Here is a 235,477-nt window from a genome sequence, read left to right as displayed (position 1 = left end):
ATAACGTAAACATTTTTATAAAAGCAGTTTAGCATCAGTTTAGTAAATTTGGTTTGGTATGACATGGGTATGACTTCAGTGATGCGTTTATTCGAACGCAGAGTTGCCACAGTTGAAACATCATTTCCTCTAATTAGCAATTTATTATCAGAAAGCAATTCGATATATATACCTAGTATATTACAAAATAAGAAATATCTGTACTTCGTTTAGCGCAGCGGGCCGTAAGTTGGCATTTTCCGGCCGGAGGACAGAAAAAGTTTTAAACATCATTCTTAATATAGTTTGTCAAAGGACTGTCTCATGTCAAACATAGACAGAGAGAATCATACTATTTATTTATTTTTTTGTTTTTTCTACTCCCGTACTTTTATTTGTCATTTAAAGGATCGTGCACACAACTTTAAAACCCTACCTTATAGTTGTCAAGACAAATCTTTAGTCTATTCCCCAAAAAAGAGTTAGTGCATGATACCTACACGCAGTATCTTTTTGGCGATTTTATGATACTTCGTGTAATGACCACTTAAAAAATATTGAATGAAATACAGTGTTGCCAACCTTATTTTAAATTTCATCTCTGACAAATAAGTGAACCATAGACATGTTTTTTTTTTAAATTTCATTCATTCATTCATTCGTTTCCCGCCCGTAGGTACCAGGTACCCTCCATTTTTGCTACTTCTTAAATTAAAAATATTTGTTAAATTTACAATTTTATGTATTTCAAAGTAAGTGCTTGGTCGTAGAAAAAGTATTGTATGCAACGTTGTTTAACTGAGTCAAAAAATACTCGTGGCGTTTTTATTAACAATTTTCGGCTTCGCCTTAAATTGTTACTCACGCCACTCGCCTTTTTTAACCTCTCTTAAACAACGGTTGCATAAAATATTATTATTTATTTATTAAATGGTGGATGTGAGGCGTTACCAGGCTCGACAAAATCCGCAACGAGTACGTGCGAGGCAGCCTAGGCGTGCGCGACATCGCCGACAAAATGCAGGAGAGTAGGCTGCGATGGTATGGCCACGTAAAGAGGAGACCACCAGACTACGTTGGAAATTTAGCACTACGACTTTCCATCCCCGGTAAAAGAGGCAGAGGTAAACCGAAAACAAGATGGAAGGACGTGGTGCTAAAAGATATGATTGAGTGCAAAGTATCCGAAAGCGACGTCGAAGATAGGGCGAAGTGGAAGCGAAAGACACGGAAAGCTGACCCCATCACCATGTGGGATATATAGCTTGGAAGAGAGAGAGAGAAGTAACACAGCATTACAGTAAAAACCAAGGCACTGTGAAACTACAAAACAAGATGCAAGGAAAGAAATAAAACGACAAATAAAAACCAATGAAAAATTAACTAAACATTTAGATTTGGGCCACGACGCCGACGTAACAGCGTGGCTTCGTAGCGTAGCGTGACTATCTTTGTCTTACACTAGACTAGCATATACTAGCAGTAGCACCCAAAAGAAAAGGATGAGTATAGTTTTATTTGTTCTTATTTACTGACAAATTGGTTTGATCACTGGACCAACTATAGCTACCAGCTTCCCACTTACATGTTCAAAAGTGAGAACAAAACAGAACCAAAGCTAATGTATACCAAATTAAATAAACATTTAGAGGCCAATACTATAGAGCAGAGGGAGTAATACAACATATGGCATAAAATAATAATAAATATAGCTCTACAAAATGCGTTTCTATTTAATTTTGTGACTTGCCAACGAACAAACGCGATGAAAATGGTTATCCTAAAAACTGTGAATTTAATTTCATGATGCTTGCTTAATAGGTAATTGAAATTAAAAGATCATTCGATTACTTACACAGTTAACCTCAGTTTGATGGATTTATAAAAGTGTGGCAACATTCATGTCAAACAAATGGAGGGAAGAAAAGGGCGGCAATATTTAAAATGTTATTTCAACAAATTATTGCAGTTTTAAATTAAAACTTTTAATTAATTCTTTCAATTTCTTTCATACAACATCAGTTGTTGTATTATACCTAGTCATAGTGTAAATTTAATTATAATAATTCGAAACTGTGTAACTAAGTCAATAACATACTGGTACCTACTGTAAACGCAAAAATTACAATCTAATCATTTAATGTAAATTATTAGTAATGCATGTGATAATTTCATCAAGTGTTTCATTTCATTTGAAACAGTAAGTAAACATTAAAGTTACAAAAACAGTTCCGTCCGCCATTCCTATGTAAACGAAAAATGTAAACTAAACTTACCTGCTCAAGTTCATTGACACGTTGAACTGCGATGTTCGAAAGGCATATTTTCCGTATTTCTCCAAAAGTTTCTTCAGTATTATTAGTTGATTTTCAGTTAATTTCCTTCTTCGCACTTGTCCGTTACACATAAAACCCATAGCAAAATATAATTGTATTTTATATAATCTGATCAATATATTACTACTATGTTCTTTGATTACAAAATATCACTAAAACTGACTAGATATTTTTACCGAAACTGGTGACCAGTTTATTCAGTCGAGTTGGCAAGGTTAATACTGTGTTTTGCTTCTGTCTGACATCGACTCACAAGTGGGTGCAATGGAAGGAGCGTTCTTGTACCGACAAGTCGGTTCAGATAGTGCTGTCCGGATTAGAGTTCTGTGAATCACTTTCCAATTTGAAAAAAAAAAAGAGTCTATAAAGATTGTCTATAGGATAGGTATCTTATTTGAAAAAATAATGAGGTATTTTTTAATATTTTAACAGTAGTTTTAACACCATTAAATAGGTACGTTGAGTTAGAGTCTAAACTACCGACTGCAAGTCTCATTCATAAAAATATTGTCATACAATGGAAGGAAGAGAAATTATGTTGCAATATCTTATTTCTTCTATTTCTAACTAGGGTAATTGTGTCAGATACCGTCCAATTATAGGAGATGTCTACTTTGAAATGCTAAAAAAAAATATTTAAGTAGTCTTACTTAAATGTGCTATATTTGTTTGTATTGCTCATATTGTCTATTTTAGGTTAATATTACGTGACCTTAAATAATATTTACGGTTTATTTCATAAAAAATATATTATGAAAAAGTAGGGTTATTTCAGTTTCCGTCCGCCTGTGAGCTACTTTTCGTCCACGTATGAGTCAGTTTTCGTCCACTGTATGAAAAAGTACTGTAGGGTGCATTATTGCATTGAAAATCAATTATACCTATCTTTATTTTTTGTTTTTATGTTATATAGATAATTCTTAGTTAGTTACTAGCTTCTGCCCGTGACTTCGACCGCGTAGAATGGTTATTTTCGTGATAAATATTTATATATATTTCCTTCCTCAGGACTCAGACCGACAAACAGTGTTACATTCGCATTTATAATATATAATATCAATATAATAAGGAATCATTTATTTTTAAGCTATGTACGTTACTAGTACCGACTTAGTTTTGTTGTATATAGGGTCGTTGCGTTAGTTTTCATCAACTTATCGGAGCTGCCAGAGTAGCTGGACAGTAAAATTTATCATGAAATACCCACTTGACAGATAGACAGATAACTAACAAATTGACAGATACAGCAACAGTAATGCAGCTGCAATTATCAGTCGGACGCCTTCCTTAACCCTGGCCACAGACAATCGGAATTTTCATTCGATTTCCGTATGGAATGACATGTGGGAACGGGACGTCGCTCTACAAATGCAGAGCGCTGTCTCGCTTACACATGTCATTCCTTACGGAAAATTCCGAACGTCTGCGGCCAGAGGGCCTACCGCGAACCACGTTCGACGTGTTGGCTCTCTGTCGCACTTGTAAATTCGTACGTAAGTGTGACAGGGAGGCAACACGTCGAACGTGGTTCGCGGTAGGCCCTCTTTTTAAAAATACAGTTCGGATTCAGGGCTTCAACCGCGAAAATCGAAGTTCGCAAATTGCGGGCATTTTTCTCTGTCACTCTAATTACGCCGTCATTGGAGTAAAAGAGAAAGTGCCCCGCAATTTTGCGAATTTCGATTTTGGCGGTAGCCCCTCTGACTACACCAGCATTATTGCAGCGTGACAATACTGCCGACTGCATTATTGCTGCAAATGTCAAAAATCCATGCAGCAACATGGGTTTTGACAAATGCGACAGTAAGGCCAAGCGCGCACCACGACTTTTTGTCGCACGATAATTTAGTCGCAGAAATGTAACGTATGTGTTTATATGTCAGTGCGCGCATATGCGACAAAAAAATCGCAGCGATTTTAAAATTGTGATTTGTCACATTTTTCCGCGACTGCTCGCGACGCCATTGTCACAAAGTGAATTGCAGCATACGGAGTTGTATGGCCCCGCGCGCACTGCGATAATAAAATCGCACCCCGGACCTCAGTCGGCATTTCGCTCTCCAAGAGTCAACATATCGGAACCTGCTTCTCCAATGGAGTCACAAGATGAGACGCTAGATGTTGACCGTTTAATTATAGAAATAGAAGGAGATCACCTTTGTGGTATAAATACTCAGTCATACAGCGATTGCATATTGTTTCACGCCTGGCGACTGGTACGAAATCCATGTCGAGAATGAACAAATCGTCGACTTTTCATCGCAGTGCGCGCAGTGAATTTTCTGCGATAAATTACAGCGCGATTCTAAAATCGTCTCGCAAAAATTAAAATCGTGGTGCGCGCTTGGCCTTACAGACGCCCGGACCGTGACTTTGCGGTCCGGCGCACGTTCGATCGTGTGTAAGGTGATCCGCCGTATGTACGTCCATTAAAGCCGTGTAACAGACAACCGCACCCATGAGTGAGAGCGAGAAAGAGATGGCTTTTAAAGACGCAGTTTTATAAACAAACACCCTTTTAAATGGAATGGCCGAATGTGGTGTGGGACAGCCGCTAAACAAATGGTTTCGCGACTATCTCACATCACGTTCATACCGCGTTAAGATTGGTGACGACCTAAGTGATGAGACACTGGTACATTGTGGAGTACCACAGGGCTCCGTATGTGGCCCAGTGTGTTACCTAATGCATGTAAATAGCTTATGTGGAGTTTTGCGAAACTGTTCCGCACACATGTTTGCGGACGATCTATGCACCCTACGCGCAGGAAACAATATGGTAGAAACTTGTCGTCTAGTTCAACAAGACATAGACTCAGTAGTTAAGTGGTCTCATGACAATGGCATTATATTGAATTCAGATAAAACTAAGCTCCTAATTATACAATCGCCATATTTAAGTACAACAGAAATGCCCCTCCCTATGTACACCCACAGTTTCACTTGCCTTCATAATAACTTACACGATTGCCATTGTATACCAATAGAAAAAGTTGATTGTGTTACATACTTAGGTGTCAAAATAGATACCGCATTTTCTTGGCAACAACATATAAATTATATTTGTAGCAAACTTAGGATTTTATTAGGAAGATTTTACCACCTTAGCTTTAAAGTACCGACTAATGTATTAAAATGCTTATACTTTGCCATAGTTGAATCCTTGTTAAGTTATGCTCTTGATTGCTATGGTCTCACTTTTAAATCGTACATGGATAAAGTAGAAGCGCTACAAATTAGATTCTTAAAGTTACTTGTCAATAATAAAACTAGAAACAGCTGTAAAGGTAATTATAATAAACTATTTAAAATTTGTAAAATACTCCCGGTCAGTTTAAAACACAAATATCTCTTAGCAGTTAACAACCATGGCAATAGGGTGCATATCTCGACACGATTAGAACATAAACATAATACAAGATCAGTGGCTGTGCAAAAATATGAAATACCCCGCGTTACTAACTATTATGGAGACAGAACATTAAGAAAAAGGTTGCCGTATTTTTTAAATAGTCTGCCTGAAAATATCAGGCTCGAGCCCAATAAAATTAAATTTAAAAAAGCACTAATGATGCACTTACTGAAAACACTTGGGTGACAATTGTATGCCTGTGCTTGCAAATGTCACTCAAGTGAAGTTAGTTATAGCTACGATGTTAGTTTTAATTTTTAATATGTTAATTACGTTGATTATGTAAGTACTTACAACAGAGACTCGCGCCTGCAGTCAAACTGTGCAAACAGTTTTGCAGGGAACTGTATTAGATTATAAGTATTCATGTATTAATAATAACAAATAAAAAAAAAAAAAAAAAATAAAGCCCCACATTCACACTCCTACCGTGTAGGCCGCCTCATAGTCCGCCTCGTTGGGTAGGATTGTGTATGGGGGTTGTGGACTACGAGCCGTCCTACAAACGGCTAAACGGTAGGACGGCTCGTAGTCTACAACCCCCATACACAATCCTACCCAACGAGGCGGACTACGAGGCGGCCTACAAGATAGGAGTGTGAATGCGGGGCTTAAGTGAGAGCGAAAAACAGATACTTATTAAACCAGCATCCACACGGCCTGGTACAGCTATCAGTTCATGCTGTAGGATATAGAGCGAGATAGGGAGACAATTATATGTCTCATTCTTGCAGGACTATTTTGTAACATCGTGTAAATACTGCTTAATAATCATAGACATTTCAATTATTTTAAAGCCCGCTCCACACTCGTGCGCGAGATATTAAGGAGGGAAAATCGTAAGATTTGACATTTTTTATATTAAGATTCGAGTAATGCTTGATGCTTAAATAATTAATTGCCTATTTTAACTTATTTCCTCGCATATTTGGGGCAAACCACTATGCTCCGGTGGGAATAGCAATTCGTGGAATCGTCTCATTGTCGGACTCAGTTCAATTCTTTCATTTCGTCGAACAAAATCGAAACTCATCCACGAATTGCTATTTTCGCCCTCAGTAATCATGTAATAATAAATCTCGTCTACACCACTCATAGTACATGGACGGAAACTGAAACAATATTTAAAGCTATTTTTAGTTTTCGACCACGTATTTTAAACATGATTTTAATCAAGCAACACTGACAAAATCGTGGACGAAAACTAAAATGTATAATCTTATAAGCAAGAAACATCATTTTAAGAGAAAATATATAGTAGTTTATAAGTCTTTTGAAGTAAAACGATCATAACAAATACTCACCTAGCTGTTCCAGTTACCGTCCGTGTGGTCGGAAACTAAATATTTTTCAAAATTAGTATGTCAGTACTCGTCCACTAAATTTATCAAAGATTATTATGAAAAAACTATAAAAAACACTTAAAATTGCGTTTACTATACTTTTAAGTTGCAGTATGTGCCAATAACGTAACTTAAACTAGTTAAATTAATTAATAAACTTACCGTGAACATTTGCCGCCAACACTTTTTTTTTCTTGCAAAATGACGTTTTCAAGCTCTGGATGCAATGCCGCCACTTACATAATTTTTTTTAAAGCCGCTATTTGTCAAATAACACTTTTATTTTGGTAAAAATATTGCTTAGACATTATGGATTGCAACAAATCCAAACATGTGTGAGAAGGCTTGTTTATATTCAAATTTTCCGCAATTCTTTGTAGCAACTCCGCCAAGTGGACGGAAACAGGCACTGGACGGCAAACAGACACAATTACCCTATAATTATGATTCATTTTTTCTTTTCATAAATTTCTAAACCTTTAGTCAGATTTTTTAACTAGATACATATATGTATATAAGTTTATTTATCTTACTAAAGTAGGTATTTAACAAAAATTGTGTAATTAATTAGGTAGGTATGTTTCAAATTTCAAAAATACCTAAATTAAGTGAACTGCTCCAACCTAACAAACAAAATCAAGTTTGTAGAATCTTAAATTTTATTTAGCAAACATCATTTAATGTGACATCATTATGGGTATTGTATTGCAAATATCCACACATTTTCCTCCTTCCGAATTCCTCACAGACATGTTTTGACCAGTGAAACGCCACCCTAAAATTAAAAACCAATGACAGTACGAAATTAGACTCTACTGTCTATGATATAAAGTTTATTTTTGAATTATTCAAACTAAACTCTTAGATCATTTGGGCTTTTGTGTCAAACAAATGCTTGTCAACACACGGCATAATAATAGAGCCATAAACTTTTGTTTATGGCTCTATTATGCCATGTGTTGACATTCTAAACATGTCAAGTTAGTACTAGTTTTTTTGGCATGATCACATCACCTAACCTAAGTCTAGCACGCAAGTTCTGACTTGTCCAATAGTGAGTGACGCATCAAAGTAAACAAATGCAACGCGCAGTTACGAATGGCATTTGCATTTATGTAACAAAAGGTTGTCACGTATCCTTAAGACGTATTGATGTGTTGGTGTATAAGCTAAACTGAACCTAAAATGTAGGACAATAAAGTGCAAATAAGTTTATTTGTAGGGAATCATATAAGATAAATTAAAAATGCTTGATTGCTTGAAATTGAAAATAATATTTAATGTTCTAAGTTAGACCTACCGTTCATATGTATAGAGTTTATATTTTAATGGACTTAAGGTGAACTATTGGCAAACTCAATAAAAGTAAGGATGTACCTACTATTAAAGATTTTTATTTTATATGAGCCAATTCACATTAAATGGAAAAAAAACAAAGGTAAAAAAATTGGTAGGTATGTCTACCTACCTATATTTATTGCTATTTTAAATACACAAGTTACAGTTTTTTAAATTAAGCTTTTATACGATTTATTAACATATAAAATAATTTTAAATATTGTTTAAGGTACTCAGGTAGGTAAAAATTGAACATACCCATGACATGACTTTTCCTGAGACGTGGCATAAAATATTCACTAAAAAATCGTATTAAGTTAAATTAGAGTTACCTATACGCCATTGGTAAACTAAGAAATAGGTAGGTAGCAAATTTTTTTTAAATAATATTTTACATCTTTTTCCTTTGTACTATACATCCCTAATTTATGAAGATCTTTTGCCAAAATACTGAGATGGAAAAATAGAAAAAGATATGTCATTTGGATAGTAAGTGGAAAGCTTCAGAAACCAATTCGGGCGACCTCTACCCAAATGGGGAGGTCTAACTAAAGGTCTCAAAGTTATCAGACCTCACTACCAATACCAACGATAAAGATAGAATAGAATACGCATATGAAGACATAAAATAATTAACTTAAATTGACTGAAAAAAAAACTTATAATTAAAATGCAATATTATAACGAAAGACCGCATAAAAATATGAAATATGATCAGGCGCCATGTTGCGGAATTTCACTGGAACTAATTTTTTAGGGTTCCGTACCCAAAGGGTAAAAACGGGACCCTATTACTAAGACTCCGCTGTCCGTCCGTCCGTCCGTCCGTCTGTCACCAGGCAGTATCTCACGAACCGTGATAGCTAGACAGTTGAAATTTTCACAGATGATGTATTTCTGTTGCCGCTATAACAACAAATACTAAAAACAGAATAAAATAAAGATTTAAGTGGGGCTCCCATACAACAAACGTGATTTTTGACCGAAGTTAAGCAACGTCGGGCGGGGTCAGTAATTGGATGGGTGACCGTTTTTTTGCTTGCTTTGCTGTATTTTTTGTTGATGGTGCGGAACCCTCCGTGCGCGAGTCCGACTCGCACTTGGCCGGTTTTTCATACTATACTGAACTGTCACCCTATGAAACTAACAGCGCCCTCTTGACAATGATCATATATTACTGGTCAGGCTTTTCTTATTACGCCTGGCGCAAAAAACAAAAATAAACACACAGCCACAGAATAAATAATAGTACTAAGTACAGAAGACTCACTCTGTAACGCCTCTGTTACGATCAGCACAGATATGGCCGCTAGGTGGCGACAGCGCCACGCACGGCTTATGGCTTTCCCCAAAATTGGGGCCGAACGGATGTACTTTTACCTACCTGTAGCAAAGCGACGAAATCGCGGAGTGAGACACGCCTGACACAGCTTAGCTAAAACACAAGTAAAATATACATCTTTCAGCATGGTACCAAACCATTCAAACCTATCAACCTAGCACTCGGGTAGTGGGATGGGAAAACATCACATGTGACCAATCACGATAGGGTAGGATGTGACAAAATTTCACGTAGGTATTCATTTTTCACGGAGTATGTACCCTCAAAATCAACAAAGGGGGTAGGAGGCTCAAAAGTAGGCGAAATATGATCACATGATTTATGTATGAACCCGACTACACACAACTCTCAATTCACCGTTATTGTTTTATTTCTAAAACTTTCTTAGCTACTTATAACATAACATATAGTTTACATTTTACGAACTAAAAATAATAAAATCAGTCCTTCATACACAATGTACCTGCAGCTTTTATAATCCAGCTAATATCAGAACTTCAGAATCATAGATTTCGTCTAAGCTAATTCTGTACTAACTTGGGTAAGCAATGTATTATATGTCGAATACAATAAGTTAAACTACTAAATACATCATTATTATTAGGTAGGAGTACGTTATTCCTAATGTATCAGAATATCGTAGTATATGTAGTTATATTTTATCACCCTCTAATGGGATTGGCAACTGTCAAAGGTTTGCATAGATGGCGCCATCATAGCTTGCCCATTTTTCTATGAGATTTGGCTTAAAGGGCTGGCATCCAGGGCATTAAAAAAAACAAAAATTTGACACAATTCTTGGGATTGACAGGGCAAGCTATGATGGCGCCATCTGGTAAATATACTTCGACCGGCCAACCCCAAATATATTAGTACATACTATCTACATGTTGGTTCAACAAAATAAAAAATGCTAGTACTTTGCGTCTTATAAAGTATACCTTTTCCATATACAAAGTAATATTAAGAGGCGTAAAGAAGTGCTTAAGCAAGAAATTAGATGGCACTGCAATGTACTTTATGCGGTCAATAAATTGTCACCCAGACCCACTCATAAATGGCAAACTAGGTACCACAAAATGTATGCTGTCTTAAAGTGCCATATATTTCTGTTCTCAATTTGTCTTCAACTTTACGGATATAACATTTTGCACTTATCCATGCACTTACTAAAGATATACCGTGTTTAAACCGCACGCCCCTGCACAGAACACCGATGCCTTTAGACGCATCTTTATGCGTTACCACAGAATAAATAATAGTACTAAGTACAGAAGACTCACACTCTAACAAAACGCGTCTGTTACGATCAGCACAGATATGGCCGCTAGGTGGCGACAGCGCCACGCGCGGCTTATGGCTTTCCCCAAAATTGGGGCGGAACGGATGTACTTTTAGCTACCTGTAGCAAAGCGACGAAATCGCGGAGTGAGCCAGGCCTGGCGTTACATTAATTTTGTATTTAATTGAGCAGAAACGATACCTCAAAGCTTAGAAATAAATGAAAAGTCGTAAACCGGTAGCGGGTCTCGGTAATCCAGAGTCGGGAGTTCGTAACTTGCTCGAGACAGTGTATTTTCCACTTTTCATTTATTTCTAAGCTATAAAGCTTTACACCTTTTAATGTGAGCGTAGGTATTTAAAGGCCTACCCAACAAACAGAGAAAGCACTCTATACAAAAATAGTAGGGATCTGTTTAAGGGCATATTCGATATAGTTTTCTTATTAGGAAAAAGTAAAAAACTATTTTACAGTACATATAGTGCGTAAAATAGCACTTTTCGTGCGTATGTCGAAACTTTAAAGTGCCATATGTACTGTAAAACGTTGTTCGATACACGTGCGAATAGGTAATTCGCAACTCGTGTCGATTTAAAACACTTCCTTCGGTCGTGTTTTAATTTATCGCCACTCGTTTCGAATTTCCTCTTTTTCGCGCTTGTATCGAAAATAACTATTTTGACGCGAAACATTCTTGGTCTCTCGAAAAAAAAAATTCGCGTTAAAAAAAAGTTTCTTTTCACTATTCACACGATACCGAATAGTCCGAATATGCCCTTAAATAGATTCCCATTATTTCCGTTAAGCTTTGGATTCCTCCGAAAACGGTGCCGTCATATTACGGCCGCTATATAGCGTTGACTGACGTCACTAGAACGTTGTCTATGTAAACAAGATGGCGCGGTTTCCTAGACGGCGTTACGTTACGTTGATGGTCAACGTAACGTAAGATGACGGCCGTCATGACGGTGTCGATAGTTTCGTGAACGTTTTATTAGATAGCGGTGACGCCATTTTGAATAAATGACACGAGATTTGAATAAATGATTTCGTACTACGATTATTTTCCTCTTCTGATGATATTTCATCCTCCAAGTAAATTATAGATGATCAAGCAAATCTTGTCAGTAGGAAAAGGCGCGAAATTCAAATTTTCTATGGGACGTTATCCCATCGCGCCTACATTTTTCAAATTTGCCGCTTCGACCTTGGTGGATGACGGTGTGTTATGACGCCGTGGTACTTTCCACATGTCGCCACCGTAAAGACGGCCGTCTTTTGCTGCCGCTATATGACGGCCGTCATATGACGGCACCGTTTTCGGAGGAATCCAAAGCTTTACGTCCTGTATGTGTTTAGTATTCCTCGTAATCATAATAGTCGTCGTCCTGTCCATTTTGGAGTAGGGCGCCTAAAGACAGCTCTTCCGCGGCGGCGGGAGGTTCCACTTCTACGTCCTCGTCGTAATCTTCACCAGCATCTGAAACAAAAATGGTGTAAACACTTAAGATCGGTTTTCCTAGGATAGCGGTGCCGTCATATAGCGGCCGTCTCCATACTAAATAATACGGCTAAATATGGATGTCGTAGTATTTGTATGGAGACGGCCGCTATATGACGGCACCGCTTTCGGAGGAAACCAAAGCTTTACCCCCAATATTCATAAAACTAGAAAACTCTATTAAATAGGGTATTTGACTGTATTTAAAATAAATCATTTTACACCAAGCATGACATAAAGCACCAAAAGATGAATAGAGAAACGTAGACAGCAGTTATTTTAGACACAATTCCTATTTTAAAACCCGTTTAAAACTATAAAGAGTAGGTAATTTGATTGTGACGTCACATGCTAGTGTTTCATGGAAATTCCATAGTTGCAAAATCGTATTGACAGTTGGAAAAAAACAGCCACAGCTGTGACTAGAGACTGATGACTCCACAGTCAAACTCATTGTTGAGTTTTGCGGGGCTATGACTATATTTAAGAGGAACACTCTATTTTATTAAATAAAATAAAAAATATAGCTGGTCAACCAAATCTTGTCAGTAAAAAGGCGCGAAATTCAAATTTTCTATGGGACGATATCCCTTCGCGCCTACATTTTTAGGGTTCCGTACCCAAAGGGTAAAAACGGGACCCTATTACTAAGACTCCGCTGTCCGTCCGTCCGTCCGTCCGTCCGTCCGTCTGTCACCAGGCTGTATCTCACGAACCGTGATAGCTAGACAGTTGAAATTTTCACAGATGATGTATTTCTGTTGCCGCTATAACAACAAATACTAAAAACAGAATAAAATAAAGATTTAAGTGGGGCTCCCATACAACAAACGTGATTTTTGACCGAAGTTAAGCAACGTCGGGCGGGGTCAGTACTTGGATGGGTGACCGTCAGTGTTGGCCGAAAGTTAATGCGAATTGAAAATGTTGGCCATTAACCATTATAAATTGAACCTTAAACCGTATCGGACGATTATAGTTTACGATTCAATTTATAATGGTTAATGGCCAGCATTTTCAATTTGCATTAACTTTCGGCCAACACTGGTGACCGTTTTTTTTGCTTGTTTTGCTCTATTTTTTGTTGATGGTGCGGAACCCTCCGTGCGCGAGTCCGACTCGCACTTGGCCGGTTTTTTCAAATTTGCCGCCTTTTTCTACTGACAAGATCTGGTTGACCAAGTATAAATACCTGGCGCAGGAGTAGCGGGCGCCGGCGTGGCGACGGCGGGGGAGGGGGAGGGGGAGGGGGAGGGGGCGGGGCTGGCCACGTTGAGTGTGGCGGGGGGACCCTTCTTCTTGCGTTTCTTGGGCACTGGAGATGCTGGTACCGGGGCGGGTGTGGCCGGTTTAGCTCTGAAAGGAAAATGTAAACGAAGTTATTAAATATTTGCTTCAACTTGAATTCTAATAACACTGTAAACCTCTCTTTCAGCTACCTATTATGAAAGTTGATGAGATACACAGACGCTGATAGATATTAGACAGACGACAGATTTAGTAAAAGGTGCGGCAGCTCGGAAGCCCCGGGATTATCTAGTGTCTTCAATATATAGTAGTCGATCTTCATGCCGATTTTCTCCTCCACTACATTTTTTTAATAGCGGAGGCAGTCCATGATAGACAACAATCTTTATAAATAGTACATTATTGTCGAGGTTCGGAAGTAGCTACTTGCAGGCTGAGGATTCGTTTTAAACGGACGACTGATATCTCAAGACCAAGATCTGATAAATCTGATAGACCAAGTGTATAAGTGCTGATCATCCGTTTGGCTGTTTAATGGACCTATGCCTTCATTTGATATGGCCATTTAAAGTTTTAAAAAGTTTGGAACTCGTTAAATAATGGAATTTGTATGCAACATTGCAGTCCCGAAATCGAGACTGCAATGTTTTTAACTTTTTAATTTTTTGAATGACCATAAACTACGCACTTCGCGACCTATTTTTTAACCGGCAACGTCGACTTTGCCGTCCATTTTTGAGAAAAATAACTCACTCAGGCACAGGAGTAGCAGCCTCTCTAACAGGGGACATCGGAGCCCCCGAATGGACCAGCGTCTTCAATATATTGTAGTTAATCTTCATACTGATTCTCTTCTCGGCTAACATCTTCTCAATGGCTTCTCCGGCCGTAGCAGCGTTACAAGGAGTCTTCTATTCTTCTTTATCAATAATTCTTATAAAAGATATCATTATAAAAGTAAACTTACTCAGGGACAGGGGTAGCCTCTCTAACAGGGGACATCGGAGCCCCCGGATGGTCCAGCGTCTTCAATATGTTGTAGTTAATCTAATAATCTTCATACTGATTCTCTTCTCGGCCAACATCTTCTCAATGGCTTCTCCGGCCGTAGCAGCGTTACAAGGAGTCTTCTATTCTTCTTTATCAATAATTCTTATAAAAGATATCATTATAAAAGTAAACTTACTCAGGGACAGGGGTAGCCTCTCTAACAGGGGACATCGGAGCCCCCGGATGGTCCAGCGTCTTCAATATATTGTAGTTAATCTTCATACTGATTCTCTTCTCAGCTAACATCTTCTCAATGGCTTCTCCGGCCGTGGCGGCGTTGCAAGGAGTCTTTTTCTTGTATGAGCCTCGTACTTTCTTCTTTTTGTCTTTGCCTTCCTCCTTTTCTCTGGCTCGCATTTCTTCTTTGACTGTGAAATGAAAATAATTTGTTTTAGTAACTTTACCACTGGTGCCCGAGGTTACGCCCGCATGGGATTCGGTCTGTGCATATCTGCCCTTTATCTTTGTAAAGAGTGGATTCCCAAATATACTACACTTTTTAATTTATTTTCCAAATAAGTATGGTGCATTTTTTTTTTCTTAGATCAAATATTTATGCTCAATTTCAGGGCTTACAACATTTAATTTCAAAAGCTGCCTAAAATAAGGCCTAAAAGGACAATTATTGGTGCGGTCACAAATCACCATACCTGTCTGAGACAAGGTATTGCAGTTTACTAAACGACAGACACATTTTTCTGAATCTAGACGCTTAGAAAAAAACTTAATATTCGGTTAACCTAATTCTTTCGTGCCGCCCACTTTACAAGGCGACCGCGACAGGGCTCTCTGGTAGAGAAAAGTATTCTTTACTCACTTTTCTGATCCCTCAAGTACCCCGCATTGATCCTATTCCACAGCTGCGTCTTATGCCTCGCCTCCTCCTCACTCAAATAAGCGAACTGACGTAGTCTTCATCACTGGGAGCCTTACACGGCGACCCTGACATTCTCTTGTATACTCACTTTTCTGATCCCTCAAGTATCCGGCATTAATCTTATTCCACAGCTGCGTCTTATGCCTCACCTCCCCCTCGCTCATAATACGCTTATTATGAGCGAGGAGCAGCTCGCTAGCTGACGTAGTCTTCATTACTGGGTGCCTTACATGGCGACCCTGACATTCTCTTGTATACTCACTTTTCTGATCCCTCAAGTACCCCGCATTGATTTTATTCCACAGCTGCGTCTTATGCCTCGCCTCCTCGCTCATAATAAGCGAGCTGACATACTCTTCGTCGCTGGGAGCCTTACATGGCGACCCTGACATTCTCTTGTATACTCACTTTTCTGATCCCTCAAGTATCCGGCATTAATTTTATTCCATAGCTGCATCTTATGCCTCGCCTCCTCGCTTATAATAAGCAAGCTGACGTAGTCTTCGTCACTGGGAGCCTTACATGGCGACCCTGACATTCTCTTGTATACTCACTTTCCTGATCCCTCAAGTATCCGTCGTTGATCTTATTCCACAGCTACGCCTTATGCCTCGCCTCTTCCTCGCTCATAATAAGCGAGCTGACATAATCTTCATCACTGGGAGCCTTACATGGCGACCCTGACATTCTCTTGTATACTTACCCTTCTGATCCCTCAAGTATCCGGCATTAATCTTATTCCACAGCTGCGTCTTATGCCTCACCTCCCCCTCGCTCATAATACGCTTATTATGAGCGAGGAGCAGCTCACTAGCTGACGTAGTCTTCATTACTGGGTGCCTTACATGGCGACCCTGACATTCTCTTGTATACTTACCCTTCTGATCCCTCAAGTATCCGGCATTAATCTTATTCCACAGCTGCGTCTTATGCCTCACCTCCCCCTCGCTCATAATACGCTTATTATGAGCGAGGAGCAGCTCACTAGCTGACGTAGTCTTCATTACTGGGTGCCTTACATGGCGACCCTGACATTCTCTTGTATACTTACCCTTCTGATCCCTCAAGTATCCGGCATTAATCTTATTCCACAGCTGCGTCTTATGCCTCGCCTCCTCTTCGCTCATAATAAGCGAGCTGACATAATCTTCGTCACTGGGAGCCAGTATGAGTTCATCGGCGACCAGGTCCGCGCCGAATTGGGGCTTCGGCTCGGGTTTTAGAAACTTGTCCTTCTCTTCGGGCTGGTCAGGCCTATTGCCTAGACCTATTACTGCTAAGTCTGGACCTGGAATGAGAAATTAAAGAATCACAATTTAACGAAGCATGCAAGATTTAACAACTGGCCGGAAGAAGCGCTGAATCGGGAGTCATGGAGAACCAGGGGAGAGGCCTTTGCCCAGCAGTGGGACACACAAATAGGCTATGAAAAAAAAATGCAAGATTGTTTTTGAAATTAAGGAGAAATTAAATAATTCACACTGATGAACTCCATGATCCAACAATATAATTATAGAAAATATTCATCGGTGTTATCATATTTAAGGCTCATGCAGATGGTACGAAAAACTAGTATGCAAATTGGTCGATCTGTTAAATTCGTTGTAGTTGGAGATGGTTTGAGTCCCGGGGAAAACTATTTTATCAATCATCATCACAAAATCATCATCAAGCGTTGAATAAGCGTTGCATATTTTTATATAAGGTTTTATACTGGCAGAATATCAGCGATGTGGCTTGCCGTATAGCGCCTTTTCTGTGCCGCGACACATGACTTCATAAAGTTATAGGTAGTTAATAGTTTTTAGTTGTTTTTGCATGTTCTTAATGTTGTGGGTATGGATAAAGAAATTATCTATCTATCTATCGTTTTACGCAGATGCAATGCAGTCATAGGTAGAAGCTAGTACGTTTTAATTACCTAGTCCTTTCTCCAGTTTAAGTTTCTCCTGCTTCTGCGATGCCTCTGTTTTGGGCTGCACCTCGCTGGCGATTTCACCGAGGAGATTTAACGTGTCTTCAGCGGCGAACCGGGATGCCTCCGCGTCTTCTGATGTGCCATCATCTGGGAAAAGGTAAGTGGGTTAATCAACTTTTTCTTGTCACACGTTGCTATGGTTACGGTCTCCTGAGTCACTGTTAAAATTCTAGGTTTTTCGTATTTAAATGAACCAAACTTGCATTTTATGGTAGTTATAAGACCTTTCCATAATGGGACATCTACTGAGCATGTTAGTAGAACATGGTACAGCAGTTCTAACAATCTATGCTACTATTGTCTCCTCGCTGATGGAACAGAATAACAACAAGAAATAGTTGATTGACCCAAATACATAATTTGATTCAGCTGTCTAATAGTACACTATACAAACAGCAACCTTAACTGTGCAGTCGCCAACAGATATATCGAAGCGACCAAGGTGCTCACAAATATCTGAACGGCTCTGTTGTCAAGGCGCTAGAGTGCGTGTTCAGATTTTGTGAACACCTTGGCCGCTCCGATATATCTGATGGCGACTGTACATCGGTGAACCTTATTACGATAGGCATAAGGTCCATCGATGGACAGTTAACAGTGTGGGCAGTGGCGTAACTAGGGGGGGGCTGGGGGGGGCACGTGCCCCGGGCGCCGTCCAAGGGGGGGCGCCAAAATGGGCAAAAGACCTCCCATAGAAAATGGACCAGCCAAAATGTAGAAACAGTCAAATTTTTTTTTTCGCGACTTAGGGGTTGCTCTCATAGTAAAAATTGCTCAGTATAATCCCAAAACCTCCCTGGCAACGGAAATGCAGTTATTTTTTAGCCACCCTGTATACAGGATGGTCCAAACCTTGACGTCCAAAAAGTGTTTTTAGAATCCTCATCGTTGGTTATTAGAATATACCCCATGTATGTTAGCCGATTTTTCGTAGTTTTCGAGTTTAACTTTTAACTTTTGTTAAGAAATTCCGGGGTGAAGCTTTGCGTTGCTTTTATGCCTTCTAATAATTGTTCGTGGTATTTGCACTGATAACATGAATTAGCGATGGGGAAGTGACCCCATAAAATAATAGTAGAAATAACAAAAGAGGATTTTTGTAATGAATTACTAATTTGGAAGCTTTCCACCTCAGTTCCTTTGACCGGCGACTCTAACAAATTATGACTATTAAGTATCACTTTTTTGACCTTTTAAAAAAACGTAGGGTCTAGCAGTTTCTAAAATAACCAAAAGTCCTTGAAATCGCTTGTATTTTTTATTTATTTAGGTAAGAGCAACATCTAAGCTTGACATGCTTGAACGTAAAAGTTTGTCTTTTTTTCCCAACTCAGTCAAGAGAGGATGCTGATTTTTTTTTTGCAACTATGCCGTTTGTGAAGGATTATATTACAAAAAGAAATATTCAAAAAAGTTCAATAGTTTTTTTTAATAAATAATTGCTTCCCCCGGAATTTCTCAACAAAAGTTAAAAGTAATAAAAATAAAAATCATAATTCGAAAACTACGAAAAGTCGGCTAACATACAAATTCTGATAGCCCACAGTATAGGGACAGATTACGTGGTCAGCATTTCCCCGCGCTATACGGAATGCCCGCCGCGCGACTTGCTCCTCAGTTGTCCCCCGGCCGTGTACTGAGAAATACACGTTCTAATTAAGTATTCCTGATTATCATTTATATGAAAAAAAGCGCTGGTGGCCTAGCGGTAAGAGCGTGCGACTTGCAATCCGGAGGTCGCGGGTTCAAACTCCGGCTCGTACCAATGAGTTTTTCGGAACTTATGTACGAAATATCATTTGATATTTACCAGTCGCTTTTCGGTGAAGGAAAACATCGTGAGGAAACCGGACTAATCCCAATAAGGGCTTAGTTTACCCTCTGGGTTGGAAGGTCAGATGGCAGTCGCTTTCGTAAAAACTAGTGCCCACGCCAATTCCTGGGATTAGTTGCCAAGCGGACCCCAGGCTCCCATGAGCCGTGGCAAAATGCCGGGACAACGCGAGGTAGAAGACTCCCAGATAGTTAATTCCTATACACAGCGTGAGGAATCCAAAAATTTTTTTTGGACGGCAAGGTTTGGACCAACCTGTATAACACATGCCGTGCCAACATCGCTCGTTCTGTGATACTAGAATGCCGTGAAAAACCTGTGTCAGTTATTGAGAGCATTCTATCCAGATCCAGAGTTTCGGTGTGGGATCGGGAGAATTTAGTCCAATTCAATCCCAGAAAGGCTCAATTTTGCGCGTTTACCGCTAAGAAAAACCTCAATTTTCAAGGCACAACCCTTCCCATGTCAGGGAGTATTGGGAGCCTCGGTGTTGACATCTCCATCAGTGACGTCCAATAATTTCGTAGCCACCTTGCTGGGTAGGCTGCGCTCGTATCCAAAAAACTCAATAAAGGGAGGCGATACTTTACTCTGGGGCAGACAGATCCATAGGCGTACCCACGGTGGGGCAAGGTGGGGCAGTTATCCCACCCTGGTCTCTGACCATAAGCGAAGAATCTCGGTTTCAACCGTACCCTGTTACAACGTCCCCAGCCTCCCCTACTTCTGCCCCACCCCTTAAAAAATGCTGCGTACGACCATGGACAGATCCCATATAATGAGTACTGCTGTTACCTTTGGGCAGGAGCACCTAGATGCCACCTTGGTCCCTTCAAATCAGTCCAGAGGCGCGCTATGAATAGTCTACGATCCCAAACTTACAAGCGATATTGAATCTTCAAGTCTAAGTGTATAAGTTTTAAAATGGTCGGCAACGCGCATGTAACGCCTCTGGAGTGTAGACGTCCATAGGATGCGGTGACCGCTTACCATCAGGTGAGTCGTAAGCTTGTTAGCCACCGATGTACTAAAAAAACACTTATTTGCCTAAATCAAAAGTAAACCTTTCGTTAGTTCATTTCGTTTGGGGGGGAGGGGGGGGGGGGCGCAAATTTGGTACCTGCCCCGGGCGCCATATCCTCTAGCTACGCCACTGAGTGTGGGCGACGGTCTTCCCCACATTGACGTTAAAGGACATCCCTTTCTCGATAGTCAATATCAACACTCACTGCAAAAAACAACGAGCTCTCTTGTTGCATAAATTATTATAATTTATGGTGTGATTTAATTTGGTTTTATTTTTAATTATAAAGACGAGGCGAAGACGTGGCCTACGATGGAGCGAGCCTGCCCCGAAGGTGCCTGTTCACCCTTGATTTGATAGTACTAGATCTAAGATCCCGTTTTCTAAGGGGACCTTGCATTTTGGAGACAAAGCAAACCGCTTGGAACAGGTGTTCCTGGGGGTGATCTGAGCTAATTTCGCCCGGTTGCCGAGAGGTCCCCCCCAGCAGGTGGGCAGGGGAGGGGGGGGGGAAAAGTGCCTCCGGCGCGCCTCACTCTAAATTTTATATCTGCATACATCTAGCAACTATATCAAGTTTGGTGTCTTTTTCGTATAATTTGAGGATGGAGAATTCATTTCTGTGACTAAACTTTCACTCACCCATACAAAAAAATCGAGAAATTCAAAATTCAAAAAAAATCTTTACTTTTTTTTTTTAATCCTCTACATATTTAAAACTATGAGGATCTGCTCTTAAAAAAAATACATGAGAATAATAAACTTATCAACCATTTTTAACTAATAATTGTATTTTAAAAAATGTTTTGTGTCGCACGGCGGACCGTGCTGAAGTAGGTATACCTACACGCATTTAGTTTAGACACGCATTTACTTCAAAACATTATTCAGCATAACGCAAGTAGGTACAGAAAGTAAATATTTAAAACAATAAAGGAATTTACAATAAGTACGATATAACTGAATATTGGATTATCCTATGCAGAATGAGTTAAATTGTCTACCTACTGGATAGTTTCACGACAGATCAATTTTTTATTTAGTTATTGTGACCTTTTATCTTCTACGTCTTGTGAGATACTTATCTATGTATACATAAAAATTATACTAAATTTGCGTGTAGTGTAGGTATCTAAACGGAGGTGAATGCGGTGCAGTGCAGCGGCGCTCGCGCTCAGGGACCGTTGGTATTAGTTCCCAACATCTTTATTTAACTTCCGTTAACTTGAATCTTTTCCGCCGTCTCACTATCTGAAGGTTGTCTGGAAGAGATCGCTATTTAGCGATAAGTCCGCCTATTGTTACCTACATTTTAGTACCTGTTCATACTTTTGTAACATTTCTTTTGTAGTGTGCAATAAAGCATTTTATTATTATTCACTTTATTTATCTTTCATCTTAAGTTAGGTTTTTTATAATATGAATATAAAAGTAAAATATAAACTTACAAAACAATAAAAAATACATATAAACACATTATAAAAAACCTAACCTAGGGTGCCGCCAGCAGCGGGGCAAGGCCCAAGCTGCCGGTGGTCAGGGCCGCAGAGAGAGGAACTGGCGGACTATCCGCGCCGTGTCCAAGATCACCGCCTTCTGCATCCGGCCCTTGATCCAACCACCTAGCGAGAGTCTCTCAAGATGTTGGTCGAGACTCTTCGCTATTAGACCGTTCGCTGAAACAACTATCGGGACAATGATCGTCGAATCAACATCCCACATGGCGGTTATCTCGTGAGCCAAGTACTTACTGGACTTGTCCTTCTCGGCCTTCACGAGATTCTCATCATGGGGGATGGTGATGTCAACGAGCACGGCCCGACATTGCGATCGATCTATTATCACAATGTCAGGCTTATTGGCTACAATAGTCCTGTCAGTGATGATAGATCGATCCCAATAGAGCGTGGCACGACCATTCTCGACAACAGGCGCAGGTAAATACTTGTAGTACGGTACTTCGCGGTCCACAAGACCATATAGAAGAGCAAGTTGCTGGTGAATAATCCTGGCTACGAGCTTGCACAGATTATGTCTGTGCAAGTACTCCCCGTTAGCAAGATGAGAACAACCGGAAATGATATGCCTGAGTGACTCTCCGGGACGGCGGCATGCCCCACAAATGTCGACCGTACCGTCCTTCAGGATATATTTCCGATAGTTGTTCGTCATCATTACTTCGTCCGCAATTGCACAGGCAAAACCCTCGGATTCTCCGAAGAGGTCCCCGAATCGTAACCAGTTCACCGACCCGAGCAGGTCCACATCGGGTCCCGTGAGGGCCTTGTAGAACCGCCCGTGTAGCACCTTACTCTCCCATGCCGCCTTGCGATCCGCAGTACTTAGTACCACAGGTTTGCGCCAGTTCTCGTTTGCCAAGGAGAGCGGATCCCACACTCGTTGTTAAGGAAATAATTCCTGAGATTGTACACCTGGCGGTTGTGGAGATCCTTAGCGTTTAGGAAGCCTCGGCCTCCACACTTCCGTGGGATGTACAATCTCATAACTGACGAGCGTGGGTGTAGCATGCGATGCATGGTGAGCAGTGATCGGACCCTCTGATCTAGGGCGTCCAGTTCGGTCTGAGTCCACCTTAGTATGCCAAAGGAGTATGTGAGTAGGGGCATTACCCAGGCGTTGAAGGCACGCACTTTGTTGCCTCCTGACAAAAGACTGTTAAGGACTTTTGTGAGCCGACTGAAAAAGCGCTCCTTCACCGACCGTCTAATACCCTCGTCCTCAATACCCAGAAACTGTGACATACCAAGGTATTTATAGGTTTCTGATTCAGAGATAGATCTGAAAGCCATTGTCTCAGAGAGTTGTAAATTTGTTGAATTTACAACCCTCCCCCGCTCTACATGTATAACCGCACATTTATCGACACCAAACTCCATGTTGATGGCACTACTGAAGACTTCGGTAGTTTTCAGTAGGTCCAACAAGTCTTGGCTATTTTGTGCAAATAATTTGAGGTCATCCATGTACAAAAGGTGAGAAATGACTTCACCCTTCATTCATTCCCTCACCGAAGCCGCCAACCTAGTCCCAAATTTTTCAGCAGGGTGAGGTTCATGAGGAGATTCAGAGCTAGGCAGAACCACAGGGGACTCAGACTATCACCCTGAAAGATTCCTCGCTCAATCCTTATAAAATCCTGCGGGCCAGAGCGGTCATCCCCGCCTCCTGGTTGACGAAGGACTGTGGTCCACTGCCTCATACACGCGCTTAGGAAGGCTCTCAAAGCTGCATCAACTTTATACAGCTCTAAGTCCCTCCCCAGCCATGAATGAGGCACCGAATCATAGGCCTTCTTATAGTCAATCCAAGCGGCTGAGAGGGCCCCCTTGTTCCGCCGGATTTGTTGGCATATGGTCATGTCTATGAGGAGGAGCTCTTTAGTACCACGGGACCCAACCCTACATCCATTTTGAGCGGAAGCCAAAATATTGTTTGCGACAATGTGCGCATTGATTTTTGCTCTCAAAATGGATGTAAGGAGCTTGTAGAGTGTAGGCAAGCATGTGATGGGTCTGTAGTTTTTTGCTTCCGTGGTACTACCGGACTTGAAGAGCAGGAAGGTGACACCAGTTGTTAAGGAAGGTGGGAGAGAACCAAGCTCGAGGGCTTGTTGGAATTGTGCTGCCACTTATTATTATTATTTATATATTTCATTTATATTTGCATATATATCACGTCCAGAAGTAATATATTAATGTAATCTACAAAAAGAAGCATAATAACTTATAAGAAACCATCAAAACATACTTAAAAATCCTAAAAGCTGCATACTGCTCTTACAATGCAGGTACGCCGCGCGACATAAATATTTTTTTTTACAGAGTTATAAAAGAAAAATGATTGAGAAGTTTACTATTCTATATATAAGGATAACTAGGCCATTGACAGGTATTTTTTTTGTAGAGCAAATCCTCGTAGTTTTAATTTTGTAGAGGATTTTCAAAAAAAAAAGTGTAAAGATATTTTTTTAATTTTGAATTTCTCGATTTTTTTGTATGGGTGAGTGAAAGTTTAGTCACAGAAATGAATTCTCCATCCTCGAATTATACGAAAAAGACACCAAACTTGATATAGTTGCTAGATGTATGCAGATATAAAATTTAGTGTGATGCGCGCCGGAGGCACTTTTGCCCCCCATCCCCTGCCCACCTGCTGGGGGGGACCTCTCGGCAACCGGGGTAAATCAGCTCAGATCACCCCCAGGAACACCTGTTCCAAGCGGTTTGCTTTGTCTCCAAAATGCAAGGTGGTGGACCTTAGATCTCTTGCTATGAAGGTTGCCGGGTTATATGAGCTCGGAAATATAGACGCCGGCAAGGAATTCCATTCTTTGGCAGTGCGCATAAGAAACGAGGAAGCAAAGCGCTTCGTGCGAATTGGTGGAATATCTACCAAGTAAGGATGGAAACCGGCCGTGCGTCTAAAAATCCGATGGTAGAATGGGGACGGTGGAATAAGCTCGTGTAGCTCTTGAGCACATGATTGAATGGAAAATCGAATGAATCAATTAGTTACCGCTTAATAATGTCAGGGGAGTCGAGGGTGTTGCTGCCGAGGCGGCTGCCTTCTTTCTTCTCGAGTTGTCCTTTTCTAACTGTGCGTCTATCTCTTTCTGCAGGTCAGTCATTTCCTTCTCGCCGTCCTCTTCTTCCATTAACTGAAATACACAATTCCTCGTAAGACCCATGGCAATTTTGACGCTTTTGAATTTGGAACTTTATTTTATTTCTATATGAGTTCAAAACTCTAATTTAATTTGTACTTGTACAATTACACGGGGACTTACGAGGTTAAATGGTTAAGTGAAAATAAGTTACAAGACACTGCAATTCAACAATTTTCTTTTCACCTCAGCAGCTCGAACAAGGGTACTTTGCTACTTAAAAACAGTGAGCAAAATCGCATTTTGCTCACTGAGTGAGACAAAATGAGCAAAATGCGATTTTGCTCATTCAGTGAGCAAAATGCGATTTTGCTCACTGTTTTTAAGTAGCAAAGTACCCTTGTTCGAGCTGCTGAGGTGAAAATTTAATTGTTCGTATATCTTAAGAAAACATGAGTGAATAGAGGTAAGCGATGAAGAAGGAATACATTTTTCGGGTTCTCTAATATGTTCTCACTGCTGAGGTGAAAAATGTTGTGTACTACACGAGATCAAAGTTATTTACATCTCGTGCGCTTTTGAGTCCCTTACTGCGCTCAAGATTCTATAGAATATTATAGAATCTTTCGCTTGCACGGGACTCAAAATAAGCACTCGAAGAAATATCAAACTTTGATCTCTTGTTGTACAAATAACTATTTTTTTTCACGCTGACGGGTAATGTGACGGGATATCACAATTTCCGATGGTTTATCTGATGGTACCATCTAGTTTGATAGTTCGAAGGCCTTCCACCCAAGAAGGCTGGGGTCGGAGAAAAATCAATATTTCTTTACCGAGTCTAAGAAGTACACATCTTTCTATAGTGATGTAGGTGAACAGGTAGAAGATGTATAGGCATTCGCGATCTTACAAGACTAAACGTCTCTAACTTCGATATCGCGAAGTCTCAAGTCAGAAATGCGTAGCAACTTTCAGGATCAGTCTATGAACCTCCATTAGTCTTACCTTTTGTAACCGTTCTCTATCCTTCTTCCTCGCCGCTCTGAACGCCGGCGGGTCCTGTTCCTCCTCAAGGTCCACTGTCATGAACTCCTCAAGCGTCAGCGCGCTCGACGGAGTGTCTCCGAACTCCAGGAGTCTCTTGCGCAGCGTGGACTCATGGACTTTCACTATCCGGACCACGTCGGCTGGTGTACGGGAGAAGTTGTGTAGGCGAGCGGCGATTAGGAGGGCTGAGGAAGAAATAATAGACATTTAGGGTTCCGTACCCAAAGGGCAAAGACGGGACCCTATTACTAAGACTCCGCTGTCTGTCTGTCACCAGGGTGTATCTCATGAACCGTAATAGCTAGACCGTTGAAATTTTCACAGATGATGTATTTCTGTTGTCTGTAAAACTAAATAAAATTAATATTTAAGCGGGGCTACCGTCCGGCGGACTGTTAATCAGTGGGCCCCTTGAGCCTTGCCCTTACAATACACAAGTCATCACTTATCACCGCTTGCAGCAAAAGTTTTGTAGCCTGATACCTACACAGAAGACCACGGGTACGTGGTGGCGCAAGCACGGCAGGGCTCCGGAGCCGCGTGTAGACTATACACTTAATAAAATATCCATATTACCAGCGCCGCAGATGCCGGACGGCCGCCTTCCTGAATGTATGGAGTCGCGCTTCATTCTCTGCACGAGCCGAAGAGCTGTCATGCTCACTTCGTGAGACTTGTCTTCGAACTGCAGTTGTGATGAGAATCGCAGGATGTAGAGACATGGGTCTGGAATAGAAGATAATAATCGTTTAATCAGGATTAGCTTCATATTATCGTATCCGCCGGGTGAGCCCAAGGCAAAGGGACTCTCTAACGTTCTTTAGCTGTTTTTGTTCTTTTTTTATGATATAGGAGCGGGGAGCGATTACCGTCGCCCATGGACACCCGCAACACCAGAAGGGTTATAAGTGCGTTGCCGACGTTTAAGATGGAAGTACGCTCTTTTCTTGAACTTTTGAACACCAAGCGTTAAGCGGCTAAACCGCGCGTGTACCTAACAAACAACTTATTATACATGAAACCATTACGGTATTAATACTTATCACTTAATACAAACTTTTGACATAGTGATACGAACAACTATCTCAAACAGATACAAATGATTACAAATCGAGAAACACCAACAGGATTGTTTGAAGTACCTAGTTGTAACGGCCGGTAAAAGTATTTCATAACAATATTAACAATGTATCGCCCTACGGCTAGGGCCCTGATGCATTCCAGTACGCAATGATTGTACGTGGTGGCGCAAATTTTATTATTGATCATGAGTCATGATGCAATTCGCTACTTATGAAATAAGGTTCAAAATGATCGAAAAAGTAAAGGCTGTGTGAAGTTTAACACACAAAAGTATCATCTCATTTTGTCTATTTCTAATAGCTATGGGCTATGGCGTCCTATGGTGACCAATTTTATTGGCCAAAATACTATTAAGTAAATACAATATATTAGATGGATAGATAATACGAGCATCAGTTCAAGTCGCATGGAGGCACCTAATTTCACGCACGTAAACTCTACTTATATCAGAGTAAAAAACTGGTAACATTAAAGCGGTATGTATGTATATCATCGAAATAATTTAGACAGAAACCAACCCACTTAACCATTCCCTCACGCTTTCACATACTTACGAGGGGCGTTCAAAATATTCTCGGTATTGATATCTTACGACCTCTTCTAAAATTTCTTTCGTTACTGGCCGCTAAGGTTTATTCATTGACATTAAAAAAAAGTATAATTCGAACCGAGATAGTCTTTTGTTTTTCTGCAATTGCTGAACAAACATGAACATCCTGTGCGAATTGACAATGTTAACTAAATTAGAACATCGATGCGTGATAAAATTCTTGACAAAACAGGGTAAAAATCAAAAAACCATAAAAGAGGAAATGGATTGTGTTTACCGTGAGTCTGCTCCTTCTTTATCTACCATTCAAAAGTGGTCAAGCGAGTTTAAACGCGGAAGGGAGAGTATTGAAGATGACCCTAGACCTGGCCGGCCTGTAGTAGCTACTTCACAAGAAAATATTGATAAAGTGGAAAAACTTATATTGGAAGATGGTCGAGTGAAGGTAAAATCTATAGCACAAGTAACCAATCTCTCTATTGGTACCGTACATGATATTATACATGACCATCTTAATATGTCAAAAGTAAGTGCAAGATGGGTTCCGCGAATGCTGACTCGGCTTCAAAAAGACATGCGTGTAGCTTGTTGTTCCGATTTTATTGACCTGTGCGGTGAAAATCCTGATGAGGTGCTGCAAAGAATAGTTACTGGAGATGAAACCTGGGTTCATCATTATGACCCAGAGAGTAAACAAGAGTCCATGCAGTGGCACATTAAGGGTTCAGCTCATCCCAAGAAGTTCAAGGTCATCCCTTCAGCTGGCAAGGTCATGGCCACGATATTTTGGGATTGTGAAGGAGTATTACTAATCGATTATAAAGAAAAAGGTGTAAATGTCACAGGACAGTACTACGCTAACATTCTACGTCAATTAAAGGATGTAATTAAAGAAAAGAGGCGAGGAAAGTTAACCAAAGGTATTCTGCTTCTGCATGACAACGCCCCCGTCCATACTGCTCATATTGCCAAGGCAGCTATTGTTGAATGTGGGTTTAAAACTGTTACTCACCCACCGTATAGTCCGGACTTAGCCCCCAGCGACTTCTTTTTGCTCCCCAATCTTAAAAAGGATCTGCGTGGAAATAAATTTTCTGACGATGAAGCATTGAAGGCGGCAGTGGAGGAGCATTTTTACACGAAAGATAAAAAATATTTTTACGAGGGATTAAAAAAAATAATTGATCGATCTTTTAAGTGTATGAACATAGGGGGGGAGTATATTGAAAAATAAAAATATCAAACTTTTCGTACTTGTTTGTTTTCATTCTCATACCGAGAATATTTTGAATACCCCTCGTACTTGCTAGAAAGAAACATTGTACATCATAACTTGTTGGGTGGTCAAAACCATACCCTTCTCGGTAAATTAAATACCGATAAACACCGCCATAAAGGCCTCACGACACCTCATATCAATTCAGCAATTAATGTAATTATACATTTTACATGGTAGTTATAGGGAAGGTTAAAGACCTATAACGGGTTAAACATTTCTAGGTCAGTGCTACGATGGGTACTGGGGACGCGTCATTATCACGTTATCGAATACCTATCGTAAATCGTAAAGTTATTGTGCTAAGGGAAATCATAAAGAAATAAGCACCTATTTCTTTCAAAATCCGGTAGACAAATATGGAGATAAAAGATTGAAGAACCGATAACCGTTTGTCTTCTTATAAATATATCTGTAGTGCAAAAGTTGGAGATACGATTCAAATCTTGTCAAAAATCGATGAAAACCGTAGGTAGCCCCTTAAGAATCATAAACCTAGCCGCCTCCATACCACTGAAATTAAATTACGCTCTCATTTTGAAATGACATGCTTAAAATTACATGAAAAAAAAAACTTCTTTTTTTTGGCTTTCTTATTTCTTATTTTTTGGCTTTTCCGGCCTAAACTTATTTTGGGGATTTTTTTTTCTGTAAGTACCTAGACATTTACCTTAGCCTACAAATATTACGAACACAGAATTCAGCAATCGTTGTCTGCAATCGTTGCAGTTTGAGTCTTAAAAAGCCTAATTCGGTTGGACGTTTATCCTATTTTTAATTGTATTTTCGTCCTTCATGCAGTTTATGGAACGAATAAACAACTTTACACGGCAAAACTTGTTTATTCGTATGCGCGTGGGCAACATTTGCGACGTATGAAATTATTGAAAATCTTCAACCTTATTGACTTTAAAATACGGTGTAATTTTCTGTACATGTTTATGTTGTCCAAACTCGAGCAAACTTGAACTGAACAGATTTCCGTGACATTGCCTGCACCTTGAGAGACTCATTTACATTATAATGAACTTTAGTTCAACGACCCGACACTTTTAATTATACAGGATGCATGATCTTTTTGGGTTTCCGTAGTCAACTAGGAAGTAGGGTAGGGACCCTTATAGTTTCGACAACAAAAACGAAATGCGAAACAAAGAAATCGACAACAAAACATTGCCCATTTAGAGTCAAAGCGGAAAGAGTAGAGTCGTGGAATGTATGGGGACCAATACATTCCGCGGCTCTTCTCTTTCCACACAGACTCTACTGTCTTCTGGGCATTGACAGTTATTTATTAATGCCAAAATCGTAAATTCAGCCAGTAATTGACAAGGAGGTTGAATATTAGTCTGGCAAAGCCAGCTTTGTCAGTAAAAAAATTAATCAAATAATGTAATTTACTAATAACTAAGACGCCCGCCCGGTTACACAAATCCTTAACAAATTATACAGCTAAACCTTCCTCAGAAATCACTCTATTGATGGGCGAAAACCGCGTGAAAATCCGTTCAGTAGTTTTTGAGTTTATCGCGAACATAATACATACACACAAACAGACAGACGCGGCGGGGGACTTTGTTTGATAAGGTAAGGTAGTGTGTTGATAAATGGTGTAATAAATAGTTTTTTTCGTTTTTATTGTTATTATCTATATATATAAATGCAAGTGTCCTGACTGACTGACTGACTGACTGATTCATCAACGCAGAGCCGAAACTACAAAAGCTAGAAAGTTGAAATTTGCACACTAGGTTGAATTTATAAAGTGTACAAGAGATAAGAAGCGATTTTGAAAAATTCAACTCCTAAGGGGGTTAAAAAGGGGATGAAAGGTTGTATGGGGTGCAAGTTTTATTTTAAGCTAGGAATTTGAAACTTTGTAAAAATGTACTATATTAAAAAACAAGAAAACTAATTTCTGCGTTTTCGAAAATTCGTCCCCCAAGGTGATGAAAAAGGGGTTGAAAGTTTGTATGGAGATCAAATATTTTTGTGAGTGTTGGACTTGAAACTTTGTATATAGGGATATTATTATAAGACGGGAAAAGTAATTTCAGCGTTTTTGAAAATTCATCCCCTAACAGGGTTAAAAGTTTGAATCCATTACAAATGATTTGAAACTTTTTAGAAAGGCATAATAGCCGATGACAAAAAAAAGTAATTGCGAAGTTTTAGGTAATTCAACCCCTAAGGGGGTAAAAAAGGGGATGAAACTTTGTCTTGGGGTGCAAATTTTATTTTAAGCTAGGACCTTGAAACTTCGTAAAAAGGTATTAAATTAAAAAACATGAAAACTAATTTCAGCGTTTTTAAAAATTCATCCCCCATGGTGGTAAAAAAGGGGTTAAAAATTAGTACGGAGATCAAATATTTTTGAGAATGCGGGACTTGAATCTTTGTATTTGGGGATATTATTAGAAGACAGGAATAATTATTTCAGGGTTTTGTAAAATTCATCCCCTAACAGGGTTAAAAAGGGGTTGAAAGTTTGTATGGAGTTCAAATTTTATTTTAAGCTAGGAACTTGAAACTTCGTAAAAATATATGTTATTAAAATACAAGAAAACTGATTTCAGCGTTTTTGAATATTCATCCTCTAAGGTGGTGAAAAAGGGGTTGAAAGTTTGTATGGATATCAAACAGTTTTTCGAACGCGGGACTTGAATCTTTGTATTTCGGGATATTATTAAAATACAGGAAAAGTAATTTCAGCGTTTTGTAAAATTCATCCCCTAACAGGGTTAAAAAGGGGTTGAAAGTTTGAATCCATTACAAATGCATTGAAACTTCTTAGAAAGGCATAATAGCCGATTACAAAAAAAGTAATTGCAACGTTTTTGGAAATTCAACCCCTAAGGGAGTTAAAAAGGGGATGAAAGTTCGTCTTAGGGTGCAAATTTTATTTTAAGCTAGGAACTTGAAACTTTACAAAAAGGTATTAAATTAAGATACAAGAAAACTAATTTCAGCGTTTTTGAAAATTCATCCCCTAAGGTGGTGAAAAAGGGATTGAAAGTTTGTATGGATATCAAACATTTTTTCGAACGCGCGACTTGAATCTTTCTATTTGGGGATATTATTAGAAGACAGGAAAAGTTATTTCAGTGTTTTGTAAAATTCATCCCCTAACAGGGTTAAAAAAGGGGTTGTAAGTTTGTATGGGGTTCAAATTTTATTTTAAGCTAGGAACTTGAAACTTCGTAAAAAGGTATTATTTTAAACGGGCAATAAACTAATTTCAGCGTTTTTAAAAATTCATCCTTTAAAAGGGTTAAAAAGGGGTTGAAAGTTTGTATGGGGTTCAAATTATATTTTAAGCTAGGAACTCGAGACTTCGTAAAAAGGTATTTTATTAAAAGCGAAGAAAACTTATTTAGTGTTTTCGAAAATTCATCCCTCAAGGTGGTGAAAAAGGGTTAAAATTTAGTATGGAGATCAAACATTTTTGTGAGTACGAGGCTTGAATCTTTGTAAAATGGTATATTATTAAAATACGAGAAAAGTAATTTCAGCGTTTATAAAAATTCATCTCTTAATTAAAGGGTCGAAAGGGGGTTGAAAGTTTGTATAGGGTTTAAATTTTATTTAAAGCTACATACTTGAAACTTCGTAAAAATGTATTTTATCAAAAGAGAAGAAAAGTAATTTCAGAGGAGGCCAAACATTTTTTTGAGTGCGGGACTAGAATCGTTGTTTAAAGGCATATTATTAGAATACAAGAAAAATAATTGCAGCTTTTAAAAAATTCATCCCCTAAAATGGTTAAAAAGGGTTTGAAAGTTTGTATAGGGTTCAAATTTTATTTAAAGCTAGGAACTTCAAACTTCGTAAATAGGTAGTTAGGTAGTAGGTTTTATTAAATAAAGGACATGAAAATCTTCTAAGGGGGTTTAGAGGGATTACATCGAGGACAATTTTATTCAGTTAGGGGCTTGAAACTTCGTAGGTTGTGAAAGACAAGTCTCATGCGTTGTATAATATTAATAATTAAGAAATGATTAACCGTCCTACCGCAATCTCTTGCTGCATAATGTTCTAAGCTAATGTAGAATATATAACCACCAATATACAAATCCACGCGTACGAAGTCGCGGGCAACAGCTAGTAACTTATAAGCAAGTAATAAATTGCGGCAATCCTTACAATAAACATAGGCCTACCATTTTATTAGCAATTAAATATTGGTAATACATTATCCAATTGTTTTATCAAGGCTTACAATAAAATTGTGGTTTAAAATATTCATTAACTTAGACCAGGGGTTCTCAATTATTCTGCGGCTCCCTAATAGGTATAGATACGAGCGACCTACAGTTTGGTAACTTCTGCAGCATATTCATCACTCCCTAGTATAAAACAAAGTCGCTTCCCGCTGTCTGTCTGTCCCTATGTATGCTTAGATCTTTAAAACTACGCAACGGATTTTGATGCGTTTTTTTTTAAGTGAAAACTTCTTTAGCGGCGCTGTGCACTTTTTGAGGTGGGGAAAAAATGTTAAACTCGCGACAGATCACGTGACCGTAAGACGGACAATTTGTTAACCCGTGCAAAGCCCGGGCGGGTCGCTAGTTAAATAATAAAACTCGTCAGCTCATGACGTAATAACAAGAAAAACCTCGTTTGAGTTGACCGTGTGACTGACTCATTGTTAACCTGGTGGCGACACCCTGCAATTTGCTAATTAAAGTGTAAGTGTAAGGCCTGAGTGGACGCTCGGAGCGGAGCGTTCGGCGGGGCGTGCAGCGTGGCGTCGGGCTCACAAGTGATTTAAGCAGCGTGCACTAACGGCCGCTCCTATACGTTTGCATTTGTTTGACATGCACGCCGCACGGCCCGCCCCGCTGCACGCCCAACATGAGCGTCCACTCAGGCCTTACACTAACTGTGAAGTTAGCGTAATGCTGTCAACGGTATTGTTTCGTGGCGTTTAGCAGGTTATAACTAAGCAGTAATAGACTGTGACCACGCCAAACTTCTAATTTTTCTACGAACATCGCACAAAAATAAAACACGCCTATTGTACACATACCTAGGATATAACCTCGACTAAACAAACACTAATGTGATGTCTATATATAAACACACGTGAATCTACTTCCGAGTGGAAGCAAACATTAGCAAACATAGCCTCGAACCAAAAGACACTCAGGAAGTGGCTTTAGTTGAAATCCTTGCCAAAATAAAGCTCTTAATTTTACTATCAGTGGACCTTATCTCTTCGTAATAATGTTTACATTTGTAAACCTTATTTTACATTTGGTCAGAGGCGCCATTCATTTATGGAGTTTTCAGAAAATTTATTCATCTTGGATAGGCCTCCAGGCTTCAGCTTTCGGACACCTCGCCCGCTTCACTATTTCTATTACTGACTGTACCATGGGTATATGTGACCGTAGATAAGACATGGAACACGTATTTATATTTAATATAAAATATTTCGTACATTGTAAATATTTCCAGCACCTACTGCTTGTTCTCTGTTTGGCCCGAGGCTTAACTGGTAGAGAATGCCTTCTGGCATTAAGTTTGCCTTTTGTACAATTTTTACTGTGTAATAAAGTTTAAATAAATCAATAAATGTATAAATCGCCGGGTGACAAGTAAAAGTCACTAACTAACATCATTGAAATTATTGGACAATAAACCGTGTTACAAGTGTAATAAAGTGCATTGTTACTTTAATTGTTTGATAGTACTTAGTGACTTTTACTTGTCACCCGACGAAATGATAACACAAAAAAAACCGGCCAAGTGCGAGTCGGACTCGCGCACGGAGGGTTCCGCACCATCAACAAAAAATAGAGCAGAAAAAATCGTGTTTGTTGTATGGGAGCCCCCTTTAAATATTTATTTTATTTTATTTTTAGTATTTGTTGTTATAGCGGCAACAGAGATACATCATTTGTGAAAATTTCAACTGTCTAGCTATCGCGGTTCATGAGATACAACCTGGTGACAGACGGACGGACGGACGGACGGACGGACGGACGGACGGACGGACGGACAGCGAAGTCTTAGTAATAGGGTCCCGTTTTTACCCTTTGGGTACGGAACCCTAAAAACAAAAGCTAATTGTCATTAAAATGCACGGACTATTTCCACGCATATATCACCTAAGATTGACACATATCGAACCTTATTACCGCTAGTTAAGATCCAATTTTTTATTCTATTTTCACACTGTGTTATATAAATTATTGACTAAACATTTGTGGACCCTAATGTAATGGTGTAAGGTATACTATCGGACGATGTTTTCGCTAAGAGACTGTCTCTTGAGTATGTTGTAACGATGCACGAACAATGGAGCCAAGGTCAGGAAAGATTGCTCAGTCGGTTACATAAATGTAATTAAATCATTTATATGGAGCTGATTCATGCATTGTGTATTGTCTTAATGAATGAAAAGATAGTGATTTTATTTCTGTACAGTCAGCATCGAAAGTAGCGGATCAGACTACGCGGCAAAAGTATCTACCATTATTCCCGCATAGACACAGCACCAAAAAGAGACATAATGTCTCTATATATGTAGAGCAATTACTTATAGATTGTCACATATACTTTTCATGCGCACTATGGAGATACTCGTATCGTAAGTTGTATGTCATCAATATCCTCTTATGGAAAAGTATTCCACGGTGGCAGATATTTTTGGTGTGTTATTTTATATCATCCGCGCTGGTGACCTAGCGGTAAGAGCGTGCGACTTCCAATCCGAAGGTCGCGGGTTCAAACCCCGGCTCGTACCAATGAGGAAGTTATGTACGAAATATCATTTGATATTTACTAGTCGCTTTTCGGTGAAGGAAAACATCGTGAGGAAACCGGACTAATCCCAATAAGGCCTAGTTTACCCTATGGGTTGGAAGGTCAGATGGCAGTCGCTTTCGTAAAAACTAGTGCCTACGCCAATTCTTGGGATTAGTTGCCAAGCGGACCCCAGGCAGAATTACCAGCTTCAAAATTAGCAATGTTCAGAAATGGTCCGTATTACCGATGTATACTAATAGCGAATAAAATACCAGAAGAAATAAAAAATGAAACCAAAGATGAATTGTTCAAACGAAAACTTAAAGATCTGTTAATTAATAGTAGTTTATGCAACAGTGATATAATAAGGGTTCTTAAAATTCAAGGGTCGAAGTTACAAAACGAGACGTAGTCGAGTTTTGTAAAAAAAGACCCGAGAATTTTAAGAACCAATTATGAGCTGTTGCATACATTACTTTTTCTATGACAGCTGCAGCAAAAAAAAAAAAAAAAAAAGAGTTATTATTAAAAAAAAAGAGTTATTATTAAAAAAAAAAGCGGCCAAGTGCGAGTCGGACTCGCCCATGAAGGGTTCCGTATTTAGGCGATTTATGACGTATAAAAAAAAACTACTTACTAGATCTCGTTCAAACCAATTTTCGGTGGAAGTTTGCATGGTAATGTACATCATATATTTTTTTTAGTTTTATCATTCTCTTATTTTAGAAGTTACAGGGGGGGGGACACACATTTTACCACTTTGGAAGTGTCTCTCGCGCAAACTATTCAGTTTAGAAAAAAATGATATTAGAAACCTCAATATCATTTTTGAAGACCTATCCATAGATACCCCACACGTATGGGTTTGATGAAAAAAAAATTTTTGTATTTTAGTTCGAAGTATGAGGAACCCCAAAAATTTATTATTTTTTTTCTATTTTTGTGTGAAAATCTTAATGCGGTTCACAGAATACATCTACTTACCAAGTTTCAACAGTATAGTTCTTATAGTTTCGGAGAAAAGTGGCTGTGACATACGGACGGACAGACGGACAGACGGACAGACAGACAGACATGACGAATCTATAAGGGTTCCGTTTTTTGCCATTTGGCTACGGAACCCTAAAAAGAGTTATTATTTAAAAAAAATTGAGTTATTATTTAAAAAAAAAAAGAGTTATTATTGTAAATGAAAACATACCTCTTTCAATCAAGATGATCGGAACTTGTATCTTTAAAAAAAATAAAGCAGTTGTATTATACTCATAAGATGACTGCTAGCAGTCATCTTATGAGCCTATAGACAAAGCATTCAAATGACATTGCTTTAGATATCACTGTCAGTCATTTAATTGACACATTTAAGTGCTGGAGTAGAAAAAAGATGCTATTACTCTGTTAATGAATTTTTAAATGATACAACCTTATCGAATTTAAAAATATAGGCATTTGTAAATATAAATGTTAATAAAATGTATATCATATTTTCTTATACACTCAATTGAATCCTAAACAATGAATTAATTTATTTTTATTAATTATTACATATACCTAAATGAATTTTTTAATAATTATATACTTATACATAAATTGAACTAATTTATTTTATTGTCGACGTTAAATTTAACCTATTACTTTGTAAACTAGTTAAAATGAAAAATATTTTTATTAATTGTTAAATTTTTAATTATTTTCCACTAATTTACTTTAGTATTAAGTTTTAGTTAAGTACATTGCTATGTACCCTAACGGGGTTCATGTGAACGCTAGCTGTAAAATGCCCTTTGTAAGACCTTATGTAACACATGATTATAAATGCAATAAATGAATTATGAATTAGGCTCCCATGAGCCTTAGCAAAATGCCGGGACAACGCAAGGAAGATGAAGATGATGATTTTATATCATCCGCTATTTTTGTTGCTGTGACTGTTATGTACTTTGTACCTACTTTTTATATTAAAACACCAAACATACTAACTTTTCTAAGTTTTTTTTTTTTTGTGTTATAGCTAGATATTTTTCTGTACATATACTCGTACAGGCCTTTTAACTTGAACAATAAAGATTGCTGTTTCATTTGTCAAAGTTTTCTCCTAAATACATGATTGTATGTATATGTTTGTTTGTTTGTATGTTTATTGCTGACAAATATGATAGCCCAATTCTCGCCTATTGGATTGGGCAAATTAAAGGGGTAGCAAATAGCCCTTATTAAATATTAAATGTGTATGTACCTACTTATAACTAATACTAACCCTTAGCTTTAAGTTTAATTTATTTGTTTTAATTTTACTGTTTGTTACTAACAACTATGAAGTCTGTTCTTCGAAATAAAGATATTTTATTATATGTAACTACTTTACGTGACCTATAGCCAATAGTTTAGTACCTATTCGTCTACACGATTTATTGCCTCACATTTAAAATTCTCTACCAGTGTAATAAGGCTCCAACCAACACAACTCAAAGAAATATGTTCGATATGTCTTCAAGTGTAAAGTGTAAGATATAGGTAAAGTGTGGTGTATGTAGGTTATATGCCTGTATGAGTGGTTATATCTTTTGATTATAAGAATTTTAAAGTAGATAATCAGTCGAGTTTTACTTATTATTTCCTTTAAAATCACTTGGTCATGCTTTTTTTATAAAATAGCTTAAATAAACCAACAAAACCGAACTAAAAGCGGAATAAGTTATGCACGATCTTTTCAATAACAAACTTTGTTTTGGATCGCATCGACTGCGTAAATATTATTTTTTAGACGAACATGATTTTACCAAAATAACTAATGACTATCTGTATTAATCCTTAAATGTTAATTAAATCAGCGTGAAGCATAAAATCCATGACTTTTGCTGTTGATTATTAATCACGAGAAATTATGGACATGCTCTTAGTTTTATAAGTAGATATGATTGAATAAGATATTTATTCGCAATTTTCTATGTTAGATGTTGTTGCACATGGCGATACCACATAATAATAGCACGAAAGTTCAACAACAACTTTGCCCCCTTGTAAAACATATAACTACTTATAGTTGAATAGGTATCTGAATATTTATTTACACTTTTCTGTGTTACTTATATTTGTTGCACGTGACTATACCAAAATGGCTCCTTTATACACTTTTAAGATCGATGAAAATGAATGCACTTTGAACCTTGATGTAGCGACACTGCTTTTTATTATGTAAGTACATTTGAATTTTAACTATAATTTGAACAGGGTGGTTCTTCAACCTAGTACCTAGTTAGGTATGTATTTTTCAATCCGGTGTCAAAAAGTGCCGTCCATCATAACTATCATAAGCCCGCTGGTACTATCCTTAAAAGTTTGTCGACCCTTTAGTTACCGTGGCCGTGGACAATAGTCCATAGGCTTAAGCAGTAGGCACTATAGGCAGTCTCAAGGGAAGGCCTAGTTAGAGGTAAACTTGCCAATAACACGAGCAGACAGTGATAATCACTGCATAGTTTTCCTTCACTTAAGAAAAGAAAAATGAAAATTAAGTACACACACTTAACTGTCGGTGGACCTTATGCCTATTGTAATAAGATTTACGAACTGTCAGTTAACGGTGTAGGCGATGGTAGGTACATTGTTCAATGCATCCATTAGTAACGGACTAACGGATCGGATAAGACAATTAACACGGAAAAAGAATCCTGCCATTCTCTAGTACATAGTAGAGACATTTACTATCCTTATATCAAATTTAATATGAATGGGTTCAGCGGTTTATAATATTAGTAGGGATTTGTAATCATCCATACTAATATTATAAATGCGAAAGTGTGTCTGTCTGTCTATCTGTTACCTCTTCACGCTTAAACCGCTGAACGGATTTAGTTGAAATTTGGTATGAAGATAGTTTGAGTCCCGGGGAAGGACATAGGATGCTTTTTATCTCAGAACTCGCCCCTTAAGGGGGTGAAAAGGGGGGTGGAAGTTTGTATAAGGAATCGTTAAAAAAATAAGCTACCCAAATTACTAACTCCACGCAGACGAAGTCGCGGGCAAAAGCTAGTAACTTAATATTACAAGGTGGAACTGGCAGGTATTTTGGTCCATTGTTCTATCTATTTGTGTAAGTGTAGTGAAAGTACATAGCAAAATTACGAGTATGTTTATACACAACTGCATGTAATGACCCAGTTGAGGTAAAACTGTTTACGTGTCTATGATAATCAAATCATCACCTTCCTTGATTTTATTTAGATTAATTCTCACGCAGAGAACACAAAAGCAATACAATACGCGGATAAAATTGGATTATAGAGTTCTAAAAGTCACGAATTTCCTATTGCTACGATCATGAGAACAATTTTTTGCAATATTTGGTAATTAAATTCTTCACGCATGACAGACGAAGCCTTTCTTTATGATGTATCTGTCCATCAAGGTCTTAAGACTCTTAAGGGGCCCACTGATTAACAGTCCGCCGGACGATATCGGCCTGTCAGTTAGAACAAAAAGTTGACAGTTCCCAACAACTGACAGGCCGATATCGTCCGGCGGACTGGTACTTAATCAGTAGGCTCCTTTAAGTGTTCAGGATTCCGTCTCTATTTGTAACTAACGTCCTAACATCAGTGGTTTTGGTTCTACATCTACGTCCTACTTCTTACCTCAGTTATCCTACTACTTAATATTGGATTGAATTTAGACTATATGTGATGTTTCATGTTATCTATGAAAAGGGACCTTAATTGTCGATGGCGCTTACGCCATTGTTAACGATGCTCCGATATAAATACAATGCCGCGCGACGCTGTGCGGCGTAAGCCCCATCGACAATAAGGTCCCTTTTCATAGATAATGCCCCATATATATAATTCATTATAGGTATCCCAGAATTAAGGTTATTGAAGTTGGGAATTATTTGCGGACGAAGTCTCGGGCACAGGCTAGATTTTTTATAAAACTGAAAACATTCTACACTAGTGGCTCTGTGAGCTGTAGACCTCGCGAGCATAGCTTATTGGGATTGGGACCGTGCACGATGACAGCGCCACACAGCGGTTCGATCAATCAACAATACAAAGATTTTAATTCATTAAAAAAAATACGAAGTTTAAGTGAAAAAATAAAATACAAAAAGTTATGTCTTACTGGGAATCGAACCCAGACTTTCTGTGTGCAAACAAAAAAAGCGGTTGTTTACAAAATGCGTCATGATAGTTCTTAGCTAAGCTGACGAAATTCGGCTACTCATTCTCGAGTACAAACTAAATATCTAAATACCGCCTAAATCAGCAATACAATTTTTCTGCATTTTTTGCCATTTACTATGTAAATATGTCTCAAAAAGAAAATACTCTTATGATATCGATACGACTATTTGTTTAAGCGCGAGGTATCACAACTCCTCCATTTTTGAAAACTTCCAAAAACGGGATCGACAAAAAAAAATTTATTTACTCATAGAATCTGGTCACAAAATTTCACAAGAATCGGTTAAGAATTGTGACCTGTAGAGGAGAACATCCGGACATACAAAAGCAAAATGCCCGAGCCCGAGTCAAAACGTAGACCTTCGCTACGCTTCGGTCAATAAAATATTTCGGTAATAAAGGAGGTTTTAGCCCTTGGTCTCCATTCTCCAATTAACGCTGAACGATGCGTCACACATCACACAGTCACATTCTATAGAAATATGTATTGAATTTTGTGTCCTATGTAATATGACGCTGAACATAGCGGATCCGAGACGAAGTCCTGTTTCACGACGCTGACAAATGACAATTGGCAACTGACACAGGCACTCAGGCAGTTTTGAGTACATTTCAGTACAGATAAGTAAGGACTGTCATCATCAAATGCGTGAAGACATGTTTACTTGTTGGACCAGCAATGTATGGCGAATTGTCACTGTCAGGTGACAATTGTCACATTGATGAAACCAATGCCAGTGCCTAATAGGACATTATACTATCACGATTTTGTACAGTAAGATTTTGAAAACATACCTATTAGTTTATTCATCAAGACTCTAAACCACACAATAATTGCGGCATTGACGTAAATCCCATTATGGTGGATTGGATGTCGTTGAAAAAACATTTATGTTCTCGGTTTAATTGGTGCAGGTGGTCGTTTTATGGATTCAGTGCGAGGTAAATAAGTACTACATACACATACAGGCATATTTATTGCATTAGCAGAGCAAGATTTACATAACTTAGATTTATTATACAAACTAACAATACGGCTCCGCCACCGATCAAGTGTTTTTTTTGAAAATGTTTAAAAATCTTAAAAAAATTAGTATTCACTTCTTTCAAAATCCGGTAGACAAAAATGGAGATAAAAAAAATACCGATAGCCGTTTCTCTTATAAATCTATTAGTACACCAAACGAACACCAAAAATTGCCAATCGGGGGAAATAATACATGTGTAAGCAAATTTTGGCAAAGTTAGTATGGAATGGTGTATTAAACAAGATACTAAAAGTACCCGGGGGTGGGGGTGAAGTTAGCGGGTAGGGGGGGGGGGGGGGTTTAAGGTACCTTTTTAGAGTTTTTCGTAAATAACTCTTAAACGGTGGCCCGTAGCAAAAAATGTTCTATTAGGTACATAAGTAATCCATATAAAATTTCCTACAAAAAAAGGTTCAGTACATTTTTTCGCTAGGATAAATATTTCAAAATATATTAATGTGGGAAAGTTGCCTATAATTTGTACTAAGGTCGTTTTTTTTTGGTTTTTCGTAAATAACTCGTAAACGGTAGCCCACAGCAAAAAAATTTCTTTTACGGAAATAATCTGTTACACCATTCCAAACCAACTTTGCCAAAATTTGCTTACACATGTATTATTTCCGCAGTAATTCCTTCGTTTGGTGGCCTATATCTGTAGTGCAAATGTAGCAGATACGATTCAAAACTTATCAAAAATCGATGAAAACCGCAGGTAGCCCCTTAAGGATTTAATATCAAAAAATATTTTATTTTTCTTAGTGGAGCTCTATACAACATTTAAGGTCTCTATTTTCAAGGGTTTAGGCTGTACGATGTCTGTCATAAAGAAATGGACTGTTTTATGTATATATAGGTTTTAATAAAACGATATTCGCTATTCACCTAGGCTCGTTAGTATACGTTGTACGTTGTACAACTGCGGTACACAATGGAGTGAAACAGAGGGCCTACCGCGAACCACGTTCGACGTATTGCCTCTCTGTCGCTCTTGTAAATTCGCACGTAAGTGTGACAGGGAGGCAACACGTCAAACGTGGTTCGCGGTAGGCCCTCTGTTCTTTCTTTCATTTCACAGCGTCATTCTGCAACATGTTGGCCTATGAAACCGCTCTACTTCCCTTCCGTGATCGCAATGCGTAGTTATTTACATATTCGGTCACTTATTTATCTCTTGTCGTAAGGCCCACGGTCCTAGAATCGAACCAAGATAACTTTGCATGGATTTTTAATGACAAAATTTTACAATGCCATGATTAATGTCCCGTTTCTATGAACTTATGACGCTTATAATGACACTCCCCCCATTTGTTCTATTCTAATCAGTGCAAAGGTATTTTAGATGGGCTTTAGCTGTAGTACCGATCATTAGGAACAGAGTTGCATTTCTCTTGTTTCAGTCGATTTCAAAACTAAAGAAATTCAACGATATTTCCTTCACTGAGAAATGCAAAAAGAGTATACATTATCCGGAATCCGGACATACGAGCATTTTTGGCTAAAGCTGAAACACCTTTCGCTCTCTCATGGTCATAAACGACCGAATATTAGCACAAAGGCCACACTAAAAACATTGGGATGGACAACGCTATGCGTAAGCCCACAAGCTTGTCGACTCCCGCGCATGCATATGGCCCGTTTATGGACTTGGAGCACGACCTGCATTACGATAACCGATCTTTTCTTAATACGACGTATCTTCATATCAAAAACAACGACGCTTACGCCCTTTTTAAACGGAATGTGTTTAATGGCTTTTGGATAAGGTAGCTGGTATTCAAATACTTTAGAATTTAGATAGCCGTAGTGACTGATCTCCTATAGCGCATGATTGTTATAGATCTAGAGGTAAATTTATACTGGGTAGAGTGGGTAGCTATAGAAGTGATTCGCACAAGAATATAGAAATAAAGCAGCTGCTATTCATTAAGTTCACAGCTTAACTTTCAGGTAAAAAAGTTAGTTCGTCGGTAACTCGGTAATGTAATAAAAAGAGAAGAAAATCCTCTGTAAAGTTGTTTCGCTGGGCCCCACTGGAAAATCCTGATCTAAAATAAAAGGTTATGAAAAATCTCTGAAACGATAATTTTAAAGATATTATTTTTGATATCCATACTATTAAGTCTACAAGCTTATTAATTTCATACTCAACTCAAAATCTTAAAAACAAGATAAATGTGATGAATTGATGATATCCAGAGATGCCCCGAATAGCGGTTTTGGCCGAATACCTAGTTGCCGAATATTTGTGGCATCTCTAACATCCACATCCACTTTCATTGCCCGGAGCAGAAGGAAAACGTCGTAAGTAAACCCGGCCCTAAAGGAGCCCACTTTTATTACCAGTCCGCCGGATGATATCGGCCTGTCAGTTGTTCGGAACTGTGACCTTTTGGGCCCCATTTCACCCAATTTTCAATGTAGGTTGGAAGGCCAGATACCGTAGTCACCGTAAAATCTAGTGCCTGTGCCGATTCTTGAGATAAGGTTGACAAGCGGACTTCGTGGAAGACGAGAGTTATACTTCTTACGGACGGACATAAGGGTCTATTTACACTAGACGATCTCTTTAACAAGTAGAAACCCCTTTAGAATAAGCTGCTGTAATGTGTGTTACGTGATGACCACCCATCATGTGTAAATGGAATTTTAAACAAGAACAAACGATTTTATTAATGCAAGGATTTATCCTTATTGACAAAGTAGAGCTAATGCATACCCATGTTATAGTTTTATGTTACTGCTACAAAATACAAGTGTGGGGTTATGAAACGAGCTGAAAGCGAGTTTTATAAGAACGTCATACGCGTGTTTTGATGCCTAATTATGTAAGCTCACATAATTATTACAAGATGTCTATGATGTGTTCAGGAACACCGAACAGGAATGCTAAGACCGTCATTGCGGAAAATTATCACACACAAAATGTCATCGTCATCTCAACATTCTCAACTGATACTAGAAATAGGTCAAACCAAATTTATTCTTTATTAAATCGATATCAACTTTATTATTACGCAATATTTCATTAATAAGAAATTTTGGATAATTTTACGGTTTAGATTCACTTGTTTTAAGTCACTCGCGCGCTCGCGCGACATGTTTCGGAGAGCCTAGAGCCCGTACCATGAGTCACTGACAGTGTCAAAACTGACATTTACGCTATCGAGAACGTAATTTACTTTCTATACATCTCGTTTGCACAAATATGCGAGTACGAGCGAGATGTATAGAAAGTAAATTACCTACGTTCTCGACGGCGTTTATGTCAGTGCCAAACTGATGGTAGCCGTATAGGTAGGTTTAAATTCGATAAGAAATTTGTTGTAACAGAACAGTTTATTTTAGGGTTGGCCGTAATTTGTGGTTTTTGAACGCGTCATAGAGAGTTGATGATATATGTATGTAAGTAAATATAAACAAAATCAATACTGGACATTCAACTGATGGTCAAAGTATCTGGAGGGCCTATGCAGCAGTGGACGTCTTATGGCTGTGATGATGATTCGAGGCATATGGACATTCCAGGAATTGGACATTCGAGTCATATGGACATTCCAGGAATTGGACATTCGAGGCCAGAATGTCTTTATTTGTTAATTCATCAACAAAACATCACTAGTATTCACGGGTTTCACGACTATATAAGTACTTATAGACATTAACGATGACAGGTCGCACAATAGCCCTCTTCACAACCACTCTTCAAGAAGTTTTAATGACAATTTGTAATGTGTATTGTGTATGTGCACATTGTTTACTTAATCTATGGTTTAATGGACAATGCACTGAAATGTGTAGGCATGTATTCTAATATACCTACTAGCTAGTCACAATCCATACTTATATGTGTACTTAATTAAATAGATACAGTCTGGATATATGATAATAATCTGTCAAAATTATCAATTTCCTCGGAAACAATTAAAATCGTAGTTCATTTTCATCGTGCGTTGGTTTACAATACAAGACAACCCGTATGTGCATGTGTTATCCACAAGTTATCCATGACCTAGGTTAGTAATAGATACCTACTGTGCAGAAATATACATTGTGTATCGGTGACAGAGTCACCTAGAATTAACCTTGCTCGGTGGTTTTTGATGATAACTATTAGTGTCTTAATTAAATGAGTAAAATAAAGATGAGATGAGTAAGTGCGACTGCGGGTTAATTAAAGTATTTTTGGTTTGTCTGATTCTAACAAATAACTGCGCTCAAGTGCAATGTTTTACGTCTCGCACTAAACGCACTGTCCTAAAAGGGGGTCACTTTATGATTAGCATAACTCATTTCAATACAATAGGTACGAATTATACATTAGGTATGACATCATTCTATGCAGCTTGTTAAAGAAATCAATTGATTATTGATTAAGATGTTTACGCAAGTTAAGGTATTTCGATTTTCATCCCGCAAACGCTATGATTGTGGTCCCACCCTGGTTTTTTTTTTTCGATGTGGCGCGCGCACAGCTCTTGTGAGCAAGGACCCCGCTAAGGAAGGCTCATATGCATATCTGTCGCCAGTTTTCCCTTAGTCGCCTTATACGACACCCACGGGATGAGATGGGGTGGTGCTATTATTTTCTGATGCCGGCACCACACGGCACTCCCACCCTGGTTTTGGACCAATGGGGTTGGCAACTGTCAAAGGTTTGCATAGAAGGCGCCATTATAGCTTGCCCCTTTTTCTATGAGATTTGGCTTAAGACATCCAGGGCATAAAAAAACAAAATTTTTACACAACTTTAGGGATTGACAGAGCAAGCTATGATGGCGCCATCTGCTAAATACTTCGACCGGCCAACACCATTATGTGGTTAAATTTTAAACTGGAGCAATCGAACAGTCATATTACTTAGTACTTGAACATAAAATCACTTCTGTCTCGTTTTATTAGGGTTCCGTACCCAAAGGGTAAAAACGGGACCCTATTACTAAGACTCCGCCTGTCCGTCTGTCTGTCACCAGGCTGTAACTCATAAACCGTGATAGCTATAACAACAAAATACTAAAAACAAAATAAAATAAATACCTATTTAAATATAATCCCATACAACAAACGTGATTTTTTTGCGTAATGGTACGTAACCCTTAAGCAAGCGCTGGTGGCCTAGCGGTAAGAGCGTGCGACTTGCATCCGGAGGTCGCGGGTTCAAACCCCGGCTCGTACCGATGAGTTTTTCGAAACTTATGTACGAAATATCGTTTGATATTTACCAGTCGCTTTTCGGTGAAGGAAAACATCGTGAAGAAAGCGGACTAATCTCAATAAGGCCTAGTTTACCCTCTGGGTTGGAAGGTCAGATGACAGTCGCTTTCGTAAAAACTAGTGCCTACGCCAATTCCTGGGATTAGTTGCCAAGCGGACCCCAGGCTTTCATGAGCCGTGGCCAAAATGCCGGGACAACGCGAGGAAGAAGAAGAGGTACGGAACCTTTAGTACACGAGGCCGACTCGCACTTGGCCGGTTTTTTTAATTCTGCGTGAATGCTATCTATACACTACACGTGCTCTATTATATGTACCCAGCTAATTGACTAATTACTACCATCGTCGTAATCATCAGTTAATTCCTGTAGGTGTATTGATTAATTTAATCTAAAAGTCACATGCAAATTGCAAACTGCTACAAAACAACGTTGTTGGTTCCGGGCAAACTCCATAAATGGTGAAACTGGTTTAACCCGGCCCGGGCCGGTCTATGCAATTTTAATAAAAACAAAAATAATCAAGGTCGACAATACCATCGCTGATTGATACAATGGATCGATAAGCGAGCACAGATAACACATGTACTTATTCCATCTCGCTCAGGCTTGGCGGCTGTCCACCGGCGCCTAGGAGACAGGTGACCTTGCGCAAACTATAGTATAGTAGTGCGTGACCGGCCGCGTCTGCGCGCTGCGGCAGTCTGTTCGAACGCACCAATGCAAACGCATTTATTCGTTATTTAAAAAAATAATAAATCGAAAACAATATCCCGTTCGGATACTTAAGCTTTGCTGAATGCATAAAAATTAAAAGTAAAAAAACTGTACCGGTTTTCAGTGAATAGTGTTGTGAAAATGAACGGATGCAGTACCAGAAAATGAAATGAAGGGGACTGTTTTTGGAACTCCGAAAATACCTGTGATATTAGGAAAAATAGTTTTAGGCTTGATTTTCACAAAAGCGGACCTCACATACTTCGCTAACCGGTTTGTTATTTTAATTTAGGTACTTTATTCGGACGTTCTATTTTATTTGCTTGTTTTGATGAAAAAACTTGTTTAAGTAACGCGTCAAACATATTTTAAGATATCATTTAAAATAATTAAGGAAATATGAGTCAGGTTCAAGCAAACTTGTATTTTTTCTACATGACATAAAAATACACTTTTAAAATAAATATATTTAGTTACACAAACGAGTCTAGAGCGATATATTTTCATGAAATTATATGGCGGTAGATCCGTTTGTGTAAAATATGTGTACAAAACGCGAGAGTTTAAAGTATTATAATAAATATAATATTTCATTTCGCTGTCATGGATTCTATAACATGCTAAAATAATTATATTCTTACATAAATAGGTACATAATAATATTTTAATTAAACCGGGTAAAGGCAATCCATTTTTCAATAGGCTAGGCGCAAAATACCAATTAAGTTCTCATCCGTGTGTAAATGAAAAGATTCGTTAAAGCCGTATAGGAAATTATATAGGTAGAGTATACGGGATAAGCTAACTGCACCTGCACCGTGTTTGATAGCACAGAGTGTGCAAGTGCTATTTTAAACGTTATAATATCAAACAAGTTAGACATTTATGTTAAATTGGTAACCCTTCCCCGCGCTGTATTATTAAACACGGTGCAGTGTTAGCTTAGCCTGAGGGGCTACCGCGAAAACAGAAATTCGCAAATTGCGGGGATCTTTCTCTTTTACTACAATGAAGTCATAATTAGAGTGAGTGAGAGAAAAATGCCCGCAATTTGCATAAATCGATTTTCGCGGTTATAGCCCTGGCTCTATTACTCCATGACAAAATTTAAATATTCATGCATTGTCAAAACAAGATGGTCTAGAGAATTTTAATACAGTAAAGATAATCATAGTATAGAACCTAACTTAACAAATCATATCTATTCACGATCAGCTGCGTTCTGTTAGACAAATAAGACCTACTTAATACTAGTCATAAGACAAAAGATAAGATTAAAAGAAGAGGGCAGTCAACAGAGTAATATAAACATTTACAGCAATGGCGTCAAGCGTTGGCCCATCGAGCCGGCTGCTATAAAATTTGGCTTTTGTATTGATTTCAAGTCTTACAACACGTTACCAGTCACAAGTAAAAAGCGTTGCAACCGGCATATCAACATATATTTAATGAGATTCTGGGCAACGTGGATTTTCCGTAAAATTTGAGTTTCTAGGTACCCACATTTAATCCGTATTCTATAAAATCGTCACGTATATTCCAAGGAACTTTAAACATAACATGTCGTTGATTTTATGCAGTATTTGAGCCCAGATACTTGCGAAGTTATGAGAAGCTGAGCGAATATCTAGTCTGAAATGAGACGCACATAGTACCTATAACCAGGCGACAAAAATATTAGCTTCGCACAACTGTTCATAGTAAATACAAAAAATATGGTGATTTACTTTCAGTAATAGTTGATGAAAAATTCCAGTACTTAGGTAGGCAGACATCACAACAATACGCTGAAAAATGTTTGAGAAAATCAAACACTTCCATAGCAAAACCATTAGATATTTTTGAATGTCATATCCTGTCAGGTGTTATTGACTGTATCTAATAACTAACAGGTTATTTTATTTTCGGAAAACACGTTGTTATATAGTCCGCAGATTGAATTAATATTGCTAGGAAACAACTTAATTATCATATCAAATATGATATTCAAAAATAGTTTCACATCAAACCGAACCGACTAAAAATAGTGGAATGGCATGTTTTTAGCGCTTGTAATAGAAACATAACTTCGTTCAAAGGAATAATAGTCACTAGCTCGCTGGTCAACAAATCGACATGTCTAATTAACCTGTGTTAATTCATGCACTGACGCATTGTATATTTTCAATTTCATGTAACAATTAGAAAACTGTATTCATGAGCGGAGGTCGAGAGGGCGAACCGTTTTTTCGGCACTTAATGTTTATGGACGAGTTTGTTTGATGAAATTACGTACCATACAGGGTGGTCCAAACATAGACGACCAAATTTTTTTTTTAGATTCCTAACATCGTGGGCTATCAGATTATACCCCATGTATGTTACCAGATTTTTCGTAGTGAAAACGAGTTAAGAATTTTCGAACTTTTAATTTTTGTTAAGAAATTCCCGGGCGAACCAATTAATTTATTTAAAAAAAACTACTGAACTTTTTTGAATGTTTCTTTTTGTAATATAATCCTTTACAAACGGCATAGTTGCTAAAAAAAATCAGCATCCTCACTTGGCTGCGAGTTGGAAAAAAAGAAGACTAAACTAAAGTCAAAGTTTCTTCGAAAAACGTAAACTACGAAAAATCGGTTAACATACATGGGGTATATTCTGATAGCCCACGATGTAAAGAATCTAAACAAAATTTTGACCGTCTATGTTTGGACCAGCCTGTATAATTGAGATCTCAAGCAACGTGATTATTACTCACCGTTTACTTTACATTTTTATCGCATATAATGCTTTACCCTTATGCTTATTGGTTAACTTTAGCGAAGTTATCTCTAATTCTAAGAAGGTGACGTATATGAAGACGAGGAAGAAGATTCCCTTAGCTAATAATGCATCTGGAAAATTCTCCTGTTATTTTTTCATTACAGGAAAATTACCGAAACAGGTGCATCATATGCCTAATCAATGCTAATCAATCTTCTAGTGTGAAGTCAACATATTTTACATACAATAGTAATGTAAATACAATTGTCGACCAATGGCCAAGGGTCACCAGTCCACATGTTGTTGTCCCTTACACGTGGTGCCGACAGTTTTATGTAGTTCTCTCCTAAATCTATAAACCATACAATGGCCAATTAAAAACCTTTATTTATTGAACAATACAAACACAAATAACAAAGACGTGGTACGTACGTATACTTACGTTTAGAAAATAATACAAAAAATTTCGTGGTTACCAGAAAAAAAAACTTGGAATCTTACTACGTATTTGCCTCAATTACAGACGTCAATGAAAACTATTTTGCATGAATTTACATTCACAGATATTCCTATGTTAATTTAACGCAACATGAGCAATTTTGGTGGATCTGAACTACAAATCAAATATTTTAACAAATTAATATATATTTTATCATAATTTATTTTTATACCTATTATATTAAATTTGACTGACCGTCCTTAGTCCTTAAGTTAAACTTAGTCCGCCTCTATCATAATTTTTCGGTTTATGCAATTGCAAACAAGATTGTCAAGATTGCTTAAGGCTCCATGTCAGAACTGCCGGTGTATAAAAACTCTGTATATTCATGGTATATTCACAATAAAAAGTAGATAGATAACTAATAGGTATAAATATGGTTAATGTCTGTACCTAACCCGTAATTCACGCGAAGCACAATACTCGTTCACTAGTAAGTGCTTATTGTTTAAGATAATAAATAAATAAGATAGTTATTTTCTATTCAGATTTGTGTGGTACGCGTGCCAACTGAGACTGCAAACCTCGATGGACAGCAGCGTAGATTTCTTCGAAAGCCTCATCAACGAAGATGGCAGATTCGCGGAGGTGAACAACAACTGTCAAGAACCGACGCAGCGCCGGCAACGACCACGGCCACGGCCGTTGGTTGAAGGTAAACTGTTCTAGGATGTTGTACCTATATTATGCGAGTTTGTCCTGTTAGTAGCGTCAGTACATATTTGATTTAATTGATGATTTTAGAATTCAAATTAGTACACACTTACACAGTACAGATTTTAAACCTTTAAATTTTTCTAATGGGTGATGTGACGCCATTTATCATGCATATAAAAATATCTTAACATAGAAGTCGGCTTTCACGAACGGCTTTCAATACGGCTTTCACGAACATCTAAATTCAAATAAAATCTTTTGTCTTTTTTTTATCCCTTTTGCACATTATTCGAGCGAATTTTCGTGTTTCGATTTTCGCCTCTGACGAAGAATACCTATGATCTAAGATTAGGTACCTATGCGTTTTAAATAAATTCTACAAGTTACCTACAAGGGTTGTTTGCTGTATACCGAAATTTATAATATTTGCATTTTCTATACTTTATGTTCCTTTTTTCCTTCTAGAACACACTAATATACAACTAAAATACACAATAAAATTAACGCTTAGCACGCACTGCGGTTTTTAAAAAGCGGTTCCGCTACCGCAAAAAATGTAACGTACGGCATTCTTTATAAGCGCACGCACGCAACTTGCTACATTTTGACCGCAACCGCAAGAAAAAAACCGCAGTGCGTGCTAAGCCTATAACGGTTGCGTCGAGTCTAAATAAATACATGGTATTCTTGTATTCGAACGCAACATTGTACCGGATTCACTGGATTGGCCGTTTCCCCTACCTCCCGCGCCCGTCCCTCGCCGTCAAGCAATATGGCCGACGTCAAACTGTACGAGTACGCGGCCCTAATGTTTTTAAAAAGAATTTGAACAATTCCGCGGGCGTTGTTTATAAACTATGTCGAATTTGTGTTCTAGAATTGTGTCAAAGCCTCCTAAGAGGTTACAGGATAGCATGTCGGTCGCACAAACCAACGCTTGGATGAACGGTGAGCGCGGTCTTGAAAGATATTATTGATTTTAAGTTCCATCTTCGTCAAAGACGACGTAGGTGTGATCAATAATGCATTAGCGGGAGCCGTTTTTGGTCGCTTATGAGAATTCAAGTTATAGTGACGTGATTGTGTTAACTAACTATTAGTCGGACGCCTGACCTGGTTATTGTGGTCTAAGATTTGGCGTTCGCCTTAGGTCTTAGCTCGAATTTGGCTAATTGATTTATAATTGTGTTTTTATTTTACAGCGGAAAACATCAACAATGGAGGCCAGTCATTATCTCCGCCGCACAGTCAGACGATCTCGCAGCGCGAGACAGGCACCCAAGTGTCTCAGTGCTACAGTGGCCCGCCTTCCCCCTGTGGGTCCTCGAGCTCCGTCCCGTCGCCCACGGCGAGCCCCGCGCCGCCCCCGGGCTCCGCCACGCTGGACCCCAACTGGCAAGCTACCAAGCCCACCATAAGGGAGCGGAATGCAGCAATGTTCAATAATCAACTGATGGCTGATATCACATTTGTTGTTGGAAGCCCCGGTAAGAGACAGATTTTAAGTTTAACATTTATTAATAATCAAATGCATTTTGTATTTTTAGTTTTTGCTTGGTGAAACTAAATATGTTCTGAGCCTCAAATATTAAGGTATTGCCTAAAGTGGCTTATTCATTACAATTGTTCAGAAGATGTGTTTACTAAAGCATTTTGTCTTAATCGAATGCCAAGGAATTCTTAAAAAAAATCTTTAGTTATATACATATTTTGATTTATTAATACACATTAATGGCTAATAAAATTTTCCCTAATTTCAGGCCACACACAAGTGATCCCAGCGCACAAGTATGTTTTAGCAACAGGCAGTTCCGTGTTCTACGCCATGTTTTACGGAGGGTTGGCGGAGTGTAAACAAGAAATAGAGGTTCCAGATGTGGAGCCCTCAGCTTTCCTAACATTATTAAAGTAAGAATATTTTTTTTAATAACAAATCATAATTTATTCTAGTATACAATACAAAATATAATTTCGTTAAAAAAACAGGAACTTGACAAAAATGAAGTGAGTGGAAAATACATAAATTAAATCAGACCCCACAACACAACAAATCAGACCATTGAAATAAATTACAGTAAGCTAAATTTTTTTTGGATTATTATCCAAAAAAGTTCTGTTTTAATAATCTGAGCTCATTTGACCACTATTTCTTTTCCAGGTATTTATACTGTGATGAAATCCAGCTAGAAGCGGACACAGTGCTATCAACACTATATGTCGCTAAAAAGTACATAGTGCCTCATCTAGCACGAGCCTGTGTCAATTATCTGGAGACCAGTCTCACAGCAAAAAATGCTTGCCTCCTCCTTAGCCAGTCCAGACTCTTCGAAGAGCCAGAGCTCATGCAGAGGTGTTGGGAAGTGATCGACGCCCAGGTATGTGAGAGCACAAAACACATATCAACAATATGCCTCGAGCCGTCCTCATCCTACAGTAGCCTAGTCACCATTTCACGGTCTTCCAGTCGAAACTTTTCAAGTCCTGAAGCGGAAAGCAGTGATACTCTATGAATCTGTGATGAATAGACTTGAAGTACGAATCTCAAAATTATGCCACTGAAACGACTAGTACACTAAACTCTAATGCTCAATGTTATGCGTTTTGGTTGTGATTTAGGTTTAAGATTAATGTTGATTTGCAACATTGTTTCTAACTTTCTACAGCCAGTAGCAAAAATTAAATGGGTGAGGTAGTCAAAATAATCAGCACAAACAAAAAAATGTCTCATTTTTAACACTTGCTCAGCTACTTTTGGTACTGGCTGTATGTACATATTCACCATAACATTCCAAGTGTAAGTGTACCTACCTATACCTAGTCAATACGTAGATAGATATAAACTGCAATACAGTCTGTATTAATTGGTGTCTGCATGTTAGAATTTGCATGTAAATGTTGAAATGTCGTACAACTTTTGTAACATTTCCGACTCATTTGTAAAGATCTGAATAAAGCATTTGAAACAAACTGTATTGCAGTTTTAATACACCTAACTATTTTATAAAACAATATTATTTCATTATTTATAGGCTGAGATGGCCCTGACATCAGAAGGATTCGTTGACATTGATATTTCAACTCTGGAGTCGGTACTAGCGAGAGAAACTCTAAATTGCAAAGAAATTAATCTATTTGAGGCAGCGCTAGCCTGGGCCCAAGCAGAATGTTCTAGAAAAGAAATTGAGTCCACACCAAGCAACAAACGGGCAATGCTCGGAAACGCCATATACTTGATCAGATTCCCCACAATGTCTTTGGAAGAGTTTGCCAACAGCGCTGCTCAGATAGGGATACTGACACCACAAGAAACCATAGACATATTTTTGCATTTCACCGCGTGCGCCAAACCACCACTGTGCTACCCGATCAAATCCCGAGCCGGACTCAAGTCCCAGGTAACGTAAATATTGACGCATTTCATTAAATTATAAATGTGTACGTAAAAATAATTAGAACTTTTACCTTTCCAGATATGTCACAGATTTCAATCCTGCGCTTATAGAAGCAATCAGTGGCGATATCGCGGCAGATGCGACTCTATACAGTTTTGCGTAGACAAGAGGATATTCGTTGTTGGCTTTGGACTGTACGGATCTTCGAACGGTGCTGCAGATTACAATGTGAAGATCGAGCTGAAACGCCTAGGCAGAGTCCTGGCGGAAAACAACACGAAGTTCTTCTCGGATGGCTCAAGTAACACATTCCATGTTTACTTCGAGAACCCAATACAAATAGAGCCGGAGTACTTCTACACAGCCTCCGCTATCCTAGATGGAAGCGAGCTGAGTTACTTCGGACAGGAAGGACTGAGTGAAGTATACATGGGGACAGTGACATTCCAATTCCACTGTTCTTCTGAGAGCACCAACGGGACAGGAGTGCAAGGTGGACAGATACCAGAACTGATCTATTATGGACCTACGATGAGTGGCGCTGGGAGCGAGGAATGACAATTAATGCAAAGGCCGCGTCCGCTCAAATACATGTCCGTGTAATAGTGTACACTTTTGACCTACAAAATGTTTTGACCTAAAGTTTCTTGAGGTCTAAAGTACTCAATTTCTCAGTTGTTACAAGACTTGAACCGAGAATAGTTGCAGTTATGAATGAGTTACATAGACGGTTAGAATTACAAAAAGAAGTCTAGGCCAAAGAATTTTAGGTTAACTAGCGACTCCGGCTTGACATGTATTGGGCGGCGTTACCTCTATATAATCGGGAAAAACGTTCAATATTTATGATAGTTAACATTCCCAAAATGTTATTGTTTCGTTAAAAATATAAAATGACTTGTATATTGTTGAATTACATAGAAATAAGGGAACCTAAGAATGTGATATGGATGTCGTAATGCTCTCTATAAAATGCTTAAACTAGAAATGATCCATAACACAAATTTATTGCAATATATTACAATTAATATTTGTGCTGTTCTTTAATTTAACTCCTTAGCATTTAGCGTTTTAGAAATTACAGTACGTGTTGTTCAGATTATAAACTATATGTGTAAATATATAATAATGGACACTTAAGGCCTTTGAATATATTTATTTTATTTTAAAACGTGAGCATATTCGTATATAAAAGTGGTATATCATTTACTCTTGCTAATGATTGTTCCTCTTGGTGCAGAAAACAAAAACAACAACATCCTACATTATGTGTCGCGCATAAAAGGATATGAATTTAATACATCCAATGTTAAGATTACGCTCTCGATGCAGTGTATCTTTATTACAAATTCTGAATCACACTATCAAGAGTTTTCTTAGGATAATCCCTATATGTGGCACATAATTATTATGCGCTAGATGTCGCTGTTGTATATATCTAGGAAATACCCTGAATCAAGATTTTTCCTGATATAATGTAGATCTACATCGAGAGTCGACTCAACATTTTTACTAACTTACAAAATTATAAATTTCACGCTCTTCCTAAATAAAAATTAAGAGATTTATGTCATGAAGAGATTTTCTCAAATAGAATTAGCATGCTACGTGCCATTCGGTGTAGAGAACATCCTGAACTGTTACCTAATATTTTAATTCGGAGGCCATTGATATAGTATAAAGAACTGGATACCCAATCAGCCGCCAAAAATGGCCCCACAAAAGTGATGTCAAAACAGATCATGCATTACTTTTTCGTTTAGTCTTGTTTGAAACGCTCAAATGTGAAGTTGTCAACAATTACGAAATGTGCCGTTAAAATATGTAAAAATAACAATGATAAAGCAAGGAAAAAGGATGGAATGTATTTCTTTCGGTTAGTTCTTTGGATAGCATTACATAATTTATGTAATCTGGTGGTAATTTTATGGTTTTGAATAAATTAATTTGTTAGTACCAAAGAAGGGATGTCAAGGAACAAAATTCTAATGAGTCGATGTGAGGTCAATATTTATTTTTATTTTTATATGGAATTCATAATAAATAATATTATGTTTAAATTGAAGATTTCCAAGAAAACCTATGCGACGTGCAAAGTGGACTGCTATTTAATTATAGCAAGAGATAGGGGTGATGCAGTTTTAAACAAGGCAAAACGGCACTTGTGTGTTCGGCCCATTTCCCTGTTTCCGACATATACACCACCAATAAGGGCTTAACTGTAAATGCTAAACCTGTCGGAACACAGTGACAACCACAGGATTTTTTTTATAAAGTATAGGTAGACTTTATAAAAAAAATCCAATCAGTATCTAAATTTCCCCGTGCACCCGTGCTATGAGTAAATGTAGATCTTAAATACACAGTTATTTAATAAGTAGAATTTATTTCAAGGAAATTAGTATTTAAAGACGTATAAGTATACGTAAGACGTATATGTACTTACGAATTAAAAATTTAATTTGTTTGAATTTGAACCACGTATTAATTTTATTTGAGCTCCCGATTAAATTAAATTCGTTTTATTTATTACTTCAATCACTGACTTAATATAAAAGAAATAGACACACAAAGCAGAACAAAAACGTCAAGAAATGTGGATCCCAATGACGTTTCGCACCATTTGCATTGATGATAAAAACGCTTACGTAAATTTTGAGTCAAGATAAATGTTTCGTACAGAAAAGAGCTTAATGTCGTAAGCATTAAGTGTCAAATTTGCAAACATAAGTACCAACACTGTTAAAAAATTTAGTCCGATGGCACTAAACGTAACGTATTTACGTCAAACAACGTCAAACGAGAATAATGAACGAATGGAGTCACTTTGGTACACTTTAATATGTATTACTGTACAGGAAAATATTAAAATTGAAGTAATAAATAAAACAAATTTAATTTAATCGGGAGCTCAAATAAAATTAATTCGTGGTCCAAATTCAAACAAATAAAATTTTTAATTCGTAAGTATACGTCTTTAAATACTAATTTCCTTGAAATAAATTCTACTTATTAAATAACTGTGTATTTAAGATCTACATTTACTCATAGCACGGGTGCACGGGGACATTTAGATACTGATTGGATTTTTTTTATAAAGTCTACCTATACTTTATAAAAAAAAATCCTGTGGTTGTCACTGTGTTCCGACAGGTTTAGCATTTACAGTTAGTCGATATAAGCCCTTATTGGTGGTGTATATGTCGGAAACAGGGAAATGGGCCAAACACACAAGTGCCGTTTTGCCTTGTTTAAAACTGCATCACCCCTATCTCTTGCTATAATTAAATAGCAGTCCACTTTGCACGTCGCATAGGTTTTCTTGGAAATCTTCAATTTAAACATAATATTATTTCTTATGAATTCCATATAAAAATATAAAAAAATATTGACCTCACATCGACTCAATAGAATTTTGTTCCTTGACATCCCTTCTTTGGTACTAACAAATTAATTTATTCAAAACCATAAAATTACCACCAGATTACATAAATTATGTAATGCTATCCAAAGAACTAACCGAAAGAAATACATTCCATCCTTTTTCCTTGTTTTATCATTGTTATTTTTACATATTTTAACGGCACATTTCGTAATTGTTGACAACTTCACATTTGAGCGTTTCAAACAAGACTAAACGAAAAAGTAATGCATGATCTGTTTTGACATCACTTTTGTGGGGCCATTTTTGGCGGCTGATTGGGTATCCAGTTCTTTATACTATATCAATGACTTCTGTTTATTCAAAACCATAAAATTACCACCAGATTACATAAATTATGTAATGCTATCCAAAGAACTAACCGAAAGAAATACATTCCATCCTTTTTCCTTGTTTTATCATTGTTATTTTTACATATTTTAACGGCACATTTCGTAATTGTTGACAACTTCACATTTGAGCGTTTCAAACAAGACTAAACGAAAAAGTAATGCATGATCTGTTTTGACATCACTTTTGTGGGGCCATTTTTGGCGGCTGATTGGGTATCCAGTTCTTTATACTATATCAATGACTTCAATTGGTTTTCCTGTACAGTAATACATATTAAAGTGTACCAAAGTGACTCCATTCGTTCATTATTCTCGTTTGACGTTGTTTGACGTAAATACGTTACGTTTAGTGCCATCGGACTAAATTTTTTAACAGTGTTGGTACTTATGTTTGCAAATTTGACACTTAATGCTTACGACATTAAGCTCTTTTCTGTACGAAACATTTATCTTGACTCAAAATTTACGTAAGCGTTTTTATCATCAATGCAAATGGTGCGAAACGTCATTGGGATCCACATTTCTTGACGTTTTTGTTCTGCTTTGTGTGTCTATTTCTTTTATATTAAGTCAGTGTCGGAGGCCATGTAGTTTAACACATTCATTGCCACCCAGCCAAACAAGACATCCAAACTTTCTTCATTATAAAGGTACCACGATCCCGACTATCGGGTCGTCCGGCCTGGGAATGGAATCATAAAATACCCGATAGTCGGGTTTTCGGCACTGGGGGGAAGTTTTAACACATATTTTCAAACTTGGGTTAGTCTCAAACTGAGCTGTAGACATGAGCAAAATGTGTCACTGAAAAGAAAAGATTGATATGCATCTTTCGTACGCTGTGAAGTACTTCACTCTTTTAGTTCACTAGTTTAGTGGCTCAACCAGGGCTCAACCAGTGAACGCATATGCTTTCACTGGGCTCAACAGATCCGTCTATATCAACAGTACTGGTTTTCTATCTCTCATTCGCGGATATATGAGTAAAATATAGAATTTGATAGATTATTTCATTCAGAATATGAACTTGAGCTGACTTCTACTAAAAAATCACTGTGAAACCTTCTGACGAACCGTCTCACAAATGCGGTCCTGTCAGAACCCCACGCTCGTGGCCAACTGTCTGTCTTCCTCATACAATGTCCATTAAGCATGTTTTTTGGCCCCAAGGGGTCAAGCTGTAAAACAGCCCTTCGTTTCAGTAAATTGATACAACTATGATTGAAATAGGGTAATTGCACAAAAGATCCCTATGGGTCGAAGTGTATCCGCAAGGGCCCCCAAAAACAATAAGATAAGATAAGACTATGATTGAAATAGACTTACAGCCTTCCCAGTAATATATGATCATTGTCAAGAGGGCGCTGTTATTCTCATGTATAGGGTGACAGTTCAGTATTGTATGAAAACTTTAGTTCCAGTGAAATTCCGCAACATGGCGCGTGATCATATATTCCTGGTCAGGCTTTACCAGCAAGTTGAATGTTGATACATAGCCTAAATCAAAGGTGTTTCTCTTGATTCGGCCGAAACGTTTTTTTTATGCCGAAACGAAAACTTCGGTAGCAATAATTTACTAGCATGTTATGTTGTCTAAGTCTATGACTTACCAGTAGGTGGAATGTTGATGCACAGAGCCCTAGAGAGCCTGAAGTACGTGCGGCCAAGCTGGTAGCAGCATATTTGAAGCGCGTCGCTGATGTCGATTAGCAGGTCTGTATGTACGATGTTAAGGATATTGTTGAAATGAGTTTATAGGATGGCGTTGGCGCCTGTCTACAGTGTCTACCAAAGAGTAAATTAAGTAATGTAAGTATAGCTGGTCAAACCAAAATTGTCAGTAAATAAGAACAAAAAACTATACTCATCCTTTTCTTTTGGGTGCTAGTACTAGTATAAGAGAAAGATAGTATCAAGATATAAAGATAGTATCAAATCAGTATAAAGATAGTAATCAAATAGAATCATGTAGATCATATTTCATCAATAACAGGATACTTACTTTCCCATCACTTTATATATTATGAAATCTGCATATTTGTAAAAAATAATCCAGATTTGTTTCCTGTAAAAAAATCTAGTACTCAACCAATCCAAACCAAATACATGTACGATATAATACGCGCTAACCCTAAATCGGAACTATTTTCAAAAAGCGTTATATGTATGAGTATAAAGATATTTAATAAACTTCCTACAGACCTTAAAAAATTGGCATCATTACCCTTCAAAAAAAGATTGTTTGATTGGCTAATCAAACATTGCTTTTATAGCATAAATGACTTTTTACAAAGTTAGCTAGTTATTAAGTACCTACAATTTAATGATATGTCTATCTATGTCTGTTAATGTTAAAAGTAGTTCTAAGACAACTTACTAAATATTGTACGCCTTTGTAAGGCAGGATATGGAGAACATGAAAAATTTGTACCACCTTTGTAAACCCATAACCATACAATAAATATATTTGATTTGATTTTTTTTTGATATGATTCTCTCTGTCTATGATTGAAATGAGACAGACCTTTGACAAACTGTATAATATTAATAATCCTACCAATAGTGTCAAATTCTTGTGTTTTTGTTTTGGAACTATGACCCAAATGTAGCCAAATCCCAGAAGAAATATGGGAAACCTATGGTGGCGCCATCTATTAAAACCTTTAACAGTTGACAACCCCATTTGTTAAAATAAACATCACTATCATAATTTCGTAAACAATTTGGGATTTCTAGAAATCGAGTGCAAAACTGCAAAATAAACAAGAGGATTTTACAGTAATAAGTAATATAGGATAAATATCAGATGGTGGAGATGTTAACATATAACAAGGAAATAAATATTAGGGCCCTTACACACTTGCAGTTGCAACCGCACCAGCACTCCGCAATTTTTTTAGAGAGCATATTAAAAAATATTTTCACCTCAGCAGCTCGAACAAGGGTACTTTGCTACTTAAAAACAGTGAGCAAAATCGCATTTTGCTCACTGAGTGAGATAAAATGAGCAAAATGCGATTTTGCTCACTCGGTGAGCAAAATGCGATTTTGCTCACTGTTTTTAAGTAGCAAAGTACCCTTGTTCGAGCTGCTGAGGTGAAAATTTAATTGTTGGTATATCTTAAGAAAACATGAGTAAATAGAGGTAAGTGATGAAGAAGGAATACATTTTTCGGGTTCTCTAATATGTTCTCACTGCTGAGGTGAAAAATGTTGTGTACTACACGAGATCAAAGTTATTTACATCTCGTGCGCTTTTGAGTCCCTTACTACGCTCAAGATTCTAAATTAGATTCACTCGCTACGCTCGTGAATCTATTATAGAATCTTTCGCTTGCACGGGACTCAAAATAAGCACTCGAAGAAATATCAAACTTTGATCTCTTGTTGTACAAATAACTATTTCAGCTTAGCTGTTCGCAGCTATGGTTGCGGCCGCAAGTGCATAATAGGTTGACTTGAGGTGTAATCTTAGGGCAATTATGTACTAATATGCTATGCATAATAAATTTGGTAACACTTTACAACATTTCTTCTAACAAACTGTGCTACTTTTTTCTCTGACAAATGGGGCAGGACAGAATAACAACAAAAAATAGTTGATCCACCCACATACAACTGAGAAATAAACTTCACAAAAAGGATACGCGCCGTGCCCTCAGTTCTACACGTCATATACACGCAAGCCGCCTGCGTGTGGCTCGCCGGCCGGCCAATGGTCAGGTGCCGGGACAGAGCCATCTTGAAAAAGTTGCAAGCTATGTCTATGCATTGCTGGTTGAGTCGCAGTTGCTGACAGAGTGCTGTGATGCCATCTCTGGCTTTCCGTAATGTTACTTCTCTGGATTCTTGACCAATGCCCGCATTGAATGCTGAAAATTATATTTAAATTAAATATTACTTTGGACTCATTATATTCACTTAATTCTTTACTAGGGCTTCATTTAACAAAATTTATATTATATTAACTCTGGCAACTACTGGCTCTAATGGCAACAGTTTGGTGCAACCGATGGTATGGAAAATAGGTTAAAAGTTTTTAACAATTTTTATCTGAATAAAGTCACGCTTACTTATTAAGTTTCTCAATATTTTGTAATTGATGAAGGATTTTGTAATGTAATTTATGTTGTATCATATGATACACAGGGCTACAAACTACGGTTTGTAGTGCACTAAGCCACAATGTTGAAAGATAGTTATTTTTGTTTACTAGCTCCTTTTCTTTAGTAAACTACAACACAGAACTACTTAAATCATCATGGAACTTATTCAGCAAAAACCTTACCTCCTCCAAAGCCAGTTGCGCCTCCTTTAGACTCAGCAGACACAAACTGGCCAATAGCTGAAGCCCCTCCATGAGCGTTTTCTTGAAACTCTACTTCGGCTACTATAATGTTGTCTTCCAACACAGTTCCGCAGTTTGTACACACTGCATCACCTCGAGCGGGATCTACTTCTATCTCCGAAGAGCCACAATGCTTGCACTTCTTCCCCGACATTGTTAAATCGGCTAAAACATCAAGAAAATATACGTTAGCAAATGTTTACATATTGTTTTAGAATTAATGGGGTTTTTGCACGACGAGTCAAAGATTTCAACTTACGGATATGACAAAATTGATAACTGACGCTGTTCCTATAAGCTAGACATGTAATTCGTCTAAAACAGGGAATATTATCATGTTCTTCAATATATTAATACAGTTAAGTGAACCATGGGAACCATGCATTTACTTTGACAGCTGACATTGACATATAATAGATGTTTTTGTCTTTTTGTATTAAATAGCGACAATGTTGCGTGACGTGAAACGAAACGTATTTTTTAACCAACATCAGAAAAGGTAGTAAATGTAGTGATCGTACAATTCTGAAGTTATTAGCAAAAAATAACGAGTTTAACCGCAGCGCAAGATCTCTGATAATGATAATATATTCAGGGAGGTAAATATATTATGAATAATAATATGATCTCTCGCTATATGAAGGTCGTTCGGATTTCCTCCTTCTCCACGTCTTCTATAACTTGGTCAAGATCTTGTCAGTAGAAAAAGGCGGCAAATTTGAAAAATGTAGGCGCGAAGGGATACGTCCTATAGAAAATTTTAATTATGCGCCTTTTTTTACTTTCTTTTTCATCCAGCTAAGTAACTTCGCAAATTATGCTTCTAGAAATATATCCGCATTTTGATGTAGGATCAAGTCGAATGACAGGAAAAAACAGTTATTATAAATTCAACGTTCAACAAGGTAGCAAAGTCGTTGTTTACCACTTTTTCTAATATTTACCCGCGGAAGCGAACTATTTTAAAATAGATATCGATAAGACCGTGGTTCATAATCGGAATCTTGAGCATTCGAGGGTTTCAAGTTTGGTTTCGAGTGTGGAGGGGGCTTATGATCTAATCTAAGATTCCAATTCCAAGTTCCAAAAACTTTTTTGTACAACTTACTACTTGTACTTACTACTTTTAAGTACTTAGTGAAAATAAAGGAATACTAAACACTAGGATTTGGCAGTAAATTACTAGATTTCTAGAACGAAATCAAGACAATTTTCACGGAATTCTCACCGCAAAAGTCAGATTCAAAGCTATCTATTTTTTGTATCAAACGAACCAACAAACCAACAAAATGATGATAGCATTCGAAACGCAAACGATATGACGTCATAGCCACACTGCGATGCCATTGGTCGAATATCACGCCATACATCTTTTTATAGACGGTGAGATCACCCTTATTTTGTTTAGGTTGAAGTAGGACACCATACTCGAAAAGTTGATGCTTCTATACAAAGTGGCGGCGCTTTGGACATTTCGAAACAAGGGGCGAGAAATTCTCAGGAGAGAAGGGCATCCCCAAAGCGACTACGAGTACTACGACGTCATCAGAGATGAGTCATCATTGTTGTGTTCTCAGATAATCTGAGGGCCTACCGCGAACCACGTTCGACGTGTTGCCTCTCTGTCGCACGTGTAAATTCGTACGTAAGTGTGACAGGGATGCAGCATTTCGAACGTGGTTCGCGGTAGGCCCTCTGCGCGCATTTGCGTGGAATCGGAACTGTCACAAAAGTTGCAAGTGAAGTGAAGAGTGAACTGTCAGAATCAGATTGAAAACGAACGCATACGCTACGCTAGATTGATATTACGCGGAACTATAACTGGTTTGGACTTAACCTCGTCAATTGGCTAATGATATCGCGTTTGTTCATTACGTAAATCTGGTGTTGTGCTTTGTGAGGACTATGACGATGAAGCTCGATGTTAGTGATAGCCAGTCGAACCATTCAGAGTCCAACGACAGTCAAAGTTCGCAGGGCTCCAGCAATGACTTCATGGCAACGATACAAGCATCCAGATCGCTGCTTACGGTGAGTGAAAGAAAAAAAAAACGGTTCAAGGTCACAGCAATGCTTTATCTGTTGAATATGGGTTAAAAACCTACTGAAACAACTTGTACGTTTTTAAATTGAGTTACAATTACTTTAACTAACCTAAAACTATGACAGGTAACTTAGTTTTTACTAAGTGACTGTTAGTCAGCATTATCAAATACAAAACAATTGTATTTTGTTGTAATTATGCGCTATTTCCATAGAGGTACTTCCTGCAACCGCATGTTGATAGGACTCTTTGTTTTCAATTGTATTGTTTGATAGCAGAGTTGAAATACCAATGCTCATAAGGAAATTGCTACTGTTGTGTGTATTCCATAATAATTATGATTTACTTTAGGTGTAAAAGTAAATAGTTTGTTAACGAACCGGTGAACTTAATTATTGGCTTTCTAACACATTTAATTGTCTGTTTGAAATGTCAGTATTTTTTAGTTACCTTACAAAACTTTGTTCACGGAACTCTTATGGGATCATTTTGGTCTTGCAAATCAGTTATTTATCATATGATCATACTGAATAGATTGAGTAGGTCGGTAAGTATGTTTCTTGCATGCCCCAGAGCCTAATATAGTTATGTGTCAGGTGTCAGGCATATTAATTTAATCTCTTTCATAGTATTTGTATTGTTGCATCATCATTAGTACATTAGTTGAATTTTTTGTTCTGAAGAATATACATTTTTCACACGAAACAATGTGCTCTATTTTGTTTGTTTTATAAACTGGAGCTATAGGGCTAAATATATATAAATATAACTAAAGTAAAAAAAAATCATCATGTTATTACCAACAGAAAAATTCAGTACTTAGCTTGTCATGTAATTTTTTGTAATGATTTATGGTAATAAATTATTGGAAGATGAGGAAAGATGTTTGATAGTTTAACAGGAAGTTCTAGACATTGTTTATTGTCAAAATAACAAATTCTGGTACTTTATTTTCCTTTTTTTTAATATGTTTTATTTTACAACATAGGTGTCTATTATTTGTCTTATATGAGTGTCCCTTATGTAAGGAATTAATCAAAGCATTCTAATTATTTTAGTGGTGTTATCAACTAACATAACACCTTCATAAATTTAGTTTCTTATCTGATAACAGTTCTGCGAATTTCATATAACACTTACCTCACCGACACCTCTATAGATAACACTGGTATTAGTCACCACATGAAATAAATATCTTATCCATAAAGTAAACAAAGTTCACACACTTACAGTAAATTTTATTAAAGCCTGAAGTAAACCAAGTAATGCTATTTCCGCTGTGCAATTTCTTATATTTACATCTACAGATTCAATATATGTACCTACAATTATTACTTTTCACCACATCAACAAATGATCTTACATCAACTGGTAAAGGCAAACTTGAAAGTTGCATTTTATTCTCATGTGAGGCAAAGTAATCAAATGCAAATTTTGAGTTGTTTTCTTATATTGCTGGTAGAATTTACTTTTAAAGGATGATTTTGAATGATAAATATTTAATAACATTAATTTGCATTTGATTTTGTTTGATACCTTACAGTTCATATTTTCTTCAGGTTGATGTGGTGAAAAATTTTGTGTTTCACTCTGAGGCAAATTTTGTTTAACCCTCGTGCTTTGAAACCCGCACAACGCTCAAGATTCCATTTATCGACTCAACTTTAGAATCTTTCGCTTGCGCGAGTATCAATATTAGCACGAGCGGTTAAACAACAACTTTACCCCTTTGTAAAACAAATAACTATTGATCAATATTTTGCTGCACTTTTTTGTGTGTGATATATGTGACGTTTTTAACCAAAAGGTACCACATTGTCGGTTGTCAATAAGGTTGATTTCAAATTGAAGCTATATGGAAATAGCGCCTTATTCACAACCAACATACCCTTTTGGTTGAGAATGGCACATGTTATTGCAGGTGACTACCAACAGGTGCAAATAATTTACTAAGTATATTTCTAGATCAAAGTTTTGTACAGTTCTTTTGGAACAGGGAGTCTAGCACTGGCAAAGATGTAGATGTAGTGCAGGGATACCCAACCAAAAACAGGCCTTTGATCGCTTGTTGTGTATAATCAGCCCAGTTCTCTTGAGTAAACTTGAGTTGGAGCTGCAAAAACATATTAAAATTATATAAAACAGTGTGATTTTGCTAAGTCAACTTAACCAGGCGTGGCTCACTCCGCGATTTCGTCGCTTTGCTACAGGTAGCTAAAAGTACATCCGTTCCACACCAATTTTGGTGGCTAGCCATAAGCCGTGCGTGGCGCTGTCTCCACCTAGCGGCCATATCTGTGCTGATCGTGACAGACGCGTTTTGTTAGAGAGTGAGTCTTCTGTACCTAGGTAGTACTAGTACTATTATTTATTCTGTGACTTGGGAGAGTTTATGCTGTACAAGTGCGGCTTTTTATTTTTTTAGGCAGATTTAGTTGTATTTGCTATGAATTGTCATTAATCCAAGAAAACCTATTATGATTGACAGCTACATAATTTACCATATTAAGCTTAAAATTCTGAATAGGTCATTAAACCTAACATACCTAAATGAAGTCATCAATGTTACCTTTTATGGATTTTTTCCTAATTTGTAAACAACATGTATGATAGCATTATTTAGGTAGGTATTACGATTTCCTTCCTTCCTATATCATTCCTTTCCTTATTATACTTATTTAACAAATAGTGTTTTCAATTGAGTTGTTTACAATTAAATTTATAGATAACCTTTAGCCACCCATTCATCAAAACTTACCAAGACCAATACAATTTTGATTTGTTAAAATAAAGACTCAATATAGAATGGAACAGATCTTTTTATAGGCCTGTGGGCAGCTAGAGGATCAAGTCCTTTAAAATAAGGAAGTATGTGAAAGATATTGTTGTTGTTTCAGCTTGAAGTAGGGGTTTCCCAAGGAATGAAATTACATAAACAATTAATTTTGTTACTGTTCAATTAATAAGTATTCATGCAAAACATTATTTTATTACTCACATGAGCAGCCGAGATAAGGCCTTGAAAACCAAACATAAAATTTATTGTTTTATTTTATTTTTCATGGCATTTCTATTTTATCACAATTTTTATAATTTCTGAAGAACTTATAAAAAAGGTAAGTTCTGCATGTTTTTAGGGGTTTTATCTGTTTGGGTTTTCCGGATTTGTTATAGACTTCTAGTTTGGAGCTCATTGAGAAATTAATGGGATGATTTGTTTTTAAAACTTTGTTTCAGGAGTATCCCTACAAACAATTTATTTTTCAAATAGTTTTTTTTTTATATTGTCCTGGGAACCTTGATTTCACGTAGGTGACGTCATACTGTATGCACTGTGCTATTATATGGACTTCTAATAGCAAGTGGCTGATTTGATCACAATAAAATTTACCCTCGGTTTTGAAAGATTCACAACTTTTTAAATAAATGAATATGTAAATACAATTCAGTAGATTCAAATTTCCCTAGCAACCATTTTGTATGGTGAATGTTACGAGGGTATAGGTATTTGTTTGACATACTATCAATGTCTGGAATACAATAAATGTGGTTTGCTACAGCTCAGTACAGTAGGTATCATAACATGAACTATTGTTCTGAGCTGTAAATTAAACCACATAGAAAATTAAATATAAGTACCTAAACTTTTCCTTTGTTTTATTGTTCAAACAAACAAACATAGAAGTAGGTAAAAAAAACTGCGAAAAATATAGAGGTATTATTGATAACAAGTTTGCCAAACCTAGGTACTCAACTGTCTAGTTAACTATAGCTATATTACCTACCTATTACACCTAGGATAGTAGGTCTACCGTGTGCCGTGACGTCATTCGAGGAAAACGCTACGCTGCGCTGCCACACGGGCACACGTCGCCCTAATAACTTGATTGCTTCAAAATGACGGGCACAAGCCGCACAAGTACGTGAATTGATGTTGGCATTAGCAAACAATAGCATTAACGCCGTTTTCGAGCGGTGTGGTGTTGGTTGGGTTCTTTTTACTGACTTAAAAGTACCCAAGTCCTATAGTAAAGACTGCGTTAACAATTTTTAAGGTTTTATTTAACCTTTCATATGTGTGTGGTAGTAAAAAAACGAGGTTCAAACCTCGGTTGTGCTGGAGAGATCAGAAAAATCCGTTTCGAAAAAAAATGCAAAAAGATGGCCAAAAATTTGGTCATACACTTGACAAGAGGGACATAAGTATTTAAGAGTAGGGATACCTAATATAATGGTTTAATAAGTTTATCTGTATCGTATGAGTAAAGGATTTACTCGTATCGAATGGTGGATTTATGGATTCAGACTATTCAGAGTAGTTTATTTCAGATGATCTGTTAAGTTTGAAGGTTTCCATCCAAATAAGATATAGACTCAACTCAATCTTTTAATTTGTTACGTAAGGATGATGTTCCTGATAACAACAAGAAGTGGGCAACACAATTGGTAGGCGGTACCAATGGGATTAGCTCAATAAAATGTGGAACCAAATTCAGATAAAACCAAAACGATCATTGGTATTGATCATCACTTAATTAATTACGCATGATGCATGATGATGATGATGATGATGATGATGAATTACGCATGTAACTTGTGGACCATGGTTGTAGTACTAATAGAGTATTGGACTATAGTTGGACGCTTTTACTTAAAATAATTCGGTAATTGACAAGAAGTGGTCACTCAAACAATACAAAGGTAATCTATACCAACTGTCTTAGTACATATCTTTAACCGACGAAAAAAACGGAAGAGGTTCTCAAGACGACGCGTATAATTTTATTTACATATTTACATACATATGAAAACATAGCTGTTGCCCGCGACTTCGTACGCGTGGATTTGTATATTGGTGGTTATATATTTCTACATTAGCTTAGAACATTGTGCAGCAAGTGATTGCGGTAGGACGGTTAATCATTTGTTAATTATTAATATTATACAACGCATGAGACTTTGTCTTTCACAACCTACGAAGTTTCAAGCCCCTAACTGAATAAAATTGTCCTCGATATAATCCCTCTAAACCCCCTTAGAAGATTTTCATGTCCTCTATTTAATAAAACCTACTACCTAACTACCTATTTACGAAGTTTGAAGTTCCTAGCTTTAAATAAAATTTGAACCCTATACAAACTTTCAACCCCTTTTTAATCATTTTAGGGGATGATTTTTTAAAAGCTGAAATTATTTTTCTTGTATTCTAATAATATGCCTTTATACAACGATTCAAGTCCCGCACTCAAAAAAATGTTTGGCCTCCAAACAAATTTTCAACCCCTTTTTCACCACCTCGGGGGATGAATTATCAAAATCTTTGAAATTAGTTTTCTTTTCTTTTGATAAAATACATTTTTACAAAGTTTCAAGTTTGTAGCTTTAAATAAAATTTGAACCCTATACAAACTTTCAACCCCCTGTTTTAACCCTGTTAGGGGATTAATTTTACAAAACGCTAAAATAACTTTTCCTGTCTTCTAATAATATCCCCAAATAGAAAGATTCAAGTCGAGCGTTCGAAAAAATGTTTGATATCCATACAAACTTCCAACCCCTTTTTCACCACCTTAGGGGATGAATTTTCAAAAACGCTGAAATTAGTTTTCTTGTATCTTAATTTAATACCTTTTTGCAAAGTTACAAGTTCCTAGCTTAAAATAAAATTTGCACCCTAAGACGAACTTTCATCCTCTTTTTATCCCCCTTAGGGGTTGAATTTCCAAAAAATAGCAATTACTTACTTGTAATCGGCTATTATGCCTTTCTAAGAAGTTTCAAAGCATTTGTAATGGATTAAAACTTTCAACCCCTTTTTAATCCTGTTGGGGGATGAATTTTACAAAACGCTGAAATTATTTTTCCTGTATTTTAATAATATCCCGAAATACAAAGATTCAAGTCCCGCGTTCGAAAAAATGTTTGATATCCATACAAACTTTCAACCCCCTTTTTACCACCTTAGGGGTTGATAACTCAAAAACGCTGAAATTAGTTTTCTTGTATTTTAATAACATATATTTTTACGAAGTTTCAAGTTCCTAACTTAAAATAAAATTTGAACTCCATACAAACTTTCATCCCCCTTTTAACCCTGTTAGGGGATGAATTTTACAAAACGCTGAAATAACTTTTCCTGTCTTCTAATAATATCCCCAAATACAAAGATTCAAGTCCCGTACTCTCAAAAATATTTGATCTCCGTACAAACTTTCAACCCCGTTTTTACCACCTCGGGGGAAGAAGTTTTAAAAACGGTGAAATTAGTTTTCTTGTTTTTTTAATTAGTTACCTTTTTACGAAGTTTTAAGGTCCTAGCTTAAAATAAAATTTGCACCCCAGGACAAAGTTTCATCTCCTTTTTTACCCCCTTAGGGGTTGAATTACCTAAAACGTCGCAATTCCTGTTTTTTGTCATCGGCTATTATGTCTTTCTAAGAAGTTTCAAAGCATTTTTAATGGATTCAAACTTTCAACCCCTTTTTAACCCTGTTAGGGGATGAATTTTCAAAAACGCTGAAATTACTTTTCCCATCTTATAATAATATCCCCATATACAAAGTTTCAAGTCCAACACTCACAAAAATATTTGATCTCCATACAAACTTTCAACCCCTTTTTCACCACCTTGGGGGATGAATTTTCGAAAACGCAGAAATTAGTTTTCTTGTTTTTTAATATAGTACATTTTTACAAAGTTTTAAATTCCTAGCTTAAAATAAAACTTGCACCCCATACAACCTTTCATCCCCTTTTTAACCCCCTTAGGGGTTGAATTTCTCAAAATCGCTTCTTAGCTCTTATACATTTTATAAATGCAACCTAGTGTCCAAATTTCAACTTTCTAGCGTTTGTAGTTTCGGCTCTGCGTTGATGAGTCAGTCAGTCAGTCAGTCAGTCAGTCAATCAGTCAGGACACGTGCATTTATATATATAGATGAAACACTTGACCACCTTGACCTGCCATCCCGACAGATCCGAGCACATGAAAAATGTATGAAAATGGAGATCGACCCACAAATTATGCGGCATCGGTTTACATATTCCATTTACATCGGTTTACCATTCGATATGACAGTCAAAATCTGTGGTGACGTTTGTGAATACTAACGACACAACACGTCCTTCGGGTCCAATTCGTATCTAAATATTTACGTTTCCAATACATGGTTTTATGCGCCGTACTTTAACCCTTTGAACCCTTTCTGTCATAAACACAAACATCATTCAAACGCCAAGATCCCGGGCGCAAGCAAGCTAATGTAAACCCTTCTTGGCGTTCAAAAAGTTAATAAGCTCAGGGCAATGAGCGGAGACATCGTGTAAACCCCTGTTCTTGATTATCCTCGTTATTCTGACACTGCTCGAGGTTGTTATCACAGATCGTAACCATGAAGGGACCAGCAGCGTCAGGAACAGGGCGCAGGGACAACTAGCGTAGCCAAACTTGAACCATGCCGTGGGAACATGCTTGCCGTGGCATCAGCAATGGCAATGGCTGAGCAATCTGAGCTTAGTGTTAATGTTCCCACCACGACATCGATCATGCCGCGGTATGATTTGTGCAAGATTTCGAGCTGCATGCCATGCCGGCAGCGGCATGAAAATAGCGTAAAGGACGTGTTCAGTCCAATGGGGTTGGCCGGTTGAAGTATTTAGCATCTGGCGCCATCATAGCTTGCCCTGTCTTTTGTTTTTTAACCGACGAAAAAAACGGAGGAGGTTCTCAAGTCGACACGTATATATATTTGTTTTTAATGCCCTGGATGCCAGTCCTATAAGCCAAATCTCATAGAATAAGGGGCAAGCTATGATGGCGCCATCTATGCAAACCTTTGACAGTTTCCAACCCCATTCTACTTTTCATACAAAACCGACACAATATGTGTTATCATGTGTCATGGGCAAAGAGTAAAGTAAGTTTATTGTCATGGAGCAGTGTATAAGTTATTGATTGGCAAGATAACGTCATCGTAGCCAAAGTTTACGCAACACACACATTTAAAATGCAGCGATCTCTTCGTTTCCACATCACTGACTAGACCATATTCAAGCATATAGTCCTACCAAATCAGTCGACGTAGAGTGTGATGAAAGAAATTGGTGGTATGTCAATCATTTATCGCATACCAATTGCTTTTTCGCTGAAACTGATCGATAAAATATGCCCTTCTGTACGATAAATAACGGTGTACAGTAAAAAATAATAGGGTCAGACTTACCGATTAGGATCGTACACCCATTAGCTCGCTACCGACCCCATTAATCCTAGTTCATATAACATTTCCAATTATCGCTATTTTTTCTATTGCTCATTTTCCATTTTCCAGAAACAAACAAAAGCTGACCGTGAACGGCGTGAACTTCGTTCCTTAATGACCTTAGCCATGATTCAGCAGGTCGTAGTTATATTCCTAATGCAGGGCCTATTTGGCGCCACTGTTATATGATCTCGCGATCTGTATCAACTAAGTCTAATCTGATATCGCACTTATACTGGATGAAACAAGGCTTTGAATTGCATGCGATTAGAATGTCACCTCAACTCTGCGATTCTGCGATAACATCACTTTTTTATATAAAATGACGTAAATGACAAAAGTAACGTAATACGATACACTCTTTGTACGAACAGGGTAGGAAATGTGTACAGCAAAATAGTCACGTATCGAGATTGGTGTTAGGTATTACAATTCACGTTGAATTACGAAATAATGAATGAATCATTAGTCGTGAACCCTGTAAAGGCAACGCCGTGATACATCATTTTTTAAAGCCTAGTAGGCTTGATTAAAATGCGTTAATCGATATCTTAATTAATCTTAAAGGACGTCCCATATTATTATCTTAGGACGAGATTAAAAGCTTTGAAAAGTCACTTAGACACATGAAGATATACTTACTCATTGTGAAATTTTACTAGTAAATGTTTTGATTTGCTTCTGAAATACGTTACATTGAACGCAAACCGAATTTTTCTACACATCTAGTTATCACATTTTCAAAAATATCTGCTATTAAACTTAGGGGAGGTAGGGGACTAGTGGGCAGTCGGGAGACTCGAGCACCTCCTTGTTATGAACTGAGTTAATTGCGAAACAGACACCCCTCCTCCTCCACTCTCCAGTGTAATGATTGGAATGACATGAAACAGTCTGAAAATTTGAATATATATTACCTATACCTAAATTACTCGCCTTATGTTTCGAGGTCCTTTACCGATTTCTGGCAATTTACCGATCTCTTCTACGAATCTAAAAAAATGATAAGGAATCCTTGCAAAATGTCTAAAAATGAGGAAAAGCACCGGACATCGTATTGATAGTGCAATCTTATCAATCGTAAGTTTTTTAGTGATGTAAGCAATTCTAATAAATCAATAAAAGCATGCGTCTGACGTCACCTAATAAACTTAACGTTTTTAGTTTTGTAATCAGTTTTAAACTGTTTTGTATTTTCAACTTTAAATCTATTGCCATATGATTTCTTTTAGAAACGCGGATTTATGTATGAGTTGCGACTTTTTGTATTTTGCGGTTTGTTGACGTTTACAACAAAATATCTTAGCACGATCGGCGGCATTACCTACTGCTGGTGTATACACGTGCATGAGTGGTTTGGCGGTTCCAAGAAAATTACAGCGTTCAAATAAAAAATTGGGCGTAGGTTATTCACCTATGCTTAATGTTTTGTCTCTTTCTGCTGGATTCTTATTTAATTAGACATTATGTCATTATTTCCATGAAAGTAGCTCTCAAGCAAGTTTGGGGACAAATAAAATTATTTCGCCCTCCCCCTTAAGTCCTTAGAGCTCGCCCTTAGAGTTGGCCAAAGACGCCTAGTCTTTCTATGATTGCATGCGTTTATACTCGAGAGATTGGGACGGGTGCCGCCGTGACGGGATCGCCTAGAGGTCCAGAGCCAGAGCGTCAGCCCCGCAAGTTGAATTGAAGACGCCGGTTCGAATACGGCCTCCGTCACTTTGTCACTTTTTCTCTAGTATAGCTTACTTATTAGCTTAGCTTATTAGTTTTTCTTTAGTTTATAGCTGTCAAGTAACTTTCAAGAGACTCACCCTTAAGAAAGGGTCAGAGCACTAGCGTGACATCGTTCAAGGTTATATTTCACGCTTCACGCCTCAAGCATTACTTTAATACGTAAGCTCCTGTTTGGTTTGAGTGGTTCCAAATTTTCCAATAGAACCTATTAAATCGGACCTTGTAGAATAACTATTATTTATTTGTCGAATGATTCCTATTGCCTCCCTTTACCCTTGTGTTAGATTTCTCATCCGATACTTCTTTTTTACAAGCTTTTATTTGACTTGTCTTGTTAGTATGTATGTATGTTAGTGTGGGTCAAATCTTGGAAGCAAAATTTGACCCACTTCCCGATTTCCGATTGAGCTAACATTTTGTATACCTATGTAAATCGGATGACAATGCAATATTACGATGACATGGAGCTGATCTGATGATGGAGACAGGAGGTGGCCATGGCAAAACTATGTAATTGTTTTTGAGGTTGTTAGAATTGTCTCGATGAAGTATTAGTTGCCTTTGAAAAGAAAAGTGAAGTCAGCGATAAAAGATTGTAGGTACCAAAAATGAAATTTTTGTTAAAATCTTTATTCATTAAAGATAAAGATAAAAGATAGTTTATTCAAGTACCTAGGCATATTATAAATTACAATGCGCTTATGAACGTTAAGTAATACTACTCCGGCTCCAACCCTACACCTCTGCCTCGAGAAGTTTTAAATCGCCCCTTAATTGGAGGAGGGTATCCCAATATGGGACCGGCAACAAACAACATTTAGGTGGTAACTGTTTTGTCTGCTGCTTTCATTTTACTTACATGTGCCAGGCCGAGTTCATTAAAAATGTAGGTATCTGGGCATGTAAACAACTTCAACAATAACATAAGCAGGTTTGTGTTGACCATCGTTTATCATTACATTGCAGTAAAACGGCTTTTTATTATATTTATAGTATTTATACATCATAACACTACATTATGTATGTGTGAGTATTGTTAACATTATAATACCTACAAACATCAGACAATAGAGGACAATGTCCTGCAACTAGAATTAAGAAGGAACATATATTTCCTTTAAGCATTAGCTTATGAGCCCAATCTTATAGAGTCAATGGTCTGTGGCTCATCCATAGTAGTTTTGTCAACGAGACCGGAACTTTTTTTAAATGCTGAGCTGCTAAGCGTAAAAACAGTCTTGGATAAATTGAAAACATCATGGACTAGACTAGATGAATTATGAGTTCCGTCCTTCTTATCGTCGTACAAAATGGGATTTTGATAGTTTTGGCTTTCGGGAAAAATACTTCTACACAACTGTTCTGTTCTACATTGATAGCTACGTTAGAAATAACAGTAAAATCAGCACAAGTTTGTAAATGGTAATCGCAGTGAATATCGCGAAACTGGTCACTAGATAGGAAACCGGGATAAGTAATTTATAGCCTCAGCAGCTGCGTTCGTGTCCCTGGCCCGTTACTGAGATGGAGATTTGTACAAATATAAATAGTTGAATAGGTCCGATCTACGATATCGTTGCAAGTCACAGCATCCGTGAAATTGCGCGATAAGATATAAGTTCTGACACTTCTGACGGTTACGTCGCAAAATTTATCGACAACTGCGCTGAAGCAGATTCGGCTGAAGCATGCAAGAGCTGGAAGGGTATTATGGTTTATGATATGGTATATATAGCTCTCGTTTCTTTGCTAACGCTCTCTCTCTGGCAATTATTACTTTGCCTTGCTTCAGAAAACTTTAAATTTCAGCTCTCACATTATTTCTTTCTGATGACGGTTGTGTTCAATACGTGTTCAGGATACATATTTACATGTCCATACCATGTCACCTACTCTCTTGTAGCTTGTCGGCAAAGTCGCGTATCTACTCCGAAGCTTCGTCTTTTCATACGTGAAGTGTCTGAAAGTTTTCGTAAAAACACATTCAAGGAAGTCGGTTATTGCCTGACGAATTTTGTTTTCCAACCTCGAAGGCCTAAGACCTAATGTTCTGTGGAAATCAGTTGCTTTACAATGGAATGTACATTTTAATTAATGAAGCGTTCATTCGAGGTCTATGTTGAGGAATCACGATTGCGAAGACAACATACTTCAGAAAGGTACAATTGTAAATTGTCATGCTTTCCATTCATACTAAACTAGTGGTCGATTCATGTAAAACATTGTCCAACTACACCATAAATTGTATTTTAATTAGGTGTTATAGTTTATCTAGAAAGTGTAATGGTAAAGACAAATGTAGTAAACGATAATATACTACATTTCTGTGCATATTTTAGACTCAGTATTGAATAGTCCGATGTCTTTTTGAGAAATATGTCACTACGGACTAGTTGTCTACAAGGATATGTAAAGCGTTGTAAATAATATGTGCATACATTTGAATTTGAACACGAATTGGATATGAATGTATCGTTTTCATTCAGTCGTTCACCTTTGTTTTATTAGAAGGGCTAGTTGCAGTTTTCACTACGTCAGTTTGGTGATTTATAGGTTTATCTTACATCTAAGAGCAATCAAAATGGTTCTTTTTTCCGTACATTTACTTTTAGTATTAAGCACTGTACCTAAAAATTTGAATATATGTAGTTGTCAATCGCTCTCGCAGACTTCCAAGATACAGGCTCAGCCTAGTTTGGAGTCTGATAGATATTTTTCTGTACATGTATATATACAACTCTTTTATGATAATAAATTATTTGTATTTGTACATAGTTGCCAGTTTTCATTGTCATTGAGTTGATATTACTGTAGTCTCAGTCCAGGGTTTTGGGATGAGAAATAGTATATAATTAAGATACGGAAAAACTCTTCATTATGCTATTTGCGCTCTTCCAACTGTTGAAAAACGTGTGTAACTCTCTAACAACAAAACACGATACAAAAATTGTTGTTATCTTCAAGTAAATAGTTATTGGTCATTCGTATTAATTGGTTACCTACTTTTAGTAATTTTCCAACCCAAGACCTAGGCGAAGCGATTTTTATCTAATCAGACTAGGTTCTGTAGCCAAGATGACAACCGTCAACACCAATTGAAAAATAAAAATGTATAGGGCCGTCACGTAATCATTTTCATATACCTATTATTCGAGTTGGCGTTTTATATAGGTACCTAAATGCTTTTTACTTAACTAGGCTCCCAATGCCCCAGGTCTTCAGTTTGCGTCTTTTTTGTTGTCATACTTATTCTGTTTTCCAATGTAAATACGAGACTTTATTGTTTCAATTTATTTTTCCTGAAGTCTTATAGGAAATCATCGTTAGCCTTATGATTTTCCTGTTTTTACATCCTGAACATGAAGTGTTTTGCTCTAGACAGCAACTGTAGCTTACAGCCCAGTTTATTCCAATGATCTGATTTGTCTTGCAATATACTTAGTTCAAACGGCATTAATAATAAAGGAAGTTTTTTTTAATTTCGCTCTCGTATTATGTATTCATTACGATTGCCAGAACCTCCTAACGATTTCAGTTCTCAGAAACCGAGTTCAGTACTACAGATAAGTTGAACACTTGCCAACTTTCAGACTAAGTCCCGGCTATCGTAACCTTCAGCAAAAGTCGATACAATTCACAGCCAAAATATTTACCAGTATGTCGCTGAAATTCATGATTCACAGAATCTGAAAAACTGGAAAACGATTTGGCGTTGCATGCAAATTGTTTGAATAGTTCTAGTACTTGAGGCGTTTCAGTTGTGTGCTGATTCTCGCGCGTGCGCGGTTCGGCTAGCCGCTATACAAAACCGGCCGCGGCCCGCGTTCTGAGTCAGTCTGATATTAAAACACATACTAGAAGCTCGCGTCCGCGCTCGAAACAGCCTTCGTATGAGTCATACCTTATCACTGACAACCGTAACGTGCCGCGCCTGAACTTTACCAAACTTTTCTGTGTGTATTGTTTTGAACGGTTTTTGCAAAACCAGCTTCATGTCTCAGCGAGTGCCGTATTACTACAGCGAACAAGACGATAGTAGTCTTATGTTCGCGACCATGTTCGAGTACCAGAATGATGAATACAGCAAGCCAGTGGTAAGTTTGCTAATTAAGTGCTATGTGGGGTAAAATCTGCATATGGAAGAGTCCGGATATTTGCTAGAACAATGGCCACATATACACATGATAGGTATTTATGGCCGAAAAAAGTTTATCCCGAACTTTTTTGTACGCTGATTTTAACTAACTTTTGCTCTCGGATATCTAACCGTATCCTAACTTATATGTGAAAAGATTTAAAAGTAAAACCTATGTTAGTTTTTGTTTTCTAATGTCTTAACTTATTACGCGTGTTACCAAATATTTTGCAATAGTTCAGAAAGTTTCGAGAAACGGTTTTCAAACTTTCGCGTCCGTTATTATTCGTCTTGAATAAAGTTATCGCTAGTTAATGAATGTAGAAATTAAGTGTTGCATTGTTTGCGTAATTAACGGTGTCGAAAAACAAGAACACTTGTGGACTAATAAGTGTTTAATAGTTCCACCAATAGTGTTCGCATCATGGTCTGTAATTTGGTGCTCCTTACGCCATTGGTCCCGTCCGCGTGTGATAAGGATAAGATTAATATGTGCGTTTCTTTCTGGCCGTGACGTCATCGGCCCATTTTTTCTCGGAAAACGGTCGAAGACCTTGCCTTTTCAACCGTCGCTTTTATGTTTTAAATGTAAATACGTTCATTTATAACAATTTACATGGAATATGTTTACTTCTTCGAAGCAATTCATTTTCCTCGAGTCTTTATTTTTTGAAGCTTCATCGCCATTCTCATAGATGGCGCTACGCTTACAATATACGTCGTATCATGTTGTTCAAAACATGCGCAATGTTTTTTTTACCTTCAAACTTATCGGTTTTAGCGATATCGCAGTCTTACCAAGATTAGCTTGTCTTGTTTACACTTCTAATCTAATTATTTACGTCTCGGAAATCATGGAAAACTTTTCTAGAAAAATCACTTGTATCAGAGTTAAATACTTAGCTAACTAGCCAATAGGTTTACAAATGACATGTTAGCACTTGTCGGGTTTCCTCACTTTCTCTGTCCCTGCTCACGCCACCAGACGTCACGCCACGCTCTCGGTGACGTCAATGCGTCGACCGACCCCACCACGGCGATTCCTCGAACTCGGCATCTTGACCTCGATTACTTTAACTTAACTTTTGGAAATTTGCGCCTTGATTACTTTCCTTATGTGAAAAGTTCAATATTTCGCCGTATGGCTGCGGGTTGCAAGATTTACCTTTACGTTGCATCAGTTCAGAGGGTAAAATTTTTGCTTACGCAATTGCCAGCTTGATTGGGACATTCTTAATTACCACTGTACCTAGTCTCTTGGTTTCACTGTGTTCTGCAGCAAAATGTTGTATGTTTTCAAACTATTCTGTGTTTTCCACTGGGGCACTAAAGTCCTGTAGGAATGATGTCGCTGGGTGACCTAAGCTTTAAGGAGACTTAGTTATGTGATTTTTTGGGTATGGATCAATTATTGTTTTTAGTAAATAGGCAATCTCCTTTTAACAGACTAGTAGGTATCATTTGTGGTAAGCCAAGTGATTTAGCTTTGTTTGTTAATGCCACTTGTCACACCATAATGGGCCTACAATACTATAGTCTATAGGTACCTATACCTTATACCTTACTTACCTAATACCTTACTTACCTAATACCTTACTTACCTAATACCTTACTTACCTAATACCTTAATACCCATTCCCATTCTAAAGGACATGTTTGCATTTGAAACTCCACTGTTCTTATATCCTTATTCAATGTATCGACTAGTTAGTAATACGAAAACAGGACCACTGTTATTTGCGTCACTGACCACAGGATGATTTGCGCAAACTCGTTGTTATTGCAAAGTATGAATGAAATCCTTGGGTTTTACCAGTATTTTCCAGCGTAGTGAAAAAACCATGTCCATTATAAATGGATTACCTCATAACGAGGTAAGCTGGCTCTCGCAGGTATCGAAGCCATGAGTCTACTTCACTTTAAGCTTTTAAATCTGGAATGCCCTAGCATGCCATATTGTTTCGATCTTTTTAGCGATCTGATAAACAAGACAGCTTGCGCAAGAGCACAACCGGATTCGCCGATCGGCGCCAACGTCGGGCAACCTTTGCTGCGAAACGTCGAGTCCGGCTAACTTGACCCACTTTGGGTTGAGCAATTTCTCCTATATCCGCGCGCGTTCTACGAACTCCTTGATACTGGGGAATCCCCCCACGCAACGCGGCTGGACGCACGCACCATACCTTGTTGGTTGTTTTACGTAGATGCCCCAATTACTGCCCCAAGCGTAGCAGCCATTGGAAAACTCATTCAATTGTCTACCGTATTCTCGCGCAACAAATTCCAAATTCAAAATGGTTTTCATACGGCTGTTAGTGTGTGTGTGAGATGTAATAGGTGTTATGGATAGCGTCGGTATCATTAGGTTCTATTATGTCTGTCGATCCCATGATATGGGCAAAAATAACTTTAAAAAGTCTGGCAGTATTTCTCAATCCAATGGATCTTCTAAATAATCTAAATCATCACAATATACAATTGCAAGAAAACGCATTATCGCAGTTTCTCTTGCGTTCTTGAGGAACATGTTTTGGATTAATAAAACTCATTAAGTTAAGCCGCAGCGTTGCGTTTTCTGTGGAATAGTTAACAGGTGATAACATTGATACTATTGATAGTGATAACAGATAAGCTAACAATTGTTCAAAGGGCATGAAAAAATTACCTTAACTCTACGGAGGTCATTCTTTTATCAATATGAATATGTCTTTATTTAAAAGTAACTACGTTTTACTAGAAACCCATTAAGAGGGTATATTGTCCAGCAATGCAATGATTATAATTTTCGAAAAACTTCGCTTTTTAATAGTTCATGCAAAATCACTTAACCCAGCCCAGTGGACTTTCTAACACCATGAATGGTAAGAAGAGCTCACAAGTAATATTCGGAAATCTTAATTAATTTTAACTAAACATTGTCAAGTCTATTGACACGCTAAACAGATTTAAGTAATGATTGACCCCGGCAGATGTTTGATTGCTCGACACTTATTAAATGATTCCAGCTAATACGGCCCGGATGTGGACAATTTGCTCTAGTTACATACCTAATTGACGGAGTTGGCTGATATGGAACCAAGGAGACGTCTTTTTATAGGTCTGTCTTGGACACAAATTGACTAGGCGTAGTGAGTGTTATTTCCAGTAGTTAACTATCTTGTTGTTGCCACCTGCTGGTAACAGGAAACTATTAGTTACTACTAAATTGGTTGTTGAAGTTAGTTATAACTACTGGGATTTTTTTGGCAGTGTTAACAACTTAGTGATGTCTACAGAAGGTGGCTCTACGTTGTAGGTACGTATTAGATGAACGTAGATATTGATCTGTTTAAAATAATTTACAAATATGTATTTACATAATTATTTTGTATGTTGTGTTGTTTCTAAGAAGAATCTTTAAACAGTCAATAAGAGTCCACGTGCATAAGATGTCACAGCCTTGGAGTTGCAAACGATCGGTGACCATCGACCATCAGGTATGACTCATTTATGTTCTTGGCCATCAACATCAAATTGGTATTTAATTTAACAAAAAGAGTACAAAGGTCTGTGAATCAGGTCAGTTAATTGTAATAAAAGACAACCTTTCTCACTCTATACATTGTCATACATTATGCCCATATTATCGCATTACATCAACATTAAGACAGTGGATTGCGTAGCAGATAGAATTCTGCGAATGATGAGTCACCTAGAGCATCGGAAGTAAATCGTTAGCGAACACAAAACAACGATGACACGGGCGATGTAATGACCAGTTTATTGGCCTGCCAGCTTTTGCACACCTGTCAGTTTGGATTTATTGACCGAGATTGGTAACATTAGAATATTTTGTAAGAATATGATTTTTCTTTAAAATTTAAGTAGCATCGCTTGTTCGGAAGAATACAAATAACGTAGACTACTGTATTGTATTTTGAAAGCTTAAAAGAGTTAAGAGATATTTTTTGTTACGGAAATTTGATCCTCTTTTATTTATTTTCTTACTTTTGGTTCTTTTGTAAATATTTGCCGGGCCATGCGTATTTTTATGTCGATATACTTATCTGCAGAGGTGATATGGAATATGGAACAGTCAAAAATTTGATTTATTATTTGTCTTAAAAAGTTATCTCTTTCTTATTTGTTTAACCTACTTTTTCTACAAATGTATGATTTAGTTAACCACTAAATTTCAGATTTGAACCAATAATTCGTCTAGCTTCGACAACAATATAACAGATCCTCATTATTTCAAAGACAAAAGCTAGCTCCGCATACCAAACTCAAATCAGCTTTCACGCAAACTTACAGTAGTAAACTTCCAAGTGACTTCTTCACGACCACTCGACCAGATAACCACTGGAACTGTCCCTCCGCCCATTACGTAAAGTGTTTCTATTGTCTACAATACATTACTTCGGACACGCACTTAGCTGTACCTGATAACTTTTTTAGGGAAATAATTAGGTAATCGCCCATGTAGAGAAAGAATTTTAAGAACTTCTCAAGTAGCGACATACCAACATGTCAACTTTTTGTCGTGTTTTTTGTTTCTGTTCTAAACATGCGTTTGGATTTTAAACTCCAATAAATCTTAATCATTATAGTTGAGGATTAGGGTTGTTATCCGGTTCGTAACTCTCAAAAGGAAAAAAAATAAACAAAAGGAGCCCAACTAAACAAAATGACAGGGGTCATTTGTCTATCTCTGCACTGAAAACATCAGTCGTGTCCGACAAAGCAGCAAACAAAGAGCGTATCTTGGAAGGGAGTTCATCTTAGTTGCGTCTTTTCATGTCTAGGGCGGAAAGTGTCGGTAGAGTCGTAATTCCGAGGCGCAGCTTTGTTGGCCGTGGTAGCACTATGTCAGCGCGCCTGCGCGCTGTCTGCTGTCAAACCATAACCAACCTCCCACGTTGACGAACATTATCGCCTTGCTGATTTCCCTTGTAATTCGCTTCTTTATTGCCCCTCGGAAGGTCTGTTTCTCGGTTTTGCTTTCACGTTTTTTGTCGGCGTGTTGAAATGGATTTTCCACGGTCTTCAATATTGCCATTTAAATAAGATGTTTGTGCTTTTAGGTTATTAATGACGCAAATTAATTCTGGGTAAAACATATCCTTAATTTTGAATACAATTATTGACTTCGTATGCTTGTGCCTATTAGAATGAGGAATATCTTTGGGTAATTAATTCTTAAAATAAATTAAGTGGACTTTGTGACGTCCTTTACAGTTATATTCATTCAATTACATATTTTATTATAATTAAATTCAAAGCTGTAAATATTAACACAGTATCATTTACGGAAAAAGCTTCCTGTTTATACCGTCCAATCGAACATTTATGTATAAATGTTTACATTTATCACTGTCGGTTAGAACGCTGTATAACTAAATTATCCTCGAGTGTGAGAATAATAGGTCACTACGATGCACATTCCAAATGTAAAGTAGTGGAAAGTAAAATGATTCAAAAAAGTCAAAAAATATGTCGTTGATTGATGCGCGGCCCGAGTATCGTACCTTTAGCTACGCTCGCTTACCGGACAAATAGATGCAATTCGGTACAATTTATTTGAACGATCTTTAACGGCTCTTTTATCTCCTATTGTAACTTTATTCTTGGTACAAAACTCGCCAATTTTACCGCCTTTATTACCACTTAATTCTTTGTTTACCTGCAACAGAGACTTCCCAAACGGCAATTCGAGACCCTTCTTTGAAATACAAAGAGAAACGAAAATATAGCTGTGGCTTTTTGTCGGAATTCACAAAAGTGTCCCGTGGGTTATTGGAACGGTACCTACTCGATATATTGCATCGTCGGCTTCCGAAAAGATGGCCTGGGAGGTCCGTTAGGGTGTCGAAGCTTGCCGACCTGGACGGTGACTCATCATATCGGCTCGGTCTGCATTCCACACCACCGGACATTCTACACGTGCCTTTTTTAACCATATCTCTACTTACTTAATTAGAACACCTGGTTATTTTAATATAATATAACAAATATTATTTAGAAAATATTAAACAACCTATTATACTCAGTTTAAACAAAGCATTGCCGCGAACTTAATTTTCTTTGTTTCACGGAGCAATAATAATTACGTCACAGTAATAAGCATGGAACTGATATTTACAGCAGCTGCTAAGTCCTTGTTCCGATTATGGGCAAGAATCGTGCCCGCGGCTCTTTGGATTACTAACATTTTCTATGTTTCCGCCTCGCCTTATTAAAAGATGTCATGCACGTGCATTACATCATGAACATAAAATGTAACAAGGACTACGTTTGTTTAACTGCATACTGATGTGATTGGTAATATGGCAGTTTTTTCCTTGCGCTGCTAAGTTATTGGTTACGCCTTTACACAAAAGATTATATACGAGTGCGTAGAATAGACAAATGTGTTTGATATTGGTAATAATATGGATCCTAACATACTAATATAACACGTACATGTTTTAATAGTGTCGCGAAGGTGTTTTTGCTTCATTATGATAACAACCGTTCTCTTGGAATTCGATTATTATAATATTATCCACCATAATCGCTGGGCGGTTCACATGTCAGGTCATTCGAGCATGACACGTTTGAAATATTTATCAGAAATGAGATCGATTTGGCCATCCTAGCTTAATCCTCAATACAAAGAGCATCATACGCGTGGATTGAATGCCCGCCTACTACAAAAATTGTGATAGACGGCACAATAACCTCACCACCAATACCGACGCCATTATTTAATGAACCCTCGTCAGATGAAAAGGTCAAATTGTTTGAAAATATTAATCTCATAATAAATGGGCCTAACCAGACCAGAGTTTTTGGTTGATGTTGAGTTATGTGACACAAATATAAATATTTTAACGGACACAATGGACGGTAAACTTTTTTATACTGTGCTCAATCATCTTGCTGTAAAGGGCTTTGATTGTGATTTTATGTGTCCGAGAATTTAAAGGTAAATGAGGAATCGCTGGACAGAGTAATTCTTTCATGTGGCATAAATTGTTCGTTTGAACCATCATTTACACGGGCACGCCGGCCGAGAGTAATGCACTCGTAAATGTTTACGGCTGCGGCTTCAACTTCAATGTTATTTGAATATTTTTTCCAGATTCCTCCCATACACCATCACGTGGGTTTTGCGACGCGAACTTTTTATTGACGAGCAATATTTCAACTTAACGACATTCCGTTGCATGGAATTTTGTTACGTGGAAATTCACTGTTGAGCGGAACTGAACAATATTGTTAAGTTTATTGTAATTGAATTTTGCAATGTCTACTCATTAAAATATTACGATTTAACTGGACAGGTATCAAGAATTACATGGCGTGGTCATTAGGCTAGAAGTCATTATCAGTCCGCCACGGCGGCGCATATTCTTTTTTTTCTTTGTCAACAATATTTAACAAGTGTTGGGTTGCTGGCCAATGAGCGTTTGAGCATCGAAATTAATCTGTTCCGAATGGCCGCATGTTTGCCATTCTCGGAATCCAATTTTGTATTTTACCACTCCTACGCAGTTTGTAATCAAATTGAACGAATAAAAGGTCACTTCATTTTAAATTGACTCCCCTTGTACATTAATAAACAGATATTAACCATGTTTTATCCCGATCCAGACCTTACTTGAATATTAAATAGATTATTTACTATTGATTATTTAATGTTGATGTCTATTGTACAAATTTTTCTGAAGTAAATATTTACGAACATCCTTTTAAACGTTCAGTAAATAGATTAACTGATAATTTTCCTCAATCGCTCTCTGTCTTTGCTGCGGTCGAGCGGTCTAGTCTGCACATGCAACTTGATGTTCCAGTATTTTTTCCTTTCGTTCAGTATTACTGGAAATGAAATCCATATAATGACATAAGACATAATATATGATTTGCCTGGTTTACCTTCATTTTTGCTTGCAGTGTTTTAAGAAAATTTAATCAAAGAAGATTAATGTAACGTGTAACGTAGGATTGGAAGAGGGGGACATCGGGGAGTTCTTTTCAACGACTAATAAAACATTTGATGACTAGATAATTTTAATATAAAAATGCGGGCTCCTATATGATCACATGAAAGAAACTGTCCTTTTATGTTTCCAAGTTTTGCCTATATGGTATACCCTAAACAACTCAAAACCGCTGCAATGGTTATACTGCATAAAGCAGTTAGTTTATGGGCAATAACTCTTTATACTCTGGGGTTCATGGTGCTGCCGCTTTCGTTTTGCGGTTTTAAGCAAGAGGTCGGTCTGTATTGAGATTAACCTTAGCGGGGCGAAAGCAATTACCCTATTTCGACACTGCTACATAGGTGGGCACGGGCCAGGCCTGGCGGCTGCTCGTGCCCGACAAGCTCGCACTAATTCAATTATTCCGTTTATGTGGTGAGCGGATCGCGTTGCATATTGAATTTCTGCCGGCAGCGCTGCGAACCCAATTAGGTGGACACTAAAAGGTTCAGCGTTTGTTCGCGCCTCATTGTTCTCTTATATCTGGGCTGCCGTTTCGACATCGCCGTTTCCTAGTCTTTTTAAGGAGTGGAAAGTTGATTTTCTGTTGTGCAGTTTTGAAATTGCGTGGGTGCATAGCGCGGGGGCCCGTCTGGCGGTGGCGAGGGTGTGCTCGGTGCAGCGGCGCCGGGTCCCCACCGCCGTAGGCGTCGCCGGGGGGCGTCGCGCCAGGCTTATCAGACGGCGGCGGGGCCGGCGCGCGAGCCTCACTCCACGGTCTACCGCTGACCGCGCGCCTGTGTTCGCTGGCTCGGCTTTATCTAACAAAAACCTTTGTCCAGTCGAGGCGTAATATTTGCACTCCGCGCGTAGTTTCCGAGGGGTTTTCCGACGCGGCCTGACATCTGTCACTCGATTGTTTTTGTTGCGCGCACGCGTACCGTTTGTTTGTATCAGGTTTCGACAAGTCTTGTGAAGTTTTTTGTACTGAAATTGTATACATTGTGATTTGTGTTGTGTTTTGGGATTGCAGTTAAAGGGATTTGGTAAGTTTCAATATTTTTAAAACAACTTTGTTTGTATTATTGCTTGGGGTTTCCCCATGCGACTTGTTATCTTCCTTCCTTCATTTTAGTTTGCACAGAATTGCATCATTATTTGTAAATTTTCTAGAATTTTTACGCTGATTGCCTCAATCAGGTCCTGTTATCGGTCATCAGACTTGTAAAAATATTTGCTATTTTTTTTTCCTCACGGTGACTTATATAAATATTTTCACCTAACATAACAGTTTCAGGTATCTTAACATACTCGTACGTAGACTTTCGTGATAAGCCATGTGATCTGATCTGACGACACTGTCAGTAATTAATTAGGAGATAAGTAGGTACTAGGTACTCTAAAACAATTAATAACGCACGGAAGTTATACATTTTGATGTCCTCTCCTTTTGGGCGGTTGAGAGGCTTAAGGTATTCCGATCACTCAGGCAAGCGCCTCAGGGCCAATGTAAGCGTGACCTTACTATTCTCATCAGTTATTCCTAATGAAAGATCACACTTCGCCGGTTTTGTATCAGCGCGCGCACATGTGACGCCGCGGCGTGTCATCGCTCGCGGTCAGTTGAACGAACCCGCGCGTCAACCTTGCCATAATCGCGATATTTGCATCGGCATTGTACCTCCGTGGGCTCAAATGTGCCTCTAATTGTCACATTTGCTAGATGGATGAACTCGTAGATAAGCAAAGCTTAGTATCGTCATGTGGGCAGATCCTCGGCTGTTGGTTTAAATGAATCACATTTAAAACTTATTCAACATAGGCCTCGTGAGGCTCGGCATACAATCTATTTTCCATATTACATTTTTTGCTTAGAAGTTTCTCAATTAAAAAAAACCGGCCAAGTGCGAGTCGGACTCGCGTTCCAAGGGTTCCCGTACATTACACAATTTTTAACAATGTATGTTTTATGGGAAACGTGAGTGAAATGTCTATTAAAAACCCGTAGGGGTCGGATCAAAAACTAATTAAGTCCGACTCACGCTAGACTGCACATTTCTAATAGGTTTTCCTGTATAGGTAAAGAACTATTTTGTGTATTAAAAAAAAATTAGACCCAGTAGTTTCGGAGAAAAAGGGGGAGGGTGGATGGCCATTTTTTGCCTATTTTCTTGAATAACTGCTAAACTATTTATCTTAAAATTATAAAAAAATATATATTTGAGATTCTTACAATGAGCTCTTTCATTTGATATGTAACAGGATATAGTTTGAAAAACTTTATTTGCTCATTTACCCCCCAAAAGTGGCCTCCATGTTTAAAATTCATTTGTTTACGTTACACGTCCGCCTTTGGGTCACAAACTTACATATGTGTGCCAAATTTCAACTTAATTGATCCAGTAGTTTCGGAGCAAATAGGCTGTGACAGACGGACAGAGGGACGGACAGACAGACGCACGAGTGATCCTATAAGGGTTCCGTTTTTTCCTTTTGAGGTACGGAACCCTAAAAAAAGCTTTTGGAAATTAAAGGATAGGATACATTTAAGTGACATAATTTTAAGAATATTTTACAGTTGATTTAATTATTACGCGTCTTTTTTCCTTGACAAATCTGTTTACAAATTTATTTTAACTGAAAATCAAATAGTGTTTCACAGTTTTCATTTGTTTCCAAAATATTATTCATGTGTTAACTTGTTATCGTTAAATCGACGATAAACTGCATCAATGCATTGAATGCAGGTTGGCGCACCGCCGTTTAAAATGCACTTACAATAACATGTCTGATTATCAGATTGATAATAATGAATGTTATATTTAGGTCAGACATGTATCAATAACACTTCACATGTAATCAGTATACTGATAATAAAGTACAGTTTTTCAGGGGCGTTACGACGTTACATATCTTTGTGATGCCCAAAAATTAACCACCTTTATGTGCCCTAAGTTTATAAAATAATTAAAGGACATTCTTCAGCATTGTACTATCTTGGTGATACTTATGATGATGACATCTTGTAAGCCAGGCAAGAGGCTACGAGGTACATCCTTTCTGGCATAATAATGTGAAAATAATTCTAGAAGTTCATATTTTATGTAGGTAAAACTGCAATTTCCTTTCTAATAAAGTTGTGTCATGTTTATCTTGTTTTGGTATACCCACCGTTTTAAAGCATAGCAATAGGTACCTTTTTAGTGGCAATCACGTAGGTCGATTATAACACTACATACCTACCCAATCTTATTCATATTCATCGCCGCTCGACTAATCCTCTTAACATAACCACGCTGGGCCCTTTGTAGGATAACTACTTAGCTATCAACAGGTTATAAATTGAGCGTATTAACAAGTCATTCTTATGCTACCACACGATGACCAAGATCCTTGGGCATAATGCCAAACTGGCGACAGACGTTGAAACGCTGCCGGAAACGAGGTTTCATTTCATTTGCCTATGCGACCTTCACGCGCCAACAAAGTTAATTGTTTTACACTAAAGTTACTGGTGTGGAGTATCGCGAAATTGTGAGAATTTATTCTGGAAGGTAAATGACCTCATTAAATACTACAATTTTATTATACAATTGCTGCGATAGGAATTAAAACTTTCCATTTTAAGCGTTATGTTCTTGTCCAAATCTTCTTTCTCGCGTTATACCGGCATTTTGCCATGGCTCATGGGAGCCTGCGTCCGCTTGACAACTAATCCCAAGAATTGACATAGGCACTAGTTTTTAAGAAAGCGACTGCCATCTGACCTTCCAACCCATAGGGTAAACTAGGCCCGTGTTGGGATTAGTCCGGTTTCCTCACGATGTTTTCCTTCATCGAAAATCAACTGGTAAATATCAAATGATATTTCGTACATAAATTCCGATGGTAAATATATTCCTTGGCAGGTCAAATAGTAGAGTAGATAATATTTGAATTATGGAAGAGAAAAACCAGTGTTAGGTAGTAGCAGTGTTATTTTTTACGGTGATTTGAACAGTCGAAATTGTACTTCTAAAGCCTGCCGTTTTACCATTACGGATATGATGGTCGAATGTTCCTACGTAATAATGACGTCTGTCTCTTACAATCGCCAGACGGTCTAGCATAAGTTGCGTTCTCGTGCGCGAATCCATACTTGAAGTCGCGCTAGATGTATGGAGTCGCGCGCGAGAAGGCAACTCATGCTAGCAGGTCTGGTGTTAAAAATTTACACTTTATCATGTGGATAAAGCCTTACACACCTGCAGGTGACACATGTGTGATAGCAACCAATGTCCGAGTATTCTCGAGTTGTGAAACGTTTCGCGATAACTCCAAGTGTTTGTAGTTCGTTTCATGGAAGTGATAAGGGCCAGTGCGATGCCAAACAATTCGGATGCCGCTATCTATCGCCGATAAGCTGGTGCCGCCCTGTTTTCAATGCTTCACACTTTTACTCGATTTTAGCGAGTTTCTGTGCTTAAATGCCTAAAATCTTCGAAAGTGTTAACAAGACTATAAAATGTTTGCAGTTAATTAGGCATAATACGGGTCGTTAGTTGCGTGGAGTTATCTAATGGGTCTTGATAATGTTGAATGATAATTAATACTTTTTTTATATATAGTTAAGCGTAAGACATTTTGGGTTTTACCACAAAGTTATCATGTTTCGATACTAAATTCACCTCTAATTAAACCCGGTTCATGATTCGTAATGTATTAGGTAACTAATGATGGTCATAAAAACCTTATTATAGTTTTAATTCAATAACTGTTCTATCCAACAGTTTAATTTTTACTGCGTCAGTTAGATTAGAGGATAGTTGAATTAAAACAAACAAGCAAACTACATACCTACCTGTATAATTACAACTGTCATGAATATAAATAGAACGACGTGTTGCCACGACCCTCAGCTCCTCAGAAAGCAAACCAAGGAATCCTCAGATTAAGGCCGTGCATCGAAAAATAACAGGATCTTAGAAACGTGGCAGTGGCTAGCCCCGGAAACAAACAGTAGTGATTTTCGGATATATGTTTCTTGACTATATGATAAGTGATTTCGTAGTAGTCGAAACACGAATGCTTAAAATTTTCTCGATAGAAAATAAATCCAAACTTACGTGTTCATTTTTCGGTTTTAGCTTCGTGCAACTAGAAAACACATCCATATCCAGAACAACCCACCTTACAGCAAAGGTTTTCATCTCGTCTTAACTTTCAAAGAACTAAATATTAACTTATTATCCTTTACCGATGGATTTATTATCGATTTTTGATTTTACGAATTCAACAGCAAACGCCCATTTTACGCAGTTCGGTTTCTCTTTCTGTCATGCGTCAAAGTCATAAATGCATCCTTTATGCCAGTAATGTTAGATGGCCGTCGTGCCTCAAAGAGGTAAGACCTATGTCACTTCGCGCAGCGCTCCGAATTACGTAAAATTTTAATATCCAATAAACGTTGAGTCGTAACTCCATTGAGTAGTAACGGAATCGGAGGTAAACCTATGATGGTGCCTTCTTACAGGCCTATACGTTACGCATGTGTGCGTGTTTGCTAGGCTACGTCATGCTACGTCGAAATCTATACTCTTTGTCAGTTACAACGGGTTAGGAAATTTCGACAGATATTGAAATGTATCGGTAGCTGTTTGGTGTTTAGCCATCAGAATCTAACCGTAACTTTTTGCTTTATTTTTGATTGAAAATAAAATATCTATAAGAATATATTTTTTGCTTTTTTTCTATTGTAATGATAAAAATAAATCTAGTATGTTTCATGCTCAAATAATTTAAAATAATTGAATAAATATTAAAAACTAATTGATATTATTCGTTTTAATTATTATATTATTAAGTTTGTTTGAATAAAATATTTTATTTCAATAATACGAAAAGTTATTATATTTAAGTACCACTAAAAAAGGTCCTTACTTAAAAAAACTCACTTGCACGGGCCGGGGTTCGAACCCGTGACCTCCGGTTTGAAAGTCGCACGCCACTACAATTTCACATAAGTAATTTACAATGACATGATACCGTGGAAAAAGTGAATATTACAATGTACTGTGTTACTATCATTTTATTTTATAGTTTATTTTGGCTTGACAAGGAGTAATGAGAAAAACGTGCAGAGCGAGAGGATTAAATCTCTCTGTCCCTTTCTTAAAGTAGCCAATCCTAATTATGACATCTGTTTTGATATTAATTCTTTGAACATAATTTGTCGATGTTCTTTTTTATATCATCGAGAAAGATTTTTATTAAAAAAATGTGTTGAATTTATGTTTTATTTATGTTTTTTTGGCATAAATTTCATTACTTTTGACACATTTTGATTGTGATGACAAACGATTTGATGTGATGTGTGAAACGAACCATGTGATCAACGTTGTGTCTAATAAAACTTCATTTAGTCGAAAAAAATAGTTGTCTACTACCGGGTGGAAAAAAATTATGGGCCCTGGAGGGAAAGTGCCTTAAAACCTTAAGTTTGCTCATTTTACTTAAATGAAACATTATTGTTTTTTAAAGAAACAACTGCATTCAAAGATTTTTGAAGTGAAAACTTCTTTAGCGGCGCTAGGCACTTTTTAAGGTGGGGAAAAAATGATAAACTCGAGACAGCGTAAGGCGATCATGTGACCGTAAGGTTTAGATGGCATTTAAATCAATAAAGAAAAACTCAATGACATTACATGAAAAAGGTTATAATCTTGTACGGGCTGAAATACGAGGATCTCACAGTATTATAACTTTATATCACTCAAATATAATTCAATAAAGCTACATCTTGATGAAATCGCTAATAAAAGTGAACTCTAGTACTGGTGAATAAAACTCAAAATATCATGACCAAATATATTTAGATGCGAGGTCTGCAAGGTAACTTTACAATTTCTATTCGAATTTTAAACAATTAACGCTATAAATTTGAATTTCGAATTTTAAACAAGCTCACTGACCAGCAATTTCGGAACCAAAAGTTTTCAATAGAAAGGAGGATGGGTCAATTATACATAGTGCTGCAGACATTTTGGACTAGTCATTGAGTTTTCACTTCTGTCGGCACTCCCGGAATGCAACACGTTGTTTTTTTAGGGTTCCGTAGCCAAATGGCAAAAAACGGAACCCTTATAGATTCGTCATGTCTGTCTGTCTGTCTGTCTGTCTGTCTGTCCGTCTGTCTGTCCGTCCGTATGTCACAGCCACTTTTCTCCGAAACTATAAGAACTATACTGTTGAAACTTGGTAAGTAGATGTATTCTGTGAACCGCATTAAGATTTTCACACAAAAATAGAAAAAAAAAACAATAAATTTTTGGGGTTCCCCATACTTCGAACTGAAACTCAAAAATTTTTTTTTCATCAAACCCATACGTGTGTGGTATCTATAGATAGGTCTTCAAAAATGATATTGAGGTTTCTAATATCATTTTTTTCTAATCTGAATAGTTTGCGCGAGAGACACTTCCAAAGTGGTAAAATGTATGTCCCCCCCCTGTAACTTCTAAAATAAGAGAATGATAAAACTAAAAAAAATATATGATGTACATTACCATGTAAACTTCCACCGAAAATTGGTTTGAACGAGATCTAGTAAGTAGTTTTTTTTTTATACGTCATAAATCGCCTAAATACGGAACCCTTCATGGGCGAGTCCGACTCGCACTTGGCCGCTTTTTTTAAATTCGCTTAGTCGCGCCCGGGAATCGAACCTACTTTTTCCACACTGTATAAAAGAACACAAATGCTTTTCTTCTGGTAACTTAAATGTTCTATCTATCTTGGTGATATGTCAATGCAATCAAATAATCTGAAAAAATAATAATAAACCAATTTATGAATTCCGTTCCTTCAGAAAAATGCGAAATGTACGTACAATTTTTAGGGATATCGTACTTTTCCCAGAGACAAATTTAGTTGGCTAAGAGACATTTTCACTGATTTGGGGTCTGTACTAATAATCTAACATAATATGATAAGGACTTAATCGTTTTAAGCTCAAGAGTGAGTTTTCCTAAAGCTTTTTCTAAAAATTATGTCTTTATTAACGTTAGGAGTGCATTGCAGCATGTCAAATGTATGCCAAAATGTCAAGGGAGAGAACAATAAATTAAGTTTCAATTCCACTTCCACTCATCAGCAAAGTGATATAAGTATATCAGCAGTTTAAAGTTATTTAAGATTACAAAATTAGCGCATCAAAAAAATCAAAGTGCATAGAAAAAAAGTCTCCTGAGTCATAATAAAATTGATGTCTCTTGGGTCATCAGAAAAGTCACCAGGGAGAACGATGACCCAAATCACATTTAAAAGAAAATGTAAATTTTGTGTACTACCTACGAACATTTTTCAAAAAACTATGTTTTTATAACATATTAGACCCAGGATAGATCTAATACCTCTTTTCGTACCCCGGATAAAATGGTCGGCGACTAAAAAAGTAACTGAAACGTTACGTTATTAGGTTCACGATGCCGCGTTGTACCCTTGCCTTCGTTGCGATATGTTTGGTAAGTCAGGAGACTTAAAAAATGAGCCATGATTTTGGGACATATTAACAAATATTATTTTGAATATATATTAATTTTAGCGGACTTTAATAATTTACCAGTTAAATTAGATGTAAATACCTTTTTAGTTAATCGTTAATATGATATATTAGTAGCAGTAAAACATTTTATTGTACAAAAAGACACATAAAACATGAAAAAACACACATCCTTCGTATATGGTAGAATATATTTTTCACACTTATAAGTAAAAACCAAAACCGATACGCGATTGGAATACGCTCTTTTTGTATGGGATACAAAAAAAATTCTCCTGGGTCACCAAGAAAAATCGACATATTAAAATAATTCAGTTTGTTTTTAAGTTCTAGTCAGATTGACTTTTTGGTTATTTGAGATAAATTACAATAACGCTTAGATTTGAGAAACATGATTTTCTATTTTGTTGCGATCGACCCGGGTAATAAAAATACGGCGAATTTGAACTTTTGTTTGTTGTCGTTGTAAAATGTATTAAAAAATAATGTAGGCACCCCTGACAATTGAAATTCAAAATTGAAATCATGAAGGGTTCCGTATTTAGGGGATTTATGACGTATTAAAAAAAACTACTTACTAGATCTTGTTCAAACCAATTTTCGGTGGAAGTTTGCATGGTAATGTACATCATATATATTTTTTTAGTTTTATCATTCTCTTATTTTAGAAGTTACAGGGGGGGGGGGACACACATTTTACCACTTTGGAAGTGTCTCTCGCGCAAACTATTCAGTTTAGAAAAAAATGATGTTAGAAACCTCAATATCATTTTTGAAGACCTATCCATAGATACCCCACACGTATGGGTTTAATGAAAAAAATTTTTTTGAGTTTCAGTTCTAAGTAAGGGGAACCCCCAAAAAAAATTTTTTTTTTCTATTTTTGTGTGAAAATCTTAAAGCGGTTCACAGAATACATCTACTTACCAAGTTTCAACAGTATAGTTCTTATAGTTTCGGAAAAAAGTGGCTGTGACATACGGACGGACAGACGGACAGACAGACAGACAGACATGTCGAATCTATAAGGGTTCCGTTTTTTGCCATTTGGCTACGGAACTCTAAAAATGAGTGTTTCAAAAAGGCACCCTGTATTCCTTACATACCTAAATAATCTCTTATTCAATAAAACATATAATTACTAAACACTGTGATTTATTTCAAATAAATGCAAATCGATCGGATAAAAGATATTAATACCTACCTATACAACAATGAATACGAGTACAGTCAGCTGCAATAATATGTTACACACCGAAGGCCGTTTTGCGGTAGATCATGTTAGATCTTATTTGTAGAGCCATAAGAGCGTGTCACATATTTTTGCGGCCGTCGAAGAGTAACATATTATTGCAGGTGACTGTACCTATGAAAAATTCGAGGGTTAAAAATCATTTCAACCAAAGCATTTATAATAATAACGACTATGGACGCCTGCAACCCCAGGGGTATTGTAACTCCATAACAATAAGGTTGAAATTTGCATTTAGTGACCGCAAAGTCAGGTGAGCGTAATCAAGTAAATCTGTTTTCATCATATTTTATCAAAAATAATCTATTTTCTGTTCTTGTGCTATTTTCTTATTATCACTCTTAACTTATATGCTATATACGCTGCTGCTTCTATGCTGTTAACATCTTCCAAAACAACAATAAATATGCAGGTATATGAATTAATTATTTTATTGTTTGCTATTATGAACAAATAACAACGCCATCTGTTTCAATTTTTTCCGAATTCAAGTTTCTGGCCGACCGCAGCGACCGCGTATAATGGTAGTTAACTTCTGTAACGTTAGATGGTGCTAAAAGGTCACACAAACTTCACGTGCGGCGCGAAGCGTTTCCATGTGTGCGTGTTAGCGGGGAGGGAAGAACTAGCGGGCGTGGTTTACGAAGCGCCAGACGCGGCTGCAGTAGGCCCTTAAAACAAAACTCTTGCCACTGACTCGCACAGAGTTGCTAGTGCAACTAGGTTCAGTTTTAGGTTAAAACTTTTAACCACGTTTTAACTATGAGTTGAGAACACGTTGTTTACAACCTCGCTGCACCCAAAAGCAGCAACGGTTTTCCCCGCTCCATGGGCGTTTATCTCGTGCTAGGCGGTGCCGGCGTGCGCAGGCGCTACTCGATAAACTTAAAACATTTAGAATAGGTACGAATAACATAAAATTGTAAAGTAGCGTTTGCTTACGGGCAATTTTTCCAGTTGATAAACATTTAATTTTAGAGGTTTTTGATATGACATCAAATCAAAATCAAATCAAATCAAATGGTTGAGTTTATTTATCTCATATATTACTCCTCTGAGTTTGAAAAGAAATTGTTTTGTTTTTGGTATTTCCCATCATTGAACAGTGGTGAAAAAAAAAAGGAATATGTACAATATTTTGTACAAAGGACGCACTGAGGTTAAAATACATTAACATATATAAACTTATAAAGTCGATAAGGATAAAAATTAGCGTTAGCGTAACATATAATGTTTAAATTTCTGCAAAGATGTATCTATGATTAAAAGTTGCAAAAAAAACATCAATTCTTAACTGACCTTCCGTGGATCTTATATCTTTGCAATAAACTTGACAAATGTTCAGTTAATTGTGGTCGTTGGTACATACATACTAAAATCGCAACATGTAAAAAACATGTTTGCCATAATTCTTTGTGGATTGTTTTTTCTTAGAATCCATAAAGCAGGTAATGAAGCTACCCCGCTAAGGTCGGATCGTCAAAAGAAATTAGCATAACCACCGTCAACGAGACAATGGCTTTGTCTGTCCGTCTGTCTCGTAACTGTACTTTAACAATGTAAGCTTAAGTAGGCGCGGACAAAGTGCAAACGTATAAATATAAACCTATCTACTAAAATTGACACTGAAATTGCGCACTGCATGTTACAATGGAAATGGGTCAATAGGTGTAAATTTACTGAATTTTTCTCATAAAATTTACCAGTGTACAACGGTTTTTAGTGCAGTTCCGCTTCACGGATGTTTTGAAATCAATGTCTTGTTGCAATGTTTTCTCTATAAGCCTAAAAATAGAAATTTAATCGGCTAGACGATATTTTATTAAGCAAAAGTCAATCGCAATTCAATAAATTTAACCCTAAATGGTCCTCAATACGCGACAGTAACTGAACGATGAACGATCGTCTCCGAACGTTACCGAAAACACCCGAGCCACTGATGTGGGTGACGCAATTAAAAAGTTAAATAAAACAAAGCAACACGTGCGTGGGCATCGAACTGGGCTCAGGATAATTCCACTCTGTACCAATCAGTGCTAACTTGACTCTAATTACCACGGAATATGATACAGAGGTCGATGACTTTGCCCTGGCCGTATGCACTTGGTTAATTTTCCCCCGACTCCGCTTCTCAGGAAGATAATCGAACGAGCGAGCGAAGCGAAGCGAAGTTCTTACATTCGACTTTGAACACGCGGCTGGCTAGCGGCACGTCTCGGCATTTCGATGTTTTTAAGCTGAACTGTCAGAAGATAGTTTGATACTCAATAACTTAAGTAAATTTGTTCTAATTTAAATTAAATTGGGTAAACGTGTAGTCGAGGGCATTATATTTTAGTCATTAAATTATGAGCAGGCCCGATCAAGAGGTTATTGAGCTAGAAGAGCTTATAAGGCCAAAAAGCTGTTTGTGAGGGGTCTTGCTATTCTGGTCAATTTTTTGCAAGAAACATGGTCGAGTTTAGTATTAAATGAAAGTGCTCGACTTACACTTTTATAATATCGTTTTTAAATTTACCATTTTGAAATAATTAGCAAGATAAAAATAAAATAGAATAAACATAATATATGTATGTGACATTTGACAAGAAATATTTCGGCTTAGCACAGATACAGTTTATTTTAATCTCTATGGTGGTGACTTAAATCCAGGGGAGGGACAGCCGTATACGAAGCCCTTTATTCGAAAAAATAGCGCCATCTATATTACTTAACGCTAAACTTGTAAATGGCGCTTCAAAATTGATGCAAAAAAGCAAATCTTGTCAGTAGAAAAAGGCGCGAAACTCAAATTTTCTATGAGACCATATCCCTTCGCGCCTACATTTTTTCTACTGACAAGATCTGCTTGGCCAACTATATATACATATTAATCTTTGCTTAAATCAATCAGTTAAAGGCTCCACAGACCTTGCAATAAATCCACGCGATCTTTGATCCATTGCCGCCTATAGAGCGACATAAAATAGTAGAAATTAAATAAAATGGAACTCAAAAATGTCCATACTAAATTGTTGTCATGTGTAAGCATTTTACGTCAAAAATGTGACAGGTACGTAGAAAGTGGCGCCCTCATTTATTTTCTATTATTTTATGTCGCACTATACGAGTACCTAAGTAGGTGCAACAAAGTCAATCGCTATATAATTTTTGGTTAACCGCGAGTTCTCAGTTCGGGGCGAACTACTAGTATAAATAAAGAAACATTCGCGCATAACATGTGAATATTTATATTGCAACGATTTTGTAATTGCGACACAAGTCAGCTAATTTATTCGAGATAATGCACATGTATGTAACCTGACCATACGGAGAGGCGTAGTCGCAGTAATGCGTCGATATAATTTGCATGGTCGTTGGACGTGTCTGGATTGTACCTCTTTGTTCTGCCGCGCGCAGCTGTTATTGTTTCTTATCGCGAGAACAATAAATACCGATTTAAAACACTTCAGGGAAGATAACCCTTAGCCTACGCTCCCGACGCATTCAATCATAAATGTATACATTTTATAAGGTGCATGAGATCCGCTGGAACCCTGATATATGCAGTACGCATCGCTTCATCCGACTGCCAACACAAACATAAACTGACTAAACACTTGCGAGTATAGTCGCAAAAAATGTTTGCTATTGTTGCCATACAAAAAAGTGATTTGTTTTTTTTAAATTCGGTGAAGTCTGCGGTCGGCGGCGGCGCCTCGCGGAATGCCCGCCATTTCCGGACGGTTTCCGGTCCGCGTCGCAGGCGCCGGCGGCTTCAGATAACTCTATCTGAATTGTGGGACATGTGCCATGTGTCTTATGAAGCTTGAGGCCTTCTAATTGAGGGACAATGCGACACGAGACATGGCGTAACTCAGATATCAAAACCGACGCTTGGGCTCAACCTATGGGGTTGCCTATGTTTACATGACTTACGTGTGTATAATTGTATGCCTTTTTCGTCATCAAGGATGCAATTCTATAATCAAAACGTCAGCAGACGGTTTTCCGATGTTTACCAGTTTTTCCAGTTTTCTTGTAATTTCCTTGTTCTTGATAATCTTGTTTAGCCTTCAGGATCGAATGCACGATGTTATCTTATCGAGCAACACAGGTGTGTAGCCCATTTGCACAATTTAATAGGCATGCTGCAGAATTCAATTTGGCACGTCGGTCGACCACTTAGCTTTCAGCGTCGTATAAAGTGAAATTTTCTGTGTCGCGCGCTGATTCATAGCTTCATTATGAATCATTCAACGTAATCGAGTTTTTGAATCGAGCCGACCGAATGTAAATACTGTAGTGACCCGCGCCTAGCGCCGTGCGGCGGTGACTCAGAGGGTTTTCCGAGAAAACGGAGCGGAGCAGTTTTCATGAACACGAAGGTCGAGCCGGTAACTGGCAACGGCCAATTTTCTTTCTCCGATGACTCATTTCGGTGAAATCATTTCCTAAAAATCTTGAAGAAAATTAATTTCCCGTATCGAGTTTCAGTTTAAAATTTAATAAAGAAGGGGGAGCTTGCGAAAAGGGTTTGCAAGGGCATTGACTGCAGTCGAAACGACTGTCGGGTTGTACTTTCGTACATTGCCGTTTTGAGTAAACGCAGCGTTGTGCAGTGTTAGCTGGTGCAGTAATGGTCTGGGTCCATGATTGAGCGTCGATAAAGGTGAGGTGAAGGGGTGTTGGCGCGGAGCCAGCGATATGTTTTATTATTCGCAGTGTGGCGGTCAATGTCGCGCCTGCTAGTCGCCACCGTCACACATGTTGCCACATCCCGTTGTCTTATTGTAAAATCAAAATAGAATCTCGCATCACAGCTTTTGTTAAAACTCTCCCTTTTTAACCGACCGAAGAGAAAGGAGGTTCTCAAGTCGACGTGTATAATTGTTTTCTTGATGCATCCATGTATTGTCCTGAAAACAGACTACTCGGTATATTTTTGTTGCATCTTGCTCTAAATTGAAACAAAATACGGATAAACATTGAAACATTCTCCTTGTAACATATACAAAGACGCCCTTTAAATTCAAACGATAAGTTAATGAACGGAAACCTTGACGTTACCTACTTGCGCTGAGACCGAGCGAAGGGGTTTTTTGCAAGGCGATTGTAATTTATTCTACAATAATCCATTAAATTAGAATTTTATGTATATTTCATACTGAACCGCTTCTCCGAAGTTAACCTGACGTCCCGTGCGCTATTAGAACTCAGTGCGGGTAATTAGCAATGCGTTAATGAGTTACATATAACCGACCAAATATGATAGTCGTTCACCGCCTTCCCCCTTATGAGCATCACCTACCACTTCAACTCGACCATATAATCGCCTGGGAGGTTATACGACGCCACAGCACTCTTGAATGTGTTCTTTATTTTCTTTCGAATTGAGGTCAGTTTTCCATCGCACGTGTTAAAGGCATGGGAAGAATTTAGCGCTACTGCGTTCCGAGTAACCATTAAACGCTCAGACGCCTACGTTCCCATGTTTGACGAGTTGGAATATTCACACCTACTTTAGATCTAAGGGATGTTTGGTTTACATATTGGTTTAGACGCTTTTGTGCTCTGTGAAGTGCGACCGCTATAATATTAAGGTACCTTTGATGTCATCAATCTTTATTATGGTCATTACCACATAAGTGCTTATTACAGTCTTTTACTGCATTCAGCATTTTATGTTTGTGTTATTTTATTTTTGTAATTAATGTTAATGAATTTGCATGCCATTAGGTAGCTGAACGGAATGTTGACATACAATTCTAATGATTACCGACCGACTCAAACAGTCTCCACCTCTAATACATACTCTAATCTAGGTGTTTTTGACATATCGGTCATTAGAAAGTATAATAGGGTATTACCCTGTATTTAAAATAAATTATTTCACACCATGCATGAAATAAAGCACCAGATAATTACTAGAACAACATAGAATGCAGTTATTTTTAAGCACAAACCTTATGTAATGTAATAAATCGGATAGAAATATAAAAAGTAGGTGAGTTGACCGTGACGTCACGATGTAATGTTTTATATAAATTCCATATTAGCAAATCGTTTTGACAGTTCTAAAAAAGAAACTGATATGACTAGTAGGAAAATACCCTATTATTTGCTTTTGGTTCCCTAAATTAAGTACACATTACATATTTTAGGGAACTATTTATTTTAGTTAAATGTTGGTCTATTAAGAACAAAACCTCAGTTGTGGTGTAGGTGTTTGTCACTTTTGTCAACAACAATTACGATAATATGTCTGTCCTCGCGCAGCAGATACCTACAGTCGCCATCAGATACATCGGAACGGCCACGGTGCTCACAAATATCTGAACACGCCTTTATTGTCAAGGCGTTAGAGTGCTTGTTCAGATATTTTTGAGTACCTCGGATGCTCCGATATATCTGATGGCGACTGTACCATGTACATAATACCAGCCTTGCGTTTTTACTGGCTCCAATAACGTCTATCCGTAATAAGAGCCATATAAACGGTTTGTTTTGTTCTCCCGGGTGGTCTCACCTGACTCTTGCGCATATACTCAACACGTTCCGTGTCAAAAACTGCGCAATTTATTTCGAACAACAACTTACTTGTAGTCAGAGATGGTTTAGTGAGGAAGGCTGTCAATCTTCGTACATGTATCAGTTCATGTTAACACAAATTGTATAGGTAGTTGTATAGGTAGTTGGTTTTAAATTAAATCACGATCAGTGGCATTGAAAAAAAAAATATCCACTCCGTGAGGTATTCATAGAAGTAAAAGTGCTAAGCTATCTTATTTACTATTCACAGAGCTCACCAGCTGGTGTCGTTCTTTTGATTTTACTATATTTACGACTTACGACAATGATGAGGAATGCAACTGTAGAGATTAACAGTCTTTATTTCTACTAGTCTCCGCTCCTAACGCTTGCCCACCATACTAATTCGACATGTGTTTTTGACCTGTCGGTTAAAGACCCAGGTGTCAACGATTTCGTTTTCTAGAGCTCGGACTTACTTTGAATCGTTAATGTCTAAGGCAGTTATGAAGTCATTAGTTTATAATGATATTTTTATTAATACCGAGAATATCGATGTCAGATGCAATAAATAGCATAAGAGTTATTTAATTTATTGTTTTTCGTTATGGACGAAAGCCAGCAATATGCCGGTTTCGAAAAAATATTAGTTATTATTCGTTATCGGCCACTATTCGTTTCCAGGAATATAACAGGTGCAAAAGTAGTCATATTTTTTATAGATGACATAATTTAAGGAAAAAAGGAAATATAAAAAGAATTTTACGTTTCCTCGACCGAGTTTGTCAATGTAGTTATTTAATTATTTGAAGTTAAATTAGTACATATAAAGAAGTACCGTATCAATATTGAAATACATATATACATATTATCAACACTCATTAGTCCATAAACCAGTAACGCCCTTAGTCTCTTATCAAGTTATCACCATTGTGAACAAAGAGTTTGCTAAGATTACCAGTTCAAACAATAACTCTTAATTTTTAATTAATATTGATTGCCGCAAAGTTACGACTGCATCGCCTGATTCAATAAAATTAATATTATTGGAGTAGAAGTGCAATACATTTAATTTACTTAGCCGCATCTACGCAAATGTGGCTCATCTGGTTTGTTTGTCTACACCAGCGGTTCTCAATCTTTTGACGGAACCCTTTTGGAAAGCGAAATACTTGATGGAACCCTACAATAAAACAATAGTTTTTAGAAGTGTATTTTTTTATTAAATAAGCATAATTCTAAATTCTTGCGGAACCCCTGCAGGGGTGTCGCGGAACCCTAGGGTTCCGCGGAACACACTTTAAGTATGGCTGGTCTACACTACACTAAAAATATGAAAGAGAACTCGATTCCTTGAGGCTTTTCTGCTTATAGACTAGCAGGAAAGCTGAGCTCTTAAAAAAATTCAGGCATAATTATGCCTGTTTTTCTTTCCTACGGCTTGCTTTGAGTATGTATGCCACTGTTAGTGTAATTATCAAAGACCTAACGTGACATATAAAAACTCACCATTCCGAACATCGTTTATAAATTTCATGAAGTCTTGACATAGTTATACCTACGTATCACATGTACCTAGGTATAAATACAAATTTCCGTGAAATGTCCCACGTGTACACAGCGATACCCGGACAACCAGAGACAGTTAATAATAAAGACTTATGATGTCAGATCTATATTTTTTTTGGGCTCTTTGACCTCCGTTTAATATCGTGAGTCCAGAGACCCTGCAAAGGCCTAAGGGCTAATTCCGCGTAGGGCCAAAAGCTCGCATCGTTTTCCTGCGAGGCCGAAGGCAGAGCTCCAGGAGCAATAAGGATGAAATACTCCCTACGATTTCTGCAGATTTTTCTAATTTCATCTCCCATTTCCAATACCTATGCCTTGCCTAAGTATCTTAGTTACATCGGCAAGGTCACCTATGTTTCCTTATTTCTATGGTGATGGTTATGAAATGAAACGTATATTTATCAGAATATGATATATTAATGTGATCTTAAGTTTTAATGTTCATATCCTACCAATAAGGCGGTGTACAAAACTATACATGGCGTTCTACTCTTTAATTTAACTAGTATGTTACTAGTATTTACGTAGGTACTAGTAACATGCCGATAGATAACCATAGGCTTTGTTTGTGCGTGGGCGGCCACACGTGCGGATAACGGCGCCTTATCTCACTGACTATAATTGTTAAATGTATTTTGTGTTTTGGCAACAGTGTGACTATGTTGTCGAAACACGTGCCTTTTACAAATGGAATGTATATTTACCTGAAATAAGGCGAAAAGTTCACTGAGATATCTCACACGAGACATGAAACTGGGCGTTTCGCTGTAACTTACATTGTCTGATCAACCTGTTTTTCCTAACAAATATCTGTCAATTTGACCAACAAACAATACATTTTACTCCAAAAGCAGTAAATATTCCGACAGTAGGTAATTGAAACTATGGTTAACCCCATATTCCACTAAATCCGATGTATTTGGTAAGCGCACAACTCCGCTGTTTTGGTCACATTCCTTGAATGTTATTGGATGCCCTATTTTACAAATTCAAGCCATCAATCGCCTAGCCTACGCCAATGACCCTCATTCTTAATCATTCTCCATCGCATATCTTATCTTAGTGACTATTATAACTACTTAGCCAGCCATTTAAAGTCTTCCTCCGCGTTACTGAGCATATCAGCCAATATCAGCCGTGGGAGTTATCACGAAATCGAAATGTTATTCAGAAAGCTTACCGAACTCAAAAAAATTATACACCTCAGCCTGCCAGTATAATATACGCTCTTTGATAACGCCATCACGGATAACGAGGTTACTAAGAGTCTACCGTGAACATCGAAATGACGTTACTGTCTCTATCGCTCTTGCATATTCGAGCGGAAAAGAGGCGAATAGTCGAAGTAACGAAGTTCGCAGTAGGTTCTCTGGTTAGCTAAAAGCGGACTCGCTAAGCAATAAGAACACACGAAAAGCATTGCCCTTCGCAAGTGTCGACTACCGTGGTTGTGTGTGACGTCACTACTAGTTATAGAGGTGATCTCACGGCGGGGTATCGGTATCGTTCAGTTACTCGTTCGTTACAGCGGTGTACCGCTTGAGGAAACGTTACCATAATGTACTTGTTGACATCTTATTGTTATTGTCTGTATGCACGACCGTGGCGCGACCTAGGTGCTGCTAAATGAATGATTCTAGAAAATGAAGTTCTCCAATTCCATAGATGTATTACACATATACTTAGATTTCTCCAATCCCTTAGAAAACGGCTCCATTACTTAGATATTGACAGCGCACAGTCTAAGCCTAAACTTTTGAAGGTAAGAACTTAAAATATTAGATCACATATTCTTCACACGTTGAAGAGCTTAAACAAGAAAGGATGTTCTGAAATAAATGAAAAAAAAAGGACTTAAACGGTGTTCAAAGATTTGATTTTTTTTCTTCAATTTATTTTTATTTTCTTTATTCAAGCGGATGACATAAAAGGCGGAGGCTACCACAACATAATTATGCTAAAGTAGTACACACTACAAGACAATAATAAGTTGCTTGGTGTGTATGATGACGAACCGGACATTATAAAGATCAGTAAAAACGTAGTATATGATGTCAATATTCAACACCATGCAAAGCGATAAATAGAACATTGTATACCTACGTTTCCACGTAACGTGCATTGCACTTTGTTATCGATATATTTGCAGAACGCTTGGCAGATGTTTTGCGGTACAATTAACAAGAATTCAACGCTAAGTTTATGCAATTATTCTACTGAGCGATTACGAAATGGTAGAATATAATATTAGCGAAAAAAGCAACGCGCCAAAAGTATCGTTGTACAAAATAGAAGACACCTCTGCTGCTCTGTACAGATATCTTTAAATTTTGCGTTCAAAAGAATCTGCTGAACTCCTATTGTATGAGGTTGCCTTTACGCTGATTCGGAGATGAGAAGAGACGTTCGCGAATTAACCAAAATTGTAATACCATTGGTTGTAATCCACATCTCTTCTCCACTCCGCTGGATTACGACTAATACTACCTAAATGGTATATTATAGAGGGTATACAAATATGATGAGGATACTAAGGATAATACAGTCTATTCTGCTAAGCAATTACGAAATGGTATATTACATAAAGTTATTTGCTAGGTATGCACCGTGACCAATTAAAGCACGTGGTCGTCAGTTGAGACGAATTTCATTCGAGCAATTGATGTAATTGACCGCTGGCTGCCTTCCGGAGCGCTTTGTCTCCTCCATGAAACTTTAATCAAGTTTTAACAAGTTAACCGGTTAATAGAGACAAGTAAATAATAGAGACATGTGAAGTCGCGTGCCTATTGTTGTAGAGCAACTTAGAGAGGTTTCAGACAACAGAACACAGAAAAGGTACTACGTGTGCCTACAGAATTCTCACTGTCCAAACAACACCGATGTTTGTAATGGAAGGTCATGAAATATGCTGTTTCTTTGCTAGACTATGCCTCTTAGAAGTTGTGAGGCGAGCACGTCTAAAAAATTGAGTGAAGTACCATTGGCCTAGTGAGCGCTTTTGTTTCTACGTCTTTAAGCGACGCCTGCTATAATGTGTATGATTAAGAGTCTTTACAACTTGGTTGTCTCTTAATAAGCTCTAGAAATTTCCCTGCGATTAACACGTCTAATCGCTAGTCCATATAAGGCGGTATTGTCGAAGTAACTTCTTCGCCCACTGGTTAGGACGGCCTTGCCGCAAGGTCCGACCGAGCCTCCGGCCGGCCCACTCACGACTTCGTGATTCAGTGAAGACCGAGCCTTTACTTTATCGCTGATAGTAAGGCGACAAATTGTAGGCTAGTGTGTTTGTTTGTTGATAGCACGTGGCCTGAATTTGTGGGACGATTTTTTTAAGAATAGGATCAAGGGTAAAGTGAAAAGAAACAGAGGGAAGGTAGAATTTAGTATGTATCTATAGCGCGGAGTCACGGAAGCAGGCTCTAGCTTGACATGTTCAGGTGGAAAGAGCTGCAGGCTTCAGCGGCAACGACGAAATATAACTCTTAAATTAGGATGAGGAGTTTAGGTACCCGCTGAACGATTGATCGCAGCTTCTGTTCCCAGCTCTCCAGCGTTCATTACCTCAGATAACTAGCAGCAGCCACATGCAATGCGAAATGACGCGAAATATTTCCGGAGTTAGAGGAGTGTTCTATAAATAAGTGATTCTACGTCGCTCGTGGGAGTTGTGGGCGAAGATTTCGGGCTTGGTCGGCGTCGCGATCAGTAGCGCGCGAGAATCCGCGGCCGCCGGCGCGCGCGACGCAACGAACGAACGACCCGCACTCCGACATACTACACGATAGAACCTCGCTCAGTAGTTAGAGAGTACGGATTAACGAACATATCGAAACAGACTCGGACGCGAGTTTAAACGCAAGCGCAGCTTCTAATTATAACGTGCTCGAAATGCAGAACATCGATCCGCTGGAGTTTGCCAACATATTGGCCACCGAGCTTTGGTGCCAACAGGTATATCTACCTCTGACCCTGTCTCCAAACCCTGGAGTTATTAAAGAATGATGCCTTGTTCTCAATGGCAGCTGCAAGATCGCTGTACTGTGATAATTTCTAATTTTATTTTACTCCTGAAAAACTACAATTAATCTTTTTACAGCCCAGTAATAAAAGATCGCTCTTTATACAGTTTAGTGGTATAACGATTGTTTTGTTTATCGTACCTAGAGATCTGGCGGAGTGATTTATAGTCAGCTTTCAGCGTAGTTAATGAACGCTACCAAGTACTTAGCACGCTGTTATTGAAGGAATGTTTTATATATCGCCCCCGTAATGGTTTTTGAGACATAGGTAATGTGTATATTTAACCCCGAAGTTTAGAGAATATGTCATCCACAGATTTAGGCTAGCTATTTACATTGTTTGCCATTTGGAAAACAAGAGAAATGTCTCATTTCTTTGACGTAGCTGTGTATTTCAAAATATTGCGAAATGGACCTATGTATAAATGATTTTATATCGTAGAATCTCTGCCTACATTTTAAAACTAAAGTTCTTAAAGTGCTGATATAAAGGTATATAATAGCTACAATAACGTATAGTTAAAAAAGAAAATATATAAATCTGTTTAGGTTTATTGTTATTTGTTACAATAACACGTTGAGATCGGAATGTGGAAGCAACTACGGCCAAATAAAACAATAAATAAACATTGTATAATAATTTCACAACACCACAAACAGTTATTGGGGACAAAAGTTTCCAATTGCACCGAATAACTCGTTCTATATGGGCCACTATTACTATAACAGTCTAAGTAAACAAACCTACTTTATAATTAATCTTTGTCTGTATTAACTTTACCTTTTATGGAGCCTGTAATTGTACTAAATGCATTTGTTATTTTAGTGTTAAGGAAGGATATGGCTTGTAACTAACCTAAATTAATGTTACGGAAAACCAAACCAATGAAATCCTTAGAAAAATTGATTTCCTCATTCCTTGTTTTTTGAAACATTCTCGCTAGTCAAAATAAGTTTATTGGGTATATAATTATATTGTGTATTAAATAACATAAACTTCCTGTAGATGACCAGGAAAATATTTCTTATACTTTACAGCTACATACATATGTTTGTCTATATGTAGTCGTTATAGTAAATCATAGTAGTGTCTGCTATATTGTGATATCACATGTATTTAATCAAAAACTTAAAAATGAATTAATAATTCAAAAACCGCAACGCAGGTTTTGTCAGGTGCAGGAATCGTACCATACACCGCATACACCGCATACACGTATTAGTTTTGCCTACTTTTACTTGCAGGCGGTAAGCAAAGCCTACGTGACAGGTAACAGGTGACTGGCTGTCACTACACTATATCGTATTACATTGCTGGATCGACAAGCTACAGTACATATCTATCGTAGTATCAGGCTGTCATGGTCGCGTGATGCGATCCACGTCGATTAAGAAAAGGTGACCAAAAAGTGCCCAAAGCTGCAACCACACCAGAGTCTTCTGCATTCACTGTAGACAAAGTCATGAGCACTAGAACATCCGGGTTGAATCAAAGTGCTTATAGACAAATATAACACACATCAAAATATTTAAGATGTTTTTTTTCCCTAGTTTCTTGCTAAATTGTCACAAAAGCCGTTGCTAATATATATTTTTCTTTCTTTCCAGTTGGCTAACCTCGAGGGCCTCCAATCGGGGGTACCAACCCGCACCACGGCGACCATCACGCCCACGCAGCTGCGCAACTTCGAGCAGACTTACATCGAGCTGAGCAACTGCCACAGCGAGCAGGCCAACCACGCCGGGTTCGTGCCGCCGTCAGTCACGCACGCCAACAACTACGGTAGGTCTTACTTCTTATGGCTCCCTGATACCTCATCAGTCTCATCACAAACAGATACCAACAAACTTGGGTCCATTTTAGGATTAAAAACATCGTGGGCAGAATTACTTTCAGATCGTCTATTACATTAAATGGTAATCTAAGATAACCAAGGGTAACCTGAGCGAGTAGCGCGGAAAAACCGTGATAACCCGATAACAACTATCACCACGCGCCGTTGACTAATTTGGTGGTTTGTTATTGGGTTGCATCGTTGCGTCACTTTTATTTCTCATGTTGACGAATAGGTTGCAATTAGCGCAAGCAACAAAAACATAAACAAGCCTCGCAATTAACAACCGGCATCATAAAACGTAACGCATATCTAATAAAGTCCTCTCCTAAAAGCGCTGGTGGCCTAGCGGTAAGAGCGTGCGACTTGCAATCCGGAGGTCGCGGGTTCGAACCCCGGCTCGTACCAATGAGTTTTTCGGAACTTATGTACGAAATATCATTTGATATTTACCAGTCGCTTTTCGGTGAAGGAAAACATCGTGAGGAAACCGGACTAATCCCTAAACGGGCCTAGTTTACCCTCTGGGTTGGAGGGTCAGATGGCAGTCGCTTTCGTAAAAACTAGTGCCCACGCCAATTACTGGGATTAGTTGCCAAGCGGACCCCAGGCTCCCATGAGCCGTGGCAAAATGCCGGGACAACGCGAGGAAGATGATGATTGATATTAATAAAGTCCTCTCCATTCCAGGCATCCTGAATCAGGGGGGCTACTGCGAGTCGGGCCCGACGACGGCGCTGCATGTGTCGCCGGGCCCGCTCTCCGCTAGCGGCGACAGCAGCTGCAGCCCCGGGCCCGCGCCCAAGCGCCGCAACATGGGCGGCCGCCGCCCCACCAAGGCGCCTCACGACATCTCCCCCGAGGAGGAGGAGAGGAGAAAGGTCCGACGCGAACGCAACAAGATGGCCGCCGCGCGCTGCAGGAAACGCAGGCTCGATCACACTAATGAGCTCCAAGACGAAACGGACAAGCTTGAGGAGAAAAAGCACGCGCTCCAAGAGGAGATTCGAAAGTTAAACGCTGATAAGGATCAGTTGCAGACGATTCTTCAAACGCATCTCAGGACGTGTAAATTAGCGAGACGCGCGCCGAGCCCCCCCGACGTGAAGCCCTTTGAGGAGTACCCGTATATAGAGGAGGGGGTGAGGGTGAAGGAGGAGGTAGTTGATCCGGCGCACGACCCCGCGCTGGCGCTGGACAATGACGTCATGTTCACCTCGCCGACACCGGACAAAAGGTGAGACTGCCGTGATACTTGCAAACTTCATCGATCAAGTTGTGTCAAACATTGTTATCTTTGTTATCAGTCTAGGTCGATTTCTCGGTGTCTACGGCGGTTGATAAGCGTAATTTATTGTAGTACTTGAAACAATAGTCTGCAGAAATTATTATAAAAACATTCAATATAAACTGTGTCCCATACTGATTTAAAAAAAATCACAAAGATCGGTTCATTCCGTGTGTATATTTTTACCGTAAACGTTATTGGAATGCATGAAGGTCTATATTACACTGTAACCATGCGCGTCTCTCTTAAACACATCTTCGGTCTTAAATATTTGACACAATATTATTAGTAGACCCATGAGACCGAATCACGTTTTAGTGTGTTCTTCTGCAAGATGTAATCGCAGATGACTACACATTGTACAACAGTAGTAATTACATACATATCCCTATAAGCTCCATACTTGACGTAGCACTAGGAATGAAAAATTCCGTGGGCCGATTCTATTGACTCATTTTGTTTGTCACGTAGCGGTAACGCCCTCTAGTGTCACTATTGCAAACCTCTAACCCTTTCTTCATTTGTTCCAGGATAATGTTGTCGGCGGCCAGCCCGGCCCTAGGGCTCTCCCTGGACACCCCGCCAGTCCCCGTGCGGCCCTCGCGCCCCAACTTCCTGCAGGTGCCGCTCTTTCTCACTCCCGCGCAGGTCAATACACCCACGCTACTAGCGCCATCTCACGTGGCTCGAGTGTACCGCTTTGTGTGACAGCTTAAAACTTAGGATATAAATCGTTATCTATCGCTATCGCTCGTAACGGAGAGAGAGACGGTAACCAATTTTCGATGACAGTAGGACATCTTATTTACTGTTATTCTGACTAGATATTTCGTCTGTATCAGGATAAGACTAAATTTGGCTTTAAAAAGGAACTTGATGGATTACTTGATAAGTTTAGGCATAGAGAAAAAATACATAGAGTGCTCACTCCATACATCAGTTTTAGTACCAAAAAGACTATTAGCATCTAGCATCGAGTAGCGGAACTATCAGTACTGCTACTTGACAATAGATGTAGCAGGTAGCAGCAGGGCCGGATCTAGGGTAGAGCGAGTGGAGCGGCCGCTCTAGGCGCAGGATGGCAAAGGGGGCGCCAAAATGGCAAATGAGTAAAAAAAAAGTTTTAAACGTCACGAGTGTGGCGAGGGGGGGGGGGGGACTTCAACGAAGGGCGCCAAAACCCGATTTCGCTCTACCCTGATCAAGGGCTCGGGCCGGCACTGGGTAGCAGTACTGATAGTTCCGCTACTCGATGCTAGATGTAGACACTGAAATTAATAGTCTGAACTGATGTATGGAGTGAGCACTCTTGTCTTACTATATTTCTCTATGGTTTAGGGGTTAAATACATTTACCCTATCGCTGGACTCTTTAGGAGCTCAGTTTTCCGTTTCTCCATTACAATGACGATATTAATAATTTGAACCTTAAAAACTCTGTTTAATGTTTTATTTTATTATGTTTCACTGCCTAACCCAAAAAAAATTGTTCGTAATATTTCCTTATAAATTATAATTTATTGGTTATGACGGCCGAATCGTAAGGCGAGGCTAACTGTAAGACGAGTCTAGTAATCCCTATTTAGATGGGATATTGGTGTCGTTTTCTTGTAAATAATGCTAGTAGAAGTATAATTTTAATTGCAAGTTTTTTATACAAAATCAAACACATGGTTTATTATCTCGAACAGTTCATGCGTAAGGAAATATTTGGTTATTCGATATCAAGTCATAAAGATAACGGAATTTGTATCTTAATATGATATTAATTAATTTTTACACAGTAGACCATGTTATATTCACATGCTTACATAATTTAATTGTTATTAAATTACGATTATATTGCATAATAAACAGTTGCTTGCTGTTTAAAGAAAGAATAAATTAGTAATTAATAGTTATATACCTACGCTTGAGCCACGTGTATGAAAATTATTTTTTAATTGTCGCTAGTAACTGGGTGTAACACTTTGCACTTGTTTTGAATTTTGAATTAAAAAAAATGACACTCAACACTTACCAAAACTATTATCTTGTAACATCACACACTGCACATGTAACATATCGTCGCTATACTTACTCAACCTCATATCTACAACAATCATTTGATGGAAATGTCGCTTTTCTTTCATTCGGAATACGGGTGTTTTTGTCATCAAATTAGTGTTGCAGATACGAGGTTGAGTAAGTATAGCGGCGATATCAGAGCATATATTATCTATAGTGTTGATAACACTTCATGGAGGAACAATTGATTGTATTTGATAATATTATTTAATTGCCTGATTTATGTTCTGTGTTAAAGGCATAGTTGAAAAACGAGTCTCAGTGTCATGGTAACCTTTAGACCGCCAAAGACGTCACAACTGACGTGCGCGGCTACAGTCCAATATCAACCTTCGTGCATTCCAACAAGGTTCACGATGACGTGCCTCAGAACGATAGACGTGGCTTTCAAATTTCAATTCAAAAAATTGATGTTCTTACTGAGGTACTTACTAACATGAAATGAGGGGGCTACCGCGGACATCGAATTTCTTAAAACAGCCTATCTGTGTCTTTATACAGATGTAGTGGACAATCCTTTACCATCGTATTTTCTCGGAAGCTTTCGTATATGTCATGCTACTTCAGTCAACCTCAGTACTTTTAGTACTGAGACTGACTGAAATGCCATAAAACGTTCGTGCGTTTCCGTGATATGCGATGGTAAAGGATTATCCACTACATCTGTAATAGGGATGATGACACATGTTGAATTTTATAACAAAATCTAGTAAAATAGATAGCAAACGAGCAAAACTTCCAAAAACGATAAAAGTAAGGGTACCATTCGATTCCTTACATTTCATCCAAAAAAATATTGTATAGCAACTATATACATAAACGCAATATTTCACCGACAAAAACGCAATTTTCTTGTTTTGTCCATACTACAAGATGGGCTCCCAGAGACCTTGACGTCACGTTCCCTTGCCGTTTTGTTTAGGGCGTTTCGCGACTGAAGTGCGACTGTCGGCCTTAACTACCATTTCTGACTTTTTGTTACTTTAATGCAATGGGTCCCATATAGACATTTGATCCTAAAAACAAACCCGATCGATTGATACCATAAATGAAAATTAGTCATGTAGCCTATTATGTATATGTATTATATGTGCGATGATGATGTAAAGATAAAACGGTTCTCGAATTTCGCAGTAGTCTTGAAGATGTAATGTAATATAATTATTACATCTTCATTATAAATTATATTTATATATTTTACTAATAATGTATTTCCATCTTTCCAGATCCACAACAACAAAGCGATCACGAACAGCAACAAGATCGCCGGCATAGAGATCAGCACCCCCAGCAACGGCATCCCGTTCAACTTCGACAGCCTCATGGAGGGCGGGACCGGCCTCACCCCCGTGCACCCCCACCCCGCGCTGCACCCCCTCTCCCACCCCCTCCCCCACCCCCACCAGCACCCCCACCCCTGCGCGCAGCAGCAGCGGGTCGCCCCGGATGTGACCTCCCCGGACCATGGGAGTCTGGTCAGCCTCTGAGACATGGAGCTGTTCTGCTTCGAGCTCGAATACTAGAACGTACCTGTGTGATGCTCTGGATTAGATGCTTGAAGGTCATCGAAACTTTAAATGCGTGGTTAAACGTTTTTAAATTTGGTGGATCGACTATTTCTTCCGGTCAGCCAAGAGACAATAGTAGCATAGTTTGATACAGACATTGTACACCACGTTCTGCTGACACGCTTTGTAGACGACCCTCAATGGAAAGGGTTTATAAGTATCATAAAAAAGCGTGTTTGGTGAATTTAAATGCCTAAAAATCTGGTTTTAAAGAGTGACCCAGGAGAACGTAACCATGGCAACGAGTGACAGGAAAAAGTTGATTCACCCAATTACATCTTATGTGTTTTCTTTAAAAGCGATCGATCTAGTAAGTAAATACTTTAAAACGGCCACTTTTCCCGCGCGTTTTTAGAACACGAATGGATTTCAAGTAAATACTACGTCAAAGAGCATACACAATATCGAGGTACGGACGGTACTGTGATTGGAAGCAGAAAGGGTCGACAGTACTTGAATGTCGTATTGGACTGCGCCTTGAGCGGTGGTCGGCGTGAGACGCCGCGAACATAGTTCGCGTTCGAGTTTCGTCCGGAACACTATTTATTCTATGTAACTTCTATCTTTCTACTCGTAAATCTATTTTTTCACTTGTAACGTCCTATTTATTATAAGTACTTTATGATGTTTATAAAATGTAAACAGAATTGTTATTGTTACAAAAATTGGCCGCATGTAATCTTGGCTCAGTCATGTCGGCTTTTTACGCTTTTTAAACATCATAAAGTGCAAATTCGGCTGTCGCAGCCGGCGATCGCTCCACGAGGAGCACCTATCTACTTGCTCACTATGTGCTTTGTATTTATATCGTAGTTCCCTAGCGTAAGGCCCCGGCCTTCTCGAGTCAATTCACGAGTTATTCTAAATAAAAATATTTTTATATATAGACTTGTATTTCCGCAGAATATAGGAATTGTGATTTAAAATAAAACAGAGTTTTATTTGAAGCATTTCAGGGATTTCGAGTTGTGCTTAAATCTAGCGAGGCTAGATGGTGCGTTTATATTGTAAGTTAACGTAAAAGATCTCTTTTACACGTTGGTTATTTCGGCACAAACTTGTATTTATAATCCTCGAAGCATCTTGTCATAATAAAACCTCGTGCCATCGCTCTACTCTCAAACTACGAAATATTTAGTTAACCATAAACTAACAGCAATACTACTTAAAGATTAATATATTGTATGTAAGTTAGCTCAATATTGGTGTAACGTTTACCGTTCCATTGTTTAGGTTCTGGTAGTGTAGAGTATTTTAAGGCATTTGTGATATGTCCAGTGATAGGTTGTCCCGGGGACTTGTGACGCAGGCCTTATAGCAAACTCGCATACACGCGGCCTTAGTAAAATCAACCATATTTTTTACTTATTACGAGCGAATTGTCTTTAGTGTGTAGGTGTTGCTACATCATATAAGTAGTGGTATGCTAATGAGTTTGCAATATTGCCTGTGTTTTTATTATGTATTTGACTCATGCCATCATTTTTTCTTTCGTAAAACTCATCACAGTCCAATTTCCAGAGTATGTGAGCAAATTATCGCGATGTACGTGTCAACTGTCGTCGAAATTGGGCTGTAATGAGGATCGTTAGTTTCTGATCGGCTCGCTGGTTGTGTGACCTTCATTATTCATGTCGTGTAAATTGTTGTGAAAATAAAAATGTTTTGTAACGATTTGTTGCGTTTAGTCCCTACTCACTTTGAAAATATGGTTTGAAATGTGACGGTTCAAAAAAGGACCCCTTTTTTGAGGTTGTCTTTTGAGAATGACACGTTTTGGAAGTTCAATTGGGCATGGGTCTATATATCGTACCGATAAAGACCACTGGAATAAAATATGATAGTTTAAGGCAATAATTAGATTAAAGGCACTTAACAATTATTATAATATGCATAACTTAGACCAAATTATTACTTTTACGTGCTTTATCGTAGTTTTAATTACAATCTAAGCCAAATATTGATTTTATTGTTATCATAAGTTAGGTTAGACGCTGTTTACGTAAAAGTATTAGGAGACGGAGTCGCGCCAAGTATTTATTTAGTTTACTTCGACACGACACTAAATATGTATACAGTTTTGAACCTTACAGCATTGTAATAAAGGTGTATAAATATTTATGATCGTGACTGGATACCCGAAACTAGCGCTAGCGAATATCTGCCGACATTTCTATTTAAAAACAAATAGCATTCGACATATTAGTACGCATAATATGAACATCTAGTTGTGTAAGAGAGATGTAATTTTTACTAGATCTATTTTCTAAACGCAATTGTAGAATACTTTTGTATTTTTTCAAGAAAATTAGCAAAGCAATATATTTGATAAAATTATTTGAGGAATATATCCAGATGTAGTGAAATATATATGTAAATCAGAAAATATAAATTTGTTTACATACACCTGAAATTGGGCTTTTATTATTTGAATATACTTCTATTACCCTACCTCTATTCGTTAAGTTATTAAACGTTTTTTAAGTTTTTTTAAGGTTTAAGTATACGTAAGTTATTTAGGCAACTACACAATCTATCAATACAATAAGATTTATAGACGTTTAATGTGAAAAATATTACACACAGTGCAAAAAAGTAATACCTACGTTTGATAATAAAAATTTAAGTGGTGTACCTACTTATTTAGCTGTCTAAACTAAATCAAAACATGCCGCAACTTGTACAGTAGGTACAGTCAGTAGTTGAAGTTGCTAAGCGGGCGAGGTATTCAAAATGATCTTGACGCGACGTTATAGTTTAGAGAATAAGAGCGTGTCAAGGTAATTTTGAACACCTCCCTCTTAGAGTCTTAGCAACTTCTGCTGCTGACTGTACGTGTGAGTAAGTTTTAAGGTTTTTTGCCGTTCAATAATCACGGGTCCTGTATTGTCGCACTTGGTCCTCCACGGCGCGCCGCAACCGCTTCCTGAGGTAGTTTTCGACGGCCTTACGCGTGTAGAACATAATTTCCATCACGCTGACCGCGCTCACGCCCATGCAGAGGCCGAATATACCGCCGAGGTTTGCTGAAACATCCTATGGGTTACGCACAGTCCCTCGTAAAGTCACCATTTGATATATCGGTGCGGCCAAGATGCTCAAAAATATCTGAACAAGCACTCTAACACCTTGACAATAGGGACGTGTTCAGATATTTGTCATTCATTCATTCATTCATACCTACATATATACATACCTAAAAGTAATGGCCTTTACAAACGTTACCGATATACCGATAGGTACTATCTGGTACTATTATATTAACGGCCGGCAACGCACTTACAACCTATCTGGTGTTGCGGGGGCGTCTGCGGGCGACGGTAATCGCTTACCATCAGGCGATTCGTCTGGTCGTTTGCCTCCAATCCTCCATAAAATAATAATAATAAAAACAAGTGCGAGTCGGATTCGCGCACGATTGGATCCGTACCATTACGCAAAAAACGGCCCCACTTAAATATTTACGTACTAAAGTGTATTTGATAAAAATAGGTACTCACAAACCAAACTAATAAGCGACATGACGGTTTCCTGTTTCTTCATCACATACACGGAGGTAGGGAAGAAGAACTGCAGGATGGTAGTGCTTTCGTTGAACACGATACCAGCACTAGAACAAACATGTTTAATAATATACGAGGGGTGTTCAAAATATTCTCGGTATGAGAATGAAAACAAACAAGTACGAAAAGTTTGATATTTTTATTTTTCAATATACTCCCCCCCTATGTTCATACACTTAAAAGATCGATCAATTATTATTTTTAATCCTGCATAAAAATATTTTTTATCTTTGGTGTAAAAATGCTCCTCCACTGCCGCCTTCAATGCTTCATCATCGGAAAATTTATTTCTACGCAGATCCTTTTTAAGATTGGGGAACAAAAAGAAGTCGCTGGGGGCTAAGTCCGGACTATACGGTGGGTGAGTAATAGTTTCAAACCCACATTCAACAATAGCTGCCTTGGCAATATGAGCAGTATGGACGGGGGCGTTGTCATGCAGAAGCATAACACCTTTGGTTAACTTTCCTCGCCTCTTTTCTTTGATTGCATCCTTTAATTGACGTAGAATGTTAGCGTAGTACTGTCCTGTGATATTTACACCTTTTTCTTTATAATCGATCAGTAATACTCCTTCACAATCCCAAAATATCGTGGCCATGACCTTGCCAGCTGAAGGGATGACCTTGAACTTCTTGGGATGAGCTGAACCCTTAATGTGCCACTGCATGGACTCTTGTTTACTCTCTGGGTCATAATGATGAACCCAGGTTTCATCTCCAGTAACTATTCTTTGCAGCACCTCATCAGGATTTTCACCGCACAGGTCAATAAAATCGGAACAACAAGCTACACGCATGTCTTTTTGAAGCCGAGTCAGCATTCGCGGAACCCATCTTGCACTTACTTTTGACATATTAAGATGGTCATGGATAATATCATGTACGGTACCAATAGAGAGATTGGTTACTTGTGCTATAGATTTTACCTTCACTCGACCATCTTCCAATATAAGTTTTTCCACTTTATCAATATTTTCTTGTGAAGTAGCTACTACAGGCCGGCCAGGTCTAGGGTCGTCTTCAACACTCTCCCTTCCACGTTTAAACTCGCTTGACCACTTTTGAATGGTAGATAAAGAAGGAGCAGACTCACGGTAAACACAATCCATTTCCTCTTTTATGGTTTTTTGATTTTTACCCTGTTTTGTCAAGAATTTTATCACGCATCGATGTTCTAATTTAGTTAACATTGTCAATTCCCACATGATGTTCATGTTTGTTCAGCAATTGCAGAAAAACAAAAGAACATCTCGGTTCGAATTATACTTTTTTTTAATGTCAATGAATAAACCTTAGCGGCCAGTAACGAAAGAAATTTTAGAAGAGGTTGTAAGATATCAATACCGAGAATATTTTGAACGCCCCTCGTAATTATGTAGAATCAATAATATTACAGGTAAATGTTTTAAATTATCTTTGTGTAGCGTCACAGAATAAATAATAGTACTAGGTACAGAAGACTCACTTTCTAACAAAACGCGTCTGTTACGATGCACAGATATGGCCGTTAGGTGCCGACAGCGCCACGCGCGGTTTATGGCTAGCCACCAAAATTGGTGTGGAATGGATGTACTTTTAGCTACCTGTAGCAAAGCGACGAAATCGCGGAGTGAGCCACGCCTGGGAGTGGTAGCGTTTAGATTTTATGCTAAGTTGAAAACCGACCAGAGTTTTCCAGATATTGTCAAATATGAAGTAAAAATGTGGGGCAGGGTGGACTCACTAAGGGTTGTAAACCATGTGGGGCAGCGCCCTGAGGTTGCCGAGGCTCAGATCAACGGTGTACATCCTGGATACGCAGTCGCGCGGGCAGTTGCAGTCCACCATGCCGTCATTGTTTGACATCAGGTCTGCACAGCAAACAACATTTTAAAACCATTGACGTATAATATCTAAGGACGGGCTAATGGGGCACTAAAAATCGTACTAGTTCAGCGGTGCTACCCACGAATTCCAACCAATCGTGCAGTCTAACGCTACTAGGTGCGACCAATAGCGCGCGTAATGCGAACACGTCAACCAATCGCGCGCGTCATGCGAACTCATCAACCAATCGCGTTGTAGCGATTTCACACCGCTGTACTGGCCCCTGTCATGCCTCATTTTTATTGCCCGTAAAGCCAGTCCCTAGATATCTATGTCAATATTGTCAATGTTTAAAACAGTTAAGGATGACTCACGCCAGAGAATAAATAATAGTACTGGGCAAAGAAGATCCACTCTCTAACAAAACGCGTCTATTACGACAGATATGACCGCTAGGTGGCTCAAGCGCGAGGGCGTCCATTCCGTAGCGGTAGCGGTGCGCGGCAACTACTATGGCTGACACCAAAATTGTTGTGGGCCGCATGTACTTGTAGGTACCTACTTGTAGCGAGGCGACGAAATCGCGGATTGAGCCACACACGCTAGAACGGTACGAGTCCGGGCCAAGGCGCCCGGCACTTCGTTTTCTATATGGGTGATCCTGATACACTGATCACGTGATGATTTCTATAGGCAACGAAGTGTCGGAGGCCTGGCCGGATGGTACTTCCATGATACCTAATCTATCTAATACCTTTAAACGAGCAATTCTTGTTTATTTATTTATTTATATATATATTTCGGGGATCTCGGAGACGGCTCTAACGATTTCGATGAAATTTGGTATATAGGGGTTTTCGGGGGCGAAAAATCGATCTAGCTAGGACTTACCTCTGGGAAAACGCGCATTTCCGAGTTATTATATGTTTTCCGAGCGAAGCTCGGTCACCCAGATATTATATATATATATATTTCGGGGATCTCGGAAACGGCTCTAACGATTTCGATGAAATTTGCTATATGGGGGTTTTTGGGGGCGAAAAATCGATCTAGCTAGGTCTTATATCTGGGAAAACGCGCATTTTCGAGTTTTTTTATGTTTTCCGAGCGAAGCTCGGTCACCCAGATATTTGTATCTTAAGAAAGATAATAAAGAACTGAAACTGAAAACACTCATGACGTGGTAAGGGCCTAAGGATGAACCAATAGAACCAATTACCTGGTACCTTGCTGATACATCGTATCTTAGTGACGTCACAGGACTTCTGTGTGCCCACGTACGGCACGTACACAGGCTTGCAGTGGCAGTGCTGCTCCACGGCTCGGATGTAGCACAAGTGGTCGCAGTCGGAGTTGTGGTAATCCACGAACGATTGCAGCCGTCGCTCGTCCTCGAAGAGGCATTCGCGACTAATATAAATTAGAAATAATTTATTGTACTTGACTAGGTGAAAAGAAGAGTAGCCTGACCAGTAATATATGAATATAATATGATTATTGTCAAGAGAGCGCTGTTATTCTCATATAGGGTGACAGTTCAGGATAGTATGAAAAAAATAGTTCCAGTGAAATTCTGCAACATATACGGCACGCATATAGGCTTTAAGTTTTTAGCAAAATATTTATCCCCACTGTAAATGTTTTTTTGTAGATCACAAACTTGTGTCTCGGTGTGGTTGAATCGCACTAAATAAAGATCTACATTGAGTTTTACATATAAATATTTGCGCATCCAAGAGCTTACTAAGGTTGGAAGAAGATACTATACCTCCGGGCTCCGGGGAGGTAATCTGGCTACAGTGTGTAGTGGTTACCTTTTCATAGGTACCTACACAAGCAGGGCCGGATCTAGGGTAGAGTGAGTGGAGCGGCCGCTCTAGGCGCCGGATGGCAAGGGAGGCGCCAAAATGGCAAATAAAAAAAAAAGATAAAAGACGCGAGTGTGGCGAGGGGGGGAGGGTGGAAAATACGGTTGAAAACTTCAACGAAGGGCGCCAAAACCCGATTTCGCTCTACCCTGATCAAGAGCTCGGGCCGGCACTGTACACAAGGTTGATATCTCTAGTCGACAGTCATCAAAGATGCGTACCTATTAGGAGGCAGGCTGGTGACCTCTTCCGAACAGTAGGTGTAGGTCCCTTGGATGGTGAGGAAGGCTTCAACGCGCGGATACACCAGGTTAGTCTCGTCATCAGCAGGGAACTCTGTCCAGTCCGTAAACATTACCTGGAGGATTTTTGTTATGCTTAACATGTATTTGCCTTATCATCCCTGCTTAGTAATAAAGCCGGAAGTAACTCCGTCTGTTATTACTCATGTCTCGGGGATGGACAGCATAGTTAGTTCTAGTTAGGATAGCATAGTTTTTAACACGGAAGTCTTCATTCTACGCCAGTGGTTAGGTATAAACCCTTTTTAACGACACTGATAAGAAACTACTACTAATTTTTTTTTTTTGCCATGGCCACAAACTGTTGGAAGTTAATAAAACTTAATACCTATCGAATAAATTCTCCCAGATATTGAGCTGCAATCGCAAATCGGATTAGGAAATCTAATCTTATTAAAAATATAATTTCTTCAGATCTTCGTGTTACCCTGATAGCGCCGACGTGGAACAAGGTCCTCGGCAAAGCGTCTTCTGGCTCGTAGTCCACCACGACTCGCAGAGAGTCGTAGATGCCCCGCGTGGTCGCCATGTGCGGTTTGAAGTGTGGATCTCTTTCATTCCTGGACAATTACTTGTAAATTTTACAGAGACTTTAGGTACACACGTCTCCCGAACGTCAGCGTCTCGTCAAATCTATGGCTGCTGCTCGACGCAACGTTGGCGCATTCCAATAGCGCTGACTATACGCCGACGAATTAGATTGGAAACTATCCCAAAGGAGATCGAAAAATATGAAAGAATTTTTTTATTTAGGACACTTACAATACGTTCGGCTAAGGTCGCAAATCTCTTATCTCCTCCAAAGGAGTTAAGAGGTTTGCGACTTTAGCCGAAATATACTTTTCTCAAAAATGGACGGCAAAGTCGACGTTGCCGGTTAAAAAATAGGTCGCGAAGTGCGTAGTTTATGGTCATTCAAAAAATTAAAAAATTAAAAACATTGCAGTCTCGATTTCGGGACTGCAATGTCGCATACAAATTCCATTATTTAACGAGTTCCAAACTTTTTAAAACTTCAAATGGCCATATCAAATGAAGGCATAGGTCCCTTAAACAGCCAAACAGATGATCAGTACTTATTATTATAAAGCCTATAACAGACTATCGCACCGCACCGCGACCTTGGAGCGTCGCACCCATAAGTGAGAGCGAGAAAGAGATATCTGTTTCTGTTACAAGCTTAATGTTGGTACCGCGACTATTTAGGTGTCTCAAATAGTTTGGCGTATTTTCAGCAGAAAAATACACTTCTTTTTTTTTTTAAAGGCGGCAAGCTAATTTTTTTAATGGTTGTACTTTTTTCTGTGAAAATTAATGGAAAATTAGAACGTTGCTTCTGTAAGTTCTGTAAAATATTTCTATTTCTTGCACCATTTTTGAGAAAAGCACTATATATGACTCGGCTGGAAGGCTACTTGCTGGCTTCGGATTCAATTAAACGGACTCCCAAGGTCGTCCGTTTAAAACGAATCCTCAGCCTGCAAGTAGCTACTTCCGAACCTCGACAATAATGTACTATTACCTACCTACGCACCAAAAAGAGTGCCAAGATTACTAACCGTCTTTTGTCTTTGAACAAGTAGACGCTGTTGAACGCGCAGCACAGTCCTTGCTTGGTAAGGATGGGACGGAACAGCTCGCTGCACGGGCGCTTCTTCAGCTTAAAGGCGCAAAACTTTAGGAAGTTCTCACAGCTTTGGGGCATTAGCCCCATTACCTCAGGTACCTTGAACATATGGATTACAGCTTCAGGGTTTTGTAAATGGATTTTAATACAGTAGGTTAGTAGTCAAGTAAGTGAGGTTTTCACGCGTCTGTCTAAAATTTGATAAATATTAATATTAAATCCTGTCCAGATATCACGGAGCCAAAGTAACTGTCGGACTGTTCAACGTTCAACATTGAAAAAGTTACATTTTGCTTAACGGCAAAGAGCTTGTGAACGGGAAAAATTTTATATTCAGCTGCAGAAATAACTAACCCCTAGGCCATGCTCATGTTTGCAGAGGGGGTTGGTCACAACTATCTTTGCAGCACAAATTTCTTTAAGTGTAGTAAGTATTACCTAATCATCTTCCTCGCGTTGTCCCGGCATTTTTCCATGGGTCATGGGAGCCTGGGGTCCGCTTGGCAACTAATCCCAGTAATTGGTGTGGGCACTAGTTTTTACGAAAGCGACTGCCAATACCTTCCAACCCAGAGGGTAAACTAGGCCCGTATTGGGATTAGTCCGGTTTCCTTCACCGAAAAGCGACTGGTAAATATCAAATGATATTTCTTACATGAGTTCCGAAAAACTCATTGGTACGAGCCGGGGTTCGAACCCGCGACCTCCGGATTGCAAGTCGCACGCTCTTACCGCTAGGCCACCAGCGGTGCAGCGCTTATTTAACTGTAGTAATTAAGTACCTGTAAATTTGTTTTACACGCTTTTCCAGACAGCCGTGGAAGTTTCCTAGACTTAATGATATTTCTTATTTAGAGATCCGTAGAAGCAGAACTTACTGTGTATCGGTTTTCGTCGATAAGTCGCTGAAGACGCCACAATTCTTCATCGTCGATAACCGGGACACTCGAATAGAAACCCAGCAGCTGGGGGAGTGCTTTCTCCAAGTTCACTGTAGTGTTACCATCGCTAGAGAAAAGTATTGTCATGTTTATAAATACAAAAGTGAAAGAATACCTTTATATTTTAAGTCTACAATGTATACTGAGGTTTTATTTCATCTCTCTTCAAAAGGCAAAGGTCTTGAAAAACGGGATGCAACGTGCGTCAACCATCTTACATAGGTAATTATCTGGTAACTTTGAATAACAAAATGATTACTTCAAAAATCTAGCCCTAAACTTGCCTGGGGCATTGTGCCCAGGACACTTGCCGCGTTCCCCCTCTGCATGAACTAAATACTCTAAATATGTTGGTATTGAAATTGCGCCTAAGATGCAGTGAGTTCAGAAGGCCTACCATGAAACACGAATGGGTATCGAAATTTCGTCAACTGCCTCTCTATTGCTCTTGCATATTCGAGCAATAGAGTGGCAGATAAAGAAAATTCGATTTTTGTTTTTCGCGGAAAGGCCTAGCCAAGGTGACGATTGCTAGACTCACATCAAGGTTTTGTTGAAGTGTCTCATAGAGCTCAGGGTCATCTGGTTGGGCGAGCAGATGGTTATGGCCGGGAACGGCAGGGTGTCGAGCGGCTGGTACTGGTTCTCGATGGTGATGCGGGTCGGCATCTCGTTGAAGCGGCCGTATAACAACCCTGTCAGGCAACACGCGAACATCGCTATGAGTATCAGGGTTACCGCCCAGAAGCATCTGTGAAGTAAATGTTGAAACAAGATTTGCTAAACATCTACACTTCTACAGGTTGGCTCAAAAACACGTTGACAATTTCTTTTACTGCATTTAGATAACTTTAACATACGTTTGTGTATCATGTCAAGTCTTAATTTTTAATGTATTTTTTTAACCCATTCAGCGCTAGAATCTTACGCTTCGCTCGAATTCCCTTCCTTTACAATAAAAGTTAGCCTACCTTGATACTCTATCTGGATACAAATAAAAATACTTGAGTCCTAACACAGTCCCTTCCATACAAAAATGCTTTAGTAACATTTTAAAATTTCCATTCACGAATATTCTTTTCACCATTTTCTCGTACAAAGACCGGTAGTTTTCAAAGTTGTACAATGTTTAATCACAGTTTTACAGTAGGTACTATTCAAAAAGTTTAATTTTACTATTTTTCTCTCAATTATAATTTGACATGCACTAAAGTCACGCTACATAGTTCATAATTAATGAATTAAAGAGCGAAACGACACGAACTTTTTTTTTTTCAATTGTAAGTGTCCATGCAATTTCTGCAGTTCGCCGTACGTGGAATCCTATTTCTGCCGTAACATCTAAATTTAACCCTAGGCCACCATGGAACTGTGTTGGGTCATTCTAATAAAATATGTCTGCTGTTATGTCTAATTGCCGCGACCCATACAAATGTATGAAAAGAGTCGTAGCACTCGTGGCAATGAGACGCAACCGCAGACCTCATATTCTCAGAGAATGACCCTGTAATTACAATACATTTAAGACCTTCTATAGTGAAAGCGACACCGTGTCATAATTTACTTAGTTCTATCGCACCTATAGGTATACCAGAAAAATGGAACACAGTAAGTAAAACAACCTTTAGGAAAAATGTATAAAGTGATTTATTGAGAAACGTTTTACATAAGTTTTCAACAATGTCAAAAGTGCCATTTACGTTTGAATGAAATATTGTTAGAGCTGTTATATTAATAATCATTATTAATTGAATAGAAATCCAGTAGGTGAGAAGTTATATTTTCTAAATAAGTTTTTTTTTGTTATTGCGATCCTTTAAATATTGAAGTAGTAAATGATTAACCAGATAAGTAGACATGCTATGTGTAAAAAGTTATAATTTGAAATAAAAAATAGAATGTGCCGATAGTTAATTTCTGTGTAAAATTGTAAATATTGTCTTTTGTAAAAACATACTTCACATGTTTATTAAAACAAATTTCCATTTTACAGTTATCGTATTAGGTGTGAAGTTGAATGAACGTAATATTCTGAAAAAAAAAATACAAACTAATATTATTCAAATATAGTACCTACCTACACCTAGTTAGTTTAGAAAAATTGTAACTGTAAGCATGTTAAGTAATTCTTACGTTATCTTAGTAATATTACGGTTTTAATTAACTATAGTTGTAAGAGAAACAAGTAAAACAATATGTTACATTTCTTATCGTAAGTAATGGAAATAGTTATTATTAAAAGCTTTATAAACACAACAAAATATACGTATGGTTGCTAGCAAAGTAATATGCCGTCTGATATCAGTAGTATTAATGTAGTTAGACTATTTTTGGCTTTTGTTCGGAAATAGGAATTAGGTATACTGAACTGACGGTAGGTACCTAATTAAAAAATCTTTAAATAGGTAATTGTAATTATTGGTAATTTGGGATTTTAAGTACAATATCGTTAAAAACATGAATCATATTTTTAAAACTAAGGGTAATAAGTATGTATTTTTAAACACCGTTTGACACAAATTCAAGTAAGGTAAATAATTCTATGATCATAACATTCACTGCAATACAGTTTTTATCGATTCTATCCTGCGTTTCAATTTTTAACGTATAGACGTTACTATACGTTACTATAGAGTAATGAAACATCAAGCAGAAAAAATCAAAATGTTGAGTCAACTTATTATACTTATTCTTACTTATCGTAGGCAAATATAAAGGTTTTACAATATGAAACCACGAATACGTACGTAGCATATCTATATATGTCGTTTACATAAAAATACGTATTACGTAAATGCCGTGCCTAAAAAAAATCTACTAAGATTTAGGCACTACTAAAATTCCGCGGACTACCGAAGCTGGCACATTCTAAAGGGGTAAATATGTTCTTTTTCTTTGTTGCCTGGCAGTGTGTAGGTACCTAACCCTATAGAGACGAAAAAATGTCGATAAAATGAGGGCTAGCGCCTCAATATATCAAAATCAACATCAAAGTAGCAACACACTTCTTTTTAGATTTTTAAATGTACCTCCAGCAAGCTTATTAGGATCTGTCTCAAAAACTTTGCTGCGGCCTAATTACCGCGACCCATACAAAATGTATGAAAATAGGCGTGGCAATTAGACGCAACCGCAGACATATTCTCAGAGAATGACCCATTATAGTCGCGTTTTGAGTGTACGACATGGCACTCTACCGGCGTCAGAAAGTGCACAAGTTAGAATATATAGTAATATGCCTCTGGTACAAATGTGACACATGCTGCGTCACGAGAGAAAACTATGCTACGGGCTACGGCGTAGAACCGTAGCACTCCCGAGCGGTGAAAGAATTACCGACTGTAAAAAATGTCGATCATAAATCATACAATTGCATAATATGTCCTATTTTATATGTGCTTATTCAAGAACGTAGGTCTACATAACACTCGTCGTTCCAAATCAATTTCTAAACATTTATATTTGCCTACGACTACGAAACCGTACCTACAACATATAAGAACATAGTGTTTTAAATGCTAAATAAGTAATACCTACAAATAAGCCCTTATATATTTTATTTTCCTTAATGATACATAAACCTTCTATTTAATATAGGTACATACCTATGTTCCACCCCCATAATATATATGAAATTTAAAACGCGTCGTAGTTAAAAATTGACCAAAAATCTATTTATTTTCAAACAATAAACTATATCGTATATTTATATACTTAATAAATATTCGCTCCGTTTCTTTGGTCGTACCGCTCTATATCAAGTTGAGTTAAGCAAGTCCAAGTCCTTGATTTGCTTCAGGTAAGAGATTCTGCGGAAATAATTGTCCAACTAAAAACAACACTTTTAAATGACCAATTATAGGCCTTATTCCTTTGCAATAAGGTTAACGATTGTTCAGTTAACAGTGCCAACGATGGTATGGTCCTTATTTGTAAAATAGCTCAACTGCCCAAATCCAAACACTACACTCCTTTTCATTGCATTAAATTTTTCTAAACATATAGAATACCGTTGAGTACCTGAAAGTGAAAGTACCTACTGTAGAAACAAGAATGCTTAACATAATATCATTTTATATAGGTATGTATATGGCGTATATACATTAAAAATAATATTTGCTTAATTATTAGAGTCTGTGCGGAAAGAGAAGAGTCGTGGAATGTATGGGGCCCAATACATTCCACGACTCTTCTCTTTCCGCACAGACTCTAAATACGAATGAATAGTGAGTGGTTTTGTGACTTTTGTGATAATAATATCCTTATATTTATACAACCTTGGGTTATTATAATTATCCTGAGATTATGTTATTACTAGCTGTTGCCCGCGACTTCGTACGCGTGGATTTGTATATTGGTGGTTATATATTCTACATTAGCTTAGAACATTATGCAGCAAGAGATTGCGGTAGGACGGTTAATAATTTCTTAATTATTAATATTATACAATGCATGAGACTTGTCTTTCACAACCTACTAAGTTTCAAGCCCCTAACTGAATAAAATTGTCCTCGATATAATCCCTCTAAACCCCCTTAGAAGATTTTCATGTCCTCTATTTAATAAAACCTACTACCTAACTACCTATTTACGAAGTTTCAAGTTCCTAGCTTTAAATACAATTTGCATCCTAAGACGAACTTTCATCCCCTTTTTAACCCCCTTAGGGGTTGAATTTCCAAAAACATTGCAATTACTTTTTTTGTAATCGGCTATTATGCCTTTCTAAGAAGTTTCAAAGCATTTGTAATGGATTCAAACATTCAACCCCTGTTTAACCCTGTTAGGGGATGAATTATACAAAACGCTGAAATTACTTTTCCTGTATTTTAATAATATCCCGAAATACAAAGATTCAAGTCCCGCGTTCGAAAAAATGTTTGATATCCATACAAACTTTCAACCCCTTTTTCACCACTTTAGGGGATGAATATTCAAAAACGCTGAAATTACTTTTCTTGTATTTTAATAAAATATATTTTTACGAAGTTTCAAGTTCTTAGCTTAAAATAAAATTTGAACTCCATACAAACTTTCAACCCCTTTTTACCCTGTTAGGGGATGAATTTTACAAAACGCTGAAATGACTTTCCCTGTCTTCTAATAATATCTCCAAATTCAAGTCCCGCACTCTCAAAAATATTTGATATCCGTACAAATTTTCAACCCCATGTTTTACCACCTTGGGGAATGAATTTTTAAAAACGCTGAAATTTGTTTTCTTGTATCTTAATTCAATACCTTTTTGCAAAGTTTCAAGTTCCTAGCTTAAAATAAAATTTGCACCCTAAGACGAACTTTCAACCCCTTTTTAACCCCCTCAGGGGTTGAATTTCCAAAAACGTTGCAATTACTTTTTTTTGTAATCGGCTATTATGCCTTTCTAAGAAGTTTCAAAGCATTTGTAATGGATTCAAACTTTCAACCCCTGTTTAACCCTGTTAGGGGATGAATTTTCAAAAACGCTGAAATTACTTTTCCCGTCTTATAATAATATCCCCATATACAAAGTTTCAAGTCCAACACTCACAAAAATATTTGATCTCCATACAAACTTTCAACCCCTTTTTCACCACCTTGGGGGATGAATTTTCGAAAACGCAGAAATTAATTTTCTTGTTTTTTAATATAGTACATTTTTACGAAGTTTCAAGGTCCTAGCTTAAAATAAAATTTGCACCCCAGGACAAAGTTTCATCCCCTTTTTTACCCCCTTAGAGGTTGAATTACCTAAAACGTCGCAATTGCTTTTTTTTGTCATCGGCTATTATGCCTTTCTAAGAAGTTTCAAAGCATTTGTAATGGATTCAAACTTTCAACCCCTTTTTAACCCTGTTAGGGGATGAATTTTCAAAAACGCTGAAATTACTTTTCCCGTCTTATAATAATATCCCCATATACAAAGTTTCAAGTCCAACACTCACAAAAATATTTGATCTCCATACAAACTTTCAACCCCTTTTTCGCCACCTTGGGGGATGAATTTTCGAAAACGCAGAAATTAATTTTCTTGTTTTTTAATATAGTACATTTTTACGAAGTTTCAAGGTCCTAGCTTAAAATAAAATTTGCACCCCAGGACAAAGTTTCATCCCCTTTTTTACCCCCTTAGAGGTTGAATTACCTAAAACGTCGCAATTACTTTTTTTTGTCATCGGCTATTATGCCTTTCTAAGAAGTTTCAAAGCATTTGTAATGGATTCAAACTTTCAACCCCTTTTTAACCCTGTTAGGGGATGAATTTTCAAAAACGCTGAAATTACTTTTCCCGTCTTATAATAATATCCCCATATACAAAGTTTCAAGTCCAACACTCGCAAAAATATTTGATCTCCATACAAACTTTCAACCCCTTTTTCACCACCTTGGGGGATGAATTTTCGAAAACGCAGAAATTAATTTTCTTGTTTTTTAATATAGTACATTTTTACGAAGTTTCAAGGTCCTAGCTTAAAATAAAATTTGCACCCCAGGACAAAGTTTCATCCCCTTTTTTACCCCCTTAGAGGTTGAATTACCTAAAACGTCGCAATTACTTTTTTTTGTCATCGGCTATTATGCCTTTCTAAGAAGTTTCAAAGCATTTGTAATGGATTCAAACTTTCAACCCCTTTTTAACCCTGTTAGGGGATGAATTTTCAAAAACGCTGAAATTACTTTTCCCGTCTTATAATAATATCCCCATATACAAAGTTTCAAGTCCAACACTCACAAAAATATTTGATCTCCATACAAACTTTCAACCCCTTTTTCACCACCTTGGGGGATGAATTTTCGAAAACGCAGAAATTAATTTTCTTGTTTTTTAATATAGTACATTTTTACAAAGTTTCAAATTCCTCGCTTGAAATAAAACTTGCACCCCATACAACCTTTCATCCCCTTTTTAACCCCCTTAGGGGTTGAATTTTTCAAAATCGCTTCTTATCTCTTGTACACTTTATAAATTCAACCTAGTGTGCAAATTTCAACTTTCTAGCTTTTGTAGTTTCGGCTCTGCGTTGATGAATCAGTCAGTCAGTCAGTCAGTCAGTCAGTCAGTCAGGACACTTGCATTTATATATATAGATAATATGTTATTATAAGTGTTATAATACACGAAACAAACGTAACGAGAAACGTATTATAATGTAAAGTAGTGTCGCAGAGTCAGATCTTTAAAAGCATAAGAATAAGAATGAAAATAGTTTATTTTCTAAAAGTATTATTTTCTAAGCATACCATAAATTATGTACTGGTCGGGCTGATTAAATTGATGATTAAATATTATATTTATTAATTGCCGATTTACTTTTACAGCTATTTGGTTTGGAGATATACTGAGTATTTTTAAATAACTAAATTTTGACGGTTTTCTATCACTATTTTGTATGTTTACTCTAACAGTTTTCAAATGAAGAATATATAATGTATACGAGAATAATTACTTAATAGTATAATATGTATGTGTACAAGTATACATATACTATATATAACCTCGTTATGTATCATATCCTACTCTCACCAGTATTGTGCGCTGCGAGTCGTCCCTTCATATAAAATGCTACTTACGATTACACTAACTTTTGGAATCCGAGTAAAATATTCATACAAACAATTTTTTCAAAAGTATAAGGTATCTCTTATTCTATGTTTACATTACAACATTCAAACTCGAAATCAAATCAATACGAAGCCTTTCTAAGGAGTTAATACTATATACTTACATATTAGTATTACATACGTACGTAATAGACAACGCAATTCGTATTTAATATAATATCTAATTTAATATAAGCAAATATGCTTCGTAGGCAGAAGCTAATAAAAGACAGATTTTCCACAATTTTTCGTACAAGTTCGAAAAACCATTTCATGATTCTAAAGAACAACATTTGTATAAATATATGTATTCTATGTATAAATATAATGGGACAAAGATATTCATGCGTAACACGCCATGTAATATTTGGAATAGCTATTAAAACAGCTGAACTCAGAATAGAACAATTCCCTTTCAATTGATGCATTAAATCTACAATTCAAGCTATCAACACTATATATTGGACTTTATTTAAAACACATAAATACTTAGTAGAATTTTCGAAAGCCATAAAATCTTTGTAACATCAAATTCAATCAGTCAGAAACGTGCGTGCGTCAAACACTCGTGATGACACACCAATGCAAAAGATCTGCATCTGCAGTGCAGTCAATACAAAGCTTGCTCGCGAAAAGATCCGGAGATCTGGAACAGAAGCGAGTGGGGGCCGGGCCGGAGGCCGCGGCGAGTCCACTCGAGTCGGCGAGGCCGAGTCAGGGCCGAAGGGCCCCGGTGAAGTCAGTTCTCAAGCCGGCGCGTCGGCGCACTAGGTCGGTGAGCGTCAGGACTCCAGCAACACGTGCCAGCGTTGGACCTAACGATTAAAAACTGATTTAGAACCTATTTAAACTGAAATAACTTCCACACGCATACAGCAGTAGGGATTTACTGTGAAGTATATATAGTGTTGATGTCTACTGGTCAACTAGGTTCACTTACCTACTTACTTCGAGCACACTTTTTAAAAGAAATCCTGTGACAATAAAAAAACGGGCAAGTGCGAGTCGGACTCGCGCACGGAGGGTTCCGCACCATCAACAAAAAATAGAGCAAAACAAGCAAAAATACGGTCACCCATGCAAGTACTGACCCCGCCCGACGTTGCTTAACTTCGGTCAAAAATCACGTTTGTTGTATGGGAGCCCCACTTAAATCTTTATTTTATTCTGTTTTTAGTATTTGTTGTTATAGCGGTAACAGAAATACATCATCTGTGAAAATTTCAACTGTCTAGCTATCACGGTTCGTGAGATACAGCCTGGTGACAGACGGACGGACGGACGGACAGCGGAGTCTTAGTAATAGGGTCCCGTTTTTACCTTTTGGGTACGGAACCCTAGAAACACTGACTGAGACCGGGCAGATCATCTTTCACGATATTATTTCCTGACGGATTCATCGTTAGCTGTGTGTGCCTCATTTTAGTTATTTTACATTCATAACTTGTATCATACCGTTTTTGGATACGCCCCAGAGGCTTTTTGGAGGTATAACCATCCCACCATCTGGTTCTGCTTCACACTTGGGCGCCACCAAATTGATACCATCATAGTTAGTTAGTTAGTGCTTCTGGGCATTTTTCCGCAAATCGACAACCATTGTGCCTATTTTGCGTGAAAACGAGGTGGCGCTACTCTAACCACCCCAGCTCCTCCATGAAACCTAGCAGTGTTTTCAGGTTGCTGACTGCCTCTTTTAGTGTGCTCGGAGTCCCTAGGTATTTGTCCCTGTATGTTTCTACCTGTTTGCAGTCTAGGAGTATGTGTTTTGTTGTTTCCTCTTCTTCCATGCACGCTCTGCACTGTCTGTCTGTTTTACCCATATTGTGTAGGTGTTTGTTTAGTGTGTTATGTCCTGTGATAAGTCCTATTATTTTACGTAGTTGTTGCCTAGGTGTTTTCATACTATAATTGTCAACCACTTACTTGTTCCCCGTGTCCCTCGCAGAGCTCCTGCCAGTGTCTTTCCTCGTCACGGCCCGAGGGGCTGTGCCCCAGCGAGAACCAGCCAACCATCTCGTTGCGTTTGACACTGCGACGCCACCACACTGACACCATCAGCGTCACCTCGGTTAGTTGGAACAGGGCCACCTGAAACACAAATAAAAGATTGAAAAAGCTATTAAGCATGTTTTTAAGCTTAAGATTAACTTAAACATTAAAAATTAAAAGATGGCTACAGATAATGTCTCATAAAATTACCAGATCAAGTAGTACGTAGTGGCGTTCCTTATAAGAGACTCAAACTAAATAGCAATTAGGGCGTTTTTTTTTTCTTGTCCCCTACACTTTTTTTTCAAATTTGGGATTTTTTTATGTTATTTCTACTCAGAATCATTATCATCAGTGGCTGAAGCACTGGGTGCAGCTACATGCCCCAGTGTGTCAGAATTTGTTTTAAGATTATGTTTGTACTAACCCTAGTTTTAAGAATTAGTATTTATGTTACTAACACATTATGGACTTTTGTTCGAAATAAATGATTTCAATTTCAATTTCAAATTAGCTCTTTCTATCCTAATAGGAGAAAAAAAGTGTCCAAATTTTCGATCTTTCCATTACGCGACCGCCATACAAAGTCTATGAAAAATGGTGACGGAATGGAAACAAAAACCTTAAGGACACTTTTTCTCCTATTAGGATAGAAAGAGCTCGTGATTCTGAGTAGAAATAACATAAAAAATCCCAAATTTGAAAAAATGTGTAGGGGACAACAAAAAAAACGCCCGTTAACGAAGAACTCGCTGCTGGATTGTACGTCGACGAACGTACCTGGAAGATGAAGAGCTCCTTGTAGAGCGGGTTGGACTGCGCGCGGCGCGTGGTGGACTTGCAGCGGCCCATCTCCATGCCCAGCGAGCTGATGAGGCTCAGCTTCACGTACGTGTCCGGCGCCTTGTTGGGGGACAGCTTGCGGAAGTGCGTGCCTTTTATCACCTGCACAGAGATTCATTAAGTAAAGTTTATGAGGTGAGGTGAGGTTACAGAAGATTATAACACTAAACTCTCGCGTTTTGTACACAAACGGGTCTACCGCGATATAATTTCATTGTTTTTACCTTTAATTCCGACGTTTCAGCTGAGTTGCACCAGCTACAGTTGCTCCTGCAGTTGCAGCTGTTATATCGCGGTAGACCCGTTTGTGTAATTAAATATGTTACAGAAGATTGTTGCTGACTGCTGAGTTTATTAGCCGAATTTATTAGCTTGATCCGGTAGGTCTTTTTTTTTGCTATATAACACACCTCAGAATAAATCATATTTACGTAAAGTTTGTGTACCAAAGGTGGAGTTCAGATTTGAACTAAGTACTTATCTGTCAGAATAGGAATAGGAGTAGGTAGTAGAGGTTATCGAACTATTTTGTTTTCATTAAGGTTTTACAGCTGTCAGCTGCTACAGCTGTCAGCGTCCCAGTAGACTTGACTTGACAGCCACATTAAACATGTTTTAATAATGTTACTAGAACTGGAGGCATATACCTCAACAGATAAATGTCCCGTGATAGAACTGTACTGGAGTCCAAGCAGTAGTTCCGGAGCGGAGCGGGCGCTGCAGCAAGAAGACGCGGAATCCGAGCGTGCAAGGCTGCAGGCCTCACCGCCAGCCGTCGGCGTGGTCGTCGTGATGGAAGATGGAGACGCCAGCACGCCGGACATGGACATGGAGTGGTTCAGTTCTAGCTTCGGGAGCTGCGGACAATATTGACAGTTGAAATACCTATTATTGTCATGTAGCCCACATAGTGTGAGGTGCCATATACTCTGCGTTGCGAGCAGACTGCAGTGTGTGTGAGTGTGTCTTATATTGACTTTTGACTTTATGGCTCATTTCATTTTTATTATAATCAGACGATTTAGGTACCTATGTAAAGGAAAGGGCTTAGAGAAAATAGGACGGAATGAATGCTGTTAGCCAAATATCTTTGTCATCCTTTAAGTATATTTTTTAAAGTTAGACAATAGGTACCTGAAGACTAGGCTGCTGCCGCGGCGCCAGCTGCAGCCACAGGCTGTTCTCCAGCTCCAGGTTAAGGGTCGCGAAGGACACGGCCGCCTCGCCCAGCAGACGCTGACGACGCATGCGCTCGCAGCCATAGATGCGGATTCGAAGTCCTAAGCCGTATACGTCCTCTGCGAATAGATTAGTAAAGGTTCCGTCACAGGCGCGTTTTCCGGGCGGAGCGTGAGCGGGGCGTGAGCGTTTTATATGTAAAATCAGCGCGTCCCGCTCACCCGGAATACGTGCCAGTGTGACGGAACCTTAAAGGTTAGTATAGTCACATAACTATTTATATGAAAAAAAAAACATTGTCGGGAAGGGATTGCCGATTGTAGATCTGTCGTTTTAATTTTCCCTCTGATTGTTTCACTACTTTGCTTGGATACTGTTCCAGATTTACGATGAGAACTTTAGGTACTTTATTGCTTACCTGGATTAATTTTGTGAAGAACGAAGCTTTCCATGTATTGAGGATTTTCACCGTTTCGTATTTTTGATTTGAACTTTTGCCTCTTCAATGGTAGAAGGACTATTCGAACCTGCAAGCAATAATTGTAAATATATAATCTTAATTACCTAATTTATCCTTATAGTTATAGGTATTATTTAAAGTTAATACAACTACAGGCGATGGACAGCTTCCATATAAGATGCCTCCGCGACATTATGGGCGTCCACTAATCCGACCGTGTTAGGAACACGGAGATCCTTAGACGTGCTGATGTCGCCGGAATAGAGGCCTACATAATGAGACGACAGCTACGATGGTGCGGTCACGTCTCCCGCATGTCCAAAGACCGAGTCGCGAAACGCATCTTCTACTGCGAACTGGTAAGCGAAAGCAGGGCGGCCAGTTTCTGCGGTTCAAAAATGTGTTGAAGAGGGGTAATATAAAGCCAACAACATGGGAGACACTCAAGACGCTAGCTGGTGACCGTCCACATGTGGAGGCATATTGTGCAGACGCAGGTGCGTGAATTTGAAGCCAGGAGACGCTCAGAAAACGGAGATGATGATGATGATAACAGGCGATCGTGTGAATGCTTGCCATCTTGGTCATCGCTGATAGTGTAGAGGAGGCATTAGCTGTGCTGCAACCGTGGACCCTTACCTGGCTCTGCAGCAGCGGTTGCGGCGTGCGCTGCGGCAGCGCGCGCGCCTGCAGCACGTGCACCGTCATGCTGCGGACCGGCGCGTCGTACAGCAAGGTCAGTTCCACGGAGCCGCGCTCTTGGCTGCTGCTCTCTCCGCAGAGGAGCGACGTGTCCTGAGGGGAAGTCATGTAGAAATAAGATGATGTGAACCTGCTGATCGTTTTCGGTCACAATTCTAGACATATTTATAATAATACTAGCGACCCGCCCCGGTTTCGCACGGCTTAACAAATTATACATAAACCTTCCTCTTAAATCACCCTATCTATTAAAAAAACCGCATCATAATCCGTTGCGTAGTTTTTAAGATCTAAGCATACACAGGGACAGACAGACAGCAGGAAGCGACTTTGTTTTATACTATGTAGAGATAGCGATATATTCCTATATGTAAGATAAAGCCAGACAAGACAATGGTCTTATCTATCTGTCTCTCTCTCTTTAGGTGGCTTACTACCGCGATATGTTATTTTAATTTATTTTATTTATAAGGCACACTATACAGACGACGTTCAATACATGATTACAGTAAAAGTAGGCTTTATATAGAAATGCCACCCAAAATAAGTGAGCACAGCAAGAACAATAAATAATAACGAGCAAAAACTATCCTAAAATTATTAAAAAAAAACAGAATATCTTAAAAACATACTTAATTATAAAATTACATAAATGATCTTAACATGTTAAATTGCTTACTATTGTTGTTGTGTAGTATGGTGGCCAAGAATTTTAACGACTACCCTCTTGAAAACCGCTAGCCGTGAGTTGAAAATATCGATGTCTCTATATTGTGATACTAATTAAATCATTGTACTGACAACACATTCATATACCTCACATATTTTGCCACATACCAACCTATATTAGCTCTTGGCGGTCTAGTCAAGTTAAGTTACAATCATACAATGCTAAATCTCAAAACTGTAGGTTTGGGTATGAAACTTGTGAATGAGATGTCGCTATTTGGACCGTAATACCGTGTTAGTAGGTAGTTTTCTAGAATTAAAGGAATAAAATAAATAAATACGCCCTGTACGTTTTAAAATACCCTAGTGTAACCCATTTAATAGCACCAGGTAAAGGAACAGTTTAATAGGGCTATTAAATACAGTAACGGGCACCTCTACCGGCTCTACCCCCCCTGACCTGTTATCTTTCCACGCGAAGCAATTAAACGCATGCAAATTAAATAACCCCCATTTGTATGATAAAAGAACGTAAAACTAAGAAATTTAATGTATAAATTGTAGGAAAATTTAAATAACATTTGCATCTGCACGGTTTACACCGTACTTTTCTTTTACGCTTACTTGACATCTACTTTGCATTAGTAATATGTTATCAAATATAGACAGTGGAAAAAGTTACAATACCGCGAACTTTACACATGAAAGAGCAACCAACTGTATTTACTTACTACTTTACCAATATACTTTTTAAAACTTCAACTGTCTTTCACCGTGCCGTGCGGAAGCCGTCCTCATATTTGATGGTCCTTCTAACCGTATAGAGAACCTAGAACTCGCTAAGAAGAACTATAGACGCCAGATTGAATACATATTTGTATAAATAAGATTTCTATCTATGTACTTACATTGTGAACGATGACGTCACTGTCCACGCTGCTCTGAGCCTCAAGCGTGTAGATGTACTCGGCCCGCCGCGGCACCACATCGTCTATCCTTGTCTCCCGCAGGGTGCTCCCGTAGCGCCGTCTCAACACTACTTACATTATGAGCGATGACGTCACTGTCCACGCTGCTCTGAGCCTCAAGCGTGTGGATGTACTCGGCCCGCCGCGGCACCACATCGTCTATCCTTGTCTCCCGCAGGGTGCTTTCCCGTAGCGCCGTCTCGACCAGCTCCACCTCTAGTCCCGCTTTTATCGGTGCTGCGTTCTCGTTCTTCTCTTCGTAGTGGCATCCCACTTTTTCTTTATCCTATTTGGAAGAGTTTGATTAGAAATTATGTAGTTGAGGGTTGTCAGACGGGTTCAGTAAGTAGAAGTACCGTTAATCATAGTAAAGGCACCAAGTTAAATAAAAGCTAAAATGCGAACATTTCGGTGCAAAATACTTTAACCGATAGTTAAGTAGCTAAAGAAGATGGTCCCGTAATACGGACTTCTCACCTTATGAAGTAACTACTCGTAGGTACTTATAGGTTTTTTAAGGTAGTTTTAGTGTCTTTGTTTGTATTTATTTTTTTACGTCTATTATGTGCATTCGTTTTGGTTTAGATTGTAAGGTTTGACATTTTATTGTACAATAATTAATTAATTCAAATTAAAAATATAATCTAATTTTATTTAGCTAGTGTTTAGCTATTAGTTTTACGACTAGAATAGTTTGGTTCCCTTTACGCGTCTTGATTTAAAGGTATAAGAAGTTCTAGTGGGGCTATTTTATAGATCCAATATTAGCGACGATAAAAAAATAGTCCAACGAGTTTAAAATTCGGTATTTTTCTGTATTTAAAATCAATTATTTCACATGATGCATGAAATAAAGCACCGGATAATTATTAGAAAAACATAGATAGCAGTTATTTTTAAGCACAAGTCTTATTTAATAAATCGGATAGATAGAAGTATGAAAAGTAGGTGAGTTGACCAACGTCACGATGTAATGTTTCATGTAAATTCCATATTAGCAAATCGTTTTGACAGTTCTAAAAAAGAAACTGATTTGACTAGTAAGAAAATACCCTATAGTCCCTGTCTACTCCCTCTAGGTGGAATATTAATTTCTAGGTTATGTTGGTTTGGTTGTGTTCTATGGTGGAATACATAGATGGCTCACTCCATACATCAGTTTTGATACCAAAAAGACTATTAATTTCAGTGTCTACATCTAGCATCGAGTAGCGGAACTATCAGTACCTACTGCTACATCTATTGTCAAGTAGCAGTACTGATAGTTCCGCTACTCGATGCTAGATGCTAATAGTCTTTTTGGTATCAAAACTGATGTATGGAGTGAGCACTCTTGTCTTACTATATTTCTCTATGGTTATGGCCACCTCCATTGTTTTGCACAAAGTCAAAGTGTATGGTGCCGGTTCGGGCGACATCTTGATAGTCACGCCTCGTGATTAATTCCTTTGTTTTTTGCTCATTAACATTGTTTCAAGTGTAATATCGATAGCTTTTTATACAGTAAACTAATGTGGTAGTGTGCAGTGAATGGAGCATAAATCTTGAAACGCGTTTAACCACCAATTTGGAGTCAACGGCCGGGTAGTCCACGTGGTGCTTGTAAAGACCAACTATCGCTTTACACGAGCTAAAATCACCGTACACTGACTGTTTAATACCTTGAACCAACTTGATGTTGGCGAAATAGTCCTACCTGGACTGAAGCCATAATTTTGAAAGCCATAAAAATGAAGAACAAATAACAATTTACTTGACGTTACTACGGGCAACACCGCCCTCAAGTCCATAACAATATAGGTGTGTAAGTAAAAAAACCGGCCAAGTGCGAGTCGGACTCGCGTTCCAAGGGTTCCGTACATTAAGTCCGACTCACGCTTGACTGCACATTTCTAATAGGTTTTCCTGTCATCTATAGGTAAAAAAATATTTTGTGTATTTTTTTCAAAATTTTAGACCCAGTAGTTTCGGAGATAAGATGGGTCATTTTTTGCCTATTTTCTTGAATAACTGCTAAACTATTTATCCTAAAATTATAAAAAAATATATATTTGAGATTCTTACAATGAGCTCTTTCATTTGATATATAACAGGATATAGTTTGAAAAACTTAATTTTTTAATTTTCTCATTTACCCCCAAAAATGGCCTCCATATTTAAAATTCATTTATTTACGTTATACGTCCATCTTTGGGTCACAAACTTACATATGTGTGCCAAGTTTCAACTTAATTGGTACAGTAGTTTCAGAGAAAATAGGCTGTGACAGACGGACGGACAGACAAACACACGAGTGATCTTATTAGGGTTCCGTTTTTTCATTTTGAGGTACGGAACCCTAAAAAGTGTATATTTGGTTGAATTTAAGACTGCCTGGTCTATCCTATAACGTGCTACTAATTTCGATTAATGCTTCAGTTTTGTGCCTTGTACCCCACCATGTATGTATATAACAACGTATATGTGACATTTGAAAAGTGAAAACCAATTTGATCTAACAATTGAGTTTGCGTGGTAGCAAAGTGGAAAGCACTGCTATCATCAGAATAGATAAACGTTAAAATTTACTAAAGTTAGCGTCAACAAACGTTACTTAATAACTTACGCGTCTGAGGGCCTACCGCGAACCACGTTCGACGTGTTGCCTCCCTGACACACTTACGTACAAATTTACAAGTGCGACAGAAAGACAACGCGTCGAACGTCGCGCGTGGTTCGCGGTAGGCCCTCTGATTCCAGACGTGGGTAGATGTACTTTTAACCCCGTGACACACGTCACAATGTCGAACATGTAAGCCGCCATTAACGATTTACTCGACACGGCAAGGGCAATCCAATTACAGTCAGCGTAAACAAATCACAATCGTTGTCAGAAGTCAAAACAAATGTGCCAGGCGAGTGGGCGAGTTACATGACATGATTTCACACCCGTTTCTCTATACACCCGGATATCTTAACTCGCCAAGTCCCCCCAAAATCCTGACATTCCAGAATCCTGACGTATGGCCATCCTAGTTTCAGCTAACAGCCTGATTCGAACCAAAGAGTAAAGTTACATGACGTGATTTCGCATCTCGCATATTCGAATTTTAAGATACGTCAAAACGTAGGTACTTATCTAAAGTTCGAATCAGGCCGAATCAAGATATTAATCTGTGACCAAATTGTGTGAATGAAAATGTAATGTCTTGGAATAAAAACTTAGTATTCAAACGTGATATACTTATTCATAGAAATATGAACATTCTCGCACTTTGTCATTGCAAATAGCATGCAGAGCTTGGTCGGACTTTAACGATAACTTACCATGTAAGGTGTCTAAGATACGGGTAACATAGATATATGATATATTCAACCTCTTAATAGTTATTTACAGTACATATGGGGCGCACTAGTGCGTAAAATAGCACTTATCGTGCGTATGTCGAAACTTTAAAGTGCCATATGTACTGTAAAACGTTGTTCGATACACGTGCGAATAGGTAATTCGCAGCTCGTGTCGATTTAAAACACTCCCTTCGGTCGTGTTTTAATTTATCGCCACTCGTTTCGAATTTCCTCTTTTTCGCACTTGTATCGAAAATAACTACTTATTTAATTATTAGTACAGGCACTTTAAAGTTTCGACATACACACGAAAAGTGCTATTTTACGCACTAGTGCGGAAAAGTAGCCATATGTACTGTAAATGTTATTACCTACTAAACCAGAATTTATTACATCGTGCTTGGCGACGTTATGAGGAGTATATTACGATAAAATGATACTCATTTCCGATATTGATGAACTATGAAGTAAGTACCTACATATTGGCACTATATAATATTTATCAAAATAGGAATTATTATATAATATCTATGAAAAGGGAATAATAAAAATAAGAATAAGGTACCTCTACAATTATTCTATGACGAGTAAATAATTCTATTGCATGCTTTATTAAATATTATTATGTAATGAAACTACAAATCAATTTACATGTTCTCCGTCTAAATTCGGGGTAATTTTTTAGACAATTTTTTTTAATGTAATTTTGTTAAAGAGAAATTCGGAGTAAATTTAAACCGTTCTCGATTATAAGTAGAATATTGCGACAGTCGCGAATCGCCGCAATCGCAGGATTTGCCAGTTTAAATATAAATGGGCGGTGTTGACACCGTCTGGAGCGAAACTGGGGCGAGTCTTGCGGTTGCGAAACTACACTTGCACAGCTTCAGTATGAACCACAGTTGTTTATTGTGTTTCGACATTTCAGCAAGTTTTTTACTTTCGTAGTTATTTTATTCTCTTTTCATTTTGATAAACCTTACAAAACAATATCTACAATAACCTCCTAAGTCCCAGCGTACTTGTACGTAGAAGTAAATTTATTTCGAGGTTTAAAAGAAAGTTCCAAATTTTAAAGATTAAAAATTGGCCTGCGTCTTACTTATTGTGAACCGGTATAGGCTGTAGAGGTCTACAGTTGCTACGACGTAGCGCTACGAGCCGTAGCAGGCTGTTTCAAATACCTACCTAGTAGAAGCTAGTGCCAAAGAGAATTAAGCGAGTGCTAACTTTAGCGAAAACAGCTGACGGTTATTTTAAAAAATCTATGGGCCCGATTCTGATTTTAAAATAGACATCTATTAGATATCTTTTAGACATCACCAAGATACGATAACGATATGTTTAAGATCTAACCTGTCAAATTTGACATTTGCGCGATTCTGGAGATACTCTTGAACGATTTCCACAAGATATGACTTAGAGATCCAATTCACATCCAATAGATATCTAACTCTATCTAACGTAAAATTAAGGGACATTGGTTGCCCGAATTGCGCTGCAAAAGAGAACTAGTTGAAATCTAAACTATAAAGTACCTATCTAGAATGGATCTAGTACGTGTCGTCTCTTGTGAATATCTTGAAGTTCGAATACGGCAGTATGTCTGTGATCCAGATTTTTTGGAATGGACGTAATTTTGTTTGCTAAATTGACGAAATGATGAAATATTTGCAAAAATGAATTATAATATGCTGCCAGCTTGACAAATCTAAAAATATTTAGAAACCATGAAATATTTATCTAATTATGTCGTGTTCATAACTCTCCATAGTGTCCTAACAATTTACTTACAAAAGGGTTTTCATTAAACTTTGCTCTTGCACGTGTATACAAAACTAGTTTCATAAAATATACGATACGGCGCGCCATTTTGAGTTTACTAATTGTATTTGTATGATTAAGTCTCGTTGATAATTTATTTTAAATCCTTTATTCATATGCTGCAGGCAGTTGTCGGAGGTCAGGGTAAATCAAATGGACACCATCATAAATACTCTTGACGAAAAAAAAAACAGTAAAAAAACTTTTTAACTCCGTCGCCTTTGTGATCACGTTACACTTACAGCTCTTTCCTTTGATATAAAAACAGTAGAGCAACGTGATATTTACCAAGACGTGCCCTTGGTTAAAAGAAAAACGTATATATATTCAGACTCCCTTTGTCTTATCAAGCCAGGGGTGTGAAATACGGAGTAAAACAAATTCCTCGTGTATTTATAAAAACAGTAAATGTTGTGCAACAAGTTGGAACATTTTACAGCAATATTATGTTGTACAATGAATAGCGTAAAATATCTATACAAATATTATTTGTAATGCCAAAAGGGCATATTTACAGGTGTATTCGGGTAGTTTATGATCACTCCCTTAATGTCGGGTAATTTCCAAAAATCACACATATCTCTACATAGAGTTCATTTTCGAAATTAACCGACAGTCGTGATTCGATTTTACCTAGATTTTACCTGAATACATCTTACCTATTTTTGCGCGCTTCGTTTTGCAAAATATTATTGCAGGTGGCTACACAAATGTGAATGGGATAAATAAGGAATTGTATTAGGTACAAAGTTGCTCAGTTTGTGCAAGATTTAGGCGTACCATACAAGGGCCGAAATTAAGGATCGAAATCTTTTTTTAAATTAGAAATCTTTAAAGTCAGACTAAGCTAACTCTGCAATCCATTTACAAAGTGTGGCAATATCATCATTAGGTAATGTCAGAAAATTTCTAACAAAAATAGGTAAGTATGACGTTTATATAATGACTCCCTCCCTTTGTTCTATTCAAGTCGTTGCAAAGTTAGCTTTAGACGGACTCTAATCGTCTCGGAATATTCTCTATGGCGCCTCTTATTTTGTGTGATGTCATAGACAACATTCCTTGACCTTAAGCCCCCTCCAGACTATGTGCGTGAATCGCGGCGAACGCGAGTGTGGAGTCGATTTCGCTGTCTAGAGATTTAGTGAGGGGGCTATAGATTTCGGGGCTTAATCTCAGCCCGTGTGGGCCTTATAATGTCTCACCTGCTGTATGCGCAAGCGCTGCTCTTCGTCGTCGTCGGACGCCTCGAACGAGAATATTCGGTCGGGATAATGGATCGGTTTCGACAAAGTATCTATAACAACACAGACGTACGGGCAACGTCAATCGATATATACGCAGTACTACTCAATTATACTATATGTGATCTAGCTATATATATGTATAACAACTACTTATAGACTAAGTCTAAAGTCTTTAGCGGTAATTCGGATGCGTTTGTAGCAACAGTTTTGGGAACAACCTTTGAAGATATTATCTTGGATTCTCTTAATTAAATCGAGTTCCTTAGAAGTAATACTGATCCAAAATTGACTGGGGAATGATATCAAATACATAGCTTGTGGCCCTGTAGCCCTTCAACCTAAACTTAAATATTTTAGCTGTAGATATTTTCTTCAAATGAAAAAGTTACAATTACATAATTATTTACTGAAAGTAATAGGAATATTTAAAACAACACACTACGTACTACAAAACTTGGGTTATGACTAATATGGACAATTTTTTTACTGTACCTATTGTTTTAAATTAAACTAATTAACTCTAGTTAGGTGGGTAACAATTAATACATATTAGGGACATGAAATGGAGGTGCGTGTTTAGGCATTATATAAATAAGTACTGTAATAAAAGCAAGTACCAGTTAATTAAAGACAAAAGAAACCTCCAACTGAAAATAAACCAACCTTGCTACAAACGCACCCTACAGTAAAGATTAAGTGCTAACGATAGCAGATAACGAACATTAATGTTGTCCTTACTTAGCATGGAACCTAGCGTTCTGTGCCCTTGACTCCGCTACACTAAAAAATAAATGAATGCTATGACGGCTTCACAGACCTTCGCTAGCGTTGAACAAACTCAATCAAATATTCATAACAAAATCGATAACTATGTTTACTGTGTTTTCTAGATTTTTCTTTTAAATAAGAATACCGTGTGCATTGTTGAGAGTGAGGCAGGGCGCGTCGGGCCCCGCGTTGACGGCGAGGACCCCGTGGCAGCCCTTCCTCGCGAAGACTGCCCCGTGGCACCACCGTCTCCCCAGAAAGAGCAGCACCACCAGCACGACAGCAGCGAACGCCGCTACGGCACTTATATACGCCGTCGCTTCCACTACGGACAACAACAACACTTGCACAACACTTTCATTTAAACCCAAGCAATTTTACATATAAACACTCATACCATTTGTCGGATTGATAGGACCGATGCTAGCCACCATCGTGACTCATGTGGTTCTGAGTCGCATGTTTAGTTTAAGACGTGAGTTGGATTAAAGGCAGGGAAATTATAAGGACGTGTTGGCACAGTCTGGCTGTCAAAGTTGCGCATGCGTGCTGCGGCAGAGGCTCGGCGGGGGTGTGTTGGGACGGGACTGCGCGCTATAGGGCAGGATCCAGGCTATTCATAAACTGTTATACATTACTTACATTAGTAAGCTCGGTCTTGTACTCGCCTGTGAGCTCAACCTAGTATAAAATGGTACTGAAATTCACTAAACCCAGGCGCATTCAGAGATCATATTACACTGGTATGTTGAATGTTTTTGGGAAGCATTGTGAATGTTGCGCCCACAGTTAGGTAGGTATAATAAAGGACGTTCAAGGCCGCGTTTGGCACGTGCCGCGACCCTCAGGATACAGAGCTATAAGTAAGTAGCTAGGTATATACATTCGAATACGTTCAATCAATCAGATTATACAGGGTGGAATAAACGAATCATTACTGGAGTCAGCTGCGACTAAATGCATAATGTATATTGAGAAACAATTTTCACTCATATCAAACATAATTTTGATGACCTAGGTAAAGTTTTCGGTTTCGGCAAGTTTCATATAATGTAAATAATATCCTACGTTTCATTTGCTTGTCAAATTCATGTATGTACAATACAAACGATATTACAGGTAATAAGCTTAACAGTTGACGTAATCTAATCAGGTTAGAGCATTGGGCAGTCCATTATTGTACCTACACATGTATCATTACTTGTCACTAATTGTATTAGACGAATTAACACTACCTATAGCGCGTATTTACGGGTAATTAAGGTGTAGCAAAGGTCACGCACTCGAATTCCTGTGAGTGAGCTCTATTATTTAAGCACTTACCCTATATTACCTATTTCTAACATTAATTTATACCGTAAAACGGGGTGAGTAGGTTTCGCGGGGAGAGGTGGAGAGGTGGTTTGAGAGGGGGATAAGGGATTTTAAGGCTACTGATACAATAATAATGTATTCCAATTTAAAATGGAGCTATAGTAATACGAATAATAAAAAACAATCGATCCAACAATCTTCCAAAATCACCTTTGTATGAAAACCCCTCTCATCCCAAATACGAGGCATTACAGGGTGAGGTGGGTTTTCCTCTTTATCGTCAAAGTTATGAAATGGAACTACCCAAAATAAAATAAAAACTAAAATACAAACGTCCGGAACACTTATTCAGTTCAACCTACACCATTCAGTTTTCATATGTAAAAATAAAATGTTATCGAGGTTAGAATTTCAGTTTTGACCCTACTCACCCCATTTTACGGTACTTAGGTACTTGTGACGCAGCAACATCCACAGTAAAAAAGTGGATGTTACTAACTTGCACTTAATATGACTTTTTTAATAAACCAAAACATGAGTCGAGATTGCAACTCCTGGCGTCGTAGGTATAATGGTTATTATAAGTTGTATGCGACGTAGTTATGCCCCAGTATTCTAGCTTTAAACTGACCGTATAAATAAAATTAATGTTCGCATTAATCAGGGTATAAATTAAGTAGTTTCATACTATTTCAATGCAACATTTATCCGAAATTGAGGGCTTTGGAGTGGTGCCAGCGCCATGGAAACTCCGTCCTTAGTACAGTCGGTATCGTAAATAATACAATTACTTACAATACAAATCCACTTTAGTGCACAACCTCAATTTACAAGGAATCACACAATAATAAGGACAGAGGTAAACAAAAGGCGGCCTTATCGGTAAAGAGCGATCTCTTCCAGACAACCTTCAGGTAGTGGAAAATTACACTCTAAATCCAACCAATTAGGCGGTGCAAAAAACTAAATTGAAAACTTAGCAGTAGAGAACTACTTACATAGTACCTATGTACCTTTAAAAACAACTTCTGCAAAAATCTCTTAACCTTGATAATAGCAACACTCCGTTCATCGGCAAAACTCACGTCTTTGTAAAATAACTAGTAGGTAATTTAATTACATTTAAAATTTTCTAAACCCGGCCCCTACGCTAATCATAAGATTTTAAAACATTTTATGCCAAAAATGCCTTACATCATTTTGGAAGAGAGCCGATACTCTCCAAACTGCTGGATCGATTTTATCAAACATGGCCATCGCTTTCACGTAAAAAAACCGCATCTAAATAGGTCCATTCGTTTGAGAGCTACGATGCTACAGACAGACACAGAGGTAGACATTGGCGTCAAATGTACCTCCTTTTGCGTCGGTTTTAGGTTTACGTAATGTGAGTTAACGTTTTTTTAGGGTTCCGTAGCGAAATGGCAAAAAACGGAACCCTTATGGATTCGTCATGTCTGTCTGTCCGTTCGTATGTCACAGCCACTTTTTTCCGAAATTATTAAGAACGACACTGTTGAAACTTTGTAAGTAGATGTATTCTGTGAACCGCATTAAGATTTTCACACAAAAATAGAAAAAAAAACAATAAATTTTGGGGGTTCCCCATACTTAGAACTGAAACTCGAATTATTTTTTTTTCATCAAACCCATACGTGTGGGGTATCTATGGATAGGTCTTCAAAAATCATATTGAGGTTTCTAATATCATTTTTTTCTAAATTAGTTAGAATAGTTTGCGCGAGAGACACTTCCAAAGTAGTAAAATGTGTGTCCCCCCCCCCCTGTAACTTCTAAAATAAGAGAATGATAAAACTAAAAAAATTATATGATGTACTTGCATGCAAACTTCCACCGAAAATTGGTTTGAACGAAATCTACTAAGTAGTTTTGTTTTTAATACGTCATATTAAATCCCCTAAATACGGAACCCTTCATGGGCGAGTCCGACTCGCACTTGGCCGCTTTTTTTACCTTACTACCTACCTCATTTTACTTAGTGAGTAGGTATCACTTGTGCATGTGTTATATCTTAAATATTACCGACTGTACGTACCAGTACTGGAAATTCAACTGAAGAGCGTATTGTGTTCTGGATAAATGTGTTATTTTGGGATATTTATTTTCTTTACATTCCCACTGTCGTCTTTGTTTGCATTAACATATATGTAGATAAACATACAATACATGTATCTGAGGCATATTCAGTTCAAAACACAATATTAATCGGCCTCTTATTTCTTTTAATAGTTGTTTTAATACAATAACTAGTAATACAAATTAAATCACAATTAAAACCTCAGCCGAAATCCTCATACGTCCCAAATATGCGACACTACATATTTGCGGCGTTTGGGGTGGAAACCCTGGGGCCGTGGGGACCTAGCGCGCGTAGCCTCTATGAAGAGCTGTCAGAGCGCCTTATAGAGGCTTCTGGTGATCAGAGGGCTGGCCAATATTTTGCCCACTGGATCAGCATTGCCATCCAGCGGGGCAATGCGGCCAGCCTTCTGGGTAAAGGACCCTACTGAGCGACTACGACTTAGGCACATTTTTTTATTTATATGTTTTTATTTTAAGCCAATTTTTTTATTTATATGTTTTTATTTTAAGTGCTATTTATTATGTTTAAAAAATAAATAAAAACCTTAAAGTCAAAACTATTTAAACTAAAATTAAAAACTACAACTAAATATAAATAAAAAACTGGCTCCAGCTCGGTGCCTTGTGGCAAGGTGCCAAGAAGGCTGGCGGCATTAATATTAATTTAATTTCATTATCAGCGCGTCACGTTTAATATAATATGCGCGACGACGGTCCTATGTATTGGAATACATTTTACATTTCCGAATACGCGCCTTAGTATCCGTCTACCTGAGGTCTACCTACAGCCAGTTTTTCATCCGCAATGAGAACAAAAGGAATTATTATTATTCTAGCAGTTTATAGTACCTAGTAGGTATTTTCGAAGAAATTAGGTAGGTAAGTATTAATTATGTTGGTTAAAATAATGTACAATAGGCTCAATGTGGCTTAATAATCCACCCAATCGGAAAACGGCAAGTGGGTCAAATTTAATAACTTAAGGGTGTTCCGAACGTTGATTTTATTTTTTGCCATCTTTATATATTGTGACCTTTTTTGCCTATTTTGTGTTATTTCTACTCAGAACTCGTGATTCCTCCTTCGATCCTAATGGGATAAAAAAATGTCCCAGAGTTTTTCTCCTATTGTGCTACCAACTACCATTTCCCCATATACTTAACAAAAAGGAAAGTTTGAAATGTGTATAGAAATTTTAGGACACTTTTTTCTCCTACAAGGATAAAAGGGCTCGTGATTTTGACTAGAAATAACACAAAAGTGGCAAAAAAAGTCACAATATATATAAATGCAAAAAATAAAAGAAACGCTCTTCCGTTAAATATACATCTTTGATACTGTCGCTTATAAAAGCTAGTGTCAACATTTGAGAGATTCTAATGAGCATCACTCAGTTGCCACGCCCCGTCCGCCCACCCTTATCTGGGGCAGCCTGGAGCCCTAAAGTTATGCTAACGGTCGACCTTAATGACCTTCGGTCCCGCGTGTCATAAAATTAAGTGCTAGGTATTGTATAATTCACAGGGAATGGCCGCTGTGCAACTTTGTAAAATTATATTAAAAAGAGCACCACTTATAGCGGCGAGACAATTTTATTAAAATGTTTTTTTACATTGTATTATTGTTATAAGACATGTAATTTAATTTATTCACTGCCAGCGACCCGCTAGGCGGGTTCTCTGATCGTAGACGCTTTTCACTACAAAGCGGAAAACATGTTATCGGCTACGCTCGTAGCGTGTAGCTCACGCTAGCAGTGTGTTAATGGTGTTTTTAGTAAAATGAACATACCTTGATTTACACAATATACTTACCTATATGAGATAAAGCTTACTGTGCTGGGAAACCCTTGTATCAGCTACGACCGTAGCTCAGCGGTAAATGTTAAAAATTGGGCATTTTATGCGCCTAGTCTTTTTTCTTCTTCTAAAAGTTGGTTAAACAAGTATATAGGTACTTACGTCAATTACCTAACTGGTTGTGGTCCGAATACCTATGTAGCTCCATTCTTTAAATACAAAGACTTTTCATGTGACCATTTTTAACAGCAGGGGCCCGTTTCTCAAAAGCTTGTAACTTACTATACAGGGTGCTTCCTGTAACAGGAGCAATAAATTAAACTAAAGGCTGTAGGTACTCCTCAAACTGACCAACATTTGGTCAGCAACTTTTGAAAATAACTCATGTTTTGATTTTTATTAAACTTTAAAGTTTATTCTAAGACGCAATGTATTGCATGTTATGTTTAAAGCGTGACAAGCAACGTCAAACACACTGATGTCAGCGTACATTGAAGGCAATATTTATTTGTATGAAAAAGAGGAAGTCTAAAGGATTCATAATTTTTTTAAAGTTGCTGTACAAATGTCGGTCAGTTTGAGGAGTACAGCCTTTAGTTTAATTTATTGCTCCTGTTACAGGAAGCATCCTGTATATATATATATATATATTATTGAATGCAAGTCAAAAGCTGTCAAAAAGTGACATCCGCTTGTATTAAAAGTTACAAGCTTTTGAGAAACGGGCCCCAGGTTGCCAGCCATTCAGAAGGACCATCGACACTGACTTTCAAAGAGAATAGAGTCAGACCGAGAAAAGTCTGCAGCGATTTTTCGCTTCAGACTTTTCTTGGTCTAACTCTAAGTATAAAAGGTAAGTACTTGTGAGAGTTAACCATCGTGTAAAAATCGATACAAAGAAACATTATTTGCGATCCTCGGTAGTTAGGTAAAACGTTTGTATGTTTGTTGTTTTTGGTCAAAATAGTGGAGTTGATGACACTAATAAAGGATTTGGATTTGATTTGGATCTGAATAAAACAATCATGTAGAGTAACGTATTTATTGTAGAAATCTTCCAATTTAGCCACTTATGAACAAGCTTGTGGACGTTCTACTACTTTGACAGTTTTAGCAACTAACAAAGAGAATATAAATCCTTGCGGATCCCTATCCAGGCAACTAACTTAATCGTCTATTCAAATTCTAGCTTTAAGTTGTGGTCAGAGATGCAAGATGTATTGATTTGTTCGCAGTTTCCGTTCATCTATTTAGTATTGATGCATATTTTTACTACATTGGCAAAATATTTGGCGAAGCACATTGCAAGGCATTGGCGACTATTCCGAGCGGCCGAATGCGAAAGCGCCTCAGGACTGTACTCGACGGAATGAAACAACGCAGTAATATTTTGAAAATGTTTTTTATTAATAACACTTACATTTTTACAGCGCTCCTAGCCAACAGAGTAATACTAAAAAATGAATCGGTGTAAAGAACTGTCGAACGCAAAACAATGTTCTACGGTGTACGTCAAATAAACGGCTCACAAAGATCAAATCATTACAGTAATATCATCATGATCAACCACTATTGTCACGAGATGTACATCTTCTCCTCAAACAAGCACAGAAGGTCACTCTAAACAAACAAACTTCGTTTAAATCTATAAACATTTCATATAATTTAGATTTATTAGTCGCTATAATGTTATATTTTACTTTTGTAACCATTATTATAATGTTATATGTATTCGTTACGAAAAATTGAAATGAATCGTCCCACTCGGGTCTCCAGCTCACTCGCCTGGTGCGCGAGCAAGCCCCGAACATGCTCGCCGAGCGTGTTCGTCGAGCATGCTCGCCGAGCGTGCTCGCGCCCGGCTACGGCCGCCGCCCGCTCCGGCCGCCGCCGGAGCCCCGAGTGGCCACTAAAACTATCTCACTCTATCATAACTGTATAATTTTAAAAATTTCTAATTACGCATCCCTACGTTTTGTTATTATCCTTTAATTAAGAAATAAAATCTTACATAATTACCATGAGCAGCCTATTTTAATAAATTTGACGAAATTCACTAATAATCTGAATATGTTTCTTGTTATAAAAGAAAAGCATCGTGTTGTGGCGTGGTGGCCGCGACGGAGCGAGAGTCGGCAGTGCGCCCGGCGCGGCCCGCAGGCGGCGCGGCGGTGTATGCTTCATAACTACCTTACAATTCAAAATACGGCTTCAAAATTTCAACTACCTACCTAACAGTAAGCGGTAGTACAGTGTACACTAATCCTCAGGCACTCCACATCGACCTCGCACACACCATGCACCCGATCGCTGAGCGAACTAAACGTTATCCACTCGAAAAATTCAACTTAATCTATACTTAAATTATAATAATAATGGCTCTTAACTGTAATTTTACAACAAATGCTTTTCGTTGGCCGCCGAACACGGCGGCATACCGATGCCCACATGATTCACGAACGATGAACTACTGCTAGACGATCATTTATTACTTATTACATAAGTATGTGAAAAACAATTCATTAGTATTAATTCATTAAGTCTATCTTACGTGATTAGTGTGTTCGAGGTGCCGGGCCGGGCCGGCGCCGTCGCGCGGCGGCCTGAGTACGCTTCCGGATCCGCGTCCTCGAGATTCAATCGTCAAATTACATCGTCAAACAATTTTCAATATAAAAATAACTCGATTCATAATCATCAAAAATAATAATAATCGTGTATAATATTTTTCATCACAAATATCAAACCACCGTTCATATATACATACATAGTTCATGGAAACGATAAATAAGGAGGCGGGGTCCGTCTTGTGGCTCGGGGCGGGCGGGCCAGCGGCGGAGCGGAGCGGGCTGCGCGTGCGCAGCGCCTAGTAGTACGTCTCCTGCTCTAGCCAGCCGCCCGGGTTGCGACGGAGGTAGAAGCGCCGGATCTCGTCGTAGATGAAGATCGACAGCATGAACGGGATGGCCGGCAGCCACCACACGAACCTGACGAACAAACAAACAAATGTCAACATCCGTAACACAAAGGATAAAAAAAAAATCAAGAATGTTTTATTGCCACAAGTACCACAAAATAAAATACACGAGAGAAAAACAATCTTCATTTCACAATTATACAAAAACATGCACAAAAATTTTATATCGGTATAAGCAATGGGTACCAATCTCAACTTTTGCCAGATATATGTCTAGATATATACCCAGCGCTGATTTTCAGACGGGTCCCTGTATGACAGGTCGGTCTTTACATATATAATGAGTGTACTCCGTGGATTCCGAAACGTGTCAGCGTCATAAGATTCATACGAGTATCGATATATGCACTATTTGACGATTTGTAAACTAACTCTTATTGGCACAGTCGGTAGGATTAAGACATTGTAATCAGTGAAATTATATAAATCTTCTTTCGTATGATATCGACCCACACCTGTTGATGTACATATAGTCAGTAGCAGAAGTGGACAAGGTGTTCAGAATGATCCTAACACAACTTTGTTCCTGATAGAGTAAAAGCATATGTAATTAATTTTTAACTCGTGTAGGGCTAAGACAGGGCTTTATCGTCTGTCACCATGCCTGTTACGTTCCCACGCGTGTTTAACCGTGAAAGTGACGCTTGACACGACAGGCGATAAAAAAGCGACCATGCCTCCGCCGCTAGTCTATTGCTAAGTAGTTTCTGATTCCACTTGTGTAACTTTAGACATTTTACTCACTTGAGTGGGTACATCCGGAGTCCCTTGTCCATGCCGGGCGTGTAGGACAGGAAGGCGGCCAGCGCGGTCTCGAAGATGATGCCGAAGTTGAGCGCCCAGTTGCGCATGCCCTGGTGCACGATGGAGTTGCGGCGGGTCTTGCAGATGATCAGGTCGGCCCACTGTACCACCACGATGGACACGAAGAAAGCGGTGTGGCAGGTGAACTCGAGGGCCTTGCGGTCGCGGTACGTCTGCGGAACAAACACCGGTTTAAAACTATTAAAACTGTACTTACTCATGAACCTTTACCTGAATTTTGTTGTTAAAATAATTTCAAATGTTATGTATGACCTACTTGTCTTTTTTGATTTGTCATCATAATCGCCATGCATGTTCGCTTTTTGGATAGTATGTATTTAAGTTAAGTTTAGTATTTAGTGCATTAGTGCATAGCATAATATTTATGTTTAAAACTTAAAAATGAGCGCGATCTCGCCAACAAACTGCACTCGCAGTTTGGCGAGGAATATAAATTGTTAAAAATTGTTGTGAAAAAAAAAAAAAAAAAGTTAACGAAGGAGAGAGGAGAGAGATGAATTGCGTCCAGATCTAGCAGGTACGCCGCTAGGGCGCTATTTGCGAAATGATTCCACAGCACACATCACACAGACTTGAGTCACAGAATAACTAATAGTACTACCATACAGAAAATTCACTCCTTCACAAGTCAGATTTAGGTATAAAATTACACCTATATCGCCGCCTGCAAGCAAAATTGAAACTTATAACCGCGCACGAACCGTGAATCTCCTTTGCGCGCCGCAGTTTTATGACCGAGCTGTGAGTGTCGGCACGGGGTTATCACTTGACAAGTTTTTATACCTATACCCACTGATTTATTATTTTTAAGATAAATATGTAGGAATTACAAACGTTGATTATGTAAACATACATTTTTTATCCGGAGATAGTATGTCTGATTCTCACGGAAGTAAGTTTCGAAGCCGCTGTGTATTTTCAATTTTGCGCGGGCGCCGCGTGACACGACTATCGTGCACGCCGAGCAGCAGCCCACTGCCATACGCCTGTCCGATGGGCGCGCCGGCCAAATGTACCTGTGACTACCCCCTGCTTGAGTTGATGACTATGTAGTCCAATAAAAATGTAATATTTGTCCCTTTCTCACAAAAGCTGTCAAAAAGCGACATCCGCTTGTATTACAAGTTACAAGCTTTTGAGAAACGGGCCCCAGTAAGCTGCCGAGTTAAGTGACCTTCTCTGCAAACAAATTTCTATGCAGAGGGGTCACTTAAATCTGCAGCTTACTGTACGTATTACTACGATGTGCTTTGACCATATCTATTCTGACCTTCTTAATAAAGAAGATAAACCCATTCGTTTCTTTGAGTCATTTTTGGTTAGGTTTGAACGCTTCTATGATGATAATATTATGTTACGACTGCAGTTTTCTACAGATGTTAAATACATTCATCCCTTCCTACAGGGATTTGCGTGGGATAGCGACAAATGCTTGATAATGATAACCGCCAAGAAACGCTGCTAAAATGTATCTATTCTTTTCTGACGCTTAGAACTCACCTTAAAGAAAAGAGTAGTATCTAAGTAAGTAGAGCTAGAGTAGTAAATATTTCTAACTACTTTAAAAAGTTTCGTTATACAACTATGCTTATAAAAGTGTCCCAGCTTACCCATTCTTGTCCATAAGAGTCAGTCAAATCGTTGATCGCCTTGGAGTCCCACATCTTCCTGATGCCGAACAACTTGAGTGGCAGGAAGCCGTTCTCAGCCATGATCACGAAGTATACGAAGAAGCCAGCTGCCGCTTGTATCATGCCGATCTGCCCGTAGGCCATGGAGATCAATCTGGCAACACCCACGACTTGTGTCAACAGTTGGTACAGAGTACGAGTCTTGCAAGCTTGATTTGATCGACACACGTTTAGAATTTAACATTGTATTTTAGCCAATCGAATAGAGCAACTATGTTTGAAATAGTTTCTCGAATATTTTAATAGAAAGTAGGCTCAAGTAAAGACCAGTTCAGGTTATTTAATAGTTTGTACAAAATTTTGAGTTTATTCGTATCGTGTGTCGCAAAGTGCCTTCTAAATGTGCATTCGTTTGCAGAAGTTATTTGACAATCGGCACGTATGTAACTAGCTAGTAAGCCTTAATGTATTGTAAGAACATATAATATGCTCTAAACAGGTTTTGTAAATAGCTAGGATTATAAATATAGTTAGCAGATTCATATTACAGCAAAAACCATATCCTCTTTTTATTGTTAATAATTACCTAATATGAAGTGCTAATATAATATTGACGCAATCAATTAAAAATGTATAAAATATGGTTTTTGCATTAATTATTTAAAATTAAATTTTCATGTGGTACATCGAAAATGTTTTTTATACATTAAATTTGTTTTTACATGAATGAATTACAAATTTTCATGACATTCTTTATTTCAATTTATTTATATCAGGTTCTTAAGACTATGGTAAAGTCCTAGAGTAAATTAATGTAAACATTGTCGATGTTCCCAAGTTAGTAAACTAAATGTACGATAGAGATAAAACAACATCCATGCGTCCACTGCACAACATTCAGTTAGTCGATTCTACAATGTATAAAATAACTTAGAAATTAAAATAAGGTTAGAAAAAAGAGAATACCAAAATACAGAAATTTTAACACAATTTTAGGTATTGCTTCTAGAGACCAAACATAAAAGAACTTTATTTTAACATCATTCTTATTTTTCTTTTTATATAACTAGTTTTTTAATTATTTTAAAACGCATCGTTCTTAATCTTTTCGACGCCGTGTCAAACACAAAAGCTGTCACGCTGACGCCACGTCACCGAAGTGTCAAAACTGAAATTGAACTTTATGCATATGCACGTAGGTCTATGTTGCTCTGTGGTCTGTGACCGATTAATCGGTCTTTGGCGTTGAACCTACGGTGCGGATATATCGGTTATTGGCGTCCAAAAGGTTAAAGGACCATATTTGACTTGTAATATTATTATTAATATTTCTGTAATTGGGTAGGAAGTAAGCTTCAGCGAGTGAATTAGACAGGCAGTCATAGTTATTATAAGGCAGATATAGTAACAGCGTAAGGATTCCTATCAAGTGTAGTGTGTGTGTGGCGTAGAAAGCGCTTTGAGCATCAAATTTGAGACTAACGTGCTTTTCTACTTAATATAAATAATAAATCATATTATACATAAAAATTACGTGATAAAATTATTACGATATCTATAAATGTACCCTTTCGCCTACGACATTCCTTGAACACAAACGTATATAATGTTTAATGGAAATTTTCTATGTTTATCTACTGGGACATTACGACACGTATCACACAAGTTGCTAGCGTCTAGAACGTAGACTACACGATCTAAATAGATCTAATCGTGCATTGTCGCCGACACTGCGTTACGAAGTGTCACCCAACATTTTTTTGCAAATTTTGTAATATGGAAGAGTGAAGATTATAGAGAGATAGAGGTAAAATTCTAATCTATTTGTAGAGGCTTCTAGTTTAATAAATGTCAGAAAATCTATGAAGAACTTTAAGAAACAAACAATTTACAGTAGCATGTAGGTTTTATGTACTGGTTTCGTATATTTATTAGGTATTTGTATACAAGTTTACTTCATTATTTACTGGGAGGGACAATGGTTCTGAATACATTTTTCTGTATACAGGGTGGGGGGTTATAATCACTCTTCCACATCCAGCTCAAATGGTACTGTTGAGACACAGGTGGCCGTATTATTGTCGTCCGTCGCTACGGGCGACAACTGAACTACTAGACGAAAAAAGTCGAACAAGAGTCGGTGCCGTCATAACACAGCAGCTTCCGCAGCAGCCGTCATAACAGCTTCACTAGATGGCGCTGATACAAAAAATAATCGTCAACTAGTAAGGCTGTCATCGACTTCATACTTTTTTCAACATTATATGCGGAATAAACGTAAGGACAGCTTAATGTGCCTTAGCTTATAGGATTTTTTTACTCCAAACGTGTCCTAGCGCATTGCTAGTCCTTTATAGGGATAAAAGGATACGCTATGCTGACAGCCCAAGGAACAAATGCAGATGCCGTACCGTCAACACAGTGAATCCTTGGATCGTCTATTAATTCAGTTGTCTGTTTTGTGAGGCGCCGTGCAACGGACGAATACTTGTGCCGCTCTCGGAAAAATATACCACTGTGTCGGTTGTCAGTAATTGGCCGTTGGCATAAAAACGCAATTATAATTCACTCAGAATGAGTTACCAACGCGAATTACTGTGGAATTTGTCCCCGGCGTCTGTATTTGCCAGCATCGATATCTAACAGATACGATCTAAGCATTAAGCTAGTATTCTATTGATAGTTCTCTGAAACAGTTATCTTCATCTAATCCTTATGACTTTCCATTACTAGGTTAATTCTAAAGATAAACCATCAACTAGTTATGGAAATAAATCAACACCTAGGGTAAACAGACTTTTAAAAACATTTTTTGTAGGTAATTCAGTTATTGTTTCGCTAAAACAACGTCCGACAGTGAATATCTTGTCTGAGAACGTCACTCAATAATGTGGCCACCGCGTGCTAACACCCATATGAGAACTATAAGCGTCGGGCCGCGGTGCAGTCAGGCCAACCTTCTGTTGACGAGGTTGTCACGGTAAGGGTCTCGCGGCTGCCGCTTCATGATATCAGACTCGGGCGCCTCGTACGCCAGAGAGATAGCTGGCACCTTCGTAAACACCAAGCAATCAGGACATACCAACATACAATACATCCCAAACGTTGTTGGAGCTGGTTGGATTTCAAATTTGTTCGTTAAGGGCTTCAATTGGTGTTCTGAATCTTAGCCGAATATTAAAGACAGATTAAAAGCTTTCTGTAGTAATAAGAAAGCATTTCCCCGTGTCTTTAAGGTCTGGGGTTTGGGTCTCACAACACTAGCTTCACCTGTGTATTTAATTGATTATATTGTGCAACAGTTATGTATCCTGGCTATTTTTGGTAACACAAAGGAATCAATTAACATTTGGACGAAAGCGTAATTGAACCCTTAAATTTGTACAACAGTTTTGAAATCCACTCATAATTTAAAAAGTCCCAGTCATCACATATTGACGCGTTTATATGAATAAAGTATTAGGCCACACCACTCGGTTGCATACTAAAACATACCCTGTTTATCCCTAAAATTCTTATTGTATATTATTACTATAGGTCGTACACAACTCAAACAAGCGGCCGGGCTTAATACACTATTAGTATCAGAGCGCCAATGCCTGATAAGCGCGAGTTTTTAACATGCTCCGTTTTGTGGGTATTTGATCTGTATATCAATATGACGCTTATACATAATAAATATACACCTCTCTACGCCGCTTATACTAAACTACTTCCGTTAGAAATATTATTAATAAAAAATATATCTAAATATATCTGCTTAATATTACGATATAGCTAGTATAAAAGACTGGCGTGTTCATAAATTACATACGATAGCTTTCGACCTTGAAAGACAAAATGTAAAAATCTGAAACACTACACTAGTGAAAGAAGTTACAAACAAGCCCTAGATTGTAGAGTAATTATAATTATAATATATTACGTATATAATCAGTGTCAGTGTATACAAATTATAGCCTTGATGAAGTTATCTTATGTGTGATGAAGCGCTCGGCTCAACGTGAGTAACGAATGATAGCGATATCTTCGTGAAAAACTTGTGTCGGGTGAAGTATGAGCGGTAAGAAATGAGGAAACGTCAAAATACCATACAGACAACAGTAGTACTATAGGACACTTAACAAATGTTCCATGCATGACAGAGATGACAGGTACAGACAGGGAAACACCGAAACTTACCTGCTCACAACACCGCACATAAATAAGTGTTAAAGATCACAAAAAACAAAATGAAACAATGTGTTTATGAAGGGACCATGAGGTGGTAACGTGGATAAAACACATTCTTCCATGGACATCAAGCTAAGGAAGTCAGTTAAGATAGTAAAATACAAAGACAACGCAAGGCATAAGTTAGGAGCTGTGCGTTCGTCGCCTTCAATATCCACGGAGATACACGGTGTTAGGGCATCCACACACAGGCAACCACACCTCAATATTGAAGACTAACTTACACGTGGTAGCAAGCAAATTAGCGGATAGATAGAATCTTTGAACGAGTGCTGACACTCGCGTGGGTTTTACCTCTCGTTAACTAGTTTATCTGTGAAAGGATTACGCGGCTGTCGCTTCATAATGTCAGATTCGGCCTCCTCGTAGGCCAGGGAAATGGCGGGCACCTACAAACACTAGCCATGTGAGCACAGGACCACACCTGGACGGCCGCCGCGCGAAGCGTGTGCATATCGTCACGTGTACAACATCCAACACTTAACAAGCTGCTTGCAACCAGACGCTATTCGCTGTTACCACTATAATATGATTGCTGAAGGCGTATCCAAAGGCTACGAAAACCGCTCCGACCGAATTGGTTGAAGGCTAATACGGGCGGCGTCAACCACGAAACATTTGTATAAAACAAATATATGATGGTCGGTGCTGCCAGCTTTAGCGTCAAATGCGTTCGCTCAGAACGTTTTTTACGCCAAGGCATTATGGTTGCGTCTATCACGAAATAAATAAAGATAAAACCTCCAACGTCTTTTATCACCAGCCCTAGTAGCACGGTCGCATTTTTATCGTTTATCACCTGCCTGTCACGTTCTAACAACTATGTAAGTGCGAAAGTGACGGGCATAGTGATAGTCGATAAAAATGGAACCGTGCTGAGCCCGCAGGATAAAAAATGATGAACAGTTTATCATTATGACGCGTTAAACGCAAGCATCATAATATGCTGAATTCTTTCTGTACGAAATCAAAAACCAAAATTTGTTAATACACCCATGCTGTTGAGACATTCGGTAAATCAGCCATTTGACTTTCCATAACGGACAGTAAGTAGCTTCGAGTTTAGCAATCAGATCATATTGGTAAGAGCTCGTAAACAAAATGGCTTCTAATTGAGTATATTCTAAAATGAAATTCGAGAAAACGGCTACTGACAGGACAAACTATCTTCATCTAGACAAGAATGTCTATACCAAGTGCTTTAATAACTTTACAATTGTTTTCTTATGTGAACAATAACTTTGTTCTTAAGATATTGTAGAAATATAACGTAAGCATTGACATTCTAAAACAAAGGACCATTAAAACAACTCATTGAAAAACTTCAATGGAGCAGTACTTGTAAAAAGTCGTCGTTGGCATTAATTGGCCTAAATTCTTAGTTTAAATTTTGCTGAAGTTGCATCGACAGCACTACAGCTCGAGTACTTTATTGTGATACAGGCAAGGACTCTCGGCCCGAACGCGATCAATAGCCCAACGTCAGTGCCGCCATCTATCGCGAGTTTCCCGCAAACTGCGACCTTCGTAATTCAGGACTTAAGCTTTGGTTTCCTCCGATAGCGGTGCCGTCATATAGCGGCCGTCTCCATACTAAATAATACGGCTAAATATGGGTGTCGTAGTATTTGTATGGAGACGGCCGCTATATGACGGCACCGCTATCGGAGGAAACCAAAGCATTAACATCGGTTTTCCTAGGATAGCGGCACCGTCATATAGCGGCCGATTCCATACTAAATAATACGGCTAAATATGGATGTTGTAGTATTTGTATGGAGACGGCCGCTATATGACGGCACCGCTATCGGAGGAAACCAAAGCTTTAGCGTATGGTTGCAACGGCTTGGAATGCTTAAAAACTATAGTAGAAACGATACTTATAACACAAAAAGATCGTGATGTGACTGTTTTAACCCATTATGTAAAACACAAAATTTGAAATATGGATGGGGATGGTATTTAATCACAATGTTTCCAGGGTTCGAATGGTGATGAAGTGAAATGAATGACTGTACTAAGGGTGTGTTGTGTCTGTTTTAACTGTCGGTCGCGGGGGGTCCATAGTCGGGGCAACACCAACACTGTTAGGTATTAAAATAGGCAAAACACATTCATATGATTGTTATTTCCTAGCGTCCTCGCTGCTTCAGCTCTCAAGCGGGACTCCACATTAGTAGAATGATTCCAGGCTAACACTTATCTCTATAGTTTAACCATAATGAATGATAGTTCAGTTAACATAGAGCTTAGTCCTTATGATTACATAAACAAGCTGTTTAGAACACCGACAGAACACCCACTCGTTACGATATCGAGACAACAGCGACGTTATTGTTATTAGCTGGATACCGGCATGTTATATGGCAACAGTAATTGACAGTTATAAAGACCTCTCATTGACAAGTTTGTCGCAAAATGGGTTCCTAGGCGGACGTTTCATTATGTCAGCCTCCGCTTCCTCGTATGCGAGTGCAATCGCTGGCACCTACATATGTCAATAACTAGGTAAATACAACTACATCACAGTTGGCGGGCCGCCTCTATAATATTAAGAAAAATATCGTCAGTCGGCAACTCCTGCACATTATTATGCCAATCGTATGCTCATGATGTTTCTAATCAATTTAGACTAATAACAATTTCGAAAATAAATAATGCCCAATTATAGTCAACATAAAAAAATAAACAGATGTTGCAGACTGTTTAATTAACATATTATCTTACACAATCTTACAGCTGTAATGATACCTCATTATATCTCATACATTCGGTATTTACTAGAGCTGTACACAATTAATATATCTGTGCACTAAAAAAGCAATTCGTACAATTAACATTGATACAATTCATCGTGATTTTTTCATTAATTTATTAACCTAGCTTTTCAAGTAGTCATTTTCTAGGTTTTCGTGTTTAACCTCTCATATCCCAGTGGCTCAAATACGAGTCGTAATTATAAGGATTTGAGAGGTCCTGGGAAACGAGGGATTAAGAATAATTCTTCATCCAGCGCCTTAGGACAATTATATCCCGGAATTGCATTACATAATCTCAAGTAATTTTAAAAGAATGTTCATAACTCTTCAATTTTCAGTTCAGGGGCCTGTTTCTCAAAAGCTTGTAACTTGTAATACAAGTGGAAGTCCCGTTCTAACAAAAGCTGTCAAAAAGTGACATCCGCTTGTATTACAAGTTACAAGCTTTTGAGATACGGGCCCCAACTCTTTTAGTGCACAGCCCAATAAATATTGACAGATAAAAGTGAAACTTACCATGTCGGTTCCAAGATCGATGCAAAGGATAGTTACAGTGCCAAGAGGCAGGGGGATGTCGCAGAGGATGAAGGCGAGGAAGGGGGAGATCTCGGGGATGTTGGAGGTGAGCGTGTAGGCGATGGACTTCTTGAGGTTGTCGAAGATCAGGCGGCCCTCCTCCACGCCGGTGACGATGGACGCGAAGTTGTCGTCCAGCAGGATCATGTCGGCGGCCTGGAAGACAGGGGGGAAGGTGAGTTTCGGCACAGAATAAACTAGTGGCTCTGTGAGCTGTAGACCTCGCGAGCATAGCTTATTGGGACCGTGTACGATGACAGCGCCACACAGCGGTTTGATCAATCAACAATACAAAGATTTTAATTTATTAAAAAAAAATACGAAGTTTAAGTGAAAAAAAAAATCCAAAAAGTTACGTCTTACTGGGGATCGAACCCAGACTTTCTGTGTGCAAACAAAAAAAGCGATTGTTTACAAAACGCGCCATGATAGTACTTAGCTAAGCTGACGAAATTCGGCTACTCATTCTCGAGTACAAACTAAATATCTACATACCGCCTAAACCAGCAATACAATTTTTCTGCATTTTTTGCCATTTATTTTATTTTATTTTTTTTTATTTTTTTTTATTGAGAAGTTCAACAGCGTTTACATCAAATAATTCATAAAAAACATGAGAACTTATAGCATAGCCAATAACAGAACTTCCTGGAATTTATACATAATAAAAAATCATCTGTGGGTAGACTTGTAACTTGTGCTGCACAAGAATTGTAACTATAAATTAAATTGTAAATCTTTGAAATACAAAGAAAGAGAGAAAAATGTAATAATAGTAACTGTAAACTGGAAAATTTTCCGAAATATGTAGATATAGTTGCGAAAACAATATATAAAAAAAAAATTGTACAATAAAATACATGCAGTACCTACATAAATGAGCGGATCTATTAGTTTGTATGCATTTATTGGAATTTAGTGTGTTTGTGTGTGGGTGTGTGTGTGTGGGTGTGTGTGTGGGTGTGTGTGTGGGTGTGTGTGTGGGTGTATGTGTGTAAGTGGGTGTGTCTGTGCGACTACTAGGAAAGTTGGTTTGCAATTTGTGATTTGAAAACACGTCTGGAGGAGAAGAAAGGGTCAATGTTTTGGAACGATTTATTATAGGTACGTGCGATTCTACTCAGGATAGAATTTTGGCCATAATTGGTACGATGACAGGGAATATGGAATAGTGTGGTGTGACGAGTACGGCGGGAGGGAGCGCGGAGCCCTAACTGTGACAGCAATCCAACGCAGTCTAGATGCCCGCTGAGAATATCGTGGAGGAACATCATGTCTGCTACAGTTCGCCGATTGCTAAGTGGGATAATGTTATGAAATTTGCATCTATCCTCATACGTTTCAGGAATTTTTCTCAAGCGATAATTTAAAAACTTTGTAAATTTTTCTTGTATGTGCTCGATCCGGTGTATGTGGGTTATATAATGCGGAGTCCATACAGTGCTAGCATAATCAAGTATACTGCGCACATACGCGTAGTACACAGTTTTAATACAGGACAGATCAGTCATAGGGCGGCATACTCTGAAGACAAAGCCAAGGCACCTAAATGCTTTATTACTATGTAAATATGTCTCAAAAAGAAAATACTCTTATGATATCGATACGACTATTTGTTTAAGCGCGAGGTATGACAACTCCTCCATTTTTGAAAATTTTCAAAAACGGGAACGACAAAAAAAAAATATTTACTCATAGAATCTGGTCACAAAATTTCACAAGAATCGGTTGAGAATTGTGACCTGTAGAGGAGAACATCCGGACATACAAAAGCAAAATGCCCGAGTCAAAACGTAGACCTTCGCTACGCTTCGGTCAATAATACGCGCAGGGAAGACGACGCCATGGAGAAGCTTGTTGTTCAGGGCAGAGTGGGTGGCACAAGACCCAGATTGTGGCCGTCAATGCGATGGACCGACCAAGTTAAAAATCTCACCGGATCACCTTTAAATCTATGCGTGCGGAATGCAGAAAATAGAGAAGCATGGCGGGAAATAACGAAAAAAGCCGTACAACGACCCCGATGACCACGACTGCTCTGACAAGAGTATCCGACTGAGAAGAAGACAGAAGATTCACTCTCTAACAAAACGCGTCTATTACGACAGATATGACCGCTAGGTGGCGCAAGCGCGAGCAGGCGTCCGTTCCGTAGCGGTGCGCGGCAACTACTATGGCTAGACACCAAAATTGGTGTGGGCGCATGTACTTGTAGGTACTTGTAGCGACGCGACGAAATCGCGGAGTGAGCCACGCCTGGTTTCGGCGGATTTTATAAGTAGGGCGATTCAAAATTTCTCAGTACTTTGCATGTGTCATAATTTTCGGGTGTACCGAGGGAAGAGTTGGCATTAAAAAGTATCTTTCATGTAAAAAAGTGGCCAAGAGGACGACTAGTGCCGTGAACAGTTGCCATTACATTAAATACGAGTGCCTAGAATCCCAGATTACTTTTTTGTTACCAGTGAACTGTATACGCCAGTAAGTAGGCACCTTTTGCCAGTCTGTAAGGACTTCTTTGTGGTACAGAATTGTGGGCTATGTATGTACACACCTGTTTGGACACGTCGGAGCCAGCAATACCCATGGCAACACCGATGTCGGCCTTCTTCAGAGCGGGAGAGTCGTTGACACCGTCGCCAGTTACAGCCACGATGGCGCCGAGACGCTGGCAACCCTCTACGATGATCAGCTTCTGTTGCGGCGAAGTACGGGCGAATACGATTTCAGTGTGGTACCTAAGGAAAATAGAAATTATTAAGACAAAAAATTACTCGTAACGTTGTCGAAAAATAACATTGTTGCCAACCAAACATAAAATTGCAAAGCATGTGCTATAATATCAATTTTCTTGATAATAAAATAAGTCCCTGTGCGCGATCATAATACATCAGGGTCGTTATATTGGCTTATTAAGTCGTGGGCCGGTTTTCCGCATCTCGACGTAATATGTGTCTATTATGAGTGTTACAATGTCTGCCAGTAGCGGCGCGTCAAACATTATCCATAGGCAAGCCGGGGCTAATTTGGCTTACATATTTCCTTTACAACTCTGCTCAAACGTCCAAAAACAGGCAAGCCGGTGGGAATCGGCTTTTATGGACGCGCCGCCACTGATGTCTGCTTTATATTATCAATCATATTACTTTTTTATAGACAAACACCACTTCTTGATAGAAGCCAGCAAAACCTATCTCATGTCCCTCGCGTTATCCCGGCATTGTGCCACGGCTCATAGGAGCTTGGGGTCGGCATGGAAACTAATTCCGAGAATTGGGGTAAGCACGGTTCAAGGTCAGTTTGTTAATACAAATGAGCACAGGTAACTGATAAGATGACCTTATGAAGTTCTAATAAGGTTCACAAAATGGTCAGTATGCCTATGTTAGTTTCTCGTTGCCTTTAAAGACGATGCCCATAGACTTGGCGACAATCACTAGCCATTATGAGCTGTAGTTCAATTAGTACTTACTTGAGGATCTCGTCAAGCTGGTCAGAGTTGAGTTCCCTGAGCTCCGTTCCGTGGACCACAGCAGCCTTAGCCTCGCGTGGGTTGACTTCAGACACGGGGATGTTCAGACGAGCTGCAATGTCCTCGACGGTCTCGTTGCCTTCGGAGATAATGCCCACAGACTTGGCAATGGCTTTGGCAGTAATCGGGTGGTCACCGGTAACCATGATAACCTGAAACACCAGGAGTTATGTAGTGTATGTGGATTTTATTTAATCATATGGCATTATACAGATACAGAGAAATCACAAAACTCGAGAGAAATAATCCACTTGATAGGGTTCCAAGGTCGGCAACGTAAAGAAGCTGAACAACGGGCTGCCACAGGGCTCTGTACTAGCCCCGACCTTGTTCAATATGTATGTGGATTTGATAAGGGAAGACTTGGAAATAAGCTAAGAAGGTTGTAAAACGTTGGAATTGGGTCTCCGAGTAAAAAATAATAATGGCTATTCTGTTTCCGGAAACTAATTTACAACGATTATATTTAAATCATTATGTAAAACATAAAAAAAATTTGAAGTCGCATTTTTTATGACAAAATAGTCATAAAATGTATCTATAATAATAAACTATAATAGCCTAGCAGACCTTAAGTGATCTAAGTCATTAAAACCTCTATTCTAACTTTAACGATTTAATTTAATATGTGCTTGACCTTTTCGAAATACCACAGTATACACCTTTAACCTTTCCATGTTCCGTACGAGAATTTCGATCGATATGTCAGTTAACGCAATATCCTGAAAGTAGATTAATTTAGCCGATGGGAGGAAATTGCAATCTGTTTTCATTTCATCTCCTCTTAATGATTGCTGTATACAAAGTCAACATAAATGTCCCGATTCGCGGATTCAATTTTCTTCTTCAAATACAGTGATTTATGGGTTTGTACTTGTCAATTTATTTCGAGTGTTGTTTTTACATGATATGCACCTGTAAAAATAAAATCGGAACCGATGTATGTAATTCCAATAAGTAGGAATTTAGGTAATTCGATTAAAATTCTGTCTACTTGGTTTATGGCAGTTTTTTTGGTACCTATTTAATATTGTCAATGTATATGTTATATCGGTGGCTTACAATGATTGTGTCTTACTTGCTCAAGGCTGACGTAGCTTAAATTGTCAACGGGAACTTAATACCGCCCATTATACAGCTTCTTATTGGATTACTATGTAATCATTAAAGGTCGATTGTATTTAATTAGAGGGACTTTTTGATACAATACAATACAAATCTTCTTTATTGCACAACCTCAATAAAACATTTACAGAGAGACACACATAGTATATGAAGACAGAGGTAACATTATCATGTGCGAAAAACCTTCCTAAAATTGGTGTCATAATGATACTGCACAGACTTTGCAGCGACAAAATATGAAATTAACGATTACCACGAGGTACCACGGACCTATCGCTTATCAAATTGGTGAAGAATTAGCTTGGTCAGGCTGTAGATACTTTGATACCAGCGGAGCGGCACTTGGCAACAGCGTCGGGCAAGGCCGCACGCGGCGGGTCGATCATGCTCATGAGCCCCACGAAGCGCAGGTTGTCGACGGGGAAGTTGATGTCGTCGGTGTTGAACTTGTAGCCGATGGGGTACTTGTGTAGTTACCTTGATACCGGCGGAGCGGCACTTGGCAACAGCGTCGGGCACGGCCGCACGCGGCGGGTCGATCATGCTCATGAGCCCCACGAAGCGCAGGTTGTCGACGGGGAAGTTGATGTCGTCGGTGTTGAACTTGTAGCCGATGGGGTACTTGTGTAGTTACCTTGATACCGGCGGAGCGGCACTTGGCAACAGCGTCGGGCACGGCCGCACGCGGCGGGTCGATCATGCTCATGAGCCCCACGAAGCGCAGGTTGTCGACGGGGAAGTTGATGTCGTCGGTGTTGAACTTGTAGCCGATGGGGTACTTGTGTAGTTACCTTGATACCGGCGGAGCGGCACTTGGCAACAGCGTCGGGCACGGCCGCACGCGGCGGGTCGATCATGCTCATGAGCCCCACGAAGCGCAGGTTGTCGACGGGGAAGTTGATGTCGTCGGTGTTGAACTTGTAGCCGATGGGGTACTTGTGTAGTTACCTTGATACCGGCGGAGCGGCACTTGGCAACAGCGTCGGGCACGGCCGCACGCGGCGGGTCGATCATGCTCATGAGCCCCACGAAGCGCAGGTTGTCGACGGGGAAGTTGATGTCGTCGGTGTTGAACTTGTAGCCGATGGGGTACTTGTGTAGTTACCTTGATACCGGCGGAGCGGCACTTGGCAACAGCGTCGGGCACGGCCGCACGCGGCGGGTCGATCATGCTCATGAGCCCCACGAAGCGCAGGTTGTCGACGGGGAAGTTGATGTCGTCGGTGTTGAACTTGTAGCCGATGGGGTACTTGTGTAGTTACCTTGATACCGGCGGAGCGGCACTTGGCAACAGCGTCGGGCACGGCCGCACGCGGCGGGTCGATCATGCTCATGAGGCCCACGAAGCGCAGGTTGTCGACGGGGAAGTTGATGTCGTCGGTGTTGAACTTGTAGCCGATGGGGTACTTGTCGGAGGGCAGCTGCAGGTCGCAGAAGCCGAGCACGCGCTCGCCGAGCCCGCCCAGCTCGAGGTACGCGTTGTTGAAGGCCTCCTTCATCTCTTCGTCCAGAACCTACAGGAGAGATTGGGTAATTAATATCACTGGTATATTTTATATGATTTCTTTGCGAGGTGATGTATGCGGGCACGTTTTTATTGAGATTGCCGCGTTGTGATATGTAAGTTACTTTTTTTATGAACTTTCATGGTATGGTCGAGTTTTCAAAAAATTTTGGAAGCCAGCGTTCCAGAAATATATTTACACGACCTTATTGTCAGTGTCTTAAGAGGCGTGTAAATATATTTTTGGAACGTTGGCTTGTAAAGATGTTTCTGAACTCGGCTCTACTGCAATTAAAAATAGGCTGAATTAGAAGAAAACCGCTGTCTGATTACGTTATCTAATTATGTATACTAGCAAACAGTAACAACTCGTTAATTAATACCAAATGAGTTTATTCAGTGGTCACTGCATACCACTGAATAAACTAATCTGAGACACTAAAAGAGCGGTAACTTAACCTCCTGAGACTAAATGTACATTATAATGTACATGTTCGTGCAATCTAATTTGAACCTTTCATGAACCAAGTAAAACTAAATTCGTTCTAATTTACTTATAGACTAAGGTTCTAATTAAAAAATTGAAAACTTTATATGGTGGGTCTTACGAAGTTAAAACGAATACATTCCAAGATTTATCACTTCTAAAAACTCCAGTCACGTCTTCCAACCGTACTTAGGTACACGCAAAAACCGATTTGAATAAAAACTATCGGGCCCAGACCTCAACATTTAATTCTTTCAAGTTATTCTGAAAGGAGCCGCATTCTTAAGCTCCGAGGAGGCCGTAACTAAATAACTTTTTCGCTGACAAAGGAAATGAGGGTAGGCTTATGCTTACGAAATCCTTTGTAACTAACTTCGTTAATTACTTTAGACCGTTGGGCCCCTGGAGGTATTTACCACCCGCTTTGGACATAAAGAAATTTACTTTGAACCTGGAGAAGTGTGCTATGCTAAATTGAAGTGCCAAGAAAAAATCTTAGGAGGCATTTCGGGTCGAATTATTTGCGGGATAAAGATGAGGTTATTTTTCATTTTCATTAATGGAATAAAGGAATATAAATAGAATGTTAGTTTCCACTCAAAGAGACACTACCACTCTATAACACCACAGATAGAAATAAAAAGGTTACAGGTGACTTTTTATGGAACATTAAGTCTCCTCAGTATTTACCTATGCCCTTTTTAATTTTTTATTCATTTGACTATTGGTACACCTTATTGCAATTACATAAAGCCTAATATAGGACAATTGCCAGTTGTCGGTTTACCTTTTCCTTTCCTCCAATGAAGATGGTGCTGCAACGTTCCAAAATCCTCTCCGGGGCTCCCTTCATCACCAGCAGGTGGCGCGGATCGCTGGGGTCATCGCTCTCATGAATAGACACTTGGTACTTGTTGGTGGAGTTGAACGGGATCTCGCACACTTTCTTGTTACGTTTCCTGATTGAAAGTACATCTCCGAGAGCTAATTCCATGCATTTGAGAAGGGCGGCTTCGGAGGCGTCACCGGCGACTTCTTTCTTCAGAATAGGGACGCCGTCTTGGCCGCCTTTGAACTCGGCGCGGTTGCAGAGCGTGGCGATCTTGGCGAGGGCCTTGAAGCCGGGGCTGGTGCGGTCTGTGGACAACGGGAGGGTTAACGTCATATAATTGATGTATAGCTGGTCAACCAAATCTTGTCAGTAAAAAAAGGCGCGAAATTCAAATTTTCTATGGGACGATATCCCTTCGCGCCTACCTTTTTCAAATTTGCCGCCTTTTTCTACTGTCAAGATCTGGTTGACCAAGTATAGCTTGTAATTATTGTCGGGACTGGTATAAGAGGTTTGGAAGAGTTGCGTTGTCCAATGACCACGCGTTTCGTTATGTCCAATCTCAGAGTTGCTACGTTATATGCAATACGATAAAAAAATTGTATAAAAAAAGGTTATATTTCAGATTTCTTTTAAATGGACTAAAAGCACAAAGATAAATAGAACAAAATACTTGACAATTTAGATCTGTTTGGTTTCATTGGAATGGAAAGTATAAATCAAAGAAATGACTCAAATTCTAGTTTATACTAACTGTGTAGTTAAGTAAAAAATATTAAAATGGTTTGGTAAGATATAAATCGAATTACTAGGTTAAATTACTCTGCGCCCTGTAGCCCGGGCGTAAGAATACGGCTACGGCATCCCCTGCCTGTCGTAAAAGGCGACTAAAGCCGGCCACACACACTAGGTTATAACCGATGGTTATGCCTGCACAGTTTACTTGTGCAGGCATAACTGAACGTGTGTATGACATGACTCCTTGCCTGCGCAAGCAAACTCCTTGCCTGCGCAAGCAAAATTGAAAATATCAAAATTTATATTTTTTGCCTGTCGGTTGTGCTTGCGCACTTCGCTTGCGCAGGCATAACTGAACGTGTGTGGCTGGCAGGCTTGATAGGCTTCAGTTATCCAGTGATTGCCGAGGGGATAGGTCGCAAGTCACTGTGCAACAATGTCGTCTCGCAAACGAAATGCAATTGTAGAGGATTTTTAGTAGATTTTTAGGGTTCCGTAACCAAAGGGTAAAACGGGACCCTATTACTAAGACTCCACTGTCCGTCCGTCCGTCTGTCACTAGGCTGTATCTCATGAACTATGCTAGTTAGACTGTTGAAATGTTCTCAGATGATCTATTTCTGTTGCCTCTAGTACAACAAATACTAAAAAACCGGCCAAGTGCGAGTCGGAGTGGGGCTCCCATGATTTTTTTCCGTTTTTATAGATAATGGTACGGTACCCTTCGTGCGCGAGTCCCACTCGCACATGGCCAGTTTTATTATTTTTTAAGTGTGGAGTGGATTCATGGTTTGTATGCGTGTATGGCTGACGAAATATAAACCTAATAGCGCTATTGCGTCTACGACAACCACCGCTACCGGTGCCATGATGGTTTGAACTGAGAGTTTGTGCAGGTTTGTCGTTACGTGTGTGTGCCCTATGGAACTCGGTCGTGCCTGTTGGTTTTGCTTGCACAAGCAAAACCGACACGCAAAACCTAGTGTGTGTGGCCAGCTAAAAGGGGTCCTTGGGGTCGGAGACGGTCGCAGCTAGGGACTGCGACTGCAAAAAGAGGGGACCCATAAAGGGGCACAGCGCTAGGACGGCACTGGCGGGTTCATTGGAGATCCCAGAGCCGTCCGAAATGCGCCGAGGAGGACACCTGGGAGGTTTTTAGTCGGTGAAAGTCCGACATAACCTCCGCGCTGTCCCTGCGGTGCGGAGGTATCCATAACGGATTTTCCTCCCAATAAAAAAAAAAAAAAAAAGGTTAAATTACTCTTGATCTTTCGTAACTAGATCTTTGTAGTTTTCATAACAGTTTTTTTTATTGTAACAGGAGAGAATACTGGTACTCAATCAGCCTCAATAATCTGGCTGTCGAATCACATGTGGGCGTCAGTCATTATTTTCTGCGTGAAGGTTGCCGGTCTTGTAAGAGCAGATGGTGGAGGTGGAAGGGTTTTCACGATGCATTCCTTAGACCCCAGTAAGGCAAGTACAAACAGCACTCTTAACTGTCCATCAGTGGACCTTATGCCTTTTGTAATAAGGTTTATGAACTATCAGTTAACACTGGCAATGGTACCAAGGGAAGTATCAAAATAGGCTACATGACTAATTTTCATTTATGGTATCAATCGATCGGGTTTGTTTTTAGGATCAAATGTCTATATGGGACCCATTGCATTAAAGTAACACAAAAGTCAGAAATTGTAGTCAAAGGCCGACAGTCACACTTCACTCGCGAAACGCCCTGTACAAAATAACAAAGGAAAGTGACGTCAAGGTCTCTGGGAGCCATCTTGTAGTATGGACAAAACAAGAATATTGCGTTTTTGTCGGTGAAATATTGCGTTTATGTATATAGTTATATAGGAAAAGTATATTTGGAATGGCTCCTCAAATTTTTAATAAAATTCCGCATGAATTAAGAAATTTAGAAGATATGACAAGTTTTAAAAGTAAAGTATTTAAATATTTAGTTGACAAAACATATTATAGTGTAAGCGAATTTTTGTTAGACTATAATTAATGGTAACTGTGTACCACAGCATGTATATAGTCACAGTCCATTAATGATAAAAAATTGTACGTCTCACGGCACAACATAGTGATACAACAGTAATATTATAAGATCTGCACGTATGTACTATTCATACCTATGTTGGACAAATAAACGATTTTGTATTTTGTATTTTTTGTATTTTAGTTGCTATACAATATATTTTTTTTGGATGAAATGTAAGGAATCGAATGGTACCCTTACTGTTATCGTTTTTGGAAGTTAAAAAAACTTAAATTTTGAAACCTTCAGGTCCTGTATTTTTGTAAGTTTTCAGTATTTTATTTTAATATCCACATTATTGTGATAAATTGCTCGTTTGCTATCTTTTTTACTAGATTTTATTATAAAATTCAACATGTGTCATCATCCCTATTGTTCTTACCATACTGGACTCCTGACTGATCCTCAGTGGTATCAGCCTCAATGATCTGGTTGTCGAACCACATGTGGGCGACGGTCATCCTGTTCTGCGTGAGGGTGCCGGTCTTGTCAGAGCAGATGGTAGACGTGGACCCGAGGGTCTCCACGGCCTCCAGGTTCTTCACGAGACAGTTCTTGGACGCCATGCGCTTGGCAGTGAGGGTCAGGCAGACGGTTACAGTGGCCAAAAGACCTTCAGGTACGTTGGCGACGATGATACCTGTAGAAATGGACGGTTGATTAGTAAGATCATGATGACTTGTTTAGACCTTATTTCATTACAATAAGGTATGTAATGGTCACCTAAGTGTGTCTGCTTTACAAATAATAATAAAATTATTAAATTGTACAACGGGACTTGTACAATTTAATTCTCATTTTTCGATGATGATGAAGATGATGGCGTGGAAGTGACTCCGAGGAACAGGGCCACGTCGATGATGAAGTGGATTCAGGCGATGATCTCCAGAACCTTACCGATGAGGAAGATAACGGCGTCCAGCCAGTGGTAGCCGAGGATGAAGGCGATCACGAAGGTGACTCCGAGGAACACGGCCACGACAATGATGATGAAGTGGATTCAGGCGATGATCTCCAGAACCTTACCGATGAGGAAGACGGCGTCCAACCAGTGGTAGCCGAGGATGAAGGCGATCACGATGGTGACTCCGAGGAATACGGCTAGGGTTTGCTCCCGGTACTGGTTTTCTATACAAATACAGTACCGGAACCGGGAGTATTCCCTAAACACGGCCACGACAATGATGATGAAGTGGATTCAGGCGATGATCTCCAGAACCTTACCGATGAGGAAGATAACGGCGTCCAGCCAGTGGTAGCCGAGGATGAAGGCGATCACGAAGAAGGTGACTCCGAGGAACACGGCCACGCCGGTGATGAGGTGGATGAAGTGGTGGATCTCCTTGGCGATGGGCGTCTCTCCGGTGTCCAAGCCAGAAGCCAGGCCGGCGATACGGCCCATCACCTGGTAAAAGAAACCAGCCACACTTGTGTTAGAACTTACCAAAATAGATCGCAGTAGTAATTTTTGGCACGAAAAATAATTATTCTAAGGGGCTAAATAGGGGGGGGGTCTGGACATCGGACGATGGTAGCATGACGTAGGAAGAAACGGGGTCATTTGAAGCATGATTTTTGGATGATTTTAGGGGGGATCAAAAATCGTCAAAAATAGATGTAGACATCGGACGATGGTAGCTCTGTCAACACTAATTCACGATAAGGTGGCACTTTTACTTTTAAAATTTCCATTTCTACCATAAGGTATTATGTGTCGCTCACGATTGTTAGGTAATTGCGAAAACCACTCATAATACCATCATATCAGAGTCCATTGTCGTCAGATGAGCTCTTATAGCATTTTGAATTAAGAATACGTCTCCAAACTTGATCAGAGTGGGATTTAACCTCTCGTGCGCCTGGATTATATTTTTCGGGTTATTCCCACTAGCTACCACCAAGTAGTTACCACCGACTCGGTTTGGTATAAGGTGGGGAAAAAAGTGGTAACTAGTGGGAATAACCCTTTTTTACAAGCTTTTATTTACTTTCACCTGTCCCGTTGTCTGTCTGTCTGTAATCAAATCTTGCAAGTTAAATTTGATCCACTTTCCGGTTTCCGATTGAGCTGAAATTTTGCATACACATGTAAGTCGGGTGACAATGCAATATTATGGTACCATCGAGCTGATCTGATGATGGAGACAGGAGGTGGCCATAGGAGCTCTGTGATGAAACAACGCAACCTAATTGTGTTAGGGGTTTTTAGAATTGTCTCGATGAGTATTAGTTGTGTCGTAAGAAAAGTACAGTCAGCGATAAAAGCTTGTACCAAAAATGAAATTTTTGCCAAAAACTTATTTCTAATATGTAGTTTCCTCGTTAAGGAAAAACCGAGCAATTTCCAACTCACGGTGTTATCTCCGCAGCAGATGACGATCCCCTTAGCGGTGCCCTCGACAGCGTTGGTAGAGAAGAAGGCCAAGTTCTTGGTTTCCAGAGGGTTCTCGTTGGTGAAGTCTGCGCCGCGGGACTGGGGTTCGGACTCGCCGGTCAAGCTGGAGTTGTCCACTTTGAAGCCGCGCGCCTCGATGATACGGATGTCAGCGGGGATACGGTCGCCGAATTTCACCTGAAATTGTTGGAGATAGTGAAACTAATGTCGTATCACATTACGACGACAAAATGCACAAACGATATTTGTTGAGTACGACCTTTGAATCTGAAAATGTTAATCACTACATAGGTAGTATAAAACAAAGTCGCTTCCCTGTCTGTATGTCTGTCTGTATGCTTAGATCTTTAAAACTACGCAACGGATTTTGATGCGGTTTTTTTTAATAGATAGAATGATTCAAGAGGAAGGTTTATGTATAATTTGTTAACCCGTACGAAGCCGGGGCAGGTCGCTAGTATTTATTAAAGCAAGAATATAACAATAAGATTTCTGCTTTCTTGTTTCTAATTTAAAGAACAATAAAACAAATTAAAATCATGAACATATAGGGTATAGATACAAATATATTGAATTATATTACACTCAGTAACCACGTATTGCTGTGTCAGTGTCTATAATATCTACAAAGTAGGTCGATCGTAGATATGTTTACCATATCTGACTGTGAAAATATAGATCTTATAAAGAAAAGCGAAGTTATTTTTCGTACAGAAAGAGAGTTGATCAATAGTGTTCCATTTTAAACAATTTCGACGGTTCAGATGACACACTAGACTAGCCGCTAGCAGCTACAAATAGTCGTTAATTTATACATCCACCTCTCCAGTACCTAAGTTAAGTCGGTCTAAAATCGAAAATTCACACCCTTACACCACATAATGTGATAGGGTAAAGTGGATTTAACAATTCACTTAAAACAACCGGAACCATCGCTTATTCAACCCTTGTACACCTCGCAATCGCTTTTTATGCCGTGACCTCAATCGATCAATGGTAAAAATAGTCGGTTGTAAACACTCTGTGTTCTGAGTACCAATTTACAGTATATTCTCACTTTATCATGAATAATATTTAGTCACTGAGTCTTCTAGTCGTATAGTATACGTACTAAAAATAGCATTTAACTCAAAACTATAATTACTTATTTTTTTATTTTTCATTAACGCCGACTTCGAAAACCTATTTAAGAAACTACTACTTACTACTATTTTTTACTTTTCCTTTGTAGTTTTACTTTTATATAGGTAGATAAGCTGCCGGAACTGGATCATGATGTGTGTTTTTCATCAAATAATAATATATCATTATAAACTACAATTTCATTATAATTGTCATTTCGCTCAGTGATGAAATCAGCAAAGGATTAATTTGTGGTTTATAGCAAAAACAATATAATACTCAAACCACAAATACGACATGAGACTGATATAATGGAACTCGTTAATTGTTTTAAGCCTATTGATATTTCAAAGAATTTTAACATAGTTTTCGTTTGACTACAGTAATATAAATAAAAATATCATATAAGTGTCATAAATGACCTAAATGCGATGCTGTTGAATTTTTTTGAAAAAGCTATGTTGCATTCCGGTACGGCAAATGGAATGTCAGAATCCAGTGTCAGGTTCATACTTCAAAACAACCCCCTGGGGCGGCATAAAGAAAAGGCATCGGCCATACATACGCGAAAACGAAGCCGAAATGTGAGCCGGCAATACTATTTTGGCCATTTTAATTGCAATTTCATCAATATATCATATTAAAGTACGAACCTTAACGATGTCACCAACTACAATGTCCTAAGGAGCTAAGCGCCTTGCAGAGACAGTGGCGAACTGCGGAACCATGTTCTTGAAGGACTCCATGATCTTGGACCTCCTTGGCATGAACTAACCTCAACAATGTCACCGAGCACCAGGTCCTCAGCTCGCAGCGTCAGCTTCTCTCCCTCGCGGATGACGGTGGCGAACTGCGGAACCATGTTCTTGAAGGACTCCATGATCTTGGACCTCCTTGGCAGATGTACTAACCTCAACAATGTCACCGAGCACCAGGTCCTCAGCTCGCAGCGTCAGCTTCTCGCCCTCGCGGATGACGGTGGCGAACTGCGGAACCATGTTCTTGAAGGACTCCATGATCTTGGACGACTTGCTCTCTTGGTAGTAGGAGAAAATGCCAGTCACGATAACTACTGCCGCCAACACGATGCCCAGGTACAAATTGTCGTCCGCCGGTTCTTCTACGGTACTCGCCTGTAATGCAAAAATACTTGATAGTCGTGTAATGTAAACAAATACACTTTTTTTTATAATTATTACAGACACTGTTCCTCGACAGTAAAGTACACTGCAACTTATACCAGGGGCCTTACCATGATGTCCTTATTGCGATTCTGTTTAGGAACTAAACTGAAACGTTAAGGGACGGAGCTATGCGACTTATGTAGCTCCGTCCTTTAGCGATTCCATTTAGGTTTTAAACAGAATCGCAATAAGGACATCATGGTAAGGCCCCTGGTTACAGTTGTGTAGTTTTTGTACTCCTTAATTCTCGGAAGAAAAATATAAAGTAGAGTCGAAATCTCTGTAGGATATATTGTCCACCAATAACACGAAATAACGAATAAAGTTAGGTGAAAAACACACTGCGGTGGGTGTCCGACCTCCAGTATACAAATTTATCCAAGATTGAGAAAAATGCGCGTGATTTCCAGAGCGTAACGTTGCAGTTGTAGTGCATGTGTTTATATAACATAACGCGCATAACCTTCCCATGTGTCCATGTTTACATCGGTTTTAACCGATGTGGTCGACAGTTAAAAAGGACAATTGATGTTTAAATTGTACTGACCTGAATTCCATAGGCTATAAAGCATAGAATAGCACCAATCCACAGTAATAACGCAAAACCACCGAACAAATTTTTACAAAATTTCACCCATTCGGGCGTCTGTTTAGGTGGCGTGAGTGCGTTTGGACCATCCCTTTCAAGGTTCTCTTTCGCTTTTGCGTGACTAAGGCCCTAGAAAAATACATAAAAATCATTACTCGTATAACACAACAATTATGTTTATATTATGTCAAGTGTAACATGGATAACTATTACACAAAGAGCCATTTTAACTAACAAAAAAGACATTTAGAAAACAGTGGAGGGTTGCATGTTAGAGCAGATACCTATATACGATTTTCAATGAATTAGGCTATGTTTATATCATCTTGTATAGGACATATGCCCATGACATTGTGCAAAACAACACAAAACAAGGAAAAAGTCAGAAAGGAATGAAAGAGATTAGGAGAGGATTAGATTTCCCAATACAAGGAAATATGCCCAAGATGATGATTATGATAATGTTATAGGACAAGGGGAGAAGAATAGGGAATTCTGGTTTTAATAACCCTGCACCACTGATAGAAATAGGGGCATATCAGAATAATCTGTTGTATGTGGTTTGGTTAAAAGGGCAAAGTGATCTTACATTTTCTGGATGTGTTTGAAATCTTTGGTATAGTTCCTCGGGAGTGACCTTGTGAAAATCAATATCCAACTCCTGTTTCAGGTCATCTAAATCTCCTGCTTTCCGCTTCTTCGCGGGGGGCTTCCGGCGAGTCTGAAACACACCAATAAACAGTTTACACATGCTTTCACGATCCTACACGATCTTGTTTATTATTCGACGAATTGATAGCTCGAGTCTAATTTCAAAAGCAAGCACTTATTCGTAATGGAGGAATAAATCAAAATGCATTATAAAGTGAATCAAAACGCATGCAATGACGAGGACTGAAAGCGCTCACTGTCAATCTTCGTCAGGATAAAGCAAAAATGAAAGATGATAATGTAAATAAAAACCTTGTACTGTCCATCGGCAGTTCTATTATCGTCCTTAATGAGGCCGATGGTGGCGACGCGGTACGAGTCGGTACGGCCATGCTGCAAACACAACTAGGGGCTAGACACATTCTACAGGCTGGGCCCTATGGGCCATGCACATGAGTGACGGATGAGTGCAGCTGCGATCTCGAATGACTCCAGAATAGTTAAAGATATTTGGAAGAGTCATGCGACATCGACGCTTAAGAACAAAAAGAAAAAGAAACCGGAACGAGCTAATGAGTATTACTTGTGTTCCAGTTCCTTCATAATAGGATTAAAAAAGGTGTACTAAAACTAAAGTAACTAATGAATGCTCGGCAACTATGGGGTCAAGCCTTGAAGTTGTACAAATACTGACCGAAGTACATATAGCCTAGCCTAACAACGCGGCTGGAAAGCAATCAATAAAGCGAATAGCACGCGCAGGGAGCGCGGTAACCTTGCCGAACGCACGGGGACCGCTCAATTGATCTGAACTAGTTGTATGCGAACCTGAGAGCGGTTGAAAGGCCGGCGCGCACCTCGATGCATGACCGATTCAACACTCATACCCATATTCATCGCGTATCTACATCGCTGAGATTTGGTGAATGCGGAACAGTTGTTGGCCGAACGAAAGGGGATGTTAATAGAGATCATTATGAAAACGACCGGTAACTGGCATGACGATTAATAGACGGAATCGTAGAGTGCTCTGTATACGTACGTAGAGCAGTTACAGTAGATGGGATCGAGGCTAAATGCGGTCCCGTTGCCGTAAACACGGCACGTCACCGCCGATAATTGATGGACGTTTGCATAGCGTTCATTAAAGCGCGCCCTGGATTATCGCGAAGGTTGCTATGAAAATAGCTAGAACAACAGCCGCGAGAAATGGCCTAAGGTTTAAAGGGGACATAATCGGGATTTAATTAGCATCTTATGGCCGCTCGGACACGAGGGTGCGATGAAATATTCATACGGTGGTAGGGTAGGGTATGGTAGGGGACGCGATGCACGTCCTCGACTCGAGACGACGCCGAGGCGACGGCGGCGCGGCGGGGGCCCGCACCCGCGTTACATAACGCCGCGCCTGCGCACTGCGGCCTTTCTCCACCCCCGCTACGACCTCCACATAAATAGATAACACAAGGTTGCCACCCCGGGCCTCGGCGACCGCATTTATAATCTCTACAAAGGTTAAACCGAAATATCTAATGGAAAATCGAACTTCTCTCGCGAAACAAACAACACCTTTTTTTAGCGCTGAAAATGTTGGAAAATGGACACCTAATCTCTAAGGATATTTTTCACGTTTGCCAAAGCTGATTCAGTCGAAGCCAGTTACCAGCGCTTTCGCTGGCACATCATGGGTTATCGCATGCCTCTAAGTAGGTAAACAGTCTTTCGTGCCAGTCACTGGCTTCAGCAAGTATTTATCGGCCAATCTTTGCCCGATTAGAATACTCTATTCCTGATTTTAACATGAAAAGCGGAACCGGAAGTTATACAGAATATTCTTGCTTAAATTATAAGGGTCTGAAGAAGGTGAAACCGCTCGTGCGGTGATGTTCCAGCTCTGGCACGACAGTTATTTTAGGGCCAGCGACTGACATCGTGTAAATCGGTTTTTGAAGATTGTTCTGCTCGGTTCATTCCTTTTCGCACGTGCGTGTAAAGTTTACACAAGGTTTTAGGTTTCAGGGCAATTTCACCGTAAATTACCACGCCAATGACCCATAATCGTTATTGCTAAGCTGCCCTAGTGTGAAACTGCTAAATGAGGCGACCTATACAGGCAACTTCAAACATATGTATACAGTTTTAGTCTTAATACAATGGGCGAAGGTGCAAAATCGTAAACACAACTGTGTCATAGCATAAACGGGTTAAAGGATTATATATTCAACGTGCCCCCTAGGCTGAAACCGGTCTGGATGAAAGGATGCTGAGTTTTTCAAGCACAGAAACCTATTCAGAAAAACTTTTTTGTAAAGCACTTTTTAACCCCTTTAGGAACTGACTCAATATGAAATATACTAGGTAATAGGAATTGTGAAAAATTTTCCACAATGGCAAAACTTTCTAGCTCTGTTATTTCACTTGTTTATTTCATTCCTTGAAAATAAAACTTCTCTTTTATTTTTAAGTTGGTATTGTAAAGCACCTCAAAGCTTGACAGGCTTTAGACATGGAACCTCGCGTGCCGGTTCAAAACGAAAATTTCAATTATATTTCTATTTCCTTACAGAGGCTTTATTTTATTTACTTTACACAATAACAAAGAGAATTGAGTAGGTAAGTATAGAGACTTTGTTATATTAAATTTTGTAGTCACAGGATTAAAACTTTTAGAACGCCATTTGACTTTGATCCTTGTTATTTCACTGATATAATATGTTTTAAAATTGTTAAATATCAACGGTGTCGCCATCTAAACGAGTTTAGGCCTAAGGTATGGCGCCATCTTTTCGAGCATACATTTTTCTTGATTTTCGGAGGCATGTTTTTTTCTTAGAATTTCTTTAATCTTATACACTTCATAGATCTTTGCAGAATAATAATATATTAAAGAAATCACCAGTATCTATGCCCGTCAAAAACAATTAGGTAAGTAGGTAGTGTTTTTGTAACACTTCCTATAAAACAAACTAGCAGTTTACTTTGCCCGCGTATTCGGCCTTTGTCATTTCGCCTTCTTCCTCCAAGGGGATAATTTACAAAAACAATAGCTTATGTCATTCCCCTGGGTTTAACTTTACACGCCAGTAGCGTAGGTTAACCTTGAATAGGTAACAGAGCCACTATCGCATTTATAACATTAGTTTGGAACGTGTTTGGATGGTATCATGTGTTTGGTGAACCTTGTTATATAGGTACCATATTTAACCGACAATAGAGGTATCTGGTTAAACCCGTCAACCATCTCATGGATTTTTCATTATCTTCAATTCATTGAGTGATATACCTATTCTGACAAAGTACTATAACTTAAAGTTATCTGTTAGACTTGTTATTTAGTCACCCTTCCCACACGATCTGAAAAGAAAATGCCACATAATTGTGTTGTAACATCGATCTGCGTGTGGCGCCATTCATTGCCACGGTCACTAAACTGCTTTATACCGAAAATTTGTGGTTACTATCGTAGTAGTGACTAGTGACGTATGAATGAGACAATTATTTTTAACCTGATTTAATGAGAGTGCTAAAGCGCCGGGCCCATCACATGCCAAAACTGCCCTTTAGCTGCAAAAGGACTTAAGTCGCTTTCAATTCCTTTAGACACCCGTCTTTTACGAAGGCGCGTTAGAGCACTATTAATAACTAACTGTTATATGAATTAGAATGTTTAGTGACCAGTTACGTGGCGACGATGCAACATTGTAAAAAGGCTATTTTTGGAATACATGGTTTGCAACGCGGAATATGCTGGACGTTCCTCGGCCTACGTTTTGTTACAATAATACATTAGTACAAAAGCCGGGAAATACAGGATTGCCTGCCTCGATTCCTAAGCCTATGCCGAAACATAAGGGTGATATTTCCGTGCGTATAAAAAGAAAACCTTATTACTGCGAAACATAAACGTAGCATATCGGAAAAGTTATTAGGTTGATTAAAAAAACAGTACGTTTTTCCAGTTTAAACCCCTCGTATATATTCACCCTCTGACCTTATTGTGAACCTTTCCCTTTGCATACTAATCAGCACCTTGGGAAAACCCAGTGCGGGCCAACTGGGGCTTGTGTTTTTACATTCGCGGCAAAAGTTTGCGAGTATTACCTACAGTCGGCTCAGGAAGTGTACTAAAAGCAACACTCGTAGTTGACCATAGATGTACCTTAGGTCTTTGCAATAAGGATTGCTAAAGGTCAGTTCACTGTGTTGACGATTTTTCTGTTAAAATGTAAAATTTTTAGCAAACAACATCCATCGATCCAATTTCGACATAATGCCATGAGCATAGGTTTTAACACTTGAGTTCTGAGGGGACTACAACAAAATACAGTCGGATAAAAGAGCATTTCCTTTTTTGGGAACCTTTTACATTTTCCACAGCAAGTTGATAATCAAGCAAAAAAAAAACTAGTTATTTTAAACACTTAATATCTCGTATTCACACTTTCAACAATGAATTTCGTCATTGCCTGCGAAATTTGTTTGGAATTTTTTAGAAGCTTCTAGTATCGTAAGCCAAATGTCAATTGAGAAATGTAATGTCAAACAATCTACAGACGCGCGCTGAGCCGTGCATCTTCATTACCATGTATGATTGCTGTTTAATTCAAATAATAAAACTGGCATTATTGTCATGTGCGAAACATGAATGAGTAAATTAAACTAGTGATACACGATTCATTGTTCCCGTGATCTGGTAATGTTATTTCTAGTTTTCTAACAGGCCAATTCGAATTTAAGTTATTAGATCTCATTCCGATAAGTTACTGATCTGCCAGTGTCCAAAGTGACGTTTTTGGTTAAAGAAATGTCACTTTTGACACTGACAGATCAGTATCATTTCGGAATCTAATAACTAAAACTGAAACTTGAATTGGCCTGTGAGTGGCACAATTTTATCAAGGATAAGGATGTAACTTCTTACGGATGTAGTGCATAATTATTTTCCATCGTATTTTCACGGAAAGGTACGAACGAGTCTTGTTATTTCAGTCAGTCTCGGTACCTACAAAAAGTACTAAGTTGACTGACTGAAGTAACATGACAAATAATAACGTTTCCGAGAAAATACGATGTAATACATGCACTCTAGTTCGTTTTTTCTAGCATTAGAAAAAAGGTATTCAAACTTGACATGTCTTTTTATTGAAAAGTGCTTTTTAAAAATCTGTAACTATTACTTATGAAAGCAAAATATCGTAAATGATCCTATATGATTTATATTTGTCACATATTTGCCGTGACTTATTTTCCAAGTGTTTTTCAATAAAAAGAGACGTCAAGATCGCGTAGTCTTTTTCTAATGCTAAAAAAGCGAACTACATCTGTATAATTTACTCCTCCCTGATGCCGTGCCTGTTGAGAGTATTATGGGTGATCGATCACACACTATCGCTAACGCTAATGGCTTGTTGAGCGCCCGTTCTACACTTATAATTATTTTATTACATTGAAAGATTATTGAGGCTTTTTCAGTTAACTGTGGTACATAACGACCGATTAGCAATCGTCACAAAACCATTGACGTATAATATCTAAGGACGGGCTAATGGGGCACTAAAAATCGTACTAGTTCAGCGGTGCTACCCACGAATTCCAGCCAATCGTGCAGTCTAACGCGACTAGTTGCGACCAATAAGCTCGCGTAATGCGAACTCGTCAACCAATCGCGCACGTGATGCGAACTCATCAACCAATCGCGTTGTAGCGATTTCACACCGCTGTACTGGCCCCTGTCATGCCTCATTTTTATTGCCCGTAAAGCCAGTCCCTAGATATTTATGTCAATGCAAAAAACTGACGTTAACGTTAAATGTCAAACTGCAACTAAATTATGATATGGCTTAACACAAAAATATTGTTATGTACGAGTAAACTGGATAACCTTGTATTTACTTAAAATACATGATAATTTTACCAATACATTGAACTCGCGTACCTTTATCAATGTAGTTTGCACATGCGTTTTGTTTATATTAAAAGATTACTGACCGGTTTGAAGCTATCAATATTTAATTCTGGAAGTGTCACGTGTTGACTAATACTTGTATCAGCAATTATACAAATTACGTCCGACGCATATATACTTGGTCAACCAGATCTTGACAGTAGAAAAACTAGAAAAAGGCGGCAAATTTGAAAAATGTAGGCGCGAAGGGATATCGTCCCAAAGAAAATTTGAATTTCGCGCCTTTTTTTACTGACTAGATTTGGTTGACCAACTATAATTATTAGTTACCTTTTCTTAGTTTGAATTTGAAATTGTTGAGTGCGTGTATTTTAAGACTTTTTAGCATTGGCCTTCGACCTACCTAGTACCTACTCTTTTAGCAGATATGTCGCTCATAGTTTAAAAATATAACACATAATTATTTAAGAGCTATACTACATTTCCCCAAATACTTATTAATAGAACTGAAAAACAGTTACAAAACATGCATGCGTGAATAGCCGAGTATATTTGGCCTTGTCTAGTTTATTGTATTCTCAAGGATTAAGTTCCGTGACAGAAGTAAATAAAACTCAAACAAACTAAATCACTGAAATTAAAGAAACGCCACTAGCAAATAAAAATACTGGATACTCATTACAATATTTTTTTCAACAACGAAGTCCTCTGTTTACGACTTTCCCCTTCGGCATTATAATAAATAATTAAATATGGACTAGAGATTTGGTATTTTACGTAACATAAAACAAACATGAAACGTCAAGTTATTTCTCTCGGAAAACATATAAAAACTCAAAAATGAGCGTTTTCCCAGAGATAAGACCTAGATAGATCGATTTTTCGCCCCCGAAAACCCCCATATACCAAATTTCATCGAAATTGTTAGAGCCGTTTCTGAGATCACCGAAATATATATATGTATATAAATAAATAAACAAGAATTGCTCATTTAAAGGTATAAGATAGATAGGCGCAATTATCACTTCTACTTACATGGATGATTTCACTTATTTCAGATCCATTGCATATCTTTCTATATTATTTAACTTAATAAAAAAAAGCCTTGTCAACATGTACTGGGTGTATAAAGAATCGAATAATGATTTGGCTCGCTGTAGCCCAATAACGTTTAAAGGCACTCTGACACGTACCTTTAATTACCTTCTAGTAGTTTTACAATAAGTCATTAGGACTCACCGACACTAACATAACGAACTGTCTCTCGCGGCCTTCCGAACTCATGGTGAGGTATTTAAAACGGCTTTATGGGTACGTTCATTAGCTAGGACGTTTACTGGGAGACTTGTGCACACGACATTATAATACTTGTACAGTGTTGCCAGAACATTTTTTGAAAAATCTGTAAACGATTATATAATCTTTTGTAGGTACTAAAGAAAATTTTAAGTTTGGTGATCAACCAATGTCTATAGATCAACGAATGGTCAATGTAGAATGATCAATATTCTGAATGTGTGAACTACACTAGAAGACATATTTTTAGATTAATGAAGTACATTATTTTATTGAGTTACACACGAATTGAGCAAAACAAGATTTATAGGTACGATATTAAACCACGACAAATGATTAAGATTTGCAAATAATAGGTAATGCAAGAAATATACACTTCACAGTGTTTTACAAGATGTTATGATTTGACCAAAAAAAATCCCAAAACTCTGTAGATCTGTACATCTGTAGATTTTTCACTAGATCTGGCAACGCTGTACTCATAATTTTATCGCATAGCAAATGTGGAACGCATTTAGAAAACCGTAAAATCGATTTCAAATGTTTTTATCACATGACAACTACACTACACGTAACTACGTAACTAGTCACTTTTGTCGTTTTTAGGGTTCCCAAAGGGTAAAAACGGGACCCTATTACTAAGACTCCGCTGTCCGTCCGTCCGTCCGTCTGTCACCAGGCTGTATCTCACGAACCGTGATAGCTAGACAGTTGAAATTTTCACAGATGATGTATTTCTGTTGCCGCTATAACAACAAATACTAAAAACAGAATAAAATAAAGATTTAAGTGGGGCTCCCATACAACAAACGTGATTTTTGACCGATGTTAAGCAACGTCGGGCGGGGTCAGTACTTGGATGGGTGACCGTTTTTTTGCTTGTTTTTTTTTGTTTGCTTTGCTCTATTTTTTGTTGATGGTGCGGAACCCTCCGTGCGCGAGTCCGACTCGCACTTGGCCGGTTTTTTCTCTGATGTCATATCAAGGGCTAGGTCAGATTTGTCAAACTGCCTAAGGACCTTATTAACAATAATGGTTTGTATTAAAAGGTATAGAAGTTGTTTGAAGTAAGTAGACTGTTTATGCAAATTTTGTGTAACTGAATATAATGCTATTGTAACGTAATCTAATTGTAACATTTTCAAAAGGTGTCAAATTGTCAGTTGTTAATAATGTCGATTTCTAGTTGAATACTAATGGCAGTAGCGCCTTATTGACTAAATGACGACTAATATTTAAAAATACTGTAAATTTACGTGTATAAGGTAATGGACGAGATCAAACTATATCTTTTAGTCAAGCCATAAATTCTGACACAAAGTTAATTGTTCCTAGGGACTATGATTTTAATGTTATTTAAATTTAACCTTTTGGACGCCAGTGACCGATATATCCGCACCGTAGGTTCAACGCCAAAGACCGATTAATCGGTCACAGACCACAGAGCAACATAGACCTACGTGCATATGCATAAAGTTAAATTTCAGCTTTGACACTTCGGTGATGTGGTGGGGGTTTTGTTTTAGACACGGCGTCGAAAAGGTTAAGGAATTAAGAATGAATAAAAAATGCCACACAGTTGTCCCCTGGTTGTCCTGAGCCTCGGGAATATGTGTATCTCTCTATACCAGGGGTCACCAAATGGAGGACCGCCGACCTATTTTATTTTTTTGCTTATTCAATAAACTCAAGTAGAACCGGACCGCGGTGGTTATTTTATTTTAAAAGCTGGACCCCTGAAAAAACTATAGACGAAAAAAATAGGGCACGGAAAGGATACGAAGGATCGTTTAAAAGAAAATAAACAACTTGTTTCCATTATCGCTAGCCTAACGCGGAAAAAGATCTCAACCCGTGTCAAATTACTAAGTGACGTAGCATTATCATCCCCTTTGTTAAAAAAAATACTAAAGGGATATTCAGAATCAAAAATAGTGTACTGACAGCAGTAATGATAACTACTAACGAAATTTGATTACCTTTCAATTTTGAGACAATTACATTTCTATAAGCTCATTAAAAAATGGTTAATTTCTAACTTGTATTCCAATTATTTTTCAACTATGCTCTCTCTATTTAAATCTTTGTACAAAACAAAGCATTTCTAAGATAAATTTACGTGTTTGTTTATTAAACCGAACCTAATATCAACCTAACCAAATCAACTAGTTCTTCACGATATAATTTACAAAAGTTTTAAAAACCTTCCCCAATCTACACACGAGTATCCAATGACCTATTTCCACACAAACAGCAGTAGGATCGAAATAAAATTTAAACTTTGATATAAATGGTCCCTATCTTTAGTAATATCCTTACAAAATTTGAGAATAGGAACATAAATTCTCAAAATATTTATAACTATAACATTCTTTAACCAAAGGGGATGAGTTACATCATCGGCATAATCGGTCGCTTTATACCTAAGTATAATTGTAGAACATAAGATAGTGAAAGTTTAAATCAGTATAATTGTAGAAAACTGCGATCATGAAACTAAAGAAACCTCATAGGAACCGCGTGCCTCACGTAATTGGTGCGTGCCTCCGTCAGAGGATACTGTGCGGAAAGAGAAGAGTCGTGAAATGTATGGGATCCAATATATTCTACGACTCTTCTCTTTCCGCAATCTATGCGATTGAAATGACATAATTAAATGTCAGCAAATTACTGAGTCGAAATATTGGAAAAAAAAAAGAATAAGTGAAACTGAAATGGAACTACTTTACTCCTACACTCCGATCGATGGTCACTCGATGGTTCAGAAAATTGTAAGTGATAAAATGGTAAAGAAATAAATTTATCGAAGGCGTTCTTTTTAAGGAGACAAAAGCAATTTTTGAGATGCTCGGACAGCAGAATCTGCAGAATGTTTTAAGTAGCTTTCTAAATTTCCGCTAGACAAAGAATGAATGAGCTTGGAGCATGAGCCCCATGAGCTCCATCATCCTACAGATGGTAGAAAAAGCTCTTGAGTAAGCGAAAGGTCATTCTTAATTGCACAAAAGATCCCAATGGGTCGAAGTGTATCCGCAAGGGCTCCCGAAATAATAAGATAAGATTTTCAAATTCAGTTAATAGCTGTGAGGGGCTACTAAAATCAAATCGCAGTCCAGAAAATTCATTATCTAGAAAATTCCGTGAAACTCCATAGGAACCGCGTGTCTCACCTAATTGGTGCGTGCCTCCGTCAGAGGATAAAGGAAATACTCCAATAGAGCGTCGGCAGTCTATGCGATTTAAATGACATAATGACGAGGCAATTTTCTAATAAACCTTCGGGGCTCTTAGTGCTGGTGTACGAGGCAACCTGCCACCTATTTCCTCAGTAAGGTAAGGCTGTCGTAACTGGGTTTCGAGTTACAGGAATATGTTACTTTGAAATAAGTCGGAGATCTTTCCGACTTTCACAACTATCTATTTTCTAAATACAAAGTTAAAATTACGGTACAAAATTGTAATGAAATAAGCTCTTAATGCATTAAGATGATTTTCTAGGTCAATAGGTAAGTGACTAAAGAAACGATTTTTCTAAGATTTTGGTAAATCTTCTAAGTACAAGATAAATTTGATTATTCTACAGAGATGTAGACTGAATGACCAATAAAATTCTTAACTTGTATCAGATTACTAAAGTAAGAGCTTATATCAGTTTACTACAATAAATGTAAAAATAACTAGAACTAGTAAGTATCCAAGTTTTAAAAAAGGTTTCCTTATAAAGTCTTTACGTTTTAGGGCGAAATGAGAGAAAAATCTTTAAAAATATCCCACTTTATTGAAAGTAGTAAACTACGGTAACGTCGATCACTAAGAAACAATCTTTTGGACAGATTGTTAAAAAAGCTTTTGAAACTTTCAACCCTATTTTAAAACTAGATACGTTCAGCAATTGCAAATTGAATTAAGATACTCGTAAGTAAGAAATGTTCTTTGAGTTCTATTGCAAAGTACGTTTTGAAAATGATAGCTCTACATCCCTAAAATTACAGCATTCTTAAGTAAGTGCATGATAGGAAAAATATGTCAAATAAGGATTTTCGCAAGCTATAGCTTCGGAGGAATGATTGGCACGTGAAAACCCCATAGAGCCATATCTCATTCCTTGCGATCGATACTGGCAGTTACGCAACCCGGCCGGCGCCCTCAACGAAAACTCTACTTACTTCCGGCTTTTTCCAACTATTTTCTTACGATTACAGGCACTGCATACTCCCCAATACATGATAGAAATAAACGAATGTGAATACACTTAGCAAACGAAACGGGTAAGCATTGAAACGCGTGAAAACTACGTGCACGGATTAATTGACACGGTGGAACAAAGGTGATGAGACGTGGATGGTGGCGTGAGACACTGCGAACATGCCCTGGGGGTTGCAACTCTGCAGGCACTCGCGGCGGCCGGCGCCAGCTGACCGGCGTATCTCCAGCACTCACTGTTGGCGACATGCACTCACATCTTCACGAAAGCACTGTACCTACCGCCGGTCCGCGCTCGCTACTATAAAAGCCTAGTAAGCACTACTTCAAGCGACACCTCACTCACCTCGCCCATTTTCGCTAGACTCTATGAAAAAGGCGGATAAAAAGGAGCAAGCCGCCTCTCGGTCTCGCCTCGGTCCCTCTAACGGAGTGGGGTGGGTCGTCGCTAGTTCTGCAACAACGGGGACCGTTACGGCTTCCTCGCTCCAATGAAAAACTTAAAATGTGTGCGCTTTTACGTAGTGTCTTCGCACGGCACCGGGGCTATGTCATCGTGGTACGGAACTGAAACCCGTATGATACGCGGGCGGAGGAGGCGCGTGGGGCGCGACGTTCGGCGGCCTGGCTCGGGCGGCGACTGACGGCGGGGCCGGCGCGTATCGAGCCGACGGCGCACTGACGTCACACTGCGTCACGACGCCAGCGCCGCCGCCGCCGCGAGCGTCGCGCGCATGCACCGCCCGCCGCCGAGCCGCCGAGCGAGAGCGCCCTCTGCACCGGCGGCCTTCCGCCACCGGCACGTTGACAGCCTCCGCTGATCGACGGCCGTACGCTGCCTCCACGCGCCTCCGACCGACACCTTATCTCATTAGCCGATCTATTTCCAATAACCACGGCCTAAAAATCACATACGGTGGCCTTCATTAATAACTGTCCATAAAAGCTTTTACAGCGGCGGTGTTAATAATTTTTTATGAGGCAATTTGAGCCGGTAGGGCGGGTGGAGGGCGGAAGGCCGTCTCGGCGACGCGCCCATCCTAATGTTGCATTGAGAATGATAGACATTCTTATCTCAAGGGCGAGTTCTCGGAGGGAGAAGTTACTCACGCAGTTGCCTTTTCTAAATATGATTAGTTTCTTCGCTCAACAAAGCACATACATTATATACTCGTGAGACTTATAACACGCCTAACTTTGTTCAACACGTTTAACGCAAGTTATCATATTTCAATTATTTACACATAACATAAATTTAAATGATTTCGTAATCTTAATCACTATAATCATTAATTCTCTTCTACAAATCGAAAGCTCAACTGTATAAATAATCTTAACACTTTAGAATAAGCTAAAGAGCTAGTATTGATTGCCGATTAGCTCATAGATTCGCCTGATCCATTAACTTATAAACAGTTTTCGCTCTTCAATCTGACCGATCTGCCCACATCGGTTTACATTTCGATGGCCGTAGTGCGGTTTTATAGTGGGCAATATATTCGATTCGGTTTTATTGCATACGCATTATGATAATGTCATAAGCATCGTATAAATGTGGAGCAATAAACGTTTTACGTCTAGACCTCGGATGTGGCCACGATTTGATCTAAATCCGCAAGTCTGATGTACCTATAAACTTTAGATCGTAATACTTAGGCATAAGTTCTAAATCGTACTGTGGAATTAGAAGTACACGCTTACAATTTATGGCCAACAGTAATGGAGAAGAAACCCACATTCACATTACAAACGAAAAGGTGTGTTAGACACATTACGTGTGGACCATTAAATCCTTTGTCCGATGAGACGCACCGAGGCCGAATAGAAAAGTTGTAAAAAGGTAAAAACCTTCTTCAGTGGGTTGCCTTTGCGGAGGTAATCTACAACACATTAAGTATACTGGCTGGACTCTAGAGCTTTCTTGATTTATTTCTTTGGAGAAACTCGGTCGTCTTTATAGAGGAATACAGATTACTTGGAGAAGTAATAAAATACTTTATACTCGAATAAAATACACTGTAGTCGCAATACGGGTGACAATAAAATTCTAAAGCGATGCACTGTAACACTTGGTACGTAGAAAGGACATTGAAACAAAAGTTCTAATATAATGTAGAGCGTGCAGGATAGCCTATAAAAGTTATATAATATTTGTCTAGATATCAGGACTTGGTGAATTTTTGGCAAGCAGCATGGAGTAAACACGAAAGTTAAACGAATTCCACAAAACTTTATTTTTAACAAGTATAAATCACGAAGACTGTCCAAATTTACACTTAATCGCATTAAGAAAAGTCAAAATTTGTTATCGTCACCTTATACGCACTTTCTCCACTACCTATTGAAACCAATACTCGTATTTTAGGTTAAGTGTGTAACTGGCGATAAAGTCAACCTCAAAACATCAAGGCAAAATCCATATTTGCGTTTTTTTTAGAAGATAAATTCATTCTAACTATACGAAGGGCGTTAGGATGAATATCTGTACTATTTGCGTCTATTTCACACGATCTTCCACGTTAAGCGGTCCATGAGGCTTAGGTCGGCAGGCGTGGCGAAGCGACCCCAAGGGGCTACCTGTGTCCTCTTAATTTCCGGTTCTTGACGCCTCACCCGTAATTACCCTCTATGTGGCAAAAACTACACGCTTCTATCCCCAATTATCCCCCGCAAGGCGGTCAAAATTATTCATGAGGATTAACTGGTGTTAGTAAACCCTTTGATGTAAGGTCACTGTGTATCACTTAGTTAAAATAAACAGAATTGAAACAAAGGGAATTAGAGGTTTAAGTTTCATTAAGTTCTGGACTATCTCTGTCCATCTGAAAACTCATACCTATATATTTTCAGTAAAGTAGGCAGTATAATTAATCAGAGTACCGAAAGATCCAGAGATTAAAAATGACAAGAGAAGGAGAATTCCACTGATGCGCATATTACGCATGAACATGGTTGTATTGGTTGTGTGCTTTAGTTAGTGGATGTCGAGTTTAATGTAATTGAAAATGGCATCGTACCTTAAATCTGGCGTCTGAGTTATCAGACGCCTAGGCCCTCACGTAACAACAAAGGTTAAAGCGTTCCGAAAAACCCTAATTCATTTATGTCCAGTTAGTAAAGTGTCTGACGCGATTTAGGCTCTCACTATGGCCTACTAATCGTAACGAAATCACGCACGCACACCGTAAGCGTACAACTAGCGCGAAGCCTAGACTAGGGGACTATTGTTCCAATCACTTAGATAGTCGAACGTTCAGGCCACCAGCATAAGTAAGCGCTGTTCATGGTACTACTGATCACGGTTCTGGAGGTCCAGTTACAATAGCATAGCTGAGTGTCCTAAACGCCTGCGCTCAGCAACAGGAACGGCTAGCGTAGCTTTTCGTCCGGTTATGTAAGGTTCCAGACTGGTTACATCATGAGGGGCGGAACTACGCATTGATTAACGGGGAGGGCGGGAAATATAATAATCAAAAGTTTGTTCGTGTTCATCCGACAGAATGTTCGTATTTGTATTCACAAACAAGCCATAATGGGATTTGTTTCAACTCAGATTAGCGAACGCTGTATCTGTATATTTAATGATTTTTTTTTTCATTTAAAATCCATTTGATGTACATAAATTGTACGGATGTCTATCGTTATTACGATTGATTATCAATATATATATATATAAATATATATATATATATATATATATATCCAAACTAAAAAAAACTAAAACTAAAATTATGACAAACAGCAAAAAGTCACCAATACACGGTGTCTTATTAGAATATGTCCAAGAGTACACATATCTTGGCAAACAAGTGTCATTTAAAAAATCAAGACACCATGATGAGTTGATAAGACGTGTAAACCTGGCTTGGAACAAATTTTGGAGCTTTAAAGAAATTCTAAAATCAAATACTTCTATTAAATTAAAGAAAAAGATATTAGATTCCTGCATCTTACCTTCGCTTACCTATGCATCCCAAACTTGGATTTTCAACAAACAAACCAGAAATAAAATATTAACAACCCAAAGAGCCATGGAACGGAGCATTCTGAATCTAAAATTGGGACACAGAAAGAGAAGCACTGACATAAGAAAAAGAACAAAGTTGATCGATGCTCTAGAGCACAGCAAAAGATTAAAATGGAAGTGGGCCGGTCATATTGCCCGTATGAACGAGGACAGGTGGGCCAAAAAGATAACATCATGGAAGGGACCGACGGGCAAGAGACCCAGAGGCAGACCTGCGGAGAGATGGCTCGATGAGATTTTGGAAGCAGCAGGAGGAAACTGGACTGATAAAGCAAATGACAGATCTATGTGGAGAAAAATGGAGGAGGCCTTCACTCTATGAAGAGGTCCTTGATAAAAATGTTTTTATATATTATTTGTGTTGTAATTGTTTTTATTATTATTTAAACTAAAATTTATAAAATTGCATGCACTGAAATCACAATACCATTGTAAATCAAATTTTATTAAGGAAATAAAAAGGCTTAATTATTATTATTATATATATCCACACAAAAGTATGTAGGTTTATTTATATCAGGTCGGTTGGGACGCAAGTGTCTTACTGCCGTATTCGAACTTCAAGATATTCACAAGAGACGACACGTACTAGATCCATTCTAGATACGTTATAGTTTAGATTTCAACTAGTTCTCTTTTGCAGCTCAATTCGGGCAACCAATGTCACTTTTACGTTAGATAGTGTTAGATATCTATTAGATGTGAATTGGATCTCTAAGTCATATCGTGTGGAAATCGGTCAAGAGTATCTCCAGAATCGCAGGAATGTCAAATTTAACAGATTAGATCTTAAACATATCGTTATCGTATCTTGGTGACGTCTAAAAGATATCTAGTACATGTCTATTTCAAAATCCGAATCGGGCTCTTAGGATAATTATACGTATTCGACAAATGCAAGTATGGTGTAAGGGTTAGAGAGCCTCTTGGCCGCATTTCCCAGTAAAAATGTAAAATAACGGAAACGATGCGAAATGCACGTAACCCTAAAGCATTTAATAATGTTGGTACAGTCAATCGTATCATTACTCGAATGATCGATCTGACGACCTTTAACATTAACAATATGTCCATATTGACCATAAGTCGTGTACACTTATTTAATTATTTATTTAAATTGGTGGCATCAATACCACTTGCCTTGTCAATTAGAGTTACATTAAAAATTGTACCATTACTAAATTGTTCTCATACAATTTGACGGAATCGTCACGAATTTCGTAAATACATGCAATTTTTTTGAAAAAAAGTCACAAGTTGCAGATCGTAAAAACGGACGGAGCGTGACATTTCGCCTGCAATCTCCTGGCCTATTGCAACAATAAAAGCAACTCCACTTTTCAATTTAAGCGTCGAGGCTTCCAGCGGCCGCTATTTTTCATCTCAACGAACCCTCCCTGGACGGAGACTCGGAGACTAAACAAAAGGATTTCCCTCATTGTTTCAATCATTCGTGGTTGCTCGGCAATGTTACTTATTCATATTTTACTGCAGATATTTTACGGATTAATGGTATAATTTTTCTCTATCTGACGTAGTAGTTACCAACAAATTTGTCACTGTACCTAAAACCACTAAATATTTCAGTATAGACATCCTTTAAGCGAAGTAGGTGAAGTGTCAGCTTGACCCACGAAAACTAGACTCAGACCATTCTAAATAGTTCCTAAATAGAGGAGTATTACTCTCAGTCATTGCTCCGTTACTACCTACATAAAGAAATGCGGTACACTGCAAATCTATTTTCACAAGTAGATACGTGTTTATTTTATTAAACAGAACAAAAGAAAACACATATCAGAAAATTCGCGCTCGAAAGCACTTTACAAAGTTGTTCGAAGTAACGGATACCGCATAAAACGGCACATTAATCCCCTACATAATCCATCATAAAATGGAAGCCGCCAAACACCATAAACAAAGCTACACTCCGACCAATATAAATTTTAAAAGCTTTTATTTGACATAAGCTACGCGCTCCCCCAACGCAGCGCAGGCCGGGAAATACATGAAAACCTGGGAAAACCCTAGGCAACCTACGCGATCAATATAGATTCAATATGTCAGCCATCAGGACAGTCAGCGGTGCATTCACGCGAGCCAAATCATAGGTCAGTTATTATGCATTCGGGCGCCAAATTCGGCTTTGATTAATATGCAAAGTTATGACACGCTAGCGTGAATACAAATTATCAAACTTTAATAAACAGAATTATGTAAGCCTACGTGTGTCCACGAATATGTATCGGTTGATCCGAGCGTCTTATTGTCACCAAGTATTTATTCGGCAATGAAAGTGACCTCGAAACTTTTCAGTCGGGCTTATAAAACTTTCATGGCTCACGTAAGCGACGAAGGAAAAATTTAGGGATTTAGCAGGTTGAGACATGTAAATGTTTAAGGGCGTTCGAATGGACGTTCGCCGTGTGTTAAGCGAAAGGTATATTATCAGTAGGGGCAGCAGCATTGCCATTCCTTCGCCGCGGAGAGCCGGCTGATATGAAAATTCGTCGTCGAGCAGTCGGCGGCCGAGGGCGGCGGTGGAGACGCTGGTGTGGGGCCGGAGGCACGGAGGCTCTATTTGGGTCACCCCGGGCGTCATCCCCCACGATCAATAGCCGAGCCGGCGCGCGCCGCCCTCTCGCTCGCTCCCGCCTCGCTGTTACCTAACGCGTCTCGCACACTGCCCCGCCGACATTAATTATTCTCTAAATCGGTCTATATGAGCTATTTAGACTTTAAATTAAGAACTATAGTCTTATCGTGACTAGTTCCGAAAGCGTTCATTACCTCTAAGTTTCCGAGCGCTGCGGTGCGACTAGTGCAAGGCTATAGATAGGCGTGGGTGTAGGAACCACCGCCACTGTCTGGCTTTTTCCTTTACACGAGTCCTCGTAAAACTTACGTAATACAGAACAATAGAATCAAACGTACATTTCTGACTAGTGAGCAGCTTCACAATGGTAGGGCATATTTTACAAATATTAGGTATGTATATTCTGGATAGATTTTAAATAGGGTATTCAGCAAATAGGCCACCGTTTCGCGGGCGATTCATACTCAGGGAAGCACGCTGAAATCTCATAATGAGGCGTTCTGCCGAGTGGGGTACTCGAGTGGACTCATAAATATGATCTGTAGGCAAGCCCATAGCGTTAACTGCCTCGGAAAAGATTCAGCTTTCAAACTGAATTATTTTTTATAGATGGTGGATTTAACAGGATGTAAACCTATAATCAATACGAGTAGTGACTCGTATTTATTAAAATTTACCTATTGAACGGAACATGAGGAGTATGAGTTCGCGAAAAATTATATAAGCCTGCAGATTTGTGGCACAGAATCCTGGAGATTAGTATTACTGGATGCAGTACGAGCAGAGAAAACTTTTAACATTAGGATTTGAGAAACTTCGGAAATATATTGAATGTTCTAATACCGCAACGTCGAATTGTGGAAATTTACTGGAAGGGTCGCGTGTCGGATTATGTGCAAAAACACGTTCGTCGCTCAACCATCAACAAATGCAAACATTGGTTTGGGCCAAACACAAATTAAAAGCGTGCGTGAAATTAAACCTCACCCGTGTTTGTTGGGAAGACTGGAAAGATTTTTCATCATCATTAACTTAGGAAGAGTCATTCTCTTGTCGTTGGAGTATCTTCCAGCATTCCCTATCTGGCGCCAGCTCTTTGACTTTCTGATACGACACGACCCCTACTTTTTCTTTCACTTGGTCTAGAAAGCTGCGTCTGGGTTTTTCTCTACCCCGCTTGCGTTCTATCCGCCCCTCCAGGATAGTTTTAAGGAAGTGGTCGTGTCGTATTATGTCCAATCATTTTTCCGCGTCTATTTGCAATAGTGTTCAGGATAGCTCTCCTTTTATTCACTCTCCTTATTGATTGTTTTAATGTTTATACAATACAGCCCGTCCTTTGAGTGAATATCTACAGAATAGGATTATTAGTCGTTACAAGTAACAGCTCAATAAATAAATAGCTGCACGACTGCACGACTGCACGTTAACTGAGGGACCGACCGCGCCAGGGGACCCGCTGGGATACAAACCTATCATAAAAGGGAGAAACAGTCAAGGTCGGCTTCTGCGTGGATAAATTTGTACAATTTATTCGGAGCTTCAAGAACGCGGGATTACCTCATTTTGTCGATACCACTCACGTATTGTTACGTATAGGCACCTAGACCGCAATTCGCATTTCAGAAATAGCCCGCGAGTAGGTACCTACCACGGCGAAATAGAAGGTAAGCATGCCGGGATGACGTGTTCGTCTAACAATTGCGGTGCCAAAACGTGCCCATAAAACTGGTGTACCTATTGCAAACCACTTCAGTTTACGGAAAACTTCAAGGATAAGAACACGCTTGGCAAAGAAAAGATCATTCAGGCTGATTTAGGGAAACCAAATTGAAACATAAAAAAATGTGCAAATCGCAAAAATCTGAGTGGAATAAACAGGTAAAATCAGAAATTTCAATTCAATTCAGTTAACAAATTTATTCAACGAGTTTCAATTGTTTAAAACGCCATTTAATCGGCTAGATTATTTCTGCGTTACAAACGGTTACTAACTCGGTAGACTTAGCAAAACGCGACACAATGGAATGAAATTAGTAATAAAACGGTCATTCTTCCGTTCCGTTCCCTCCTGCCAACTTTCTGAGCTTTCGTGCCGCAATTTTCTGTATACCAATTTGACAAAAACTGAGTCTACTGAATATATTAGGGTATTCGACATGCGACAGTCAGAATATAAAGGATAGTCTTTATGTCTCAAGTCTCAATCAGGGATGTTGTGGATGCAGATTTTTTTGACATCCGCGGATGCGGATGCGGATGCGGATATTTAAAGGCTCACATCCGCGGATGCGGATGTCAAAATTAGGTACTTAGAAAACGTCAAATATTACATTTTTAGTATTTTTTTATTAAAAACGTACGTAACGTTTAGTATTTGAGCAAGAATATAGGTGCGTTATATTTAATAAACGGTAACTTGGCCGACTTTTCTGGATCTAGACGATTTCGTTATAGGTAATGACGAAATTACCTAGCACTTACGCCGCCGCTAAGACGTTCCTGTACCGACTTGTCCGACATCCGCATCCGCATAAGCTCCGCATCGATTTTATGCGGATGCGGATGCAGATGCGGATGTTGAAAATAATGCGGAAGTTCCGCGGTTGCGGATGCGGATGTTCGCAACATCCCTGGTCTCAATGTCTGTGCCATGCAAGTATAATAGAATTATAGAGTTCTTTATACAATTAATTATAAGGACAGTCCATACAGACCTCGTGTCTGGTCAGTTCGAACCGCTCGGATCCGAGTAATCGATACTGTAAACCGCTCCTAGCGTCGATATTTCAGTATTATGTTTCTTTACGAAACCTTCCGAGTGCCGAGATCATATTATGTTATGTACGCACACAGCACGGTAGTCTTGCGATTTGGTTCGACAAATATGTGATCTAGTCAGATCACTGAACCTCGACAGTTGTTTGTTCAATCTATTGAGAAAGAACACGATTTTCATGCAGAAAATTGTGTTATGAAATCATGGCGTTAGTGTTCTAAAAGCTAACTTTGATGAAGCCGTTAAATCCGATCGTTTCAATCAAAGGTTTCAACAATTTCCGTCGGCTAAAGAGAATATTTAATGGTGTTTAAGTGAATGCAAATTTGTGGCGACGCAGCATTCGATTTATCAAGTAATGAAATTTCATTTGCAATTGCAGATAATAGTTTTACCTCACCTCAAGACGGAGCGCGAGGTCAAAGTGAACAAACCGTCGACTCCAGTCAATTTCCGATATTAGATTTGCCTACAGGCAGAAGTGGGGCAGCCATAACGAGATGTCCTGTTTTATATCTACAAAATAGAACCGACGTGTAACTGAGCAACGTCGAATATTTATTCCATTTGGAAATGTTTGCGACACAAAAACGGTTTCTATTATCTATATATGTCACTTTCAGTTCCGCCTAAGGGAGCGTTCAATTCAATCAGGATCCCCTTACCATTGAATACGAGAAGCGTGTAGCTATTGAACGGAACTGAATTTAATAATGTGTCCTTCGCCTTCGCCTAAAACAATATACTTACGGCAGCTGTGACTACTTAAATAAAGAGAATTGTTTTGAAGTATGTGTAAAAAGATAATCGACCTAGATATCCAAAGAGGATTTGTATCGCATTTAGCCCGGGTCAGACGGCCTCCGTCTACTTACAACAAGGATTTACACCGCACCGACGTTTCGTAAAACATTTCAGTCAATGAAATTATTATAGAGTAAACAGTATATGAGCGAATATAAACATACGTCACGGCCGTTGCTACGCCGATACTGTTGATTCACCGCTTTCGGAGCATGATCCGAAGGTGAATATGGAGGAAGTTTATTGGAATACATACAGATAAGATTTATGGTTCTCAGTAACGTTCTAAAAATTGCACACGTCTCACCCTAAAAATCTTAATAGATAGAATATGATTTCGGGATCTATTACACAAGCGGCAGCAAAAACTATTACGGTGAGGTTCATGGAAGTTTAAATGGATGAAAAGGTTTTTCAGGAATTTAAGTAACTACTTCGAAAATTGTCTAAAGTTCATGTCCGTGTTCCCACTTATATAGATCAAAGCCATCTCAATATTTAACGCTAGGTTTATTGCATGAAACATCTATGCTCTTACGTTGCGAAACTGGAAACACTAATGTATTTATATTGAATGTATGTCAGTATTTTAGGAATGCCCTGGATCTGTGTTGCCCATAAAAAATAAATGCATAAAGAGATATAAGTTGCGAGTACTTCAAAATACGAATTTCGTATTGATAAAACTAAAGCTGACGTATCAGTGCCGCAGCGTATAGTACAGTGGTTCCTAACCTTTTCAGTCCGGTCATCCCTATGACTAATTAGGGAACCTGATTTTACCCCTCCTCCCAATGGTAATAAAAAATAAAACGTGTACGTTTGTTGTTAAATTAGGTAAGCTTATTACCCCCGTAAAATACCAGTTTTACCCCCACGGGGGTAATTACCCCCAGGTTAGGAACCACAGGTATAGTATATACGCATGTGAAGAAAACTAATTTGGAATGTAATTGCAAACGGGACGCACATAAATACAAGTTTAAGGCCTTGTTAAATAGGGCAATCCAATAAAAGTAGAGCAGGTGGAAACTGGATAGGTCCCTATAATCAAATTAACGCTAGTCAGAGTACACGAACAATGGCTTAGTGGCGTTACAATGCCAACCAAGTCAACTATAATAAGTAATTTGAATCATTTTACAACTTAACCATAATGTGAGTTGTTATAATTGGTGAACCGTAGCATTTAGTATCCCCAGTTCTTGCTTTTCCCCTATATTTTGACCAGGGATGTTGCGAACATCCGCATCCGCATCCGCAACCGCGGAACTTCCGCATTATTTTCAACATCCGCATCCGCATCCGCATAAAATCGATGCGGATTTAATGCGGATGCGGATGTGGAACAGTTCGGTACAGGAACGTCTTAGCATCGGCGGAAGTGCTAGACTGCTAGGTAATTTAGTAATTAGCCAAAAAAACCTATTAGAAATTAGCAGTCAAGCGTGAGTGGGACTTATTGTACGGAACCCTTGGAACGCGAGTCCGACTCGCACTTGGCCGGTTATTTGAAATAAAAATTACTAAAATGTAATATTTGACGTATTTTATGTACCTATCTTGACATCCGCATCCGCATCCGCATCCGCGGATGTGAGCCTTTAAAAATCCGCATCCGCATCCGCATCCGCGGATGTCAAAAAATCGGCATCCGCAACATCCCTGATTTTGACCACCTGAGGGTAACTGGTAATTTTTACTGTAAAATATTTTATCAACATATTTCCGTAGTGTGCGGCATGTGTCCATTACGTGTTTGTGTTAGACAAAGGAACTAGTAAATATAGCATTAGGTACTCCACAGGGAAAATTCTACCATTCACCTGTTTACTGTTATTGTGAAAGTTGTTTCCCCCTAGTGATTGATCTAGCGATAAATCATAACTCCATGATACGTTACCAATTATTACACCAGCTCTCTTTTCGTTACAAATACCACTAATAAATGTCAAATTGACAAATATATAAAAGACCGCAATGAACAAACCGACCGCAGTAAACTTCCTGCAAATATATTCCCTCCCCCCTATAACTTGGATATTTTCAAATCGAGAGTGAATAGACATCTTTTAGATAAGTATGCTCCATCTTAAACCGCATCAGCACTTACTGTCAAGTGAAAGTGTGGTCAAATACTTTTTTCTACTCTCGTACTTTTATTTGTCATTTAAAGGGTCGTTCACACACCTTTAAAACCCTACTTTATAGTTGTCAAAACAAGTCTTTAGTCTATGCCCCAAAAAAGAATTTGTGCATACACGCAGTATCTTTTTGGCGATTTTACGATACTTCGTGTAATGACCACTTAAAAAATATTGAATGAAATACAGTGTTGCCAACCTTATTTTAAATGTCATCTCTGACAAATAAGTGAACCATAGCCATGTTGTTTTTTTAATTTCATTCATTCATTCATTCTTTTCCCGCCCGTACCCTCCATTTTTGCTACTTCTTGAATTAAAAATATTTGTTAAATTTACAATTTTATTTCAAAGTAAGTGCTTGGTCGTAGAAAAAGTATTGTATGCAACGTTGTTTAACTGAGTCAAAAAATACTCGTGGCGTCTTTATTAACAATTTTCGGCTTCGCCTCAAATTGTTACTCACGCCACTCGCCTTTTTTGACCTCTCTTAAACAACGGTTGCATAAAATACTATAACCTTTATCCAGTAATTCAAAAAAGTACAGTCGTCATCGTCATAAAAAATTTCGGAGCCCCCAACGTGCTCAAAATATCTGCGCACCAATAGAGGTGTGTTCATATATTTGAGAACATCTTGGCCGCTCTGATAAATACTATACCGACTGTATGCACATAATAAGAGATAACATATGTTTCTGTAGGTATGTATATGTAATGTCGTGGAAAACCGGCAAGAAGTAACTGATGTAACTGTGAGATTTGGGCGTTACCCGTGGGGGTGCAACGATACGTATAAAGCGGATTAGTGGGGTAATAATCCTCGTAAAGCCCTTTTCAGAACCACAAGCAAAGGCTAATGCGACATTTTAAATGTGACACAATTTCCTCGCATTCCGATGTAAGTAAAATAACAACCACATCAAAAGTATCCAACAATCATGTTGGGAATGTTGGGATTACAAGACAAAGTTCAGTCTAAAACTGTATTAGGTACTTAACTCAGTGTTGGATACACGGATAGGAAGAATGCATCCAGCCAGCCTATTATGGATAGCTTTATCCATCTTTATCCACGTGATAAAATAACTGTCACTGTTTAACACCGTGGGAAAGAAAGTGACGGACACCGTTTTATCACGCTGTCACGTAGACAAGAACGACCATCATATCCGTACAATACAGACTATTCCAGATTTATAATTTCAAACATTTTCCCATAGAGCTAAATATTTGAGTTGCCAGTTGCTATGCTGAGTTGCTAACCCTATAAACGGTTGCGAGCAGGGCTATAGAGTCTGGCTAGCCAAAAATTGTTGACAGATATTTCGTTGTTGTATCACCAATTGTCTATGATTTAAAAAAAGCTATAAGTCAGTTGTCAATTTATGTCATTCATTCAAATTGTTTGCGATTTATAAGGGGTTTATTTTAAATAATATTAATAATAATGTTAATATATTAATAATGTCTAAGTTTTTAAGCTCGTAAATAATTACGACAATGTGCGAAGTCGACGTACAGCATTGTATAACGAAAAACTGCAACGTTTACAAGTCCTAAACAAATGTAAACAAATTAGGAGGTTGGTGCTCTATAAATATTTTGATACTTAAGCATTTAGCATATTTGGCATAGTACTTATGTAATTTTTTTGGTGATGGATGGATTAATATTACGGTATTATCGAGCTAGGTCTTATTTACACTACATTTCATTTTTCGCCCTGTTACAATGGTATATGGTGAGAAAGTGTAAAGAAGTGTGTTTATCGTTGCCTGTACTTTACATAGTGATAGAAATTATGTGAGCTAACTTTGAGTGCACGTCAACGTATATTTAACTTATATCCTTAGGTACTTTACGTGTGCACAGAAAATCAACAATACATGTTTTCTAGTATCAAAACTATAATTCCTACTACACAAAGTGTGACCAGCCCAAGATTTTTAGAATTTCCCGCCAAACATCTGTGTAATATTTTAGTAGCCAGACTCTATTTCCTAAACGATTACCTCATTCCACTCCTAACCCAGCAATAAAGACTATAACTCGAACAACTCGTCCCGTCTTGTCGTCTTGTAGCGAAGGCTAAAGTCGTTGAAAAGAAAATTGCGTGCAGAACCCGACATATGAAGATAGGTAGGTGTATTCGAGGCCTTGCCCTAGTGGTTTGCTGAGGGCAATTGCAAGGAAATTGCCGAGACCCCCGCGCCGGGCGTGGTTCGCAGCCCGATCAACGTCGGGAAACTACTTAATTCGTTATTCCAGACTTCTTAATTAAACTGTAACTCCGAAATGTTACTTCCAAACGCTTTTATCGAATATTTCAAAAATGTACAAGGGTTGTTACAAGTTTCTATTTCGCTCAGATTTAGCTGCTCAAATATTTACGCTTAGAAACTCTGCGATGATTTGAAGAGCTAAGTTTGCGGCTCATCGATTTTATACGTTTTGTAAATGAATATTTAAAGTATGAAAAACTGCAAAAGCACACTCAGTTCTTTGTAGGACAGGAGCGGTTATCGTATCATGGCGCAGCCGCGATGTGCGAAAATAAGTCAGACTAAAGTTGAATGCTCTTCTTGCTATTGATTAGTGCACTAGAAAAAGAGAAAAGGAGGTCGCCTGGCCCTGGCGCCGCACTTATGGTGTGCCTGGCTGTCGTTTAGTCCGCATGTGAAAACGATCTTGTGAATTGTGTAGACTCCGTTTAATGCTATCCCCCATAGAGACTAGCTTTACGACCTCTACGAGAAAGCCTGCCGAGAGCAACCACAAATAAGCTCGACAGTTTGGTGTTGAGTGGCAGCAACTATTCGATAACTATCTTCCTCGCGTTGTCCCGGCATTTTGCCACGGCTCATGGGAAGCTGGGGTCCGCTTGGCAACAGTAATATGATAACCACAATCAACCACAATACACTCATTTTTGAAGTAAGCGTCCATCAAAAATTATGAGACCTTAAAGACTTTCTAACTTTATATCTTTCTTAAACGGTGAGCGTATGTTACAGCTTACTATAAAATGCGCCTGAAAACCTTTAATAATTACTATGATTAGCCTCATTTCGGTACCAGGGTCGTCTGTCAAGTGTCCTGCCGCTAAACAGTCCCCGGGTACACTGTTACGTAAATCTAGCCGTGAATCAGCGGCGTTAAGTGCATGCGAAAATTGCCGAGCTCCACATAATTCAATTAAGAGCTTGATGACGCTTCTCATAGTGACGCTCGAAAAAATGCATCTAAATAGATAAGGTCATTCGTTTTAAAAATAGGTCACTCATCAACGGACAAACACTAATAATATAGTCAAGACTGCAGGATTCTTTGGGCGAAACAGTTCGTAAAACCCATATTGACATATTCATTACCCGAAAACTCAACAAGCGGACCAATAATTCAATACTAATGAACGATAACATCAATACAAACGGAGAATGAGCAGCACAATCACACGATAAGTAGTATTTTTAGCGCCCTATTCATGAGCGGTATCTAGCTTTATTACGAGCAATTCAGCTCAGATACAAATCAATACGTGTTTCGCTTCTCAAGGCAGAGAGCTAATAAAATAAATGTATTTCTCAAGTCACTGACTTACGTTTGATGACCCATTTTAAGGGATTGGGAGGGTTTTTATTTGGCTCAGGATTTTATAAAGTAGGAAAACTTTGGTGAACACGTACTTTTGGAGCACTCTATGACATCCTTGATATTTAATCCAGGTACCTACAGAAAAAATATGAGTGAATTTTATAAGAATAAGAATAAAATTTATTTGAAAGAAAAAAACGTTATTAATAATACATAATGTCCAGTGGCCCCCACACTAGACTATGCCTGTCACGTGGTGGCCGGAATTGAAATTAGTAAAGTGAAGGTTAAGTAAAGAACTAAAGACGAATCTAATAGAATAGAGGTAATGAATGTAATAAGTTAGAGAAAGTAAGCAATTCAAAGGAAAAAGAAAGAAATATTGTGCGTGGGTGCGTGAGTGATGTAATCCATTTGATAGTATAATGGCTTTTCGTTATCACTTATTTAAACACTTTTTGTAAATCAATATCAAAACCAGTTGATCTTTGGTTGATTCACAGAGAATAATTAGTGTAATAAAAAATTTAGAAAATTTGACAGCTATTTATTCGGTTTAGAATCGCCAGTGATAACTGTGAAAAGTACCTAAATATCATTGTCACGTGCTTTTGGAATGCTTCAATATTTCGTGTTAAAGAACGGTCTAGCTAGAAGATAATTGTTTTATAGTGAATTATGACGGATTAGTTTTAATTTTATTTAGGCTAAAATGTGGTCAAAGGTAACTGACACTGGCTTGTTAGTTTACAGAACTGGTCAGGATTATTAAATAATAGTGAATTATGACGAATCGTCGCGTAGGTTTGTACGCGTCCTAAAACGGCTGGCCGATCTGGCCGCCGCCGGTGGTATCCAGTGCGGGCGGTGCGCGCCAGCGCGGGCCCACCGGCGTTTCCGCTCCCGAACGCGGTTCAACGGACCACTTTAAAATACAAATAGAAAGAAATAAAATGTAGTGTAGTAATGGAATATTATTAGCGCATATGCGATAAATTGAGAGTAGATATCAACTCTACGATTATGACCGATATTAACTACTTCTATGATTTAATTGTATGAAGCGACGGTATAGAGTTTTTTGTATTCACGATGTTTCTCTGGACAACTCTTAAAAGCATACAACATTTATTTTAATAATTTGTCCTTACGACAACGGGACGGTATAATGACACAAAAAAGTTAATACACCCTTATAACTTTCTCAATTCAATAATTATTAGTGAACATGCGTTATGTTTATGACACCCTAAACAACGAACAGCTTTGATTGCTAAAGCGACAAGTCTCCCGAAGACTGCAAGAATGCCTTCTTGACCTAAATATTTGACTATAGCTGCCTTACCCTACACCTATTTAATTTCACAAACGGGTCTAACGCGATATATTTTCATTGTTTTTACCTTAAATTCGTCTTTCCGTGACCACAGCTGGTGCAACTCAGCTGAAACGTCGGAATTTAAGGTAAAACGATGAAAATATAACGCGTTAGACCCGTTTGTGAAATTAAATATGTGTACAAAACGCGAGAGTTTAAAGTGTTACCCTACACCGTAGCACGACAACACAATTTACACAGTCACATCACTTAATGTCAGAATTCGAGGGTGACGGGTGATTTTGTGCTAGGGCTCCTCACTATTACAAGGATAATTCATCATTGCGAGTTGTCAAGTAAATTTGCCTAAGCAAGGTAATTTGCAGTAGATTGTCTGCGAAAACGCTACCTATGTCCTCTTTCCTGATTAAACCGTAATCCGAGAATGATGGACAAATTGCCAGTGGGTGTGGCGTATGAATGAAATTCGCGCACGGCCGCCATGGCACAATACTGTATAGACCCAATTGGATTACCTACATTAGACGTAGTAATCCCCATTAGAATATCCAACCTTGGTTCTTGTCCTTGGTTCTGATCCATTGGTCCTTGGCAATTCTGAGTTTGTTAGATTCGTATGCCGTTTTCAAAGATGTATTTGCCAAGGACCAAATACCTGAAAGGGAGCGCTTAATTTTCCATGGAAGTGATGGAATTTCTTTTACATACCGGATACGGTTATAACATATGTATAAAGATGAGGAATAACAATTAAGTAGCTAAGTACATTTAAGATGTTATTGTGGTTGAAGCTTATGAAAAACTTAAGGAGAAGGAAATATCGACAAAAGTTCAACTCGAAGACAAGACGCATAAAAAAAACAAGTATCTTGTTTGATACTAGAGTCCCAGAAAAGTAACGACAGTAACAAGACATGAGAGCTGAATTTGTGATTTAATTTGTTGTATAACTGCAAAGAAAGCATGGCACAAACTGTCAGAAGAGACGGAGCTACGGTAAACTTGGTTTACTTTCCACATACATAATAACGAGTAAACTCGGTTATGTTACAGCGACTCGTATTTCTGCGGGCACACACTCAAATGAAAATTATGAAAGCTTCGCTGCAACTCCGCATCATAGTGGATTTTATTTCCAACGTTGGCAGCGTTTTCATGTTTTTAAACGGGAAACATATAACACCGCTTGCTGCTACACACAATTAAATTGATTTATTACATTAAGCAGGGTAAAATAAAGGGTGTTTTAGTTATGCTATTCACATATTAAGTTGGATTAAAACTTTGTCAAAGGGACCAAATTAAGGTTAGTTGGGGTAAACTATTAAACGCCTCTTTAGCAGAATTGAAAAGCGGTCCGCATAAACGAATTGCAGAGTTGTGGTGGAAATGAAATTTGCAAAAGCTCGCGGAGGAAAATTGATTGCCTCGCCCGCCAGTGTGACGGTGTAACATTCACAAAATTTTAACTCTGTCTTGCAAATTAAGTTGTATGGCCTAATTGAAATTTAAAACCCCATTCATTTGCGAGTATAATGCAATACAAATAAATACAACAGAGATTGGCAACGAGGCGGGATTAGATTTAGGGTTCTCATTAAAATGTACCTAAGTTTAGATTGACTAAGTAAAATTCGTGACGAAAATGTTGAAAATGTAATGTAAGAACAACAAATCCGACCGAACTTTAATTGGTATCTCAGACGGGTCAGAACTGCAACTTTTGTCTTCAAGGTTATCTTGATTTTTCTGATAACAATTTGAACTTTTCATGTGAAGCTTTGCATTGTAAGTACCACTAGCTAGATAAGGCAACGTCTTACGTTGTGGACCACAGCGGGGCTATCGTGTGGGAGTTTAATAGCAAAGTGCTGCGGACTTATCTGCAGCGCTTTGCAGTTAGCTTAATCTGGTTATATTTTGGAGGATTACCATATAAAATTATTTTCTTTGCCAAAATTGAAGAACATTGCGGGGCCAGGCCGTTTTTGTTGACATTTGCGACTTTCAGGCAAAAATATGATATGAAAATAAGTTTGTGCGTGGATTTCACCGAACATAGTTATATTTACCACCTCACTTATATAAATTCCTTCCGTCAGCCTATTCACTTTTAAGCCGATTAAAGATAGATCATTAATCTCTAAAATTTAGCTCCTACAAAGTGTACGCATAATATTAACTACTCTTAAATATACAATGTGTTGCTACCTACGAAAAATTGGGCGGAAGATTCCACAGGACGGAAGCCTTAACTCATATTTCAGACACGCGTCTCGTTCGCAGTAATTGCATTAGTAGGTACAGTACGGCAGTAATTCCAACGAAATTGACGCCGTTACGGGATTAGTCAGTCAGAGTGGTTTGCAGTTTAAGCTGGATTGGATGTTCTTCGGGCTTTGACTTGCTCTGGACCAGATAGTGAGTCATTCAGGAAAAGGATACTTTATCGTTCAACTGCCGAATAAAATTTAGCGTACTTTGGCTTTTCGCTATTTGATAATGACATTCCTATTTTTCTACTAATCCTATTCATCTATAATATTATATTTGTAACTGATTCGAGATAGAATGCTGAAATTCGGAAGATAATTTGGTTTGCACACATTTAGGCACCTAGTAAAACACTTTTTATTTAGAAAATCATCTCCCAATTCGAATAACGTGTTTGACGCCGACGAAATAATTATGTTTCAATAACATTAGGTATGTTAGAGAAAACTTTCCCCGTTTCAACAGACTCATCAAATATTATCTGAATCATCTCAGTGGTCAGAATTAAAATAGACAAGTAACTATTTTAATATTTTGTAGACTGTGACGTTTGACGTTTAACAGCAGAGTTTTCATTCTCGCACCTTTAATACAAATTTAATATGAATTAGATTGTTGACGCTGTATCATGGTATTTCACGCGAACAGAATCGCAATAGATTCAAATGGAATATCAAGGATTAAGAAAATATGGCCACCAAGGAAAAAATGCGTGTTGCCGACCCTTTGAAAACCTCTAGGTACTTTTTCTTTCAGACTGTATTCTCTTGAAAAAACTCAACAGGAGCGTTCACGTGAACGTAAATGTACCTGAATACGTGTAAGTTATGTACGTGACTGAACAGCCATACGTCAAACGGCGGAGGCAGTAATAACGGCGCAATGAATGCAACTCAAAGGAGATTGAATATCACCCGCGCGGTGCAGTGGAATCTAGACGAAACTAACTCCAATCCAATGTTTTGAATACGTTCGTACAAACCTTGGAGCATTAAGAGAATTAGTGATTGCGTCCGGTGCTGCTCGTTCCTTTTCGTGATGTGGACGATTATTCCGCTGTTTTTAAAACTTCCTCAAGCCAAGATAGTAGAAGATAGATAGAATACTCTTTATTGGCACAACTCAGTAAAAAGACACAAAAAAGAATAGAAAATAAGGACATTTTAATAACTTTTTCTTTGTTGTAAATAGGTAGTTGATTGTAAATTTTTTGATTGTTTTAATTTAAGGTTACTTTAGGATTATTTAATTATGACGTTTAAATGAATACCTAGGTGATTACTTATGACTACGACATACTACGTGACCGAGTTTTTACTTGCTAGGATCATTGCATAAAGCTAGATTTTTTATATATTTACGTTCGGGTTGCAGTTTATTTATTACATTAATCTACAAGCGTATGTATTATATGTTACCCCACTGTAAGGGCCTCCTCTCACTTTCACGCGTCTCTGTCCACTACAATATTCGGTCAGTCTATTTGAAGGACGTCAAGAATGCCAAGATCGTTCTCTTCGAAGTGTTCCTTCCTCTTTTAAGTTTTCCATTAATAATACCCAAACATTGTGATCACCCCTCATCAGATAATATTCCCTGTCAAGTCACACCACAAGTCACGTCGCTAATTTATTGTAACGGCATGATTGCCAACCTAATGCCTTTTTACTGTAATCGGGGCGGCGCTAAATTATTCGTGAAACCAATATCAAGCAGATGCCGATTTCGTTTCGTTTCGTTTCGGGAACGTTTAGAATTACGACCTTAAGGAAAGTTAATTGACTTAAGGAATATCTGCTGACATTGAAACTGTGGAAAATTCTAGAAATACTAGTCTAATTGGTATTTTGAAAACTTAGTCTGGTTTGAATTGTTCTCTGGTGGTTTTCTTCGTGTCTCCTTGTTGTTAACCGCTTATACGAGGGGCGTTCAAAATATTCTCGGTATTGATATCTTACGACCTCTTCTAAAATTTCTTTCGTTACTGGCCGCTAAGGTTTATTCATTGACATTAAAAAAAAGTATAATTCGAACCGAGATAGTCTTTTGTTTTTCTGCAATTGCTGAACAAACATGAACATCCTGTGCGAATTGACAATGTTAACTAAATTAGAACATCGATGCGTGATAAAATTCTTGACAAAACAGGGTAAAAATCAAAAAACCATAAAAGAGGAAATGGATTGTGTTTACCGTGAGTCTGCTCCTTCTTTATCTACCATTCAAAAGTGGTCAAGCGAGTTTAAACGCGGAAGGGAGAGTATTGAAGATGACCCTAGACCTGGCCGGCCTGTAGTAGCTACTTCACAAGAAAATATTGATAAAGTGGAAAAACTTATATTGGAAGATGGTCGAGTGAAGGTAAAATCTATAGCACAAGTAACCAATCTCTCTATTGGTACCGTACATGATATTATACATGACCATCTTAATATGTCAAAAGTAAGTGCAAGATGGGTTCCGCGAATGCTGACTCGGCTTCAAAAAGACATGCGTGTAGCTTGTTGTTCCGATTTTATTGACCTGTGCGGTGAAAATCCTGATGAGGTGCTGCAAAGAATAGTTACTGGAGATGAAACCTGGGTTCATCATTATGACCCAGAGAGTAAACAAGAGTCCATGCAGTGGCACATTAAGGGTTCAGCTCATCCCAAGAAGTTGAAGGTCATCCCTTCAGCTGGCAAGGTCATGGCCACGATATTTTGGGATTGTGAAGGAGTATTACTAATCGATTATAAAGAAAAAGGTGTAAATATCACAGGACAGTACTACGCTAACATTCTACGTCAATTAAAGGATGTAATTAAAGAAAAGAGGCGAGGAAAGTTAACCAAAGGTATTCTGCTTCTGCATGACAACGCCCCCGTCCATACTGCTCATATTGCCAAGGCAGCTATTGTTGAACGTGGGTTTAAAACTGTTACTCACCCACCGTATAGTCCGGACTTAGCCCCCAGCGACTTCTTTTTGCTCCCCAAATTTAAAAAGGATCTGCGTGGAAATAAATTTTCTGACGATGAAGCATTGAAGGCGGCAGTGGAGGAGCATTTTTACACGAAAGATAAAAAATATTTTTACGAGGGATTAAAAAAAATAATTGATCGATCTTTTAAGTGTATGAACATAGGGGGGGAGTATATTGAAAAATAAAAATATCAAACTTTTCGTACTTGTTTGTTTTCATTCTCATACCGAGAATATTTTGAAAACCCCTCGTAAGTCAGAAAGACCTATCTTTTCAATATATTTTATGTCAAATAGACTTATAAGCGGCGAAGCACAATACCTACATCCAACGTGAAAAGTTAACATTGAATGTACTTAAATTAAAATTTATAAAGAATTGATGGATATGGATAGACTTAAGTAAATGAACGTAAGATTACAGGAATTTAACACATAAGTAAAATAAAATGTGAAAGAACAAGGAATTTCTCGAATATCTATATGCAGTAAGTACATCGTACCAACATCTCATCATTCATCATATTAAATCTGGCTTCGAATATGTTATATTATTTGGAACACAATACAAGAAATACTGAAAGGATATGCATAAAGTAACCCACCCAAAAGGGAAGGGTAAGGACACAAAGGAAGCATAGAGGGCTTCTCAAGGTCTCGGCTTATTGTTCGTGAAACATCCCATTTTGCCCGACGCTGTTCCCTTTGCTGAGGAAACGACTCGAGTGGAATAGTATTAGTGTATCTGTATTCTGTCTCTCTCTCTCTCATCGTAGCGTTTATCCTGGTTACGCCCTCAGCTACTGCTTAAGACCCCATGGTCAGATTTCAGACTTTTCCTCCTCCACTGGATCTATTTCGAACGGTCTCTGTCTTCCTCTTTATCTCTCTCTCACACAAGGTCGAGCACCTCCAGGGCTTTTCAATTGTATTAGTATATTCTCTGATTCAGCAGTTAGTGCTACGGTGCTTGAGGTCACGACTTTATTAGTTTGCCGTACCTAAGCGAAACCGATAGGATTAACAGTTCTGGCCGTGTAACAACGACTCTATTAAATTATTAATAGTGAACCTTGTGTCTATGCAATAAGATTTACGAATTAACAGTTAACCGAGTGGACAAGGGTAGGTATATTTAGTCAATTTTAGTCGCACGCGGGCGTGTAAAGTTCTTGGGCGTCATGGTAACGTGACCTTAAGATCAAGAAAAACTATGAGTAATTTGAGAGCGCTCTTATACTGGATCCTCTGAGCATCCGACTCTCCCAAGCTCGTTAAGCATTTGGAATGATAGCCCTCGTCTGCCATAATCCTCGAAAGAAGTGCGAGTATTTCAACCTCGGGTGGTCTAATTGATATTAATATTCCTGATCTTGTCTCGAGTCTATTCATCATCCTATAATAAATCTAGAAATATGGTCTTGAGAAGAGCAATCCATTACTTTGTTTGAACTACGACTGTGTTGAACGAACTATTGATTAAAGTCTGTAGCTCCAATAGTAAGCGGGTTATCTTCAATAACTTGTGAGTTATTATCTAAAAATGTGTTACTTTAATATGTCAGTACATTTTCAGTACTTAACCCAGTTTGCCTTACATAAGTTGCAAACCCGTATCTTCCTAAATATGATTGATCAATTAAGATTAAATATGGGGACGAAAATAATACGAACGTTAATTTAACGTAGGTTCATTTTGATACCCAGACCATTGTTACTTAATATATTATCGTAAGTAGTTATAAAATTTTATGACCATATTTAAAAATGAGTTTGCCAATCCATAAATAAAATATTGTCACGAGTTTATATTGCTTCGATGTATACCGTCTTACATATACATATATGTCTTTAGGTACATTGTTTATTAAATTGAAAATTGCAACAGTAGCAATATCTAAAAAGGGGACCTATTTGTCAGCAACTCTCAATTACATAAAAAAAAAAGAAAACAACAGTGTTACCCATTATGTAGGTTGTAGGTACATTGCATGTAGGCTAAAAAGCGATTTTTTATTCCATTCCACTTCCTTAAGTTCCAAATTAGGTAAAAGTGACATTTAAAAGCACTTATCCCACCTTTCAATGTATTTTAAGAAATTGGGTGAAGAGTCTTCACCCAATTTCTTCACTGAAGACATCTAAAGGTCTTTTTAAATTAAGACTAAGGGCACAGTTAATAATAGAATGGATGATATTTTAGAAAAGTGAAGCTACAAAAAATCCACAGATCTACATCTTACAATATAACGAGTTCATCAGAAATGAATTCAATTTGTACCTAATTTTAATTATAATCAGGAACCAGACTTGAATTTCTCCCAAAACCTTCAAATTATCGAAACTCTCTCCCAATTAATGTTAAAGTAGTCCATTGTCGCCAAGATAGCAAGAGCTGCGAGAATTTAACAGACGATCGTACCCTGGGGTAAACCCTCAAAATGAGGATTTACACTAATGGGTTTTGAAGGGCAAAATCTGTAGATTGTTGTACTGACGTGAGAAATTGCTGTCAATTTTGCCAGCAACAAGCCAATAGTTAGAGTAGGCAAATTTAGGACTGCCAGCAGTTTTTTATGTAATGTGTACCAGGTTGGTGAGTTAAGTTAAAGAGTAATTTTTAAAAGCTACTGATTAATGGTATCCTATAGCAAACTCTGAAAAATCCAATGTTTTATAGGCCAAATTTTTTATTCCGACCGCGTTTTATCAAATGACATATTGTTTAAAAAATTTTGAAATACCAACTTGTAGAAGTTAGATTTGTGACCCTTCTAATAATCCATTCTTAAAAAATAACGCGTTCATTCGAACAAATTAAAGTTCGCACAAAAAATGTTTTAAGGCAGCGATAAAGCTCTCTCTAAAATTGCAAATACCGAACACGGTAAGTTCTACTTCTCATAAAGGTTCTCTTCTCAACCGTGCATATTTTTCTTTCTTCATTCCTAGTTTTCATCCGCATTCCGCATATTGGCAAAAGTAAGTTTTCCGGCAATTTTACAAGAACAGGAATCACTAATAGAACAACGCCAGCAGAAGTCAAAGCACTCTCCGAATAAAGTACATATTCCAATGCAGTCTCCCAGTCTGGACTCGAGCGTCGCGAATTCTCATTGGCTGGTTACGTAACTTTTAGACCGTCCTCGCCAATCAATACCGACTTCATGGAATAACAGGCCAATGTATGGCGGGACAGTACAGCGTGCCGTGGTGGCGCCTAGGTTATACAAGCCATCATGGGTATGTTGGCTCCTATTTCCCCTTGGCAACAACGAATGTAGTGACACGGTTGCCTTATTACATTTTCGATGTAAACAGACATGATATAAATTGGTTATATGCAAGCCACTTTAAAATAAAAGATATCACGAAACAGCAAGGCATAATAGGACAATGTACGACCAAGACAATTTAGCTTGCCGCTGTTAAACATTGTACCTGTGCTTAAATCACTGCCATATTGAAACGATTGCCCTTATTTCACCTAAGCAACGAAAAACGTTTTTAACTGAAAAAGTAACGTTAGCTAAATAACATCGATTAAGTAAAGTTAGAAGCAACAAAAACAAATAGAAAGGTAACGAAGAAGAAAAACTTTGTTTTACCGAAAACTTTTATAGAAAACATATCACCGAAAACAAAGGTGTATCCGAAGATAATGTGATACAAAACTTTTTTTCGTAAACCCAAAAAATAATAGGAAAACATAGCGAATATATACTAATGTATGTAAAGACCGGCGAATACTGAATTATGTAACAGTATTACGCAATATGCAAAGAGAAGCTGTGTTTCGGGATTGGATTTTTTTCTGATAGGGATCAGTTTATCGCCAGATTTTAGATGCTGAATTTCTTGTAGTAGTAAGTTAATGTGATGTGAGCTAGAACGCTGAAATTGTAGAAAAAATCAAACTAAAGTATTAGTAAAGAGAAGATCTAGGAGAATTGCATTGCAGAATTGAATCTAAAATGAGAAGTATCCTTATAATGTCAAATACAAAGATCGTCGTGTCGTAACGAGACTTGGCAGACTTGGAAAAATTGGCAGAAGACTACAAGATCCGGAGCCTACTCCAACAAGAGCTCTTAAACCACGATGACGAATCACAGTAACGACGTTTACATCTTCGAGTATCAATTAGTGGGGCGGTTTATGATTGGTTCCAATTTCCGGTAGGAACTAACAAATCGCGAAGAACAAAGAAAACAAAGAATCGCGATTTGTATTACGTAACAAGTTTGGCCCAAATACAAAGAGGTAAGGTAACAGTATCAATGACAAGCTCGCACGAAAAGGCAATAGAGTAGTCTGGAGGGGTTCTTTATAGTTTTTTCAAGGTTGTTATCGGCTTTAGGCTGGTTACGCATAGACATTTGGGGCGATACAATTTCACGAACGCACGACTGCATCGCAGTGTTTAAGGCGCTAGCAATTGATAGCGTGACGATTACTTCAGCCGAGCGATTGTATGGATGCAATCACTATGATAAATAAAAGCAAGCGGTATCCATTTTTAGACGCGATATATCGATATGTAAGCATAATAAACCTACTGTGTCGTTGCCCTACAGCATAGCGTCTGCCTGCCGCTACAAACGTGCTACTAACAAGTCGTATCTTATTAACCTGAAATATTTACAGTACGGCTACCATCAGTTTGGCACTGATATAAACACCATCGAGAACGTAATTTACTTTCTATATATCTCGCTCGTACTCACATATTAGTGCAAACGAGATGTATAGAAAGTAAATTACGTTCTCTATAGCGTATATGTCAGTTTTGACACTGTCAGTGACTCATGGTACGGGCTTAGATTTATATATACAGAACTTGGATACACGATTTAGTTCAAACACGCGCTTGTGTCGCTGTGTTTAACCAGCCCTAACAGCATGAAGTTTACGAATAGTCGAACACGCAACGCCACCATGCTACTCCGAGCCATGATTATGCTATTGAATGTCAACATAAATAACGCACCTTTGTAAGGGCCAACACTCAACAGGATATTTCTCACTTCCAGGTTCGTTTGTAAGGAAAGGAAATTGTAGCTTGCCTTGTCACAAATAAACGAAACTAGAAAAGGATACCTTTTTTTAACACGCTTTTATTAGGTCGACCTGTATGTAACTAACATGTAATGGAATCTTGCAAGTTAAATTTGATCCACTTCCCGGTTTCCGATTGAGCTGAAACTTTGCATACACATGTAAGTCGGGTGACAATGCAATATTATGGTACCATCGAGCTCATCTGATGATGGAGACAGGAGGTGGCCATAGGAACTCTGTGATGAAACAAGGCAACCTAATTGTGTTAGGGGTTTTTAGAATTGTCTCGATGAGTATTAGTTGTCTGTCGTAAGAAAAGTACAGTCAGCGATAAAAGCGTGTACCAAAAATGAAATTTCTGCCAAAAACTTATTAGATTTGTGACTTTGACTCGCTAGAGAAGTATAAATAAGTTATGTAGCATTTATTATTTTAAGCCACTCGATTACTTACGTATGTACCTACGTATAAATTTGTCATAATACTGTGGCAATAAGTTTTAATAAAAATAATAGGCTACTAAACATAGTGTGAAAATTCTTATTATTTCGCTTTGTTTGGAAATACAATAAATATTAAATAAACCGATCGTTTTCAAATAATACGTTTGAATAATAGACCATAAGTGTAAGGCCTAAGTGGACGCTCGAAGCGGAGCGTTCGGCGGGGCGTGCAGCGTGGCGTCGAGATCACAAGTAATTTGAGCAGCGTGCACTAAGGCCGCTCCTATACGCTTGCATTTGTTTAACATGGACGCCGCACGCCCCGCCCCGCTGCACGCCCAACTCGAGCGTCCACTCAGGCCTTACACTAAAGCCGGCCACACACACTAGGTTATAACCGATGGTTACACAGTTTACTTGTGCAGGCATAACTGAACGTGTGTATGACAGGACTCCTTGCCTGCGCAAGCAAACTCCTTGCCTGCGCAAGCAAAATTGAAAATATCAAAATTTATATTTTTTGCCTGTCGGTTGTGCTTGCGCACTTCGCTTGCGCAGGCATAACTGAACGTGTGTGGCTGGCAGGCTTGATAGGCTTCAGTTATCCAGTGACTCGATAGGTCGCAAGTCACTGTGCAACAATGTCGTCTCGCAAACGAAATGCAATTGTAGAGGATTTTTAGTAGATTTTTAGGGTTCCGTAACCAAAGGGTAAAACGGGACCCTATTACTAAGACTCCACTGTCCGTCCGTCCGTCTGTCACTAGGCTGTATCTCATGAACTATGCTAGTTAGACTGTTGAAATGTTCACAGATGATCTATTTCTGTTACCTCTAGTACAACAAATGGACTCCCATGATTTTTTTTCCGTTTTTATATGTAGATAATGGTACGGTACCCTTCGTGCGCGAGTCCCACTCGCACTTGGCCAGTTTTATTATTTTTTAAGTGTGGAGTGGATTCATGGTTTGTATGCGTGTATGGCTGACGAAATATAAACCTAATAGCGCTATTGCGTCGACGTCAACGACCGCTACCGGTGCCATGACGGTTTGAACTGAGAGTTTGTGCAGGTTTGTCGTTACGTGTGTGTGCCCTATGGAACTCGGTCGTGCCTAGGGTTTGCAATTCGGATCCGAAATGTATGCAATTATCCGGATCTGGATCCGGATCCGCGGATCTTCCCATACATTTCGGATCCGTCGTGCAAACCTTAGTCGTGCCTGTTGGTTTTGCTTGCACAAGCAACGCAAAACCTAGTGTGTGTGGCCAGCTTAAGACTCCTGCAAAATGCGTTAAATTTAACGTTCTCTGAATTCGCTCGTCGGCTGGAATAAATTATCAATTAATCGTTCAGCTTTCATTATTTTAATGTAATATCGGAAAACAATTTTCTCTAGGGTCAATTAGAAGTGATAACTTACAAGGAAGACAATCTTTCTTGTCTAATGGACAGCCAAGATAATCCAGAGGGGTGGGACTGCTGAATGCTCCATCCGTCTCTATTTAGCTGTAGTATGTAATTAGAAAGAAACGAATAGTCTTATTTTGCGCGCGGGTTCACATATATTAGAGATGTCACATTACCGACACTAGCGGTTACCTAGCGTTGGCTTGTCACATTATAGATAGGCTCTCATTTTCATCATATAAATAAAACCGGCCAAGAGCGAGTCGGAGTCTCGCACGAAGGGTTCCGTACCATTACGCAAAAAAATCACGTTTGTTGTATGCTGGGAGCCCCACTTCAGTATTTATTTTGTTTTTAGTATTTGTTGTTATAGCGGCAACAGAAGTACATCATTTGTGTATTGATATACAGCCTGGTGACAGACAGACAGACAGACGGACAGACAGACGGACAGACATACGGACAGCGGAGTCTTAGTAATAGGGTCCCGTTTTTACCCTTTCGTACGGAACCCTACAAACATAGTTAAATAAAGATTAGCAATCTGTATTGTTTCCTTCGGCCCTAGAATGACGTAGTGAACCTTATTTCGGTAGCGGCACTCCCTTGAAATTAATCAGGAAAGTAAACTGGCCTTCGCTGACTTAATTGGTTCGTCCACTATGGGTTACACCTAGCAAACAGCTCTCGAGACGATAATGGAAGATGCGGCCATTTCATTATACGGCTGACGAAGAAAGGAGGGTAAAGGTTTCGAAAATATACAGGTTTAACGTTTAGTCATCTGCGAGGTGAAAACGCAGATTTTACTGAAAAAAAAAACTATAGGGACTACTTTTTTTACATTTTTTTTCAGTGGGCCCCTTATATCAGAAACTTAGGGTTTACATTTCGAGTGATGCCCTCTACAGCTCACGTACGTTTTCTTGTGCATTGTAGGTTCTGCCATCTTTTGGCCTACATTGGAAGCTTAAACTAGACATTTCATATTTCGCACAAATAAACAGGGGGCTCCTGTGTTGCCCCCTACAGTTCATGCACGCTCCCTATAGGAGCAATCGCAAAAATCGGCCGTTTCATACATTTATGTATAATTCCTGTTATCGATGAATGCCGAAACTGATGATGATGACTGATGCGAACGAAAAGTCACGTGATAATTTTCATAAGTACATGCTTTAATAGGTATAGAACTATAGACGATAGCTAACTTGTTAATAATTAATAATGGGAAGGAAACCGATGAATATTTTTATTATATCATGTTAGCCAGTGTTTTTTAATAATTGACAGAAGTAAGTTAAGTACCTACCTAATTGAATAACTCTTTGAGAAACTTTTCAAACAACCGTATTGCGGTGCAGAATTGCAGCCTTGCATTTCTAAATAATTCTCTACTGCACTAAAATGTTTAGAACACAAAGATGACCTTTCGGCGAAATAGCGGTCTATTTCTGTCGTTATAGCTCCATGACCCTTCGGCTAAAACTGGAGTGCGCTATATCCAGCGTTTACAAATGTCAAAGATCAAATGCTGTGACATTTAATTTAATTCGATGCAACCCCGAACTAAGCTAACCTAAGTTGAGTTGCAGCACACAATACGTGCAGTGAACTAAAGAGCCCGTACCATGAGTCACTGACAGTGTCAAAACGGACATTTACGCTATCGAGAACGTAATTTACTTTCTATACATCTCGTTTGCACTAATATGCGAGTACGAGCGAGATGTATAGAAAGTAAATTACGTTCTCGATGGCGTTTATGTCAGTGCCAAACAGGTGGTAGCCGTAAAGGTCCGAGGAAGTGTGTCAACCCGCTTGCCCCTACGCCAGTTAGCTTACCGCAGCACACACGCTACCGCTTTGCCCCCGAATTATTTACACTGTTACCTAATATACTGGCATATCCCTCGTAAGAGTTGTAAGGCCCACGGTCCTTCCCGTAGTACTGATTAATTCAATGAAATTTTAACCACTTTCAATTGGAATATTTCGCTTGTGTCGGTCGATTTCAAAACAAAAGAAATCAACCATGAGTCCTTCACCTTTCATTTACATTTTTTTAAATGGTAGGTCTTACGATTTAAGTCTTAGGAGGATTTAAATAAAAAACCAAAGTTTCTTTGACAGCAGTAAGTCCAACTTTTTAACAGACTTCAATTTCATAGAAGGAGGAGGTTCTGTATTCGGTTGTGACTATGTTTTTTTTATGTATATTTCAGCTAATAGTCGATCTCTTACTCAGTCTGACCGATAAACAAAGCTGTTTGAAAATCACTGTAAATGGGTGGATCAACTATTTCTTGTTGTTATTCTGTCCGGTCAGCCAAGAGACAATATTAGCATAGTTTGTTAGCAGACATTGTACACCACCTTCTTCTGACACGCTTGGTAGACGACCCTCAATTGAAAGGGTTTATAAGTATCACAAAAAAGCGTGTTTGGTGAATTTAAATGCCTAAAAATCAGGTTTTAAAGTGTGACCCAGGAGAACGTAACCATGGCAACGAGTGACAAGAAAAAGTTGATTCACCCAAATATAATCGGCATCGCATTGAACACCTTGTCAAGGAAAAGCTTGTAGACCTACTGATAAAAAAATGCTACTATAGTATAGACGAATTCCTTAATGACAAAGATTTAAATTGACTAGACACTCAATTAGATGTGACAAATACTATTATAATTAATGAGAATAAATTTAAATGTATGTAATTAAATTGTATGATACCATTATTCATTAAACTTTAGTACTACATATAAGATGTTACAAAATATAACATAAGTATAGAAATAAGTCATTGTAATGCCCTCACATGTATCAGCATGTACTATTCCTAAGATATATAATTAACACCATGTATTTTTATGCATCACTGTACTGTACATGTATACAATAAATAAATACAAATACAACACCTTAAAACTTCCTAATTTAAGATCACAGAGTTTAAACGTTGCAATAGAACGGATTAAAATAAGCTGACACTAGTATATTTGCGACAAACGAGTTATGTAAACCGCATGAAGTTTGATAGTTCGTGAAGTTGAAAATATGCTTTCGTGCTCAGAAATGCAAGCTAGACGGCTAAAAATAGTCAATTTGCAGTAAATCACAGAGCTTGAGGGTGGCAAGTGAAAGGCCGTAAGAATGTTTTACAGCTGAGCGTTTGGCGTCTGTGACGGTTTTGAAAAGATCAGAAGAGTCACTATTAAAATAACTGAGGTTTATCTTTTCTTTAAAAAAAAACACTGGCATAACCGACATAACCATTCTACTTGCGTAAAATGTCCACTTTTTTTTATCCTGTAGCGGTAATTTTTGACGTTTTCTAATTCTAACTTTAACTATTTTTTTTAATGATGTAGGAGGCAAACGAGCAGACGGGTCGCCTGATGGACCTTCAAGATTCTTAAAATCAAACTACATATCTCTAACGTTTTTTTTTCCTCACTCGCAAGACGAAATTATTTTTATGATACTGTTTTTGAACAAGACAAAACGGTTTTAATTCTTTTTTATAAATCTCGAAACAAAACAGTTCTACAAAATTCCTTATTCGTTTCAGTAAGGTAGAATGCATGTTCTTTAGCACTATTTCAACGTGGATTCTAGGTTGTAGATCGTTAGGCAATTGTTTATTAGACCTAATTATGGTAGCTGAAGATCGTTAAGGAAAGTTTTGCTTTGAATTTTAACTAGTTACGTTTAATACGAACATTGGAATTAATATTAATCGCTTTATTAAAATAGTAGGATTAGAATTACACCTAGTTTCCATAACACCTGTTTAAAAACGTTTTTTTTATTAATATACACCTATGAGCTTCTCGTAAACCAAGTCACCAAGAAACTTAGTTGTAACCACCACGACCTCACTTGGTATTGTACCTATACTACCTCTTAATCTAAGGCACCAAAAACTGAATATTACATGAACGCAAACCTTATTTTTTACATCAACAAAAACCTTCTTCAAAATTATAGCAGGTTAGTTGATTTTATAATCTAAAATAGATCCCAATTAGGCTCGTATACACCTATGAGCTCTGCGAAAACCAAGCCACCAAGAAACTTAGTTGTAAGTTGTAACCAAGACGATCTTATTTACAATACCCAGCACAAAAAACTGAATATTTTACATTGAACGCAAGCTTTCATCAAAATTACAGGAGCTTATAGTTGATTTTATAATCTAAAATAGTTCGCAATTTGGCTCGAATGCACCTACGAAGTTACATAACGCGTGACCTGCGCGATCGATGGAGTTGCCGACCCCTTTGCCGACCGATGCACCGAGCTGGCCCGGGCTTTTACACGTGACCCTTATCTTTAGTCGTTTAAGGCCTACGTTGCGATGGCTGGCTGACGTTGCAGCTAGGTGGTGTCAAGTGGCGTTTGTCGACCGGTGGCGTGATAAAGCGGTGTTTTCAGTTTTTTAGTTAAAAAATAATCTTTTACATAATGCCTTCTTCAGCGTTTCCAGTTTAGGTACTAAATTGTACTTTACTTCGGTAGAATATTCACGAGTCGGTATAAAAATACTCAAATCATTATAGGTGTACCTTAGCTATATCTACTACCTAAGGCAACTACGGTTAGGTAATATCTAACGCTGTACAGACAGAATCCTGGTACGCCCCGAGTCGCTATCTGTAATCGACTAACCTACTTCCAATGCTGAATAAGATAAAAGGGAAGCTAACATCTTCAGTTTTTCAATTATAGAATGCAAAGCGTATTTCAATATTGAGTTTACTTCGGGGTCCTACTTTAATAAAACTCTTAGTTACATAAGCCCCAATTACAAACCTTAACCGGCAATATTTATGCGATTAGTCTTTTTTTTATACCACGAGTTTTTGCAGGCCACTAAATGCAGGCTCTTTAGAAAGTTACAGCCGAGTACACACAGCGCATGTTCGGGAGGTTTCACTGTGTTGATATATTTCGCCAGCCTCTCAAAAAAGGAGTCCAAGTTATCCCGCCATCGCCGACACGGTCTGCCGGCTCCTCTGTTAGATTCCTGGGGCTCCAACTCAACTCAGTATTATTTTGACTGTGGTCTTTTGAAATGTTTCGTTACATCCCTGGTAGGGTTTGACACGTTTGCTCAATAAATAACAAGAAAGGTTTTAGCCAAGTTGGCTCTTTATATTAAAATTATAATTTTGTAGGTTTAGAAATATTTATAAAAACAACACTTTAAAACACTTAGTGAAATAGGCGATATATTACACGTTACCAGAAAGGGGATGACGGAGAGAGGAGGGAGGAAAAATGGTTTACGCTGTCAACACATCAGTGGATGTGGATAAGCCGGTAGGGGAGTATATCACCTATACACAACATTTACAAGTGATTTATATCGGATTATAGGGAACTTGCCCCATTTCATTACTTTCCCCGATGTATTTAGTTGAATTATACAAGAGGTAGGGGGAGTATAATAAAATATAATGAAAATGAAGATACGATATTATTGTATCTATAAAATAGACACGTTAAAAGTGTTTCATTTTCAACACACGAAAAATAATGAAAACAGGCATGTTTTAAATTTTAGATGCAGACAGAGTAAGCTTTAAACCAATGTATGTACCTACGTGAAACGCAGGCTTATTTCCTGTCAGAATTCTATCACTAATGGAAATAGCAAAGTATATATAAGCATATACTTAATAGAGTAGTCATAAAATAAACGCACTCCGAAACAATACCGCTTGCAGTTGATGGCTGAATGAAACGCAAGCCGGGGAGAAATATTTCCCGAAAGACTTTTATCTCCGTAATCCGATACAGCACACTGGGTAGATGGGCTGTTTTACAAAGTAAAGGAAAATCCGATATCGGCAAAAACCGGGAAAGATGTACCGTTAGACGCCCATCATGTCTGTATCATCATCCATCTTTAAAGATGAGCCCTTATTACTCGCTGAATTTATTCAGTAACATGCGTCATAATTCCGATACTGAGTCAGAAATCTTTTTCAGTAGACAGCAGGGTGCAGGATGATGTAATTTTCAGGGATCGGAGCTGGGTTTTGGCAAAAACTTCGAAATAACCATTTTTTTTTACTCGAAACTCGAAACTGAGTCCGTTGTGTTTATAGGTAACGATTGCGTATTATTAGATTGCCCAATTAGAAATGAAATAATTAGCTAAGAACGAAAAAATACCGTTTTCGTTCCCATACAAAAATACAGGTATCCGATCCCTGGTAATTTTACCCCGTCAACAGTCAATACATAAGTACAGGAAAGAAATAAACGGTTTGTGATTAAAATTTTGCACAACTTAGTTTAAAGAACATTATTGGCAGTTAGCTGTTTTTACCCAATGAATGATTCTCCGTCTCCATTTAGACCTGGTTGTCTACACTTTGTTGTATTGTGCAACAAAAGTTTAAAAAACAAGGTTCATTTGGTACGGCGCATGTTCCCAACAATATGTCCTTGGTCCCGAAAGCTACTGTGTTATCATAATGTCTGCCGATTGCGACAAATTGTCTCCGACGAGGGACCAATTAGGTAGTCGTTTGGCAGTTAAAGGTTTTTCTTATCTCAATATTTTCTTTCGCCCGACACATTTAACTTTTTATGCCTCGCAGAGGGCGGAACAAGGTCACCGGAGCTCATGATTGTCAGGCAGCAGCTTGTAGTGTTACGTAACGTTCCCAGGGTTCGATGTTACGAGACCTGTAAATTTCCGTTGAATTTGTTGAGGCCAGCACGATATTGCGTGCGCCAGTCTCGCACAGATAAGCCACCCAACGGCAAAAATGCGTGAAAAGGTTTGGTGGTACATAAAAAAAGCTTTACATACTATCTGTATAAGGCTTATAAAACTTGAGCGAGATTATAGAAAACCTGCGAACTTCGATTAATAGATGTTCGCTACCTAATTTATCTTGAGGATTGAAGCAACTTTGTTATAGGTATTCCAATATATTTTGTATAAAGCCCCAGACAGCTTCAATATTTGATAAATGTCAGATCATTTATTAAACTCTCCATTCAATACAGGTGAATTGAATAGATTACAAATGGGACGTATATTTGTTTTCTCACCTCCCGTACTCATTAGCCGATATTGATTTTTATTTACTGGCAGTCGAAGGGCCGATTTACTGGCGAGTGGCGCCGCGTATGTTCCGTTCATCCGTAAGATTCATCATAATCTTTTATACGAGGCAATCAAATGTATATAGGCTAAATTAACAACGTTTATACATAAAGCCAAAGTGTATATATAGATATAGACTTGAGAACTCATCCTAACTAAACAAAATAGGATACAGACGATAGACGATTCAGTTATATATTTATATTCATTCATATTTGCGACGGATTGAAATATTCCGTCTCTCTCTCTCTCTTTCTCTCTCTCTCTCTCTCTCTCTCTATCTCTCAAATACATTGTTTGTTGGCAGCTCGTTTCCTTGCGCACAGAATTGTGAACGGCAGAATTTTTTGTATCTGTTCATAATTCATCCTGTTTGCGTTTCTCTTTGTTCCATCTTTTATCTGTGCCGTTACTTGGCAACATTGGCAACCCACATCTACCTGTAATCTTTGCCTTTTTCCGGCTTCGCAATTTATCTTGTCTGGCCATGTTATACGTGCCTTCTGGCATTACCTCCCGAGGGATTTGTTGACCTCAAATCACTGAAACGATCGAAACTTGCCTGGGGTGTAACAAGGTTAGTTGCTAACGTGTACCTACGTATGTCGATTCTGACGCTTCAATAAATATGTTTAGGCCGTCGCAACAAATTTACTGGTTGATCAATATCCTCAAGGTTCAGCAACAATACATCATCATATAACTTCAGCAGCAAGTTTTCGTGTTACACAGCCATCGCTATTTATAATGGGTTAAGATAATTATTTAGGCGTCCAATAACAATGTCTAAGCTTAATGACGTTCAAACGAGCCGAGTAGGCTTTGGCATTTGTTATCAAATCGACAAATAATAGGTTCTTGAAATGAAAGCGACCACAAAAAACCTAAAATGTTATGAGTAACTTTTGTTACCGTTAAAAGATATAGGTACTATAATGAGCTGTCCGAGAAACCCCAAACACAAGAACTATCGATTTAACCCGAAATCTTTTAGAGGTTTTGTATTTTTCATTCTTGCCTGTTTAATTTTTGGAGCGTATGTTTCTTCACGGTGCAGATAAGAACTTCTTCGTATCCTTAACACAATTGCATTTCCAATTCATACGACTGTTATTTGTTAAGGAATTTTCTCCGCAGAAAACCTTACTCGTTTTCTTCGGAGCCATAGAAAGCCCCGTGTAGTCCATTTAGATACGTATGTTTCTTGTTTAGGGTTTATTTTCGTTTGTGTAAGGGCCCGTATGCCGGGCCTATTTCATTATAATGGTCTCTACAAATCTTTCCCGAAGGTCGTGGCGAAAGTGCTACGTCTGAGACTCGTATTTCCCAAGGATGTTTGTTGGGTCCTGACTCCTGATTCTTTATTCTTTATGAGTATTTTATACCCAAAATACTGTCATAGTGCTTTATTCTTGAATATTAAAACAGCGGAGTCACATTTCAGTCTTTGAGATACAAATTGGCTAGGAACTTATTTTAGTTTCAGTTAAATTTTAATAAAATAACTTTTTCTTACGTCATACAGCAGCATAATAGAATTTTATCATGTGAGGGTAAGGTATTGTTAGATTCGCCTTAGTCAAAAGGAATGAGTGACATCCGCTTACTAATGTTATGAACACTTTGTTTATTAGCTGTTTGTCAGGATATTTGTCACTTTCCTTTTCATACCAAAATGGCTGAACGGGTTTTGGATGAAATTTTGCACACACCTATATCTTGCTTTAACAATACTTTTTATTCTGGAACTAGCGACCCGCGCCGGCTTATACAACTAAACCTTCCTCAAAAATCACTCTATTAATACGTGAAAACCGCATGAAACTCGTTTAGTAGTTTTTGAGTTTATCGCGAACATAGAGACATGTCTACAGACAGACGCGACGGGGGCCTTTGTTTTATAAGTTGTAGTGATTTATCCCCTAAGAACTTTTATATAGTTTTATACCATGATCGGTGAATAAGTATTACGCAGACAAAAGAAAGCTATTAGATTAGGTTATATTATTAATGAATCAGTCATTTATTTAACTTTTTATTATAGAATCAATGTTTGGCTGTAACGTCCTACAAACGTACGTACATTACTTCAGTGAACTTTTCAAAGGGCATACCAAAATGGCTGAACGGGTTTTGGATGAAATTTTGCACACACCTATATCTTGCTTTAACAATACTTTTTATTCTGGAACTAGCGACCCGCGCCGGCTTATACAACTAAACCTTCCTCAAAAATCACTCAATTAATACGTGAAAACCGCATGAAACTCGTTTAGTAGTTTTTGAGTTTATCGCGAACATAGAGACATGTCTACAGACAGACGCGACGGGGGCCTTTGTTTTATAAGTTGTAGTGATTTATCCCCTAAGAACTTTTATATAGTTTTATACCATGATCGGTGAATAAGTATTACGCAGACAAAAGAAAGCTATTAGATTAGGTTATATTATTAATTAATCAGTCATTTATTTAACTTTTTATTATAGAATCAATGTTTGGCTGTAACGTCCTACAAACGTACGTACATTACTCCAGTGAACTTTTCAAAGGGCAGTGTCAGCTCCAATGAGTACTTATTTCATTTCATCGCGCTCCGCTGAGGATTGTCATGACACTAATTTGAGAAGATAATGGCTAAGGATTCTATTATATAAATACAGTTGTCATTCAATTAGATTTATTAGATCATTCGGGTTAATATTGGCTTTCGCGTGCATATCTCATTTACATTATAAATCAGGGATCCTGAAATAAGGCCCTTACTTTTGGCCCGGGCCGTAGAAAGACTAGAAAGTATGTAAAAGAAACAACAGCCATACATACAGTTCAGCCAGCAAAAAAAGGGTTTTTAAAGTAAGTAGTCAATCGTTTAAACGACATTTCTAAAATATAATTGTTGGTTTTCGTGATTCTATGGTAGATCCACCGCGAAAGGCCCAAAAATATATTTCCCAAGAATCCAAATTCATTATAGTTTGTCATATAGATACCTCATTTTGTGTTTTCTGAGGTCAAATATTTGCAGGTACAATTAAATCTGCCCAGCACTTAAAGAACAAAAGACGTTAGTAATATCCTCATTAACTGCGTTACACAACCCGCGACGGTCGCCACCCACGACCAGCGTTATTAGGACACGCTCTCATTCCACACATCCTGGGGAAGCGTGGTCACTTGCGTCAGCCGAGGACCTCGGGCTTGTGACTAGAGAAACTTGTCAGAGTGACGGCGTCTTGATGTACTGTAAGATTATTGCGGAGCGCAGAATCTGTGTAATTGGTTTTCTTTTCAGTCTTCTCCGAGACCACGGGGACAACGCCGTCCTCGAAACGTCGGAGGTAAATCTTAAAACTTAGATACGCGATTAAGTCCCGGTGTACAATTTAATAATGGTTTTCTTTTTTTTATAACAGAGGGGCTAACTTTCTGTCAAATTCGAAGTCACGTAAAGCATCTTCTGTTTCGTACAGTACTCATTTGAAAGAAGTGAGTAGCGCCCCTATTAAATCCTAATTCTATGAGTGCTAACGCTTCCGTCACACAGACTTACGAAGAATATTAGCAAGCACTCGCGTAGACAACGGAAGGATATCAGAGGTGGACCGGCAGGAGGTCGGTAATGTGTGTAGGTAATAATTATTCGAAAATAAATTGTAATAAATAAATAAAAATAAATAAATAAAATTATGCATGTTCTTAACTTCTCACCGATTACCAAGCCAGCAACAAACTAGGTGCATGGATTTTACCTTTTTTATCAACTTGCTGCTTAGTAGTCTTTTGTTTTTTGTAAGTCACTACTTAGAAAGTTAGAACCCCGCTGGGCCCCAATGGACAGCAAGAAAAAACGCATGCATACGCTCGATCGATAGTAGTACTGTTATTTTACAGCATGATTTGAAGCTGTTGCTCTATCACGTTGCTTTACTCGCATGCCTCAGTCTAGTCCGCGCAGACGATCTGTCAGACGCCCGCTACCGAGATATATGGTCTGGTACTTTGTCACCTTCGTGCGATGAAGGGTTTGCAGCGATAAATCCAATGCAATTTGTCCAGGACAAGCGACCTTCTCTGGATAAGTATCGGTTTATTTATGTGCTAGATCTAAACAGGAGACTTACATCAATTTCATTGACGGCAACCTTAACCTTTTTTATAGATTTATGCCAGTGACGACCTCAAGACATAACTCATACGAAATATAAGTTCTATTTTCGTATATATTTTTTTGTGTGTGAAATATTTTATTGCTATCTCCTTTGTACTTAATCTAGGTACTATATGACTAACTATATTATTATTTTGTTAGATCTGGACAGGAAAGGTGGTATTGGTGATTGTAATTGTTTTTTCTTTTTTTCGTTTTACCAAGCCGAGAAGCCGTGAACCGCGAAAACACAGATAAACGAGAAAAAAATCGTGAAAATAATTTGATTTGTTCCATAGTTAATACACAATAAAATGTGTAAAATATTTTCCTAAACGTCAATATCCAGGGAGGGAAAAATGGACTACGTTTGAGAAGTGGTCTTCCACTATCAATGACTCCGCTAAAACGAATGGTCTTCCACCAGCCTTGCCAACTTATCCACATCATTTCCAGAAAGGGCTCCTTTCCCCGCGCCCATTTCACTCATGGCTTCACGTATCCTAATTTGAGGAATTTCACACGCGGCCGGAGTCCGAAATTGACCATCGGATTAACTATTGTTGTGTCATGTCCGCCATTACGACGGAAATTCGTATATTTAGGGCGGTTAATTGGTTCGGAAAATTAGGGAAGCTTTTAACCAACTCATATAGACCATGTGCGCTTATGCACCAGACGGTTTAAGAAAAGACACATAATAGGAAAGGTGACAGCAAATCTATTAAAGACACGATAGTACACAATAAAGCAAAGAACCTTCAAGGAAAGCTCTAGTCAACTTAGAAGAGTAGGTATACTAGGTATATTACACTAATAGAAAAGGTATTTTCTCTTTGTCCCGAAATATAATAGTAAAATGTACCCTATCTCCCGGTCTTATCTTATCACATCTCCGCCATAGGCTTCATAAGTCATAAGGTTTTTACTTGAAAAACGAAAAACAAGGAAACCTTACAACTGAAACTGTACAAAGTGCTTTTAGAAACAAGCAAGTATATGTGGATACAGAATTCCTTTGTACATCCACTAACGACTGAAAAATGAGGAGGTTATTCA

General features: G+C 38.5%; 6 protein-coding genes across 11 annotated transcripts; 2 read left to right on the top strand and 4 right to left on the bottom strand.

Moving 5' to 3' along the window:
* Nucleotides 1-12,387: 12,387 nt before the first annotated feature.
* LOC134655846 (transcription factor IIIB 90 kDa subunit) lies at nucleotides 12,388-63,802 on the bottom strand. The gene is made up of 13 exons (XM_063511337.1): nucleotides 63,689-63,802; nucleotides 63,370-63,594; nucleotides 62,729-62,953; nucleotides 60,692-60,796; nucleotides 26,795-26,944; nucleotides 26,177-26,403; nucleotides 25,081-25,222; nucleotides 17,630-17,773; nucleotides 16,760-16,996; nucleotides 14,968-15,199; nucleotides 13,726-13,889; nucleotides 12,964-12,969; nucleotides 12,388-12,512 (listed from the first exon to the last, which is right to left on the bottom strand). The coding sequence occupies exons 2-13, from the start codon at nucleotides 63,581-63,583 to the stop codon at nucleotides 12,388-12,390; spliced, it is 1,971 nt and encodes a 656-aa protein (XP_063367407.1). The 5' UTR covers nucleotides 63,584-63,594; nucleotides 63,689-63,802.
* LOC134655809 (BTB/POZ domain-containing protein 6-B) lies at nucleotides 47,981-55,919 on the top strand. Of its 2 annotated transcripts, XM_063511286.1 has the most exons (7): nucleotides 47,981-48,287; nucleotides 51,747-51,913; nucleotides 53,118-53,402; nucleotides 53,676-53,823; nucleotides 54,074-54,290; nucleotides 54,945-55,310; nucleotides 55,386-55,919. In XM_063511286.1, the coding sequence occupies exons 1-7, from the start codon at nucleotides 48,184-48,186 to the stop codon at nucleotides 55,863-55,865; spliced, it is 1,767 nt and encodes a 588-aa protein (XP_063367356.1). In that variant the 5' UTR covers nucleotides 47,981-48,183; the 3' UTR covers nucleotides 55,866-55,919. The 2 variants fall into 2 exon arrangements, with proteins under 2 accessions (XP_063367356.1, XP_063367357.1); XM_063511287.1 differs by lacking the exons at nucleotides 47,981-48,287; nucleotides 51,747-51,913 and adding an exon at nucleotides 52,673-52,863.
* Nucleotides 63,803-65,227: 1,425 nt separating the features above from the next.
* On the top strand, nucleotides 65,228-116,135 carry LOC134655814 (transcription factor kayak). Of its 4 annotated transcripts, none has more exons than XM_063511292.1 (5): nucleotides 65,228-65,460; nucleotides 111,053-111,227; nucleotides 111,970-112,516; nucleotides 113,098-113,215; nucleotides 115,860-116,135. In XM_063511292.1, exons 1-5 carry the CDS (start codon nucleotides 65,335-65,337, stop codon nucleotides 116,118-116,120), a joined length of 1,227 nt encoding a protein of 408 aa, XP_063367362.1. In that variant the 5' UTR covers nucleotides 65,228-65,334; the 3' UTR covers nucleotides 116,121-116,135. The 4 variants fall into 4 exon arrangements, with proteins under 4 accessions (XP_063367362.1, XP_063367364.1, XP_063367363.1 ...); XM_063511294.1 differs by having other exon boundaries at nucleotides 65,237-65,460; nucleotides 113,098-113,188; XM_063511293.1 differs by lacking the exon at nucleotides 65,228-65,460 and adding an exon at nucleotides 79,311-79,565.
* Nucleotides 116,136-119,064: 2,929 nt separating this feature from the next.
* Nucleotides 119,065-127,451, bottom strand: LOC134656084 (sodium channel protein Nach-like). Its single transcript, XM_063511602.1, has 10 exons — nucleotides 127,282-127,451; nucleotides 126,852-127,061; nucleotides 126,248-126,377; nucleotides 125,302-125,468; nucleotides 124,170-124,302; nucleotides 123,662-123,798; nucleotides 122,792-122,982; nucleotides 121,490-121,616; nucleotides 119,702-119,811; nucleotides 119,065-119,227 (listed from the first exon to the last, which is right to left on the bottom strand). The coding sequence occupies exons 1-10, from the start codon at nucleotides 127,395-127,397 to the stop codon at nucleotides 119,067-119,069; spliced, it is 1,482 nt and encodes a 493-aa protein (XP_063367672.1). The 5' UTR covers nucleotides 127,398-127,451; the 3' UTR covers nucleotides 119,065-119,066.
* A 6,764-nt stretch (nucleotides 127,452-134,215) lies between these two features.
* Nucleotides 134,216-148,518, bottom strand: LOC134655672 (synaptotagmin-16). 2 transcript variants are annotated; one of them, XM_063511112.1, is made up of 11 exons: nucleotides 148,268-148,518; nucleotides 148,016-148,195; nucleotides 147,061-147,152; nucleotides 140,781-140,990; nucleotides 139,005-139,160; nucleotides 138,324-138,432; nucleotides 137,861-138,024; nucleotides 137,374-137,583; nucleotides 136,664-136,828; nucleotides 135,818-135,982; nucleotides 134,216-134,706 (listed from the first exon to the last, which is right to left on the bottom strand). In XM_063511112.1, exons 1-11 carry the CDS (start codon nucleotides 148,302-148,304, stop codon nucleotides 134,674-134,676), a joined length of 1,521 nt encoding a protein of 506 aa, XP_063367182.1. In that variant the 5' UTR covers nucleotides 148,305-148,518; the 3' UTR covers nucleotides 134,216-134,673. The 2 variants fall into 2 exon arrangements, with proteins under 2 accessions (XP_063367182.1, XP_063367183.1); XM_063511113.1 differs by lacking the exons at nucleotides 148,016-148,195; nucleotides 148,268-148,518 and adding an exon at nucleotides 147,841-147,898 and having other exon boundaries at nucleotides 134,218-134,706.
* Nucleotides 148,519-154,469: 5,951 nt separating this feature from the next.
* Nucleotides 154,470-183,202, bottom strand: LOC134655839 (sodium/potassium-transporting ATPase subunit alpha). The gene is made up of 17 exons (XM_063511330.1): nucleotides 183,125-183,202; nucleotides 182,609-182,689; nucleotides 182,235-182,366; nucleotides 181,604-181,774; nucleotides 180,784-181,005; nucleotides 178,709-178,927; nucleotides 177,580-177,760; nucleotides 176,738-176,995; nucleotides 173,523-173,872; nucleotides 172,007-172,258; nucleotides 169,560-169,771; nucleotides 168,642-168,825; nucleotides 166,028-166,243; nucleotides 161,477-161,571; nucleotides 158,499-158,673; nucleotides 156,808-157,040; nucleotides 154,470-156,073 (listed from the first exon to the last, which is right to left on the bottom strand). Exons 1-17 carry the CDS (start codon nucleotides 183,191-183,193, stop codon nucleotides 155,953-155,955), a joined length of 3,171 nt encoding a protein of 1,056 aa, XP_063367400.1. The 5' UTR covers nucleotides 183,194-183,202; the 3' UTR covers nucleotides 154,470-155,952.
* Between the last annotated feature and the right edge of the window lie 52,275 nt (nucleotides 183,203-235,477).

Source organism: Cydia amplana, chromosome 17 (assembly GCF_948474715.1).
Source record: "Cydia amplana chromosome 17, ilCydAmpl1.1, whole genome shotgun sequence".
Lineage (NCBI taxonomy): Eukaryota > Metazoa > Arthropoda > Insecta > Lepidoptera > Tortricidae > Cydia > Cydia amplana.
Note: the sequence above shows the minus strand (reverse complement) of the source record. Positions and strands in the feature narration are given on the sequence as shown.

Excerpts from the sequence above, each read along its gene's own strand:
- LOC134655809 (XM_063511286.1), top strand. The coding sequence starts at position 48,184 with ATGAAGGGGACTGTTTTTGGAACTCCGAAAATACCTGTGATATTAGGA. Across the intron at positions 54,291-54,944 it reads GGGAAGTGATCGACGCCCAG|GCTGAGATGGCCCTGACATC; the intron begins GTATGTGAGAGC and ends CATTATTTATAG. Across the intron at positions 55,311-55,385 it reads GAGCCGGACTCAAGTCCCAG|ATATGTCACAGATTTCAATC; the intron begins GTAACGTAAATA and ends TTACCTTTCCAG.
- LOC134655846 (XM_063511337.1), bottom strand. The coding sequence starts at position 63,583 with ATGTCGGGGAAGAAGTGCAAGCATTGTGGCTCTTCGGAGATAGAAGTA. Across the intron at positions 26,945-60,691 it reads CATCAACATTCCACCTACTG|ACCCATGTCTCTACATCCTG; the intron begins GTAAGTCATAGA and ends CTTCTATTCCAG. Across the intron at positions 25,223-26,176 it reads ATAGAGAACGGTTACAAAAG|TTAATGGAAGAAGAGGACGG; the intron begins GTAAGACTAATG and ends TGTGTATTTCAG.
- LOC134655814 (XM_063511292.1), top strand. The coding sequence starts at position 65,335 with ATGACGATGAAGCTCGATGTTAGTGATAGCCAGTCGAACCATTCAGAG. Across the intron at positions 65,461-111,052 it reads CATCCAGATCGCTGCTTACG|TTGGCTAACCTCGAGGGCCT; the intron begins GTGAGTGAAAGA and ends CTTTCTTTCCAG. Across the intron at positions 112,517-113,097 it reads TCGCCGACACCGGACAAAAG|GATAATGTTGTCGGCGGCCA; the intron begins GTGAGACTGCCG and ends CATTTGTTCCAG.
- LOC134656084 (XM_063511602.1), bottom strand. The coding sequence starts at position 127,397 with ATGGTGAAAAGAATATTCGTGAATGGAAATTTTAAAATGTTACTAAAG. Across the intron at positions 125,469-126,247 it reads TCGACGAAAACCGATACACA|GTACCTGAGGTAATGGGGCT; the intron begins GTAAGTTCTGCT and ends CATATGTTCAAG. Across the intron at positions 121,617-122,791 it reads ATGTATCAGCAAGGTACCAG|ACCTGATGTCAAACAATGAC; the intron begins GTAATTGGTTCT and ends TTTGCTGTGCAG.
- LOC134655672 (XM_063511112.1), bottom strand. The coding sequence starts at position 148,304 with ATGGTGGCTAGCATCGGTCCTATCAATCCGACAAATG. Across the intron at positions 139,161-140,780 it reads GTGACGTCATCGCTCATAAT|GACACGTCGCTCCTCTGCGG; the intron begins GTAAGTAGTGTT and ends ACTTCCCCTCAG. Across the intron at positions 136,829-137,373 it reads CGGGACATTTATCTGTTGAG|GTGATAAAAGGCACGCACTT; the intron begins GTATATGCCTCC and ends ATCTCTGTGCAG.
- LOC134655839 (XM_063511330.1), bottom strand. The coding sequence starts at position 183,193 with ATGAATATGGGTATGAGTGTTGAATCGGTCATGCATCGAGGTGCGCGC. Across the intron at positions 177,761-178,708 it reads TCTGCTGCGGAGATAACACC|GTGATGGGCCGTATCGCCGG; the intron begins GTGAGTTGGAAA and ends TTCTTTTACCAG. Across the intron at positions 176,996-177,579 it reads CGCCGTTATCTTCCTCATCG|GTATCATCGTCGCCAACGTA; the intron begins GTAAGGTTCTGG and ends CCATTTCTACAG.